The sequence below is a fragment of the Mya arenaria genome, chromosome 17, assembly GCF_026914265.1.
Source record: "Mya arenaria isolate MELC-2E11 chromosome 17, ASM2691426v1".
In the NCBI taxonomy this organism is placed as follows: domain Eukaryota; kingdom Metazoa; phylum Mollusca; class Bivalvia; order Myida; family Myidae; genus Mya; species Mya arenaria.
Genome location: NC_069138.1, coordinates 12,281,716 through 12,570,073, shown reverse-complemented (window position 1 = coordinate 12,570,073; position 288,358 = coordinate 12,281,716). Strand labels below are relative to the sequence as shown.

The window sequence follows — 288,358 nt, the reverse complement described above, 5'->3', positions numbered from 1 at the left end:
TGGTCCATATTCACTTATGTCTAGAGGCTGAGTTTGAGACTGTTCGTAATCATGGCCCCATGGTCCATATTCACTTACGTCTAGGGCCGGAGTTTGAGACTGTTCGTAATCATGGCCCCATGGTCAATATTCACTTACGTCTGGAGCCGGAGTTTGAGACTGTTCGTAATCATGGCCCCATGGTCAATATTCATTAACGTCTCGAGGTTGAGTTTGAGACTGTTCGTGATCAAGGCCCCATGGTCAATATTTACTAACGTCTAGAGCCGGAGTTTGAGACTGTTCGTAATCATGGCCCCATGGTCCATATTCACTTACGTCTAGAGCCGGAGTTTGAGACTGTTCGTAATCATGGCCCCATGGTCCATATTCACTTACGTCTAGAGGCTGAGTTTGAGACTGTTCGTGATCAAGGCCTCATGGTCCATATTCACTAACGTCTAGAGCCGGAGTTTGAGATTTTCCGTAATCATGCCCCCATGGTCCATATTCACTAACGTCTAGAGGCTGAGTTTGAGACTGTTCGTGATCAAGGCCTCATGGTCCATATTCACTTACGTCTAGGGCCGGAGTTTGAGACTGTTCGTAATCATGGCCCCATGGTCAATATTCACTTACGTCTGGAGCCGGAGTTTGGGACTGTTCGTAATCATGGCCCCATGGTCAATATTCATTAACGTCTCGAGGTTGAGTTTGAGACTGTTCGTGATCAAGGCCCCATGGTCAATATTTACTAACGTCTAGAGCCGGAGTTTGAGACTGTTCGTAATCATGGCCCCATGGTCCATATTCACTTACGTCTAGGGCCGGAGTTTGAGACTTTTCGTGATCAAGGCCCCATGGTCCATATTCACTTACGTCTAGAGGCTGAGTTTGAGACTGTTCGTGATCAAGGCCTCATGGTCCATATTCACTAACGTCTAGAGCCGGAGTTTGAGATTTTCCGTAATCATGGTCCCATGGTCCATACTAACGTATTGAGGCTGAGTTTGAGACTCTTCGTAATCATGGCCCCATGGTCCATATTCACTTACGTCTAGAGCCGGAGTTTTAGACTGTCTGTAATCATGGCCCCATGGTCAATATTCAGTTACGTCTAGAGCCGGAGTTTTAGACTGTCTGTAATCATTGCCCCATGGTCAATATTCATTAACGTCTCGAGGTCGAGTTTGAGACTGTTCGTTATCATGGCCCCATGGTCCATATTCACTAACGTATTGAGCCGGAGTTTGAGACTGTTCGTAATCATGCCCCCATGGTCCATATTCACTAACGTATAGAGCCTGAGTTTGAGACTGTTCGCAATCATGCCCCCATGGTCCATATTCACTAACGTATTGAGCCGGAGTTTGAGACTGTTCGTAATCATGCCCACATGGTCCATATTCACTTACGTCTTGAGACTGAGTTTGAGACTGTTCGTAATCATGCCCCCATGGTCCATATTCACTAACGTATTGAGCCTGAGTTTGAGACTGTTCGTAATCATGCCCCCATGGTCCATATTCACTAACGTATTGAGCCGGAGTTTGAGACTGTTCGTAATCATGCCCCCATGGTCCATATTCACTAACGTATTGAGTCGGAGTTTGAGACTGTTCGTAATCATGCCCCCATGGTCCATTCACTAACGCATTGAGCCTGAGTTTGAGACTGTTCGTAATCATGCCCCCTTGGTCCATATTCACTAACGTATTGAGCCGGAGTTTGAGATTTTTCGTAATCATGCCCCCATGGTCCATATTCACTTACGTCTTGAGAATGAGTTTGAGACTGTTCGTAATCATGGCCCCATGGTCCATACTAACATATTGAGGCTGAGTTTGAGACTGTTCGTAATCATGGCCCATGGTCAATACTCACTTACGTCCTGTGGCTGAGTTCGAGACAGTTCGTAATCATGGCCCCATGGTCCATATTCACTTACGTCTCGAGGGTGGGTTTGAGACAGTTCGTAATCATGGCCCTATGGTCCATATTCACTTACGTCTAGAGCCGGACTTTTAGACTGTCTGTAATCATGGCCCCATGGTCAATATTCATTAACGTCTCGAGGTTGAGTTTGAGACTGTTCGTTATCATGGCCCCATGGTCAATATTCACTTACGTCTAGAGCCGGAGTTTGAGACTGTTCGTAATCATGGCCCCATGGTCCATATTCACTTACGTCTATGGCCGGATTTTGAGACTGTTCATGATCAAGGCCCTATGGTCCATATTCACTTACGTCTAGAGGCTGAGTTTGAGACTGTTCGTGATCATGCCCCAATGGTCCATATTCACTAACGTCTAGAGCCGGAGTTTGAGATTTTTCGTAATCATGCCCCCATGGTCCATATTCAATAACGTCTAGAGGCTGAGTTTGAGACTGTTCGTAATCATGGCCCCATGGTCCATATTCACTTAAGTCTTGAGACTGAGTTTGAGACTGTTCGTAATCATGGCCCCATGGTCCATACCAACGTATTGAGGCTGAGTTTGAGACAATTCGTAATCATGGCCCCATGATCCATATTCACTTACGTCTCGATGGTGGGTTTGAGACTGTTCGTAATCAAGGCCCTATGGTCCATGTTCACTTACGTCTAGAGCCGGAGTTTTAGACTGTTCGTAATCATGGCCCCATGGTCAATATTCATTAACGTCTCGAGGTTGAGTTTGAGACTGTTCGTTATCATGGCCCTATGGTCCATATTCACTTATGTCTTGAGGCTGAGTTTGAGACTGTTCGTAATCATGGCCCCATGGTCCATACTAACGTATTGAGGCTGAGATTTGAGACTGTTCGTAATCATGGCCTCATGGTCCATATTCACTTACGTCTCGATGGTGGGTTTGAGACTGTTCGTAATCAAGGCCCTATGGTCCATATTCACTTACGTCTAGAGCCGGAGTTTCAGACTGTCTGTAATCATGGCCCCATGGTCAATATTCATTAACGTCTCGAGGTTGAGTTTGAGACTGTTCGTTATCATGGCCCCATGGTCCATATTCACTTATGTCTTGAGGCTGAGTTTGAGACTGTTCGTAATCATGGCCCCATGGTCCATATTCACTAACGTATTGAGCCGGAGTTTGAGACTGTTCGTAATCATGGCCCCATGGTCCATATTCACTAACGTATTGAGCCGGAGTTTGAGACTGTTCGTAAACATGCCCCCATGGTCCATATTCACTAACGTCTAGAGCCGGAGTTTGAGACTGTTCGTAATCATGCCCCCATGGTCCATATTCACTAACGTATTGAGCCTGAGTTTGAGACTATTCGTAATCATGGCCCCATGGTCCATATTCACTAACGTATTGAGGTTTAGTTTGAGATTGTTCGTAATCATGGTCCCATGGTCAATATTCATTAACGTCTCGATGCTGAGTTTGAGACTGTTCGTGATCAAGGCCTCATGGTCCATATTCACTAACGTATTGAGGTTGAGTTTGAGATTGTTCGTAATCATGGTCCCATGGTCAATATTCATTAACGTCTTGAGGTTGAGTTTGAGACTGTTCGTGATCAAGGCCTCATGGTCCATTTTCACTAAGGTCTAGAGCCGGAGTTTGAGACTGTCGTCATCATGCCCCCATGGTCCATATTCACTAAAGTATTGAGCCGGAGTTTGAGACTGTTCGTAAACATGCCCCCATGTTCCATATTAACTAACGTCTAGAGGCTGAGTTTGAGACTGTTCGTAATCATGGCCCCATGGTCCATATTCGCTAACGTCTCGAGGCTGAGTTTGAGACTGTTCGTAATCATGGCCCCATGGTCCATATTCACTAACGTATTGAGCCTGAGTTTGAGACTGTTCGTAATCATGGCCTCATGGTCCATATTCACTAACGTATTGAGGTTGAGTTTGAGATTGTTCGTAATCATGGCCCCATGGTCCATATTCACTAACGTATTGAGCCTAAGTTTGAGACTGTTCGTAATCATGACCCCATGGTCCATATTCACTAACGTCTAGAGGCTGAGTTTGAGACTGTTCGTAATCATGGCCCCATGGTCCATATTCGCTAACGTCTAGAGGCTGAGTTTGAGACTGTCCGTAATCATGGCCCCATGGTCCATATTCACTAACGTATTGAGCCTGAGTTTGAGACTGTTCGTAATCATGGCCCCTGCTCCATATTCACTAACGTATTGAGGTTGAGTTACGATTGTTCGTAATCATGGCCCCATGGTCCATATTCACTAACGTATTGAGCCTGTGTTTGAGACTGTTCGTAATCATGGCCCCATGGTCCATACTCACTAACGAATTGAGACTGAGTTTGAGATTGTTCGTAATCATTGCCCATTGGTCGAGTAATCATAGCCCCATGGCCCAGTAGTGATGGCCTCAAGGTCTTTACTCATTAATGTTTCAGACTGAGTTTGAGAATGTTCATAATTATTGCCCCAAGGTCCTTTAATTATGACCTCATCGTCTAGTGATCATGGTCATATGGTACAGTAAAAATGGTCCAGTAATGATGTTCAAGTCGTCATGGCCCCATGGTCCAGTTATTTAAAAAGCTTATTGTAAATCAATTCCGTTTTGTAAACCCATTGTGAATATCTGCAGTCGGATTACTTTTCACATTGTAATTCTATTTACAAGCTCTGATTGTTTAAATTAAAAGTTTAATTTTAATACTTATATTATATATTTCAAAAAAGAGCGACACTAAGCATACGCCTTGGCTAGTTTTTTGCTGCTTTTCCAGACAAATTAAATAAGGGGAATAACCTGACATTATGATGATTAAAGCTAGAGTTGTAGGCCTTGCTATAAATGCTAGAATTGCCTCTGGAAACATATGCACCAGTTTCATATAAAAAAGTAACACATTTGCTATGGCCACGGTTAAAGTTTACGATGACGATGACCACCGCAGCAAGGCTATGACCTTTATTCTTTGAAAAACACGTGAGCGGACCGCGGAGCAAACACCAACGCTCGTTTGTTGTTGTTTTTTCAGTCACGAAAGTGGCAGTACATGGCAATTATTATAATGAGAATGATGATCTTTGCTATATATTAAGTGCATATGGTCACTGGCAACACACGTACTTATAACATTGTAAAGAACCTCAAGCTACACTCAAAATATTCAAAAGCTCATCCTATACTGGAAAAAAAATCCTAGGTCGACTCTCCTTTATTCCCATTGGCAATATTAACTGTTTTTTTTTTAAAGACATCAATTCTGTAATGTTTGGTTGAAATAGCAAAAGGCTAGGTTCTCCGGTAAGTGCAATGGTTGGCACACTCGCTTCTTACCAAGGCGACCTGAAATAGATTCCGGCCTAGGTACATGTGAGTTTTTTGGTGATCACCAAGCGGAAAAAGTGGGTTTTCTCTTTGTACTCCAGTTTCACCAACAGCAAGACCACACCCTTGCACAATATGAGAGAATGACTCAGCATCAGTTGATGTAACTTTATTCACAAACTTTGTAAAATAAATAATGTTAAACTAAATAAGACCAGCAATCGACACTAAAGAAAGAAAGCTTGTTTGTAGCTACTTCATTGAATAAATAAGAAAACATTTTTTTGTAATTTTTCATCTATAAGCGTTCCATAATTACGCACGCCTTCATTATAAAATTAGAAATTATATTGAAATGTGTAATAGCTCACAGAGACGACTTTATACAAGTAGATGATACTAGTAGTAGATATGCATGTTTAACATTTACCCAAAATAAATCAAAACACAATACATATCGTAAAATACATGACTGCAGTTGTCTCTATTTGGATGTAGTCAACTAATAGCAAGCAAACATTGCGCAACTTTAAAATGACGTCATAAAGCAAAAAAGCGTGTCGGTAAAATGACATTTAAAATGATATCATGTATTCTTTAAGTAATTTAAACAAATAATGTACATTATAAAAAAGCTTAAAGTACTGCGTTTTGATCCGAAAGTTCAATTCAACCCTCTTGGATTTTTACATTGGCTCACACAAATCGGGATCTGAAAAGAAAACGACAAGAGTCGAATAGAACCTCCCGAATATAAACGCAGTACTTTTAACCCAATCGTTTCTTAATAATGTGATGTTTCGTAACAGGAAGAAATTAGGGAGGAAATAATATATTTATAAAATCATAACATTAAAAATTTGCACAGTATAAAGCGACTTCCGTTTTTAATAAGTATGAAAAATTAACAAGCAGAATATCGCTTGTCATTCAATTTTAACTTGTTTTCAAATAAATGCTAAAAACATCAATTTAAGTAAACTAGTTTAGTGAAATCTTTAATTATTGATTGCACATATCTAATATTATCTATTTCTGTCGCAAACTTGAATGCAGTCAACAAACTTTATTATAGTTTTATCAATATGAAATATTAATGTAAACATACTTGGCGCGCGTTCTTATTCAGCTGCATATTCTTTAAAGACCCTGTCTCTTGCGATAGCAGACTGATCGATACTCAAATTGAAAGCATGGGACTTCGGGTAAGAAATTTCTCTAAAGCATTAACCCAGATGAAGGTCTTTCAAGCATTGATTTTCTATAATGTCTATTATGCATTTAAAACTCGACAAAATGTACATAAGTCATGTGAATGCTATAATCATTTTTAAAGAGACTAGCGTTTCATCTAGATTCTATACATAACCAAGCGTTTAGTACTTTGAGTTCAGCAATTAACATGTTCAGATTCGTGTATCCTTAAAAAAACATTATTTGGAGCCGTTATATTTTAGTCGGAATGATTCAGCGTATGACGTCACATAATTCCAATGTTAAACTTCGGTTTGGCATTTGGAAGAAGAAATGTCTCTTGTAATTCATTTTTTAATAATATTTTTTTAATTATTCCCAGTATAAGTCATTCTCGTACACCAAAGGATGATGCTATGCGTACCACAATTCATGGTCCAAACCTATGATGAACAAAAATGAGTGTTGGTATAATGAAACGTTTTTTATTATGAAAGTCAATGATAACACAGTGTGCATCCCTTTTATTTACCAAGTATGTGGGATTGTTTAATGTTTCAAACAGTAACTGTTTCCTATCCTTAAAAAGTTTGCATTAGGTTCCCTGAAAAGAATTCATTCGTCTGCAGATGGAGTGAGGATCGCTAATAAAAGGAGTACTGTTGGTTTCCCTATTAGTTTAACTATAATTTGTTTCATTCTTAAATTTCCAGAAATTAAAGCCTTTTAGGATAAGATTTACTATTTAAGTTTGTTTTTCATTCAGAATTGATGGGATAAGTGTAAGGTTTATCACAGAAACTAATTTAAACCCCAGTAAATTTACATTTTGCAATGTTCCAAGGTGGTACCAAACAATCCTTGATAAACACCCCTAGTTTATATAGTCAATATGTAATGTCCTGTTAGTGGATTTTTGTGTCGTTCTTTTATGTATATGGATTTGGCCCCTTGCCACTGAACGGGATTTATTTTTAAACGACTACTTGACATGTTTCTCTAGTTGGTCATATAAATATTGGTTACTTTTAATGAGGTCCGACATTGAAAAAAAATTGTGTGTGAAATACGAACAAGATGCTTGTTTCAAGCTTAAAACACCACCCAACGTTCAAATCAGAAATAACCTGATTATTATTGCTTGAAAATGTGAAAGAAGTTCATATCTTTGGCTTAAAAGCACTAGTTACGCTATTGCATATGGAATAAATTTTGGCTTGGATATACAACAACTTATTCAAATAAATATCATTCAGTTGATGTTTTGTGATTGTTTATGACAGTTCAAAGTCAATTTCAACAAAGTTTAAGTCCTAAAAATTCATATTCAGTCTCATCAAAGTGTAAGACAAATTGTTACCAAAAAACAAACTCCGTGAGTGAGTCTCTTTAAGTATAAGCTGGTGACATTATTCTAACAGAAAGAGAGAAAAATCGAAACTAGAATTGTCATCAAACCGTCAGTAAATTTTCAACCTTTATGGAAAAAACAAGCAAGATGGAACCCGCTGTATGGTACACTGATGTTTCGGAGTTTACTAAACTGCGCACGCTAGTTTCTTCAATTGTGTTTATCATTTGTTTTCTCATCAAACAATACAATCAATTCAGAAAGAAGCAAAATGTGTCAAATCAGTCAACGCAAACACCAAACCCTCAGCGACAAAGCAAACAGACACAGACACCCGATGGTAAGAGTAAAGTTTCCAATACGGCAACACAAACGTTTGATGAGGACTTTTGGATGTCAAGTTCTGCAGAAGACAATGATAAAAATTATTGCGACATTTGTGACGTTACGCGAGAGGCAGGTACATATTGCTCACAATGTAAACAATTATTTTGCAGACAATGTTCAAAGGTGCATGCAAAGATAAGCTTAACAAAGAACCATGTGTCTGATGCTGAAAATGTTACAGAGAAAATGCTTAAGAACAGGCATTTAGCTTTATGGTCAACATATCGTTTTTCAGAAGAAAGTGCAAACAAACTCATCGGATTCAGTTATGCAGGAAAACAGTCTGATTTCAGATTTGTAGCTCAGAGAATTTCAAGCAATTATTTAGATATAGGTTCGCCTGTGCGTTTAGGATTTGTTGACGCCAAAGATGATAGAATTGTTTCAATTAATGATTTTACAATAAAAAACCTTACTGTATTATATGATAGACGCTTAGCAAGGAAGCTATTTTATTTTGTTAGTGGAAATGAGTTAACATACTTTACTTTTCGTCACTATAAGAGTATTTGCAAAATGGAGAAAGACATGAAAACTGCTACAGTTGTTTTCACAACACCCGGACATTGTTACGGAATAACCAAGTTTGACAAAGGTTTAGCTCTTGTTCATGAACAGTATGGAAGCTTTGCAACTCCAAAGTGGCAAATACATGTCTATACCTTTGAAGGTGTACTGAAGCAGCAAATACTGTATGACAAAGACAAAAAAGCTCTTTTTGAGCAGCCTGAATACCTTTCTGCAAATACTGAAGAAAATATTCTGTATGCTGCAGACACTAAGAATGCTTTGTATGCTTTGGACACTAAGGGCACCATACTTTTCATATTTCAATCAAAGGATATGGTTGCACCAAGAGGAATATCGACTGACCCTGAGGGAAATATTTACATTGCCTGCAATGAACGAGTTCTCCAACTCCTAAACAATGGAGTCCAACACAGAACACTTCTTCACATGGGAGAAAGAAAGGTATATAGCTGTGTAGAAGATGTCTATTTTGACAGAGAAAACACCCAACTGGCTGTTATTGAGGACTTTAAACACGGCAATGTGTTCAAATTTTTGAGGGACTGAACGGAAGTTTATCAAGTAATGAGAACTAATCGGCTGTTTATTTTGATTTCAAAATGACTTAACAGTTGTCAGTGTTTTGAGTGATTGAACATGAGCTCTAATTGCTGGCCTTTAAGGTAATTGAAGCGCTGTACTTAAAACAGCATACTTGTCTTATCAGCATCTACATGTTTATATGATGGTTTAGTCCACAGTTGTCTTGACATAGGTGTACATGTATCAGTGTATATTTTGTACACTTCATAATGTGTGATATTAAATTGTAAATAAGATTTAAGGAAAACAAATGTTCAAATTCATATTGCTGATATTCTGGTATGTGTTTCTAATGAAATTTGCAAAATAATTTTATATTGAATGATATCCCTGTGACAGAAATAGATGAAAGTTCAATGGATCAGCTGAAATCTTAGAATGACTAAAAGTGAATATTGAATAATGTTTGCTTTTAAAGAGTTTTTTTTTTCTTTTAAGATTCCACGTTATTGTTTAAGATGTCACTTAATTGCAATTTAACCTCAAGCAATATAACAAGTGAAGATAGTCAATGGCATATTGATCCAACCTAATAATTGACAATGTATGTGGCATGAGAATAATGATAACTGCTAAACTGTTCGAATTACTTAAATTTATAGGCAATATTTGAATTTGGAACTATGCACCACTTAACTGAAATCATCCGTAACAGTTGTCATGAAGTTAGTTTTTTCTCATTTGACCGAGGGACATTACTCAATTATCACTTTAGCAAGAGTTATTGGTTGAAATGCAAATAAGCATACTGTCACCAGTAAGTCTTTAAAATTAAAGCCATTTTTTACGTTTATGAAAGATTACTACGCCAACAATATTGACACCACATAAAGCTGTGAAAATAAATGTTTTCGAAGACAGAAAATTAAAAAAGCCGTTGCCGCAAAAGTCAATGTCACACTCAAATGACTATAAGTCATATTGATGCAAAATTGGATGCATTTGAAAGTTAAAGTAAAGATTTTGGTTAATAAATTGTTGAAAATCACGGTCCATGTTCACTAACGTCATGAAACTAAGTTTGAGACTGTTCGTAATCACGGCATCATGGTCCAGCTTGAGACTGCGTTTAAGACTGTTCCCAATCATGGCCCCATGGTCCATATTCACTAATGTCTTGAGACTGATTTCAAGACTGTTCCCAATTATGGCCCTATTGTCCATATTCACTAATGTCTTGAGACTGGGTTGAAGACTGTTACAGATTATGGCCCTATTGTCCATACTCACTAATGTCTTGAGACTGGGTTTAAGACTGTTACAAATTATGGCCCTGTTGTCCATATTCACTAATGTCTTGAGAATGCGTTTAACACTGTTCCCAATCATGGCCCCATGGTCCATATTCACTAATGTCTTGAGAATGCGTTTAAGACTGTTCCCAATCATGGCCCCATGGTCCATATTCACTAATGTCTTGAGACTGCGTTTAAGACTGTTCCCAATCATGGCCCCATGGTCTTTATTCACTTATGTCTTGAGACTGAGTTTAAGACTGTTCCCAATCATGGCCCCATGGTTAATATTCACTTATGTCTTAAGACATAGTTTAAGACTGTTCCGAATCATGACCTCATGGTCCTTATTCACTTATGTCTTAAGACTGTGTTTAAGACTGTTCCCAATTATGGCCCCATGGTTAATATTCACTTATGACTTAAGACATAGTTTAAGACTGTTCCGAATCATGGCCCCATGATCCATATTCACTTATGTCTTGAGACTGCGTTTAAGACTGTTCCCAATCATGGCCCCATGGTCCATATTCACTTATGTCTTGACAGTGAGTTTGATACTGTTCCCAATCATGGTCCCATTGTCCATACTCATTTATGTCTTGAGACTGGGATTAAGACTGTTCCTTCTCATGACCCCATGGTCCATATTCACTTATGTCCTGAGACTTAGTTTAAGACTGTTCCCAATCATGGCCATACGGTCCATATTCACTTATGTCTTGAGACTTAGTTTAAGACTGTTCCTAATTATGGCCCCATGGTCCATATTCACTTTTGTCTTGAGACTGCGTTTAAGACTGTTCCGAATCATGGCCCCATGATTCATATCCACTAACGCTTTGAGACTGAGTTTAAGACTGTTCCCAATAATCGCCATCCGGTCATATTCACTTATGTCTTGACAATGAGTTTGATACTGTTCCCAATCATGGCCCCATGGTCCATACTCACTTATGTCTTGAGACTGAGTTTAAGACTGTTCACAATCATGGCCTCATGGTCCATATTCACTTATGTCTTAAGACTGTGTTTAAGACTGTTCCCAATCATGGCCCCATGGTCCATATTCACTTATGTCTTGACAATGAGTTTGATACTGTTCCCAATCATGGCCCCATTGTCCATATTCCCTTATGTCTTGAGACTGGGATTTAGACTGTTCACAATCATGGCCCCATGGTCCATATTCACTTATGTTCTGAGACTGATTTCAAGACTGTTCCCAATTATGGCCCTATTGTCCATATTCACTAATGTCTTGAGACTGGGTTGAAGACTGTTACAGATTATGGCCCTATTGTCCATACTCACTAATGTCTTGAGACTGGGTTTAAGACTGTTACAAATTATGGCCCTGTTGTCCATATTCACTAATGTCTTGAGACTGGGTTTAAGACTGTTACAGATTATGGCCCTATTGTCCATACTCACTTATGTCTTGAGACTGGGTTGAAGACTGTTACAGATTATGGCCCTATTGTCCATACTCACTAATGTCTTGAGACTGGGTTTAAGACTGTTACAAATTATGGCCCTATTGTCCATACTCACTTATGTCTTGAGACTGGGTTGAAGACTGTTACAGATTATGGCCCTATTGTCCATACTCACTAATGTCTTGAGACTGCGTTGAAGACTGTAACAGATTATGGCCCTATTGTCCATACTCACTTATGTCTTGAGACTGGGTTTAAGACTGTTACAGATTATGGCCCTATTGTCCATACTCACTAATGTCTTGAGACTGGGTTTAAGACTGTTACAGATTATGGCCCTATTGTCCATACTCACTAATGTCTTGAGACTGGGTTTAAGACTGTTACAGATTATGGCCCTATTGTCCATACTCACTTATGTCTTGTGACTGGGTTTAAGACTGTTACAAATTATGGCCCTATTGTCCATACTCACTTATGTCTTGAGACTGGGTTTAAGACTGTTACAAATTATGGCCCTATTGTCCATACTCACTTATGTCTTGTGACTGGGTTTAAGACTGTTACAAATTATGGCCCTATTGTCCATACTCACTAATGTCTTGAGACTGGGTTTAAGACTGTTACAGATTATGGCCCTATTGTCCATACTCACTTATGTCTTGAGACTGGGTTGAAGACTGTTACAGATTATGGCCCTATTGTCCATACTCACTAATGTCTTGAGACTGGGTTTAAGACTGTTACAAATTATGGCCCTATTGTCCATACTCACTTATGTCTTGTGACTGGGTTTAAGACTGTTACAAATTATGGCCCTATTGTCCATACTCACTTATGTCTTGTAACTGGGTTGACGACTGTTACAGATTATGGCCCTATTATCCATACTCACTAATGTCTTGAGACTGGGTTTAAGACTGTTACAGATTATGGCCCTATTGTCCATACTCACTTATGTCTTGAGACTGGGTTGAAGACTGTTACAGATTATGGCCCTATTATCCATACTCACTAATGTCTTGAGACTGGGTTTAAGACTGTTACAGATTATGGCCCTATTGTCCATACTCACTTATGTCTTGAGACTGGGTTGAAGACTGTTACAGATTATGGCCCTATTGTCCATATTCACTAATGTCTTGAGACTGGGTTGAAGACTGTTCCCAATTATGGCCCTATTGTCCATATTCACTAATGTCTTGAGACTGGGTTTAAGACTGTTACAGATTATGGCCCTATTGTCCATACTCATTTATGTCTTGAGACTGGGTTGAAGACTGTTACAGATTATGGCCCTATTGTCCATACTCACTAATGTCTTGAGACTGGGTTTAAGACTGTTACAGATTATGGCCCTATTGTCCATACTCACTTATGTCTTGAGACTGGGTTTAAGACTGTTACAAATTATGGCCCTATTGTCCATACTCACTTATGTCTTGTGACTGGGTTTAAGACTGTTTTAAATAATGGCCCCATAGTCGATATTCACTAATGTCTTGTAACTGGGTTGACGACTGTTCCCAATTATGGGCATTTTGTCCCTATTCACTAATGTCTTGAGACTGAGTTTAAGACTGTTCCCAATCATGGCCCCATGGTCCATACTCACTTATGTCTTGAAACTGGGTTGAAGACTGTTCCCAATTATGGCCCCATTGTCCATATTCACTTATGTCTCTATGCTCTATTTTTCCGAGAAGCAGTTGTAACGCTCTTGAAATGAATTATTTTAGGCTTGGATTTCAAATCACCTGTTTAATCGAATATCTGCATGTTGATGTTTTGTGCTTGTTCAAAAAAGTTCATAATATTATCAACAAAGTTTAAGTTCTAAAACGTCAAAGTCATTTTCAACGAAGTTTAAGAAAAAATATTGCCATAATAACTCTTGTGAGTGAGTCCCTTTAAGTATAAGCTGGCGTTATATTTCTTGACAGGACGAGAGATAGTGAAATCGAAACTGTGATTTTACCGTCAGTATATTTATTACTTTAAAGGAAAAATACAGGCAAAATGGAATTATTACTGTGTTACACGGATGTTTTAGAGTTTACTCGTATGTTAGTTGCTTCGATTCTAATTGTACTTGGCATTTTATTTTTCTTTGAACAAAACAACCAATTCAGAAAGAAACCAACTGTGTCAAATCAAACAACTCAGACACAGGAGGCTAACAGGGGAGTTTCCAATACGGCTACTCAAACGCTTGATGAAGACTTTTGGATGTCCAGTTCTGCAGAGGATATTGAGAATGTCATGGTGATGAATATTGTGACTTTTGTGAAACTATGCGGCAGGCAAGTAAATACTGCAAACAATGTAAACGATACTTGTGCATCCAGTGTTTAAGAGTGCATTCAAAAATAAGCTTAAACAAGGACCACGGGATTACAGAATGTGGAAATGTTAAAGAGAAAAAGCTGAAGAGCAGGCATTTAGCTTTATGGTCAACATATTGTTTTACTATGGGAAGTGCAAATGCATTCATCGGATTCAGTAATACAGAAAACAAAACTGATATCATATTTATAGGACAGCGAACGTTCAACAATCGTTTAGTATCACATTTGTCTGTTTATTTAGGATTAACTGGCGCTAAGGATAACACGTTTGTATCAGAAAATGAAATTGCAATTAAAAACGTGACTGTATTGAAAGATGTAGATTCATCACGGACGCTATTTTATTTTGTAGCTGGAAATGAGTTAACATACTTTACGTTTCGTCACTACAAAAGTGTTTGCAATATAGAGAAAGACTTGAAATCTGCATCAATTGTTTTTATGACACCCGAATATTGTTACGGAATTACAAAGTTTGACAATGGGTTAGCTCTTGTACACGAGCAGGATGTGAGTTTTTCGACTCGAAAATGGCAAATTCATGTCTATACTTTTGAAGGTGTACTGAAGCAACAAATACTGTATGACAAAGACAGAAAAGCTCTTTTTGAACGGCCTGAATACCTTTCTGCAAACAATGAAGAAAATATTCTGTATGCTACAGACATTTCGAAAAAGGTCTTAAATGCTTTTGACACAAAAGGAAATATACTTTTCATATTTCGATCGAAGGTAATGGTTGCACCAAAAGGAGTATTTACTGACCCTGAGGGAAACATTTACATTGCCTGCAAGGGACGAGTTCTCCAACTCCAAGAAAATGGAGTCAAATACAAAACACTTCTTCACATTGGAAAAGGAAATGAAAATGACTTTGTAGAGGATGTCTATTTTGAGAGAGAAAACACCCAACTTGCTGTTATTGAGGACTTTAAACGAGGCAATGTGTTCAAGTTTTTGAGGGACTGAACGGAAGTGTTATCAAGTTATGAGAACTAATCGGCTGTATATTCAGGTTTTTAAATGGCTCAACAGTTTTCAGTGTTTTGAGTGATTGAACATGAGCTCTAATGGCTGGCCTTTAAGGTATTTGAAGCGCTGTACTTGAAACATTATTAAACATGGTAATTTGTTCAAGTGTTTAAGCGACTAAACGGAAACGTATCAGGTTGAGAGAACCAATCAGCAATGCATTTCTGCTTCTGAATGACTTCTAAGTGTTTTTAAGTTTCTGAGTAATTAAACATTAATTCTAGTGGCTGACTTTCAAAGTATTTGTGAAATATGTTTAAAATACCCAAGGGTATTAAGTGTCACTGTATAATATATGCATTGTAAATTGATTTTTAAGTTTGTGTATATTGCAGCCACACAGTCATTTTCAAATCCTTCAAGAATATAATAACATAATGACCCTAAAATTTATTTTTGACGAATTTTCAATAATGAGGCATGAACACAATCATCAATTTGATGCCCGATAAAATCTTCTTAATTCATAGGAGGTATTTGTATTTGGCAAGCAATGCATATATATAATCTTTCTCATCATGATGTACATACACAACTCTAAACAAAAACTTCCCTTCGTTTTTCCCAATTGATCACCTGGCATAATATATTATTATTTTAGCCATTGTGATAAACTTTAGTACAAATACGCATATCGTCACCGGGCAAACCTTTAAAGACATTCTTGAACATACATTTTATGTTCAAGCCAAGGTTTAAGTTTGTGTAAGATGAGTACGCCAACACGATTAACAACACCTTAGCTTCGGCAATAAATCGACTTTTTCCTTCAAAGGTTCGAACACAGAAAAACAACAACGCGTGACCTCAAAATTTAAGGTCACACTCAATCGCTCCCATAATGCAAAATTAGGTAGATTTATCACCTTTATGTTATATCTCCTGTTTATTGATAATTGACAATCACGCTACGTTTTCTCAGTTTAAAAAGAGGCATAACAAAAAATATACTAGGCAATGATACACCATGTAGTCAAATAGCTGAACTGAGATTCTAGAATGTTCGTTATCATGGCCCGATGGTCATGCAATCATGTCCTCATGGACCAGTTATGATGGTCCCATTGTCCAAAATTCATGGCCTCATATGCCAGTAATCATGGTACCATGGTCAAGTATTGATGGCCCCAAGGTCCAGTAATCACGCCCTCATTGTTCAGTTAGCATGACCCGTGGTCCAGTATTCATGTCCCCATTATCCTGTTATCATGACCCCATGGCCCAGTAATCTTGGCTCCAAGGTCTAGTAATCATGTTCCCATTGTGCAGTAATCATGGCTCCGTGGTCCAGTAATTATGACCACGTGGTCGAGCAATTATGGTTTCATGGTCAAGTTATCATGACCCCATGGTCCAGAAATCATGGTCCAGTAATCATAGTCCCATGATCCACTTATCATGGTCCCATTGTCCAGTAATCATGGTCTCATGGGACAGTTATCGTTGTGCCATGTTCCTGTGATCATAGTCCATTGGTCAAGAAATCATGGTTTCATCGTCCAGTAATATTGGTCCCATTGTCCAGTAAACATGGCCCCATGTTCTTGTAATCATGACCCTGCGGTCCAGAAATCATGGTATCATGGTCCAGTAATCATGGTCTAGTAATCATGGTCCCTTTGTCCAGTAATAATGGTCCCATTATCCAGTAATCATGACCCCACTGTCCAGTTATTATGGCCCCATTGTCAAGTGATCATGGTCCTATTGTCCTGTAATCATGGTCCTCTGGTCCAGTAATCATGGCCCTATGGGCCAGTTATGATGACCCCATTGTCCAGTTTTTTTAAAAAGCTTAATGTAAATAAGTTCCGTTTTGTAAACCCATTGCAAATATCTGCAATCGGATTACTATTCACATTGTAATTCTATTTACAAGCTTTGATTATTTAAATAAAAAAACATTTTAATACTCATATTATTAAATTCAAACAAGAGCGACACTAAGCCTATGGTTGTCTGTTGCTGAATTTCAGGCAAAAAATGGGCATAACCTGACATAATGATGATTAAAGCTAGAGTTGCTGGGCTTGCTATACATGTTAGTATTGCCTCTGGAAACATATGCACCAGTTTCATATCAAAAAGTAACACATTTGCTATGGCCACGGTTAAAGTTTACGATGACGATGACCACCACAGCTAGGCTATTACCTTTATTCTTTGAAAAACACGTGAGTGGGGAGCAAACACAAACTCTCGTATGTTGTTTTTTTCAGTCACGAAAGTGGCAGTACATGGCAATTATTATAATGAGAATGATGATCTTTGCTATATATTAAGTTCATATGGTCACTGACAACACACGTACTTATAACATTGTAAAGAACATCAAGCTACACTCAAAATATTCGAAAGCTCATCCTATACTGGAAAAAAAACATTCCTAGGTTGTCTTCCCTCTATTCTCATTGGCAATTGCATGAAATACAAACTTATATTTTTTTTAAAATAAACAAACATCAATTCTGTAATATTTGGCTAGGTTGTCCGGTACGTGCAATGATTAGCGCATTCGCTTCTTACCAAGGCGACCTGAAATGGATTCCGGCCTAGGTACATGTGAGTTTTTTTGGTGATGGCCTAGCTAATTAGGTGGGTTTTTTCTTGTACTCAGGTTTCCCCCACAACAAGACCACACTCTCGCACTGTATCGTGCCAACGAGAATTATTCAGCATCAGTTAATGTAACTATCTTCACAAACGTTGTAAAATAAATGTTGAACTAAATAGGCCCAGCAATCGACACTTCAGAAAGAAAGATTGTTTATAGTTATTTTATTGAATGAATAAGAAAACTGCACAAACTTATACATTTTTTTTTTAAATTTCATTCATAAGCGTTCCAAAATTACGTATGACTTCATATAAAAAACGACAAAAAAAACTCTTTTTTTAAAATTATATTGAAATGTGTAATAGCTCAAATAGATGACTTTGTACAAGTAGGTATATTCATGTTTAATACTTACCCAAAAATAAATTAAAACATATCGTAAAATACATGTAGTAGTCGCTTTTTGGCTGTGGTCAACTTTGTTGACGTCAACTAATAACAAGCACACATTGCGCAACTTTAAAATGACGTCATATGTAAACAAGCGTGTCGGTAAAATGACATTTAAAATGATTAAAAGTATTTTAAATACGATAATGTACATTATAAAAGAGCTTAAAGTACTGCGTTTTGATCGGAAAGTTGAATTCAACCCTTTTGGATTTTTGCATTGGCTAACACAAATCGGAATCTGAAATATAATCGACAAGAGTCGAAAATAACCACCCGAATATAAACGCAGTACTTTTATCCCCATCATGTTCTTAATTTAGCGATGTTTCGTAACATGAAGAAATTGGGGGGGGGGGGGGGGAATAATGTATTCATAAAATCATAGCTTTGAAAATATGCACAGTATAAAGAGAATTCCGTTTTAAATAAGTATCAAAAATAAACTAGTACAATATCGCTTGTCATTCAATTTTAACTTGTTTTCAAATAAATGATAAAACATCAATTTAAGTAAACTAGTTTAGTGAAATCTTTAATTATTGATTGCACATATCTAATATTATCTATTTTTGTCGCAAACTTGAATGCAGTCAACAAACTTTACTATAGTTTTATCAATATGAAATATTAATGTAAACATACTTGGCGCGCGTTCTTATTCAGCTGCATATTCTTTAAAGACCCTGTCTCTTGCGATAGCAGACTGATCGATACTCAAATTGAAAGAATGGGACTTTGGGTAAGAAATTTCTCTAAAGCATTAACCCAGATGAAGGTCTTTCAAACATTGATTTTCTATAGTATCTATTATGCATTTAAAACTCGACAAAATGTACATAAGTCATGTGAATGCTATAATCATTTTTAAAGAGACTAGCGTTTCATCTAGATTCTATACATAACCAAGCGTTTAGTACTTTGAGTTCAGCAATTAACATGTTCAGATTCGTGTATCCTTAAAAAACATTATTTGGAGCCGTTATATTGTTGTCGGGATGATTCAGCGTATGACGTCACATTATTCCAATGTTAAACTTCGGTTTGGAAGAAGAAATGTCTCTTGTAATTTATTTTTTAATAATATTTTTTTTTAATTATTCCCAGTATAAGTCATTCTCGTACACCAAAGGATGATGCTATGCGTACCACAATTCATGGTCCAAACCTATGATGAACAAAAATGAGTGTTGGTATAATGAAACGTTTTTTATTATGAAAGTCAATGATAACACAGTGTGCATCCCTTTTATTTACCAAGTATGTGGGATTTTTTTATGTTTCAAACAGTAACTGTTTCCTATCCTTAAAAAGTTTGCATTAGGTTCCCTGAAAAGAATTCATTCGTCTGCAGATGGAGTGAGGATCGCTAATAAAAGGAGTACTGTTGGTTTCCCTATTAGTTTTACTATAATTTGTTTCATTCTTAAATTTCCAGAAATTAAAGCCTTTTAGGATAAGATTTACTATTTAAGTTTGTTTTTCATTCAGAATTGATGGGATAAGTGTAAGGTTTATCACAGAAACTAATTTAAACCCCAGTAAATTTACATTTTGCAATGTTCCAAGGTGGTACCAAACAATCCTTGATAAACACCCCTAGTTTATATAGTCAATATGTAATGTCCTGTTAGTGGATTTTTGTGTCGTTCTTTTGTGTATATGGCTTTGGCCCCTTGCCACTGGACGGGATTTATTTTTAAACGACTACTTGACATGTTTCTCTAGTTGGTCATATAAATATTGGTTACTTTTAATGAGGTTCGACATTGAAAAAAAAAATTGTGTGTGAAATACGAACAAGATGCTTGTTTCAAGCTTAAAACACCACCCAACGTTCAAATCAGAAATAACCTGATTATTATTGCTTGAAAATGTGAAAGAAGTTCATATCTTTGGCTTAAAAGCACTAGTTACGCTATTGCATATGGAATTAATTTTGGCTTGGATATACAACAACTTATTCAAATAAATATCATTCAGTTGATGTTTTGTGATTGTTCATGACAGTTCAAAGTCAATTTCAACAAAGTTTAAGTCCTAAAAATTCATATTCAGTCTCATCAAAGTGTAAGACAAATTGTTACCAAAAAACAAACTCCGTGAGTCTCTTTAAGTATAAGCTGTTGACATTATTCTAACAGAAAGAGAGAAAAATCGAAACTAGAATTGTCATCAAACCGTCAGTAAATTTTCAACCTTTATGGAAAAAACAAGCAAGATGGAACCCGCTGTATGGTACACTGATGTTTCGGAGTTTACTAAACTGTGCACGCTAGTTTCTTCAATTGTGTTTATCATTTGTTTTCTCATCAAACAATACAATCAATTCAGAAAGAAGCAAAATGTGTCAAATCAGTCAACGCAAACACCAAACCCTCAGCGGCAAAGCAAACAGACACAGACACACGAGGTTAAGAATAAAGTTTCCAATACGGCAACACAAACGTTTGATGAAGACTTTTGGATGTCAAGTTCTGCAGAAGACAATGATAAAAATTATTGCGATATTTGTGACGTTACGCGAGAGACAGGTACATATTGCTCACAATGTAAACAATTCTTTTGCAGACAATGTTCGAAGGTTCATGCAAAGATAAGCTTAACGAAGAACCATGTGTCTGATGCTGAAAATGTTACAGAGAAAATGCTTAAGAACAGGCATTTAGCTTTATGGTCAACATATCGTTTTTCAGAAGAAAGTGTAAACAAACTCATCGGATTCAGTAATGCAGGAAAACAGTCTGATTTCAGATTTGTAGCTCAGAGAATTTCAAGTAATTATTTAGATATAGGTTCGCCTGTGCGTTTAGGATTTGTTGACGCCAAAGATAATAGAATTGTTTCAATTAATGATTTTACAATAAAACACCTTACTGTATTATATGATAGACGCTTAGCAAGGAAGCAATTTTATTTTGTTACTGGAAATGAGTTAACATACTTTACTTTTCGTGACTATAAGTGTGTTTGCAAAATGGAGAAAGACATGAAAACTGCTACAGTTGTTTTCACAACACCCGGACATTGTTACGGAATAACCAAGTTTGACAAAGGTTTAGCTCTTGTTCATGAACAGTATGGAAGCTTTGCAACTCCAAATTGGCAAATACATGTCTATACCTTTGAAGGTGTACTGAAGCAGCAAATACTGTATGACAAAGACAAAAAAGCTCTTTTTGATCGGCCTGAATACCTTTCTGCAAACACTGAAGAAAATATTCTGTATGCTACAGACACTACGAAGAATGTCCTGTATGCTTTGGACACCAAGGGCACCATACTTTTCATATTTCAATCAAAGGATATGGTTGCACCAAGAGGAATATCCACTGACCCTGAGGGAAATATTTACATTGCCTGCAATGGACGAGTTCTCCAACTCCAAAAAAATGGAGTCCAACACAGAACACTTCTTCACATGGGAGAAAGAAAGGTATATAGCTGTGTAGAAGATGTCTATTTTGACAGAGAAAACACCCAACTTGCTGTTATTGAGGACTTTAAACACGGCAATGTCTTCAAATTTTTGAGGGACTGAACGGAAGTGTTTCAAGTAATGAGAACTAATCGGCTGTATATTTAGATTTCAAAATGACTTAACAGTTGTCAGGGTTTTGAGTGATTGAACATGAGCTCTAATTGCATGCCTTTAAGGTAATTGAAGCGCTGTACTTAAAACAGCATACTTGTCTTATCAGCATCTACATGTTTATATGATGGTTTAGTCCACAGTTGTCTTGACATAGGTGTACATGTACCAGTGTATATTTTGTACACTTCATAATGTGTGATATTAAATTGTAAATAAGATTTCAGGAAAGAAAATGTTCAAATTCATATTGCTGATATTCTGGTACTAGTTTGTGATATTTGCAAATATAATTGTATTTTGAATGATACCCCTTTGTGACAGAAATAGATGAAAGTTCAATGGATCAGCTTAAAACTTTGAATGACTAAAAGTGAAGATTAAATAATGTTTGCTTTGAAAAAGTATTTTTTTTCTTTTATGATGTCAAATAATTGTTTTTTTTAAGAAGTCACTTAATTGCAATTTTACCTCAAGCAATATAACATGTGAAGATAGTCAATGGCATATTGATCCAACTTAATAATTGACAATGTTTGTGGCATGAGCATAATGATAACTGCTAAACTGTTCGAATCACCTAAATTTCTATGCGATATTTGAATTTGGAACTAAGCACCACTTAACTGAAATCATCCGTAACATATAGTAGTCATGAAGTTAGTTTTTTTCTCATTTGACCGAGGGACATTACTCAATTATCACTTTGGCAAGAGTTATTGGTTGAAATGCAAATAAGCATACTGTCACCGGTAAGTCTTTAAAATTAAAGCCAATTTTTTACGTTTATGAAACGTTTACGAAATGTTTCGGAAGACAGAAAATTAAAAATATGCGTTACCGCAAGTCAACTAGAGATTGCCTTTTTTGAAAAAGCGCGTGTATCCCCTATTGTGTGGTCGTAGCTGATAAAAATAAATGATGGACATGAAATTTGTAATTTTGGACTGGAGACGAACCAACAGTGAAGTTTGCTTTATTCACCCGTATTAAAAAGTGAACATCTACTGCATAAGATCATGGGTGCAAGCGTTCTTTAGTAACTTAGCAGTAACCGTTTCTTCACCTCCTTTGACCTTTGACCTAGTGATCTCAAAATCAATAGGGTTCATTTATTAGTCATGACCAACTATCATATCAAGTATGAAGTTCCTGTGTGCAAGCGTTCTTTAGTTATTGAGCGGAAACCGTTTCTTCACCTTAAAGTCACGGTGACCTTGACCTATGACCTACTGACCTCAATATGAGTCATCTAAAAATCATGATCAACAGGTATACCACGTAATAAGTTCCTTGGTACAAGAAACCATTTTTAAGCTTAAGGTCACCGTCAACATATCGTTTTTTACCTTAAGGTAACCTTGACCTTTGACCTTTTGATCTCAAAATATATAGCGGTTATCTACTAGTCATGACCGACTAGCATACAAAGTATGAAGTTCCAGGACCCAAATGATCTTTAGTTATTGAGCGGACACCGTTTCTTCATCTCAAGAAACTACTGACCTCAAAATCAATATGAGTACAAGAAACCGTGACGGTGACTTTGACCTAGTGATCTCAAAATCAATAGGGTTCATCTACTAGTCATGACCAACATACCAAGTATGAAGTTCCTGGGTCTAATCCTACTTTAGTTATTGAGCGGAAACGAAGTGTGACGTACAGACTGACGGACTGACTAACGGACAGGGCAAAAACAATATGTCTCCCCATGAATGGGGGACACATAATGTCACACTCAAATGATTATAAGTCATACAGATGCAAACTTGGATGCATTTGAAACTTTAAAGGTTTCTGTTAATTGGTTGTTGGCAATCATGGTCCATGCTCACTAACGTCCTGAGACTGAGTTTGAGACTGTTCGTAATCATGGCCACATGGTCCATCTTGAGACAGAGTTTAAGATTGTTCACAATCATGGCCCCATGGTCCATATTCACTTATGTCTTGAGACTGAGTTTAAGATTGTTCACAATCATGGCCCCATGGTCCATTCTCACTGACGTATTGAGACTGAGTTTAAGACTGTTCCCAATAATGGCCCCATGGTCCATATTCACGTATATCTTGAGACTGATTATAACTGTTCCCAATTATGGCCCCATGGTCCATATTCACTTATATCTTGAGACTGATTATAACTGTTCCCAATAATGGCCCCATGGTCCATATTCACTTATGTCTTGAGAAACTGTTCCCAATTATGGCCCCATGGTCCATATTCACTTATGTCTTGAGACTGAGTTTAAGACTGTTCCCAATAATGGCCCTATGGTCCATACTGATTATAACTGTTCTCAATTATGGCCCCATGGTCCATATTCACTTATGTCTTGAGACTGATTATAACTGTTCCCAATTATGGCCCCATGGTCCATATTCACTAATATCTTGAGACTGATTATAACTGTTCCCAATTATGGCCCCATGGTCCATATTCACTAATATCTTGAGACTGATTATAACTGTTCTCAATTATGGCCCCATGGTCCATATTCACTAATATCTTGAGACTGATTATAACTGTTCCCAATTATGGCCCCATGGTCCATATTCACTAATATCTTGAGACTGATTATAACTGTTCTCAATTATGGCCCCATGGACATATTCACTAATGTCTTGAGACTGATTATAACTGTTCCCAATAATGGCCCTATGGTCCATATTCACTAATATCTTGAGACTGATTATAACTGTTCCCAATAATGGCCCTATGGTCCATATTCACTAATATCTTGAGACTGATTATAACTGTTCCCAATAATGGCCCTATGGTCCATATTCACTAATGTCTTGAGACTGATTATAACTGTTCCCAATTATGGCCCCATGGTCCATATTCACTAATATCTTGAGACTGATTATAACTGTTCCCAATGATGGCCCCATGGTCCATATTCACTAATATCTTGAGACTGATTATAACTTTCCCAATAATGGCCCCATGGTCCATATTCACTAATGTCTTGAGACTGAGTTTAAGACTGTTCCCAATGATGGCCCCATGGTCCATATTCACTAATATCTTGAGACTGATTATAACTGTTCTCAATTATGGCCCCATGGTCCATATTCACTAATGTCTTGAGACTGATTATAACTGTTCCCAATTATGGCCCCATGGTCCATATTCACTTGTCTTGAGACTGAGTCTAAAACTGTTCCCAATTATGGCCCCAAGGTCCATATTCACTTATGTCTTGAGACTGAGTTTGAAACTGTTTCCAATTATGACCGCATGGTCCATATTCACTTGTCTTGAGACTGGGTTCAAGACTGTTTCCAATTATGACCGCATGGTCCATATTCACTTATGTCTTGAGACTGAGTTTAAAACTAGTGAGAGCCGTAAATTGTCATAAAGTATTGTTTAACGTAGCTATTTTTTACAGAAAATGTGTAAAAAAATGTTAAACATGTACTTTGCAATACATATGGCAATTTGTACCATAATAGCTCTTTAAAATGATTGTACAAAAGTGAAGATTTTTGGTCTCAAACTCAGATTGACCCTCCACTGACTAAATGTGTGTCTAGCTTTCTCCAATTAGTTTTGCAAGAACTTTGACTAAATGATTCAAAATCATAATGAATGTGCCAGTCGTCCTCACAAGAAACAAAACAAAGCATATCTTTTTTTTTCAACTTTTATAAAAATGTAGTTGTTGCATGTGACTAAATATCAGTGACAACTAGAGGTACCAGATCAGTTTGGAGAATAATTACAATTTAAATCGTTTGTTCCTTAATGTTTTCTTACTGCTAGCATGTACTTGATTATAACATAATGCATAGATGACAAAAAAAGACTAAAATATATATTGAAAATCATCCTGTGTGTTTAAGATCAAATGTAGAAAGATTTTGACTTTCAATTGATTGCTTAGTGAATGTCAGAAATAAAGCCAAAAATTCAAATTGTAAAAACTCCAAATGAGTGTTGATTGATAATTCTAGTCGGGCAATTGGATTTAAAAATGGATCGTTATATCTGAGCGCTATGGATTGGAAAATTAGATGGTAAGTTACAATTAATCATAAGATGCCCCCATTATGTACTTCAGAGGTGAAATAATGTGTAAACAAACATTTATTAATTATTGCGCTTTCGCGCTTTCTTCTTTTTAGGCTTCAATTTAGAATTAAGAATATCTTGGCCCTGGCGTTTAATATCTTCTCTGGAGGTGAACCCATCGTTTTCTTGGTCGTGATCGAAGTGGAAATCATCCTCGTCGCTGTCATCAGCGGTGTCAATGCGGATTCTTATGTTGTCAGGTGGAATTTTGGCTTCCAGGTATTCGTGAAGCTGTAATTTATAGGAGACAAAGGGTTGATACTAATAACACATTAAATCTATAATTCAAAATTTTTCGATGACAAATCAGGCTGAAAATCCTATTTTAAACTAGTTCTATCACTGGATATTATTAATATTCCCGCTAGAACACCTTCTTGTAACAAGAAGAATCACGTGGAGAGATGTATGCTCATGCAATGCCCTTTGTCAGTAGGAAGGCATAAATTCAGTTAATGCTCCTGCTACATTGAAATAAGGTCTGGATAACATCTGGAAAATGAGGCTTTTCTTAATAGCTTTTTAAGAGCATTATGCACTGTTTTCAGTTGAGTTGACGAAACACAAAATAATGTTTCTTTTGTACAGTAGAAGTCAATACCTCAAAAACATAAAACTTAATGGAGGGAAGTTAAATAAGAGCAGTTCGAAGCTCAAATTAAGAACAATATCAGCTTCGCCTTACGATAAAGGATAACAGTTAAGCAACGGACAATAACTAAAACAAAATACTGCACCCAGTGTTATGGTTCATGTGCACTCCACTTCTACTAAATGACAGATATCTGTGTATGAAGTTTGAAGTTAATACCTCAAAGACTTTTAAAGATATGCTCAGTACCAAAAATAATGTTAGAAAATTAATAAAGGGCAATAACTCCTGCAGCCAGAGATACACTTATGCACTGCACTTTCTTAAATGATTCTGTAAATAAAGTGTTAAGTCAATATATCGAAGACTTTTTAAGTTATACTGCAGACAGGACAATGTGGATGTAAGTAAAAAATAAATATAACAAAATCAAAGGGCAATAACTCTAAAAAACCATACTCAAAGTTGTGTTTTTTTGCACAGCATTTCTCTTCAACACAGTCAATATCAGTATGCAGTTAAAAGACAATACCTCAAACACATATGGATAAATGGAGGAAAGTAGACTTATCCCAATGTCTTAGAATGGACGGACGCCCAAGGTAATTTGTAAATAGCACAAACGACTACCCCGGTACCTTGTGGGGGTGTAATTATACCAAACGGTGTGTAAAGATTTATATAAGAATCTGTACAGCTTATTTCCCGATCCACAACATTACACATGCAGACTTTTTTTATGCATTGTTTGTACCATGTTATGATATTGAATAAATACTATTTAAACTATTCATATGTCATCCCAAAAATACCTTTTCACTCTCAACTTTATGGATCTGAGACTGGTCATTCTTTTTCAGCCCCAGGTTTGTCAACACGAGGTCCAGTTTTCGTCCACACTGCTTCAAGTCTTCTATTGGGTCTCCAGCAGCAAAATTGTGGAAGGGCTACAAAGAACAAACCTATGGATAAGCCAGATATCCACCATAAAGGATACCAATTCTCATTTCTTTCATCACAAAGGGGCATAACCCAACAATTGTTTAACCAAAAGTTATGGAACTTGATATAAATGTTATGTTACATGCACTTCTATGAAAATCAAAACGTTTTTAGTGATTTAATTACTGTCTTTAAATCCATTGGAAAATATCTTTCCAAAACTATATACTCATTTTCTTGACGCAAATGGGTTACTTTTTACTCTATAATTCAATTTACAACCTCTGAATATTTAAATACGCAATTCAATTTTAATATTTTTATCAAAAACTAAAGTAACAAGTCCAGTAGTTGAAAGTTTAAACATAAGCCCCATTCAATGGCACAAGGAAAACGCAAATGACATAGAAAAGAAAAAAACAAAGATAAACAATCACAAACCAGCAACATGGAACAACACCATACGAATACTAATTTATAAAATAACTTCAAGCAAGGACACTGCTGAGCATAAGTCAACACTTGTCTTTTGCTGTTTTTCAGTCATGGACATAACCTGACATAAGAATGATTATAGCCAGAGTTGTGGGCCTTGCTTAATATATTCATATTGCCTCTGGAAATATGTGAAACAAGTTTCATATGAAAATCCTAAACCTTTTTAAGGTTAAAGTTTTTGCAACAATGACGATGACCATCGCAGTAAGGCTATGACTTTATTCTTTGAAAGACAGGTAAGCTAATATAAAGTTCATACCGGTTTGAGTCGGACTTCTTTCAATTTTTCTAAAAGAGTTGTGGTCCCTGACTGAAGATTAATATGCAGTTTGTTGTTCCTTTGGTAGTTTTCTACAGCTGTGTTGCGCCTGTTTTCTTCGTACTTTAAGTAGCCAGCCATATCTTCTACTGCTTTGCAACCCCTTAAAGCATGGATAGGAATATATATGTTTTCTAAAAAACATGCAGTCCTTTATTGGTTGGTCACATTTTGTGTATGTTCATACTGTAGGGAACACAGATTGGTAAGAGAGTGAAAAAACATACAGAAACGCTCCGCCACTCCTTGGAATTACCATTTATCTGATGTTACATGGTATCAAAATGATATTTTAAAGTAAAATACAAATTCTTTACAGCAAAAGCTTTCGGATGTGAGATTTGTAATTGAGATAAAAATGATATTTCACTGTTTCAGACGGTGAAATAACATTTTGATTTTTTTACTGTTTTGAAAATTTAGCCCGTTTTTATATCCAAATTAAACATCAGCACTTATCTGAAAAATACTAACTGTTACTTCCTTTTTAGGCACATAATAAAAAGAAAAACTGTTTGTTTTAGTGTAAGATCGCAATATATTTCATCTCATGAACAAAGGTAATTGCCACTTGTGAAATGATATTGCTGTCTCATCTTGTTTCCCACTTTAAAAATAGCACTTAACGGTTTCCCAGTTTAAAAATAGCACTTAACAGTTTCCCAGTTTAAAAATAGCACTTAACGGTTTCCCAATTTAAATCATATCAGTTTATGAGTACTCATATATAAACTGACGCTATTTTTAAACTTACTTGGATTCACCTGGAAGAGTCAACCACGTTAAATTTTGATTTTGAATTGGAAAAATGCTAAAAAACTGCGAAAGATGCATGTGTCGTAAGCAATGTGATACATCAGTAAGTAAGATTCAATGTGTTGTACGCAACAATGTCAATTTCATGTAAGTTTTTGACAATTTTCTTTTATCATGCAACAGAACTGTATCATCTGGTGTCTAGTCCCTTTAAGGTTTCTACACCAACCTCTGAACATGGCCCTCACTGGTGAACTTTAGTTCCTGGAATACAGCCTTCTGTTTTGTGAGCTCGTCTGCCAGCATGTTTCGTTTCACCGTTTTCTCTTTCTCCATCTGACTAAGCTGCCGATACGTGTTGTCTTGGTTTTCTAGGCGGTAGATTATATCCTAGACAAAATGTACAGCATAGTATAAACCAGCCATATTGAAATTAATCTTTTGGATAAACAAGCCTTTATACTATTGCATTTCATTACATTTTTTAACAAGCCCTGCTGTATAAAACCCATAATTTGAGGGCTTGTGGGCTTGTGCTAATTTCCACCCTTGAAAAACATTGAGGTTTTATATATATATTTCATAAAAAAAATATTTATTTTTATGCCCCTGAGAGAAGGCATAATACAGTAGTCAAAATGTTCCATACTTTTACCAATTTTGTTCAATTATTTATCAAAGTTTACAAAATGTAAAGCAGCTTGAGATGATGTATAATTCCTGAACTTGACTCAAAGGTCAAGGTTTAACATAGAGGTCAATTGTCTATCACTGACCTTTAAGGCAAAATTGGGGGCATTTGTCACCTTTTAGTAATAGTTGCATATAATTTGTACATAAACTCAAACGTCAAAGGTTCACATAAAGGTCAATTGTCTATCACTGACCTTTAAGGCAAAATTGGGGGCATTTGTCACCTTTCAATGAAAGTTGCATATAATTTGTGATCTAAACTCAAAGGTCAAGGTTACACAAAGAGGTCAAACATCTATCACTCATTTAAGGCTAAATTGGGGACATTTGCAACCTTTTAGTGACAACTCATAGTTGTTCACATGACATTTACATTATGTTTTCTCCATTGACCAGGGAGGAGAATCAACTGGGCTGCACCTTACCCAAACAAACAAAATGGCGGCTAAACATCTTGAGGTAATAATAGCAATAATTTGGTGATTTTTTTTAAATGGGGAATTTCTGGCCACATATTTTTTTAATTAAAAAAACATTCATAAAGGCTTATATTTTTTATATGTACCTAAATCATATAATTATGCCTTTTTTGTTTTTATTATTAAGTCAAATGAGATAAACATGAAAATGCAATCAAATTAACAAAAAAAGCAACAACATTTTTTTGCATCAACCTACATGTATATTGTGCCCATTTAATTTAAATGGAATTAAATATGTGTTTTTTCATCAGCAATTCATTTGTACGGTACTAAGTTTCAGGTCAATATCTAGAACAGATTTTAATTCCTGACTCAGTTTAAACCTTATAAATACGGGAACCAGGTTTAAAAAAAAACTAGGCACCAGGGGCCGTATTCATTAAGCCTTTTAGTAGCAATTTTCAACTTTAGCAAGTGAAAAATTGCATTTTTCTTATGTGAATTTTTAGAAAACGAACAATGTTTGTACACAAAAAATATGAAAATAAGCAAGAAAATGGTCTAATCAATATTAATATGCATATGAATAAATCTGATGAAAAGTAGCGGGTATTTAAAATAATTGTTGTCAAAAATTACGAAATTCTCACGAGGTTGAAAATATTCACTACAATGCTTTAAATAATGACTATAGCCCCAGATGAATGTGCAAAAATAGCTTTGTAAAGGTTTGTCAATTTAAACATTTTTTCTTTTTTGGATTTTTTTACAAATATCATAAATATTACCTCCATATCAGACACATGTGTGGCTATCATAATTCTCTCAAATGCATCTTCTAACGTCAGAACCTTCTCTTGTCGTTCAGCTTTCAGGACCAGAAGTTTTGCCTGTCTTGAGTCTGCAACAAAACATTTAAATTACTGGCCCCATGTCACGCAATACTGAAGGCAAATCTCAAACTCAGTCTCAACTCATTTTACGACATAAAAAGCTTAGATGATACAAATTCTGGTATATTTTTACTATTTTTAAAAACGTATAAACATTCTCATAAAATGTGTGGATAAATACCCTTCTTCAATATTTCAAAGAAAACTTATTTTAATGTAAAACATATGCTTGAGTAATTGTTAAAAAAATTGAGTTGTACTCAATATCATTTGAGCCGCATAGCGCGATTTTGGGCCTTCGGACATAATTATTACAAATGAAATAATCATTAATAAAAAATGCCAAAAATAATGATTTTTTCTATGTCAATCAATTTCTTCCTGACTTCTTTCTTTTTAAGGTTTGTCATTGGTGCATCATTTTCTCAATAATTTATGACCATTGGTTTACTCATGTTTCCATAGCAACCATGGATTTTGTCCCGACATATTTTGACTGGATTGATAGTCTGTGTTTAAAACGGCCAAATGTATTAAAAATACAAAAATGATTCATTATTTTTATCTTAATTTATGTTCCTTAAAGATTCTGTGAAAAGAAAATAATTTAAATTATAAGCTAGTTGTAATATTGATACAATAATTTTGCACGTCATTTGAATAATGCACTTTCATTACGACGTCATTTGAATGACGTCAAATTTAGTATTCAAAATGCGCAATACATGATCTCACTTGTAAACACGTAACTTACGCAATTTAAGTGATATCAACATGAAAATTTCAGAATATCTTTCTGAAAGTGCATGGCATTCAAATACCTTAAAACATTGTAATAGCAAAAATATGTCCGAAGGCCCCAAATCGCGCGACGCGGCTCATTTTATGCTGTAGAATATTTTATCCTTGGAATCTTGACCAAAGATTATAAAATCAATATATTCTATGAATGAAAGTGCTTTTAAAAGGTGTAAAAACATATACGTTTTTTAATATCCTTTGATGCAATTGAGTTAAATGAGTTGAGTCTGAGATTGAGATTTGTCTTTTGGTGATATTGGGCTTAAGTATTTTTGTGATATTGGGCTTAAGTATTTTTGTGATATTGGGCTTAAGTATTTTTGTGATATTGGGCTTAAGTATTTTTGTGATATTGGGCTTAAGTATTTTTGTGATATTGGGGCCTGGTATTATCCTTTAAAGCCTCTGGACATCATCAATGCATCTCCCAGCATTCCGCCTGGTTAGAACATATAACAAATATCTTCAATTTGTAAAAAGCATTTTATGGAAAGAAAATCAGCGTAGTTTAAATTGCCAATGTGTATCCTTTTTCTATGTTGACAAAAAAGCACATATCAACAAAAAAATGTACTTAACTGAATTTTTTGTTTTTCCAGATACATTGCCCAATATCAGATTTTCAGTAAAAAATCTTAGTAAGGTTTTAGCAATGATGTATACACCCATGTGTATCAGTTGGCAAATGAAAACAACAATAGCAACAAGAACAAGAACATTAATACCAAATTATAACACCAAGAAAAGCCTCTTCCAAAACCTCATAGGCCTTACCACTGGAGTCACTGATGAGAGCAATTTTTTGCTGAAAAATGAGTATAAGGGCAAATTACACGAATTTGGATGGTCTACTCATTGTAACATGCCTTAAAGATGAACTCTTACTCCCATAAAAGATTTACCATAATTAATAATATTGTTTTTAATATACCAAAAATGATGAATAAATGTGGAAAACAATGGTTCTTATGAAGGATACCGAGTTTAATTTGAAAGAAACATTAGCATACAACTCAGTATTTCTACCTTATGAGACGATAGTAGATCACAGTAAATCTTTTAGCATTCACCAATCATTTAATATTTTTGTGCTTTCTGCAATTAAATACAGGGTTACAATCATTTTAGTTATTAATAATTTCCACCAATGCATTATTTAGTAAGTAATTAAAGGTTTCATCAGTGAAAAGTGATGTTTGTTATATATGTGTGATTTTGAAAAGCTTCACTTTAATGCCTTTAATTAATACATGATAGCAAATCAAATCATGGTTTTACCATCTCAGACCATTGATACCTTTCCATAAGGCCTAAAAAAAATTGTTTAGTTAGAGTTACATCCTTTTCAAAAATAGGTAGGGTAGGTAGGCTTTTTTTTTAATTTTTTTTTTTTTTATTAGGCTTTATTTAAGAATGTCATTTTCATCATCGGAGAATGGTGTTAAAGTTATCTCCTGTATAAGTATTAAAGGTTTTAAACTCCATATTTAAAAAAAAAAAAAAAAAAATTATTTTTAAGTTTTTCATTATTTTTTTCAAACTGACAATAAAATCGGTAGGGTCGGCGCCTATTCCGTAGGTAGGGTCGGGTAACCCGAACCAAATGTATTTTTTTTTTAGGCCTAATTATAAGGTTTGATTAAGATGAACGGTTTGTGATTTTAAAAACAGGCTAAACATGCTGGATCTACTTTTTTTTGTTTACATTTTCACCGCACTCACAAAGTTTGTTCACCTACACTGGATTTAGTCACTTGATCGAATACACAGTGGTTACGTTCAACTAATTTAATTTTTCTTATAAGTAACGTGACATATTTTCTTACGTTGTTTAATGTTAAGTACACATGTGGAACTTTCTCCCCATATATGGTGTTGGGGGTTGTGAAGCACTAAAAATCAGTGTTATTTCACATGTAAATTGGTCAGTTGTCCGTAGAATATACAGGGAATGGTCAGTTGTTTACAGAATATATAGGGAATTTATTTAGCAGTCTGTGACCTATAACCCTGGATAAATAGTTGTCTAACCAATATTTACACCTCAATTTCCATTCCTTAAATGAACTGCCTTTCGGCAATTGCGTTTATCAATCGATGAACGCAAAATCTTCGGATATGTTCGGATCACATTACAAATTATACACGAAAACTATTGATCTTGTTTGTATTGTGTCAGCAGGTCCCGTAAAATATAAATCAACATTTAAGAAAGTGTTAATTTATGATATGTTAAATGTATTGTTGCTATAAGTGTTTCAATTTTACGTTAAAAGTTATTTCAAGTGATTGATCTTTTCCCGCATTATTGTAACGTCATTTGAAAAAATGTTTCCGGTTACAGTCTATATACAGAATGGGTAAGAAAGGATTACTGAAATGTTTTCTTAAATGTAATGAAGTATTTTTTAACAATTCTTAAATGAAATAATGAACTACTGGTGTAAATATAAGTAATGAATTGCGGGGTTGATGTCATTATCGGGGATATGAACGCAATTGGGCTCCACACACACTGACCAGCCCAACTGCGTTCATACCCCAATAATAACATCAACACCGCAATTGATTCCTTAAGTAAGTATCAGGTCCTGCAGTGTTTTTCTCACTCTTCAGGGAATGGTGGCAGCGCCCTTTGATAGGGGAACAATTATCTAGCATCGTTTTGGCAAAAATGGGAAAAATACTGACATGATTCATATAATGTTAAACTTGTTTATCAATATTTTTATTTTCTGAGTTTGATACTGTGAGATTTAAGTCCAATATTGTGAAAAATATACTTTTTAAATTGTGGGAAATGTCTGCCTTTTTTAATCGAAAAAAACACCTGTGAATGCTTACCCGTTTATCCGATCTATCGTGGACCTCTTTTCGTTTATCGACCTCCTTTTTCATCTCATTCAGCTGCTGGTCTCTGGCTCTCTTAGCCTGGTACATTTCACGCTCCATTGTGTGTAAATCTCTCTGAAAGCACCAACAAGTATAAATGAATGGTTTGTACAGTAAAGGTGTTAGAGTAATTTCAGATCCGCAGTAAATTGTGTAATTCTGTAAGCACCAACAAGTATAAATGAATGATTCGTACAGTAAACGTGTCAGATCCACAGTAAATTGTGTAATTCTGTAAGCACCAACAAGTATGAATGAATGGTTCGTACAGTAAACGTGTCAGATCCACAGTAAATTGTGTAATTCTGTAAGCACCAACAAGTATGAATGAATGGTTCCTACGGGCGAGAGGAATTTTAGATCCGCAGTAAATTGTTTAAATCTGAAAAGCACTTACAATTATAAATAAATGGTTCGTACAGTAAATGTGTTAGAGGATTTGAAAAAATTTGAAATCAATCCAACAAAAATTGAAGAAGCTATGTCCAATTCTCAAAATCAACCTTAATCCATCAAAAGTCATGTTTCTACCCAAAGAAACAAGTGAGACTCAGCATCTTTAGGGTACAATGTGGAGTATTAGATGAACAAGTTCCCCAAGTTTCAAAGTGATAGCTTTAACAGTTTCCATGTAAGTGACCTACTTGTAAACGCAAAACTTAACCAAAGCCTCCTCCGACGATGACAATCAAGTGACGACAATAGCTTGTCATTTTTTTTCAAAAATCAGACGAGCTTAAAATAGAAGGATTTAGAAGAGCAGAATCAGAACAATGTACATGATCAAAAATATATAAGAGAAAGGATGAAATTATTTTCAAACCCTGGCGTCTTCGCCGGCTTTTATGGCTTTTTCAGTCATTCTCTGCAATTCTTCTTGTTCTTCAGTTGATTTCTTAACTTGATTCTCGAGATTGTCCAGAATGGCAGGGTAGTTGCGCACCTCCTGAAAAAGTGGTCAATACTTGTTAGCACTCCAGCCAGGATTTGGAAAGGGCAGAGTGCAGGGTTAGAAAGTGCACATTTTGTGCCCATTGAATGAGCCTTAATGGGGCACTTGCAAGGGCCAATGTTCAGTTCTTATTGTTCATGTGTTGTTTCTACTTTAAATTGGTCAATAATCATCAATGTTTCAGCTAGGATTTAGAAAGGGAAGGGTGCAGGGTCAGAAAGGGCATTTTTGATGCAAAAACTATTTAATGAGCCTTAGTGGGGCACTTGCAAGGGCCAGTGTTCACTTCTTTAACTACTTTAAATAGTCAATAATCATCAGTGCTCAAGCCAGGATTTGAAAAGGGCTGGGGGCTTGATCAGAAAGTGCACATTTTGTGCCCCTTGTAGGAGCCTTAATGGGACACTTGCAAAGGTCAATGTTCAATTCTTATTGTGTATGAGTTGTAACTACTTTAAATTCATCAATAATCCTCTGTGCTCCAGCCAGGATTTGAAAAGGGCCGGGTGGTAGGTCAGAAAGGGCTCTTTTGATGTGCATTGAATGAGCCTTAATTGGGCACTTGCAAGGTCAATGTTCAATTCTTATTGTGTATGTTTTGTAACTGCTTTAAAATAGTCAATAATCATCAGTGCTCCAGCCAGGATTTAAAGAGGGCACTTTTGATGTGCATTGAAAGAGCCTTAATGGGGCACTTGCAAAGGTCAATGTTCAATTCTTATTGTGTATGTGTTGTTACAAATTTAAATACTAATAGTGTGTTTTGAATACCTTGGCTGTTATCCTTACTTTAGTGTCAAAATAATGCATATTTATTAGTTATTTAATACTTATTTATGAAAATTTGAATGTCAAACAAAAGGGCATAGCAGGGAGTAGTAAAAAGGGCAGCAGGTTACTGGAAAAGGGCAGCAGGTTACTGGAAAAGGGCAGTAGTGTGCCCAACCCTGCTATTTTTAAGGTCTAGCTGAAGCACTGAGTCAATAGTCCAGATCCTTTTTAAATAACTTTCAACAACTCTTCTAAACACAATTTCTTCTGTCCATAATGGCTTCATATCTGCTTTTGTAAGCTGTCCATAATGGCTTTATATCTGCTTTTGTAAGCTGTCCATAATGGCTTCATATCTGCTTTTGTAAGCTGTCCATAATGGTTTCATAAAGATCTACATGTTATGTTGCAAGCAGCGCCAAATTAGCACAAACCTTTATTAAGCTGTCCATAATGGCTTCATATCTACATGTTATGTTGCAAGCAGGGCCAACTTAACCTTAATATGCACAAACCTTTTGTAAGCTGTCCATAATGGCTTCATATCTACATGTTATGTTGCAAGCAGGGCCAACTTAACCTTAATATGCACAAACCTTTTGTAAGCTGTCCATAATGGCTTCATATCTACATGTTATGTTACAAGCAGCGCCAAATTAGCACAAACCTTTATTAAGCTGTCCATAATGGCTTCATATCTACATGTTATGTTACAAGCAGCGCCAAATTAGCACAAACCTTTATTAAGCTGTCCATAATGGCTTCATATCTACATGTTATGTTGCAAGCAGCGCCAAATTAGCACAAACCTTTATTAAGCTGTCCATAATGGCTTCATATCTACATGTTATGTTGCAAGCAGCACCAACTTGGCACAAACCTTTTGTAAGCTGTCCATAATGGCTTCATATAGATCTACATGTTATGTTACAAGCAGCACCAAATTAGCACAAACCTTTATTAAGCTGTCCATTATGGCTTCATATCTACATGTTATGTTGCAAGCAGCACCAACTTGGCACAAACCTTTTGTAAGCTGTCCATTATGGCTTCATATCTACATGTTATGTCGCAAGCAGCACCAACTTGGCACAAACCTTTTGCAAGCTGTCCATTATGGCTTCACATCTACATGTTATGTCGCAAGCAGCACCACCTTGGCACAAACCTTTTGTAAGCTGTCCATTATGGCTTCATATCTACATGTTATGTTACAAGCAGCGCCAACTTAACCTTAATATGCACAAACCTTTTGTAAGCTGTCCATAATGGCTTCATATCTAAATGTTATGTTACAAGCAGCGTCAACTAAACCTTAATATGCACAAACCTTTTGTAAGCTGTCCATAATGGCTTCATATCTACATGTTATGTTACAAGCAGCACCAAATTAGCACAAACCTTTATTAAGCTGTCCATTATGGCTTCATATCTACATGTTATGTTGCAAGCAGCACCAACTTGGCACAAACCTTTTGTAAGCTGTCCATAATGGCTTCATATCTACATGTTATGTTGCAAGCAGCACCAACTTGGCACAAACCTTTTGTAAGCTGTCCATAATGGCTTCATATCTACATGTTATGTTACAAGCAGCACCAAATTAGCACAAACCTTTATTAAGCTGTCCATTATGGCTTCATATCTACATGTTATGTTGCAAGCAGCACCAACTTGGCACAAACCTTTTGTAAGCTGTCCATTATGGCTTCATATCTACATGTTATGTTGCAAGCAGCACCAACTTGGCACAAACCTTTTGTAAGCTGTCCATTATGGCTTCATATCTACATGTTATGTTACAAGCAGGGCCAACTTAACCTTAATATGCACAAACCTTTTGTAAGCTGTCCATAATGGCTTCATATCTACATGTTATGTTACAAGCAGCGCCAACTTAACCTTAATATGCACAAACCTTTTGTAAGCTGTCCATAATGGCTTCATATCTACATGTTATGTTGCAAGCAGCACCAACTTGGCACAAACCTTTATTAAGCTGTCCATTTTGGCTTCATATCTACATGTTATGTTGCAAGCAGCACCAACTTGGCACAAACCTTTTGTAAGCTGTCCATTATGGCTTCATATCTACATGTTATGTTGCAAGCAGCAACAACTTGGCACAAACCTTTTGTAAGCTGTCCATTATGGCTTCATATCTACATGTTATGTCACAAGCAGCACCAACTTGGCACAAACCTTTTGTAAGCTGTCCATAATGGCTTCATATCTACATGTTATGTTACAAGCAGCGCCAACTTAACATTAATATGCATATACCTTTTGTAAGCTGTCCATAATGGCTTCATATCTACATGTTATGTTGCAAGCTGCGCCAACTTAACATTAATATGCACAAACCTTTTGTAAGCTGTCCATAATGGCTTCATATCTGCATGTAATGTTGCAAGCATCGCCAACTTGAACTTAATTTGCACAAACCTTTTGTAAGCTGTCCATAATGGCTTCATATCTGCATGTTATGTTGCAAGCAGCGCCAACTTGAACTTAATATGCACAAACCTTTTGTAAGCTGTCCATAATGGCTTCATATCTACATGTTATGTTACAAGCTGCGCCAACTTTGATGAGAGCCTTGTCCATCTCATTCTGGATACGCCTGATTTCCTATTTAAATGTAAAAAAAATAATTATAAAGCAAAAAATGTAAGTGAGTACAGCGCATTGTTTTGTACGATTACTTAAAATATGTTTATGCTGAAGAATTAGTTTTCTTTGGAAGATTGAAAGTCTTTTATGAACACATTCTTCAAAAAAATCCATTATTAAATAGATTAAAAATAATCAATTATAGTATGTTTCCTCTGGTAAATAAAATTAGACTGAGATTTGACTTAAGTATTTTCTGTTATTTGGGATCTAGCCACAACATCACAAAAAATACTTAAGTCAAATCTCAATCTAAAATCCTTTTACCACATAACGTCAAAAATTATACAAGAGGCACATCAGTGCCTGTGCTCCACTGGCCAAAAGGTTCAAGCAAAGACCACCTAACGAACATTTTCGTCAAGTTTCATAGAAATACAATCATCAATTTTTGAGGAGAAGTTATTTAAAAATTTTTTTTACTTTAATAGCTCTGGCTGCCATGTCGTGCAGTGGACCGAAATGATCTGGGCAATTTGAGTAAAGGAGCACCAAACAAACATTTCTGTCAAGTTTTATCAAAAAAAGGTCATCGGTTTCGACGACAAGTCGTATAAAGTTTTTTTTATTTTTTAGCTCTGGCAGCCATGGTGTGCAGTGGACTGGAACCATTTAACAAATTTTGGTTAATGACCACCCAAGGAACATTTCTGTCAAGTTTCATCAAAATCTGATCATCGGTTTCTGAGAAGATGTTCTTTAAAGGTTTTTCTATTTTTTTGCCCTGGCAGCCATGTTGTGCAGCGGACCGGAACCATTTGAGCAATTTTGGTTAAGGACCACCCAAGGAACAATTCTGTCAAGTTTCATCAAAATCTGCCTATCCGTTTCAGAGGAGATGTCGTTTAAAGATTTTGCTATTTTTAGCTGTGGCGGCCATATTGTGCAATGGACCAGAACCATTTGAGCAATTTTAATAAAGGACCACCCAAGGAACATTACTGTCAAGTTTCATCAAAATCTGCCGAACCGTTTCAGAGGAGATGTTGTTTAAAGATTTTGCTATTTTTAGCTCTGGCGGCCATATTGTGCAATGGACCGGAACCATTTGAGCAATTTTGGTAAAGGACCACCAAAGGAACATTCCTGTGAAGTTTTGTCAAAATCCGCTTATCGGTTTCAGAGGAGATGTCGTTTAAAGTAAAAGTTTACGCACGCATGCACGCACGCACGCACGAACTCACGACGGACAATCTGTGACGACATAAGCTCCATGGCCTTCGGCCAGTGGAGCTAAAAAAATTAAAAATTTTGGCACATTTTAATAGCATATTCTGTCAAAGAATGTGCGGATTAAAAACTTTGGTAACTAGAAATGTGTCCATAGGACACGGATGCCCCCACTTCGATTTTTTGTCACAGAAAATAAGCCATAATGATTATTCAGGATAATCTGCACATATAGGATAAGTTGAGTTGAGTTGGGTTTTACGGCATCGCAAGACTGTATAGGTTATATGGCGCCATTCAGGCAGGAAAAAACTTGTTGGATCCACATTGGACACATACTTTTCAAGAATTAGATTGGAAACATATATTTTTGAAGTATTTTTGGCAAAAAAGGGCCGTAACTCCTAAATGACTAAAGCGATTTCCATGACTATCGAACTTGATCAAGATATTATGGTCACAAACATGTGTTTAAAGTTTGGTGAGGATTGGACAAACAGTTTTCAAGAATTAGATTGGAAACATATATTTTTGAAGTATTTTTGGCAAAAAAGGGCCGTAACTCCTAAATGACTAAAGCGATTTCCATGACTATCGAACTTGATCAAGATATTATGGTCACAAACATGTGTTTAAAGTTTGGTGAGGATTGGACAAACGGTTTTCAAGAATTAGATCGGAAACAATCTTCGGGACGTACGTACGTACAGACAGACAGACGTACGTACGGACAAGGGCAACCCTATATGCCGCCACTTTGTGGGGGCATAAAAATGTCAAAGAAAACAAAAAGTGCACAACTGTACATCTCATTGTATGTTAAACAATTACTCAAGTCTATTTTTTGCACCATAATTTGAAATTGTTTTTAAAAAGCAGAAAAACATGTTTAATTTTTTCATGATTTTTTATCTTCAGTGGTAAAATGAGTTTTGAGATTTGACTTAAGTATTTTTGTGATATTTGATCCTTAAAAACAATAATCTCCAATACCTTTTCTGTGCTATCATTTGAGTCTGTCGTGTTCATGAAGGACATGTGATCCAACTCGCTCTGTAGTTCTGCGAGGGTAGCCTGTTTCTTTGCCTTCTGGTGCAATACGGAGTTCAGCTTGTTGTTAGCATCACAAACCTTCTCGTCCATAACGATGATGGCTTTCTGAAAAGTTGAGGGCAAAGGCTGATGTGTACAAACAATGCAGAGGCAATAAGAGGCATAGGGTCTTGGCTACAAAGGCTTTGAGATGCATTGGGTCTTGGATGCAAAGGCTTGGAGGTGCATAGGGACTTGGTGCAAAGGCATTGATGTGCATAGGGTCTTGGTGGAGCAAAGGCTTTGAGATGCATTGGGTCTTGGATGCAAAGACTTGGAGGTGCATAGGGACTTGGTGCAAAGGCTTTGATGTGCATAGGGTCTTGGTGCAAAGGCTTTGAGGTGCATAGGGACTTGGAGCAAAGACTTTTGGTGCATAGGGTCTTGGTGCAAAGGCTTTGAGGTGCATAGGGACTTGGTGCAAAGACTCTGGGGTACATAGGGTCTTTGGTGCAAAGGCTTTGAGGTGCAAAGGGACTTGGTGCAAAGACTTTGGGGTACAAAGGTTCTTTGGTGCAACAGCTTTGGGGTGCATAGGCTCTTTGGTGCAAAGGTTTTAAGGTGCATTGGTTCTTTTGCATACAGGCTTTTGGGGCATATGTTCTTTGAGATGCATAGATTCTCTTATCCAAAGGCTTTAAGATTCATAGGTTTGTTTATGTAAAGGTTTTTGAGGTGCATAGGGTCTTTGATACAAAGGCTTTGAGGTGCATAGGGTCTTTGGTGCAATGGCTTTGGGTGCATAGGTTCTTTGTTTTTACGGCTTTAAGATGCATAGGGTCTTTGGTGCAATAGCTTTGGGTGCGTAGGTTCTTTGGTGCAAAGGCTTTACAATGCATAGGGTCTTTGATGCAAAAGCTTTGACGTGCATAGGTTCTTTGATGCAAAGGCTTTAAGAGGCATAGGGCCTTTGGTGCAAAGGCTTTGAGGGACATAGGTTCTTTGATGCAAAGGCTAGAAGATGCATAGATTCTTTTATGCAAAGGCTTCAAGATTCATAGGTTTGTTTATGTAAAGGCTTTTGAGGTGCAAAAGGTCTTTGATGCAAAGTCCTTTGAGATGCATAGGGTCTTTGGTGCAAAGTATGTGGGTGCATTGGTGCTTTGATTCAAAGGCTTTAGGATGCAAAGGCTTTTGGGTGCAAAGTTTCTTGGACGCAAAGGCTTTGGGGTAAATTGGGTCTTTGATGCAGAGGCAGAAAGTCTTAGGACAACAGCTTTGAGATGCATAGGGTATTTGATGCAAAGGCTTTGGATGCCTAAGGTATTTAATGAAAAGGCTTTGGGGTGCATAGGGTCTTTGATGCAAAGGTTTTGGGGTGCATAGGGTCTTTGATGCAAAGGTTTTGGGGTGCCTAGGTTCTTTGGTGCAAAGGCTTTAAGATGCATAGGGTTTTTGGTACAATGACTTTAAGACACATGGGGTTTTTGGTACAATGACTTTAAGACACATGGGGTTTTTGGTACAATGACTTTAAGACACATGGGGTTTTTGGTACAATGACTTTAAGACACATGGGGTTTTTGGTACAATGACTTTAAGACACATGGTGTATCGGGTAGAATGACTTTAAGACACATGGGGTCTCGGGTAGAATGACTTTAAGACACATAGGGTCTCGGGTGCAATGGCTTTAATAGGTTATGGTAATTTAATAAAAAAGACATACAAACCTCTGGAGTAAACCTTTGCATTGACAGCAGTTCTTCTTTTCGATGATGGAATGCTGAGTGAATCACAGTTTCATCTCCCTGATACAAATGCATAAAGTTTGTGATCATTTTGTATGAACCAGTCAACTGTTTGTGACTTCTGTTACCTAAAACATTTTAACAAAACAAACAAAGTTATGAAAATGGGAAAATGTCAATATAAGAATTGATTCTAATTTTTGTTTGTTCATGCAGTATGAAGTCTCAACTGTGACATTGCAAATTTTCATAGACATTATTGACAGTAGCGAGCTTCAAGGATTTGCAAAATTCTGCCCGAGGGTTTAGCTAGCACTTCTTGGAACCTAGGCCAAAATCAAAAAGTCAAGGTACCAGGTTATTTGGCATTGATAGTGATCAAATCATGAATGACTGCTGAAAAAATATCCTTAGGCCAAACAAACAACAATATTTGATTCAGGTTACCCAACCCTACCTTCAAAAAAGGCGACGTCCTTTAAGATGGTAAAAAAGAGAGTGTGTGTTTTATTATGTAGTTTAAAAAGTTTTATACAAAAAATCACTTTACCACCATTTTCCAATGATAACAATAACGTTTTTATATAAGCCTACCTTTCCTACCCGTTTTAGAAAAGGATGTAACCCTAACCAAACTTTTTTTTACTCTAATGTAATTGAAAATATACTCTTTTTTTCCATTTTCAGCACTGACAGTAAGTGTTAAATATTTCTTGATTTTTTAAACTATTTCAGTCTTATTTCTCATCTCTGTAACAAGTTTCACACCAAAACTAAATGATCCATTTTAAATGATGTTGCCATTTCTGACCAAATACCAATTGTGTTTATTTTTCCCTTATTTCAAGGGAAAAACAAGAGGCCCAAAAGGGCCTATGCTTTACTGGCATGGCTTTTGTGGTCCTATCAATCCAAAGCATGTATGTATGGGTAAAAGGCAACAGACATATAGTTTATGTTTTGTGTTTGGGTTACCTGAAAACGTAGCACGTTCAACATCTGAGCCCAGAAAGTATTGTAAGCAGATTAGTTGCATGAACTATTTAAATATGTGCCAAGTAAAAGTCATCTGACAAAAAAAAAATGCTTTCAAAACTGTACTCATACAGTAAAAAAATTCTGTAGTTTTAAAAGTTAAAAAAAGTTGGTCAAAAGTTCAAAGTCAAGGGCATCCTAGGACAACATTGATCAATTTGAACAAACATTCACAATCAATTGTGCTGAGATGGATGTGCACAATACACAAAAAGATTTTCAAACCTTTCCAGATTTATGTTTACCAAACCTGTGAACCCTGGGTGTGGCCAGTAATGACACCAGGTGCATAACTTAAACATTCACAACCAATTTTGTTAAGATGAATGCATGTAAACTACAGAACTTAAAGCTAAAAAATGGCCTTTGGGCTTTCAACAAGAACAAGGCAGAGTACTTCACAAAATCAACTGCAGAAGCAAAAAGCAAATTGTCTCTCAAAATCCTAGACTTGCAAATTGTCTCCCTTAACTCTAAACTTGAATTTACATGTACATGTAAACTTGGCTAAAAATAGAATTCGCTCATGCAGACCTGGCTAAAAATAGAAAGCATTTTTTAAAAACTTTCATGGCCCATAATCTAGGCATTCATGGGCGGATCTGGCTGGTTTTCGAAAGCAACCGAGCTCTAATGGATATCTAGATACTGTACAAGTTTCATTGCGATACAATCAAAACTAAAGACTGTATCGTGTTCACAACCAATTGTTTACAGACGCACGAACGCACGTCCGCACGGACGCACGGATGAACATACTACGTACACATTACCATCACATAAGCTCTTCTGGCCTTTGGCCAGTAGAGCTAAAAATGAGATAAAATAGCTGTCATGAAAAGCCTAGCTTCTGGACTTACTATGTGCCCGGTATTGTAGGCACTGAGTTAAAGTGTGCGAACAAATCATTGAGAACATTTTTTTCATTTACAAAATTTTATAAATTCAATAATCAGCACTTTTGGATGATATTCATGGTTAAATACAATAATTACACAGATAAATTTTGCCCTAAATGATGACTTTGTTGATGATTCTCATTCCCAATATTGCCAATTACTACATGACTTTGAAAAATCCTAATTTATGTAGACACTTTGAGGAAATTTCTTCCCAAATTGGTAAAATTTACGAGGCATATTTTCCCAATTTGTCTGTGATGTTTTTTTATATGAAAATAGACAAAAAAGCACTGCATCATTTCAAAATCAAAGTAACATGAATGAAAATAAAATATTTCAGAATAATCCATAACGGCAGCAAACTACAAAAGTTAAAAAATTCAATGGGTTTATTGTTCAGAACTTTGTTGACAACAAAAAAACATCATTGTTCAATTTTAAACATGTTATCTTAATCACTTTAAATCTTTAAGGAAAAGGCCTTAAAAAATGATTTGGTTAGGGTTACATCCTTTTCAAAAATAGGTAGGTAGGTATGCTTTTTTTATTCATTTTTTATTTTTTATTAAGCTTTATATAAAGACATTATTTTCATCATGGGAGAATGGTGTTAAAGTAATCTTCTGTATAAAACATTTTTTTTTTCAAACTGAATATAAAAATGTTAAGATCGGCACCTATTTCGTAGGTAGGGTCAGGTAACCCGAACCAAATTTATTTCTTTTAGGCCTTATTTGTTATCTGCTGTATTTTTTTTAGATTTGACACAACTGTTTCAGCTTAATGTTTTTATTTATACACATCATCAAAAATCTGAACAATATTGCCCTTTTGACTCCATTGAATGTAAATTGAAAGTGCTTTTTACAATAAATTCATGAACATACTTAAAAATTTAAAAATTATAAATAATTGTTCATAATAAATAATCTATGGTATTAATATGGTCTGAATCCCACCTCTATAATCTTTGGAATCAAAATCAAAAAGTTAACAATGTAAGGCCTTGGTTAGGGTTACATCCTTTTCAAAAATAGGTAGGGTAGGTAGGCTTTTTTTTATTTTTTATTTTTTATTTTTATTAGGCTTTATGTAAGAATGTTATTTTCATCATTGGAGAATGGTGTTAAGGTTATCTCCTGTATACACATTTAAGGTTTTAAACTACACATTGAAAAGCAATTAAATTTTTTTTTTTTAGTTTTTTTTTAGTTTTTCATTTTTTTTTCAAACTGACTATAAAAACGGTAAGGTCGGCGCCTATTCCGTAGATAGGGTCGGGTAACCCGAACCAAATGTATTTTTTTTTTTAGGCCTAATTAACAAAATCGTTGTAAACAATTTAAGATAATGTATTTGATATTGTGTTCAGCTGTTTAAAATAAAAAAAATAAGAGTTGAAAAAATTCTTTCAAATATTGTTGAAATTGTAACAACAGATGTATCAATTTGACTTTCAGAGCAGTAGATATTTGAAAGCTAACAATGATGACATTAACAATGTTGCTAACTTTAACAAAATTCTGAAGAAGGTGATCTTAAAAAATCAAATTCTTAAATTTTTAGAATGAAATATATGTTGTCACTTGTATATTTTCATGAAATAAATACAGTGGAACCCCGTTGGCTGAGTGACAAACTCGCTTGGCTCGAAACCCTTACAAGTTGGCTCGAACTAGATGTAAAGGACCCATTTCTTTATACTGTCAATAAACGATCCCGCTTGGCTCGAAATTTTCCGAGGCTTGAGGTATTTTTCGCTGGTCCCTGGGAGTTTGAATCAACGGGGTTCGACTGTATATTTAAACCAAAATTTTGAACAAACAGCCCTCTGAGTAAGTAAAGCTTTAACACTTACACATATGCATCTGGCCAGCTCAATTCTTTTCTGCTTATTTTCCTTCCTCATGCGTGAAATCAGCTCTTCATTAGTCATTTTTTTGACCTCCGAACTCTCGTAAAAGGCATTGGCATCTCGCTCTAAAATCAAAGATTCGTCATTAAAATTTGACCCAGCATGTGTCAAATTGCTGCATATATATTTATGAAACAACATGTTTTTTACAATAAAATGAACATCTTTCATTATAATAAATTATATAAAAAATACTAAGTAGAATCACTGACCTATATGTCCGCGCTAAAATTTAAGAATTCACTTTGAGAATATGGGCCATCACTTTGAAGTAATGTCTTATTTAGAATAACTAGCCTATAGATATAATTGTGCTCGAACAACGACGCAAGTCATTCTAATAACCAATTTTCCCTTTGTGAAAACCTGGTAAAAAAAGCCTGCCTAAAGAAATGAATGAAAAAAAAACGTAAAAAAAGGCAATCAAGGACCATAATTTGTATTTAGGGTTTAAATGGAATTATATTACCTAATTGTAAGATGGTCTTTAATATTTTAAACGTTCAGCTGCCCCAAAACTTTAACCAAAGTTCCTAAATCAATCAGGGGCCATAATTTGTATTAGGATAATATGGAGTTATGTAACCTCATTGTTTGATGGTCCTGAACAACTGTGTGTAATATTAAGTGAAATGAATGAAGGGTAATGGATTAATTAGTGAAAATGCCAACTATGCCCTGAAACTTTAACCAGACGCCAACACAGATGCCGGTGAGTAAAAAAGCCTCCTTATTCTATATTCAATAAATCATGTATACTTCTGTACACATGATATACCAAAAAGAATCAAACCTTTACAATTAAGTTTCCCTCTTGTTTTTTTCCAACATTTCTGCAAGGGTCCAACCCTAAGGAATAAGTATGTCGAATATAATATAATATACAGCCTACACTTTACGTAAAAATCTGTACTGGGTGAGTACCTAAATCGGAACACTTTCGGCACTATTTTTGAAATAATTTTAGTTAGACTTGCACCACAACTACAAAATTTTCCATCAGCATACTAGGATTCAAGACCAATTGGTTGCTATAAATGGTATTATTCAAGATACCACCAATCTGCATGAAAAGTACTTTACTAACCGCACAGTCAAGGACTGTCATTTTTGTCTTTTGAGTACCTAAATATGGAAGTTTTAATTCGTTATTTATTTTTATGTATTCTTTTAACATTATTGCTACATGTTTTGTTTTAGTAAATTAATAATTTATGTTATTTCCAGCTTGCTTTTTTGTTATTTTTGTCGGTAAAATTTGACAATTTAATTAAAAAAACCTGTACCAGTATGCTGTGATTGTGGCAAGCAGAAAGTCATTCCCCCGGGTACCATGTATTGACATTTGAACATGAAAAACTTAAAATGATAGCAGTATTTGAAATACTTACCGAAGAATCATGTTCTTTAAAACTTGTATTTAAGGCAAGCGTCTTTATTGATTAAAATCGTTAATAAACTGATCGCGAACAGAAAAACGCTTTTAGAATGGGTGTTCCATATTTAGGTACTGTTCCGATTTAGGTACTCACCCAGTACACATTATTTATACATTTTAAGGAACTTAGTCAAACCTTTAAGATGAAGTTTCCCTTTTGTTTCTTCCACCATTTCCGCAAGGGTCCAGCCGTTTGGTGTAATTTCAGCTTTATTTGTACCTGGCATGTTTCATCAAATGCAACAACCACTGAAAATCAGTAAAGAGAACGTTAGAATCAGGAAAATTTAGACTTGCAGAACTCAAAGTGTCCAACAGCCCTAGGGAAATGGTTAGGGCTCTTTCAAAGTCATCGTTGGATACCCCCGATACACACTACGCTATGCTTTGTTGTGTACCCTGGGCAATTTGGCTAGGAAAATCTTGTAATCGTGAATAATTAATGTCAGAGGCAGTTTCATTGGTTCCGCAAAGTACTAGATGCTTTACAGTTGGAAAATATTCTGGCGATTGCCGGAGTCGAAACGGGTCCACCTTCTCAGTACAATGGAGGCTACTGACACTGTATAGGTATTGAACAATATTTGAGTGACACATGCTAATTCATTGGAAGAGAGAACGTACTGTGGCTGCTGATGATGTTTCAGAGGTTGCAGTTTCATGGTTGTCTGGTTAGCACACTGGCTTCTCACCTAGGCGACCCAGGTTCGATTCACGGCCTGGGGACATGTGAGTTTGGTCAGTGGTTACCAAACTCGAAAAGTGGATTTTCACCAGGTTCTCGGTTCCCTCTACTTCACAAGACCCCACTTTTTCAGGCTGTGCAACAATTATGTATAAAATAATACATTCATTTTCATTCACATAACTTAATAAGACAAGGGTGTAAATATTATGGCACTATTTAAAAGTAAACGAAGAATAATTTACCTGAACTTCAAATTAAAACAATCAAAACACAACCCTCCCCCTTAAAAAAATAAACAAAACAACAAAATTGCTTGTCAATCTGCACGCGCCATGACGTCAAACAAGCGTTTTCGGATACAGAGTGCTGTTGACATTTTGGCGCGTAAATCCAAGGGAGGCTACTCTAGACGATGTAAAAATAAATATAAAACTAAAGAATTTTGGCTGAATTTAGACGGATTAAAGGTAGTTAAACTAATAAAGTCGACACCATGAGTTGGTAGTATTTGTATACATGTTTCTATAAGTGTTTGATACGCTTGTGTACTATACGATTTTTTCGAAAATAATGTTAATGTTTGTGACTGAATATGTATTTCGGAAGTGTCAGCTATTTCGGATACTTATATAAAAACAAACATCTCATTTCATAACTGTGTAAAAGATTTGAACAAACAATTGTCCATGATTTTTTTTCAAAATTGTTGTTTAGTTAATTTGCAAGATTTCAAAGAAATACCTTTCAGAGGTGATGTCAGTTGTACTCCATCCTTAATGGCCGTCAACCAGTCTTTTGACGATTTTTAGACTATGGCAGACTGGTGACGTCCACCATCCCAGCAAAAAGTAGCAAACGGGCCTTGCACAGAAGATCCTCGCGGCCACAATTTTTAAATTATCTTTGTTATAAATTCAAATTTCTACGAAAATATCATTGCCTACTATCAAACACACATTTATTTATGTCATTATGCCGAAAAAAACATGTTCAGATACCATAATGCACTTACATGCATCGATTGTATCCATTAATCTGTAAATCTAGGACAAATCTGACAGGTTGTGTACATGTATGAAACGGGGTAGAGGATTTCGAATATTTTGGTCGTTAATAGGCTCGGTTAAATAACACTATTAAAAATGCAACCATTTCAATGCGCTGAATGCTAACGTGTTTGATGGGTCAAGTTGGGAGAACATAGCTGATATGCCTATGCATTACATTTTTGATGAAATATGTATTTGAATGTATCAATAAAGCTTATAAAGGGCGAAGTAGTCACATTTCAGAGATTGAGCACAGTTCACGTTCCATCGTGATACCGTGCATTTAGAGCCCAAACATTGCTTTAGAACTACATACTACGTTAGTCCACCTAAATGGCCGATCGCTCATTATTGTAGCTACATACTACGTATCAAGTCAATACATATTAAGAAATTATTTAAAAATAACTTTTCTTTAGTTTTAAGGTATTTTTTGTAACGATATATGGATAAATCTGGCGGTGACTTGCCGGGAGTCTAGACAGTGATTGTGTGTGTCTATTTGTTTACTACTACAAGGTAGTGATATATTTCCTAAAGTAATTGACACATACATGGATTGTTTATAAATTTATGTATGCGTAATATAGGTAAAAGATAAAACGTAAAACTGTGCACATAAAACAACAACAACAACACAGTCATTCCTTGAATGCTACATAGAGACAGTACAAAACATGTACAGATATAATAACTTGACAACAAGAGAGGTTTGCGCATTTCCGTCATTGTATTGTTATATATATCAAGTAAAGAGATCCCAAATGATGATCAATGATATACTTTTAATATATTTAATGATACACAGGATTCATTTATGATGTAATTTTTAGACTGTGATTACAGAATTATGATTGAAATGTCATGGTTTAACATGTGTGACACCAGAAATAATTGTCAAACCGAACTCTTTTAGATACACATTTTGGCAATTACGTCAAGTTTGCCCGAGCAAGAGCATCTGCTAAAACAAACAGAACAGCAACGACACAGGTCGCATTCACAAATGATGCAATTGTTGTCTTTGCAATTTATCCTTTGTGGAATATCCTCCTTCTTCATGTCGCATGTCATGAGTGCCTGCAATGACGAGGCGGACCTAGTGAATGAATTCTTGAACAGAGAATGCAAGGGTAAGTTTGTAAATTAAAATATATCTAAGAGCTTATTAAGAGAATCAGTCGCACTTCTATACAATAAAACGATGATAAATCTCTTAAATCCACCCGAAAATACTTAAAATGCATGTGGACTAGGGTCAAAGGCGACCAGCGACACACTTTCACGCCACGGCAAGCTTGCCGGGGGTGTTGCCAAGGAGCTGCAAAAAATGTATGTGTCGCTGTCTGTGGACGACCCAAAGATACATATAAAGACTAGACGAGAGACAAAACGAGAGGATGACATGGATGTATTGGTTAAACTCATTCGGAAAGAACAACTTACCAGACAATTAGACATCAGATGCCACAAGGCCTTTCCCAAGCTTGACACCAAAACCATTTCAAAAGTAAAATTTGAATCAAAGATGGCATCTTTGTCAAAAAGACTAGACCTATCAAGAGACGTTAGGATGCGGCAAGCAACTGCATGAACATGAGCAGCTACATTAAAGTTATCTTCAACTTATGGTTATACGTTAATCAAATAGTTTATCAATTCTAGTCGACGTAAATTTGTATGTTCATGTTTTGTTTTAAATATAATTGTCTATTTGATCCCATATTCAAAACTTTAACATTTAAATTGTTCAGTTTCAACAAGCCTTTATCGAAGCTTTATTATTGTTAAACAATAATCAAAATTAAACAGTGACACTAGCTGATTGCCACCTTGCACTATTTGTTTGTCGCAGGTTGTTTGTTTTAAGTGTATTTGTTTGTATGAAGTCTTGCGTATATTTGAACTATGCATTTATGTGATAACCATTATTTTTTTGTATGTACGTTTTTCATTGAGAGTTATCTTATAACTATTAAAACATCTTTCAAGTTATTGTTATAGTTGAAGTATATATAAGGACACGTTAAAAAGAAAGAGTTCATATAGCATGAGAAATTTTCATGTACATGGTTATATTGTTGATGCTACTGCAGAATGATGATGATGATGATGATGATGATGATGATGATGATGATGATGATGATGATGATGTTCGTGATGATGATGATGATGATGATGATGATGATGATGATGATGATGATGATTAGGTATCACCATTATTGAACACTGTTGCGTTGCTCTGCACAATACATAAAAAAGCGAGGATAACTGTGACTGCGCACAGGGTTAACAATCATTGACGGATGGGTACAAATTTATTCGATAAAAATCAACATGTATAAAAAATGGTGGACTGCTACGCTCATTTCGTGACCCAGAGTATATTTATGTGAAAATAACGACTCTAACGACAAATCCAACCCAGTTAAGATCACTGTCAGGTACATTTCGAACAATTATATCATTATTATTCAACATCGATGCATAATATTACTATATATTCTTTCGCCCAGTGTTAAATGGTAGAGAGTTGTAGCGTTACAGGGATACACATGAAATGTCAAAATAATAAAAAAAGTATCCCTGATCGCTCATTATTGTAGCTAATGTCAGTTGCAGCAAAAGTGTGCCGATTATCTCATAAGCCTAATCTAGTCCAAATAATTGTACGTTGACGGACTTTTTTTAAGATTTTTGGCAAATCCTTCATGTACAAATTGTTTTGTACTAAAAATGGGTAGTTATTCTGATCGGGATTCCGAGTTATAGCATATTGCGCCCATAAAATATAAAAAACAACAGGAAATATTACTAGATAATGTCATTTTACATAAGCTCCTTACACAAAAAATAAATATCCAATGAATAATTATGACTTCGATGGGGTTTTCTTTATTTCATTCTGTCAAAACAAAACAATGTATACATGAAAGGGTACCTGCAAGGCTGCAGTTCACAGTTTTACAACAAACGGAACACTTGGGCCATGGCCGAGTTGTTACGATTGTAGTTATGAGGTCTATCTCGAAGCTTGTCGGAGGTGGCCGAGTTGGGTCAAGTTGTTTCGCTTGGCATAATTGTTGTTTGTGTCAGTCAAGTTCCGTTTAATTGGAAAGGTAAACCATGTGTTTTAATGCATTTAATGCTTGTTTTGTGGTGCAAAATACCTTTGCACGTACATGGTAAAATATGCATATAAACCTTTATTATCCATTTCAAGCATAGAATACTTCACTAAATAAAATTATTTTGATCGTTTAGACGTTAGGGATTGGAAGAATCCCGTATAAAATGTCTATTATTTTAGACTAAAGCCTAATCAGTAGGCCAATAATGGCAAGAACACTGGCATTATAGCTTGCTGGATTTTATTCAATCATTGGGGCTTTAAGCATGGATATCTTATAGTGACAGCAGGATAGAATTCTATATGCATTTAGACTGTTACTGTTGACCTGAAGCTCATTAAAGGCACAGGCTTTATATGTACATGTATATCATAAGCTCAGAAAAAAATGCAGTATATAGAGGATTGAACCTGGGACTCCCTGCTTGCAACTTACAATTGTCCATGCTCGAACAAGTGAGTTAAGCTACACAAATAAATAATGTGTGCTACAGTACACTCAACGAGTTAGACCATTTTTCCGTTTCCCTCCGTGGATTTTCGCTATCGCAGCCAACACATTGAATTTATCGACCGTCCGCGTTCCTCAGAGTTTGAATTTAAGGCCCTCAGAGGTTGATCAGTCCACAGAAGAATTACGAACACGGCATTCCTCTGAGGGTTTAACTCCGTGGAACTCTGCGGACACTTGATAAGAATCTACGCTAAAGTGTTTTTTTTATAAAAAATTTCAACCGATAATGATGGCTCTGGAGTAAATTGCTATTGTTCTTTTTCCTCTGCCCGTTTTGCATGAAGTTAGCTTACCACAAGAATGCAGTTGTATTTCACTATTTGCACATGCATCTTATAAACTTGTTATTGGTAATGACTGAATACATTGATAAACAACTTTCACCCGAAAAAGGCTTGGTTACTAATTTCACATTTTCCCCAGACCTGAGGCATAACTACAGACTTGTATTAATATCAGGTGCTCAAAGAACAGAGCTAACAAACCTGAATTAACTCGAATACCGTCTGACTTGTGTTAGTCTTGAAATGTGACTTGTAAAAAATATATTTTAGGGTTTAAAGTTAAAATCTCAATCTTGACATTTCTTTATTCTTCAGGGAAGAGAAGCTGTTGGCTATTTCTCAGCATGGATAAAAGACGATCTCAGTTGAAGACTACAGGAGTCACTGGACACAAGTCACAGTTTAAATCACCAGTAAGCATTTTGATATTTGTGCACCGTTTAAAAAAATGCTAGTATGCCATTTCTTGTTTTATCAGTGATACCTACTCAAAGACTTCCAACATTTTGAAGTGAACATACATTTAATTTTATGGGAAGCAGTATGAAAAACCTTCCTTGTTAGCTTGTGTGCATTTATAAGAAAAACGTTTGAGGTATTCGTGATAGCCTTCATTGTTGACACCTTTTAACGTTGAAATATGTCATTATGTAAATTGACATATTTGACGTAAATAAGAACAGCTGAAACCGTTATTTAAGTATTTGTAAGAAGTCCTGCAGATAATAAGTGTGCGCATGAAACTCAAAGTAATAAAGTTTTAAAAGTGAAGAATGAAACTGTTAAAGTGTTTACAAAATTTGCTAACTTTAACAAAGTTCTGAACAATCAGCTTTTGTTTGCATTCCTGTTAACATGGAAAAAATAAGGGTTCAAGATTCTCAAATGAAACTTGGTACACGTGTCCACTTTAACTAGAGACCATATGGACATGTACCACCCATAACTCTGGTTTCAATGATTGTTGAGTTATGCCGCATATTTGACTGAAAGACAAAAGGTGAGTGCTTGGGATAAAATAAGATGTTGACTTTTTCATAGCTCTAAATTGATGACTATGATGGATATTGATGATATACAATTTGTTTCTATTTAGGCAGAGTCCATGTTTCGGTAAAATTGTCGAAATTAGTTGGGAATTGAGCATTTCTTTATGTCTGGTCGGCCATCTTTGTTTTGGATAAGTCAGTTCACCATACTCCCAGAGGTTGGTTAAATTTTGTCCAAAAGATAGACGAATCACGCGCTGGTTAGATAACCAAATGATAACTGCTGGGCTTATCCACATTTATGCAATTGGCTGCTAAGCAGCACTCTTGTTTGAATATTCAAGAAATTCTTACAAATAGTTTTCATGTCTTGCCAATTCCAACACCATCTAATGTAAAATATATATGTAAACAAGAATTTACATGAAAGCATATAAATGTATATATGGATTAATATGTTCACTTTAAGAAATTTCACACCTTAATCATTATAAAAATGAAATTCTGCAGAATATTACACCAGTGTTTTTTTTTCACTTTTAAGGGAATGGGGTCTGGCCCTTTGAAAGGGGAAAAATAGAGTCGTTTTGGCAAAAAGGGGAATAATTCAAACATGATTCATCTTATGTTCAACCTGTTATCCAACCTTTTATTCAACAAACCTATGGGAATATTCATGATTGACACTATATAACTACAATTGCTAAATGTTTAGAGGTAAATGCTCCTCAAAAAAAGGGGATTTTTCTTAAATGGGATTTTTTTACTTTGATAAAATATTCCTTTTTCAGAGGAGGAATGGGGCTGAAATTTGGCCACAAAAAAGAGCAGAACAAAAACACTGTATTAGTCTAAACATATTTATTTTACAACGATTGTGAAACAAGTTATTACAACATTATATTAATCACTCTTGTTGGTCCGATTTTTTACAAGAGTGTGGTCTTGTGTTGTGGGGGAAACCGGAGAACCTGGAGGAAACCCACTTGTCCGGCTTTGGGACCACAAACCAAACTCACATGTGCCCATGCCGGCAATCGAACGCGGGTTCCTAAGATGAGAAGTGAGTGTGCTAGCCACTGCGCTAATTGGACAACAGTGTTATAAGGAATCATATAAAGGAATTGAAATGCCACTTGTTTAGAATTGTATGTGCTTTTTTTCCCGAGCTTAACCTATAAAAACAATTCAGTTACAGAATTCCAATCAAAACCAGCAGAACTTGAAGGGAGCAGATGAGAGGAAAGCCGATCTTAAGAAACAGATAGATGAAGCTAACAAACAGATACAGGAGCTGCTGGATGAGTATGAAACATTAGAGGGGTTATAAAAGTTAAAGTGACACTCTTATTCAAAATCAATACATACACATGTATAACAAACATAAATTTTGACTGATACACCTTAAACTACTTACTAAATAATGCATTTATGGAAAATATCAATTACTGATAACAAGATTGTAACTGTGTATTTAATAGCAGAAAGCGCAAAAATATTAAATGATTGGTGAATGCTTAAAGATTTACTGTGGTCTACTATAGTTTTATAAGGTAGAAATACCATGTTTTATGCTCATTTCTTTTAAATTCAACTCGGTATCCTTCATGAGAACCATTGTTCAATATTTATTCATACATTTTGGAATATTAAATCAAAAGTTTTAATTGTGGTAAATCTTACATGGAAATAAGAGTGCATCTTTAATGGTTTTGCGAAATTTCACTATCAAACTGTAATTGGCTCCCTGGTACTCACATTAATCTCTTTTGTCGTGATATTATACGAGGAGCTTACAGGTACACTTTTATATACTGGATGAAGTAGCTTACAGGTACACATACAAGTTACAGGAATCGTGGGACCGAAATTCGCCCCCAAAAATAACACTCAAGAGTAGCTCACAGGTACAAGTCGTGTTTTGCAACTTCTATAGCAGCTTATGAAGAAGGTTGAGATATTGCCATTGCTATAATTGCTGTAATTTTTATATTTTAAACCAAATGGATATTATGAGGAAGACCCTTAACATGTTTACACAATAAAATAAACATCATTATATCATATCCAGCAGCTGTGTCCCAAAAATGTACTGAAATAATTTTAAGGATTGATAGCATTTTTTCTTGCATTTATGCTGTATGACAACAGTAAGGCACATTTATATAAGCAAATTCCATGAAGCGCTCCAGCGGTTCTTTTTTGTTTGCTTGCCTTACTGAGTTCATACAGCAAAAACGCAAGCAAAAAATGAGATCAATACTTATATTTTAAATGATTATTTAATATGATTAATAATTAATCTTCTGTAATTTAGTATTTGTTTTTAAAGAAGTGTAACCGACCACATGGCATTGTATAAAAGAATAGCCGATATTTGAAATGTCGTATATCATTGGTTAAATGATGGGGCTCTTACCCAATCAGAGCGCAATATTGAAGTAAACAATGCCATCATGATAAACTCCTTGGGTGTCAAACGATATTAACGACAATTTTTTTCTATACAAAGACCTAGGTAAATGTAATGATGAAGATTTTTGTGCACCAAATACAACCAGACACTCACTTAACTTTTTCTTTTAAATTTTAAGAGACTTATTAAAAAAGTGTGTTTCGTCATATTGTCTAAGCTTCAAAATCAAAGATGTTATATATATATGTATGAAAATAACAGTTAATACTGAATATAATATTTGTCCACATGGGTCATGGCCTGATATTATAAGCAAATAAAACGTTATGTAAAACTTTATGTAAACTTTATGAAATAACAACGCACCATCGAACCCTTTTGGCTTGAACTTGATTGCAAAGGACCTATAGATCTCTTTATTCTGAATGTAAACATTCCGACATTGCTGGAAATTTTTGAGGCTCAAGGTATTTTAGCCGGCCACTGGGAGTTCGAGCCAACAGGGTTTGACTGGAACTTGATATCAATAATTAAATAGAAGGACTTGTATGTCATTTTCGTGCTGAGCCCCAATATTGATTCCCTATTTGTTTGGAATTTTGCAGGGGGTACCAGGAGTCTGAGTTACAAACCCACATTGAGAAGTTACACGAGTACAACGAAATCAAGGACGTAGGACAGATGGTTCTTGGAAGACTAGGTATTTGTTTGTGCTTAAATGGTACCTGTCTTGAATTGTTATCACACTTTATAGGGATTTTTTACATGATTACGTTTTAAAGAAAAAAACTCAGCATATAGTGTCGTAGCCCTGTGGCTGTATTTAATATAATTCTTATCCTAATCCTAAGTTATGTATCATGAGTGATTCCATTCATTGTAAAGGCCAATTCATTTTACAGGCCAATCAAAACACTCAGATTCTTCTCTTGTATGTATGTATGTATGTATGTATCGGTGCTCCAGCTAGGCCTAATTGAATAGCAGGGAGGGGCACCCTGCTGCCCTTTTCCAGCACCCTGCTGCCCTTTTCCAGCACCCTGATGCCCTTTACTCAAATATAGTCAGTAACTTTACACTGTCAGTAGCCGTCATGGCTGGGTGGTCTTGACTACTGCCAAATATAAATGTTCTGAGAATGCGGACCCAATTCAACTCTGCCAATCGCCAGAATATTTTTCAACTGTAAAGCATCCGGAATCAATGAAACTGCTACAGGGCTATTTCATTTAAACATATAACCCCCAGGGGGAAGGCACTTTTAAAATATACCACCCCCGTATAGAAACAAATTTACTCTTTCGGGTCCAAATAAGTGAAAAAGGACACCGACCCATATACGATTTAAATAATTGCCTTCCCCCCATGGGTTATATATGTATTACTGGAATTCATGATTACAAGATTTTCGTAGCCAAATTGCCCACGATACACAACGAAGTATAGCGTAGTGTGTATCAGGGATATTAGACGATGAGATGTTTATTGAATGGTATAGATAGTTCATCTGTTTTTTGCAAGCAACAAAGTTGTTTCTCATTGCATTGGTGTTGTTGGCAGTGACGTTGTGCACATTTTTTAACCTTGGCCATGACTCAAATACTGTTCAAAAGGCATTTAAATGACACTTGGTACATATGTTGCCAGAGGCATTTATACAGGGTGAGGAATCTCATGACATAAAGGGGTTCACACATGGGTCACCAGGGGTCACAATCGATGTAAACAAACAAATAAGTGTCATCAATTTCTAAATAATTTTTTAGACCGAAAATATATGAAAATATTTCTAAACCTATAAAAGTCTATGCTAATTTTCTCCTTCTACATGTGTGAAATATTGTAGATTTGCTTGTACATTAATAAAGCAAACTTTGGCCAAAATTACAGCATTGCATTGTTCTACATAATTTTTTCAAGTTGAAATTTTGGTCAGGCCTAAAAAAAAAAATTGTTTGGTTAGGGTTACATCCTTTTCAAAAATAGGTAGGGTAGGTAGGCTTTTTTTTATTATTTTTTTATTAGGCTTTATATAAGAATATCATTTTTATCATTGGAGAATGGTGTTAAAGTTATCTTCTGTATAAGCATTTAAGGTTTAAACTACATTGAAAAGCAATTAAAAAAAAGAAACGAAAAAAAAATAAAAAAAAATGGCGCCTTTTGGGTAGGTAGGGTCGGGTAACCCGAACCAAATGTATTTTTTTTAGGCCTCAGGGATTGCATCATTAAGATGTGTTTGTTTTCTTCAATGACCCGTGCTGACCCATGTGCAGGGCCCTCGCTCTATTTCGGGGGAAGGGGCCCACAGCCTTTTTGAGGGGGAATTTTCGCGTCGTTTTCCCAAAATAGGGGAATTTGTATTATAGGGGAATTTGTATTAATAGTTAACTACAAAGGTTTCAAACAAACATTATACATTTAAAACAATCTTTAATCACTGAGTAACATTGCAAACAACTTCACATCATCAATTCAATCACTTGAACAGTCAACTTAGAATTTAACCATTCTATCTTTTTTCTACCGAAGTAGGCAATGGCTTCGTTCAATTGTTCATCAGTCAAACATTCCTCTCCAATGCTGACGACCCTCATAAGCTCTTCAATCGTCTTCTGGGACATGGAAGGCCTAAGTGGCGTACACAGCCTATTCATTAACGAGAAAACTCTCTCGACCACTGTTGTTGAGGTCGGGATCAAAGCCCCGACCAACATTAGATACCCCATGGCTGGGTAGTCCTGCTTGATTCCGACATTCTTCTGAATCTCCATCAGCATGAAGTTAGGGTCAGCTATCTGTTCAGGAGTAGCCTTTCTCCTGAAATTATATTTAAAAATGATAATTAATACATCATTAGTATAAATTAATTTTAATCATTTATTTAAGTTAATATTTGAAGTACAGTGTCGATGAGTGAGCTGAAATAATTATTTACAGGGCTTAAAGAATATCATTTGTTAACATAACATAATTAAAACAAAATCTTTACAGCATACTTTCAGTAAATATATTAATAATTATTTAATATTAATGCAGTTAATGGCAAAGCTTTTTATAACCAACAAGAAACTCCTGAATATGTATACTTTCTGAATCCTGCTTGCTAGCATCCTCGCGGTCGATCTGCGATCCGGATGATGCGAGACCGTGCTGCCTCAAAAGAACGTCAATCTTCTTACATGAAAACGCCGTTTGTTTCGTTAACTTTGTTCGATATGATTTCGAATTGTGCGACATTTTTCACAAACAGAAGTAAACAACGGAATGAATTTGTGCGCATGCGCATTGGCAAGGGAACTAACACCGTTAGATACAACGCTACTTATTATTCGAGTTACTTCCCCTAGCGCACAATGGCGCGTAGTTTAAAAAAATTGACGATCTTTTTGCATTTTTTAAACCAATTTTTTAGGGGGAATTTTCAGCTCTGAAGGGGGAAAAAAAGATACTTTTTCGAGGGGGGACGGCAGCCGAATTTCGGCGGTAATTTTGGACGATCGAGGGCCCTGATGTGAGAACCCCTCTAAGTCATGTGATTTCTCACCCTGGTAAAGCAAGGCTTATAGCTCTTGTTTTCTTCAATGACCCGTGCTGACCCATGTGAGAACCTCTCTAAGTCACGTGATTTCTCACCCTGGTAAAGCAAGGCTTATAGCTCTGACTTGAATTACTGCAGAGTTATGTTTGTTGTTCAGCTGAGAAAGAAACACAAACAGCAAAGGAATGATGGTATATAGTTTGAACAGTAAAAGGTTAAAAAATATATTAAACATATCTTGGTTAGAATGTCTTTAATGACAATCCAATAATATGCAGCTTATTCAATAACAAATATTTTCATCTGCACTTGAATTTCTGTACCATAAAATTTGCATTAATTTTGGCTGAATTGGTCCACCATTCGTTACTTCAGTAGGCAGGGTTTCACAAGACAAATTTGGGCTGTATTGAATGAACAACTTAGATTGAACTTAAGTTTATGATTAGAATCACTTTAGCGCGAAGTGGTCATGGGAGCTGGGTTGTCCAGCATACATTGTCAATCGTAACATCAAATGACATATTTTTCTGAACCGCTTTTTCAAATTTCACCAAAATTAACAGGAATTATCCTTTTTCGAAGATTTGTTTTCAATTGAGCTTTTGGGTTGCCATGGCAATTGAATGGAATTACTATCGAAAACTTTTTTCTCCAAATTCCAAGGTCTAAAGCTACAATATTTGTCATTTTGCATGGTCAAGTGTCCTTCTACCAATTTTGTTCAAATAATGCCCCAGGGGTAAAAAATGTAGCTTGACCTGGTGGTCACTTGTTTTACATTGACTTATAGAAGGAAAATATCTGTTTCTCCATAATGACAAGATCTGTATATATTGGGTTTTAAGTAGTGATGTTCCGATGATCGATTATAATCGAAAATCGATTGGTTGAGCCTGAAATCGGCGACAATCGATAGTATTTGGTTATAATCGATTATTGAAAAAAAAATAAAAAAAATAAAAATAAAAATTAGTAAGTGTTCAGATGTTATCTTTAACAAAATGGCTGATGAAAGCCACAATGAGCAAGAAATGAACTATTTTTTATACAACAACATTTAATAACTTCAATCATAGACATAAGGTATATGCATATATAATGATTAAGAGTTTAATACTGTACATGAATAAAACTACAACTCAGGTACCATCTAGTATTTTAAAAACCGATTGTACTATCGATAATTGGTTACTTGAGTGGAACCGATCATCGATAGTAAAATTGCAACCGATTCCCAATACTTGTTTTAAGCAAGGTTTTAAAAATGGCAGGGTGCTTCAGAAAAAGGACAGGATGCTGAGGAACAAAAGGGCTCATTTTATCAGGCGGTGAATAATAAAGCACAATGAATTTCATAGAAACTGTTAGAAATATTTGAATATCTTAAGCATTTATTTCTTTGAAGGCAGGAGGGTTCGCATTCTGGTCTCCATGAGGGCAGAAGGGTGCTTCCAAAAATGGATAAGGTGCAGCCCCCTCCCCCCCATCCATAACCATCAAGATAAAACCATATAAGATATAAATGTGTGACAGAGACTTGTATTATAACTATTAAAAGGAAAATCTTTTAAAATCTTCTTCTCAAGACTAGAAAGACAATGCCATGACATCTCACCCTTTATTAAAAATGTGCGTAAACCTTGTAAACTTATCATTTCAGCCGGCATGCAGGGAGTTACGACGCGCGACTTGTACGATCAATACGGGCTAAATCTCGAAGATTGAAAAGAGAACATTGGAGATATCGAAAGAAAGGTGTTAACTTTTTATTGTGTAAACTTTTGCCTTACAAAAGTAAACAACTCGGCTTTTTCGCTACATGGTTGAATGAAGTAGAGCGTTAGCCGCCGTTACCATACTATGGAAAAAAGAATGTGCCTGTAGCTTGACACGATGTATTCCAGAATCACTCATGGCTTAGAGGTGCACGAAGTAGCTTAGCTCAAACATTATAAGCATTTTTTATCCAATTTTTACCAAAGTTGGTCACATTGTTTATTGCCATTCAAGCCTTTGAACGTGTTTGATAACCAGTCTGATTGCTTTTGTTAGTCCAGAGTTATGGCCCTTTGATTGTACAAAAGATAAATGAAATGCTTGGATTGTTAAAATATGGTTTAACTGAGAGTGTCGGACCTCAATGTTGCCATGTTACATGTATTTGCTATCATCATGATTTGTTTATTATGTTTATACTTAAAAATTAAATCTCAAAATGTTCCATCTGGATCACTTTTGTAGCCGAGGAGTTTGATGCTCCTGATTTGCCACAATTTGACCAAATTATCCTTGTCCTTTCTCATACATGCCATATTTCTGAAAGGCTTACCAGGGGATTTTGGTCTGAATTCCAGGGGATTTTGATACGACACCAGGGGATTTTTACGTAACGAAAGAATAAATACAGAAACACAATCTAATCACTATAATATTTGGACTTGGTCATAATGGTCCTCAATGGAATTTCACACTCATACTATCACTGATGCTTTCCACTGTCAAGCTTAAGCTTATTTTAAAAAAATAAAAATCCAGGGGATATGGATCCCCCGGATTGGGACCAGGGGATGGGTCACAATTCCGGGGGATTTTTCCCCTGCCGGGGCGATATGGCATGTATGCTATCTTGTAGACAGTGTGTTTTGGGTGCAATTTACTGCCTGTTCCCCTTGTAAAACAGTGTTCATTTTTCCCAAAAATGTCATGATATTTTCCCAATTTGAGAAATATAGATTCTGTGAATAAATAAAAAAGAAATGTTTTACTTGAACAATATACTGACACACCTAGGTCTTCTACAGCATTCTGTATTCATAAAAAAGTAAAAACATCAATATTTGCTATATTATATAAGCATTTTTGACATGATGTACTTTTCTGAAAGCAGATTTTGTTCCAAATTTGGAAGGCATAGGGGGTGAAAAAATCTATGCATACTACACGTTATATGCCATTTTTCTGGACTCCTCCTGACAGGATTTTGTTTACACAACCTGGGATTTTTTACATAAGCTAAGGGGGTATTTAACGCCTCTTGTCAGATTTTTATAGTTTTATGCAGGAGAATTTCCGAGTGATTTTTTATTCTGAAAAGATGTTTAACAATCAATCGACCGACCTTTTAAGAAATTGATCGACATTCTGCTCCTACATGTGTTAAGAAAGTTACATGTTGTAAGACACTCTGCTCCTATTATGAAAATGACATCTTGTTAGATATTCCATAGCGTGTTAGACATCTACTAATTAGGAGGGTCGAACGAGAAACATTCTTCAGCAAAAAAAAGCACTTATACCCATGTATAGAGATCATTATATTACGGAAATGCCATTTTCAATCTTGTAGTACTAAAATATTGACTATGAAATCTTGATATTAAGTCAATTGTCTTGAAATAAATTCTTTAAGGTTCTTTAATGCTGAACCTTTAAAGTGACACTCTTATTCAAAATCAATACATACACATGTACAACAAACATCAACATTTGACTGATAAATCTTTAACTACCTACTAAATAATGCATTTATGGAAAATATTACTTACTGATAACAAGATTGTATTATAAACTGTTTATTTAATAGCAGAAAGTGTAAAAATATTAAATGATTGGTGAATGCTAAAAGATTTACTGTGCTCTACTATAGTCTCATAAGGTAGAAATACCATGTTTTATGCTCATTCCTTTCGAATTAAATTCGGTATCCTTCATAAGAACACGGACCTATAAACCATTTATTTTATAAGTCCGAGATAAGAACCATTGTTTTCGACTTTTATTAATTCTTTTTGGAATATTTAAACAATATTATTTATTGTTGTAAATCTTATTTGGGAGTAAGAGTGCATCTTTAATAATCACTTGGTGAAGCCCATGTATAGCTACACTCTCACAGATTTACTGTTTTGACAACTTTTTTTCTTTTTTTTTTGTCTTGTAATGAGCCAATTTCGGGGTAAATATCTGCAAAGCAGTGATAAAAGACTGCTGACTAAAGATCAGATCGTAGATTTTCATATTTCCGTTAAAAAAATAAATGTTTATGACTAAAAGCATAACTTTCGGTTTAAGAAAAATGCATTAAATGTCAATGTTTGAACTTTACTATGAAAATCTGCAATCTGATTATTTGTAAGCAGTCTTATATCACTGGTTTCCATGCGTTTTCGCATAAATTGGCTCATTCTAAGACAAAAAATAAAAAAAAAGTTGTCCAAACGTTCAATCTGTGAGAGTGCAACTTGAAAGCCTTTAGTGAATACTACAGAGTAGAGATAGATAATGAAGGTTATTATATATCCATCATAAGTCCACACGCAATACATATCGCAAAATATAGAAGTCCATATTCCACTCAGTGCAATTATAATGGCTGTATTCACTATCACTTTGCTGATGTCATATCAAAATGCACCAGTTAGTTGTAACCCCCTCCCCAGGTCCGGTGGGAAATGGGCCGTGTTTTTTTCCTTCGAGGTGGCCTGGCAGTGACGAGAGAATGTTGTGGTTTTGTTTTTGCGTCGATAAAAGCGAGGAATGGGCCGTGGCTTTGTGCCGGGAAATAACCGTTCTTTTAACATTTAGGCCAAGCTTTTCACCCACAGTTTAACGAGATATCATCTGTAATCTTAAATAACTTTATATGCTTTAAATATGTACATTATAATAGGCCTTACCTAGGATGTCCCCGGGTTGCGGGCGCATTTGGATGGGATTTTACCAGCAGTTTGTCTCTGCATGGCGGGAATTTTACCTGGGATTGGCAGGATTGAAAATCAAAGTCCCTGCTATTCCCCCCGGACCTGGGGGGGGGGGGGGTGCACTGATTACAATGGTGCATAAGCATATCATTGTGCGATGTTAATATGAAACAAATCAAACAAATGAGTACATCATTATAATGACACTTGTTTTGAAGACATGTGTCTTTTAAGTGATTTAACCCTCAGCTCCGAATCTGAAAAATCCACTCTAGTCACATACAACCTCCCGGATCATGCAAAACGTAGAACAGTAAATCTGTGATCGCTCGAGGACGCCAGGGTCTAAGCTAAAACCTTGAGGGAACCAATGTTTCAAACAACTCAAGTTTTAATTTCCCAGTCCGTTATTTTCTCACAATTAACTTCTCATAATTATCTTCTCAAATGCCCTAATCAACTAATAGCGGTCAGGCAGAAACAGTGACAGTTTTTCACACCTAATCAAATTTACCTTCAACTGTCATTACAATTTTTACAACTTGCGAACATTTTAACACCTAGCAATTGTTTGTTTATTTTGGAACACGCGTTTGGGAAAAAGCGTACAATTTTGAACTCGAGGGTTTAGTGCATGATTTTTTGTATTTGGGACCAGCTATTGTGCTTGACTCCTCGACTTATTTAGGTTTCGATGCAGCGTCATTATTAATTATATGAAAATAGAAGGAAAAATGTTCGGGACTAAGCTTAGACCTCGAGGGACCTCCGGTTCTCAAACAACCACCTGTTCGATCGACCACAGTTTTACTGTAGTAATAACACTTTTTTATAATATCAAGATACCTATGTTTTTACATAAGAAGTATTTTACTACTGTATGCAAATGAACTTTGCATTTCAAGATTTGAAAGCATTGAGTGATCCTAGCCTTAACGCCAGTGGCGGATTCATGATTCCGTGTTAGAGGGGCCGCACTTTGGAAGTGCGACAGAGAATGTACGGGCGCTTCTCAAAGAATACAAACAATACATGGGTTGAATGCGTTAATTGGGGCTTGAAGTTGTCCCAAAGAAAAGATTGAGACACTTTAGTGTAAAATATTGCATTCAAGTGCATTATTGTCATATTGTTCCTCGGATGTTGGTACAAAAAGTAAACTTTAACATTTTTAGAGGGTGTGTGCGCCGGATGCGCTACCGTCTTAATCCCCTGAACTCAACCCCAATTGACCAAGTTTATTTCAACTCGAGCGCACTATCTAAATCCTCTCTTTCTTATTTACACATTAAGTAAAAATTGACTGGCACCATCAGCGATCAGGCATATACTTTATACAGATAGGCAATCATTAAGAATATTATCGTTCGCGGGTGTTTAAAGGTCTGCCCACTGCCACTCATCCGAAACACACTCATAGCCTCAGATTTTGTACTGACAATGAGGTTGTATTCTTAGTTGGTTAGATGAGCTGAATTAAAATCTTACCGATCAAGATAGGCTTGTTTGCTATGCTCACTCCATCCATTCTTAATCATTAAGATTTTCATTCAGGTCATTTAACTATTACACAGAAATAACAACTAAAGAGGCAGACAAATGCCCAATGCGGTCGCAAGAACATTGTGGTGACAAACATAACTCTTTGAAGTAATGAAACCTACTGTTCAAGAATGTACACTCTCTTATGTGCGAAATGATATTGTGATTTGTTTTATTTAACTTGTCGTCTATTTTCATGTATAATTGCTTCATATTGAGTTTGTCAATTATATTCCTTTGGTTGGTGGCATCATTGTGCAAAAATTTGGCCACAACTAACCAAAACATTTGCCATATTCCAGGGCTTTTTCTATAGTACCCACGGGTCCGACTATCAGACCCGTTCCCAAAGCAAAATATAAGGTATTTTTCCCAATCTTCAGAAAATAATCCCAATCCAAAAAGGAAGTCTTTTTATCTGTATTGGTTCATTTGAAACATCCTAATAAATCATGTGATGTCAAGTTTTTTTGATAATTGATCTCGGAAATCATTGATTTTCATCACATTCAGAGATAAGTATGAAATATTATCTGTCATGATTTATTGCAATAGATATTTACACCCCAAGGATTGATATTTCAGCCATTTTGGGTCTTTTAAAGCGAAAATAAACTAATATTAAATCATTTCCTAATTAGAAGGAGACTAGACAGCTTTTTCTTTTAACTGTAAAATTTCCCAATTTAGGCATTTTCAAGACGCGAAATTTCCCAAAATGTCCTGGGTCTTTTCCCCAAAATGGGCAGAAAAAGTCCTGTCCTGTATAATTCACATGAAACTTGGTAGACATGTTGCCAGACACAATAGGCAAACAGAAAGCAATAACTGTAACTCTTGCTTTACTTATTTTCAAGTTATGCCCTTGTTTGAAAAAAAACAACAAATGCTATGGTCTTCGATTGGCGGTCCTTTTCATTAAATAAACTAAGGGCTATTACAGTAAAACATATAACCCACGGGGGGAAGGAAATTATTTAAATAGTATATAGGTGGGTGTCTTTTTTCGCTAATTTGGACTCCACAAGGGTAAATTTGCTTCTGTAGGGGGGTGGAATAACTTATAAGTGCCTTCCCCCTGGGGGTTATATGTTTAAAAGGAATGTTCTGGATGTTTGGGGAATTTTAAATTATAAAAAACAAATTCAGTTGAAAATGTTTGTAAATTGGTACAATTGAAATTTAATGCAATCTGCATTAATGGCTGAAAAGGGGTATTTTTAAATTTTTCAAACCTTATAAATTTAATTAGAATGGGTAAAAAAAAATTCTGGTATCCAAGACAACACACATGTGCTCAAAATTCCACGTCTTTCCGGAACAATTCCTGTACACTTTAATTGTATGATGACGTTAATTAAGTACGAAACAACAAGACGCCTTTTTTACAACATATTTATTTCGGTATTATTGCTTTCTAGAAAGGTTTGATTCAATGTTTATATTACAATGAGAATGACAGTTAACTGTTACCAAATGAGTATTAAAATGAAGATAAAATATAATTGGTATATATTTTGTCCAATTTTTTTCCAGATCCTTATTTGATAATAATTATATGAAGAAATAATCTCAAAAAAAACTATAGATATAAGTTTTGTTTAAAAAATGTATTTTCGATGAATTAAAAAAAATTGTAGAAAATTAAATATATGATTATGTACATAAATAAAACCGGTATGAAAAAATAAAATGTCTTAATTAAGGAAATCAGTTTTAAAAAATGTTGACATTCTTAAACATGTAATGAATATATGCATACAATTGTACATGACACAGCAAAAGTATCCCTGAATGTGATAAGCAATGTCTTGTTTGTGAACAAAACTAAATTTTGAATGAATATACAGGAATTTGACCTGCTTCCTTGCCAAGCTTACTGTTTGTTATGTAAAATAAGGTGTATTCTTTTTCAAACATTTAAAAAAATATGAGTTATGAAATTAATTCAACAATTAATGCATACCATAAAATTTTGTCTGAAATAGCTGCCAATTACTTGCGTCAAACAATTGAAGTATATGATATTTAAAAGTTGCATATTTTTTAACATTTAAGGAAATCTTTAGCCTCAGTAGTTGCTTCTCATTTTTTGTACAAACTTCGAGTCTTCAAAAGCTGCTTCTTCTTTTTGTCCAAAGTTAAGTAAAAATAGTCTTGAGGAAGGTTGCATCTTGTTTTATCCAATTCTTAAAGAAATCTTCAGGAGGCTGCATTATTTTTGTTCAATCACATGCACTACTTAGGTAAGGATAAAAGGTCAATATGTCAACAGATCCATAATGTCCACTTAGTGGCAGTGTTCCCTCATGAAACCAGGATTTACTTCTTCTTTCCTGCACGCTTAACTGCCTTCTTGGCCCCTTTCTTCGCCCCTCCCTTTTTGGTGCTCCCCTTTGGTCGGCCCCTACCCTTTTTGGCTGGAAAAGAGGACACAAATTTAAGATTTTTTGTTGGTCTTTCTGAAAATGTTCATATGCATTCTGCAATCATTAGGGGAATAATTCTAACTAGAAATGTGTCCATAGGACACGGATGCCCCCACTTCGGTTTTTTGTCACAGAAAATAAGCCATAATGATTTTTGAAGTATTTTTGGCAAAAAAGGGCCGTAACTCCTAAATGACTAAAGCGATTTCCATGACTATCGAACTTGATCAAGATATTATGGTCACAAACATGTGTTTAAAGTTTGGTGAGGATTGGACAAACAGTTTTCAAGAATTAGATCGGAAACAATCTTCGGGACGTATTTTTCAAGTCTTTTTTGCAAATAAAGGGCCGTAACTCCTAAATGACAAAAGCGATTTCCATGGCTATCGAACTTGATCAAGATATTATGGTCACAATCATGTATGTAAAGTTTGGTGAGGATTGGACACATACTTTTCAAGAATTAGATTGGAAACATATTTTTTTGAAGTATTTTTGGCAAAAAAGGGCCGTAACTCCTAAATGACTAAAGCGATTTCCATGACTATCGAACTTGATCAAGATATTATGGTCACAAACATGTGTTTAAAGTTTGGTGAGGATTGGACAAACGGTTTTCAAGAATTAGATCGGAAACAATCTTCGGGACGTACGTACGTACGGACGGACAAGGGCAACCCTATATGCCGCCACTTTGTGGGGGCATAAAAACTGTATTACTTTTATTTCAGTAAACTTCACAGCAAACTTCATAATGTCATCTTTTATCACTTAGGTTGAACTTTCATCAAATATATTTTTAGGAATCTTAGCAGATTTTCATAAAGCATCTTACATACATACATTTTGTTTTCTTACCTAAGTTGATTTCTTTACATTCTCATAGACATATAATATCACTATGAAAATGATAAGAAATCAACTAACTTTATATATTATTATAAGAACGTTTAAGTTGTTATGCCCCCACAAAGTGGCGGCATATAGGGTTGCCCTTGTCCGTACGTACGTACGTCCCGAAGATTGTTTCCGATCTAATTCTTGAAAACCGTTTGTCCAATCCTCACCAAACTTTAAACACATGTTTGTGACCATAATATCTTGATCAAGTTCGATAGTCATGGAAATCGCTTTAGTCATTTAGGAGTTACGGCCCTTTTTTGCCAAAAATTCCCGAAGATTGTTTCCGATCTAATTCTTGAAAACCGTTTGTCCAATCCTCACCAAACTTTAAACACATGTTTGTGACCATAATATCTTGATCAAGTTCGATAGTCATGGAAATCGCTTTAGTCATTTAGGAGTTACGGCCCTTTTTTGCCAAAAATAATTCAAAAATATATGTTTCCAATCTAATTCTTGAAAAGTATGTGTCCAATCCTCACCAAACTTTACATACATGATTGTGACCATAATATCTTGATCAAGTTCGATAGCCATGGAAATCGCTTTTGTCATTTAGGAGTTACGGCCCTTTATTTGCAAAAAAAGACTTGAAAAATACGTCCCGAAGATTGTTTCCGATCTAATTCTTGAAAACTGTTTGTCCAATCCTCACCAAACTTTTAACACATGTTTGTGACCATAATATCTTGATCAAGTTCGATAGCCATGGAAATCGCTTTAATCATTTAGGAGTTAGGGCCCTCAGATTATCCTGAATAATCATTATGGCTTATTTTCTGTGACAAAAAATCGAAGTGGGGGCATCCGTGTCCTATGGACACATTTCTAGTTTTAATATAGAAGTATGCATTTTCAGTCCTGGTAATGCCAAAGAAGTTATTCAAATTTATGAAGTAATAATAGCATATGACTGGTGATATACTTGTTAAAAATGAGTATCATTTTCTTTTGATATGCCCAAAGTATAGAGACCTTCGTGTCAAATATTTACCAAGATATTATTGCCAATGGCCAAATATGACCAAATTTAATACTTTGTTAAGTACTGACAATGTTAAGCTGTTAAATAACATAGCAACATATATATCGTTTGCTACAGATAGAAGAAATGCTTAATTGTATAAATTCTATTATACCATGATATTATAAAACATACTTTTCTCTTTTGATGTTATACTGATATCATTAAATGCCATCTTGTATATATGTTTTTGGCAATGTTCAATTTGAATAATGCTAATAAAATTTTGACTTGACTTGACTTCACTTAAAATAGGAAAATGACTTCAGTTAAGATAACTTAATAACTTGAGAATTTCTAGGAATACTGCCCCAGCTTTCATTGTAAATATTGAGAGATGAAATATACCACTGCAAATACTTTTACCAAAAAGGTGCACTTTTATATTAAGTAAGAAGGCATTAAAGCTGTTTTAACCACCAATGAACTCATTATGTTGTGTTTGTTGCCATGACAACACTATATTGGTTTCATTAAAGATTCATTTTAATACATACGTTTGTCAGCCTTGGGTGTTTCTGGTTTCTTAGTCTCCTTAGTCTTAGCCATCTTGCCTGAAAAATAAATACATCATTTTTATCAAAGTTATTTTATTAATTTTGCAATTAAGAACAAAACTCATCCTTACTTATGCTATAAATTGTCATTGTGTTGTCATAAAAGCCTAGTAAGATATAACTTATTGGTCTTGATAATGTCAAATTATGGTAAACAAATAACTGCTATATAAATTTAATTAATTAATGATTAATTGTGATTATATTTGTATGACTGTCCTACGTTCTCGTAGATATCATAAGTTCTTCAAGTTTATTGAGATCGATTACAAAAAGCAGTAAAATTGATGTTTAAAAAAAATTGTACTGTGCTACGTAGTTCATTTTCCAAATGTTTTACAGTATTTGCATATCAAAAATAATTATTTATTACACATTCGCGTTATTATAATGTATGAGATAGGGTGCTAAAATATTCTGCGATTATTATGAAATCCATTACAAACAAAAAAATCCAAAATGTGAGCAGAATTAGATTGTAAAAAAATATCACCGGTGCTTTTCAAAACGCCCCAACGGCAAATATGGCGGCCTATTTGGCTTAAGCATTATCTTCGTTCGAAAACAATCGTGAATCGAACATTCCCACGAGCTTTATTTACTTAAATTAAATGAAACTTTATCAACTAACAATGCAAATCCGCTCAGAATAATCGGACAAGCCTTAGTGAATGCAAATTATACAAAATAGTACGGTACCTTTGCAGTAAAAAAATCTAGTTTCTTGTAGATTCAGCCCGCACAGCAAAGTGACGCTTAGATCAAACGCGGCCTTCAAACAAAGCCGACAGCGAGGCTTAATACACCAATCAAAACAAAGCTGACGAATGAGGTCATTATATTATCCAATCGCGTGCGCGGAAATATTCAGCGCCAAACATATCGACCCAGGTAACCCAGCAGATGAGCTAATTTGATTGGCCGCGCATAATTTTGCCGCTAAAAATAGCGGATATTGTTTGTATATACATGCTAGCACCTGCAAAACGTAAACAAACGTGACCTTGTAGTAGTATAGATTGTAAATTGATCGTTAATGAATGGAGTTGACGGATTTCTGTTTAACAAAACTAAATGCTTGTGAATCTGTTGACTCGTTACAGGCTGTATGTGATTTATTGGTGTTCAACTGGCACAGCTTAATGTCAATACTGCAAAGTCTTTAATTTCAAAAAGAACAATTATTTAATATGAAATGGATTTGAATTCAAATTAATCAATTTGCAATGTCAGTGAGAAAGTATTTACTATTCATATTATTTTTAGTTTTATTTGGAACATATGTAATATCGCAAACCGTGGTAATAGTCATTAGACTGTAGCTTGTTTATTAGCTGGCTTTTGTTTTCACGTTTAAAGCTGCACTCTCACAGATTGACCATCTTCACATTGTTTTTATTTTTTGTCTTGGAAAGAGCAATTTTTTGCGTAAATATCTGCAAACCAATGATATAATATTGCTAACAAAAATCAGAGAGTAGATTTGCATAATACCGTTCGAAAATTAATACTTTATGGCATAGCATGCATAAAACATCAATTTGTGTACTTAAATATAAATATCTGCGATCTGATTCTTTGTCAGTAGTCTTATTTAACTGGTTTCTATGGATTTTCGCAAAAAGTGGCTCGTTCCAAGACAAAAATAAAAACATTTGTCAAAACGTTCAATCTGTGAGAGTGCAGCTTTAAACATAAAAGGGACACTCGTATTTAAATTCAATATATACCCGTTAACATGCTCATTCATCAGAGGTTTGATAATGATAAATCTAACGTGGAAATCTAACGTGGTACGCATGGCATCTTCACTCTGGTGAACGACAAAGAAACGTTTATAACAAACATAAATTTTGAGTGATAAACCTATAACTACTTCTAAATAATGCATTTGTGGAAAATAAGAATAACTGATAACAAGATTGTTGAAAATGCAAAAACAATGACTGGTGAATGCTGAACGATTTTACACAGTCTGATCAACTATCGCCTCATGAAGTGGAGTATCGTGTTTTCTGCACCTTTTTTCAAATTCAACACTGTATCCTTCATAAGAAACATTGTATCAATTATTATTCATCCGGTTTCCGGAAAATTTAAATAAATCAATGCGGTACTTGTATAACTTCTTTGGGAGTAAGAGTGCATCTCTCAAGAATCGTGTATGTATGTGTATGTCGTATTCATATTTAAAGAGTTGCAAAAGAAATTTATAGTGTTTAAGCTTAACAATATGAAAGAAGGACAATAAAAGTTTAACCAAGAAATATAATAATTTAAATGCATTATCATGTCAAACTTATTTGAATTTAAATGATCAAAACAAAAAAAAGTGAATGATTTGTATACAAAAAAACAACAAAAACATACCGTTATTTTGGCGCTTTTTAACTGGTGAATTTGTGGCCACGTGGTAAATATTAATAATTGCTTTTACAGGATTAAATAAAACGTTTCTAACGAATGCGTTCTCAGAAATGAACGAAATGTGTAATGATTCACATTATCTAGAATGTTGCAAATCGGAAATCGTTTATATTTATAAGTGCCTTCACATTATCTAGAATATTGCAAATAAAATAGCTAGGTAGTCAAATGCATTCACATTATTTAGAATGCTGCAAATAAAATCGTTTACATTTATGTGTTCACATTGTTAAGCATGTTGCCAATGACATCGTTTAAATCAAGCGTTCTATTTATTTAACTCGTTTCAAAATAGATTTTAAATCTTAATAAATGTTTTCACATAACTTGAAATGTTCCTAACGAAATCGTTTATATATATGCGTTCACATAAGTTAAGATGTTGCAAATGAAATCGGTTATATTTATAAATGCGTTCACATTATTTCAAATGTTGCAAATGAAATGGTTAATATTAATTTTATAAATGTGTTCACTTTATTTCGAATGTTGCATATGAAATGGGTTACATTTATAAATGCGTTCACATTATTTAGAATTTTGCAAATGAAATTAGATACGTGTTCACTTTATCCTAAATTTTGCAAATGAACTCGTTTATATTGATAAATGCGTTCACATAATTCAGAATGTTGCATATGAAAATATTTATTAATGCGTTCACAATATTTAGAAAGTTGCAAATGCCATCGGATAAATTAACAGTGTGTTAATACCACGTGATAATTGCGTCATAAATGCTACGTCAGAAGGCAATAATTTTGCTTTAAAAATACTTTAAACGAAGATATCTTCACAATTTCTTCACCATTTTAAATGAAACATAGCGCAGTCTACGCAGCTTACGGAGCCCTGCCTTCGATCTTTTACCAGATTTTGATTGAGAGTTTAGTATTTTAAACACTTCGACAAACCTTTTCGCAATACGTCTGACGGAGCACTGTCAAAACATAGTATTTTGATGAAACTAATGACTTTATCAAATGTCGGTAATAAAACAAATGTGGTGCTCTTTAAGCGGCATAGACTGTCCTTTGTTTCATTTAAAATGGTGTTGTAAAAGAAAAGTTATCTTTGATTTAAGATTTCATTTTAAGCAAAATGTTGCCTTCCAACGTAGCATATATGACGTAATTTATCACGTGGTATACACACACTGATTAAGGCGTTAACATATTTTGCATTTTGAAACGGAGTCGGTTATACAATGCCTTCGTATTAATTTAAATGTTGCATAGTAAATGGTTTGTATTTATTCCGTCACAACCTTTAAGAATGTTGCAAATAAATCGTTTATATTTATCAGGGGCGGATCCAGAAATTGTTGTTAGGGGTGGGGGCGTAACTTAGGGACGGAACCTTTTGACATGCGCCCATCTCTCAGAACCGAAAGTCGATGGCGTAAACTTTTGGCATGGGGAGTTTGGGTTACTCCTCAAGAACATTTTAACAATTTTTAGTCGGAAATGGTGCATTATAAACGTATTTTATTCATGTTTTTTTTTCTCTCATATTGATATAACTAGTACATTTTGACGATTTTAGAAGGGGAGGGGGGGGGGGCGTCCCCCCTCTTAATCCACTAGTGTTTACGGCGTCAAATTAATTAGAATGTAAGAAATAATCGGGGATTTTTTCAGACAAGCGTTGGTTTTTTAGACTGATGCAAATGTTGTCTTTTAGTTTTAAAATGCGTTCATATTATATCGATTGCTCCAAAATTGAATCGTTTAAATATATGCAACCACAATAGTGATAAACGATTAATTAGAATACTGCAAATACTTAATACAATTAACTTGTTAGGTATTGAAGCATCCTCGGCACCCCACTGCATTATAACCTATATAATATGTTATAATACACTGGGGTGCCGAGGATGGTATTGAAGCTACCTTCATGAAACTTAGTACAATACATGTTGAACGATGGCAATAAGGTGACTTTCTGTCTTGTAAAAATGTAGTTGATGTGGCCACGTAAATATTGTTATTATCACGCTTTATTTAGCTTGATCTTAGCATTACCAAACAGATATTCTAACGCTAATATCCTGATGTTTGTATTTATACACACTTGACCACATTTAAGCTTGACCTTGGCATTACCAAACAGGTATACTAACGCTAATTTCCTGATGTTTGTATTTAGACACACTTTACCACATTTAAGCTTGATCTTGGCAGAACCAAACAGGTATTCTAACGCTAATATCCTGATGTTTGTATTTAGACACACTTTACCACACTTAAGCTTGATCTTGGCAGAACCAAACAGGTATTCTAACGCTAATATCCTGATGTTTGTATTTAGACACACTTGACCACACTTATGCTTGATCTTGGCAGAACCAAACAGGTATACTAACGCTAATATCCTGATGTTTGTATTTAGACACACTTTACCACACTTAAGCTTGATCTTGGCAGAACCAAACAGGTATTCTAACGCTAATATCCTGATGTTTGTATTTAGACACACTTGACCACACTTATGCTTGATCTTGGCAGAACCAAACAGGTATACTAACGCTAATTTCCTGATGTTTGTATTTAGACACACTTTACCACATTTAAGCTTGATCTTGGCAGAACCAAACAGGTATTCTAACGCTAATATCCTGATGTTTGTATTTAGACACACTTGACCACACTTAAGCTTGATCTTGGCAGAACCAAACAGGTATACTAACGCTAATATCTTGATGTTTGTATTTAGACACACTTTACCACATTTAAGCTTGATCTTGGCAGAACCAAACAGGTATACTAACGCTAATATCCTGATGTTTGTATTTAGACACACTTTACCACACTTAAGCTTGATCTTGGCAGAACCAAACAGGTATACTAACGCTAATATCCTGATGTTTGTATTTAGACACACTTTACCACACTTAAGCTTGATCTTGGCAGAACCTAACAGGTATACTAACGCTAATATCCTGATGTTTGTATTTAGACACACTTTACCACACTTAAGCTTGATCTTGGCAGAACCAAACAGGTATACTAACGCTAATATCCTGATGTTTGTATTTAGACACACTTTACCACACTTATGCTTGATCTTGGCAGAACCAAACAGGTATTTTAACGCTAATTTCCTGATGTTTGTATTTAGACACACTTTACCACACTTAAGCTTGATCTTGGCAGAACCAAACAGGTATACTAACGCTAATATCCTGATGTTTGTATTTAGACACACTTTACCACACTTAAGCTTGATCTTGGCAGAACCAAACAGGTATACTAACGCTAATATCCTGATGTTTGTATTTAGACACACTTTACCACACTTAAGCTTGATCTTGGCAGAACCAAACAGGTATACTAACGCTAATATCCTGATGTTTGTATTTAGACACACTTTACCACACTTATGCTTGATCTTGGCAGAACCAAACAGGTATTTTAACGCTAATTTCCTGATGTTTGTATTTAGACACACTTTACCACACTTAAGCTTGATCTTGGCAGAACCAAACAGGTATACTAACGCTAATATCCTGATGTTTGTATTTAGACACACTTTACCACACTTAAGCTTGATCTTGGCAGAACCAAACAGGTATTTTAACGCTAATTTCCTGATGTTTGTATTTATACCCACTTTACCACACTTAAGCTTGATCTTGGCAGAACCTAACAGGTATTCTAACGCTAATTTCCTTATGTTTGTATTTAGACACACTTTACCACATTTAAGCTTGATCTTGGCATAACCTAACAGGTATTCTAACGCTAATTTCCTTATGTTTGTATTTAGACACACTTTACCACATTTAAGCTTGATCTTGGCAGAACCAAACAGGAATACTAACGCTAATTTCCTTATGTTTGTATTTAGACACACTTTACCACATTTAAGCTTGATCTTGGCATAACCTAACAGGTATTCTAACGCTAATTTCCTGATGTTTGTATTTAGACACACTTTACCACACTTAAGCTTGATCTTGGCAGAACCAAACCGGTATACTAATGATAATTTCCTGATGTTTGTATTTAGACACACTTTACCACATTTAAGCTTGATCTTGGCATAACCTAACAGGTATTCTAACGCTAATTTCCTGATGTTTGTATTTAGACACACTTTACCACACTTAAGCTTGATCTTGGCAGAACCAAACAGGTATACTAACGATAATTTCCTGATGTTTGTATTTAGACACACTTTACCTCACTTTAGCTTGATCTTGGCGTAACCAAACAGGAATACTAACGCTAATTTCCTTATGTTTGTATTTAGACACACTTTACCACATTTAAGCTTGATCTTGGCATAACCTAACAGGTATTCTAACGCTAATTTCCTGATGTTTGTATTTAAACACACTTTACCACACATATGTTTGATCTTGGCATAACCAAACAGGAATACTAAAGCTAATTTCCTGATGTTTGTATTTAGACACACTTTACCACACTTAAGCTTGATCTTGGCAGAACTAAACAGGAATACTAACGCTAATTTCCTGATGTTTGTATTTAGACACACTTTACCACACTTATGCTTGATCTTGGCGTAACCAAACAGGAATACTAACGCTAATTTCCTTATGTTTGTATTTAGACACACTTTACCACATTTAAGCTTGATCTTGGCATAACCTAACAGGTATTCTAACGATAATTTCCTGATGTTTGTATTTAAACACACTTTACCACACATATGTTTGATCTTGGCATAACCAAACAGGAATACTAAAGCTAATTTACTGATGTTTGTATTTAGACACACTTTACCACACTTAAGCTTGATCTTGGCAGAACTAAACAGGAATACTAACGCTAATTTCCTGATGTTTGTATTTAGACACACTTTACCACACTTATGCTTGATCTTGGCATAGCCAAACAGGAATACTAAAGCTAATTTCCTTATGTTTGTATTTAGACACACTTTACCACATTTAAGCTTGATCTTGGCAGAACTAAACAGGAATATTAAAGCTACTTTCCTTATGTTTGTATTTAGACACACTTAACCACATTTAAGCTTGATGTTGGCAGAACTAAACAGGAATACCTGTATTTTTATTTATACACACTTTTATGAGCCATTTACAGTTTTCCATGTTATACATATTACACAAGTGTTGTATCAGAAATTATTCGATAAACCACCATGTGTTTTTATTTTAAGATTGTGCCGAGAAACGTCATTTAGAAGGGTATCAAGTCTGCCCTGTCTATGGTCCACATTGCCATTAGCAGTGTTTATCTGCGCAACAGAAGCATGGACAGTGGCAACATTGACCAGATAGCGGAGGGTAGGGTAGGTAGGAAAAAAGGAGGCTATATGCACAACATTATTTTTTGTTTTGTGGAAAAGAAGTTGCCGCGTCAACGAAAACCGTGAAAATACTACACTAAAACTAGATCTTGGCATAACTTAACAAGTGTTCAAGCTACGTTCATGAGTTTCATAGAGGGCATTTGGGAGGTTATGCAAGTCACGTACGTATTCCCGTCGGAAACATTGGTGGGGTTGCTATGGCAACCAAAATAAGGATTTTTTTATTTGTTCACTAAAACATATTTTTTTCGTTTTGTTTTGATCGCTAAAGCCTCAGTGCCACTTAGGATTAATAAATTAGAGATAAAATAAATAAGTAGATAACTATGATAGTCTCATATAATGGCTGATAAATTCCTGAGGTTCACGCGATGCTTTTTAAAAAAAGAAAATTATGTGGAAAAAAACAACGAAATTCCAAACTGGTCCACTGACTAACTATATGCTTATGAGGTAGATAAGTGGACACGGAGCATAGCATCAATGTTGTTTAGTGAAAAATCGCAGATAGTAACTTGCTCATGTTTTTGTAAACAGCACTTTTACATGCCGAATTAAAATGTGGCAAATCATAAGGTGGGTTAAAAATAAGGTACATGTACAAACTAAGGTACATGTACTTAAAGCTTCAGCAAATGTTCATAACCCTAACAATAACAACATTCAGTAGTGTCGAGCTGTGGGGCCACTCTAGATGTCATTCATCGCCGGTTTCGCGGCACTTTGGGTACAAAATGACTCCTTTGGCGAATATCCCATCAACCGACGGGAGGAAAACTTCCCCTTTGGCTTCAAAATTCTGTTTAAGTCACACTTGGGGATGTGACGGGGTCAAGCCATAATGCAGCCATTATAGGGCGCGGGCAGACCTTTATAAACTCAACAACAACAACAACAGCAAATGTTGATATTTGCTCAAATACTAGTATCGTCTTAGAAGACCACAATGTTCATGCTTTGTTGCTTTGCGTCATTGCTGGATTGACATTATCACGTGATGGTATCAATGTACGTATGGTCAATATGTCATAATATCAACCATTCGGAACTCCTCCACCATTTTTATCGAAAACAACCTCGGATGTATGCCGGTACATCAGCACAAGTAGTTCGTAAAATTTTAAATTATATCATTAATTAAATGTAGCGTTTTACTTGTATTTGTTGATCTAAGTTTAAATTGATTGCCAGTGAAGTGTATTATTGAAAACATAATTAATATTCCCAAGAGTTAAGTCATTACGTTTAACTGCTAAATTAAATTACTACGCGATTAAATTACAACACGATCTACTTGCAGCGGACTTGAACGTACCGTTTTCTGAGTATGTTAAGTATGTTAAGACTGCAGTTTTACTGTACATCCCTACGTGGTTGTTTTCGATAAAAATGGCTGAGGAGTTCCGAATGAATATCAACGAGTTTAAATGTAGTCCTCGTGGTCTAGTGAATCCAGTGGCAAATAGGGGGGGGGGGGGGGGTCTTGACATTACCGGCGTGGGTTCGCACCCCCTCCCCCCTAAAACCGAAATATATGTTCATTTCACAAAGCAGACGCGTAGCTAGGGCAAATTTGAGATAATACAGATTGATGACAGACACATGAGACAGCATATTAACCATTCTGCTCCTAACCCGCTTTGGTTTTTATTTCAAATTCGGGTTTTAGTTTTGGTATGACAAAAACTTCGACCTGTCAAAATTTCATTACGCAACTGCGTATTTGCGTACAGTCAGGCACGCGCCTGCAAAGGTTAACTGGTGAAGTTCACTTAACTGAAAAAAATGGAAGTATTTGTTAAAGCTGCACTCTCACAGATTGAACGTTTTGACAACTTTTTTTTTTTTTTTTTTTGTTTGTTTGTTTTGGAACAAACCAATTTTTGCGAAAATCCATGGAAACCAGTTATATAAGACTGCTGACAAAAATTGGATCGCAGATTTTTATATTGAAGTTCAAAAATTGATGTTTTATGCATTTTTCTTAAACCGTTACTTTCAACCGTTAGTAACGGTTTAAGCCATAAAACATTAATTTTCGAACGGAAATATGAAAATCTACGATCTGATTTTTTGTCAGCAATCTTGTATCATTGGTTTGCAGATATTTACGCCAAAATTTGCTCTTTCTAAGACAAAAAAAAAAGTTGTATAAATGGTATATCTATGAGAGTGCAGTTTTAATAACTCAGCTTCGCAAAAGGAACGACAACACAGCTAATGTTTTTTCGTGTATGTATGTTATAGTTGTTCCCCTTGAATGTAATCGAATAAAAATCGAAGGGTTAAAAATAGCTTACACTCGCTGCAAGCATGTTTTTGATTGTGAAGTAAACAGTTTAAGTGTCACTGTGTCATAAGGAAAATAAACTTCATAACAAATACAAGTTATAGTTACAATGGTTTATAGTGGTTAACTTTGGCAACCTGACGGATACAAATCGAGTCTTCACTCTAGAGAGCATCACGAACACACCCACTATATAAGTGTATGTATAAATAATATAGTATTAATTATATATGAGTACTTGTATAACATCATGTATAGTTCATAGAATTCATGTCAACCGAAATAAAGTCAATTTTAATCAATGTGTCTACTTTCCTGTATAAATGTTTCACTAAATGACTCGAATTGTTTCAACTTTAATATCCGAACGGTGAAGTTTAATGTATAAACAATTTTTTGTATATAGTCTAGACATCGCTGTCAGTTTATCGATTATTATAATTGTTTTGGCTGAAGCATGTTATTATGCGCATAATTTCATGGTCATGTTATGTTATCCTATTTGTACATTACTTAACGTTTTTTTATAAATTAATTAATATTGTTTTAGCGTAAGGTTGTATACAAATAAGATTGATTCATCCCAATCCGAGCGTGGATTTTTGTTGTTGCGGAAACGAGGTTGACCGAGTTTTCGCAGAACACCCCGCGCGAGGCTTGGGATGAACCTTTCTTCCACCTCAGATAAGTAGATCAAAAATTTAACCATGCTAGAAATTCTTATTTTGCCCACGGGCAAAGATAAATCAAGTACCCGTGTGGAACTCCTTTTTAATGGTCATCACATTGTAATTACCCCCCTTGTTGAAGACTGTCGTCTGTAGCTAGCATCATAGAGACTTAGCTTGTCTTGTGGTAACATTTAGAATGCTAATTGATTATTACTCGATCCAAATGTCGGCATAAAAAGTGTTCACGCACCTTTCAAGAAATAATGCTTCACTCTGCTCATAACTATTTTAAGACCGATTTGACTATTAACATAATCTGAATCACTGCGCGCATATCCATGACAACCACAAATTATCACATATCCATACGCATTTATTTTCACTATATAAAAGAGTTCCAGCAAAAAATACATTTTTACTTAATTTTGTTTCTACCATAGCCGCTCGTGTAAGATAGGTTCATCCCAACCCTCGCGCAGGGTGTTTTGCGGAAACTCGGTAAACTGCTTTGTGCGTAGTGGAAAAAGGTAGCTCCATATGGGCACTTTTGTATCTTTGCCGATGGACAAGATAAGGATTTCCAGCTATTTGGATCTACTAATCTAGGGTGGGAGAAAATAGTAAACATTCTGTTTTGTTCTCTTAGTTTGTACTGTACTGATTGTGATGTTTTGTTTTCGTTTCACCTGTATTAGTGGTATCATTTTATTTTGTTCAATGAGAAAAAGCATTTTCAGTACGTTTATTAACGTAAATCAGGAGTCCACCATTATTTACTTAAATCAGGTGAACGAATAGATATACACAGTGGCTGGCCCATCTTGTTAATAGTTTGCACAATGAAATGTAGAGCACTTAAAAAGTGTTAGTGTGTACTTACACAATAGATAAATGCTTCTGCGAGTGTGTGGTATTAAACCATTTGTTACTGTCAGTAAACAGCCTTTAACCATTACATAAAAGTTGGATTAACATCAGTGACAGAATCATGGTGTTTCACGTATGATAGTTAAAACCATCACGGTAGTGCTAACCCAAATTCATTTGATAAACAATGCACAAGTCATAGACCCATACAGTAATATGATCCTTTAGCGTAAGGTTTTCAGGTTTTTAATGTCAAAGTTGTTTATTATCAATAAGGAACACGGTATGTTTTCCAAAATAAAACATTGACTTATACAGGCGGAATGTAAAGAACGGGACTTCAATGTTATACCACAACATTTCTATAACGTCATTATTATTTTAACTTAAGCTAGTTTTAGCGGATTTTGATCGATTCTTTACTCCGGACAGCATTAGGTACACACGCACTCTGTCACATTTACATTAATATAAAAAAGTACTAGTATTTACTGGTATAATTCATCTAACTTGTGTCAACCAATAATACGTCAATTTTGAATACTGTTTCTACTTTCTTGTATATAAAGATGCCGACTTTGATATGATTGTAAAGCGTCGGTCTCAGCTAATCTCATGTACATGTTTTTATATATATATGTGTTTATTTTTGTTCAGGTTTAAATATGTTGTTATTTGTGATCATACTCATGTATAATTACATCATTTGATCATTCATTGGCGACGTTTTGTTTATATTTGATATTGATTAAAACGATATGCTTTTGCTCTTCCTTCTGTTTGTTTCTCCACCTCCTCCTCCTCATCATCATTCGATCAGGGGCAGCAGCAGCAGCAGCAACAGCAGCATGCTATTCTCCTTGGTGTCTTTATCAATGTCGTTTTTATACAAATATCTTTTTTATTTCAAAATAATAATAATATTGAATAAGAATAATAATAACAGTTAATTTTTCTGATGAAACGGTACTTGATAATTAATGTCAGTTTCTGTTTTTCATCTTTGCAAAAGGAATGACAACCCCGCTAATGCTTTTTCGTTGATATCTAATTATTGCTGCCCTTGAACCGATGGGTTAAAATGGTAAACATTCTTTGCTAGCATGTTTTTGTTTGTGAATAAAGCAGTTTAAGTATCGCTGTAAGAAAGTGGATGCTGTCGTAAGGGAAAGTAAACATGTTAACAAAACGTTATTGTTACATCGGATACTGACAGCCAACATCAAGTACATGTGCACACTCTGTATTATAATAAATTTGTATGTAAATCATCGGAATACCAATCTGAACGCCTCGGCCATTGTTGTTATCGATTGAAAATGGCCGAGGTGTTCCGATTGAAATGAATACTAGTTTGAACTGGTATAGTTAACCAAACTGGTGTAAACCAATCATACTTCATAGATACAGACTCGAATTATTTAGACTCAATATCGGCATTGTTTCAAATATCGTCATTGATTCGCACTCTTGATCTGCAGCTCGCCTTATTTACTGGTACGTGAATTATTTAAAAAAAATTGGTTTAAATATTCTCTTCTTATAACATATTATTAGTAAACTTGTTCTTGTTAAGAAATGTTGTTATTAAGTTATGCGCAACTTTTCGGTGTCATCTTTTATTATCTTAATTACACTTTACATTGGTTTAAATATTCTCTTCTTATAACATATTATTAGTAAAGTTGTTCTTGTTAAGAAATGTTGTTATTAAGTTATGCGCAACTTTTCGGCGTCATCTTTTATTATCTTAATTACACATTACATGGCGTTTTGTTAATTTATATTTAATACTGGTTTAGCAGTATTTTGTATATGCCTTAGATCAGTTAGATAATAGTTTACGTTCAGTTCAGGTCTTTCAGTCTATAGTTTATTACCCTCCCCCCCATCCGAATCGTAGGTTTACATGCGGTGGGGGATATTTTTTGGCTTTTTCCGTCCGTCCGTCCATCCCGACATCCGTCCGTCCGTCCGTCCGATTTTTGTTCTGTCGGGAACCATATCGAGGGGTGAAAGCAAAAAGGTTCTATCTTCTTATTTATTTAATGTCACATAGAACCTTTTTCGCATACACCCCTCGATATCTTGGTACGGATTGGTCTCGTAATGTTCAAACTTGGTCAGAATGTCCCCCTCGATAAAATCTCGACCACTTGAAATTACGGGTCAAATGGGTTAAAACTAGGTCACTAGATAAAATCTTTGGAACACACTAGAGACATTATATTTTGTCCAATATTCATGAAACTTTATCAGAATGTTTTCTTTGATGAAGTCTAGGATTAATTTGAAACTAGGTTATGTGGTGTCAAAAACTAGATCACTAAATTAAATCTTAGAACATATATTTGAACATACTGGAGGCAATATGTCTGGTCCTTTATTTATGACACTTAATCTGAATGTTTTCCTCAATAAAATCAAGGACTTATTTGAGACATGGCCACTTGAAGTAAGTCAAGCACTAGGTCACTAGGTTAAATCTTTCAAATATAATGTCCGAATCCAAATATGGGTATTGATTGGTCTGGCTTTGTTTGACTGTGGTCAGAATGTTCCCCTTAATGCTAGATTTTAAAAGTGGGTCACTTTAAGTAAAAACTAGGTCATTATGTCAAATCCGACAGAAAACTTGTGAACAAACAGAGGCAATATTCATGAAACTAAATCACATGTTGCCTCGATGAAATCTTGGCTTAGTTTAAAATTAGGTCACGTGGGGTCAAAACAAGGTCGTTAGATCGAAAACTTGGTAGCACTTCAGAGGCTATATTTTTTAGAAAAAAAAATCTAGTCCAATCTGGCTTTAAAGCTGCACTCTCACAGATTGACCATTTTAACAACTTTTTTTTATTTTTTTTGTCTGGGAAAGAGCAATTTTTGCGTAAATATCTGCAAACTTATGATATAATATTGCTGTCAAAATCAGATCGTAGATGTTCATATTTCCGTTCAAAAAGTAATGTTTTATGGCTTAAACTGTTACTAACGGTATTGAGAAAAAATGCATAAAACATCAATTTTTGATCTTAATTATAAAAATGTGCGATCTGATTTTATGTCAGCGGTCTTATATACATGTAACTGGTTTCTATGGATCTTTGCAAAAACTGGCTCGTTCAAAGACAAAAAAATAAAATAGTTGTCAAAACGTTCAATCTGTGAGAGTGCAGCTTTAAAGCACCAGTGGAATTATCATTGTGTTTCTCGTAATATAGTTGAATTCAAGGGATTTTGTAGTGCTTAATAAATTCATATGATGAACAATGCACAAGTCGAAAATCTATATAGAAATGATCTTTTGGCGTAAGGCCAAAGATATTCAGGCTCTTGTCAGTGTCAGCATTGCTAATTATGAATAAGGATATTTTTTTCAACAAGAAGCATTGGTTGACTGACAAGTTGAATTTAAAGAACGCCGGGACTGATATTTTTTATACCAGGCCTAATATTATGCTTCTGGTTCGTGTAACCCGACCCTTTAACTATAAAATAGACGCATACTCTACCGATTTTATAGTCTGTCTTATAAAAGTTTAAGTGCATGTTTTAATATACAGTTTAAAAAGCTTTATGCTGAAGATAACTTGTATGCCAAATCCTAATGATGACAATAAAATCCTAAAAAACATAAAGCTCATAAAATATTCCTTCCTAGCCGACCTGTGTCTGAACAAGATATCACCATAACCACACGCATATGTTTGGCCCAATGACATTTCTAACGCTGCCAGCTGTCTTTTTGTTTTCAATTTATTTTCATGGCACTGTATCAATGATAAAATAGTTAAAATACCACTCTAAGGTCAAGATAGAACAGTACAATGACAATAATTATAATATCAGCTTATATTTATAAGACACATTTTGACGATGACATTTCTCGCAAATCATTCATTCAATATTGACATTTTTGAGATGGTAAATGCAGAATCCATTAACAGACCAACACGTATTTCCGATATTAACATTCATTAACATGCAGGGGCGTAGCTAGGGGACTTTGGGGACTTTTATATGCACATTACACACACTCATTAATACTTGCAATAATTACAATAAAACCAAGCAATACACCTAGTTTAAATAAACACCAAACTTGTTTTCGTTAAAATAAAAAACTTTCGAGTTGTTCAAAGTGTTTGAGTAGCTAGTAGTTTTTGTTGCATTTTTGGATTATTCAAATTTATCATTTTTCAAAAACAGTAGTAGGCCCGGGCCTACAAGGCCTATATGTAGCTACGCCACTGCTTGGCATCTTAGTTGAAGTATCTGTACACGTGTACCACCTCTATCATGGGCTATTATGCTATGAACTATTTATAGAGCAATCGGACTCGCTCCGTTAAACACGCACAGTGCAAAAATATATAAAGCTGTCGTTTTAATTAATAGCTATATATAGGATCATGGTTGATAGGGATTTTAAAATACTGCAGGTTGAACAAGATAAGAGGTAAATGCATTTAATAATTATATTACTTTTAAAAGCTTAATAATGGCTCTGAATTTGTACCCCTGTTTACATTTAGATGTCGTATGTTAATGTTGAATGAGTAATGTTTGATTGTAATAAGTGGATAATGAGGTCACAGACCACTAAATAAATGCCCTATATATTCTTTAGACACTTAACCAGTTTAAGTAGATAACGAGGGAGATAATAATTCAATGAAACAGTTGAATAATCACTTGTATCATGTACTTTCCGGTGGTTTATAGAGGTTTATCAGTGAAATAAAAATGGAATGCCACTGTTTCAAACAGTGAAATAACAGCAGTGATTTTTTTCAAAATAATTTTTCTCCATGTGCCTTTTCAATTCGGAAAATAAGTGCGAAAAGAAAAAAAAAAGAAAATTACAACACTGTCATTTTAATTATAAAAGATTTAATTTTCTGCTTTTACTGATTTAAATATGTTTTATGTGTTAATAGATACTTTTTCCGCAACAAGCAAATGCTTGTGTGACTAATGCACCAGTCAATTGTAACCACGCCCCCCCCCCCCCCCAGGTCCGGGGATAATCGGAGAAATGGGCCGTGGTTTAACTTCCAGGTGGCACCGAAGTGCCGGGTGAATGCGGTCGTTTTGTCTTTGCGCCAAAAATAGCGGGGAATGGGCCTTATCTAGGGTCCCTGGGGTGCGGGAGCATTTGGCGGGGATTTAACCAGCGGTTCGTCCTCGCAGAGCGGGGATTTCAGCCGGGCTTGGCTGGACCAAAAGTCAAAGTGCCCGCTATTCCCCTGGCCGGGGGGGGGCCTTGGTTACAATTGACTGGTGCATAATTTTAAATTTTATCTTCTTATAATGTTTATGTTGAAATTGTTCATTTTCTTGTACATGTGTTTACTCTTCACATATGGAGGAAATAAAAGATATATCTGTATGCCAGTTGGTGTTTGTAAATGATTGCAAGTAAAATTTCTCAATCTGTCTGCCAGTTGGTGTTTGTGAATGATTGCAAGTAAAATTTCTCAATCTGTCTGCCAGTTGGTGTTTGTAAATGATTGCAAGTAAAATTTCTCAATCTGTCTGCCAGTTGGTGTTTGTGAATGATTGGAAATAAATTCCCCAATCTGTCTGCCAGTTGGTGTTTGTGAATAATTACTAGTGAAATACCTCAATCTGTCTGCCAGTTGGTGTTTGTGAATAATTACTAGTGAAATACCTCAATCTGTCTGCCAGTTGGTGTTTGTGAATAATTACTAGTGAAATACCTCAATCTGTCTGCCAGTTGGTGTTTGTGAATAATTACTAGTGAAATACCTCAATCTGTCTGCCAGTTGGTGTTTGTGAATAATTACTAGTGAAATACCTCAATCTGTCTGCCAGTTGGTGTTTGTGAATAATTACTAGTGAAATACCTCAATCTGTCTGCCAGTTGGTGTTTGTGAATGATTGCAGGTGAAATTCCCAATCTGTCTGCCAATTGGTGTCTGTGAATAATTGCAAAAAAATACCTCAGTTATTTAATGAATACGACAATATTTGCCAAAATAAACTAATTGGGTGATAACCTTTTATGTTTGTTTTTTTACTTTCAGTGTCCAATGGAAACGCAAAATAACGAGATGTTGCTGAAAGACGTTCCTGAATTCGGAAACGAGATTCGAAAGGAGTTTATGCTCCGGAAAAATAGCGTGTTCATCAATCACGGCTCGTACGGCACAATACCTAAATGTGTTCATGCACAAAAGATCAGGTTTCTACCTTTTAGATTTGTTTACCATTCAGGCGCTCGAAAATAATGTGTCTTTATAATTGAATTGAATTCATGTTGTTTATTTTACTTTTTTATGCCCCCGAAGGTGGGCATATTAAAATCGCACCGTCCGTCCGGCCGTCCGGCCGTCCGGCTCTGTAACTTTCCCTTGTATGGACAGATTTTAAAATAACTTGCCACATTGGTTCCACATACCAAGACGATGTGTGGCGTGCAAGACTCGTGTCCCTACCTCAAAGGTCAAGGTCACACTTAGTGTTTATTCACAATGGAGTGCTGCATATAAGGACATAGAGTATAGGTTGTCGTGTCCGGGCTGTAACTTTCTCTTGTATGGACAGATTTTAAAATTACTTTCCACATGTGTACCACATACCAAGACGACGTGTCGCGTGTAAGACCCGTGTCCCTACCTCAAAGGTCAAGGTCACACTTAGTGTTTATTCACCATAGAGTGCTGCATATAAGCATAGAGTATAGGTTGTCGTGTCCGGGCTGTAACTTTCCCTTGTATGGACAGATTTTAAAATAACTTGTCACATGTGTTCCACATACCAAGACAACGTGTCGCGTGCAAGACCCGTGTCCCTACCTCAAAGGTCAAGGTCACACTTAGTGTTTATTCACAATGGAGTGCTGCATATAAGGACATAGAGTATAGGTTGTCGTGTCCGGGCTGTAACTTTCCCTTGTATGGACAGATTTTAAAATAACTTGCCAAATGTGTTCCACATACCAAGACGACGTGTCGCGTGCCAAACCCGTGTCCCTAACCCAAAGGTCAAGGTCACACTTAGTGTTTATTTACAATGGAGTGCTGCATATAAGGACATAGAGTATAGGTTGTCGTGTCCGGGCTGTTACTTTCTCTTGTATGGACAGATTTTAAAATAACTTGCCACATGTGTTCCACATACCAAGACAATGTGTCGCGTGCAAGACCCGTGTCCCTACCTCAAAGGCCAAGGTCACACTTAGTGTTTATTTACAATGGAGTGCTGCATATAAGGACATAGAGTATAGGTTGTCGTGTCCGGCTGTAACTTTCCCTTGTATGGACAGATTTTAAAATAACTTGCCACTTAAGTTCCATATACCAAGATGACGTGTCGCGTGCCAAACCCGTGTCCCTACCTCAAAGGTCAAGGTCACACTTAGTGTTTATTCACAATGGAGTGCTGCATATAGAACATAGAGTATAGGTTGTCGTGTCCGGGCTGTAACTTTCTCTTGTATGGACAGATTTTAAAATAACTTGTCACATGTGTTCCACATACCAAGACGACGTGTCGCGTGCAAGACCCGTGTCCCTACCTCAAAGGTGAAGGTCACACATAGTGTTTATTCACAATGGAGTGCTGCATATAAGGACATAGAGTATAGGTTGTCGTGTCCGGCTGTAACTTTCCCTTGTATGGACAGATTTTAAAATAACTTGCGATTTGTGTTCCACATACCAAGACGACGTGTCGCATGCAAGACCCGTGTCCCTACCTCAAAGGTCAAGGTCACACTTAGTGTTTATTCACAATGGAGTGCTGTATACAAGGACATAGAGTATAGGTTGTCGTGTCCGGCTGTAACTTTCCCTTGTATGGACAGATTTTAAAATAACTTGCTACATGTGTTCCACATACGAAGACGACGTGTCGTGTGCAAGACCCATGTCCCTACCTCTAAGGTGAAAGATACACTAAGTGTTTATTCATAAGGGAATTCTGAATATAAGGACATAACAGTGTAGGTTGTCAAGTATGGGTGGTATTGTTTTATGTTCTGAGGAAATTTAAAATAACTTGCCATATGTATTTGACACATAAAGGCAAGATCAATTTTTCATGTACTGACCTTGTTCTTAGGTCAATGTCACATTCGGGGGCATTCGTCACATACTGTGACAGCTCTTGTTTTAAAGAAAAATCGGATTTGAAAAATAACTCAACGTTTTATTTTTTTCCGGTGCCTCTTTACGGAAAGTACCGAATACGAACACTGCCAAACTTTCACAATGATTAGTGATGATTGTTATCGGTTCGAAGAGGTTGATTTTCGAAATTGTTATTAAAGTTGTATACAGTCGAATCCCGTTGGCTCGAACTACCAAGGACCAGCGAATATACCTCGAGCCTCGTAAATTCGAGCCAAGCGGCATAACATACGTCCAAAAGAATGAACTCGGTCCTAAACATTCACTTCGAGCCAACGATAAATTCGACCCAAGCGAGTTCTAGCCAACGGGGCTGGACTGTACTGTATAAAGATATGTTGCAATGTAAGCGAACAGTAACAAGTCTTACAATAAAATTTATTTCTTTCGACTTAAAACAAATAAATGTGTTTAATTTCACGATTTCGAATAGTTATAAAATTCAGCAAAACGCATCATCAAAGCTCGAAAACTTGAAAGAAAGTAACAGTAAAATCAAAAGTTTTTTCACTTGAGACTGAACTCAGATTTAAGGCTAAAGACGCAATCATGGCCGCTAAAGCGCCATGAACTATTGCATTCTAATGTTGTCTTTTGAATTAATTGTCATTCGGAACTCTTTGGCCATTTTTATCGAAAACAACCTCGGATGTATGCCAGTACATCAGTAGATGTATTTCGTAAAATTTTGAATTATATTATTAATTAAATGTCGTGTTTTAGCTTGTATTTGTAGATCTAAGTTTGAATTGATTGCCAGTGAAGTGTATTATTGCAAAACATAATTAAGAGTACCAAGAGTTACGTCATTAAAGTCAAATGCTAAATTGAATTTACTACGGGATCTACTTGCAGCGTCGTTCAAGTGTACCGATTTCTGACATTGTTAACCGTCCATATACATCCGATGTTGCCATATTTATCGAAAGCAACCTCGGATGTATGTGGACGGGTAACAATGTCAGAAATCGGTACACTTTAACTGCGCTGCAAGTAGATCGCGTAATAATTTCAAACATCCGAGGTTGTTTTCGATAAAAATGGCCCGAGGAGCTCCGAATGATTAATTGTACGTTGTGTTGTTGCTTTCAGATACCTTGAAGAAATGGAGAGCCATCCAGACGTTTGGTACCGATACACACTCGATAAATATTTAAAGAGGGCCGTACAAAAAGTGTCCAGCTTCATTGGTGTGGACGTTGGAGACACCTTTTTGCTCCAAAACGTAACAAAAGGTAAGAATAAAATTATTTTCATTTTTTTAAATAGATTTTTGCTGCATTCGCTTGTTTTTTGCCACGCCAAATTTGTTTTAAGTTCATGTTTCTTGTTCAGAAAATATCAGTAATTTGTCCTCTTTGGTTTATATACATTTTGTTTCATAAAAAGGTACAAGTGACAAGGTAAAGTTAAATACTTGTAAGTATTTTACATTTTGATTGGAAGCTAATCGTTGGTTTATTACCAGTAAATGAAAAAAAAACACAACCTTGAATCCACATTTTTAACAACACTTACCATCCATATATTTACACCTCAACTTCCATTCCTTAAATGAACTGCCTTTCGGCAATTGCGTTTATCAATCGATGAACGCAACATCTTCGGATATGTTCGGATCGCGATTCATTGCATAACAATATACATGAAAACTATTGATCTTGTTATTGTTTGTATTGTGTCAGCAGGTCCCGTTAAATATAAATCAACATTTTAGAAAGTGTTAATTTATGATATGTTAAATGTATTGCTGCCATAAGTGTTTCAATTTTACGTTTAAAAGTGATTTCAAGTGGTTGATCTTTTCCCGCGTTATTGTGACGTCATTTGAAAAATGTTTCCGGTTACAGTCGGGTCGTTCTATTTACAGAATGGGTAAAAAAGGATTACTGAAAAGGTTTTTTTTAAATGAATAACAGTATTTTTTTAACAATTTTTGAATGATATAATGACCTATTGGTGTAAATATAAGGAATGAAATGCGGGGTTGCTGTCATTATCGGGGATATGAACGCAATTGGGCTGGTCAAAGTACGCGTGGAGTCCTTGACTCCACACACTTTGACCAGCCCAATTGCGTTCATACCCCGATAAAGACATCAACCCCGCAATTCATTCCTTAAGTAAACAAAATAATGTTTGTTTTACATTTTAATTTCAACTTATCGTCAGAATCGGCATAAGGATTCAGATTTGAACTAACACCAGGAAGACTGTTTTGTGTATTTCAGGGTTTTCTTTCCCAATCCCCTAATACAAACCCATTTTCCAGCCATCAACACGGTCCTTAAGACGTTCCCGTTACGTCACGGTGACGCTTTCCTCATCACAGATTTGTCTTATTGTTCTGTGAAAAGTGCGGCACAGCATGTGACTTCATTGGTACCAGGTAAGTCAAAGAAAATGCAATCGTAATGACTCGACCGTGTCCGGCAATCTTCGGGATAGACCTCGTTGGTCAAAGAATTATACAATCGTAACAACTCGGCCATCTCCGGCAAGGTTCGAGATAGACCTCGTAGGTCAAAGAAGTATGCAATCGTAATGACTTGACCGTCTCCGGCAAGGTTCGGGATAGACCTCGTAGGTCAAAGAATAATACAATCGTAACAACTCGGCCATCTCCGGCATAGCCAAAAATGTGACGAGGCCGACGATTAACCAAATTATCATTACGCTTCAAGTACACCCATTCGATATCGTAAACAATGTTCTAAAATGAATGCGTTTGATTCGCGTCTTAATTATGATTTGGTGAAACTTGAGTTCGACCCATATAGGACCGTAATAATGTCACTGCTTCCTCTTCTTAAAACATTGATTATGTCCCTTGACAATTGAAAACGTAATTAAAACGTTTTTGATATAGGCGCCGCCATGATGGACCTTTTTTTGAAGACTCGTCCTTTTTCCGAGTTCATATATGTTGGATAATGGCCGACGGGTTCCGATTGAGAATTTTTTTTCGGGGATACTGCGTTTTGCCGCATTTTACACTGCGTGTTTTCGATCGTGAGTCAAAACTGGGCTTAACTTTTCGTAATATCTTAAGTCTCTTATAACAGGATCAAGCTAAGATCCATTGAGCAGTGGTTCTAATGGCCAGCATTAATCCATTTAGCAGTGGTTCTAATGGCCACCATTAATCCATTAAGAAGTGGTTATAATGTTCAGCATTGACCCATTTAGCAGTGGTTCTAATGTTCAGCACTTACACATTTAGCAATGATCCTAATGTAAAGCATTACTCCATTTAGCAGTGGTCCTGATGTTCAGCGTTGATCCATTTAGCAGTGTTTCTAATGTTCAGCATTAATCCATTTAGCAGTGGTTCTAATGTTCAAGATTAATATATTTAGAAGTGGTTCTAATATTCAGGATAAATCCATTTAGCAGTGGTTCTAATGTCCAGCATTAATCCATTTGGCAGTGGTTCTTATGTTCAGCACTAATCCATTTATCAGTGGTTCTAATGTTCAGCATTAATCCATTGAGCAGTTGTTCTAATGTTCAGCATTAATTAATTGAGCAGTGGTTCTAATGTTCAGCATTAATTCATTGAGCATTAATTCATTGAGCAGTGGTTCTAATGTTCAGCATTAATCCATTGAACAGTGGTTCTAATGTTCAGCATTAATCTATCGAGCAGTGGTTCAAATATTCAGCATTGATCCATTTAGCAGTGGTTCTTATGTTCAGCATTAATCCATTTAGCAGTGGTTCTAATGTCCAGCATTGACCCATTTAGCAGTGGCTCTTATGTTCATTATTAATCAATCAATCAAGCAGTGGTTCTAATGTTCAAGATTAATCCATTTAGCAGTGGTTCTTATGTTCAGCATTAATCCATTTAGCAGTGGTTCTAATGTTCAAGGTTAATCCATTTAGCAGTGGTTCTAATGTTCAAGGTTAATCCATTTAGCAGTGGTTCTAATGTTCAGGATAAATCCATTTAGCAGTGGTTCTAATGTCCAGCATTGATCCTTTTAGCAGTGGTTCTAATGTCCAGCATTACTCCTTTTAGCAGTGGTTCTAATGTCCAGCATTAATCCATTTGGCAGTGGTTCTAATGTCCAGCATTAATCCATTTGGCAGTGGTTCTAATGTCCAGCATTACTCCTTTTAGCAGTGGTTATAATGTCCAGCATTACTCCTTTTAGCAGTGGTTCTAATGTCCAGCATTAATCCATTTGGCAGTGGTTCTAATGTCCAGCATTAATCCATTTGGCATTACTCCTTTTAGCAGTGGTTCTAATGTCCAGCATTACTCCTTTTAGCAGTGGTTCTAATGTTCAGCATTACTCCTTTTAGCAGTGGTTCTAATGTCCAGCATTACTCCTTTTAGCAGTGGTTCTAATGTTCATCATTACTCCTTTAAGCAGTGGTTCTAATGTCCAGCATTACTCCTTTTAGCAGTGGTTCTAATGTCCAACATTACTCCTTTTAGCAGTGGTTCTAATGTCCAGCATTACCCCTTTTAGCAGTGGATCTAATGTCCAGCATTACTCCTTTTAGCAGTGGATCTAATGTTCAGCATTACTCCTTTTAGCAGTGGATCTAATGTCCAGCATTACTCCTTTTAGCAGTGGATCTTATGTTCAGCATTGATCAATTTAGCAGTGGTTCTGATATTCAGGAATAATCCATTTAGCAGTGGTTCTAATGTCCATTATTACTCCTTTTAGCAGTGGTTCTAATGTCCAGCATTACTCCTTTTAGCAGTGGATCTAATGTCCAGCATTACTCCTTTTAGCAGTGGATCTAATGTTCAGCATTACTCCTTTTAGCAGTGGATCTAATGTCCAGCATAACTCCTTTTAGCAGTGGATCTTATGTTCAGCATTGATCAATTTAGCAGTGGTTCTGATATTTAGGAATAATCCATTTAGCAGTGGTTCTAATGTCCAGCATTACTCCTTTTAGCAGTGGATCTAATGTCCAGCATTACTCCTTTTAGCAGTGGTTCTAATGTCCAGCATTACTCCTTTTAGCAGTGGTTCTAATGTCCAGCATTACTCCTTTTAGCAGTGGTTCTAATGTCCAGCATTACTCCTTTTAGCAGTGGTTCTAATGTCCAGCATTACTCCTTTTAGCAGTGGATCTAATGTCCAGCATTACTCCTTTTAGCAGTGGTTCTAATGTCCAGCATCACTCCTTTTAGCAGTGGATCTTATGTTCAGCATTGATCAATTTAGCAGTGGTTCTGATATTCAGGAATAATCCATTTAGCAGTGGATCTAATGTCCAGCATTACTCCTTTTAGCAGTGGATCTAATGTTCAGCATTACTCCTTTTAGCAGTGGGTCTTATGTTCAGCATTGATCAATTTAGCAGTGGTTCTGATATTCAGGAATAATCCATTTAGCAGTGGTTCTAATGTTCAGCATTACTCCTTTTAGCAGTGAATCTTATGTTCAGCATTACTCCTTTTAGCAGTGGATCTTATGTTCAGCATTGATCAATTTAGCAGTGGTTCTGATATTCAGGAATAATCCATTTAGCAGTGGATCTAATGTCCAGCATTACTCCTTTTAGCAGTGGATCTAATGTCCAGCATTACTCCTTTTAGCAGTGGATCTAATGTTCAGCATTACTCCTTTTAGCAGTGGATCTAATGTCCAGCATTACTCCTATTAGCAGTGGCTCTAATGTTCAGCATTGATCAATTTAGCAGTGGTTCTGATATTCAGGAATAATCCATTTAGCAGTGGTTCTAATGTCCAGCATTACTCCTTTTAGCAGTGGATCTAATGTCCAGCATTACTCCTTTTAGCAGTGAATCTAATGTCCAGCATTACTCCTTTTAGCAGTGGATCTAATGTCCAGCATTACTCCTTTTAGCAGTGGATCTTATGTTCAGCATTGATCAATTTAGCAGTGGTTCTGATATTCAGGAATAATCCATTTAGCAGTGGTTCTAATGTCCAGCATTACTCCTTTTAGCAGTGGTTCTAATGTCCAGCATTACTCCTTTTAGCAGTGGTTCTAATGTCCAGCATTACTCCTTTTAGCAGTGGTTCTAATGTCCAGCATTACTCCTTTTAGCAGTGGATCTAATGTCCAGCATTACTCCTTTTAGCAGTTGATCTTATGTTCAGCATTGATCTATTTAGCAGTGGATCTTATGTTCAGCATTACTCCTTTTAGCAGTGGATCTAATGTCCAGCATTACTCCTTTTAGCAGTGGTTCTAATGTCCAGCATTACTCCTTTTAGCAGTGGATCTAATGTTCAGCATTACTCCTTTTAGCAGTGGATCTAATGTCCAGCATCACTCCTTTTAGCAGTGGATCTTATGTTCAGCATTGATCAATTTAGCAGTGTTTCTGATATTCAGGAATAATCCATTGAGCAGTGGATCTAATGTCCAGCATTACTCCTTTTAGCAGTGGATCTAATGTTCAGCATTACTCCTTTTAGCAGTGGATCTTATGTTCAGCATTGATCAATTTAGCAGTGGTTCTGATATTCAGGAATAATCCATTTAGCAGTGGATCTAATGTCCAGCATTACTCCTTTTAGCAGTGAATCTTATGTTCAGCATTACTCCTTTTAGCAGTGGATCTTATGTTCAGCATTGATCAATTTAGCAGTGGTTCTGATATTCAGGAATAATCCATTTAGCAGTGGATCTAATGTCCAGCATTACTCCTTTTAGCAGTGGATCTAATGTCCAGCATTACTCCTTTTAGCAGTGGATCTAATGTTCAGCATTACTCCTTTTAGCAGTGGATCTAATGTCCAGCATTACTCCTTTTAGCAGTGGATCTAATGTTCAGCATTACTCCTTTTAGCAGTGGATCTAATGTCCAGCATTACTCCTTTTAGCAGTGGATCTTATGTTCAGCATTGATCAATTTAGCAGTGGTTCTGATATTCAGGAATAATCCATTTAGCAGTGGTTCTAATGTCCAGCATTACTCCTTTTAGCAGTGGATCTAATGTCCAGCATTACTCCTTTTAGCAGTGGATCTAATGTCCAGCATTACTCCTTTTAGCAGTGGATCTAATGTCCAGCATTACTCCTTTTAGCAGTGGATCTTATGTTCAGCATTGATCAATTTAGCAGTGGTTCTGATATTCAGGAATAATCCATTTAGCAGTGGTTCTAATGTCCAGCATTACTCCTTTTAGCAGTGGTTCTAATGTCCAGCATTACTCCTTTTAGCAGTGGTTCTAATGTCCAGCATTACTCCTTTTAGCAGTGGATCTAATGTCCAGCATTACTCCTTTTAGCAGTGGATCTTATGTTCAGCATTGATCCATTTAGCAGTGAATCTTATGTTCAGCATTACTCCTTTTAGCAGTGGATCTAATGTCCAGCATTACTCCTTTTAGCAGTGGTTCTAATGTCCAGCATTACTCCTTTTAGCAGTGGTTCTAATGTCTAGCATTACTCCTTTTAGCAGTGGTTCTAATGTCCAGCATTACTTCTTTTAGCAGTGGATCTTATGTTCAGCATTGATCAATTTAGCAGTGGTTCTGATATTCAGGAATAATCCATTTAGCAGTGGTTCTAATGTCCAGCATTACTTCTTTTAGCAGTGGATCTTATGTTCAGCATTGATCAATTTAGCAGTGGTTCTGATATTCAGGAATAATCCATTTAGCAGTGGTTCTAATGTCCAGCATTACTTCTTTTAGCAGTGGATCTTATGTTCAGCATTGATCAATTTAGCAGTGGTTCTGATATTCAGAAATAATCCATTTAGCAGTGGTTCTAATGTCCAGCATTACTTCTTTTAGCAGTGGATCTTATGTTCAGCATTGATCAATTTAGCAGTGGTTCTGATATTCAGGAATAATCCATTTAGCAGTGGTTCTAATGTTCAGCATTACTTCTTTTAGCAGTGGATCTTATGTTCAGCATTGATCAATTTAGCAGTGGTTCTGATATTCAGGAATAATCCATTTAGCAGTGGTTCTGATATTCAGGAATAATCCATTTAGCAGTGGTTCTAATGATCAGGATTTGTCTTGATATCAGGATTGAGAGCTTGTATATTCAGACTTATGTACGGTTGTTTAAGCCTGTTTTTATATTCGGACATTTGCATGAAAACCTGTACCTTTAAATGTAAATCACTTTGGAAACAACTTCAGAAGGGTTCTTAGCCCCTTCACCCTTCTTTGAGCATAAATCTCTGATACTCAAACAGAATCCCGTCTATTATTCAGGATTAACAATTACTATTTGTATTAACCGCTGTTTAACAACTTCAATCTCCAATTTCTCGAAACTTTTTAAAGTAAACAGGCTTAAGTACCTTATTTCAATTAGCCAAAGTACATACTTAAATTCGATTTTGATAAATGAAAATGTGTTTATTGTAATTATCATCAAGATAATTCCTATTTAAAGTCTGAAATATCTTAAAGAAGTATATATAACGCAAATTATATTAAAAAAAACAACAGTGAGCTTAGCTTAGCTTAGTTTCGGGAAATTGGCTCCAGATAGTTTGACACACGAGTTTATTTCCCAGGTTGTGCGACTCATCTACTGAACATCAAGTTTCCGATCCAAAGCGAGGATCAGATAGTTGGTCAGTACGACCAATTTCTACGCGCTCATCCTGAGGTTCGATTGGCTATAATAGGTGAGTAACAAGGGCTTTAACCCATTGGTTGGAATTTTTTAAAACATCTGAGCCATATTTTAACTTAAAGGTACATTCTTATTAAAAATCAATATATACACATGTATGACAAACACAAATTTTGACTGATAAACCTTTAACTACTAACTAAATAATGCATTTATGGAAAATACTAATTACTGACAATAAGATTGTAACCGTGTATCTAATAGCTGAAAACGCAAAAATGTTAAATGATTGGTGAGTGCTAAAACAATATTTACTGTGATTTACTATCGTCTCATTAGGTAGAAATACCGTGTTTTCTGCACATTTCTTTCAAATTCAACTCGGTATCCTACTCAATAGCCGAGAAGTCCCAATATTTCATAAAAAAAAGTTTCATTCAGATCACATCACAAGCCCAACAGCGATTCTGATGCCTGTCAAGCGTCTGGTTGAAGTCTGTCATCGACATGACGTCACAGTTTTGATCGATGGTGCGCATGCGCCTGGCCAGCTTGAGCTCAAAATACAGGACATCGATGCAGACTTTTACACAGGTAATCTCCTCAAGCGGGTTGATATTTTAAATGCTTCAAAGGTCTCAAATTTGTTGACAATTTCACACATAAGTTCTGACATGTCTGGAGCGATATCGAGAAAAAAACTGAACTCAATATACCGATGTCAATTTTATTATAACTATCACAGTTCCGCTATAAAGCAGAAACCGAGTTCATGTTACTTATCTCGATTTAAGTTATAACTGGTTGTCCGGTTAGCGTATTGGTTAGCGCACTCGCTTCTCACCTAGGCGACCCAGGTGCGATTCCCGGCCTGGGCGCATGTGAGTTTGGTTGTGGTCACCAATAGAAGTAGTCCGTGAATTTTTGAATTATATCATCATTAAATGTAGTGTTTTAGCTTGTATTTATTGATCGCATTTTAAATTGATTCCTAGTGAAGTGTATTATTGCAAACATAAAGATTCACAAGAGTTAAGGTATTAACTTTATCTGCTAACTTAAATACTACGCGATCTTCTTGCAGCGGACTTAAACATACCGATTTCTGAGTATGTAAACTGTCCATGTACATTCGAGGTTGTTTTCGAGAAAAAAGGCAGTGGAGTTCCGAATGATATATAATCTTTGTTTTAGGAAACCTTCACAAATGGGTGTATGCTCCCCGGGGTTGCGGCTTTCTATGGCGAAATCCTAACAGGAAGACGGAATGGTTACGTCCCTTGATCACAGCAAGTTGTCACGGCGCAGGTCTGGTTGAAGAGTTCGCTTTTGAAGGTAAAAAAGGTCGCAGTGGTTATAGGTTACACGCAACTAAATCATACAATGGTCAAGTTTTTTTTCCGTGGGCTGCACGTTATATGTTTTAGTTACCGGTACATTTACAGTGTCTGCCTTTTAACGACATTTTTTTTAAAAGAACACCACGTATTCTTAAACTCTAGAGTCAGTATTTCTGAATGTCCAAAATCTGATTTAAATATTACAATGTTCTTGTCTTGTTTCAAATCATTACATCATACAACTTTAACAAAAACTATGTACAATTTATTGAACGAATTTTATACGAATCTTATTAATTACTCAGCCTCCCAAGCTCATCAACCAGTGGGCGCCCATAAATATGCTTATTGTTGACAAAATGTTTGTAAATACTCGTAAAAAATACCATTTGTAACATTAACACTCCTTTTTACCGAAATTGAGCTGTTTTTTATTAAAAATATATTTACAGAGTTAATTTAAGTCTCAAGACATTAGTTGATTCGGGCCCAGTATTGTTGACGGTTTCATTTATCTATGTGGTGAAGATGGTACAGATTCTAAAACTGCTAGTCTGATTAAAAATGTTCAGGCACATAGTCTAAGGTTTAGGGGGCTCAAACGACAAGCTTTTGTATATCTGTGTGCAAAAATATGGTATATCGTTTAACCAAAACATTAAAAATATATCATTTCAGGCACAAAAGACGACTCTTCGTATCTGTGTGCAGTAAATGGCATAGATTTCTACAACTCAGTCGGAGGCATTGTGAGTACATTCCATGTGACCTACTGACCTCAAAAATCAATACGGGGTCATCTGCTGGTCAGTGGTAACCTACCACAAAAGTTCCATGTTCCCAGACAAACCGTTTTCAAGTTATTGTGAGAAGAAAGTTTTTACAAGACTGTTGACCCTGACCTTGATTCTTGACCTACTGACCTCAGAATCAGTAGGGGGTCATCTGCTGGTCAGTGGTAACCTATCACAAAAGTTCCATGTTCCTAGACAAACCGTTCTCAAGTTATTATGCGAATAATTTTTGGTACAAGACTGTTGACCCTGACCATGATTTTTGACCTACTGACCTCAGAATCAATAGTGGGTCATCTACTGGTCAATGGCAACCTACCACAAACGTTCCATGTTCCTAGTCAAACAGTTCTCAAGTTATTATGCGAATACAAATTTTACAAGACTGTTGACCGTGACCTTGATTTTTGACCTACTGACCTCAGAATCAATAGGGGGTCATCTACTGGTCAGTGGCAATCTACCACAAAAGTTACATGTTCCTAGGTCAAACCGTTCTCAAGTTATTGTGAGAAGAAAGATTTTACAAGAATGTTGACTGTGACCTTGATTTTTGACCTACTGACCTCAGAAAAATAGGGGTCATATTCTGGTTCAAGTCACTGTGAACACACAAAATGTACAATATATCACTTATGATTTGCAAAACAACAAGTTCATGTCCATGTTATGGGTCTGTTTACAACAGGTCATAAACAAACGGTTAACAAGTAATTGATATTCCTAATTTTTTGCTTAATTAATCTATTGAATTATGCAGATTTAATTGCATAGTCAAACTGAATAATAACTTTTTTAATGTTGGCGCGAATGTCTCAATAATACCCAGAGGTCATGCCCGAACATCTGAATAACCCATTTAAAAATCCCATTAATTACAGAATGAAACTTGTTTCGCAATTCTTGTAAAACAAATTACATGTAGTTTAAACTAAAATTATGAATCGTATGCATTCAAGAATAAATATGTTTGGATATGCATGATGTGTTTTATAAAATATTCAGCAAGAAATATGTAAGTAACGTTAATTTACATCTTATTATATATTTAGGATGTGATAACAACATATACAAAACAGCTGCGTGAAAAATGCGTTGAGTACCTGGAGGATTTGTGGGAAACATCTCGACTTCCGGTTCCGGAAAGCATGGTCGCGCCAAATCTACAAATGGTTCAACTGCCGTACATTCCGAAGTTCTCAGAACGCCCGGTATGCTAGGATATGATACACGTTCCTGTACATGAATTCATGATCGAAACGTCCATCAGCTACGAAATTGAAGTTATCTGACTGAAGTCATCAAAGACGATTTTTTTTAAATGTTATAGATACCATAACAAAGCATTACTAAGCATAGCATAGCATAGAAAACTATAGCATAGCAAAGTTAAGTATAGCTTAGCAAATTATAACATAGTATATTATAGTACACCATAGCATAATTTAGCTAAGCTTAGCTTCGCATGTAATAGCATAGTATATCATAGCATAGTAAAGCATAGTATAGTATAGTATAGAATAGTATTGTTTAGTATATCACAGTACAGTACAGTGCCGTTTATTATAGTATACTATAGTATAATACACTATATCATTGTATGGTACAGCATAGTTAGCTTAGCTTAGCATAGTAAAGCATATCCTGGCATAGCATAACATAGCATAGTCTAGTACAGCACAGCATAGCATAGTTTGGCCTAGCTCAGCTTTGCTTAGCTTAACAAAGCAAAGTATAGCAAATCATAACATAACATAACAAAACACAACATTTAATATAACATAAAAGCTATAAATGTTACAATATTCATAGCCAACACATATATTACAATCAACATGAAGGTTTTCCAGAGCTTGTGATATGACAGTTTATTCAACAGTATAGAAGTATTTTAAACATGGATGCAGATTTATTCAGCTTGATAGCGTACGAAAGTGGTCAAAGTGAATTGACAATCATGCTTATTTTTGTAGGAAAATTGAACACACATAAGAACAAATTATTTTTTTGACATTTTTTTTCTCTGTCAGGTACATTATGTTGGTTTATAAGTAACATTAATGACCTCAATCAACCTAGTATTTCATAAACACGAAATATTATATATATACACATTAGCGGAAAAAAAAAATAGTATTCCGTAACGTGAGTCACTTAAGAGGCAGTACAATTGTGTGCTTTCAAATACTAATCGGATAACAGGATAGTTACATACAAACTGTTTGAACATCGAATACTATTTATATTTTACTTTTTTTCTCAAATATAAATATCGAAAACTATTTATATTTCACTTGTTATTGCCAAATTTTGAGTAATTTAGATATCAAATACTATTTATATTTCACTTTTTATTGCCAGATTTAGAGTGATTTAAATATCGAATACGATTTATATTTCACTTTTTATTGCCAGATTTAGAGTGATTTAAATATCGAATACGATTTATATTTCACTTTTTATTGCCAGATTTAGAGTGATTTAAATATCGAATACGATTTATATTTCACTTTTTATTGCCAGATTTAGAGTGATTTAAATATTGAATATTATTAATATTTCTCATTTTTATTGCCAATTCTAGAGTGATTTAGTATCGAATATTATTTATATTTTACATCTTTTATATTTCACTTTATATTGCCAAATCTAAAGCGATTTAAATATCGAATACTATTTATATTTCACTTTTTTATTTCGAAAACTGGAGTGATTTACATATCAAATACTATTTTCATTTCACTTTTATGTTACAGGATATGTATGGCGATCTCCAAAAGCTAATCTTGGACCAGTTCGACATTCAGACGTACATACACACAGTGAACGGACAGCTGTACGCGCGAGTGTCCACTCAAATTTACAACACCTTTGATGATTATGTGAAACTGGGGAACGCCATTCTTAACATTGCCAGAGAAGAGTAAAAGAACATATAACGATATATGTTTATGCTGCTCGCAAGGGTATCCGCTTAAACGTCGTTGATGATTATTTAAAACTTAGGGACCCTTTCTTCTCAGTGTCGGAGAAGTATGAAAAGCGTTTTTTTTTATCTACATATTTATATAATGAGGGTGTACGCGTGAGTGTCCTTCAGATGCATATCACAGTTGATAGTTATGCCCCCCTTCGAAAAAGAGGGGTCGGTCGGTCCGTTCGTCGGTAGACCAAAGCTTGTCCGATAGATAACTTGACAGTTCCTGGACATATCCAGTTCCTCATCATACTTGACATGAAGGTTGGGCCTGACCAGAAGATGACCTCTATTGATTTGAAGGATCATCGGGTTAAATGTCAAGGTCACAGTTTATATGCAAATATCAGTTAAAATCTGAACATGAGTAACATCTGAAAACTGTACCTACTATCCTCACACTTTGAATGCTCATAATCTTAAAACTGCCTCAAAGGCACCTTATGTCAATGAGGAATCAGTTGTCATTTCGGTCAATGCATATTGCATTTAGTTATCCAAAAATTCCTGACAGCCTGGCGCTCAGGGGGCAATAATGTCTAACAAACATCTCTTTTTATGTGAAACTTGAGGACATTTTTCTTCACATTACCACAGATGAATGAAAAAAAACAACATATTGAATGTTGTTATATTCGTACTTAAATGCAGAAGTGTATCACAATTGATGATACTTGAGGACATATTTCTTCATATTACCAGAGAAGAGTAAAACAACATAAAGGTTTTTTTTTATGTTCATACTCATTTATATGCAAATGTATATCACATTTTGATGATTATGTGAAACTTGAGGATTTTTTTCCTGACCTTACCAGAGAAGAATGAATTTTTTCTCTATTCGTACTTATTTATTTATATGCAGATGTTGATCACATTTGGTGATTATGTGGACCTTGAAAACGCTATTCTTCACATAACCAGAGAAGAGTGAAATGCGTTGTTCGTCTTACTTGTGCATACATTTCCTTGAACGGACAGTCGTTTAATGTTCATAAATTTGATTTCACATTTCAATTATGATCAGAACAGTGCAAGCGAAAAAAGAAACTTGTTATGAAACAAAGGAACGCCATTTTTATATCGCTGGTAAGGATATGTCTAATTGTTCTTATGTTGCGAACTCAATCAAGCGGTTACTTCCCTTTGTTGAATAATTATCACTGATAGCATTCGGAACGCCTCGGCCATTTCTATCGAAAACAACCTCGGATGTATGTGGACGGTTTACATACTCAGAAATCGGTATGTTTAAGTCCGCTGCAAGTAGATCGCGTAGTCATTTAATTTAGCAGTTTAACTTAACGACTTAACTCTAGGGAATCTTAATTATGTTTGCAGTAATACAAGCAAAATACATAAATATAAGCTTAAACACTTAATTTAATTTATGATATTCAAAAACTTACGAACTACTTCTACTGATGTACCGGCATACATCCGAGGTTGTTTTCGATAAAAATGGCCAAGGAGCTCCGAATGCACTGATATCGCGCAAATCATGTGATTGTGATCAAAACCACGTAATCGCATTTAAAATTTTGACATTTTTCATTTAAAATATATTTATGCATTTTAAATTCTGGGATATGCAACATTCAAGTTTTTAGATTTAAGCAAAAAAGGCAATGAGACGAAACAAAATAATGTTCTTAAAAATAATGTTCTTAAAAAGTAATATAATTGAATCTGATTCTAAGGGAGATCACTGTGTTGGTGATTGATCTTGCGTAAGATTAATTGTTTTCAGTCTTGATAATGTTTGTTGATATGAAAGGACAAAAGAAGATTTATTTTACCATTAACTTCTTAAATCTTACTTTAAGTGTTATGATATTTAGTATGTCGTAAATTAGCTGCAGATATATTCATGCATATACTCTTATGTATGCTTTTTTTTAAAAGTTCAATGTTCGATATGTTTGCCAATATTTTGTGCATAACTATTTGTATTTTATTTTTCACTGCTGCATCATATTATAATTTGATGACATCATCATTGTATTTCTGAATGTGTCTCGGTATACAATATTCATCATCTTGGAGATTTTCAGGATCATAATTTTAGCAGTAATAGTTATATCAGTTTAAGCTCATATTTATTTTGAGAGAATCGTCGAGACTGTTGGGGTAGTATTTGTGTCATCGAAGGCGTCGTTCAAAGACTTTGAACTTTGGCGTAACTCAAATTTGCTTTCAGTGTATTAAAATGAAACTTGGTAAACATGTTGCCAGAAGCAATAGGCACGCGTTGAACAAGGCTCATAACTCTTACATATGTCATTGTCTAGTTATTATTCCCCCTTTTCGACAAGAAACATACACACAATTGGAATTCGCCCGGTGCCACTCACGTTCGTTTTACCCTGGAGATTTCAGGACGGTTTGTTTTTGTTTTCAAATTGAAAATGGAATTAAATATTCTAGTGTTTTTATTATTTCTATTGAATTTTTCTAATTGTATGCATTTACCTTTAATAAACCTTTATTGAGGTATTTTTCTTAAATTATTGTATACAATAGTATGACTTCAGTGAATAAATATAGTATATGTGTTCAACAAATATTATGAATATTTGCATTTCAGCCTATTTCGATACACACCCCTATGAATTGAAATTCTTAAATTTATCAAGTACGAACTATGTATGTATAGAAAATATAAAAGTATAAAATTACTTGCATTCAATGAAATGAACACTTTGTCGAAAATATAGCACTTTAAAATAACGTTGCAAATGCTTTTCAAACATGCATTTTATCTCTCAAATATTGTTAGTGTTTCGTTGTTATATAACGAACGAATAACCATACCTACCAACTCTGTTATGTATTTATATTTATGATTTTCATAACACGCACAGGCCACGTTGGCCTACTTTATGGAATGCACCATGTATAAATTATGTTGCTTTCTTAAATTATTTCTATAATAAATCATTTTGACAGGCATAATGTGCTTTGAACAATTATTTCTAAAAAAAACATAACTTTTTGCCGCTTGACCAACATTCAACACATCATAATGCCATTGAGTCTATTCCGACTATAGTCCTAGTACGTTTTCCGGGACCCCGTTTCAATTCAATCCATTACAATTCAATTCCGTTTCTTTTCTTCACTTGTTCAAGTCAACCTTAAAGAAGAAACACAAGAAAAAAAACAGAAAAAAAACGATCAAGAGCAAAAACGATCAAGAGGATGAACGAACAAGAACGAACGAAACAAGATTGAAACAAACAAAAGCAACAGCGAACGAGAACAAAAACGAACGAAACAACGAACAAGAACGAATGAGAACAAGAACGAACAAAACGAGAACGAATAAAACGAGAACGAGAACAAGAACGAATAAAATGAGAACGAACCATACAAGCACGAACGAAAAAGAACGAATAAAACGAGAACAAACTACAAGGACGAACGAGAACAAGAACGAATAAAACGAGAACGAACCATACAAGCACGAACGAAACAAGAACGAATAAAACGAGAACGAGAAACAAGGACGAATAAAATGAGAACGAACGAAACAAGAACGAACAAGTCAAGGAGGAATAAAACAAAAACGCACGAAACACGTCCCTTCAGTACATATAAATGATGGCATTCACTTAAAACGAAATAATTAAAACATCATTTTAACCCTTTCATCGAAAATTGTATTGAACTTGGCCTTATATTTTTGAAACTCGTTTAAGTGGATGCTGGGTAAACTTCAAGTATTTGGTAAACGGCAGATTTAAGATCGGCAACATTTGGCTATATGCCAAAACATTTTTGTTAAATCTTTGCGTATCGTAAAGAATGCAAAACTCAAACACATCATGCACTTGAACGTTAAACATTGAAATTATTACTTTGAATAGTTTAAAAATGTCATACATACACGAAGACTGTAAATCCATTTCAGACAAAGCACATATATCATGTAATTTCACGTCATATGTACACATACTGTTGATATATATTTCAGGCAGACATGATTGTTTTCAATTTATCAGTATTTCTCCAAAAACTACCCAACCGAATGACATCTCGCGAAGTCTCGCGTTATTTAGTACAATAAGCATCCGCGTGGTCTTGATCTCGGCTTTACCAGGCGTTTTTCGTAAACTATTGCTTTAATAACGCTATTGTCAATATCAACAATATATCGCCGCGATGACGCAATTTATCCCGCGGTGGCAACGCGTTTTTTTTTTTTTTTGCAAAACAAACGCGTGGTTGGTGGTGTATTAAACCGATTACCCCGAATCTATGTTAAGCCGATACTCTAAATACGGATACATACATGTACGCGTAATTAAATTATAATTTATAATAATATGTTGATAGATCTAGTGGTAAAATAGCTGCTTTTTTACGATTTTCATCGCGTAAAATCGCTAAAACGCTGCTTATTCGCAACAGTCATTTTTTGAATGTTCATTATAGAGGCTACGTGAGCAAACTACTCAACTTCAAAGCTGTAAAGCCGATTGCATGGATTGGTAACGTAAATAAGATTATTGACCACCGCATTTATGACAGCGCTCGGATGAAACGCCCGTGCGCGCATTAATTTGTCAAATGTTAAACATGGAAATTAGATAAGCCGATGGTAGATTCTGGTTAACGGTTATTAAAAGTCTTTAGGCCAACGGACTAGCGACCAACAGCCTAAAGCCTTCTTAGAGTCAGCACCATCATTAGTGGAAACAATGGAGAATACAATAAAACAAATACACATATGAATCATTATTAGTGAAACTTGTATATGCTTTTTTATGCTTGGTTTAATTTATAATGATAATCAGCTATGTGTATTTTTTCCGGAAATGTATTATTGCAAATTAAATATGTTTTGTATCAAAATAGTTAGCACTGCCCAATCAACAATGTATTGAGGACTTGTAGCGTTTGCAGCTATTTTAAGAAAGGTAAGTGCATTTTTGAAACCAGGCAATGAATTAAATGTACTATTTTTCATTATTTCATCGATTATCTTTCTTATTTGAAAATAAATCATCAAGAACTCTCAATCCAATTACGAATTAGGTAGTCCGGGGTAGTTTGACACAATACACAGTTATACGGTTAACAGAATTTTTCCGGAAAAAATCACATGCGTTATGATCCAAAAACTTATAAAAGCTTCTTTAGTGAAATTGGTCAACTCTCTATTACCCACAAACATTTCACAATGGATATTTGTTTACACCCTTAGAAGATTGTTCCTTAAAACTAAAAAGAACATAAACTTTTGAAACGTTTTTAATTAAAAAAATTTTGCCTTCCTCGGCGTTTTTGCAAATAATTATCCCCTCTTTAACTTGTTTACATGAAAGGTGTATTGCTTAGAAGAAAAGGAACAACTGTACCATTCATGTTTTAATCAGATATTGTATTGTCGTGTCGAAACCTTTTTAATTTACATTATGTGTACAAATAATCAAATAAAAAAACTGCACATAAACACGCCAATTTAGCTATACAATGTAATTTAAAGCTGCACTCTCACTGATTTACCATTTTTACATTTAAAAAAAAAAATGTCTTTAAAAGAGCATTTTTTTGCGTAAATATCTGCAAACAAATGATAAAAGATTGCTGACAAAATATCAGATCGCAGGTTTTTATATTTTCGTTCGAAAAGTAATGTTTTATGGCTAAAGCCGTTACTAACGGTTTAAGAAAAATGCATAAAACATCAATTTTTGAATTTGAATATACAAATCTGCGATCTAATCGTTTCCATGGATTTTCGAAAACATTGGCTTTTTCCAAGACAAAAAATATAAAAGTTGTCAACACGTTCAATCTGCGAGAGTGCAGATTTTAACATTATATATATACAAATAAATACATCCCATATCATTTCCCTATTCTTTTCTATGTTATGTTTGTTTATCAACTGTATATTCGTGTATTATATGTTATAAATATGTTATGCTCTCCACTGTAGGAGGAATAAAATATATCTATATATCCATCCATCCATCCATCCATCCATTTATCTATACAACATGTAAAACAAAAACTTGGTAAACAAGGGTAGGGTGGGTGGGAAATTTTCTGTCTACTGTCTCACACGAAAAACAAAGATCGATTGAAAAAAAATATGCGTAACTTTTCTACTTTCGAGGGGTAAAATATAAAAGCCAATCAAAGCTTTTCTTAGATTAAAACTGCCGCCAATTTATTAACGTCCAATCAGAATGCCCCAAAATATTGATATTGACTATTAATAGAACGGACACAATTTTCTCATAGGTTTGCCTTATTTATGTCTTTTCCCGAGTAAGCAAGAGACATATTGATTTAGTGCTGTCTGTCTGTCACAAAACTTTGTCCCCTGTAAAACTTATAGTTGTACTGAAACCTGGAAGAAGTGTTTAATATATACTGTAGTTGTGCATGGACTAATGTTTTACCAAAATAGGTCTCTTTTAATTCCTTCATAGCCTTGACTCGACATCAGCCATCACCAACTTCAAAATATTAACATGGTAAAACTGTTTGTGGGCCCGCTGTGATACTTTGTATCACAGTTTTTCTTGTCTTATTATACTGCTAAGTAGAAGTATACGTGCCTGGTAAAAATTTGGATCTTTCTTCGTTAAATTACGAATAACTGCAACCTGGACCTAGAAACAAGTTCCACGATTTGTGTCCCTTGGAAAATCACAACGCGACCACGTAGTATCTGGATGACCTTGTGAGGCTAATATTTTTGAAAGCATGTATAAATTCAGGTTTGCATTATAGAACTTCTATGGAACGTACTAGACAATAATGCCTTATTGATTTTATGTTTGCAAACTGGTTTCTAAAGGGGTTTAAAGTATTGGGTAGGTTATTAAAGCTGCACTCTCACAGATTGAACGTTTTGACAACGTTTTTATTTTTTGTCTTAGAACGTGCCAATATTTTGCGATAATGCATGGTAACCAGTTATATTAGACTGCTGACCAAAAATTAGATCTTAGATTTTTATATTTAAGTTAAAAAATGAAGTTTTATACTTAAAACGTTAGTAACATTACTAAAATTTTAGCCATAAAACATTAATTTTCGAACGGAAATATGAAAACATACGATCTGATATTTTGTCTTCAATCCTATATCATTGGTTTGCAGATATTTATGCAAAATTTGCTCTTTCCAAGACAAAAAACAACAACAACAAAAAGTTGTAAAAATGGTATCTGTGAGAGTGCAGCTTTAACTTAATTGTATTCATGCATTTAAGTTGCCAATGTTTTTCAAAGTGTTTAAATGTAAATAATGTATGTGCTGCACCGTAAAGTTGCTTATTGATCATTAAAAAAGTCGACTGGATCAATAAGATACGATAATCTTAAGTATTCGGTAATTGTTTCTTTGATATAAAAATAGAAATAAATTCAATCTTTAAATAATTCTTAATTGGTTTTTCCAGTTGGGAACCCACTGCTGAAAAACCACTTCCTACAGTTGGAAACCCACTGTGCATGCCATTAGTTGTACTACATTGCGTGTTTGTCAGTCGTAAAAATTAAGGACATACACTTTATTTATTTGATGTTCATTTTTTTGGACTGTATCATGCTCATCTCGAAAAGTGTCGTTTATCACCCAATGACAATATAAATTTATTGACAAGTCGACCGTTTGTTCAGAAGGACTATATAATGCTCTCACAATTCACATACTGGCGTGTCATTCTGACATGATGTTTTGAAAGGTAAGTTTTCTTATGTATTAATATTTTTGAATTAACTGAATACTTATATTATGTTCCAATCCTGCTAGCATACGTATACCATGGCATAAATATGTTTAACTTGCAAGAATAAATGATCAGTTACTTCCGATTAACATGTGCACTCTGACATTGTTGATCATTGAATAGTGCACAATTTAAGTTATGCACCAGCCACAGCCCCCCCCCCCCCCACACACACACACACCATGTCCAGGGATTAGCGGGGACTTTGACTTTGGGTCCAGCTAAGCCCGGGCAAAATCTACGCCCTGTGGTGACGAACTGTTGGTAAAAACCCCGCCCGAGAAATGCCACAGCACCCCAGAGACCCTAGATAAGACCCACTCCCCGCTATAATTGGCGCGAAGACAAAACCACCGCATTTTCCCGGCACTGCGGGGCCATCGGGAAGGTAAAAACACGGCCCATTTCCCCGGCTATCCCCGGTATACCCTCGGACCTGGGGGGTCGTGGTTACAATTGACTGGTGCATTGAGTGTCATTTTATATACCCGTTGTACAGATTTTGAATGCCTCGTGACCACATATAATCAAAACATCGTTTCAAATGGTTTTATGTGTAGGTAAATAATATGTAGAATGTATGCCCTCTCCCAAAGTACACTAACTATCAAGATGTTTTTGCCTTTCAAGATTGCGAATCTAAATGCATGTTTTAAAAATGTATATATTTCCTAGAAATTGTTACACTTGTGACAACAATAGTGCTTAAAGTAATTTCTTTAAATAAAGAAGTCTTTCATAAATTATCACTATACCAAGCATATGTATGTAATGATTACTGATTAAAATGCATTATAACACATAACTATTCAACTTTAAACTAACACAAATTACAAAAGCATATGTCTAACATTAAAGCGTTCAACATATGACAGTCCTTTTTACATGTAGATAAGGAGAAAGTGGCTGAAACAACATTCTATTATTAATTATGCATTACTCTAGTGAAATAAAACTGTATATAGCATTTCAAATGGCTGAATTATCAGTTGCAGATGGTAAAGGAAATGATACATGATGTAACACTTGTGACAAAAAAGTAGGGAAATACCTAAACATTTTTCATCACCTTTAAAGTTTGTTTTTCATATATGTGTCATTAAAATATGTATCTGCAAGTGAGTTTATTGATTAATTCCATTGAATAAATGAATAAAATAATTTGACATGATCATTATGCCTGAATATTATCAGAACTGTCTGTTTTATACCACTTTTCATCCTATTGATAGAAGAGCATATCTTTTTAACAACAGTGTTACACAACAAATTGGACATGAACAACTAGAATACTAAGAGAAATTGATTCAACTCAATGCTGACAGTAGTACTTACTACTTACTAAATTTGAAATAACTGTTACACTTGTGACAAACAAGCAGCAACGTGACATAGAAACAACCTATGCATTTTTGCCTTTAACAATAAGATATTTAACAGTTACTGTTTTATATCCATCACAAAAAATAAAACAACTTACAATACCATGAAAGAAAAACTAAGAACTGTTAACTTAACTGATTTAACATTTATAAACTCTTAACATTTATAAAACACTCCTGTCATTTTATTGCCCAACTAATCTTTTTCACCACAGTGCTTCTAAAACATTTTACAGTTTACTTTTGCACTGTTGTAATTCCTTAGCAGTAAATTTAAGTTTTATTCCCCTCCCTGGAATGAGATCTGGACATGTCAGTTTCTGTATGACGTCAGATATTGCGTGCCAGGCAATGTCATCAGAACTTGGCCAGGTGTATACATTTAAAGAAGATGTTGGCTTCATAAATCGAACCCTGAGATCGTTGTCAACTTCGACTACCTATAACAGAAAAGATTTATTTTGAATAAAATTCTCAAGTATAAAATTTATAATACAAACAATACTGTTGAAAGTGTTTGTTAAGTTTTAACAAGAATCCTGGTGTTTTAGCGGATGGCTTTATGTTTGGCTTCAATATTTACGTGTGTACAAAGGTTTACAATGGTGGCTTAATATTCTATGTTAGCTAAGTTGTGATCATTAATTAAAGCAGACTTACCTTGGCTATAAACATCTTTTTTGTTCTTCTGAGAGATAGACGGACTGCAACGAAGTCTTTAAGTTTATATAATTATACATCAGAACTCAACAAAATAACTATTTCTTTTCTATCCATAAATGAATTATTTTTTTTAAGTAACAGGTTTGAGGCTTTGGGTTTTGTTGTAATGCTGCTGGCAAAAGTGGACATACTGTTCTCAACCATGGAAACATGATCAGAGTATGACTGGATACTCTGTTACATGATACCAGTACTTTGAGCATTCCCATCACCATTATTACTGCATACAGCTGATTAGAAGCTAAGGGTTAGTAGTTGCAAGCAAGCAGTTAGAACAAAGATCAGAATGATTTTAGTGAACATGCAGATCTAGTAGAAATGTTAGTTTAAAACATACATTTATGATCTTGTACAGCTGTGTGCAATTGGGGTAAGTGCAAAAATAGAATAAAATAGGTTTTGCATAAAGTTTTACAATAACTTTAGATTTTACAGAAAATTATAATTTTCTTATAATTCTAAACTCCCAGTTATATTGTTTTTGGAGTGAATTTTAAACCTATTGCCTTTTGGCGAAAAAAGGAACTTTATAAACACTTAAGTTGATACATGCATGTACAAAATCAACGAAGTATGGATTAACAGTGAGCATGCAAAGCGTGCAAGAATATTAGCAAAATAAATTAGCACTACGTTTTAAAGCTTTATCTACATGTATATGCAATGATGATACGATTTTGCTCGATTATGTTTATTTCGATTGTATATGTATAAAAAATGAAGGATACTACTGCTGGTTCCATCAATTGACTGTTTCTTTACAATGCGGTGAGTCTCTTTTGGAAGGCGAAAGTTGGAAAGGTAACAAGGCCCATGGTGACCAGCTAAACACGGCAAACACCAAAAACTAAGGTCACTGCATTCAAGAACACCAGACTGTCCCTCTTTTGTACGAACCATGTGAAACGACTGTGTACCTTTCACAGTTTGCAAACCTCCAATCTCTTGTTGTAGTCCCTTGGTCAATTAACGTTGAGGGATGTACAACACCTTCTTGCATAATGCAGGAGCCTGTGTTTGGACCAAAGCTAGGTAGGCTTCATAAGCATTAATGATTACCTTTCCACCGAGAATTAGCCTTTGAAGGCGCATTTTGATAACAACCCCTATACCGTCACTTGGGCCCTTACCATGGCTAGACTCTGTATAATGGTATATGACTTTGACATTGTGTAGATCTTCAATTTTCGCAATATGTCCAAAAGCATATTTGCACTTGTACTGAGTGGCACAGTTATCTGAAAACCTGTGAAGATAATTGATAGGACATGGCACAGGGTTGTTCTTGATGTGAATCAGTAGTTAATTGGTAAATGCATACACCGAATTTGCGTTATGTGACAGAGAATCTGATAGGATCACAAGAGACTCTTGCATGGTAATTGGCTCGTCAACTGTGCTACTGGCAGCATGTCTAACAATGTGTATAGGATGAAAGGTGACCTGCTTCGTTTTGAAGTGAGCACTTTTTATCTCGTCCTGAGGTACAAATGAAATGTTTTCAGAAAAATCCATCACCACCAAGCAGTGATCCAGTGGGAGGTTTGCTATCAAACTTGTTTCAACTCTATGTTGATAATCAGCTCTTAACTGATGTGCAGTGAATGATTCCATGTTTGAGGCAATACAATTAACAATTTATTCAGGGTTTTCATCTTTTGCTGATTGTACCCATCTTTTAGACTCCACTGTTTTGCCCTCTTTATTGGTGTACTGTTCAGAAATTGTTTCCCACTGGTGATGTTTAAGTCTGTCATTCTCATTACTGTTCTTTTTAAGTTCTTGATAGAATGACTGAATCGAACGTGTTTCACATCTACTGCATTTTCTTTCAACACACAATCTGCTTGGGAAATCATCGAAAGAGCAAACAGTGATATTTGACAGAAATATCTGTGCTGCTTTTGTTTAGATGGGGTATTTGCTTGCTTTGCCTTTCTTGCTTTGTACTGGTTGAGCTGTTTGCTCTTTTGCCATAGTTTAGATCCGCTTGACCCAGAAAACGCCAGTCGCCTTTTCACATTTTCTGTAGATTTGTTTGGCCTGCCAACCTTGTTAACTCCAGCAATCTCAGCAATAGATAGACCATCATTTTCATTTCCATTGATATCACTTAGTAATAGTGACTTCCTTTTAGGGGTAGCATTTCTTATAAAATGTTTCACTGTGCTAGCAGCCTATGCATGAGATTCTTTTGGTAAAGTTTTTCTTGCACGTTCTGCTTGTTTTCTGGTTGTCTGCCCTTTCACTGCTGATTTTGACCTTAGTAACTTAACTGATGACATACTTGCATTTTCAGCAGCTTCTGTTTTAAGAGCAGCAGCCTTTCTGTGCTTTTTCTGCCTTAATCTTGCTTTGGCTTTTATTTCTGCATCATATTTAGAGTTGTTTTCTCAGCTCTTTAACCTTCTGTCTATATAATTCATTCTCGGCCTTCTTCTTTTGTTTCAACTCTTCAAACTTTTTCTTAAGTTTGGGATCTGATATTAGTTTCTCCCTGTACCTTTTTACCCGTTCTTTTGAGCTTGAAGAGGGCTTGCTTTCACTATCCCTTTCTTTATTCTTAAAGTTTTTCCCTTTAAAAGGGAGTTTGACCACCAGTCGCACGTTTAATTGTTATTCTTTACTGTTTACCTGTGTAAATCAAAAGTATTATTCATAAAAATCAAAAGATGAATGATATGTCACAAGTGTAACGTTTCATGGCATGTTGCAAAATTTAAATAATTATATTCTATAATCATATTTATTTCATATTTTTATTTCTGGGCATGTAAATTAACAATCATTAAATTTAGTTTAAAAAAAAAAACTTGACTAAATAGTTTTAAAAAGAAAATGTTCCCTTCTGCATTTCTACAAAAACAATTTGTCATGTATTTTAAATGGTTCTCACTCAAAACTTGGCTATGCAATACTTAAAATATATTTTAATGTTCCTGCATGTTAACTTAACACAACGAAGAGTAATGGAGTTATGAATGTCTAAAAATATGCCATGTGCATGTGTTTATCACACATGCTCAAAATGCGTTACACTTGTGACATCATTTATGATTAGGTAGTGAAGTCATTCACTTCCACACTTGATCATTTTTTCTATACATGTTGTTTTTGGACTTCCTGGAACTGAAAAAAAGAAAAAAAAATGCATTGTTACACATGAATGGGAAAAATGATGATGTTTAAAACACATAATGTTACACTTGTGACATTCCTATGTTATGTTAGTTAGTCTAGACTAGATACAAATTATCTTTGTTTTGAGTTAATATGCTAGTTGTTTTACAAAGCCAACAGATTGTTATTCATCGGAAAAATAGTCTCTTTATATAGTGGCTTATAAGGCAGCTCCAGTACTTTGAGAACTCTGAAATTCTGAATGATTGAAAATTCAACAGGTGGAATTAAAACATGCTAGTTATGAATTTAACGAGTAAGAGTTATAATTGAAAGTATAAAACGGTTTGAAGTGGTTATAGCAAATTTTCAGTTACATTGAGTCATTTTTCAATACAAACAAGTTTAAACTCTAATTAACAAATTACACAAAGGGTAATTTAAAAATGTCACACAAAAAGCGTTACACTTGTTACAATTTTGACGACATATTTCACTGTAACTTTTTAACAGATAATGCTACATCTCTAAAATTTGGCACAATTATAGGCAAACAAGCACTCCACACAATAGTACACACTATCTGCATATATTTGCTATATATCTCATTAGACCATTGATTAAAGGAAAGGCAGCATTTTTTTTTTTGAAAACACCCGTAGGTAATTTCAAGGATTTCAATTGAGATGAAAACAAAACTTCAACCTGCCGATATCTTAATCTATGTCTATGATCTTTTCTCGTCCATCGAATATACATATAAGTAAGCAGAAAGTTAGTAAGCAACACCCTTTCAAATTATAGCATGTTTGTTTACAAAACACTTTAAGCTAACACGGTTAACTGTTGAGATCACTTTGATTGGACCGTTTTGTTAGCAATGCACTTTGATATGGCAGGAATAACTGTTTAGTTAAAAATACACTCTGATATGCCAGGATTAACTGTTGAGTTAACAATATACTTGGATTTGTCAGGAAAAACTGTTCAGTTTGCCATACACTTAGATATGTCAGGATTAACTGTTCAGTTTGCCATACACTTAGATATGTCAGGATTAACTGTTAGTTTGTCGTACACTTAGATATGTCAGGATTAACTGTTAGTTTGCCGTACACTTAGATATGTCAGGATTAACTGTTTAGTTTGCCATACACTTAGATATGTCAGGATTAACTGTTAGTTTGCCATACGCTTAAATATGCCAGGATTAACTGTTAGTTTGCCATACCCTTAGATATGCCAGGATTAACTGTTTAGTTTGCCATACACTTAGATATGTCAGGATTAACTGTTAGTTTGCCATACACTTAGATATGTCAGGATTAACTGTTAGTTTGCCATACACTTAGATATGTCAGGATTAACTGTTAGTTTGCCATACACTTAGATATGTAAGAATTAGCTGTTAGATTGCCATACACTTAGATATGTCAGGATTAACTGTTTAGTTTGCCATACACTTAGATATGTCAGGATTAACTGTTTAGTTTGCCATACACTTAGATATGTCAGGATTAACTGTTAGTTTGCCATACACTTAGATATGTCAGGATTAACTGTTTAGTTTGCCATACACTAAGATATGTCAGGATTAACTGTTTAGTTTGCCATACACTTAGATATGTCAGGATTAACTGTTAGTTTGCCATACACTTAGATATGCCAGGATTAACTGTTAGTTTGCCATACACTTAGATATGTCAGGATTAACTGTTTAGTTTGCCATATACATAGATATGTCAGGATTAACTGTTAGTTTGCCATACACTTAGATATGTAAGGATTAACTGTTAGTTTGCCATACACTTAGATATGTCAGGATTCACTGTTTAGTTTGCCATACACTTAGATATGTCAGGATTGACTGTTAGTTTGCCATACACTTTTATATGTCAGGATTAACTGTTTAGTTTGCCATACACTTAGATATGTCAGGATTAACTGTTTAGTTAACGAAACACTTCCATATCAGGGGCGTAGCTAGGCCTTAAAAAATTGTAAGCCAGATGGTTCTAGGTGGATTTGGGAACTTTTATATGTGCATTACACTCATTTAATCATATTTGCAATTATTAAAATAAAATCAAGAAATACACCCTGCACGTTGTTTAAATAAACACCAAACTTTGGTTAAAAAACAACTACAAACTTTTGAGTTGTTCAAAGTGTTTGAGTAGCTATTAGATTTTATTGCATTTTGGGGTTATTTAAATTGTGTAATTTTTCAAAAAAGTTGTAGGCCCAGGCCTACGAGGCCTATATGTAGCTACGCCACTGCATATGTCAGTATAAACTATTCAGTTTACACCAGACTTCGATATATCAAGATTTACTGTTTAGTTTACAACACAATTCGATATATCAGGATTAACTGCTCAGTTCACAACACACTTCGATATATCAGGATTAACGACTCAATTTACAACCCACTTCGATATACATGTATTATGATTACTTGTTCAGTTTACAATACATTTTTGATTTGTCAGTATTAACTGTTCAGTTTAAAACATATTTCGATATATCAGGATAAACTGTAGGCGGAAGGGCGTTCATAGTACGTTGATGTACTTGGTAATATGCAAATTGGCATAATCAGCTCTCCGTGTCGACGGAGAATATATTGTATATAAGACCAGTCGACCCCTGCAAGGTCGAGAATGCTTTTCTCTAAAGGGGTCTGCTGGCCTTGGTGGTCTCCCACGTTACAAATAGTGGCAGCGGGGGGACGAAGACAACTGCCGAACTGATAAATTTGTATGGCAGATGTTGGTAGATGGTGGCCGAAAATATAGTTCGATGCGGCCTTGCTTCACTTTTGTAGAGCCCACACGGAGAATGTCTGATAATGAGCTTGACACTAACCGCGGATACATAGGGCTGCTTGGGACCAACTGTATTGGAATTATAGAAACACGTTTTAGCTTTTTAAATTCTGATTTAACCTCTTTTTTGTGGATGTTAAATACTATCTGTAGTATTACTACTTTCGGTTGGTTAAACACTTTATGACTGATGCTTCAGGCTTGATGAACTTATATAAAAATCCCTAAAATATTTTGCTTGTAGCTTGTTACCTAAGCAAATTGCACCTGGGGTATTTTTGGAGGCGTTTATATGGTAATTATGCCCCCGAAGGTTGGCATAATAAAATCGCACCATCCGTCCGTCCGTCCGTCCGTGTGTCCGGCTCAATAACTCGTGTCCAGGCTATAACTTTCTATTGTATGGACAGATTTTAAAATAACTTGCCACATGTGTTTGACGTACCAAGACGACGTGTCTCGTGCAATTCCCGTGTCCCTACCTCTAAGGTCAGGGTCACACTTAGTGTTTATTCACAATGGAGTGCTGCATATAAGCACATAGAGTATAGGTTGTCGCGTCCAGGCTGTTTCTGTCCCTTGTATGGACAGATTTATAATAACTTGCCACATGTGTTCGACATACCAAGACGACGTGTCACGTGCAAGACCTGTGTCCTTACCTCTAAGGTCAAGGTCAAACTTAGGTGTTTATTCACAATTGAATGCTGCATATAAGGGCATAGAGTATAGGTTGTCGTGTCCAGGCTGTAACTTTCTCTTGTATGGACAGATTTTAGAATCGCTTGCCACATGTGTTTGACATACCAAGACAACATGTCGTTTGCAAGACCCGTGTCCCTACAACTATGGTCAAGGTCACACATAGGTGTTTATTCACAATGGAATGTTGCATAAAAGGACAATGAGTATAGGTTGTCGCGTCCGGGCTGTAACTTTCTCTTGTATGGACATATTTTAAAATGACTTACCACATGTATTTGACATACCAAGAAGACATGTCGTGTGCAAGACCCATGTCCCTACCTCTAAGGTGAAAGATACACTAAGTGTTTATTCACAATGGAATGCTGAATATGAGGACATAAGAGTGTAGACTGTCAAGTATGGGTGGTATTTTTTATGTTCAGGGTCAATTTAAAATAACTTGCCATATGTATTTGACACGTAAAGGCAAGATCAACTTTTCATGCACTTGTTCATATGTCAATGTCACATTCGGAGGCATTCGTCACATACTGTGACAGCTCTTGTTCAATATTCTTTGAAGCTATATTGATAACAAACGTTAAACTCTTTTACTCAGGTGAGCGATTTAGGTCCATCATGGTACTCTTGTTTTAATTTGTTATAGGGTGTTTCTTATTTGAATCCTTTATACACTCTGTTCATATTTAAGGAATGAATTGCGGTGTTGATGTCATTATCGGGGTATGAACGCAATTTGGTTGGTCAATGTGTATGGAGTCCGAAGGACTCTACGCGTACTTTGACCAACCCAATTGCGTTCATATCCCCGATAATGACATCAATCCCGCAATTCATTCCTTATATTTACACCAATAGTTCAATTGTTAAAAATACTTCATTTCATTTAAGAAAACCTTTCAGTAATCCGTTCTTACCCATTCTGTAAATAGAACGACCCGACTATAACCGGAAACAATTTTTCCAAATGACGTCACAATAACGCGGGAAAAGATCAACCACTTGAAATCACTTTAAAACGTAAAATTGAAACACTTCTGGTACCAATATATTTAAAATATAATAAATTAACACTTTTAATTTTTTTTACGGGACCTGCAGACACAATACAACCAATAACAAGATCAGTAGCTTTCATGTATATTGTTATGCAATGAATTACGATCCGAACATATCCGAAGATGTTGCGATCATCGATTGATGAACGCAATTGCCGATAGACAGTTTATTTAAGGAATGGAAGTTGAGGTGTAAATATTGTGAAATAAAAAGAGTATAGACATCATTTACTTACCACTCATGCTGAAAGCCATAATATAACCTTGGGACTAGAGCTGCTTCCGATTGACCGTTAACAACGATAAGTACAAACTTATTCTAATATAAAAGATCATTCCTTTCTGATGCCAAAATGGTATCAAAAATAGCCACATATTATACTTTGTCATAACCGAAATTTGCCCTTAAAGGTAGTTTAGAGGAATTTGTTATTTCTCAACATCAGTCACTGTAAAATGACAGTGTGAGTAAACTGTAAATTTAAATGACACGCAATTTAACTTGATAAAGGAATACTTTTTACATATATCACAGTTTCAAATTAAACTTATTAAGAATCAGTTTCATGGTCAATCATTGCTATCTTTACAAAGTGTAGCAGTCTGTGATTGGCCTTTCTGTCATTTAAAATTGGAAGCAACTCTTGTTTCTAACAATGAATCAACTTATATTTTATCAAATGATTTTAAAATGTTTCAAAACTTAAACTTAATGTTTTGCTACATTTTGCGCTAAAAAGGTTAAACTATTAATGCACTGGAGCTATCAACGAGATTATCGTTTAAGCCTTTATACATAATTATTTGTTTGGTAAATATTCCTGAAATACTGTCTTTGTTGGGACCTGAGTATTAACTCAAAGATTAATTTATATCAAAATGTTTTATTCACATGCACCCAAATAAATGCCACCGAAACTCCCTTGTGTCTACTCTTTTTTTCAGTAATAGAGTACAACTGATGAATAACTAAACCGTTTAACATATGCTTGAAACGATACGACTTGTCAATGCATGCATTAAAATCTGCATTCAAAAGAAAATCTGTATCACACTTGTGTAATACGAACACCAAAAAATACATAATAGAGTTAAGAAATACGTACTTAGGATGGGTCTGTAGTACAATGTTATTGCAGAAATTGAATATCGTTTTTAAAAGGAGTTGCTTAAAAAGGTAAAATTATTGAAACCCCTACCTATACCTTAAAAAATACGTTATTATTCCAATTGGAAGTTACTTTGCTATGTATATATCTGATACCGCTATCCTCGATACTTTATAGTTTAATAGTTCAATTAGTTAGTTTTTACCATTTATATAATCTCAAATTGACACACTTGCCACCGATGTAACAAGTGCTCTAACTACATAATCCTCCGTATAACTCCAAAATGCCACACTGGCCATCAGTTATACAGAGTGCACTCACTATGTGATCCTTAGTACAACTCCATAATACCACACTGGCCACCAGTGACACAGAGTTTACTTACCATATGATCCTCAGCATAACGCCAAAATGCCACATTAGCAAACAGTGTCACCGAGTGCACTTACCATATAATCTACCGTATATCTCCCGAAATGACACATTAGCCAACAGTGTCACAGAGTGCACTAACCATATGATCCTCCGTACAACTCCAAAGTGCCACACTGGCCACCAGAGTCACAGAGTGCACTTCCCATATTATCATAAGTATAATTCGAAAATGCCACACTCGACACAAATGTTACAGAGTGCACTAACTGCTGATTCCTTAGTAAACCTCCAAAATGTCATACTTCCCTAAAGTGTCACAGAGTTCACTTATTATCCTCAGTATGACTCCAGAAATGGCTCACTGGCCAACAATGTCACCGAGTCCACTCACCATATGGGCCACAGTATAACTCCAAAATGCCACACTGGCTAACAGTGTCACCGTGTGCACTTACCATGTGGGACATAGTATATCACTTAAATGCCACATTGGTCAACAGTGTCACCGTGTGCACTCACCATATGATCCTCAGTAAAACTCCAAACTGGTCACCAGTGTCACAGAGTGCACTCACCATATGATCCCCGTATAACTCCAAAATGCCACACTGGCCAACAGTGTCACTGAGTGCACTAACCATATGATCCCCAGTATAACTCCAAAATGCCAAACTGGCCTACAGTGTCACAGAGTACACTTTCCATATGATCCTCCGTTTAACTCCCAAAATGCCACACTAGCCAACGGTGTCACCGAGTGCACTCACCGTATGACCCTGCGTCAAACTCCAAAGTGCTACATTGGCCACCAGTGTCACAGAGCCGACCCTCATAGGATCATCCTTATAACTTTAAAATGCCACACTGGCTACCAGTTGTACAGAGTGCACTCCCCATAGTATCATCAGTATAATTCCAAAATGCCATACTGGCCACCACTGTCACAGAGTGCACTTACCATATGATCCCAAGTATAACTCAAAAATGCCACATTGGCCAACAGTGTCACCAATTGCACTTACCATATGATGCTCAGAATAACTCCAAAATGCCACATTTGCCACCAGTACCACAGAGTGCACTTACCATAAAATCCTCAGTTAACCTCCAAAATTTCATACTGCCCAAAAGTGTCACAAAGTCAACTTACTATATGATCCTTAGTAGAACTCCAAAAATGGCACACTGACCAACAGTGTCACAGAGAGCATTCACCATATGGGCCACAGTTAACTCAAAAACGGCACACTAGCCAACAGTGTCACAGGGTGCACTTACCATATGATTCTCAGTATTACTCCAAAATGCCACACGGACCAACAGTGCCAATGAGTGAACTTACCATATGATCCTCAGTATAACTCCATAATGGCACACTGGCCAACATTGTCACCGAGTGAATTAACCATAATTATGATCCTCAATACTATTTCAATATGCCACCCTGTCTACCAGTGTCACAGAGTGCACTTACCATATGATCCTCCGTATAAATCCGAAATGTCACACTGGTCAACAGTGACACAGAATGCACTAACCATATGATCTTCAGTATAACTCCAAAATGCCACACTGGCCAACAGTGACACAGAGTGCTCTTACTATAGAATACTCAGTAAACCTCAAAAATGTCATACTGCCCCAAAATGTCACAGAGTGCACTTATTATATGATCCTCAGTATAACTCTAAAATGCTTCACTGACCAACATTGTCAAAGAGTGCACTCAATATTTGATCCACAGAATAACTCCAAAATCCCACAATGGCCAAAAGTGTTACCGAGTGGCTTTACCATATAATCCTCAGTATAGCACCAAATGGCACACTGTCCAACATTGTCACTGAGTACACTTACCAAACGATCCACAGTTATAAATGGAAAAATTGTTAAGATGATATTTGTGATAATTATTATTGCGTTGAAATCATAATATTCCTAAATAAAATTCGGACCCCCCACTATTTAATCTTATTCTTATTTCTTGGGTTTTTCCGTTATACCAAATAAAGGTCAGTGTTGTTGCTATTGTTGCGACTGTTGTTGTTTGTTGAATAAAAACAAAGACAATAAAGTTTGAGCGTTTGAGGAAATATATAATACAATATAAGCATTAGAAATAACTTTTAGCAATGACATGTGGTACTAAAAGTGCAAATGTTAAAGTGTTTATCAGTTATACACTTTCACCAGGAAACACCATTGTATACAGCCTGTGGCCCATGACAACAATAATTTTCAAATAAATAATTATCACAGTTTTACGCCTAGGTATGCAACCGTCATCACCCATTTTCCACCATGTTCCATTCTTGCACATTCGGCAGAACCATTTGCCCTTTGGCTGTCCTTTGACATTGCCGCAGCCATCTGGCAGTAATCCTTGGAGCACAATACTATCTTCGCATACTTGGGCTCTATAGATACACGTAGTGTGTAAGTCTTCATTCGGTGTGTTTACACAGTTTTTGTTTGTTTTAGAGTTGATGTCAATAGGTTAGGAAGAAGGTTTTAAGACAAAAAAGCATAACATTTTTTTTCTAAGTCTGTCAATGAATGCCACGTCTCATTGAACTAAAATTATCACAAGATCCAGATGGCTTACTCATCACAACAAAATCAATAGACACCGTCAACTAGAATCTGGATCTTGAGGAAGGTATCTGTGATTCTTTTTAGTTCTCACATAAACTAAAGTCACACCGATGCCGGACCCAACACGGACCACCCGGATTTACACGAAACACCCCGGATCAAAACATATCTCTGCGTTGAATTAATTCGACATTCACTCGACGGTCTCTTAACATCGGACCAGCCCGGACCGAACACGGCACCAAAACGGATCAACACGGAGCCAATACGGATTAGCCCAGTACCACCAGGGAAGCGCCATTTAAACCGTTTAAAGCCTAGTTATCAGTTATCACTGTCCTGGTTCTGGTCCCGGTGAAAACCATCCGGTATACCGGGTTGATCCGGGATGATCCTGGACACGGTGGATTTTTGATGTCGCGCCAGTGAACCGAGCCACCTGTTCGAAAAAGTGTGATGAAGAATGCACTAGATGGCACCATGCGTTCAACATCTGATGACGAATCGATTCGTGGTCCAACAACGCCACCCCTGAAGAAGTTTTCACCTGAGCGTAAATCACCATCACTATCACGACGCAGCATATACAGAAAAAGCGCCAGAAGATGACAATACCTAGAACCAAGAACCCACCTGCAACTGTTATGTGGAAATATTCGGTGTAGGTGGCAACAGAAGAAGAACCATCTTCAGATCACATTGGGCCAGCACCTCCATCCCGGAGGAAATGAAGTTTGAGACGGTGTTGTAAGCCACTCTGAAGGCATACATCAATGAGTTGTCCCCGCTGGTTAGGTATTGCAAATTGATGGCTAATTTGAGACCAGGCTCAAAAAACTGTACCATGTATTTTGTTAGGACATTCGATGCTCTTATATCTGCAGCAGTTCATGGAACATTCTAGGATGATCCCGAAGGAGTAATCGGGGCGACCACTCATCTTCAATCTGCAGTTCCTCTAAAAGTCTGGAGTTATGTCCGAATTAACGTCTCCTTTGTAACCAAGGGCGAACCCATACTGCCTTTCTTTGGTTTCTTCGTGGGTGTCGTCTGTTGTGTAATAACAGAATCCCCCCTTGCAATCACTATAGGGAAAGCTGTCTGCTGATGGACCAGCTGCAACTTACAGTTTACCAACTCGAGTTTGTTGCTGGTCAGGATCATATAATTTATCTTACTGATGTTCGATGCTCTCAACTTAAACACACCCAGAATTTATCCTGGCCTAACCGTAACTACACCCTGTCTGATAATAACTTCGCCATTTGTTATACCGTTATAGATGATTTGGTATAATCCCTGACAACCCGGGTCAGTCCGTTCTGAAACGGGTATCTGACGGCCTCAACCTGCAGAGTCGTTCAATCGTTGCAAAACGGGACTTTACCGGCAATCAGCAGAGCTTTTCCGGCTCAACTCCGGGGTTCACAGTATGTCTACCATGAGTGAAGCATTCCCAACCGACCCCTATTACCACGGACCATCAAGGTAGAGCAACGATAGAGCTACGGTAGAGTCCCGGTACTGCGTCAGAATTTTCCGGCATGATCGGTTGGTGTGGGCGCGACGTCACCTACGATTTCCGCAAGCTGATTGGTCCAATGTCCTTTCTGTTGACGAGATGAGAGTAAAGTTGCAACAAGCTGATGGTCGGGTGCGGGTCTACCGTCGCCGAGGGGAACGGAACCACGCGGAGTGTGTACTTCAACAGGAACGATTCGGTGGTGGCTCCGTTATGTTTTTGCAGGCATTTCCATGCACACGAAAACGCCATTGGTCAGGGTACACGGTAACCTGAATGCACTAAGGCACCAAAATGACAATCTTATAGCTGTGATTCTGCCACACATAGCCGCAAGGCATGTAACTTGTCCATGACAATGCGCCATGTTTATGCCGCAAGAGCAACGCAGCTATTGCTAACAAACAACAACACCATCCGAGTAATGCAATGGCCAGCAAGAAGGCCGGACTTAAACATCATAGAGCATGGGACGCGCTCAAATGCTTCAACAACAACCAGGTTTTCTCGGACAACTTAAGCAGGTGGCGGTGTATGCATGGACTGGGATTCTCCAGGGAACTTTCCAAAGATACATTCGATTCATGAGGTCTCGCTGTCGGGCAGTGATTGCTGCAAATGGGGGCCATACGAAATATTAAATAAATTGTGACTTTCTAAACAATGGTATTAAAGGGGCTGTTTCACGTATGATAAAATGGCGAAAAAAAAGAAAATTGTCGAAAACCACCACATAAACTTGGCATCGATGTGTACAGTGCATTGAAACTTACTAACCGAAGTACCACATTGTTTGAAATTTATTTAAATTTAGCAGTTATTTCGTATTTTTCTATTAAAAAAGATTACTGGGTATGTCTTTCAGGTAGAATTCATCTTATGCGTGATAGGCTAGCCTTCGTAGCTCAGTGAGTTCGACGCTGGACTGCACTTTTGGCGACACGGGTTCGAACCCGAACAATTATGATATTTAAAAGCGTAACACATTCTATTAGATAATTGTCCTGAGATTCGTTACAGAAAAAATCTTTTGTTGGTGCCAATCTGGTTAACAGTCCGTTTAAATGATTTGGCACAGATCATTAACTTTGAAAATGAATTAAATCAAATGTTATGTAATTGTGTGAGACGAGCTGATCTTTTAATCGTGATAAAAAACTTGTCCACTATCGAATAGTTTTAGTCTTTAACCTCGTGTGACTAATTAGAAATTTTACTCAGTGTATATGCTACTTGGGGTATGAGTCTATTTGGCCCTGGTTAAATATGCGTCTATTTGTCTATGGTTAAGTGCCATTTTTGCCATGGTTTAGTGTTTATTTGGCCCTGGCTAAGTGTCTATTTGGCCCTAGTATATCATTATGGCCCGAGGTGTAGTCGAGGGAAGTGATGAGCACGAGGGCCAATTATCACGCAACGGCCCGGCTCCGCCCTGCATTAAGCTCTTTAATACATACTTTCTCTTCTTCTTTTTCTTCTACTTCTTTTTGTAAATTTACTATATTCTTCTTAAATGAAACCTTCAATCCAGTTTTACATTCCAGTTGTACATTCCAGTTGTACAAATACAATTTTAATTTAGTTTTTGAGAGTATGCCAAGTTTTAGAAAAAAGCAAAAAAAAAATTGTTGTCATTTTTTTGTCATTTTTTTCACATCATTTTTATTTTTTCACCAAACGTCTATCCGAATTTGTTATTTACGAATCACTGACATCTTTCTTTTTATGTCTTGACTTTCACAATTAAGCTTAATTAAAATGTACTCGTAGCAAGTAGATCAACTTTCTGTGCTAAAGTAAACAAATATTCTTGATGTCAATATGTTTGGACAGGGTTGCTAATTTTTAAGTAAATGCAATTGACCTCTTCGTTTGTTTTGTTTTCTTGAATGTCAATGGTGATTAAAAACGCCGCCCTTATATTCTCCCCTGGTTGTCGAACACTGGCATATTTTCCTAGACTGCGTTCGCGTTTGCATCCCTTTACGATGATCATAATTAATCTGTTCAGGCAGATCAATTAATTGTATTATTTAGTTAAGACATTTTTTACAGTCGCCAAATTTGATTTGTTAAGACGAGAATTGATTTCATGTGCGAACGTTCTACGGGCGGCAAAACGGGTATCGGTAATAAGTGTCATTTTGGTCCTGGTCAAATGATATTGTACCATTATCTCCTTATCCTCTTCATATTATGAACTGTTCATAAAAATAATACTTAAGATAACATACTGAATGTAATCAAACATATTAATGTTATTACCACATAACAGACGTTTAACAATTATAGTACGAAACCATACAAAACAGTCACATTAATTATTATTTAGCAGTATGAACACAACACATGTAAAAAAGAAAAGAACAATGATACAAACAAATCAAACAAATAACTTTATTGAAGTTACAAGCATAATAAATAAACCAAGATTTTAGTCATATCACTACTTTGTAAAGACATTTGTTTAATTTTGGTAAGCAGAACTTTATTTCCATTGTGAGAATCCTAACTGATTGTTACAGTGTTTCAAATTGTGCCGATCGTCTTTGTATCTTTTGTTTTATTTTCAGGCAGGCGTTTACTAGACGGTCATCGATTTCCATATTTGTGTTTTATTCTATGACTGTTATCTCCATCAGAAACATCGTAACTCGAGGTTAGTGTGCATGTAATTGCATGTAATTGACATAATCATTTTAAGTATCTTAACTGATATCAGTGATTTTCATAACATGTTTCACAAATGTAAACACACTGCATTTTAATATTAACCCACTTTTGATTTAGGTATCTCTGTCAATGTATTTGTGATAATCGCATGTTGGGATCTGTTGATTCTATTTTATAAGAACTATGTACAATAACATACTCAATTGGCTACGGATTCTAAGTAATTATTTGAATAACCAAACTACAAACAGAACTGGCGCGTAGCTGCCTTAAGCAAATCTGCAGTCGGGTAATGAAATTTTGACAGGATTATGTTTTTGTCGTTCCTAAATAAACATTTGAAATAAAAACCGAATTGGAGTAGGGGAGAAGAAGTTAATATGCTGTCCGTCATCCATCTGCGTAATCTCAAGTTTGCCATAGCTACGCGCCTGCAAGAACACTTGTTAATGGACAATTCAAAATGATACTTTCGATTGCAATATAATAAGTCAATAATTATATTATGCTATGGGGCGTTAACAGGTTAAGCTTTATGAGTGGCCCGATCCCGCAAAACAAATACATTTCTATATAACATTAATATGGCTAATGGTTCGGGTATTTACACGATTTAAATCTGAACTGGTGCACTCCGGTATTTTCTATTACAGTGTTTCTGCAATGTTGACAACCACAGTTAACTTGAGCAAATTTAGTTGGTTGTTGGAATGGGGGGTTGTCATTGGCGCATCAATGTTTAAGAATTTATCAAAGGTCTTTGCTCAAATTTGTCATATAGCTTGTTTTAAAATATTAATATGAATTATTATACCTTTCTCCATGTCCTACAACGAGTCCGTGTTAGGATAAATATAAAATGAAAGTCTAGTTGAAATATTGATTCGATAATTATGCATGTAAGTTCATGTATGTAATTCGGTATGACGAAATGTGTGTGACGTCAAATTTGTGAACAATAGGCGCAATGCATGGTCGTACTTGTAAACCTGCATCTAACGCTAATTTATAGCTTTGCTTTCTTCCTGAATTTTCATTTAACTAAAAAACACAATAAACCAATGAATGCAAATATTCATCCGAAGGACCATAGTTGCGCAATGCGACTGGTATGTTTTTAAAATACAACGGTTTTGGGCTGAATGCACACAATGTTAAGTCAAAAATAATTTGTAAATAAACGCTTCTTGACGCGCCTGTAAGTGAATGTATGATATGTAGCCATAATTGTATGTCCTGCACTTGACATGTGTAAATATGATGTTACTTGAAAGTGGCCATAGGATAGTTAAAAGCGCCAGTATTGGGCATGTCAAATAATACAAATTATTATATAACACACTCAAATGAATATACTCGTAATTATAACTAATATAAAAGTCATTCTTCATCATTTCAACCTTGAGTTCATATTAATTATGTTATATAAAATATGTACCTGATATCAGTAGCAAAACAAGAGGAGAGTGAAGACACAAGCCATCACAAGACCTGTGGAGGTCACACTTTTAAACGTTCAATTCTGCACAAAAAATAAATATACCACATACCGATATCTCCATACCCAGAAACGACTAACCCTCATCATGGCACCATCATGTTGAACTTGCTATATCATTGAACGTGCTCCGGGTCCTAACGGAATGTGTAGCTAACTTATTCGCGGAATATTTATAAAGTTGATACCCGGCGCTCGAAGTGCCAGATAAATTAGTAGATCTTTTAAAAATTGAACTAACAAAACACATCCATGTCAATTTATCATTATTAAGAACACGAGCGAAAAGGTTTGTTTAAAAAATACATATTATAAAGTACAATTATTAACCTTAACACTCACTGTATGCATTGCGTTGTTAATTTATTCATGAAAATGTCTTTCTTAAATGTAAAGCATATCTTGTTCCTTATGATGAATGTGTTATAAATATATTTTTATATTGAAAGGATGTATTGTAATTTATACAATGTTTTTTGAAATTAGTAATTTGCTTAGTGTATCAACTCAGATTGCCTCACAAGAACAAATCGATACTTGTATCTGAATGAGCTAGGTATTGCACTTTGAGGCAATTCATTGCAATTTTTTTATGAAATTTACTTGAACAGTAAAAAGTAATTAAAGCTAGATATTAATGTCCGTTGCCAGGTTTTGTCAATGGCATGTGCACAAAATCAGCGCAGTCACGTCGACAGGAAACTTCATACTTGTCACGCTTCTTGTAAACATTTTCATGGATGTTCCTGAAGCAAAGACATGATTTTTTAGCAGCATTTGAACACATTTGCATGGACAAAATCGAGAAATCATGTCAAACGGATACTACAGGCTTGTTACATTTCTTATCAACATTTGCACGGACGTGCTCAAAGAACTTTTCCTTGATCAAGCACGAAAAGATACCACAGCAAGTTTCACTTCTTTGGACGGATATCTGGCTATCAAGAAGAACGACATCGATGCATTAAAGAAAAAGAAAGTCATACGAAAGGACCAATATGACTTGCTCTTTCCGGTTGTTGGTTTATGTGATGAAACTTCATGGGACATTTCGCTGTTCTATGCTCTTATTGTCAATATTCATTGCACGTCTGTTGGATCTGTTAGGAAAGATATTGAAACGATCAGAGAAATACGAAACGGAATGCAACACATTGCAAATATTGCTAAGATAAATGATTCAGACTTTGAGCAAAATTGGAAAAGACTAACCGATTCTACCTTGTCAATTGCCAACTTTGTCAAGGGAAAACCATATGAAAACATCGTTAAGGCCAAAGTAGATCTCACGATGATTAGCTACTTGCCGGAACTTGGTAACACTCTTAGTAAATGGCACATAAGTACCACTAACGAACTTCAGTCAGTAATTTACAACCTGAAAGAACAGGTCGAATCCATGAAAAATGATGTTTCTACATCAGCGACAATTCTCTCGTCCACATGTGAAAAAAGGCCGTCTTGCAATACCAGTGGTATGTAATTTATGAATATTCTATGTTTTTCGAAGCAATTATATTCAACTTATTTCACTGCATTTTGCTGAGAGGTTTTTGGCGTCACCAAGTTAGTGAATCATTGACAATTCCTTAGTAAATTACCAAAGATTACATTGATTGAAATATATGAAGTTGATTTTTCATTGCACATATTTTGGAAGCTTCCAAGAGCAATCATACACATCTTAATTATTCTATTTTCTGTTTTTAGGGAAGCCAAATAAGCGCTTTAAAACTGTATCACAGTCTCTTGACAGGCTTTTTGGTAAGTGATATGCGCTGTTTCACTTTATAATGAGCAATATTGCAGACTGCTTCCACCACCCATGTAAATGTAAGATAGTTTAACACGGTGATAGTACACGGTTCGGAGCACGGTGGTTTCAAACTCTTGACATTGTATACATCAGTAGTACGTCTTCTTACTTCCATGCATACATTTTGCAGCTTTCGTAATAAGTTTACAATCGTTTTTTTACATATGTAATCCTACTAAAGTAAAATCTTAATTCATTTGCTAGGTTTTACGGTTTGACACTAGAACCCCTTTTCCGCTTTTAAGAACTGCAGAATTGCTTGAAAAGGAGACACAATGAATACTTTTAGATTAAAAAATTGTTTATAAATCAATCATAACAAATACTACAGTATCTTCATAACACTTTTTTCAAATGTACCTTAAAGCCCACAATATAGGGCTTTTATTTGAATGCATGATCTTGTTTAACGCATCTGCCTTCGATGATCAAAACAAAACACAAAACGCATATATTTTAAGAACAGATAATAATATTTTGATCAATTAAGTCAAATGAGATAACCACGAAATGGTGAATTGGTTTGACGTTAGAGGAGTTCTAACTAAGGGGCATCCCTTTGAACCGAAATGTATTAGGTTTTAATATGATGACATATGTGTTTGAAGTACTTCCCCGTGAAAATTTAAACAATTATGTCTCCCCCTCTCTGGGGGAGACATATTGTTTTTGCCCTGTCCGTCAGTCCGGTAGTCCGTCAGTCCGTCCGTACGTCACACTTCGTTTCCGATCGATAACTGGAAAACCGCATGACCTAGGATCACCAAACTTGGTAGGGAGGTTGGTCGTGAGGTGTAGAGGATCCCTATTGTTTTTGGGGTCACTAGGTCAAAGGTCAAGGTCGCGGCGACCCCCAATATAAAAAACATTTCTGCTCAAAATCTTGAGAACGGTTTGACCTAGGTTCACCAAACTTGGTAGGGAGGTTGGTCATGAGGTGTAGAAGATCCCTATTGTTTTTGGGATCACTAGGTCAAAGGTCAAGGTCGCGGCGACCCCCAATGTAAAAAACATTTCCGCTCAATATCTTGAGAATGGTTTGACCTAGGTTCACCAAACTTGGTAGGGAGGTTGATCATGAGGTTTAGAAAACTCCTATATTTTGGGGGGTCACAAGGTCAAAGGTCAACGTCGCTGTGACCTCTAATGTAAAACAATATTTCCGTGCAATATCAGGAGAATGCTTTGATCTAGGTTCACCAAACTTTGAAGTGAGGTTGGTCATGATGTCTAGATGATCCCAATTGTTTTGGGGGTAACAAGGTCAATAGTCAAGGTCGTGGTGACCTTCCATGTAAAAATCATTTGCGTGTAATATCTTTCACATATGTTTACCAAAAATTGTAGAGATGTTACTCGGGTGTACAAGACCCGCATCGTTTTTGAGGTCACTATGTCAGAGGTGAAGGTCACAGACACCTGAACATAAGAAAAGGTTTCCGATCAATAAGTGGAGTTCCTATTGCCTTTGAGTCTTGAACTTTTGCATGCTGGTAGGTCTTCTTGGGCAGATGATCCGTATTGATTTTGGGGTCACTGGGTCCAAAAAGAGAGTGATGATGAAAAACGGTTTCCAATCAATAACTTAAGTTCTGCTTTACCTGGAGTCTCCAAACTTTGCATGCTTGTAAGGGTCATGCAGTAGTTGGGGTCACTGGGTCAAAGGTCAAGTCCACAAGGGCTTGAAGATGAAAACCGTTTCCGATCAATAACTGGCGTCTCATTTCAACTTTCGTGCATTTTGTTTATTTTGTTTTTTGTCCATAAAAGACCTGCCGTTTTTTCCCTGAGAAACAGCAGCACTTGAAGGCCTTTGCATTTTTATGGTAAGTGTCTGTTTACTAAGCCTTCGGGGGAGACATGCGCTTTTCTCAAAAGCCCATTCTAGTTTCTAGTACAAAATAGTGCGTTTTTCGCGTATTTTATACTGTTTTAATCCTATATTAAAATGAAAAAGTAAACGTTCAAGTTTGAAGGAGGCGTGGTGCATGCGCCAGGTGCAAAACTTGTTAATCGTTTTAATCTCAAATATTGTTCAGTCTATTTATTTTAGAACTCCTGCACTTACGGAATGAGTATTTACCAGAAAATGTGTTAATGCCAAAGAAAAAAAACCTGTGTTTCCTGTTGAAGCATAAATAAAGAATAAAATAATATTCACAGACAAAGTCAGAAAAACAACGATTGAACATCGTATGTCTAAGATCATTACCTTTTAATTCGGAAACATATTTTATGAAGAACATCTTTATCTTTATTTTATATTTATTTAATGAAGGGCTGAGTTAAACAGGAATTCTGCTATTTGTTCTGTAACCCAATGCATCCTTGTCAAAATCCAATATGCAAGAGCGATTGGGCAACTATATTGTTCTCGCTTTTACTTTCATTTTCACGCTCACGTTATAATTTTGGACGTTTAATGCTCTTGATATACTTAAATTGAATAAGCAAACAATCAGCATATATCATCAAACCTTCTTTCTGTTTGCACAGATGATTTCAGGAAAACCATGAATGCTGAACAGTTTGAGGACTTTTATCCGCCGGATGAATGTGCAGAAATCAGACGCAGAGTAGCAGCAGATAGATTTGTTGTTATAACAGGGTATGGAAAATCTTTTTACCTCAGGACTGCTCTTTACGTTGTAAAAGAATTGGATGAGTACAAGCAGGAGTTTTGTGCAATGATATCTGATCCTACCGATTGGAAACACATTGAACCAAAAGAACTAAAGCTGGTTTTGTTCAATTGCCCGTTTGGAGAGACAGAACCAAACAAAAGGAAGACAAGAGCAATGCTCGATATTCTTAACAATGTCCAGTTGACGACAAAAGATTCTGAATGTCCGTTGGTAGTCATTGTCGTAACACAATGGGAAATTATGCAAACAGCATTGAAGAGTGTCGGTAGCCATCATGGATTACTTGATGAGCCAGTTAAATTGTACAAAGAAAACAACGAACAAGAACCGGAAATTATTGACGACGGTTTGTCATTTTATTAAATTTGATTCTATTTTAAATAACGTATTTAACTAATATCATACATCAGTTTAATATCACTAAGTAAAACGTAGTTAACAACAAAAGTATTATAAACAATATGATTATTAGAACATATGGTGTCTTCTGTCATTTAGGCGTCCAAAACCTGATCGTGGGAACAAAAGGAAAGTCAATGAAGACAATGATTGGTAAGTTGCGACCTAATTAATTAAATGTCCGTTGTGCGTCGATAGTCATTGCTATATTTTTACCTACTGGTTACCTCTTTATTTATTATTGATTCTTGTTTGGCGAATCTATAAATATTGCGGTGTTCTTAATTTGGTTGACTCAGTATTAAGATTCTTAAAATAACTATTGTTTGTTCTACCACCTGTAGAAATAACAAAATCCTACCGGGAAGATTACAGCTATCCGGTCAGTGAAGAATCTGTAAAGTCTGTTCGAGTGAAAATGAAAGGAAGTAAGTTTGTGCTAATTAGTGGTAAACGGAGAGACGTGAATACAGCTGTTGCATTGCGTCTTGCTCAAGATTATGATGACAGAAGATTTGTCATTGTTCGAAACAAGTCTGATATTTCTAACATTGATCTGCAAAACATTTCTTTGCTTATGGTAGAAGACATAGCAGGAAAGTATAAGTATGATGATACGCGACTTGCAAACTGGCTAGAGACATTTGACTCTTTACTCTCATTGGTGCGAAAAGGCAAGCTCAATTTGGTCGCCACAATTGAATCTGATAAGATGGAAAGAGGCAAAAATGAACTTGGGCTGCATCCAATCTTTAGACATGAAGTCCAGGTATCACCGAGTGATTCCATTTGTGTCAAGCAAGAAATGGACAATCCATTTGCTTCAATACCAACTCAAGAACCAACAAGCAAAGGCACTACGGTGACATCCGGAGCACCAAACTCAAACAGTAAGGTTTGAATATAATATTTTTATTAATTCATATCTTCTCTTCAAGGTGAATACGAAAACATACTGGGAAGATAACTTAAACAGTAAGGTTTCTTTATTGTTTCTTTATTATTTTACACCTTGTACTTAAAATGAATGTGAAAACATCAACAATGAGATCGAGTGTAATGGTGTTGTTTATTTATGCTGGTCATTTACAAATCCTTGGTGTATCTTACGTATGTAGTTATGGAAAGTCATGTTGTATCACAGGTTCTGTTAATGATTCAGAGCATACAGGTGAAGAGTCAGATGATAAGTATGATGCGTCAGATGGTGAGCCTAATTCAGGTCCAGTGAAAGTTTTAGACAATGCAGATGCTGAGTCAAATGATGAGCATGGTGTGTCAGATTCTGGGTCAAATGATGTGATCGTTGTGTCAGATACTGAGTCAATTGAGTATGCTGTATCAGATGAGGAGTCAGATGATGAGTCATTTGATCTTACATGGAGGTAATATATCCTTAACATTGAGACAGTTTGAATAGAATGTTTTATTAATTTCTGAATCACGCACCATAAACGCATATCTTCATATCTGCAATTCAACAAGTTCAGGGATTTATTAGTACGCAACCATTTGATCGATTGAATTTTATGAAGACAAGTGTCACACTATTTTATTGCACTCCTTCACATGCTCTTCTCTTGAACGTTGAAGATCAGCCACGTTCCCCAAATACTTCCACCGCAACTGCTCCAGGGTAACTGAACAATATAATCTTCTCAAACTAAACCAATATAATTAAAGTATATATGTTAGATTGATTAATTATAATACATCGTCGACGTTTAATTGTCCGTTTGAAAATAGTCTAAATATAATAGTTCAAGGATAAAAAACAATTCTCAAAATGTGTTCCCTTTTAAATAATGCATGAATAATAATATAAGGAACTTACTTTGACGTCGCGATAAGTTTGTTTGATAAACAAACGACAACGACAATCTTGTCTATAATTCTTGTATCATTTTTTAAGTCCGTCACTTTTCAAAACAAGAACGCTTCATTGTGGATTCATTATGTAAGCTATTGATTGAGTCAATACAGATCACGCGCTTGTTATGTTTGCTCTTATATTCTGCATATTTACTTAACTCAAATTGTATGATAACAACTCTGACTAAATGGATTACTCATTGAGATTTCTTTGTACCCGCCGATATTAATTAAATTCCGCCCTAAAGTTTATTAAACTCACGACGTGGGTTCTCTTTTAAAGTTTGAATTAATTTCAAATAAGCGAAAATGAATCAGCTTAACGTAACGAGATATCTAGACGGCTGAGATATAATAAAACATATTCTGAAAATCCAAGTCATTTACATTGATAATTTAAGATCTTCCAGTGAGCACTTTACTCAGATTGACTTAAAAATGAAAAGAAATTGTCAGTAAGTAACAAAAGAGAAAGTTTGTTAATGCTTGCCCATTTTCGCAGTTAGTCAATGGGTATATCCCGACAAGTACTAAGCTAGCGTAATAAGTGTAGGTCCTCTTAAGTACGTTTCATGTCGATCTCATTTACGGTTTTTAAATAATGACCATATGTTTTGGTCATTGCTCTATAACACCGACGACCACAAAGATGCCGACAATTTATAAATTGCAACAGAGAATAATAGATTGTATTTTAAATTTTAGCTAATTTAGACCTTGTGTCGTAAATTGTTTGACAAGTTATTTTCACAACGCTGTATTCCGATTTGTGGTGTTTTTCGAAATCATTGTTCCAGTGAAGCTATTTTCTCTTCCTACTTTTGAATTTGATATATTTCTGTTTCAATTGGTTGAATCCGCGATATTTCCTCCGTAGAATTGATACACCCTTTAAATCACCTGTTTTTCCCGGTTCAATAAAAATATAAAGACGTACCTTTTTTACCTGCGCTATTCATATGCCGAATACCTAAAAGCAATGCCATTTTCAGCTTTGCAGAAGTGTAGACTTCAAAACTAAACATATTTACGATCGTTCAAGATTAATTTAGTAGTAAAATAAGTAGAATGCATACTAATATGCTACCCAGTAAGAATCACAGCATAGACCGTACTTACAAAGATTATGTCATCATCTGTTATATATTATAACATCATTCCTGTCACACCCATTAAGTACCGTACTTCTTCAATAATGTTGGTCCCGAAATCAATAGAAAAAATCACGTTCCCCTCTTTAAATAAAGATGGAAAATGAATAACTTAAATTATTAATACATATTATTTAGCGCAATATTTCCAAGTAAGCAATACTGATTGCGATTTTTATTTTTGCAAACATGTGGAGTGATATAAATTGACCATTATATATTATAAGAGCAATGTTATCCTACACATTTCAATAATAATAAACTGCAACATATTTTTTTTGAACAACGTGTCTCCCATTTTGACATTCAAAAGGTTGTATGCAACACAGACAATAACGTCAGGAATATGACATTTTACCTACATCACGTGACGTCAATGACAATAACGCCACAATACAGCATTCATTTTGAGAAAAATACTAATTATGACGGATTTATAGAGATGTAATAATACTACATTATACAATTTAAATGCGAGATACTAGGGCTGTCCAAAAACTCAGCGACAAGCTGTTTATACGAATAGGAGATAATCAAATCATGCGTTTTCGACATTTGATTTAAACATGTATAAAATGTACGTACATTGTCAGAAAATATCAGAGGTGGATTTCCGGGCTTGACGTTAACTCCCCCTCCCGCTCAAAGTAATGCAGCCAAGATTCGTCTGTCGTTATAGTACAGTTTCAGAGAGAGCCGCCGGCTTCGGCGAGAAACTCGACTGATGCTGCCACCCGTCGCTCTTTTTCCTTCTATTTCAATAATTGGGAGACCCATCTGGCATATACACGTGTCATATATTGTCGTCAGAAAGGATAGGTACCGATGCATCGAGGTTTGACTTAAATCGGCAATTTCCAAAACAGCTTGCCTCCGATCAGATAATATAAACGTTCGTATCTTCTGTACGACATGTTCTGCTATGGATTTCGGTTGCCCCACTTTATATTTTTTTCCGTCTCCGACAGCTTTATTCTTGGAGAACGGCCACATCATTTGTAAGTTCTGGATACATTCTTAAATCACTCCAAATTCATCATTTGGTCAATACACTGCAGTGGTGTCGTCCTTCAATTACCGTTCCGTGCGCCGCACGTTCTCATTTTTTAATATTACGCAAAAAACACCTCAAATAAAACATATGCTTATGGCTTAAGCAAATTTAATTCTTTACATATGACGTCGTAGAAACTGAAATTTATGTGCACGTGCGTTTAGCTGTTTTTTTTTATTCTTTACAAAATTGCAATTTAAAGTAGTGTATGTATAAAACTAAAGTGGGGTATATTTACTGACTTTAGTTAACTTCACCTTTTATTAAAAGTATTGATATTACAGTATTAGTGCCGTTTTTTTCTTGTTAGAACTTTACACGATTATATTTGGTACATATAGTGTTCATTAAAATGTTATTACGTCAATGAAACTTCAACTCAATTTGTCCTGGAGTTTAAGGATAACCCTCGTATATCAACACATCCAGTATAAAATATAAAACGGTCAGACAAAATAAAAAAAAAATCATATCTATAAGAATTTGCCCGAAATGTTAAAAGCTAGTTGTACATGTATCTGGGATATGTTTGAAAGGGACACCTTACATTTGGACACATATTGTTTTACGTTAATAACTCTTTGGCACCAAAATATCAGATACATTTAAAGATCACAAAAAAACATTTAAAGATTGAAAAATATATTCTGCTTAAATTGGGGTGCGAATGGCCGGTTAAGTTAAGGCAGAAATAGAAAACTGACAACAACACCTCACGCCTACAAGGACTCATACACAATTATAAGGATACCGCAACCTTTAAGCCTTTTGTTGAATCGCATAACTAATAGTATTCAATCGTGGACAAAACAGACAATATTGTAGCATAATTATATCAACATATCACAGGGTTCCTTCAGTTAGTATCTTAGTTTAAACACTCCTAATTATTTGTCACACTTTATTTCGTCATACCTAAAAAAGCATTTTACAAAACAAAAACAAAAAAAAACATGAGTGAGTCCCTTTAACATTGAGCTTATAGACCACATTTGTGTTGAGTCTGACCAACATTTTGCTTCTGACCTTTTTTACATATAATTATTTATAAAAATGTACACCTGTAGAAAAACAGGACAATTAATGACGCATCTGATAATTCTATCTTTACTAAAATATGTACTTGAAATTTTGTCATATTCCATAACAGTACATCAATGAGAAAACTTTGATATAACATTCTCAACATGACAGATGGAAATAATATTTGTCAGTTTTGAATTTACAATTATATCTTAATTTTTAAATAATAGGTCGCTATATTTAACATATTTACTTTAAAACATCTCAGTTTTCTCACGTATTGTTTAATAATTCATCGATGTCTTGTTAAGATGGAATTAATGTACAGACACAAGCAATACTATAAGTTTTTAATACTTAAGAACTTATGGTGGCATATAACTGCCGTAAGGTAACCTGTTAGCGTTCGCGAATTGTTTCGTGCTAACCACTTAATTTTTCGCGATATATTTCTAGCTATCTAGTTTTTATTCGCCTAACTTTTTCGGAAAATAAATATCATAAGCTGTATATGTAGCTGTATATTTCAGTAAAATGAGCAATACTAAAGTACTTAATAAAATCGATTGTGATATAAAGCTCATTTAATAACCTTACCGCACGAATATGCATTGGGAAATATTCATGTTGCATTATTATTGTTAATATTTTCCGCACTAAACCGCTAAATCCTTTTATTCCGAGACAAAATACGTGAGAACGTTTATGCCATTGTCCAATGAGGTAACATGTCCAAGCCCCACTACCCCTTAAGTTCCACCGCCATTTTTAAGAGGCCATGAAAGGGTACCCCTGGTGGGGTTCGAACCCACTACTTCTTGGGTGAGATGCTGATACCATATCGACTAGGCTATTACTTTATTCATTAACAACCGTGGTCTCAGTTGTCGACTCAAGACAATTACATAGTGACGATGTAGAATTGCAACTACTAATTACTGCCTAAACTATTTGAAACTGTTATGCTTAACACACTTTACCATAAATTATAAATCCTTTATTCATAATATCACACTCAATGCGTTAATGAAAATAGGCCTTGTTCAAAACATTATTTAAATAACATCATTAGTATCTCGAAAAATTTGTGCGTTTTGTTGTTACCAGTTATATTTACCTTTTCAACACAAATTGTCTTTGCAGTTCTCTCCCGGTGGTTTCCCAGAATCATACAAATGTTGCTTATCAAGCACAAGCGTCTTCTCATCATGGGATACCTTCTCTTGGGTTTGTTAAGAACTTGAGCATAGATCCATTAATGGTAAATTGTATAACAATACTCTCTGAGAGATGTTTGGTCGTTTCTACACACAGCAGTATGGTATACAGTTACCACCGACAACAAGGCATAATAGCTCATAACGTAGAGCTAGAAAGCGTTGTACAACAATTGACAACAGTAGATGAGAATAAGGTAGTTGGTACTTTACCCTCTTCTGGTAATGTAGTAGTGATCAATGTTTCAAATACAGGCGTGCTGACAATATTAAAAACAATAGATGTTGGCATGTCCTGTTGTGGAATAGCACACAGTAGTGGACATTTGATCATTTCCTATGATTCAGGCTATGAAGTACGCATAATGGACATGGATGGAAATGTGGAAAGAACGTTCAGTGTAGAACAGGGTATATCTCGCAATCCATTTCTGTCTCTTTGTTCAAAACTTGCGTTGAGTCCAAACCATGATACCATTTACATATATAACCGTAATAATGCCGCGGTGACTGCACTGACACGTGAAGGTCGTATTCTCGGTGTGGTGGAGTTGAACACGTTTACGTTGCCAAGTAGTATTGCTGTGGACTCTGTAGGTCGTGTGTATGTGTGGTGTTTGAATTCCAACAGTCCATTGCTTGTGTCACCAGAGAACGGTACCGTTACCACGTTATCTGTAGTGGGGAGAAATAGTACACGATCAGAAGATGCGAGCTTCTGTAAATGGACTAATAGCATCTATGTTGCAGGTATACTTGGAGTTCGTGTATTTAAAATCAATGACTTATAAACGTTAACTTTAAACGAAATATGTTTCAATCATTTATTCATTGGTTTTCAAACATGTGTATACATGCGTATATATACATGAATATGTACATGAATCTATAAAAAACGTCTAATTCAAATATTATTTTACTCTATCGTTTATATTGAACAAGTTCACACTGACTGAGATTCTATGCAAATGAAATGAATGCAACAAACCAAGACATTATTTCCCAACAACAAAGAGTTATTTTAAGTATATCGCAATTGCATTCAATATTAAACTCGGATGTGTTTTGAAAATATCGCAACAAAAACAGATTAGAGTCTGTAAACAATATTCAAATTGTTTAATAACTATATTTTTAACAAAAGTGTACAAATGTGTCCGAGAAAAATATAGTTATAATTGTTTGAATACAAATCTTTTTCTACTGTTCATACTTTAAACCAAAGGTCAAATAGCGTTCAGTATCTAAACAAAATTGATTTTTTGTGTGTTTTTTTGAAAAAAATAACAATAACAAAATGGAAAAAATCTAGCTTCTTTAAGTACTTCAAATATAATCTTTTGAAATTTCTACATTTCAATACATGTATAGAATATAATGCAATCTGCTTTGTTTGTGTCGTTACAATATCACTCTTTTGTAAATAGTATAGGTAATTCATATCAATTGTACCCATTGATTGTGTGATGCATGGTGATATGATTTTATAATGAATGCAGATGAATAGATTGCATTTTAGAAATGAATCTTCAGCACATATTTGTTAAGTTTTCAAATATTGATAAATATTGACACAACTTTGAGGTTGAATGCTAATAACCTAGTTTAACACTCTCTCTATTATTCAATGTTGAGACAAGCTTGCGGTTGAGCGCTCATGTACTAGTTTAACACCCCATGGAAGTCATGGCCTCATTTTCTCGAAATATCTTATCAATAACACTCGTAAAAGCTTAGTTCAATACGTTTCATAGTTTGTACAAATTGTGCTATTTCAAAGTTTCTCCATCTAAATAGTTTCGAGATTTTTAACATACTTTTTTTAAGATAATCATGGTAAACCATGTTTTGGTATATAAAAATAAGTTCGAGCAAGTAATTTAGCTTCATTGAATATCATATTTTAACCAGTTACGTTTATGACATTTCGAGAAAATGGGGCCTGTTTTGCTGATCGTTTCATAAACAAAAACAATATAACCCAAGCATTAATCAATGAAATATGTTATAATGCATGTGTGGTCCTTACGTTGTCACCATATATATGGACATTTATTTCTGTATTCTTATATTACATTTTTTTTATTGATGTCTTTATTCTTTTTGTACATTATTTTTATCTTATTACATCCCAAACACAACGGTAATTCATAAGATAATTGTGAAATGCTTAGTGCATATTATGCCGCTGTGCTTGATGTTTTATTTAATAGTTCAATTATTCGCTAATTTAACCATTTATTACTCTCCGTAGAGTGTTCGACCGACTAAATTTGTATAAGTACATGTTGAGTTGAAAATCAGTTTTCAAAAATAACATTCGGATCTCTCACAATTTAATCTGAGAAAAATCACTCTTATACCCAATTAAGGTCATTGTGGTTGCTACTGGTAAATGAATAATGTTAAGTTAAACATAAAATACACTCTCGATTAACACTTACGGGCCATTTATTCACTTAGATTATTCCGCAATCTTTCTTTACTGCTAGAAAAATAATCATGTTGTTATTTTTGCATCGGAATAAATACTGACAGCTATCGAGTACATGTGAAAACCCTTAAGACTAAATGAAATGAAATTCGGTGGATGTAAGAAAATTGTTTTACAGCCCATTTCCAGAAATATGCTATCATTATTGAAACAAAATGGGCGAATGTTGGAAATAATAGAATAAAATACTGTGAACAATGAGGATTTATTAGATTTAGTGCTCTTCATAACTAATTATTCAACATGATTATATGCTGTATATCTTTGGCATTGGGATGAAATGCAAGTTAAATTGTTGAGATTTTGTCTATGACCATTGAATGAGTGATTTTTGTGTACTTTGTGAACAAACATAGTTAAGTTTATTTTTCTAGTTAAACTTAAGTCATGAATGTCTGACATGAATGTTCTAAAATAAAGAATAGAAAAATAATTGTTTATTTCTTCTTTTTCTTTATTGAAGATTGTTTTGTGGGTATTTCTTCTTCTTTATCCGGGAGAATAGTTCTTTGCTCCTCAAGCCGACTCGACTGAACTTTCTGTATTAACGAGAAAAAATCTTCGTCGGGAACGGTGGGTGCTTGTCGATTGTGGGGTAAAGCACTTCGCTGGTCATCAATTCTTGAACCCTGAAATGTATGAAAATAAGAATATAAGATTTATATGAAAACCAAATGTATGCATCAAACAAGGTTAAAAACAAGAGATGTTTGTCAAACATTATGCCCCCCCTGAGCGCCATGTTGTCATGATTATATGGACAATTGAATGAAATATGCATGGACCGAAATGACAGCTGATTTGTTGCTGTTTTAAGATTATGACCATTAAAGTGTGAGGATAAAGTGTGTTATGACCGTCATGACCTTTGACTCTATGAACTCAAAATCCAGAGTCATCAGCTGGTCACCAGAAACCTAAATATCAGGTTTGAGGGCCATGGGTGCAGGCATTGTCAAGTTATCACAAGACAAGTTTTTTTCATTCAAGGTCACTGTGACCTTGACCTTTGACCCGATGACCCCTTAAATCATAAGGGGTCATCTACAAGTCAGATGCAACTCCAAGTCAAGTTTGAAGGCCATGGGTTCAGGCATTGTTGAGTTATCACTCGGACAACCTTTTACCATTCAAAATCACTGTGACCTTGACCTTTGGCTCTTTGAATCCTAAAATCAATATTAAAGGGTGATCTACTGGTCAGGCTTAACATCCATGTCAAGTTTAATGATTATAGGTTCTTGCATTGTTGAGATATCAGTGGGGGAAGATTTGTTAACTTTTTTGTGTTAAAGGTTATTGTGACATTGACCTTGGCCTGATGACCCCCAAAGTCGATAGGGGTCATCTACTGGGCAGGCCCAACCTTCATGTCAAGTTTGATAATCATAGGTCCAAAAATTGTCGAGTTTGCTTTCAAATCACTGTGACCTTGACCTTTGACCCCTAAAATCAATAGGGGTCATCTACTGGTCAGGCCCAACCTCCATGTCAAGTTTGAGGGCCATGGGTGCAGGCATTGTTGAGTTATCACTTGGACAACCTTTTATCATTCAAGGTCACTGTGACCTTGACCTTTGGCCCAATGACCCCTAAAATTAATAGGGACAATCTTCTGGCCAGGCTCAACCTCCAAATCAAGTTTGAGGGCCATGGGTGCAGCCATTGTCAAGTTATCACTCGGATAACCTTTTACCATTCCAGGTCACTGTGACATTGACCTTTGGCCCAATGACCCCTTAAATCAATAGGGACCTTCTTCTGGCCAGGCCCAACCTCCAAGTCAAGTTTGAGGGCCATGGGTACAGGCATTGTCGAGTTATCACTCGGACAACCTTTTACCATTCCAGGTCACTGTGACCTTGACCTTTGGCCAGATGACCCCCAAAAACCATAGGGGTCATCTCCTGGTCAGGTCAATTCTCCAAGTCAAGTTTGAGGGCCATGGGTGCAGGCATTGTTGAGTTATCAATCGGACAACCTTTTACCATTAAAGGTCACTGTGACCTTGACCTTTGGCCCAATGACCCCCAAAAACAATAGTGGTCATCTACTGGTCAAGCCTAACCTCCAAGTCAAGTTTGAGGGCCATGGGTGCAGGCATTGTTGAGTTATCACTCGAACAACCTTTTACCATTCAAGGTCACTGTGACCTTGACCTTTGACCCATTGAGCCCCAAAAACAATAGGGGTCGGCTACTGGTCGGCCCAACCTCCAAGTCAAGTTTGAGGGCCATGGGTGCAGGCATTGTCACGTTATCACTCGGACAACCTTTTACCATTCAAGGTCACTGTGACCTTGACCTTTGGCCTGATGATCCCCAAAAACAATAGGGGTCATCTACTGGTCAGGCCCAACCTCCATGTCAAGTGTGAGGGCCATGGGTGCAGGCATTATTGAGTTATCACTCGGACAAGCTTTAAAATTATTTTACCATTAAAGGTCACTGTGACCTTGACCTTTGATCCGATGACCCCCAAAACCAATAGGGGTCATCTAATGGTCAGGCCCAACCTTCATGTGAAGTTTGATGACCATACGTCCAGGAATTGTTGAGTTATCACTCGGACAAGCTTTGGTCTACCGACCGACCGACCGACCGACATGCCTGTGCAAAGCAATATACCCCTCTTCTTCGAAGGGGGGCATAATTAGAATAATGGTTACAAAGTATCACATTAATTTTACTATACTGAACAAAAATGCCTCGTCTGTTGTTCTTTTTGCCAATAAAAAAACGCAACTCAAAAGATTTGTCTTTGTTAAACGTGCGTGTTTTGTCACTAGCAACATGTGTACCAAGTTTCGACGTATTTGAGTTACTGCGAAAGTTAAAGATTTTGCACAATGCCGACAAAAAAGGCAAGGTTAGAACAAAAGCCGGACTGTTTTGCAAAACGGATGATCTAAGATGAAGAAATTAATTAAAAGCACCCCTTGAAAATAAAAAAGTATGAAATACAACGCTGCAAGCAGATGCGAACACTTGTCTATTTTCCTCAGTGTTTCGATAACCGTAACTTGGAAATGATAAACATCATGGCCAGCAATGCATACTGCCACTGGTAAGATCATGAATAAGATTGATGTGAATATCTTGGAACATTTTTCTGTAATGCCGTCTTGCCAACATCAAGATTTTGGTCTTGCTAACACCAAGCCTATGGCAATATCTTAACAGAAATTTTCGAAAATGCAATAAGCTTAAATGCTCATACCTGACAACGCATCAACATTTCAAAGAAATTGTCGTCTGGAACGTCCTGAACATTGCGCTGTCGCAGATATTGGTTGATCACAGTCTGTGAATTGAGTCCCGGGAATTGGGGAAGTGTTGCTCGCTGGTCGTTCATTCTAGACCCTTGGATTCCCGCCACCATGTCCAAGAAGTTTTCACTGTCTGTAGTAGACACTAGGAAAAGAGATAAATGCGGTTAATCGTTTGTTTCAGTGCCACGAGGGAAACACTTGGTTTCGATAAAGTGTATAATAGGATACTCCAATGTATGCAAGCATTTGGATATGTTTTTTTGTGGTTTGTAAAAATTTGTAAGTGAAAAAAAAATGATATCAATAAGAAACATGTCACTGTTTAGCTCTAACATCAACTGGCGTACACATTTAAAAGCAATATCGTGTTCAGATTGTGAGAAAAATGAGGAAAGGGTTCCATATAAGCCTTAGGCTTTCTCCTAAATCATTAACATGTATATACATGTATATAACAAAATAAAAACAGTTTAAACCAACGCATCCATATTCTCGTTTAGAACTTCGTATCAGGCTCTCCTTTGGACTTTCTTTACATGTATTACTTTGGCCATTTATCAACGAGGGTATGTCAGATTTATATTAAATGTCACAGACTAAATTGAAAAGGTTTTCTTGCAAAACAAATAAACAGATTCTATACTGACCAATGCAACTATTTTAAGAACTTAAAATGAATTCGAAAGATTGTTCGAAAGATTGCCATACTGTCATTAAGTTAAGGCACCGAAGTTTGACTTGAATACATTGGAATAAAATGTATTAAATATCCTATTAATAACCCATTCTAGTCTAAATTTAGTTTCTATCTTAATTATGTCCAAAACTAAGGACAAATTAGAAACAATATATAAGATTTAGTGTTTTTACACAGAAGTATGTGGGTTTTTTTCTAAAATAAAGTCAATGAAAATAGTCTACGAATAAGGTTAAGCAATTAAAGTATATAACCAGTGAGATATCTTATTATATAAATTAGAGAAATAACGCACATGTTTCATGATGTAAAACTTTTTTATTTTAATATCAACCGAACCAAAAATGCCGCCACATACCCATTTTAGCCTTAGTTTGTTCATTCTCCTTATTCTCTGACGTAGAGATACCGTTTTTCTCCCCAGGAATGGTGAGACTACACCGTTGTTCATCAATACGACGACCTTGAAATTTGCTAAGAAGATCGAAGAAACCATCGTCTTCAGGAGATAGCGTCTGAAACATATTATTATAACAGAGATTAAAACCCCCACAACTTATTGCTTGTTTGTTTTTCCCATTGGAAAATGTATACATATAAGGATTGAAAATTGGGCACAAAATCACTGGACTGAAATATTTTACATAAACTATCAAATGTTTTTCGGGAAAGCGTAACAATATCGAGCCCAGTTATGTCAAGATATTGGAGCAGCTCTTAGAATGAAGGAGTTTTGTCCTTAAATGAGCTTTGACCTTGAACGGCATTGTGCAGACAAGGCTATTGTTGGAAACCGTGTATGCTTTCTGAGTCACAGACTGCCATATCACGCATAAAAATGACCCTTGCGATGGACTTACGCCTATAGACATGGGTATTGCATTCGACATTTCTTCTCATAGTGATAAATGGTGCAAAACCTTTTTTTTTCAATGCACATGGCACAGTAACAACTCTCTCAAGCCATAATCAGACTTACGTACGCAAATACAATAAAACAACATAGTGACACTAAGCCTACTTGAACAAAACCCACCTCTATCATTGAAGATTGAGACTTTGGTATAATTGTTTCCGAGGCAACTGTCATGGATTTCTGAACTTTGGGTATCTTCGGTCGAGCGCCCCCGTGATTTGCGGTTGTGTCTCCTTTTTTATCTGGCGCGAGTTTCATAATCTCCATTTGTTCCATGCTGTGGCGACGTGAGATTCCTGCCCTCCGGTCTGGTAATAAAAATGATACATTTCCTTATATAGTTCTAAAGAGTTTCAAGAATAAATTAAGCCCACTTAAAGAGACCCAAATTGCAAAGATTGGTGCTAAGTTTATACACGGTGTATTTCACTCCAGTTGCCAGTTGCGAAATACATTTGGTTCTAAATTTGGAGCTTAGAAGTGCCAGTGCGACCTCAAAATTTTTGAGGATACTAAATACTTCAAGACAAATGAAAATCAAGCCTGCCGAATTGCCAGACCATTTACGAGCTGGATGTGTTGCCTTTTGGCAGCATTTTAGGCCATATTGAACGACTGGACGAAAATAAATGATCATCTTCTGACTATGACCAAAGTACATACAAAGTATGAAGACTCCACAAAGACTACATCAACAGTTGATAATCGGAAACTATCGTGTGACGTTGCGGTTAATGTTGCTGAAAAGTAAACCCTGTGTGTCTGTAATCACAAGTGACACGACAGTGAACACAAACTTACACATGCCAACATCTAGGTGGTCCAGAGGAGATGGCCTTTCTCCTTCTGGTCCCGCTTTTATCCCAAGCACTGACTTCAGATCTGCTAGATTCATCTGGGCTGTTACCTGCCCTGTCTCGTCACCAATCTGTTAAATTGTGAATTTAATGTGAAATAGGCAATGAATATATAGATGGCCAAAGACCAAATAAAAATGAACAGGATCTCAAGAAGATGCCTGTTGTTGTTTCGTAGTTGATGAGGTAGTTGATGGATGACCACGGGTCACAACTGATGTAAACAAACAAGAAAGGTATTTTTTTCTTCTACAGGTGTGAACTATTTTAGATTCTATTTGCTTGTATTTGAATGATGCAATCATTGGCTAAGTTGTTCTACGAAATCCGTCAAGTTGACATTTTGGCCAAGGATTGCATCATTCAAATCTAAAACAGTTTCTAAAATACTTTTTTTAACAGAAAAATATATAAATATTTCTTAGCTGATAAAATACTTTTCTATTTTCTGCTTCTATGCGTGCGAACTGTTATAGATTTGCTAGTTGATTTTTATTTTTGTTGGGATTTATTTTCTGAAAAAGCGTATTTCAGAGGTTAATTTGGCAAAAAAGCAGGGACCGTCGGGGGTACAGGTTACGGCAAAGAATGGGGAAAACCCCCAGCTATTACTATTGCGAATGTTAATAGTTTACTACAACTTCTAAAAATTCATTTTTGTTAATTAATATTCAATTACCAAAAAATGAATCCTTTAGGAGTTGTAGTAAATGGATATTCCATTGAAAGAGTTACCGAACATTCGAAAATCGATTTTGCAATTCGTATGTATCCCTAGATTATAGTGATCATTTCTTAATACATAAGATTTCTTGATACATATATAAGACTTTTTCTACTAACTCCAACTCTCGATTGTTAGTTTGTTAAGTTAAACCTGTGGCATTACTGAACAATTATTGAAGCCACAGTAATGGGCCTTGCCTTTTGTGCGTATGCATATTTTGCATCACGTTCACACAGTTTCAATTTAATATCTTAAACACGTTTTATTAAAATATATCCTAGATTTATTTTTGCATCACCTCATGGTGACACTGCCGGGACACCAGAGCTATGACAAAGCATCTTTTATCTTCGACAAACAAACAAGCAAAATAATTGCCTGTACCTTCAAAAGCCACTAGCAATCCCTACCTCCTTTGAAATCTCCAGATGCTTGCTAGCATATTTTATTGCTTCCTCGTTTAGCCCAAGGGCCGTGTGGGCGTTTCCAAGACTCCAGCAGGCGCGGCCTTCCCCGACCCTGTCTTCTAACTCTTGCGCAATTTTTAAGTGTTTCATGTGATATTCAATTGCTTTTTCATAGTCTTTTAACAATGTGTAAGTATTTCCTAAGCTATAGCAGGCTTGTGCTTCTAATGCTTTATCACACAGTTGTTTGGCAATTTGTAGAGTTTTCCTGAAAGATAAAATATTTTAAAAATAGTTATTAAATCAGTTTTCAAGACAAATGATGTACCATTTACACAGAAAAAGCAGGCTTATCATTTTTTGTTCTAGTGTTATTATTGAATGAACCAATTCATAAAAATATATAGTTTTTCAGGAATGTATTTTTGTCTGAATTCTGCAGCCTTTGAGCCATTATCATGTGGTTCAACTGCCAAATCTAATAATGCAACACCATCCGGATAGCTGATCGGAGGGTATATCGCAAGACGGTGTGTGATTTTAATATCCAACCAATAGGTGATTGACTATTGTTCATTTATTCATGTGCACACATGATTATTTCAACACTTCTTACCTGTAGTGTTCAGCAGCTACTTCAAACTCCCCGAGGAAGATGTGTGCATTCCCAAGGTTACTGTAGGCCCGTCGTTCGGCAGCTTTATCACCAAACTCACGAGCTATTGCAAGTCGCTGAAAACGAGAAGTCTTCATGAACATTTAATCCCTTAAATGGAAATATCATCTTCTAACAAGAAATGAGGGCGTCATGAATAAGCAGCATTTACCTCTTCATGGACTTAAACATGTCGGGCCATTGCAGGAATTGTTTTGTCTAAATTGCATTTATAAGCCTATGCACAAATATTTCCATTATAATTTAGTTAATTGATAAAAACAAAAAGGAAGAAGAAAGTGCATCATCTAATTTGCATTTTATATCAAGAAATGTTAAAATTTTGCCAAGTAAAAAAGTCTAGTTAAGTCTAACTCAACATATAAAGTGCCAAGGACTTATAAATGTTTAATGACTATGAACGCAACTGATGATTAAAAGGGGTTTTATCAGAAAATACCTCTTGATGATAGATGATTGCCTGGCTGAAGTTCCCAAGGAGGTAATGAGTGTTACCAAGATTGCCACACGCACGCCCCTGTGCTGCTCGATCTCCTAGCTCTTGGACTATATTAAGATTAGCCCTGAAAGTTCAGGTGATTTATATTGTTTGTGATCGCAAGGGAATGGAATTTCCTGCGCAATGTCATCAGATGTGGAACATGCTTAAGAATAACTAAACCCTAAAACGCGACTTGTTTAAATTTAAAGAGCCTAGATCATACTATGTCACAAATTCACAAAAACACAGGAAAAATAATCACTTCAAATCCTTTTTACTTTCGAACATGTTGATTTAAGTTTTTTTGGGGGCCAGCTTATAAAATACAAATAATAACAAGATGAATAATTTTCAATTTAAATGTTTATCAATATGCGATGATTTGCAATCTGAACAATTCCGAAGATGTTGTGCCCATTTAAGGAATGGATGGTGAGGTGTAAATGTTGCAGTTTAGCACAACAAAAACACCAAAGCCTTGGCAAAAGCGTTAGGAAGCACAGACCGACGCTTGAACTTCGATGTTTGCACTTCTCAGTAAACAAAAAGCCTAATTCAAAAATATCAAAGCCAAAGGCCTTGCTGACCATGTATGTATCGTTTCTTTCAACATATGCATTAAGTTCCATTGCAATATCTTGAATGGTCAACATTGAGTATACTTGTCACACTTACTCATAATATTCAGCAGCCTTTATCAGACATTCTTTGACTTCAAACGGGAACTCCCCAGGATCCTGATTCCCACTTCTTCCCGTGTGCTTCCCTTTTGCATGGTAGACATTTCCAAGGTTGTATAGGGCACGCGCCTCACCAATCTGAAAATTAAGGATACCTATAAGTCACTCTTCAAAATCATGGCCACAAATTTGGGGGCGGATATAACAGCATATCTATTCCTGATTCGTCCTTTATGTTTTTCCTTTGAGTTTGGAGACATTTTCCAGCTTGTATATAGCCCAAGAGCCTCATTTATCAAAAAAAAATAATGATATTGTTCTACAAACACATTTCAATTTAGTTCTGAAGTAGATGCTTGGTTATTTACTTCTTTTATGTTCCTCTTTGCATGATAAAATATAGGACTAAACATCCCATGGACAAAACACCCCATGTTATTTAAACAAGGTGGCAAATGCATCCGACATCATTTTGAGAGAGTAGTCAAAACATCCCACATCATTACAGTGGTATTCATTGGTACATAGATTTAAAAATCATACTTTCAAGAAAAATGAGAAATTATTTTAAAACTTACAATAATCTGCGGTTTGATATTTTTTCTACGTGTCAAAATGATGTTTCATGTTTTGTCCACTATGTCACAATGCTGTGGGATGCTGTATTCATCTAGTCAAAATAAGGTGGGATCTTTTGTCAGTCTAGCCAAAAAAGCATGGGATGTTTTGTCCCTTACTAAACGTCCCAGAAATACTGGTATATATACAAAAAAATGTACATTTGTCAATATCATTGTCTACCGAGGTCTCTCTAAAAAAACGGTATAAGCAAGCTCAGAGTCACTAAAATTTCACATAACATATATAAAGACAAACCTGATTTAATTAGCAGTCTGTCTTTTTATACCCACGGGAGATTTCCAGCTTTTACGAGGTCTGAGTTTCAGATATATGTTCTTTTCTCGTGACATGCTTAAAGACTTTATTTTTAAAAAATAAAGAGGAGTACTATCTGAAGAGCATTTGCACGTCATTAGTTGGGAGTATGACTTCCATTTGTTCTAAGATATTACATAATTAAACATCTGGCCCCAATTTCTCGAAACTTCTTAAGCCTAACCGGCTTAAGCTTCTTATTTCAATTAGCAAAAATACATACTTTAATTGATTTTTTATAAATGAGAAATGGTTTATTGTGATAATCGTAACGATAATTCCTTTCTTAAATTTTAAAAATATTTGATTGAGTATAAAAAACGCAAAATATTGAAAGACAAAAAATAGTGGTTTAAGCTTAATCCTGTTATAGGAGACTTAAGAAGTTTCGAGAAATTGGGGCTTGAAAATCATGCAATTTAGTACTGAAGTTTTTCGAAGCAAAGGAATATTGAAACTTACAAATTCAATATTTAGCATAATACATTACATTTTGACAGCTCCATTTCATACCTGCATGATTTAAAAGGAAAGTTTTAATCTTGGAAAATTACAATATTTCATTATTTTTTTTCCTGATATATTATTTAATCAAGATTATTTCAATTATTTTGATTTAACCTTATTTTCAACAGGTACCAATTGTTTCCCCAATTAAAAACACACTCCAATTAGTTTCTTTATATTTTGACTTTAATAGCCAAAAATCAACAATACTCCAGGCAGAGTTGTTGGACGCTACTTAATAAAACATAAGCATTAATTATTTATTCTATAACAATTATGGGAAAAAATCTTAAACTTCCGCCGATTGTCAAGAACAAAGGGAACAATATTATGGAAAATATATCTTCATACAATGTCATGTGATCTGAAGTACTGCATAAAAACTTTCTCCGATGTGCTTGTTTGTTTTTTAAACAAATATATATATTAAGTTACCTTTTAAGCAAGCAAGCCATTAACAATGTTTAACTAACATTAAAGACAAAAATCTAACAATAAGATACGATGCAGTTAACAATTAGACAAAATCCTGCAGAGAAATGAGTAAAAATAATATGGATATTGGCCAACACTTTAGCCAGAAGCACAACTTATTGACAAAACAATAACCACCATAAGTACATTAATGCCACTGAGTACTAAAAAACAGTTTTAAGTGCTTGTGTAACTTTCTTGAGAGCAAGAGTTGAATTTAGCATATTAAATGCCAACAATTGCCATTTTTCAGTTGTAAACAATATTAAAACCAGAATAACTTTTTCGGCCCTTGTTAAACATTTGAGAATTGTCAATTCAACATGTATACCAAGTTAAATTTTGAATCAGTCATGAATGTAGGAAATGTGAAGGCACGACAAAGTCGTGGCAAACAATGAAACCAAGGATAACAAAACACTATTACCTAGAAAAATGTACATGCAATGATACCATTAATAACAAGAGCCGTCATAAGACAGCGCTTTGACTTAGAAGTGAATACAATAACAATGTAATATTACCAAGTTTGGTCTCTTTATGTCAAACCTAACTAAAATTATTCGATACATTATAGGATGACTTTGATGCTGCCCTCCCACCAGCCCGCCCGTACAATGACGCAAGTCATTCAAATAACTTGATCTCCCATTGTGAAAATGTGGTTAAGAATATACAAATATGCCTTTCAAAAGAAATTTAAAAAAAAAATCAAAAAAAATCAAGGGCCATCATTTGTATTTAGGGTTAAAATGGTGTTATTTTTCTTGTTGTAAGATGGTCGTAAGTAATTTCGAATTTTATTAAGTGCATTGAATGAACAGTATAGAAGTTTTTTTATTAAAATCCCAACTTGCCCTTAACTTTAACTTGCCTAAAACTTTAACCTAAGTCAATCAGGAGCCATAACTTGTATTAAGGATATGGAGTTATGTAACCTCATTGGGGAATGGTCCTGAACAATTGTGTGAAGTATTAAGTCAATTGAATGAAGGGTATAGAAGTAATTAATAAATATCCCAACCTGCCCTAAAACTTTAACCAAAGTTCCATAGTCAATCAGGGGCCATAATCTGTGTAAAGAATAATATGGAGTTATCTAACCTCATCATGTGATGGCCCTGAATAAGTTTGTGTAGTATTAAGTCAATTAAATGAAGGGTATTGGACTTATAAGTGAAAATCCCAACTTAAACCGGCCGCCGACGCTGTGGCGAGTAGTATAGCCCTTCTTATTCTTCGAATAGTCGAGCTAAAAACGCTGACAAATGGTTACGGCAACGATAAAATCAATGAAAACTCTGAATATATTTAACAGATACTATGACAATCATTTTATGCAACATTATCATACATGTTACTATACATCAATGCTAGCTTATTTTAATGGATGGAAACCAAAGTTTGACCCCTACCCACCCTGTGACCCCCACAATGATATCCTTATTCTAGTTACCTGGTTTTCGCTAAAAACCTGGTTTTAAAACATCTAAAAATAATGCAATGATACAACAAATATAAACTCTGACAATTATTCAGTGCAACCATACCATACTTAATATAAACACTGACAATTATTGATTGCAAAAGTGACATACATAAAACAATACCAATAATTGATTACAACAGTGCCATATATAAAACACTGACAATTATTGATTGCAAAAGTGACATACATAAAACAGTCTGACAAGTATTGATTGCAGAAAGGCCAATACAAAACATTGACAATAATTGATTGCAACAGTGCCATCTATACAAAACACTGACAATTATTGATTGTAGTAATGCCAATATAAAACATTGAAATTATTTTATTGATTGCAACACGTTCAGTGCCATAAATAAAACATTGTGAATTATTGATTGCAACAGAGCCATATATAAAACCTTGATAATTATTGATTGCAACAGAGCCATATATAACACTTGACAAGTATTGATTGCAACAGAGCCATACATAAAACCTTGATAATTATTGATTGCAACAGAGCCATACATAAAACCTTGATAACTATTGATTGCAACAGAGCCATACATAAAACCTTAATAATTATTGATTGCAACAGAGCCATATATAAAACCTTGATTATTATTTATTGCAAAAGTGCGCGGGGGGGGGGGGGGGGGGGGGGGGAGAGAAACAGGGTTCAGTCCTTGGGAAAGTAGCCGGGTGTCGGCTTTTGCAAAAAAAGGTAAAACGGCCCTAAGACTGGAGAGCTCTTATTTGAATCAGTGCTGTAAATTTGACAAATAAATCATCAGATAGCTTTGGTCTAATGGAAATCAATTTCCATGAAGAATAGTTAACTACTGCAACACAATGTACTGATGTCTGACAGGAGATGATTGTTATTGTCAGTATAATGGGGGCAATTACAATGTTGATTAGTAGTCCTCTGTGGGATCTTAATGATAACAACATAATACTACAAGGTGTATGTTCAACAAGCAGAAAATGAATGTACACAAAACACCTCTTAGACAAAACACCTCACTCAATTTTGTAACTGGACCCCCCCCCCCCCCCCCCCCAATCATCTTTTTGGATAAGGAGATCAGGGAGATAATTTTATGTCAGATTTTCAATGAGAGAATTGCTCCCATTTATCCAAAATTGGTGAGAGAATTTTAATTTCAGTGAGATTTTTATAATACATGGATAACGCAGTGATAAAACAATGCATAACAGTAACTTTATTCATGAATATCAATATATTTACAAATTACAATATATCGATCAATATTTACACTTGTTTGACTAGAAGGAAACAATTGTAAACAGTTCAGACATCATGAACATTCATACTCATCATACTTGAGCAAAAAATAGGATTTAGCCATTTTTGCTGAAAAGTGCATTGACTTTTTTGGGGGTAAATGAAGGCTTTCCATTATTGTTTTCATCTGAAGCTGGTTTTTCATTTTGGTCCAGAGGCTTTTTTTAAGGAATGCAAACAACGTTTTCTGATTTGACATTTTGACACTTCAGATATTGTAGACGCCTTTAAAATGCAGTGGTTACCCCGGAAAACAAAATTATCCTGGGTCGCAAAAACGCTTGATAACAAGTGCGTGGACAATATCTATCAAAACATTCTATAAGACAAATGCATTCAATATAGGGGAGGCAATTCATCAGTAATTCAATTAATATAAACAAGAAGTCATCGGCGACTATGATGCTTTATTTTGTAAAACAACAAAAGGGAAAAGGCATAAAATACACAAACTGCGATCAAGCGCGAGAATATCTCGCATTAATGTGATTTGGCAATTTTTATGTGAGAAATTGCGGAAATCGCTGACTAGAATTATCCCTTGGATATTGGGGGGTGTCCATCCTTATCATTAGGGCGTGTTTTGTCTGCTTGGTTTAAGTAATGCACCAGTCAATTGTAACTACGGCCCCCGAGGTCCGGGGAATAGCCGGGACATTGACTTTCGGTCCAGCCAACCCCGGGTAAAATCCCTGCCCTGCGGGGACGAATTGATGGTTTAACCCCGGCCAAATGCCCCCGCACCCCAGAGACTCTATATAAGGCCCAATCTCCGCTAAATTTGGCGCTATGACAAAACCAGCGCGGTAACCCGGCCCTGCGGGAGCACCTGGTAAGTAAAAGCACGGCCCTTTTCCCCGGTATACCCCCGGACCTGGGGGGCCGTGGTTACAATTGACTGGTGCATAATCAGGAGGTTGTTGTCTACCTTAACTAAAATGAGCCCAAGGTATTTGTCCTAGAGGTGTTTGTCTGAGGGGCATTTTGTCTAGGGGTAATTTCTACGGCTCCCACACAAAATATGCCAACATTTCAATATATCGTGGACACAGACAGACAGCAGTAGTTGGAAGCAAAAGTATCATATCCAAAGAAACTGGGCAACCTATTTAAGGCAAATTGTAATGAGGCCATAAGAATCAAATATACCTCTAGTAACATGCTTAAAAAACAACAAGAAGCTAGGTAGGTTGAGAATCATATTAATTAATAAGTCACAATTACTGTCAAATGAGGCATTGTTTCCCAAACAGAAAGGCCCCTGCCCCATTCCTGTGAAACCTACCCGATCTTTTAGCTCCCTTGACAGATCCAAGTGCCGCAAACAGCACACAATCGCCTCGTCAAATTTCCCAAGCACCTTTAGTGTGTTCCCGAGATTCCCGCTAGCTTTCGCCTCTCCAACACGATCACCAAGAGTTCTGTGTAATAAAATATTCATAATCGAATCTGATGGTGGGGGCAATACATGATAGATTTATCAATTTGCAGGGGCCACAACAAATTATAGCCTTATCAAAGTGCAGACTTATCAATGGGCAGTGGCCATGATACACTGTATACCTACAAAATGGGCATTTGCCACAATACACTGCAGACTTATCAAAGGGCATAGGCCACGATACATGCAAGATTTATTAATGGGCAGGGGCCACGATTCACTGTAGTCTTATCAACGGGCAGGGGCCACGATTCACTTTAGACTTATCAATGGGCATAGGCCACGATACATGCAAGATTTATCAATGGGCAGGGGTCACTATACACTGTAGACTTATCAAAGGGCAGGGGCCACGATTCACTGTAGACTTATCAATGGGCATAGGCCACGATACATGCATGATTTATCAATAGACAGGGGCCACTATACACTGTAGACTTATGAAAGGGCGGGGGCCACGATTCACTGTAGACTTATCAATGGGCATAGGACACGATACATGCATGATTTATCAATAGGCAGGGGTCACTATACACTGTAGATTTATCAAAGGGCAGGGGCCACGATACACCATAGACTTATCAATGGGCAGAGGCCATGATACATTGTCATCTTATTAATGGCAGGGCTTTTTCTGACCATTTTGGGAAAAAGACCCTAGACATTTTGGGAAATTTTGCGTCGTGAAAATGCGGAAATTGGGAAATTTTACAGTGAAAAGAAATAGCTGTCTAGTCTCCTGTGAATTAGGAAATGATTTAATATTAGTTTATTTTCCCTTTAAAAGACCCACAATGGCTGAAATATCAATCCTTGGGGTGTAAATATCTATTGCAATAAATCATGACAGATAATATTTCATATCTCTGAATGTAATGAAAACAATGATTTCCGAGTTCAATTACTAAAAAAAACTTCACATCACATAATTTATTAGGATGTTGAAAATGAACCAGTACAGGTAAAAAGAATTTCTGAAAAAAAAAAAAAAAAAAAAAATTTTTTTTTTTTTTTTTTTTTTTTGGTTGGGATTTTTTTCTGAAGATTGGGAAAAATATCTTATATTTTGCTTTGGGAATGGGTCCGATAGTCGGACCCGTGGGTACTATAGAAAAAGCCCTGAATGGGCATGGGCCAAGATACAAACCCTAGAATGATCAATGGGCAGGGGCCACGATACACCATAGACTTATCAATGGGCAGAGGCCATGATACATTGTCAACTTATTAATAGGCATGGGCCAGGATACAAACCCTAGACTTATCAATGGAAAGGGACCATCTCATAATGTACACTTTTTAATGGGCAAAGGCAACGATACAAGGTATATTCATCAATGGACAGGGGCCTCGAAACATTGATGACCGATACATTGGCATGGGCCAGGATACATTTTACATCTATCAGTTGGCAGGGGCCACAATAGACTCATCAATGGGATTTTTCGATTGTTAAATGGAGAGCTTCGGCCAAATAAATATTAATCTTTTTCTCAGATATTAAGAACTTCTCTTTAGTTTTAAATCACTTCTACTTGCACATTTCATTATTAATTTTAATTAATTCACAAATTTACCAACAAACCTTGCAAGATTCAAGTCATGTTTATGGTACTCCAAAGCTTTCCCAAATTCTTGCAGATAAAAATAGGCGTTTCCCAATTGGCTATAAATAGCACTCAAAGTCTTGAGATCATCGGTTCCCGAATTTACTGCTGCCTCAAAAAACTGCACGCCAGTTCGGCAATCCCCAGCCTTACAGAGCCGTTCCCCTTCTAGTGCTAGCTCCATACATGTACAATCCATTGCCTAAAACGAGAACAAAACATTAAAACTAAAACTACGTACTGAGGATGTCTGATCAGGCCAGTATTTATGTGCAAAATATTTTGGAAACATTCCTTTCGCCATCTGTGTTGAGGGTCAATTTAATGTTCAACTCCCTCTTCCACATCGAAACAGTTTTAACGGACGGATTATTTCATTTTGGCTTCTTTTTTGGAACTGACTGATCATCACAATCAGCCGTTGGCGAATTTAAAATCAACACGCGTTAAAAAAACTTATCTCTTTGGTTGTCATTATTATACAAACTGTGTCTTGATACGATTATCGCTAAATACCGCCGCCAAAAATGGAAACAAAAGACCAGTCTTCAAAAATACATAGTGACAAGTACCTGCCACATAGTAATGAGTACCTGCCACATAGTAATGAGTACCTGCCTGTGCGCATAACTTTAATTTACGTCAGCAATTTTTGTGTGATTATCGAAAAACAAAAGTAGACATTTCTAAAATTAGTTTTATATCTATTGTGCAGAAATTGATAACTGATTATGTTCATATCTAATTCGAGGATTGCATATTTTCTGCAAATTTTGAACTCGCAAATTCTTGCGAGCGTCTTTAAATTCCACCTGCATTTTTCAATTTTGGCTTGCATTTTGCGAGTGTGCGAGTGCTAAATTCAAACCCTGACATGTGTATGTAATGATTTTAAAAATATGTGTTACTTTGATTTATCATTTTTTTACCAACTGACAATAAAAATGGTAGGGTCGGTGCCTACTTCGTAAGTAGGGTCAGGTAACCCTATCCAAATGTATCTTTTTTTAGGCCTTAGGAGTGTGCAACAAAACAAAGGGTCAAAATGACATACCAGATGTTTTCCCCTGTAATTGTATTCCTTTGATCAATCACTCTCTGTTGGTGACAACATTAATATGTCATTGTTGTGCATTAAGGCTGAAAATAGAAACAGAAAATAACATTTATTATATAATTTAATGGATCAGATTATTTGTTGCCTTAAATTAATTCTTTTACGCATTTGTTAAAGAGAAGAGGCAAAATAGATTTTTGCATGTATACCTATATAGTCTCTTTAATAACTATTTAAAAAAAATAATATTATAAGACAAAATGTAATCTGATCCATTACTGTTATTTGTTATTTTCTGTATTTATTTTCAGCATTTACACAGTGCCTTTTTACCAGTTAGGCCTAAAAAAAAAATACATTTGGTTCGGGTTACCCGACCCTACCTACGGAATAGGCGCCGACCCTACCGTTTTTATAGTCAGTTTGAAAAAAAAATGAAAAACTAAAAAAAAAATAAATAAAAAATATTTCGTTTTTTTTTTTTAATTGCTTTTTAATATTAAGTTTAAACCTTAAATGCTTGTACAGAAGATAGCTTTAACACCATTCTCCAATGATGAAAATTATATTCTTATATAAAACCTAATAAAAAAAATAAAAAAAAAATAAATAAAAAGCCTACCTACCCTACCTATTTTTTTTAAGGATGTAACCCTAACCAAACAATTTTTTTTTTAGGCCTTATGGGGAAAAAACCATAGCCATTTTATGGTGATTTTTTTTTTAAAATTTGGACAATTTAATTTTTAAAAATGGATAAAAATATCATTAACTGAGTAAATGTTTGTCACTCAGACAATTTAATGAATCTTAATAAAAAAATTTTTTTTTATATTTTGGAAAATGAGGAATTAAAAACCACAGGCTATTTTAAAAAAACCCAACAGGGTCTGGCCCTTTGGGAAAACATTGGTTATCATCTATGGCACAGACGGGTGAAAAGCTCTAAGACAAAGTATTAGGTCAATATTCAGGCCGGAAAAATGCTTTTGGTTTTAGACCTGACCCTACCACCACCCTTAAGTACCATTTTCAGCCTGTTGGTATAAAAAAACTACTTATTTTTTATCATTATTTTACGTGCCTACATAAAGCCTTATAAAAAAAAAAAATTGTACCTACCCTGCCTGTTTTGAAAAAAAATATAACCCTAACCAATTTGTTTTTGCTTAATTTATTTAAGTTCTATTGTAAAGACAGCTAAAACAGATATGAATATATCTCTTACGCAGGTAGACACCAGTACTGTGTCCTTTCTGAGAGGCCAAGGGAGCATACCCCTAGTGGGATTTAACCCCTATTCTCTTTGGTCAACCGGGTGAGAACCAGACCCCATTCCTCTTGGGTGAAAGGTGGACACACCTAAGCCACTTAACCACTCTCAATAGTTTTTATTTTTTTCTTTAGTTTTTCATTTTTTTTTTATTTCAAACTGACTATAAAAAACGGTAGGGTCGGCGCCTATTCCGTAGGTAGGGTCGGCGCCTATTCCGTAGGTAGGGTCGGCGCCTATTCCGTAGGTAGGGTCGGCGCCTATTCCGTAGGTAGGGTCGGCGCCTATTCCGTAGGTAGGGTCGGCGCCTATTCCGTAGGTAGGGTCGGCGCCTATTCCGTAGGTAGGGTCGGCGCCTATTCCGTAGGTAGGGTCGGCGCCTATTCCGTAGGTAGGGTCGGCGCCTATTCCGTAGGTAGGGTCGGCGCCTATTCCGTAGGTAGGGTCGGCGCCTATTCCGTAGGTAGGGTCGGCGCCTATTCCGTAGGTAGGGTCGGCGCCTATTCCGTAGGTAGGGTCGGCGCCTATTCCGTAGGTAGGGTCGGCGCCTATTCCGTAGGTAGGGTCGGCGCCTATTCTGTAGGTAGGGTCGGCGCCTATTCTGTAGGTAGGGTCGGCGCATATTCCGTAGGTAGGGTCGGCGCCTATTCTGTAGGTAGGGTCGGCGCCTATTCCGTAGGTAGGGTCGGCGCCTATTCTGTAGGTAGGGTCGGCGCCTATTCCGTAGGTAGGGTCGGCGCCTATTCCGTAGGTAGGGTCGGCGCCTATTCCGTAGGTAGGGTCGGCGCCTATTCCGTAGGTAGGGTCGGCGCCTATTCTGTAGGTAGGGTCGGCGCCTATTCTGTAGGTAGGGTCGGCGCCTATTCTGTAGGTAGGGTCGGCGCCTATTCCGTAGGTAGGGTCGGCGCCTATTCCGTAGGTAGGGTCGGCGCCTATTCTGTAGGTAGGGTCGGCGCCTATTCTGTAGGTAGGGTCGGCGCCTATTCTGTAGGTAGGGTCGGCGCCTATTCTGTAGGTAGGGTCGGCGCCTATTCTGTAGGTAGGGTCGGCGCCTATTCTGTAGGTAGGGTCGGCGCCTATTCTGTAGGTAGGGTCGGCACCTATTCTGTAGGTAGGGTCGGCGCCTATTCCGTAGGTAGGGTCGGCGCCTATTCTGTAGGTAGGGTCGGCACCTATTCTGTAGGTAGGGTCGGCGCCTATTCTGTAGGTAGGGTCGGCACCTATTCTGTAGGTAGGGTCGGCACCTATTCTGTAGGTAGGGTCGGCGCCTATTCTGTAGGTAGGGTCGGCGCCTATTCTGTAGGTAGGGTCGGCACCTATTCTGTAGGTAGGGTCGGCGCCTATTCTGTAGGTAGGGTCGGCACCTATTCTGTAGGTAGGGTCGGCGCCTATTCTGTAGGTAGGGTCGGCACCTATTCTGTAGGTAGGGTCGGCACCTATTCTGTAGGTAGGGTCGGCACCTATTCTGTAGGTAGGGTCGGCGCCTATTCTGTAGGTAGGGTCGGCGCCTATTCTGTAGGTAGGGTCGGCGCCTATTCTGTAGGTAGGGTCGGCGCCTATTCTGTAGGTAGGGTCGGCACCTATTCTGTAGGTAGGGTCGGCGCCTATTCTGTAGGTAGGGTCGGCGCCTATTCCGTAGGTAGGGTCGGCGCCTATTCTGTAGGTAGGGTCGGCGTCTATTTTGTAGGTAGGGTCGGCTCTGTAGGTAGGGTCGGCGCCTATTCCGTAGGTAGGGTCGGCGCCTATTCCGTAGGTAGGGTCGGCACCTATTCCGTAGGTAGGGTCGGCGCCTATTCCGTAGGTAGGGTCGGCACCTATTCCGTAGGTAGGGTCGGCGCCTATTCCGTAGGTAGGGTCGGCACCTATTCCGTAGGTAGGGTCGGCGCCTATTCCGTAGGTAGGGTCGGCGCCTATTCTGTAGGTAGGGTCGGCGCCTATTCTGTAGGTAGGGTCGGCGCCTATTCTGTAGGTAGGGTCGGCGCCTATTCTGTAGGTAGGGTCGGCACCTATTCCGTAGGTAGGGTCGGCGCCTATTCCGTAGGTAGGGTCGGCACCTATTCCGTAGGTAGGGTCGGCGCCTATTCTGTAGGTAGGGTCGGCGCCTATTCTGTAGGTAGGGTCGGCGCCTATTCTGTAGGTAGGGTCGGCGCCTATTCTGTAGGTAGGGTCGGCGCCTATTCCGTAGGTAGGGTCGGCGCCTATTCTGTAGGTAGGGTCGGCACCTATTCTGTAGGTAGGGTCGGCGCCTATTCCGTAGGTAGGGTCGGCACCTATTCTGTAGGTAGGGTCGGCGCCTATTCCGTAGGTAGGGTCGGCGCCTATTCTGTAGGTAGGGTCGGCACCTATTCTGTAGGTAGGGTCGGCGCCTATTCCGTAGGTAGGGTCGGCACCTATTCTGTAGGTAGGGTCGGCGCCTATTCCGTAGGTAGGGTCGGCGCCTATTCTGTAGGTAGGGTCGGCGCCTATTCTGTAGGTAGGGTCGGCGCCTATTCTGTAGGTAGGGTCGGCGCCTATTCTGTAGGTAGGGTCGGCGCCTATTCTGTAGGTAGGGTCGGCGCCTATTCTGTAGGTAGGGTCGGCGCCTATTCTGTAGGTAGGGTCGGCGCCTATTCCGTAGGTAGGGTCGGCGTCTATTCTGTAGGTAGGGTCGGCGCCTATTCTGTAGGTAGGGTCGGCACCTATTCTGTAGGTAGGGTCGGCGCCTATTCTGTAGGTAGGGTCGGCGCCTATTCTGTAGGTAGGGTCGGCGCCTATTCTGTAGGTAGGGTCGGCACCTATTCTGTAGGTAGGGTCGGCGCCTATTCCGTAGGTAGGGTCGGCGCCTATTCTGTAGGTAGGGTCGGGTAACCGGAACTAAATGTATATTTTTTTTGGGCCTGACGGGTAAATTAACCCAAACCAAACATATTTTTTTTAGGCCTTAGAATGCATTTTCTCCCGACATGATGCCCTTTGATTGTTTTACGTGTTAGTTTAATGACTAAATTCTTAAGAATAATCTTAAGTTATAACTGCACTGAAAATAAAACAGTACTTAAATGGCAAACATTTTAAGCGGATACATATGAATTATCTTCAGTTTTCAATTAAAATTGAAAAATAGAAGGAAGTTTATTGAGCAATTAAAAATTTCCCTGGAGTCTGTCCAAGTCCTGCAACTTTGAAACAAATTCTTTGTCAGTTAATTAGAAATAATTTCAGTGTTTACTCTCAGCAAAAAATAAAGCTGGAATTGAGCTCTCCGTGAGGATTCATTGTAAGCTCCAAAGACTGCTTTTTCACAAGCCTTAGAAAAAATACTAAAAAATAAGGCCTTATACGAAAAAAAGATTTGTGTCTGGTTACATGCCCAAAATGATATAACTGGCAAAAATGGCATTTTTTCGTTGCTATATAAAACAGAGAACTAATTCACTGTATGAAATAATTAAAAAAAAAAAATTGTGTGTGTGTGTGTGTGTGTGTGTGGGGGGGGGGGGGGGAATTTAATCTAGTTTATCTTAGTTCGAAGTTAAGTAATTAGAACTTGACTTGACTGAATATCGGGTTAAGCTTTTATGATTTAATACAATGATCTAGACTTACCTTGAGGTTGCTCTACTTAATCCACACGACCATTCGCAGCTGGTTACGTATTTAAAATCATAAGTTTCTGCAATGATCCTGGCTATCACATTTTTACAGTGCAACGACCCGAGGTTCCACATTCGAGTTGCATCAGTATGACAGTTAGTTCCATTTAAAAGTTGTCAGCATTTACTAATTACTGCTGTGTAAGTAGTGGCTATTCTCGATAATTAGTTGCTTTTATCCGATAACAGCCCCCCTTTCAATTTCCTGTTTTTTTCAACAGGATTTTTCAGCCTTTGTTGCTTTCTGGTTTTCCAGCCTCTAGATGAAGAGCACTCAGGATTTAAAACCTTTGTTGCCAATGTTTTTCCAGCCTCTTTATGAAGAGTACTCAGGATTTGAAACCCCTGTTGCCACTGTTTTTCCAGCCTCCAGATGAAGAGTTCCTGATGAATCCTGAAGAAAGAAGATCAATGATTTCACTATAAAGCCTGTGGCTAAAAAAATATGGCATGAACAATATGTCTGCTTCCTGACATGCAAAAACAAAAGTCAGCGTATTTAAGTCTGGCTGCTGAAAATGGACCAAAACTTATTCAGCGTTCATGGTGTGAACAAAAATGTAAAAATGAAAATAACCTACCTACTAAGCCATCTTTTAGTTTTTTTGACAGGAAACAGACATAATATAATTATATTCAACAGCAAAATATCAAGATTGCAAGGTCGTTTCTACTTTGTAGTTGTAGAAGGAATCAATGTGATTAGCTAGCAAAGTCGTATTTAAGAAAAAAACATATCTCTCTTTTGATTAATTAATTTTCAGCTGTTTGATTTCATCTATGATTAGCTTTGTACAGTAAAAGATAGACAGAACAGAAAAGGATATGATAAAGTTCATTTCTTTAAAGGGACTCACTCATGTTTTTTCTATAAAATTAGTTTTTCCTTGTAATGCATCTGAAAACACTTATTTTTTCATTATTTTTCTCTAGGAAAAAACAAATACAATGAGAAAAATATTGAGTTTTAGTGGTGTGCAAACCAACAGTAATAAAGTCAAGAAAAATTCAGGAAAACTGGTATTTAAACCACTAGGCCACAAGGACTTGAACAACAGTTTGACCTTTTAACAATACATTGATAACATCACATGATAATATCAATCAACCAATCACACTACAACAACTCACTGAATCCTTTTAGTAATGCTATTTAAATTGTTGTCTTCAATCTTAAGATGACAATTGAGCAAAATTTAATATCAACAATTGCTTATGGATTCCAGCAGTCAGTAACGTATTAAAATGTGCATTTAAAAAAACATGAGCAAAACCCTGAAAGAATACACCAATTCTTCCAGTTGGTTGTTGGATGTGAGGGACTGGTTGGTTTGTTCAATTTGATTAAAATTAAAAAAATAAATATATTTTTCATATTTCTCCAAAAACAGACAGAAATTGGGCATTTTATTTCCACTTTTTACCGATAATGCTGAACATCTCTAAAGTTTGCTTAGTCTCTCAAATTTGTGTAATAAATATGACTGTCATTGGGAAATGTTTAATTAATTCCTTAAATAGAAATAAAGCCAGGAGAATATATTCCAAAAGACATTATAGAAAATAGGAAAACTACTGTCAAGGGAGTTTTATATTTAAAATAATTATCTTGACGTTCAGATAACAAAGAATTCCATAAAACTATTTCAATCAGCAACAAGTCCATTACGAGATAAATCTACAAGGCCAAAAAAATGGTTTGGTTAGGGTTACATCCATTTCAAAAAGGAGGCTTTTTAATTTGTTGTATTTATTATTTTTATTAGCCTTTATACTACATATTAAATCACTTTTTTAACAACTGAGTATAAAAACTAGGGATGGAAACGAGTACCCAAGTACCCGAGTACTCGATCAATCAACCAAGTACCAAGGTACCAAATCACTACTCGAGTACTCGAAAACAAATACAATTTTTATTATAAAATTCACCAAATACACGATTTGCAGATTTAAGTATCAGATCTGGCGCGGCTCCAAGACGACAATTTATGGTCCCTCTTATCCCTGCTGTATACACAATTGACCCTAATAACTTAATTGACAGTTGTTGTGAGAGTTTTAAACTGTCAACAAAGGTCCCTTATTTAAAAACTTCACTGATGTCAATTAGCGAAGTTTTGATAGCGGTACATCTCCAACACAAATGTATTCTTTACCAATTAGAGAGTTTTGACCAAACAATGGACGTTGACATGGGAATTAGTAACGACCGTTACGAGCAATGATTCATGGGCATATTTTTTTGCAACGATTATCAAAATTGATTGGTGGATATCTTAATTCAGGAATTATGCAAATTAATGAGATAACAACAATATTTCAGTATGAAAAACTGTCATTTTAAGTATTATTTCATAGAGTATAAAACAACAAAATAAATTCATCTATAATTTTTGTTCATTGTAATTTTGAATGTTGTTCCTTATTGAGTGTAATCTCGATCATTTAGATGCTTGAATACGATCCAAGTTGTTCTATCCATTTATATTGTAGTACATGTGTATGTACAAAATGAAATGAAAAGGACAAATTAAAAGCATAAAACAACATTTTTCTTTTATTGATTTTTCTGGTAAGGTATATAATGACAGTCCCATTTAAAGATGAAATATGCCAATATTACAACCAACGCACACTTTACATGAACGGTACATGTATACACGAACTTGTCTTTCCCGAAAACAAATTCAAGTTACCCAAGTAATCGAGTACACGAGTACTCGATCGGAAGATTGTCAGAGTACTCGAGTACCAATTTAACTACTCGTTGCCATCACTAACAAGAGGCCCAAAAGGGCCTATGCTCTACTGGCATGGCTTTTGTGGTCATATCAATCCAGAGCATGTATGTATGGGCAAAAGGCAACAGACATATACTTTATGTTTTGTGTTTGGGTTACCTGAAAACGTAGCAGTTCAACATCTGAGCCCAGAAAGTATTGTAAGCAGATTAGTTGCATGAACTATTTTAATATGTGCCAAGTAAAAGTCATCTGACAAAAAAAAAAAATGCTTTCAAAACTGTACTCATGGTAAAAATTTCTGTAGTTTTAGAAGTTAAAAAAAGTTGGTCAAAAGGTCAAAGTCAAGGGCATCCTAGGACAACATTGATCAATTTGAACAAAATATTCACAATCAATTGTGCTGAGATGGATGCACGAACACACAAAAAGATTTTCAAACCTTTCCAGATTTATGTTTACCAAACCTGTGAACCCTGGGTGTGGCCAGTAATGACACCAGGTGCATAACTTAAACATTCACAACCAATTTTGTTAAGATGAATGTGCAAACTACAGAACTTAAAGCTAAAAAATGGCCTTTGGGCTTTCAACAAGAACAAGGCAGAGTAATTCACAAAATCAGCTGCAGAAGCAAAAAGCAAATTGTCTCTCAAAATCCTAGACTTGCAAATTGTCTCCCTTAACTCTAGACTTGAATTTACATGTACATGTAAACTTGGCTAAAAATAGAATTCGCTCATGCCGACCTGGCTAAAAATAGAAAGCATTTCTTTAAAACTTTCATGGCCTATAATCTAGGCATTTATGGACGGATCTGGCTGGTTTTCGAAAGGAACCGAGCTCTAATGGATATCTATATACTGTACAAGTTTCATCGAGATACAATCAAAACTGAAGACTGTATCGTGTTCACAAGCAATTGTTTACAGACTCACGGACGCACGACCACACTGACGCACGGATGCACATACTACGTACACATTACCATCGCATAAGCTTTGGCTAATAAAAATGGTAGGGTCGGTACCCATTTTGCAATTAGGGGTTGGGTAACTTGAACCAAATGCTGTTTATTATAGGCCTAAGCCTTTTATCTTCAGAGCTCCGCATTATGCAATCTTCAGGTTTTCCATCTAAAGGTTTTATAAATCTGGAACTGCAGGCAGTTAATTGGTTTGCAGCCTATCTTTTTATCCTAGGATTGTACCCATTTACCTCAATCAGTGATCCACCCAAGATTTGAAAAGGGCAACTTGTGTTACATGTAGATCTGAAAGGGCACTTTTGATGTGCACTGAATGAGCCTGAAATGGGGCTCTTGCAAGGGTCAATGTTCAATTCATATAAATTTGTATGTGTTGTAAATACTTTCAATACATAAATCATAGTTAATTATAAAGACTTTAGTCGTTATCTTTACTTCATTATCAAAATTATGCATATATATTGTTTTTATACTTATTTTGATGTAGAACTGAAAACTTACTTGACAATACATTCATGTCCAATAAATATCAAATACAGTTCATAATCATCAAAGAGGGCTCTGTCAAACAAAAGGATACAGATAGGCATAGCATGAAGGCAGCAGGGTTCTAGAAAAGTGCAACAAGGCGCCAGAAAAGGGCAACAGGGTGCCAGAACAGGGCAACAAGGTGTTGGAAAGCTGAAAAAGGGCAACAGGGTGCCAGAACAGGCCAACAGGGTGCCAGTCGAGGGCAACAGGGTGCCAGTCGAGGGCAACAGGGTGCCAGTCGAGGGCAACAGGGTGCCATAACAGAGCAACAAGGTGTTGGAAAGCTGAAAAAGGGCAACAGGGTGCCAGAACAGGGCAACAGGGTGCCAGAACAGGGCAACAGGGTGCCAGTACAGGGCAACAGGGTGCCAGTACAGGGCAACAGGGTGCCAGTACAGGGCAACAGGGTGCAAGAATAGGGCAACAGGGTGCAATAAAAGGGCAACAGGGTGCCAGAACAGGGCAACAGGGTGCCAGAATAGGGCACCAGGGTGCCAGAACAGGGCAACAGGGTGCCAGTACAGGGCAACAGGGTACCAGAAAAGGGCAACAGGGTGCCAGAACAGGGCAACAGGGTGCAATAAAAGGGCAACAGGGTGCCAGTACAGGGCAACAGGGTGCCAGAACAGGGCAACAGAATAGGGCACCAGGGTGCCAGAACAGGGCAACATGGTGCCAGTACAGGGCAACAGGGTGCCAGAACAGGGCAACAGGGTGTCAGAACAGGGCAACAGGGTGTCAGAATAGGGCAACAGGGTGCCAGAACAGGACAACAGGGTGCCAGAATAGTGCAACAGGGTGCCAGAACAGGGCAACAGGGTGTCAGAACAGGGCAACAGGGTGCCAGAATAGGGCAACAGGGTGCCAGAACAGGGCAACATGGTGCCTGAAAAGGGCATCAGGGTGCCAGTAGAGGGCAACAGGGTGCCAGAACAGGGCAATAGGGTGCCAGAACAGGGCACCAGAACAGGGCAACGTGGTGCCTGAAAAGGCATCAGGGTGCCAGAACAGGGCAACAGGGTGACAGAACAGGGCAACAAGGTGCCAGGATAGGGCAACAGGGTGTCAGAACAGGGCAACAACGTGTTGGAAAAGTGCAACAGGGTGCCAGAAAAGGGCAACAAGGTGTTGAAAAAGCGCAACAGGGTGCCAGAATTGGGCAGCAAGGTGCTCCCCCTGCTATTTAGATCTAGCTTGAAATGCTGCTAAATTATATTCGGTTGTCTTTGCTACATGGGTGAATGTAATTGATATTGTTTGAGAATTGATGTTTAATTTTCTGTATGAAGCTTTAAAGGTTTTAAACTACATATTAAAAAAACACTTTTACACAAGTAACACGAACCAAATGTTGTATTTTATAGGGCCAGGCCAAACGTCAAATCACTGAGCCGCTCCTGAATTGTAATTCCAACAAGGATGAGAAAATAAGAGTTTAAACCCTTTATGTAAGACCACAAAATGTTATGACTCTTTTTAAACTGGATTTACTTTGTCTTGCAAATAATAATTTGATATGATATAACTGAGTACAATGTAAATCCTAAATAAAAATGGCATTTAAAGACCTAGTTTAAGTCTTTGATATAAGTGCCACCCCCACCCCCCCCCCCCAAAAAAAAAACAAAAAAAAAACTGTACAGTACACAACCTCTGTTTATTGATCTTGACCTACTTGCCCTGATCCCTCTTATCAGATCTCTGATCTGAGTAACCTGCTGTGCAGTTTTGGAAGTTATAACAAGAGCTGTCACAGAGACAGCGCGCTCGACTATTCTGCCGCTTTTCAGTGTAAGGATTAGAAAGTTTTGGCGAAACATGCATGGATCACTGTTAGATTAGATTTCAATGCAATACATGATGTGCGGAGATATTAACATAAATGTGGTTACATGCAAAATTTTAACCAGAATTTTTAAGTGTAATAATAAAGGGCCATTATTTGCGAAACACAGTTATCTAACTTGATTATTCAATTAGGTTGGGTGGTTGAATACCATTATATAAAGTCTCAATGCAATACATCAAGTAGTTGCTAAGATATTATCCTATGTGTGCTAACATGCAAGACCTTAACCAGAATTTTTAAGTCGCATAATAAAGGGGCAAAAATTATATAATATGAAAGATAGAGTTGTCTTACTTGATTAAATAAGAAGGTTAAATGGTTGGGAGCCTGTGTGTAAAGTTTCAATGCAATACATGATGTATTTGCTGAAGCATTGACTTAAAAGTGGTTACATGCAAAACCTTAACCAGAATTTCTATGTTGAATAAAAAAGGGGCCATTATTTGAATTTAATGCAAACTAGAGTTATCTTACTTGGTTATTTAAGTAGATTGGATGGTTGAGTACCATTTTATAAAGTCTCAATGCAATTCATCCAGTAGTTGCTGAGATATTAACCTATGTGTGCTTACATGCAAAACCTTAACCAGAATTTCTGAGTCGAATAATAAAGGCCTATTATTTGCATTAAATGCAAACTAGAGTTATCTAACTTGGTAAATTAAGTAGGTTTGATGGTTGAGTACCATTGTATCAAGTCTCCATGCAATACCTCAAGCAGTTGCTGAGATATTAACCTATGTGTGCTTGCACGCAAAACCTTAACCAGAATTTCTAAGTCAAATAATAAAGGCCTATTATTTGCATTAAATGCAAACTAGAGTTATCTAACTTGGTCAATTAAGTAGGTTTGATGGTTGAGTACCATTGTATCAAGTCTCAATGCAATACCTCAAGTAGTTGCTGAGATATTAACCTATGTGTGCTTGCATGCAAAACCTTAACCAGAATTCTAAGTCAAATAATAAAGGCCTATTATTTGTATTTAATGCAAACTTGAGTTATCTAACTTGGTTAATTGAGTAGTTTGGATGGTTGAGTACCATTGTATAAAGTCTCAATGCAATACCTCAAGTAGTTGCAGAGATATTAACCTATGTGTGCTTGCACGCAAAAACCTTAACCAAGGTGTGCCGCCGACGCCGATGCTTGGGTGAGTAGAATAGCTCTCCTTATTCTTCGAATAGTCGAGCTAAAAATGGACCCTAAATGGCGCTGAGCTAATAATCAAATACACAGGAAATTGGCCCCTCCTGTGACACCAGTGCAATTTGCAGGGGATTATCATACCAAACATTCCTTCAACTATGCCTTTAAGGAGCTGGCATTCTAAATAAATATGTAAAGATTTTAAACAAAATATCAAAACATCCAATATTTTTTTTTACCTGAACAGACTTTTAAAATACCAGGGCCTGCGCAAATTTTGGAAGTAGAATTGGGAAACAAAAAAAAATTAGAGCCTAAACAAAGTTTCTCGATTCTAATTTTTTCAATGACATCAGGAGAGCCTCTCACTGGGATTCTTTAATGATTTTGTCAGAAAATACAATTTGAACAAAACAATTTTGTTATATAATTGCTTTATACAAGACCATAATAAAGAAATTCTCAAGTACATAGTGGGAATAGCAACAACTGACTTGAAAGGCCCGATAGCATCAGTTCAAAGAAAAGCATTACGAGTTCAAAGTGATGTTAAATAGTTAATACATTGTTCACATATATAAAACATAGGAGAAATCAATACACAAGGGTTTTAGCTGACGTCAGCTTCAGTCAGTTATATATGTATTATACATGTGTATATATATATATATATATATATATATTTATATATTAAGACTAAGCTGAAGTAATATTTAGTCTCAACTGCCACATATAATAAATAATAATCGTCACCTTAGTGAAAGAACTAATATCTGCTTCTATTTTTATATGCAGTTATTGAGTTATTGCACTAAGGTGACAATATGTGAATTGTGTATGTATTTATAATCATTTTAGTAGTTTGTTAGTTTAAATCAAAACAAAGGAAATAGATTTAACAGTCTTTTAATAGCTTTTAATTCCATGAAGGTAGGAGGGTGCCAGGGCGTGCTACAGAAAAAGGACAGGGTGTATTATAAGACCCTTCCATATATATATATATTATAAATACATACATAAATCACATATATGTGGCAGCTGAGACTAAATATTACTTGAATTAAACACAATTTCTAAGATGTTCTGTCAAATCCATAAGGTTCAAGTTCAAAGGGCCAGGGTTTCCACCAGAAATTCCATAAGGCATGTCAGAAGTGGATGGTTTGGGAGGGGTGTCCCCCCCCCCCCTGTCGATTTTGTCAGTAATGACAATGGTGCAAATTAGCACCCTGTCAATCTCTTTAGCAGCAGCACCCTTCTGTAGTTTTTTTTCCACTTAAAGGGCCCTTTGATAGGGGAAACATCGCGTCAATTTGGCCAAAAAGGGAAAAAATACCTAATGTGATTCATATCAATTGTTCAACTTGTTTTTTTAGCATTTAATTCAACAAACCTATGGACATATTCTTGAATATATTATATTATAATATATATATATACTAAAAGTAATCCAACCTACTCTTTGTTTTTTTGTTTTTACCCCCCATTCCCCCTACATATACATGTTCACACCCTTGACCTTTACAATTATTTTGCTTGGTACAAATAATTTGAGGTTTGCAAACTTAAATGATTTGGCACCAATTTTTTTATCCTGGTAATTAATGCAGATCTGAAAACACTTGATTTTATAACAATTGTATTCTTTGATAACAAAGTTGCAGACCCCCCCCCCCCACCTTTGTTCAAGTATTAAAAACTATTCTGGTTTTAGTGGAGTGCTAACCCACACTGGTACAGTCCAGGAAAAATAAAAAAAATAAAAAACAAAGCCTAACGCCCTGAATGGACATACTATTCAAAATTGTGATCTTTTAAAAATGATAGTTGAGCATTAATCAACATTTGTTGAAGGGCTCCAGCCGTCTGAGTATCTTAATTTTAACACTCCTAATGATTTGCCACACTTTGATTCGTAATTACAAACAAATGTCCATTGAGCTTTATTTAAAGCTGTGCACTCTCACAGATTTACCATTTTTACAACTTTTTCTATTTTTTGTCTTGGAAAGAGCAAATTTTTGCGTAAATATCTGCATACCAATAATATAACATTGCTGACAAAAGATCAGATTGTAGATTTTCATATTTGCATTAAAAAATAATGTTTTATGGCGTACTAACGGTTTAAGAAAAATGCATAAAACATCAATTTTTGAACTTTAATATAAAACTGATTGCCATGGATTTTTGCAAAAATTATATTGTTCCAAGACAAAAAAAAAAAAAAGTTGTCAAAACGTTCTATCTGTGAGAGTGCAGCTTTAAAGCATACAATTGAATTATAAAGTACGGTAAAGATTTTACACTGGCATTATACAAATAGTAAAAATGTGTATAAATCAAATTCTTTTTCTACAATGTCTTTTTCTACCAACCACTGATAGAAATATACATATTGATCACCTTCGAATAGTGACATTTACCAAATAATTGAACACTTATAAATCAAATAATTTTTCTGCGAAGTTTTTCTCCAACAACCACTTTTATATTAATAACATGTAGATATTGATCCCAGTACAACAATCTCTATCCATCCATCAGAACTCCTAAGCTATAAATATTATCCTACGCAGCAAAATGTCCTATAAATCAGTAATCACAAAAAAAGTCTGTAGGTCCAACAGTTTTTTCCTTTCATGGCTAGGACGATATTTTATAATATTCCAATCAACGGGTGGTGTCATTTCTCTGCGAGTTGAATTCAGTCCCAGTCCTGAGTAGCTTGAAATTCCCTGCGACAAGTATAACTACTGTAGAGAGAAATAATGCAGCTCTTAGAAATCAATACAGGTTCTTTAAATCCTCTGTATTTGTTCCCGATGTTTTGGAATATATCAGACGTTTTCTTTGATCAAGGACAATAAATACATTGCAGGCATCCAGTTTGTTCATTGGTTAAAATAAACTTGTGTTAAAAAAATCATGACTTTTTTATTGTATTCAATTTTCAGTGATTTGTTTAGGTGCAATTGACTGCCTTCTAAAGACTTTTCCCGCTGTTTACCCTGTGAAAAAATGTCCATTTTCCCCCCAAATGATATTTTTTCCCAATTCGATAAATGCTGATTACTTTAAGAAATAAAAAGCAATGAATTTCTTGACAAAATAAACAAACTCTTCACAAGACTTACTCTTTTAAAGCACAAACAATGTATACATAAAAAGTGTAAAAATGTATATGTTTGCCATTATGTTTATGTTAATATTTTTCCACCATTTTTCCCAATTTGCAAGGTACAGATAGTGAATACAATTCCATTTAACAAATTACTGATTTTATTTGAGTGTAAAAATGTTCGCGTGTTTGAATGTGGGCAAAAAGTAACCCGAGTTTTTGAATCCACATATTCTTGCCAATATACAGTAGACCCAAAATTTCCAACCCACTAAACAAAACCTTTAAAACCTCATAATATTACCATTGGTGAAAGTAAAAAAAAAATGGACCAGGGCCCCAGCTTGGTCCAGGGCAAAGCCGTTACTAAGGTTCTGAAATTAAACTTTCTTAAAATAATTTCAAAGCCTCTCCTGTCTTTACTTTGATAACTTCAAAAACAAAGCCACTTGGATATATATAATGAGCTCTTCTTTCGAAAAATACAATCGCCACTTAAACAAAATACCCCCCAACCCCCTCCCGTTTCAGATTACCCGACCTTAGCTACATAATAAGCACCAACCCTGCCATTGATAGAGTTTGTTGGTTGAAAAAACAATAAACAGAATCCTATTTGATGTGGTTTAAAATGCTTGATACTATAAACATCAGGAAGAATTCACTGTCCGGCTTTTTGTTACATGTATCACAAGTTGCTTGGTGTCAACATAATTTATATATTTAACTAACTATAAGCGACAACTTCACGGTCTTTCCCTGCCCATTTTGGGATAAATACCCTAGACAAATTGAGAAATTTCGGGATGTAAAATTTACAGATTTAAAAAGAAATTTCAGGCCAATTTTGTGAAGTTGGGACAAAGTACTTGCAAAAATTGAGTTATTTTTATGTAGCGTATAGAATCATGAATGTCACCCAAAAGTGCTGATAACACTTAAATTTTCAAATAAAAATTGCCAATTGAATATAAAAACAGTAGGGTCTGCGCCTATTTCATAGGTACAGGCAGGGCCAACTAACCCAAACCAAATGTGTTTTTTTAAGCCTCACCAAATATTGCTTCAAATGCAGTTAATCCAAAAAATAAATTTGGTGTTGGGTTTGAGCGGGGCCCTAAAGGGGAACAAAGCAGGTGAAGCAACCTTGTTCAGAACTGTTTTGAAAGGAAAATTCAAATAGTTGAGCTGATTTATTATTTCTAGTTAAAATTGTATTTAATTTTGACCGTCAACTAACAGAAAACTCTGATATTAAATTAATCATGTGATTGAGTTCTTAATAATGTACTGCCATCAAAACATCTAGATGACAAGCCTTAATTGGAAGCTGTTAATTGGCAGCTTGTCATATACATCACAATTGCCATTTAATTTTACAGTGTCAAGTATCTCCTGTGGGAATAAGAGGTACATGTTTGCAATGCCAGGTTTGTTTTACATTGTCTGCAATTAATCACATCTTACAACAATGACAAGCAGTCTGTACGAAAGTTTGTCGGACCTCGGCTCCCGCCTTAATAAAATTGTACTACGCATCAGTTTTGACCGGTATAATTTCAGTGCAAGAGTCGGTATCATTTGAAATGAGCCGCAAGGCAAGCTCTAAATGTTTGTTAAATCAATTAAAATCAAAAGCAATTAACTGCCGAAGTGACAAGTGATTATCGATCTGGAATCTGACAGGTTAGGCCTAAAAAAAAAATTGTTTGGTTAGGGTTACATCCTTTTCAAAAATAGGTAGGGTAGGTAGGCTTTTTATTTTTTTTTATTTTTTTTTTTTATTAGGCTTTATATAAGAATATCATTTTCATCATTGGAGAATGGTGTTAAAGTTATCTGCTGTAAAGCATTTAAGGTTTAAACTACATAATGAAAAGCAATTAAAAAAAATATTTTTTTTTTTTTTTTTTTTTAGTTTTTCATTTTTTTTTTCAAAATGACTATAAAAACGGTAGGGTCGGCGCCTATTCCGTAGGTAGGGTCGGGTAACCCGAACCAAATGTATTTTTTTTTTAGGCCTTACCAACTCAAACTCAATGACGTGCAACTCCACCCATTATGCAAATTAGCGGATATCTTCGGCTTTTTCTCTAAGTACGATGGTTTGAAAAACAACAAAGCTAAAATATGTATTTTTTTTTTATATCTTGTCTTATTTGAAATTCGAATTATTGTATAAGTTCTTAATGTGTAACAGAAAAAAATAACATTTTTTGTAGCAAATGGTCTAAAAAGCGTGGGAAACAGGACTGGTGCAAGTTTACTTCCTGTTAATTTTAATGAAAGTGAAAGAACTGAGTAAATCGTTGCCAGTGTAAAGTTCTATAACAAAATAGTTTTATTGTTATGGCATTTATGAAAACTAAAAACAATGTTGCAATATTGACAATAGGAAGGTTGAATGATTTTGTTTAACTGAAAGTACAAGTGAGAAAAATGTTGTTGCAACTAAACAATTGCTGGTGCATATGATAGGATTCTGACAAGGATGTATAGGGTTACATAACAAATAGTACATGCATAATTCCTGTTTCACTGAACATGCGTTAAATAAATAATGTGTTCATAGGAGTCAGAACATTTTTTTTCCATGTTTTGACTCTTGCAATTTGTTTACCACCCAAGAGACTGAGAAGGAAACAGTGTGTGTATACCACGTGATAAATTGCGTCATAAATGCTACGTTGGAAGGCAATGTTTTGATTTGAAAAAAGACTTTAAACAAAGATATCTTCACTTTTTATTTACCATTTTAAATGAAACATAGCGCAGTCTACGCAGCTTACGGAGCCCTGCCTTCGATCATTTAGCAGATTTTGATTGAGAGTATAGTTTCTTTAAACACTTCGACAAACCTTTTCACAATACGTTCGTCTGACGGAGGACTGTCAAAACATTATTTTGGAAACAGGTTTGTCGAAGTGTTTGATGAAACTAATGACTTTATCAAATTTCGGTAATAAAACAAATGCGGGGCTCTTTAGGCATAGACAGCCCTTTGTTTCATTTAAAATGGTGTTGTGAAACAAAAGTTATCTTTGATTTAAGACTTCATTTTAAGCAAAATGTTGCCTTCTGACGTAGCATATATGATGTAATTTATCAGGTGGTATACACACACTGGGAAATAAGACAACAAGGTATTCTATAAAGATTTATTGATCAAATTTCTTATTCCTTGAATTCAACAATTGAATAATACAGCTGATCTTTATAAAAAATAGTAATTGTATATTTTTATTTCGGAAACTGTTAAACAACGTATAGATAATCATGTACCTTGCAATGCCATCTTATGACAGGTAAGAACTATTATTTATGAAGAACGACAAAATATTTTAGAAATAAAACAGACAAAGACTCTTACAAATCTGATTTTGACTTTTGATAATCAGACCTTAAGAGTCATTGACTTTGGGGTTTTAAACCCTGTTGAAAGCCCTGACTTTCAATTAAACCTTTCTCATTCATCAGAGGTTTGATAATGATAAATCTAACGGTATGGTACGCATCGCATCATCACTCTGGTTAACGAGAATGACTTAAATGTACATAAAATTTTCGGACCCGCCAAAAAAGGTCCAGTCCTGCAATGTAGACTGTATTGCAGGACCTCGTGTCCTGCAAAGTGATAATGACTTTCGTACTGACTGGACAAGGCCCCCCCCCCAAAAAAAAAATTGGTTAGGGGTAACCCGTCACCTTTTAGTCAATTGTTATAAAATATATATATATTTTTTAAAGTGTGTTTTAACATGTAGTTTTAAATCTTAAAAGCTTTATACAGCAGATTACTTATTAAAGAATTAGGAAGTAGAAACAAGTAGCTGATTTTCATGTCAGGGCATTCAATTTGATTAACAAGAGGGCCAAAATGGTACCAAAAACCTCACCTTATTTAAATTAAAGATTTATTTTAAATGAACTGTCAACTTAAGAATGTAAGTAAACAAATACCACATGGTATCAAGGGTCTGGGCCTTGCGGTTTCAGAGTAGAAATTTTTCGAAGATATTACTATAAGAACATTTAACCAACCACACACTTTTTGCCTACAGTGTGTTGCTTTCACCGGGGAGATTACGTTAGCGCCATTATATGCAAGGATATTTCCGTGGTAACCAATGCATATCACCACTTCCATTTACTCCTACTATGTATGACTTCCAATTCATTCATACGGCATATTGCCGCAAATTGCGCAATGCGGCTCACCGTGACATGTTGGCATTTTCACAGGTGGAGCGGGTACAAAAAGAAGATTGAAAGTGGTACAATGCTCGCAGAATGGCTTTCGCCGAATTACCAGGATCAACAATCTCATTCCTTATTAATACTTATTTCACAGACTGTTTACTGGAATTGGTAACCAGATTGGTAACTGCCGAGGCCCAGACTAGAAGTAGCCACAATAATGAACGTTCAGTTAATTCCTGTAGCCACCAATAAGTACAATTTTACATCCTTATTTTTTTCCTTCCAATAATAAAATACATCTTCCCTGGAACACACTGTTGACTGTCTGTTCCGTTTGTTTACATGTAATTTAAATGCCAGACAAACATTTTTGTGAAATTACAGAAATATTCTGAGCACTTTTACAATAAAGCAACAAGTATATAGCGCCAATCTTAAATCACTATTTGTTATACTACATATGAAACCAATTAATGCTTAAAAATGACAAAAACTTACCTAAATTCGCAAAACTTGTTAAAATCTGGAGGGCTCTTCAAAATGCAGACTGGTTGCGGAGATCAAAGCGAAGACCAGTCCAAATTTGCATGTAGGATGATTACATTTTATGGTAGGGTAGACGAATTATTTTCATTTCGTATGAAGATTTAATTTTTGTGTTTTTTAATCATTTATAACAATTTTCGAAAAATTTGCTTTCCTTATTATAAGTTTTGTTTTGTTTATTAGCTATGGAGAAAATAAAACAATATTAAATGTATTCGTTAAAATGAACTTCCCCGTTTTGAAAAACAGAATGAAAACTGACGATTAAAATGGCGGCGCCCATGTCGGCGTAAATAATGGTCGTGAAAATCGAGAGAGAAAAACACAATATGCCTGTCGTGCAGAAAGATCCATTGAAGAATATATTCTTTGTAAGTTTCATTTTTATCAGATCTGTGAGTATTGTTAATTGTCATCAATGTTGCTTCTATAATTTAAGTTCTAGTATCTAGAGTTAATCGCGGATGATCTTTTCGGATACTGCCTGGTTGTCAGTAGATATTTTTGTTTAAGATGGGGCAACATTAAGCTCTATTAAAATTAAACTATTTTCTGAGGCAATGTGGTGATTGTTCTTGTAGACTCCATGTACAATACTCCGATTTCACGTTGACGCTTTCAATAGTTAATAGTTGTGAAACCTTTGCATGATAAAAAATGTGTCTAAATATACCAATTTATTAATTCAAGTTGATGCTATAAGTGTACATCTTCTAAGGTATATATTAAATTCAAAACTTTGTTGTTAAAAGGTTCATGTATGGTCATTACACTGAATATAGATATATATATATATAAATATATTAATTAGGAAGAGGATGATCTTCCCTTTGAAGAGGACATTCTTCGTAACCCGTACACTGTCAAATGCTGGTTGAGGTACATCGAACACAAGAAAAACTCCACCGCCAATGCTTTCAACATTATATATGAGCGTGCTCTGAAGGAGCTACCTGGAAGGTAAGAGTGTTGCCTGCTGTACTTGAATTTGACTTTCATGATAAAATAGGAAGATGTTTTTATTTTTGGGAGATTTAATCTCCCATGTCTCCTTGACGGCTTCTCACTTGGTCGCCATCAGTGCTTGATTTGTCTGAGATTATTGAACATGAAAGATATTCAAAAATCATGTAGCTATTGTTTCTCATGTATTGCTGAAATACTGAAAAAAAATCCCCAATTTCTCAAAACTTATTAAGATTAACAGGCTATATAAGCAGTAGCTTATTTCAATTAGCCAAAATACCTACTAAAATTACAGATACAAAAATAGTGTCGTGCGCTTAAAAGCTTTATACTGGTATAAGAGATTACAGAATTTTTAGAAATGGGGCCAGAGGCAGTATTAAACACCATTTACATTGGTATGCTTGTATATGATAATGTGAAAATCAACTAAGGCATTCTTAATGATTTGTTTGTTCACTGTGGTCTGGCCAACTATATATAAAACCATTTAAAAGCCCATTTTCAAATTGATTTTGTGACATAAATTAAGCGGTCATTGGCAAAGTTGAAAATTGTTTATGGACACAAGGTCCTCACACAATGTAACAGGCCCTCACACAATGTTACACTGGCCTTCACACAATGTTACAGGCCCTCACACAATGTTACAGGCCCTCACACAATGTTAAGGCCTTACCACAATGTTACAGGCTGTCACACAATGTTACAGGCCCTGACACAATGCTACAGGCCCTCACACAATGTTACAGGCCCTCACACAATGTTGTAGGCCCTCACACAATGTTACAGGCCTTCACACAATGTTACAGGCCCTCACACAGGCCCTCACACAATGTTACAGGCCCTCACACAGGCCCTCACACAATGTTACAGGCCCTCACACAATGTTACAGGCCCTCACACAATGTTACAGGCCTTCACACAATGTTACAGGCCCTCACACAATGTAACAGACCCTCAAACAATGTTACAGGCCCTCACACAATGTTACAGGCCCTCACACAATGTTACAGGCCCTCAAACAATGTTACAGGCCCTCACACAATGTTACAGTCCCTCACACAATGTTACAGGCCCTCACACAATGTTACAGTCCCTCACACAATGTTACAGTCCCTCACAAAATGTTACAGGCCCTCACACAATGTTACAGGCCTTCACACAATGTTACAGTCCCTCACACAATGTTACAGGCCCTCACACAATGTTACAGGCCCTCACACAATGTTACAGGCCTTCACACAATGTTTCTGTCCCTCACACAATGTTACAGTCCCTCACACAATGTTACAGTCCCTAACACAATGTTAAAGGCCCTCACACAATGTTACAGGCCCTCACACAATGTTACAGGCCCTCACCAATGTTACAGGCCTTCACACAATGTTACAGGCCCTCACACAGGCCCTCACACAATGTTACAGGCCCTCACACAATGTTACAGGCCCTCAAACAATGATATAGGCCCTCACACAATGTTACAGGCCCTCACACAATGTTACAGGCCTTCACACAATGTTACAGGCCTTCACACAATGCTACAGGCCCTCACACAATGTTACAGGCCCTCACACAATGTTACAGGCTCGCACACAATGTTACAGGCCTTCACACAATGTTACAAGCCCTCACACAATGTTTCAGGCCTTCACAATGTTAAAGGGCCCTCAAAAATGTTACAGGACAAAATAAATAATGACATAACAAATCCCATTATTCAAAACTAATTAAGGGCTTTTATTAATGATACATGTATTTAATGCTTGTATAATAAATAACTAATCAATAAATTATAATTTTTATAACAAATGATGAGGAAGAACACACATTAAACAAAAGTGTTTCACTTTAATGTATTATACAATAAACTCACATGCATGTTTTATGGCCAGTATAGGCAATAAAGACCATTAAAGTGTTTCGTTCGAAGTAACTGTATGACCAAAAAAAATGAAAATGACTTATCAATCTTCAAGCTTTGCGCATTTTGTATATTAATTTGAAACAAATTGTCTTGTATTATTTAGTAACTTATCCATTAGCGACTTTTGGTTTTCGCCTTTTGTTTGATGTTTCAAATTGTTTGCTGGTATGCATGACCAAATACATAGATCTACTGTATTGAGCATGCATGATGGGATATGCAAAATTGGTCCTAACAAAAGAATCTGTAAACATTGTGGTCAGTTTTTCCGATTGTCATTTTCCCGAACACATCGACTGTTATATATATTTATTCTCTGAAATTTTACTAGACCTCTTGAAAGTGAATACAACTTGTCCGAGGTCCAATGGTCTTTCACAATGACAATTGCCATCTTCTTGTTCAGTGTGAATAATTTCTCTACCGTGACCTACCAATATGGATAAAATGATGATCAAGAATTGTCAAAATTAGATTTTTAACATTAAATTTTAGGCTTTAACATTTACCCTTGAGGCAGCTGATAATTGATTGTATAGACTCTGCATAGTCTAACTTAAGGCTGCACTCTCACAGATTGAAAGTCTTGACAACTTTTTTTTTTTGTCTTTGAACGAGCAAATTTTTGCGAAAATCCATGAAAACTAGTCAAATAAGTGCTCTGACAAAAAATTAGATCGCAGATTTTTATATTTAAGTTCAAAAATTGATGTTTAATGCATTTTCCTTAAATGGTTTAAGCCATAACACATTAATTTTCGAACGGAAATATGAAAATCTACGATCTGATTTTTTTGTCAGCAACCTTATATTATTGGTTTGCAGATATTTACGCAAAAAATTGCTCTCTTCAAGACAAAAAATAAAAAAGTTGTAAAAATGGTATATCTGTGAGAGTGCAGCTTTAAAACATAGAGTACAACAAAACTATAACTTATTTTGTTTTCGGCTAAGCAAGTTAAGCTTAACCATTTGAAAATTAATTCAAATATCAAAAATATTGCATAATAATAATAAATATGCTATCATAGTTTATTCATTGTTTTAAGTACACTAAGTGCACTCTCACAGATTGACATTTTTGACAACTGTTTTTATTTTTGTCTTTGAATGTGCTAAATTTTGCTTAAATGTCTGGAAACCAGAGAAACAAGACTGCTGACACGTAAAAGATCAGATCGCAGTTATTCATATTTGGGTTCAAATATTGCTATTTTACGGCTAAAAGCATAACTTACAATTAGAAAAATGAAATTTTGGAAGCTTTTCAAATTATTGTGTTCTGTTCTATTGTGAGATCTATCTTACATACATGTATATGATTTTTTTGAATGCATTGATGCCAAAATCAGCTGATTCTGAGACAAAAACTAAAAGAAATGTCAAATGGTCAATCTGTGACATTGAATCATTTTTATAATCGTTTATTCCACTTATGCCTGTTTTATGGAAAGTTACAGGAATTTATCATGTTTCAGTTATAAGCTCTGGTACAGCTACTTAAAGCTGCGTCGACAGCAGGTACGCGGCAAATGCATCACGGAGCCTGCCTTTGAGGATGTCAACAGCGCCCATGAGAGGTCCCTCGTGTTCATGCACAAGGTTTGATTGATACACTCCTTGCATCTGTTAAAAGAAGTTTGGAAGTATATTACTCCCTAGAAATCAGCTAAAGCTTCTAAAATTCCTCCGAAGTTCAAAAACACCATTGTTTTTAGAAAACTCACAAAGTTGAGGGCTTGGAAGTTCATAGCATAATCCATTAAAATGTTTTTGTATTGTTCAGGGCTTTTTCTGCCCATTTTGGGAAAAAGACCCTAGACATTTTGGGAAATTTTGCGTCGTGAAAATGCGGAAATTGGGAAATTTTACAGTGAAAAGAAAAAGCTGTCTAGTCTCCTGTGAATAAGGAAATGATTTAATATTAGTTTATTTTCCCTTTAAAAGACCCACAATGGCTGAAATATCAATCCTTGGGGGTGTAAATATTTATTGCAATAAATCATGACATAATAGTTCATATGTCTGAATGTAATGAAAATCAATGATTTCTGAGTTCAATTACCAAAAAAACTTACAATCACATAATTTATTAGGATGTTGAAAATGAACCAGTACAGGTAAAAAGAATTTCTAAAAAAAAAAAAAAAATTTTTTTTTTTGGGGGGGGGGGATTGGGATTTTTTTCTGAAGATTGGGAAAAATATCTTATATTTTGCTTTGGGAATGGGTCCGATAGTCGGACCCGTGGGTACAATAGAAAAAGCCCTGATTGTTGTAGTTACAATAAAGCTAAATTCTCTTTTCTCAGTGTCCAAGCCCCATTCCCATAAATGTTGAAAGACAGCCCTGTATGTAACTATAAATCCATTTAGGCAGAGAAATGAATGAGATAATTTCAAGATTTTATACATTATTTAAAATAGATAAATGATTTTATCCCCAGGAACTTTTCAACATTATGGTTATCAGTTTAACACACTCGGTATCATATAGTTCAAATACCTTGTAAAATATTTTTTTACAGATGCCGAGAATATGGTTGGATTACTGCGAGTTCCTGATGGGCCAAGGGTTGATAACTCGTACAAGGAGGACGCTTGATCGAGCATTACGAGCTTTACCCATAACGCAACATCACCGAATATGGCCACTCTACCTGAAGTTTGTTCGTATGTACGATCTGAAGGAGACTGCTGTCCGGGTGTATAAGCGATATATGAAGGTAAACTGAACTAAAGGGAAAATTGCTGGAATTGATTTTTATTAAATATTAGGCATCTTTCAACCCCTGATGGCATTTCTTGTCAGCATTCTTTGCGTCCTTTTGCAAAAATTGTATAGTTAAACTTTATTTATATTATAACGATTGTGAAGAAATTTAAATTAACTAATACTAGGTAACTCTCATTGGCTCGATGTTGCATGGTAGCGTGGTCTTTTGTTGTGGGTAAAGCTTGAGAACTGGGAGAAAACCCACTTGTCCGGCTTTATGACCACCAACAAAAATCACATTGCCCAGGGCAGGAACGAAAGCCCTGGTAGCATTGGTGAAAGGTGAGTCTGCTGATTATAACCAGTGCACTAGCGGGACAACCTGAATGTTGCCCAGTTATGCCCCTTTGGTGTCAGCAGCATCTCCATGGCCCTCTTGTTTAGCATCCCCAAATATTTTTTGTGTTCACTTTTGATATATGTTGACTAGATTCTTTTATACAATAAATTTCCTTACAACATAATTACATACTCAATTCAGTGCTTTTTGTTGTAAAGAAATACGGATTTAAATTAAAGAGCTATTAAAAGTAGAACTGACAAAAAAAGTGCTTGAGCAATTAATGTCAATCGATAGTTGAGGGCAAAAACCCCTTAGTTTTCTGAGCAAAATCCCCTAGTTTTCTGAGAAAAATCCCCTTGTTTTCTGAGAAAAATCCCCTTGATTTCTGAGAAAAATGCCTTTGTTTTCTAAGCAATATCCCCTTGTTTTTATAAGCAAGATCTCCTAGTTTTATTTGCAAAATCCCCAAGTTTTCTGAGCAAAATCCCCTAGTTTTATTAGCAAAATCCATTTGTTCTCAGAGCTAAATCCCATGTTTTTTTAGTAAAATCACCTTGTTTTTGGAGCAGAATCACCTGGCAAGTGTTCAAGAAAAAAGGCTTGTATGATGGACGATCTGACAAAAATTAGTGACTGCTGTCTGGCAAGATATATTCTTAAAGTTAGCGGTTATTAATTTAGTTTTCATCTATTTGCTCTAAAGTCTGATTATATTTTTAACAATGTATGTCAATATTGTTTTAAGATGGATGTGAAATTTGTCTGGTACGTTTCTAATCATTGAGTGCTGCATAATTAGATAAATTGCTTTTCAGCTGAGCAAAGAAAATGCTGAGGACTATATCGAGTACCTGAAATCTATTGGCTGGCTGGATCAAGCTGCCCGGAAACTTGCGGACATCATCAACGATGACAGTTTTGTGTCAAAAGAGGGAAAGTCAAAGCATCAGGTATGACCGGACCAATTTTCAGTAACAGAAAATGGCTAATAAATCAGTCCAAATTTTTTTTCATTTTCTGTGAGTCCAAATATTAAGTTAGAATTTCAGCTTTTGATGTTGTCTGACCATTTTGGGGCCAAAGTTAAGCCCAACTTCCAATGCTTAAAAACATAGATTTCCCAAAAAGTGAAAGGAACGTTACCAATTTCAGTTTTAAAAGTAAAATTAAAAATTATTAAAATTATTTGTAATTTATTTTATAAAAAAATAATAGTTATTATTGGATCCTCTAACAGATTTTGTGTGGAAAAAATAATTTAAGAAACAATGTTTTATCACATTCTTACATATTTTCTGTCCAGTTTTTTTTCAATTTTGTTCATTTCTTGGAATAGGAATTCCAAATTTAAGTAAACAGGGTTTAGTGACACATTTTTCCTAATCAAATAGGTCCAGGCCCATACCAAAATGTTGTTACACAGGCCTTTTTCTGCCTTTCAAATATGCAATACAATTAGTGGCAATATATCAATGATTCAGTGTTTACTATCAACAAGTCAAGACAATATTCAATTGGCGTTTTCTGACACAAATACAAATTAAATGCTGGTAAGAATCTTGTACGATTAATAATGTACATAAGCATAAAAACAAAAAGCCCTGATCAATTATCGTCTCATGAGTAGAAATAATGTATTTTATGCACCTTTCCTTCAAATTCAACACAGTAGCCTTCATAAGAACTACTGTTTTTGATATTTGTTCATCCTTTTTGGTATATTAAAAAAAATATAACCCTAATGGTATAACTTATTTGGGAGTAACAGTGCATCTTTAAATTTCTTCCCATATTGGTAAATACTACTATGCAAATTTTCCCAATTTGTCAAGGACCTTTTTTCCCCAAATGGACAGAAAGAGCTCTGTAACAGTTCTAGCATAAACTTACTTGCTGCTTTTCTAATGTTACCAAATTGACTTGTAATGCCGTCAAAAATGAGTTGCAGGCATCTGTTTTTTCCAAAATTACCGGAAAAATCACAGCGTACACAGAGTTATGTATCAAGAAGTTGTCAAAAACTGTTTGTACTATCAATAATCATTTACTTGAGTGGAACCGATTATCAGTAGTCAAACTGGAACCGATTCCCAGCACTATTTGCGAACTTCCCTGGTTTCAAGATAATCTTTGTTTGAGAAATTAAGTTTAATATTGAGTGTGGTTGTTATCTGATTTAGAAAACATATCAATTGTTTTCCAGCTCTGGAATGAATTATGTGACCTGATTGCGAAAAATCCTGACAAAGTGACCTCCATGGACATTGAACCGATTATACGACAAGGTCTGAAACGATACACCGATCAAATTGGTGTGCTTTGGAACTCCTTGGCAGATTACTACATCAGAGGTGGCCATTTTGAAAGGGTATGAATATTTTATGAAGAGGTCTTTTTTTTTTCGAAAGAAAAAGGTTGCGGTGTTTTCATTTATGTAAGGCATGAAAGCAGGCTTTTTTTTAACTAGGCTTTATATAAGAATGTTATTTTCATCATTGGAGAATGGTGTTAAAGTAATTTTCTTTATAAAGCGTTCAATGTTTTAAACTTTTAAACTACATGTTTATGAGATCACACATACACAAAAAAATATATATATATATATTTTTTTTTTTTAGTTTTTCCAAAAAAAATTACCATCAAACTATAATAACGGTAGGGTCGACGCCTACTTTGAAGGTAGGGTTGGGATACCCAAAACAAATGAATTTTTCTTTTTATGCCTATTATTTACTTAAAAGTTTTCATATGATTTACTGCTGTGATAATATGCAAATGCAATGAGTTGTTTAATCCCTCTGGCTAAATATTTATGAGACTTTTTAAAACTGTTTTCAATGGTTGCATTTTCCAATTGCATATTTCAGGCAAGAGACATCTACGAGGAGTCCATTCAGACTGTTATTACGGTGCGAGACTTTACACAAGTGTTTGACGCGTATGCCCAGTTTGAGAAAAATCTGATCAGTGCTAAAATGGAATCTATGGAAGAAAGTGGTCCCACTGAGGAAGGTATTTACACGTAACATCATTGCTTAATGCTGCACTCGCATAGATTTTTATTTTTTGCTTGAAATTAGCCGAATTTTGTCTGGAAAACAGTGATCTAAGACTGCTGAAAAATGTGCAGATTGCAGTATTCAAGTTGTCAAAATGGTAAATCTGTGAGAGTGCAGCTTTAAAAGGAGATTAAGTTAAATTCGCACAAGTATATATTGCAAAATATTGGAAAAAAATACTAATTAATTTTAAATTACGACTAAGATGTTTGATGAACCTGGCCCCTGACCCTATATAAATCAAAGATTTCATTTAACTTTTTTATTTACCTGGGCCAGTATTCAATATTGATCTTATCCATATTCTTAGACATGCCACAGTGATTCCATTCAGCCTAGTATTGATCAGCTCAATATAAAGGCCAATCAAAACACTTAGTTTCCTATATTGGTTTTAAGTTCAATCTAAGTTGCTTTTTGAATATGGGCCAAGAAGAACACAGAAAGCAGAACACAGTTTTACATGTTACTAGTTTTATTTTACCTTTGGGCTAATTGATATATTTACACAGTATAATGCAACAAAGTATGCCCATTTCAGTAGGAAGCACAATACAATTGGATTTGTGCTCCTCCCGATGAATTCAGGCCAAATATTAACAAATTCCTTGCCGGGCTCCCGAAGTTAGTAGCCATGCACTGTTTCATCCATAATTATGCACTGACATGCAAGACTAGCTTTCTTCATGTACATTATTTTAGTTATATTTTTAACTGTTCTTGTTTTGTTTTTTCAGATGGCCATGTCCATGGTTTTTAATTTCAGCTATCCTTGATCTTGTTTTTTTGTCCGATGACCTTGACCTTGTTTTTTTTTCAGATGACCATGACCTTGAGCTGCGACTTTCGAGGTTGGAGTCGCTGATGGATCGAAGGCCTTTACTGCTGAATAGGTATGATCGTTTAAATTATACAAATTGACTAGCTTGTCATCTTTTCAGTGAAAAATACAGATACAGCCATAGCTGTGGTGCTACTTTTGTTGGTGTTGTTGTAAGCATGGCTGGTTAAGGTGATTTAATCTAAGCCATAACTCAAGATTTGTTTTCAGCTATGCAAGTAGAAAAATAGCACTCATTGATAGCAAGGCCCATAACTCTGACTTAAATAATTGTTGATGTATGCCAGTGTTTTTACCAGATTTTATTTAGCTTCATTTGAAAACAGTTACAAGTTAATTTTATACCTCATGCTTGATTGTGTTTCCTGGGTAAAAGCCAGGTATGCACTGCATTTAGCTGAGTATTTGTGCAAAGTTGACACAAAGGCTATTGCTGTATTTAACACTCTGAAGGGAATTCAATGGTACTTTAGCAAAAAGCATTTGGATGTTCGATTTGACTATACATGTAATTCTGTTCCGTTGTGGATTGCCCTCTATTGATCCAGTTCATTGCATAGAAAATCAGCATCAAAAATAACATAAACTTTATGGAGGATGGGCGTAACCTTTCATGCTCTGTCTATTGGTGATTTTTTTCATAAGCCCTTTTGAATAACATGTAACGAGGGCACCTATGTGGTTATCCCAAACAGCACTGTGCCTACGCAAGCCATAGTACCATGCCATAGAACACCTGTCCTTTAGTTAAGATAATGTCAAACTGTTTGGGCTTGAGCTCACATCCTCTTGGGTGTGCAGCAGACATGTAGACTCAGAATGCCATGATATAAATGTAATGGTTAAGTTTTTCAAAAAATATTCGTCATTTTGGTTTATACTAATTTATTTTAGCTCAATTGTGACAAACTAGAAAGCTTATAGGTTACTCTTGAGCCTGTTTCTTGAGCAGAATACAGGACTGTATGCTTTTTAAGAGGCCATGAGAAAGTACCCATGGTGGGGATCAAACCCACAACCTCTTGGGTGAGAGGAGGTCACCTAGACCACTAGACCACTCTCACCCTCGTTTCACCCTTTATTAATTCGCAAGTTTTGAATTTGTATCATTATGCAATTGCAATTATCAGATATCACCAAAATGATGCGATCGATGGTTACAAGAGAGTCATATGATTAATGAACAGCTGACATAGCTCTGACATAGTTTGTTTGTAATATTTCAGCGTGTTGTTGAGACAGAACCCACATAACGTGCACGAGTGGCACAAACGCGTGAAACTGTACGAGGGAAAACCACGAGAGGTATGTGTTATTGGTTTCAGCTTATCTTCAATAAACATTCGATTTGATAAAACAGTCCAGGTATTATCATAGGCTATCAAATCAATTATATTATAATACTTCAATTTACTGAAACACTGATTGAAATTGTGACCATAAAAGTAATATTGACACAGGTTTTGATATTTTGAACTTTCAAGCATTCAACTTTTTAAGTTTTCTTCAATGGAAGTTTTTGTACTTCCAAGGAATCAATTTTTGAAGTTTTAACCCATTTCTATAGAGTAATTTACTTCAAAACTTCCTTTAACAGAAGCCCTGTCCTAATTGCTAATTGATATTTCTTTTGCAGATAATCACCACATACACAGAGGCTGTGCAGACGGTTGATCCAAAAATAGCATCGGGAAAACCCCATACACTGTGGTGCGAGTTTGCAAAGTTCTATGAAAATGCAGACCAAATCGAAGATGTAAGATGTTGTTTTAAGCCTAATTTAATCATTCTGAATAAGTATTGAGATTTTATTTGACTTAAAAATACATTTTCCTTTTTTGGAACACAGTCTAGATTGATATGATAATTATAAAGGTTCGAAATAAAAGTGCACAAGAACATTGAATTTAGATGGCTCAGCTCAAGAGAGAGAAATAAACGTATGGCCTGCAATGCAACTGCTGAAGACGATTCAGAATTTAGAGGCCTCAGCGCAAGAAATAAATATTTGAATAAGGGTCAGTCTTTCCCTAAGAGTGGTAAAATTACAAATTTTCTAGAAGGAATTTGTATTGTTTTGGCACAAAAATGAACATTTTGTCGCAGGCACGTGTAATATTCGAGAAGGCGATCAAGGTTGGCTACAAGCATGTAGATGATCTGGCGTCCGTCTATTGTGAGTGGGCAGAGATGGAGATACGACACGAGTATGTACAAGAAATTAGACTGTTAAAGATGATGAAGTATGTATCCCATTTTAAGGACCATAACAAGGGATATTATCCCATTTTAAGGACCATACCAAGGGATATTATCCCATTTTAAGGGGCCATAAGAAGGGATATTATCCCGTTTTAAGGACCATAAGAAGTTATATTATCCCATTTTAAGGACTATAGAAGGAGATATTATCCCGTTTATAGGACCATAAGAAGGGGTATTACTGTGAAATCATTAATGTTCGTGGGGCATTAATGTTCGTGGTTTTCGAATTAAGTATTCCAACAAAATGTGCCAATGATATGAAAAGATGTACACATGTAAGATAAGCCTAAACAGCAGTAGTTTGTTTTTAAACATTTTCAATGTCACTTTTGTGTATAATAAAGACTATTGCTTTACATTTATAGAAACTATGAAGATTCGTTGAAGATAATGCAGAAGGCTACTACCCCACCCCCAAGATCTGTGGCATACCATGATGAGGTGAGAGGTTAAAGATAGTCATTAAGGCTACACTACACTATTTTCAAGGGTGTGTGTTTTTAGAAGTAGAAAGGTACAGTGACTTTATTTTGTCATCCACGGTGTTGTGCAAAAGGTTATGCCATTACTGGAAAAACAGTTCAAGATATTAAAATTAAATTTGGTACACATGTTGTGGATTGACAATATGGACATATCAAGGCGAGTAACTTTAGTTATGATGTTATGACCCTTGTTTGACTGATAAAAACACACACTAGATTTGAAGTATGTTCACACAATAGTGGCTGTGTTGACTATTGTGTTAAAGGCAAGAGGAAATAATAAACACCTTTTATAGAACAAATGATTATTTGTAATATGCATTAAACACATCAGTAGGACCATAACTATAGCCAACTAAGTTGGGACGTTTTCTAGTCATTCCATTTGTTTTCTGACCCATTTCCAATGACATTTTAACCCTGCAGAGTTCCCAATTAGTGGATTTTTCATTCCCAAATTAAGTATTTTATCGATAAATATTCCTAAATGTTTATCCGAAAACGTGTCCCCAAAATGCTTAGAAAATGCCCATTAAACAGAGTATTATAATGTTTCACTTTTGATAAATATTTTTCAGTCGGAGATTGTACAAGCTAGGGTTCACAAATCGCTCAAAGTTTGGTCGCTGTATGCAGATCTGGAAGAGAGCTTCGGAACATTCAAGGTGATGAGTTATTTTAGTTCTTGTTGGATTATTTTGTGCCATTTTGTTAATTTGAGGGTTTGAAACAGTGAAAATATCAAATAGATAATTTTCACTTGTTTTGAAATTTTAGCCCACTATCAGTTCCAAATCAAACGTCAGCTTGAACAGTACTTGGACACAATTTCAACGATGTCAGTTCAGAAATGACGTTACGACAGCATGCAAATTTGAGGGGCTTTCAAAACTGTAATGAAATTATTTTTTACTCTAATTTTAGGCATATATTAAAGAAAAATTGTTTGTTTCAGTAGAAGATAGCAATATATTTCACCTTGTGAGCACCAAAAGTGAATATTTCATGTGTATATTTTGGTTCTCACTCTGTGAAATATATTACGATCTTACACTGAAAAAAAACAAAATTAACCCCTATATAAATTGTTGTGATATATGACACTTTTGAGCAAGGAGAAAACTGCCTTTAGAGGACAACAAGACAAATCTTTGTGATTATGTTTGCGTGGAAATGTGCAGTGGAATGTAATTCAATTAAATGGTGCATGTTTATTTTTCTCAGACCTGTAAAGCGGTCTATGACCGAATCATCGATCTTCGCATCGCCACGCCTCAGATTATCATGAACTACGGCCTCTTCCTGGAAGAAAACAACTACTTTGAAGAAGCATTTAAGGTGAGATTTATACATGTTTGATTTTTGTACTGGCATTAAAATGGTGGGATTCTAAGAATAGTGTTTTAAGTGATAGAGAAGGAAAAAAATATCGCAATTTGGCAGCTAACTCTTATTTTTTTAAACTCAAAAATGATAAATGAAAAGAAATAACATTTCTAAATTTTTCATTATTTTAAATAAAGTAAACAATAAACAAAAGTTTTTCGGAAAATATGAAGCAATTATATCATATGATCAGTAATTTTTGTCTTAGAATCAGCTGATTTTGGCATCAGTGTTTTCAAATCAGTCATATAGGATAACACACAATAGCGCAGATATGAACTGTTTCAAAACTGCCAACATTTTAATTTTTCTTATTTACTGCAATCTGATCGTTTATCAGCAGTCTTAAATGACCTTTTTTCAGGAAAAAAACATAAAAAAGTTGTCAAAACGGTCAATCTGTTAGCATGAAGCTTTAAGGTACGCAATGATTTAACATGGTCTATTAATTCTGGCGCAATGATGGACAGATGCAACCTTATAGACATTGGCTTTATTTGAAGAGAAATGGTAGCTTTTGTTAAAAATTTATCAAATATATTTTTCAGGCGTATGAAAAGGGTATTGCCTTGTTTAGGTGGCCAAATGTGTACGACCTGTGGAACACCTACCTTTCCAAGTTTATCGATCGATATGTAAGTTGTTGTATTGTTTAAATGTAGGCTCTAGATCTGTTACCAATTAAAGTGACACTCCTATTAAAAATCAATACATACACATTTTTGATGAACATAAATTTGGAGTGATAATCGTTTTACTTCTTACTTAATACTAGTAATGCATTTATGGAAAATATTAATTACTTATAACAAGATTGTAACCACGTATTTAATAGCTGATAACGCAAAAATATTGAATGACTGGTGGAGCCATATGTAAAGTGATCAAATACTGTTTCATAATAAAAAAGTACCATGAGAGTTCATCAGAACCATTGTTTTCTATATTTATTTATCCTTTTCGGTAAATTGAAACACTTGTAGTAATTGTGGTACATCTTATTTGGGAGGAAGAGTGCATCTTTAAGAAGATGGAAAAGTAACCTTTTCCTGGTGTAAAGAATGTATTATGATGTGTTTTATTAACATTTAAGTCTTTAATGTTAAAACTTCATAAAAAAAAAACAAGATAACAAATTACCCATTGTTGAAAATCTTTCTTGGTTTAGCAGAGTTTAACATAACTTTTCATGATGCTTAACATGATAATCGATAAATACAAACAAAACTTGCATAATTTATCTTTTTTCAGGGTGGGAAGAAGCTAGAGCGGGCTAGAGACCTCTTTGAGCAATGCTTGGAAAATTGTCCCGCCAAGTTTGCAAAAGGTAAATGTGTATTCATTTTTAAGCCGCAAGTTGGAAATAGTCTGCTAATTGAAGAAACTAAATTGAAGGTTATTATAGCCTTGGCATTGTTGCCGATGTGCAAAAACTTTAACCTTGACTATAACTCAAAAACATTCAAAATATTTAAATGAAACTTGGTACAAATGTTGATTAAAATAAAAATAAAACTTCAGGATATGAAACTTGGCACACATGTTGGACTAAACAGTATTTATTTTAAATAAGTAAGATATTTTACAAATAAACATGATATAAGTTTATGATAGAGTGGTTCACTCGTTGCCAAGGACATAACACAGCTAATTTTAGCTCACCTGAGCACGAAGTGAGCTTTTTTTGATCAGCCAATGGCGGACGTTCAGCGTCTTCAGACATCTTCTCTGAAATCCCAATGACCAGACCCATGATATTTAGTTTGTAGTCTTATGTAGTGGATCTTTACCAAGATAGTTCCAATTATTTGCTTAGAGTCAAAAGTGCCCCCCTCCTCTCAAGTGGTTACATGTTTTCTATACACTTGTATAGTAAAATATTTGAAAATCTTTTTCACTAAAACCGTTAGATTTTTTTCAAAAACTGCAATAGGAAGTTGGTTGGAAGTTGATTTTTTGTCTTTATTAAAGAACTTAATAAAGAAGTGTGGTAATTATTTTAGAAACTACCTTAACAAAAATAAACCTTAACCCTTCAGTTATGGCCTCTAACCAATAATGAACAAATTATGACACTGGGGTAAAAAATGGCTGCGCCATTGGGATCCCAGGTTTTCTATGTACTTATAATTCAGATAAAACTTTGAAAATTTTCTCTGAAACAGCAAGGCCAAGACTTTTGATAATTGGTATTTAGTGGCAATTAACCATCATCCTTAATAACCACTAACATCTTGGTAATTTTAATCAGGTGAGTGTTATAGGGCCAATAAGTATATTCACAATTTAATATTGCTTGGTCCCATTTGCTAAAAAAGGTGGAGAAAATTCTCTGGATAATATGCACAGGTTCAGCTTTAAAAACTGTTGAGGAACACCACTTCTTGAGATCAGTGTTTTTAAAACCATTTTGGGAATGGGCTGCCCAGGGCCCTCTGATTGATAAAAAGCTTATGTCATATTTACTGAAATTGGGGATTCCAAGTTTGTCTAGAAATTATAAAAGTGCTTGAAAAGTGGACATTAGAACTCTTTGCTACTGAGCTTGTTTCTGTAGCTTTTTGCATAAATATTAGAGATAAAAGAACATAATAAAATTTGTGTCTTTAAAATTACACTACTTGTTAAACGTTGGATTTTTTGGTCAATTTTTGTATTAAAATAATATAAACTTTTTTCAACAAACTCAATTTTTTACATTTGGGGAAAAAGTATTTGTTTTTGGGAAGGGAAACAGGCTTATCCGAATATTGGTCAGAAAAAAAACCCACTGTGAACTTAAAAAAAACTTTTTTATTTGTTTTACACTCTCCATGTCCAATTTTTGTCTTTTTTGCAGCCATTTACCTGCTATATGCCAAACTGGAAGAGGAATATGGGCTGGCCAGACACGCCATGGCTGTGTACGACAGGGCCACACAGGCTGTTTTACCAGAGGAACAGAATGAGGCAAGTCTCGGATTAGCTTATCTTAGTTGAATACTTATTTTCCCCGCCTATGAAATAGGGAGGGGGATATTGAAATGGCGTTGTCCGTCCGTCCGTCCGTCACCTGCGTTTTCTCAGTAACTAGCCGGTAGAATTTCATGAAACTTAAAATAAATATGAACCACTATGCTGGAATGATGCCCGTCCAAAAAAAAATTGATTGGTCAATTGTCCTTGGAGTTATTGCCCTTGATTTTTTGAAAAATGCACATTCACAGCCATTTCTCAGTCACTAGCTGGCAGAATTTCATGAAACTTAAAATAAATATGAATTACTATACTGGGATGATGCCTGTTCATTTTTTTTTTGGATTGGTCAATTGTACTTGGAGTTATTGCCCTTGATTTTTTGAAAAACTCTCATTTACAGCCATTTCTCAGTAACTAGTCGGTAGAAATTCTTGAAACTTGAAATAAATATGAACCAACATACTGCGATGATGCCTGTTTACTTTTATTTTGGATTGTGTAATTTCTATATGAGTTATTGCCCTTGATTTTTTGAAAAATGCACATTCACAGCCATTTCTCAGTCACTAGCTGGCAGAATTTCATGAAACTTAAAATAAATATGAATTACTATACTGGGATGATGCCTGTTCATTTTTTTTTTTGGATTGGTCAATTGTACTTGGAGTTATTGCCCTTGATTTTTTGAAAAACTCTCATTTACAGCCATTTCTCAGTAACTAGTTGGTAGAAATTCTTGAAACTTGAAATAAATATGAACCAACATACTGCGATGATGCCTGTAAGCACAAACAAGCCATCAAGCACAAACAAGCCATCGTTGGCGGGGGATATCTTTTCACTGAAAATGCTTGTTACTTAAGCCCAATATAAATGTAAGCTAGTTAAATATGGAATCATGTTTGATCCAATCAATACTTATGTCAATTGTTAAAGTTACAAAGGAAGGATATTCAAGAGTCATGAATCTCAAAATGAAAAAAGGATATTCAAGAGTCATGAATCTCAAAATGAAAAAGGAGCATACAATTAGAGCATAAAATAAGGAGCTTAAAATTAAACACAAAAACTCATTAATGAGATTTGTATGTGAATTCGTAGATTGAAGCCAGGAGACCTTCAAAGAGCTTCTTAGAAGCCAATATACCTTTTACGGTTTGGAGCTTGGCATTCTTGTGTTTGATTACAATTGGGGGTCGTAAGTGGCCCCCAAAACGTCTTCCCAAAATTGTTTCAGACCGTTAGCTGCAAGATCAATCACATCAACTTGATTACTGTTTTCTATGATTGTAGATGTTCAACGTCTACATCAAGAGAGCAGCGGAGCTATACGGTGTCACCTACACAAGACCCATCTATGAAAAAGCTATTGAGACTTTGAACAACGAACAAGCTAGGTTAGTGTGTTGATTTGTTATAGTTTGTCAAAAGTCAAAGCGATACTATTGTTTCAATGTGTTGTTAGACATTAGGCTTTCATAAGAAGACAAACACTAATGTGTCGATTTCAACATGCTCTTGTTTTACCGTATTTATTACCATTTGCCTTTTGTTAGAATGCCAATAATATTATTTGAACTTGAAATGCATTGCCCATATTTCAATGTATTCTTTTCTGTTTGTTTTTTGTTGCCATCTTATCTTGCAATACAGTTCTCTTGTTTCAATGTATACTTTGCTGTTGATAATTTGTTGGCATGCAAAAGCTGTTGTTTGATCTGAATTTGCAATACAGTGCTCATATTTCAATGTATTCTTTGCTGTTGGTTATTCATTGGCATGTAAAATGGCTTTGATTGAGCCCATGCTGCAAAACAGCGCTCTTGCTGTTGTTTGATCTGAATTTGCAATACAGTGCTCATATTTCAATGTATTCTTAATTGTTGGTTTATTGTTGGCATAGGTCAAGGCTTTGTTTTGATCTCATTTTGCAATTCAGTGCTCTTGTTTCAATATATTCTTTGCGGTTGATATAATACAGTGCTCTTGTTTCAATGTACTCTTTTATGATGCTATTTTGTTATTATACAAAAAATGTTTTGATCTCAACATGCGACAAAGTGCTCTTGTGTCCATATATTCTGCCTTTCGTATATTGATGGCATGTCAGAAATCTTTGTTTTGATCTCAAAATGCAATACAGTGTTTTTGTTTCAATGAATTCTTTGCCACTGGTTTTTTGCTTTTGTTTTTATCTCAATTTGAAATACATCTTTTTATATAGAATTTGCTGTTGGTATCTCGTTAGCAAAAAGAAAAGCTAAGAAGCTTTTGTGTTGATCTCAACTTGCAACACATTTCACTTGTTTCAAAGTATTCTTTGCCTTTGGTGGTGTATTGGCATGCCAGAAACTTTTGTTTTGATCTCAACATGCAATACAGTGCCATTGTTTCAATGTATTCTTCGCCTTTGGTGGTATATTGGCATGCCAGAAACTTTTGTTTTGAACTCATCTTGCAAACCAGTGCTCTTGTTTCAATGTATTCTTTGCCTTTGGTGGTATATTGGCATACCCGAAGCTTTTGTTTTGATCTCAGCATGCAATGTTATGCTCTAGTTTTAAGATCTTGTTTTTATTCATTGTATTTCTTATTTTAATGGCATACCAGAAGCATTTGTTTTGATTGCAACTTGCAACACAGTTTCCTTGTCTTATTGTGTGCTTTGACATTGGTATTTTGGCTTTTGTTTTGATATCTTTTAGTAATATAGTTTGTTTTAATGTATTACTTGCTGTTGTTGTTCTAGTTGGCACGCAAAAACCTTTTGTGTTGCTCTCAACTTGCAGTGCAGTGTTCTTGTTAAAAAGATGATTATTTTGATTCAATTTCTAAGAATGGCCAAATTTGTGTATAAAATGCTTTTCAAAGCATCTCACACTTAAAAAGCTAATTAAAGAAATTGTTTTCAAACTATAGTTTATTAGCAAAGAATTAAAATTCTATTTTAAGAAAGATCTGCTGTTTTCTTTTTTTTATTATTTTCCTAATAATCATCCATCTTGCTTTCAGAGAGATGTGCCAAAGATTTGCAGATCTTGAAAGGAAGCTTGGAGAAATTGACAGGGCTAGGGCTGTCTATGCCCACTGTTCTCAAATTTGTGACCCAAGGGTAAGGAAAATATAAAGGGCCGGGGGCTTAATTCAACAACCAATTAAGATTGAGCTCAAGTTTAACATCAGAAACTAAGTGTTTTGATTGGCCTGTATATTTAGCTGACCAATTGGCTGAATAGAATAACTGAGGCATGTCTAAGGATAAGGATATAACGTAAATATAGAATACAAGCCCAGTGGCTTTATTCAATCACCAACTTAGATTTTACTTACGTTTTAATAGTAGAATCTGAGGCTTTTGTTTGGGCTGTAAAACTCATTGACCAATAGACTGAATGAAAACATTGAAGTATATCTAAGCATAAGGCTGAGAATCATATTGAATACTGCCAAAGGGATAACAAAAATCAGGATTAATCTTATAATCAGGGTTGAGATATTTCAATATACCATGCATTGGTTAAGTTTGTTTTTCGCTGTAAGTTTAAATTAAGAGTAGTATGAATACTGTGAAGTTTATGTTTACATTACCTTGAAAACAATTTCACTATTGGCCTAAGTTCTTAACCCAGGTCCCACTGCACGAAATTACTTGCGTCGAATCTTCCAAATCTTAATTTTTTATTAAGATTATACAGAAAGAAAACAATGCATGATTTCGATAGTATAGTACTTTTGTTAGTTTGTGATCGCCTTTTGTCCGGTGTCCGTCGTGCGGCGTGCGTCGTCCGTCAACAATTTACTTAAAAGACATCTCCTCCTTAACCGCTGGGCCAATATTAATAAAACTTCATAGGGATGTTCCTTAGGTGGTCTTCTATCAAGTTGTTCAAAGAATTCAATTCCATGCAGAACTCTGGTTGCCATGACAACCAAAAGGAAAAACTTTAAAAATCTTCTTCTCCCAAACCACAAGGCTTAGGCGGTTGATATATGGTAGGTAGGATCACCAAATGGTCTTCTACCAAGATTGTTCAAATTATGGCCCTGGGGTCAAAATTGGCCCCGCCCCGGGGGGTCATGGGTTTTCTCTATATGTTTATAGTGAAAACTTAAAAAATCTTCTCCTCTAAACTTACTTGGCCTAGAGCTTAGATATTTGGCATGATTCATCGTCTAGTGGACCTCTACAAAGATTGTTCAAATTATGGCCCTGGGGTCAAAATTGGCCTCGCCCCGGGGGGTCATGGGTTTTCTCTATATGTTTATAGTGAAAACTTAAAAAATCTTCTCCTCTGAACTTACTTGGACTAGAGCTTAGATATTTGGCATGATTCATCGTCTAGTGGACCTCTACAAAGATTGTTCAAATAATGGCCTTTGGGTCAAAATTGGCCCCGCCCCTGGGGGGTCATGGGTTTTCTCTATATGTTTATAGTGAAAACTTCAAAAATCTTCTCCTCTGAACTTACTTGGCCTAGAGCTTAGATATTTGGCATGATTTATCGTCTAGTGGACCTCTACAAAGTTTGTTCAAATTATGGCCCTGGGGTCAAAATTGGCCTCGCCCCGGGGGGTCATGGGTTTTCTCTATATGTTTATAGTGAAAACTTCAAAAATCTTCTCCTCTGACTTTACTTGGCCTAGAGCTTAGATATTTGGCATGATTCATCGTCTAGTGGATCTTTACAAAGATTGTTCAAATTATGGCCTTGGGGTCAAAATTGGCTCCGCCCCGGGGCTCATGGGTTTTCTCTATATGTTTATAGTGAAAACTTCAAAAATCTTCACCTTTGAACTTACTTGGACTAAAGCTTAGATATTTGGCATGATTCATTGTCTAGTGGACCTCTACAAAGATTGTTCAAATTATGGCCTTGGGGTCAAAATTGGCCCCGCCCCGGGGGTCATGGGTATTCTCTATATGTTTAGAGTTAAAACTTCAAAAATCTTCTCCTCTGAACTTACTTGGACTAGAGCTTAGATATTTGTCATGATTCATCGTCTAGTGAACCTCTACAAAGATTGTTCAAATTATGGCCTTGGGGTCAAAATTGGCCCCGCCCCGGGGGGTCATGGGTATACATGATATGTTTATAGTTTAAACTTCAAAAATCTTCTCCTCTTAACTTACTTGGACTAGAGCTTAGATATTTGGCGTGATTCATCGTCTAGTGGACCTCTACAAAGATTGTTCAAATTATGGCCTTGGGGTCAAAATTGGCCCCGCCCCTGGGGGGTCATGGGTTTTCTCTATATGTTTATAGTAAAAAAAATCAAAAATCTCCTCTGAACTAACGTTGCTTAGAGCTTAGATATTTGGCATGATTCATCGTCTAGTGGACCTCTACAAAGATTGTTCAAATTATGGCCTTGGGGTCAAAATTGGCCCCGCCCCGGGGGGTTAGGGTATTCTCTATATGTTTATAGTTAAAACTTCAAAAATCTTCTCCTCTGAACTTACTTGGACTAGAGCTTAGATATTTGGCATGATTCATCGTCTAGTGGACCTCTACAAAGATTGTTCAAATTATGGCCTTGGGGTCAAAATTGGCTCCGCCCCCTTGGAGGGTCATGGGTTTTCTAGATATATGTTTATAGTGAAAATTTCAAAAATCATCTCCTCTGAACTTACGTTGCTTAGAGCTTAGATATTTGGCATGATTCATCGTCTAGTGGACCTCTACAAAGTTTGTTCAAATTATGGCCCTGGGGTCAAAATTTGCCACACCCCTGGGCTGATGGGTTTTCTCTATATGTGTTATAATGAAAACTTAAAAAATCTTCTCCGAACTCACAAAGACAAGTAACGTCTTAATTTAAACTGGATAACATATTTAGTACACATACCAATTTTCAATATGGGCCACATACAACAACTAATAACAAATATACATATATAGAGACACACGTAAAATCAAGTAGTGACAAGAGCTTAGATATTTGGCATGATATATCATCTAGTTGACTTGTACCAATATTGTTCAATCTTTGGCCCTGGGGTCAAAAAATGGCCCCACCAGTGCGTCATGGGTTTCCTTATATATGTATATGATGAAAACTTAAAAAATCTTCTTCTCCGAAACCAAAAAGCGAAGGCCTTAGATATTTGGTATGAAGCATCGTTTATCGGACCACTATTAAGATTGTTCAAACTTTAGCCCTGGGGTCAAAATTGGCCACGCCCCGTGTTCATAGGCTTAGGTTTTCAATATTTGTATATAATGGAAGAATGTGCAATATATGACAGGTGAGCGATTCAGGGCCATTTGGCCCTCTTGTTTTAAGAAGTTGACAGATTTTATTATTTATTGATTTCTTTTAATTTTTAAGTCGACTGCTACCTTCTGGCAGACGTGGAAGGACTTTGAAATCAAGCATGGAAACGAAGACACGGTCCGCGAGATGCTTAGGATTAAACGCAGTGTTCAGGCCATGTATAACACGCAGGTAGAGTTTGTTTTTAGCTTGTCTGAATTTTTGAAGAAAAAAGGCTAAGTATTTGAAAGAAAGCCTAGATGTTGTATGTCTTTGCTATCGTTGTCGATGTGCAAAACTTTAACCTAGGCCATAACAAAACGAAACATTCAAGATATTCAAATGAAATTTGGTACACACGTTACCAGTGACAATAAGGACTTGTATGTGTGGCAAGGCGTATAACTCTGACTTCATTAATTCTTTATTTATTTAACAAATGAAACATTAGCATTACTTAAAAAATATTAAACATATTCAAATGAAACTTGCTATCAGTGACAGTTGGACATGAATGGTAAGGTGCATAACTCTGACTTAAATGATTTTTCAATTTGAGTTGTGCCCCTTATTTAAGAAAAAAGTGGGGGGGTTTCATCATGGTATATTACTCTTTTCAGATAAATATTTTTTTGACCTTTTGGTAATGTACATGCAACTCATGTGCCAATAGAGATATGTACATTATTTGTTGGATATTTGGGTAAGAATTACAGTTCTATAGGGATCATAATTGTCAGATTTCATCGTCATGATAAAAAATTGGGACAGTTAACTTTGGCAAGACAGTTACGCTACTTGAAATGTTCATTAATCTTTGTATAGCATATTCAGTGATTTAAAATGAAACTTAATTCACATGTTACCAGAGACAATACTGCATGAACAGCAAGGTGTAAAACTCTGGCTTTAATATGTATGCGAAAAGCTACAGAAACAAGCTCAGTAGCAACAAGTTTAAACATAAACCCGGTTTAATGGCACTGGGTAAACACCAGAGATATAGAACATTAAATCACAAACAAGAAACATAGAAGACCAACACAAAACTCCACAAGCAGCACAGTGCATACATACTATATATAAAAAACTAGGTATGTTTACCAAGGATTGTTAGGTACCGCCTTATTACGGTCAGAAAAATGTAAATTTACTGGGGGGTTTAAACCAGTATGCGTGTACAACCTTACTCTTATCCCAACAAAGTTATAACGTAAGTGGGTGAACGTCAAATTTCTAGGTGTTTCTTTCACATATGATTTCCTTGTCTTTTTATGATTTTTATGATTAAAACTTCTCACTTTATGTACCTAATTTGACTTATTGTTTTATGTTACATACAACATGTTATGAAAATGTGTTCGTTCGCTTCAGATTTTAATATGTTTATTTGGTGCTTTTATCGTAGGTGAACTTCATGTCGGCACAGATGCTCGCTGCAGCCACCACAAAGGGGGATAACCAAGGTGTGTTTGACTTTTATACGGCTAAGCTCCAATAGGCGCCATAGGCCCGGGCCTACACTTTGTTTTCAAAAATGAAATATAAAAAGAAAAGTCCAAATCTACAAAAATAACTGAATAGTGATGTGTAAAGGCTATTTACCATTCTGTTAAGGTCTAGGGTAATTGGGCGTATTTTTCTCATTTAAGTATTTAAAGTGCTTACTTTAAGAAGACGGTCGAACAAAGATAAGTGCTTAATAAAGATAAATTGTAAATTGCTGAAATATACGCCAGAAAGCATCAATTGCATTCAGATAAAAGGCTCACAGACTTCCATTGCAAATAGGAATATGCATTCAATTGTCCGAGCTACACTCCTGCTCTTTATTCAACCCTCTCCCTTGAGTTTACTATCTTGTATTCTTTCATCTGTCTTAGTTTTGATTTTGTTTGAAAAAAAATGATAAAAGAATTGTCATAGCCTCGTTGTTGACAGCAGCTTCCATGTCATGCAAAATATTTAACCATGGGGTAACATATTCACATGAAACATGGTATTGCTTGACAATATGCAGAAGCCAATATTCCAAATTAAGTAAAAGTTGGTATGCCGCTATTTCGACATTTACATCCGTTTTAGCACCAAGTGAGATTGCTGATGAGATGCAGAAACTAGAAGAAAAGGCAAGGCAGTTGGCTGAGGAGGCAGCTAAAGACCAAGGCAAGCAAGACAAAGGCATCCTATTTGTTAGGTGAGTGGAAATTATGCTGTTAATTGGTGATAATTAGGTCAAAATATTCCCTTTGTATGGTTAAAATAGGGAGCTGAATTAAGATGATAGGCGGTATGTCTAAGTCAAACCTAGTAGGGCATTCTCTTATATGTGAGTGGAACTAAGCTAAAACGAGGTCAAGTCATGTAAAGGCATTCACTTTGTAAGTTGTGTAGACATGAGGTGAAAGAAAGCATCTAAGACAAGGCTAAGCTATGTTAAGCCATTCACTTTGTAAGTTGTATAGAAATAATGTGAAAGAATGCAGCTAAGACAAGGCCAAGCTATGTTAAGCCATTCACTTTGTAAGTTGCATAGAAATGATGTGAAAGAATGCAGCTAAGACAAGGCCAAGCTATGTTAAGCCGTTCACTTTGTAAGTTGCATATAAATGATGTGAAAGAATGCAGCTAAGACAAGGCCAAGCTATGTTAAGCCATTCACTTTGTAAGTTGTGTAGAAATGATGTGAAAGAATGCAGCTAAGACAAGGCCAAGCTATGTTAAGGCATTCACTTTGTAAGTTGTATAGATATGAGGTGAAAAAGTCAGCTAAAGCCAAGTTAAGCCATATAAGGGCATTCTCATTTTAGGTAAATGGAAATTATGTTATAAGGATAGTGGAACTTATGTTGTTAGGTGAGTGGAAATTAGGAGAAAGTTAGCAGCTAAAGACAAACTCAAGCCATATAAAACATTATCTTTGTTTGGTGTACTAATGTTGTAAGGTGAGAATAAAGAAGGTATTTAAGTGAATGGAAATATACTTCGAAAACAGGTGAGCGGAAATTAGATTGTTCGGCAGATGAAAATTAGGTCGTAGACTAAGTTTAGGGTGTACTTTTACTCAGAGTGGGTGAGTGTAAAAATGGTCGGTAGGCTGGTGAAAACTATCTCATTTGGTCAGTTAAAATAAGGTGTTCAGAGTGGAGTTTAGCTGATAATAGGTCATAAAAGATAAGATGCTATTCGTTAGGTGAGTGGAAATAAGATGAATGTTCCTTTTTGTTTGAATGAAATGAGTAAAACTAACTTTAAAAAGTATTATTACCAAGCTGAACCCTTTCAAATGATTCAATGATGAAACAGGCTTCTGTATTCCAAGCATCAAGTCTACAGCTTGGTAAAATAATCTTGTTTGTCAATATGGCACATCGTGCTATAAATAAACTTTGAGCTATTTAGTGAAATTGATGATGGTTTCAGGAGTAACACTACGGATGAGGAGTTAGGCGAGATGACAAAGACAACAAACCCTGACGAGATCAACATAGACGAAGACTTCTCAACTGATGAAGATGAGGCGGTCGAAGGTATTGCAATAAGTCATCAGCCAAGTTTGATAACATTTGGTATAAAACAAAACAAAAAATAACCAAGAACCTTTGTTATTCATTTTTCAAAACACACGATAACGATTAATTACAATGTTTAAACCATAAAGTTCATGATAATTACCAATGTGTTCCCATGTCCATAGAGGTTCCTGTTAATGATCAACGTGCTCCAATATTTAATACACCAAGGTCCATGTTAGTTACCAACTTGTTCCCATGTTAAATACACATAGGTTTATGTTAATTACAGTCCCGTTCTTAAGTTTAATCCATAAGTGTTCATTTTAAGCACCAACGTATTCTAATGTTTTATATACAGAGGTTCTTGTTAATTTAATACCAACGTGTTTCAATGTTTTATCTTTTTCATAGTTTAATATACAGTGGGTCGTGTAAATAACCAACATGTTGTAATGTTTAATTTAGAAAAGTTAATTACAAACGTGATCGATGTTTTATCTACAGTGGTCCAGCAGCAGTCCGTTCCCACGGAGGTGTTTGGAGGACTCGCCAAGGATGACGATTAACAAACTGCATTGGTGACTTTCTGTGGATAAGTGACTTGTCATGGATTGGTGACTTTCTGTGGATAAGTGACTTGTCGTAGATTGGTGATTTTCCCTGGATAAGTGACTTGTCGTAGATTGGTGACTTTCTGTGGATAAGTGACTTGTCATGGATTAGAGACTAGACATGGATTTATGACTTTTCATGGATAATTACCTTTGCATGGACAAACGACGTGAAATAATTGAAATACCATGGATGATCGACTTACCAATATCATGGAATTTTGAATTGCTGTTGATAAGTGATTTCTTATCATGGATTAATGATCCGTCATTGTTTAAGGACTTTTCATGTATGAATGACTTAACGTAATTGATATACGATTTATCATATATATTACTGACTTATGACTGTGTTGTTGATATTTCTTTGGAAATTCACATTGATGAGACAAGTTACCTGATTATTTATGTAAAAGTTACATCAATAAAATTTGAATTATCATGACTTGCTGTTTAAACATATCATAGATTTGTTTTATGTTTTTTTCTAACTTAAAGACTTTACCGCAATGGAGTGAAAACAACAACGCCTGTGTGTAAAGCGATGTATTGCTGTTCATTTAAAGTGAACCAACAAGGTTGAATAAAACAAAATCCAGTTAACACATTCAACTGATTATTGATGACATATAAACTTTGCATATAATTTTAATTGTCATCTCTGAGTTGCAGATGGCTTTATTTGTGTTCAAGCAATTGATTGGTAAACTACCCATGAAATTTTCTTTTCATAAAAAGCATAGGCGAAGCAAACATTTCGCCATCGCCATCCTCTGAGAGAGAATTTGTGCATTCTATTGTAACGTGTTGATATCTGAATTCTTGAGATTAATTTAACAAACGTTATTGAGGGCTATCCATAGGTGGCAGTTTGTGTCTCTGATGGTGAACATATATTATGTATGTCATCTTTCTCTCATCATTCATTATTGATATCAATATCCATAGGTGGGAGTACCAGTCTCTGATTGTGAACGTATATTATGTATGTGGCGGTTCTTTCATCATACATTATTAATATCAACGTCCATAGGTGGCAGTACCGGTCTCTGATGGTGACCATTTATTATGTATGTGGCCGTTCATTTACCATTCACTATTTTCATATCAACATCCATAGGTGGCAGTACCTGTCTCTGGTGTTAAACATGAATTATGTATGCAACTTTATGTCTTTTTCATTATTTATATCAACATCCATAGGTGGCAGTACCTGTCTCTGGTGTTGAACATGAATTATGTATGTAACATTCTGTCTTTTTTCATTATTGATTTCAACATCCATAGGTGGTAGTACCTGTCTCTGATAGTGAACATATATTATGTATGTAACTTTCTTTCTTTTTTTCATTATTGATATCAACATCCATAGGTGATAGTACCAATTGCTGATGGTGAACATATATTATGTATGTTAACTTAAGTCATCAAATATTATTGATATCAACATCTATAGGTGACAGTACCAGTCGCTGATGGTGTAAATATATCATGTTTATAATCCTTAATTAATCTCTTTGATCAATATAAACTCCTATGAACAATTCATCAAGACGCGATTCTATTAATTTTCAAACTCCTATGGTCATATTTTGTTTGATTCTCATTTAGTATCATTTGTAAAGACTAACTTTAAATACGGGACAAATAAACAACACTCGTACTCACTTTTACTATATTATTTTTATTTGTAATTAGCGAGTGATACATGCACAAAATGCAATTTGCCATCCAATACCAATATTTCGTGCTATTATGTTATAATGTCCGGCCACTAAACAATGCATTAATTTTTAAATTAAGTACATTTGAAATGTATACAACTCGTTCAATAGAATAACTTTTGATTTCTAACAATTACATCTTTTGTTTCATTCGATTTTAAATTCCTTTATTACACCGAGACAACCAATAATCAGATTGTTAGTCCATTTACAGAAAGCGAGGCAATTTGGACGTCCGATGCCGTCCTGCTTTCCAAGCAGTTTTTTGACAGTGCCTGTCTCTGGGGACACCAGGAATAAAGTGTTGAACAAATCACTCACATACAGACGACCTGCAGAGTCCGTAGTTATACCAAGTCCAGAAAACTTGCTGTGATCGATCTTCACATGACCCAACACATGACCTTCACGTGTCAGTGCAGTCACAGTGTTTCCTAAAAAGCTACATAAGTAAATTGTGTTTACATCTGGACTAACTGCCAAATTCAAATCTGATCCTATTTCATTGTGTAATTTGAACTCATTTAAAACGACACCATTCATATCAATGATGCTTAGTTTAATTTCCGGCCAACCAAATGCAATTATAAATTTGTTGCCACTGTACGATATACCTTGACAAATTAAACCAACAGGAATTTCTTTTGCAAATGAAATAGCACCCAAATGAGAAATGGTGAAAATCCCAATAGTGCCTTTGTTAGGAAACGTTACAGCAATATCAGTTGTGTTAATACTTGTAACGTCAAACGCTGTATCATCTAGGTTATACTTCTGTACTACACGCTTTGATATCCTATCAACGCATTGTAATGAATAGCGATAGGAAATAAATGAATGTGTCAAAATAACAAGTACACGTTCAGACAAAACGGCGAGGCCTCTACTGGTTGTCGAGTCTCCGTCATATTCATATTCATATTCCTTCATCAACTGGAGCGTTGGCAGTCTGTTAGGGTCCACCAAACCTGAGCTATTGTACGTACTTGGTCCCGGGCGAACGTTACATGCGCTAGAAGTTATAGCTGGGTAAGCAGTGGTGAGATACCTAAAATAGAAGTGAACGATAATAAGAATATCACATTGTAATTATGCTATTATAATAAAGCTAATAATAATACATTGTACATGTACTTACGATAATTCTTATAATAATAATAATAATAATAATAATAATAATAATAATAATAATAATAATAATGATAATAATAATAATAATAATGATAATAATAATAAATAAAAATGATAATAGTAATAATAATATAAATTATAATAATACATCGTTCATTTGATGCAGTTATAATCGTGTATCGATATTCTATAATTTAGATATTTGTTCAGACTTTAAATAGAGTTCATTGTTTTCATAATTGAAAACGTGCGGACCTTAAACATATACTGTTCATTGTTTTCTTTAACAGAATACTGCTTTAGACATAAAATTTGAGCAAACACTTGTAAGCATCACCTTTTAACAATAAGTCTCAGTGCAAGAATAACACGTGACATTTCATGCATGTGTAGGTGTTTTGTCAGACATTAAAAGTGACGTGTTTTAATTAAAAATATTACTAGAATTTAGTTAAAAAGCATTGAATTCAAATTCAAATGTACTACAATAGAAGGAATAGTTTCAAGTTCCAAAATTATTGTCAAATACTTTATTGATGTTGGTGATAGATTTTATTTAAAGAATACATTTGTTTTCAGTCACTATTGTAAGTATCTTTCGTTCTGATTTGAAGAATATAATTCAGTATCAAGACGCATATTACATTGTTGTTTTTTTTTAAAGTTTGGCCGTTAAAATTCATATTTGATTACAAACAGAATTTTAAAAAACCCTTATAATTTAGCTGAATTCACTGTTAACGACATGTATCAATATATATAATATACTTTTGAAAATAATTTACAACAAATGAAAAAATGAATTATGTATCGTTTAAATTGGCCTTCCTGCTACTTTCTATTAGCAATTAAGTCAAAGTTTTATAAGTACAATGTCTTACTGCTCTTTTCCATCTTGGGTTTCCAAAGATGGCCGATCTGATATTGTGACTTCTTCCCCTGAAATTTTCAACCTCAATTATTTTACAAAATTGCATAAGTGCGCAAAGAAAGTTCATAAAGATGCAATTTGGTTGGTGGTTTGGATATAGGAAAAGCATATTTAAAATGTTTAAACTTGAATAACTAAGATATTTAAAAACATGACTCAATAATAAAGACAATGCAATCAATACTAACCAGGCTCAGTTTTGACAAGTGACATCATAGACGTATTCACATCAGAGGCCATCACATCCACTTTGTAGGTTAAAATTGGGTGTTTACCAAAGTCTGCAATACATCTTTGCAATTTGTCAGAAGCCATTGTTACTATCAGATTGAGCTTTCCATTTCTGACGTGTGGCAGTAACTTGTCAAGTTTCTCCAGCCAGTCAGATGCCCTCTGTTGATCGTAGTTATACTTTCCCGCCATGTTTTCAACAATGAGCAGGGAAATGGTATGCATGCCCATTATTTCGTCAATTTTTCCTACGATATGAAATTGATTGGGCCCGTAGGAATCTGTAATGGCTAGCGCAACGGATGCTAAAGCGTTAGTATCATTGCCCGTTAATAATACAACTTTTGATGAGCACATTTGCTGTTTTGCCCTGAGGACGGCAGGTGATCTTGGATTCATTTTCACGATAGATGATTTGTAAGACGTAGATATATCTGAAATAATAACATTTCTTTAACAAAACTTAATAAATGCCATAGTGGCCATGTTTTGTTTTTTGTTTAAATCTCTTCAATCTTGAAAAGTATTTGGTCGTTCAAATAATTCCCCCCCCCCCTAAAATTTGGTTCCTTATTTTGATATGAGTTAACGCAGGGAATGTTAATTTTTAAAATACGGTGAATATTATCGCTACTCTTTTATTTCTGATCTGAACGAAACAAAAATATACAATGTACCAATCATGGACTGCATCAAAGTTTCTGTTCCTTGTGTTCTGCTTGGGCAAATATCTAAAAATAGCCATTGTTGAAATACATTAATTATACCCGTCATGAAGGAGGTATTATTAAAATACATGTATTTCATTAGCAAAATGTACATGTAAAGTAAAATTATAAGAAAAAATCTGCAAATTATATTACTGCATTTATCCTTCAAAGTTTTCTTTTGATGACTGATTGACACATTTTGATTTACTAACAGACACGTTCTATGGTATGACCGACCAAAATCATAGACAGCAGAAAATATAACCTCACCTTCATGTATATTGTCAGGACTCTCAGCTGTATTAGGTTGGTAAATCTTCACTGGATCTTCTAACAGTTCATGCCCGTTACAACCCAACAGCGCTTTTTGTAAGACCTCGGTCTGTGAAACAACAACGACAGAAAACGTTTCCGCAGTGTCGTTGATACTCATTTGAATGTTGTCTAGGATATCCAGAAAGGCTTTCGTTTTGGCCTGGTCAAAATCCTTTTCACCAAACGGACATTTGATTAAAACCAACTCTACTTCACCGGGTTCAATGTGTTCCCAGTTAGATGCGGATGAAAGCAAAACACAGTTTGAAGGGTTGTGCTCCAAATCCTTGATAGCATACAAAGCAGCTTCAATATAAGAACTGTTGCCGTGTCCTGCTATAACGACAAACTTCTTGTTCCGTAGCCGGGTTCGTATTTCATTAATTTCTTTTGGTGGCTGAAAACCATCGACCAAAGTTTGCGTTTCTAGTCGCAGAAAGTTATCTAAAATAGAATTAAGTTTGGTGATAATGTAAAATGTAGGTACGCTATAAACACAAACTATGTTTTATCTGGCGTAATGAAACCACTACCAAAGAAAATTAGATCTTCTCCACAATTTCTGGACAAACCTTTGTCAAATGTTACTGACCTTTGAGTCTTTCTAAGATATGGTCAACAGTCTTTAATCGTTTTACAGGCTTTCCTGAAAGGAATATAAATATGAACATTATATGTACTGATTGTTTGTTTAAAAATCATTACAAATAAACTTCCATAACCCTTCTTTTGCTCATCGTATTTATATTTATTGAAAATGTATTTCTATGCATGTATGGTGTGTTTTTTTTGTGTTTGTAAATTTTCTCTCTTTCGTTCATTATTTTTGTCGTGGAGGTGGTGTGGGTTGGGGGGGAGGGGGTTATGCCTCTTATCAGGGTTTGTTCTTGTTTTCTACTGGGCTTGTTCCCGTAGTTTTTCAATGTATTTATAGTGCCGTTGTCAGGGTTGGCGGCGTCGTCGTAGTGCAAGAAGTGTACAGTGGAACACATGCAGCCAGTAACAATCTGAACACGATCAGCAATGCGAATAAGTTTGAGGTATGCCCCTTTTCAGACAATAATTAAAAGGTAGCGCTCCTGTTTTACCAGTGTATACATCGAAGCGTTGCTTCTCTCGTATATTGTTTGTTTATATTGATCCACATTACTTTTAACTTCGAATAATGTTGCCTTATCAAGTTTGTATAAAGCATGTATTTGTCTCACCTGTATTACTCGGACGTTTCACAACAGCACTTTGTAGGATTTCCGTAGTTGTTCTGCAGTCTGTTTCTACGTTTCCCGTTTGCTCACGAAGAGTTGAAAGCTCATTCGTCAGATCAGATACTTTCTGTTGTAATTGCAAAGTTTCCATTTTGTGTTCATCTATTTTGGCGTTTAAGGAAATGCTTTGTACATCCATCTTTTTTTCAAAGATGACACTTCTTCCTTAAGGGCTGCGGATGAATCTTCGTTATATGATGTATACCAAAGTCGCATGGACTCTCCCAATCTCGGCATAAACATTGCACCGCCTTGTGCTGTTATCTTTTCCTTTATGTCTTTTTCATAAGAGGATCCCTTCACAAATTTTGCAATAGAAAGTGTTGCGGTGGAAACAGATTTATACATCGTAGTGAATTCTGGGTCAGACAAACGCGCAGTGCCCGCAGAATGTTGTAAGGCGTTCCTTGCATCTCGAATAGAAACAATATCACCACGAATATGGGCAACATTGCTTCCGTATAAACCGAGTATCAAAGCAGAAAGCAAAGAAATGTCCCATTCTGCCTCGTTGCAAGACCCACCTGTTGGATATATTTTGTTGAGCTGGAATGGCTTGATTGACCTCAGACTGCGAACGTGAGCAGATTTGTTGTTCATGTAAACGGGCAATGTGGTGTAAGTGACTCCTGGGGCAAGGTCCTTTCTTGCGTATTCTAAAAATAACTCCAACAACACCTCGGTTGAAATGTCAACAAGCAAGGAAACCAATCTGTAGTATTTGTCCGTCATCTTTTTTGCAGTTTAAATTCTAAAATAATGAATGTATTCCTTAAGAGCCGAAACAGACATAGAAGCTCGATCCACTATATGACATTTCAAAATGGATTAGAATCTCAACAGACTGAATGTTACCGAACTGAAACCATTCTTATAGAAATAAAACAATGTGAAAGATGGATAAGGGCAATGTACCAACAAGATCTAACAATAATTATAACATGTTTATACTAGTTACTGCATGATGTTTGCCTACGAGCCATTTCGTAGTATAATTTGATCAACTGTATTATACTGTAATGACCATATTCTGTCAAGTAAAAGTACTTAATTAAATGTATATGCAACAATTTACTGGCAAAGTGCCTTTAAATATTTTGAAAAGAACCAACTAATATTTGGGAAACGAAGACAATGTACCCCCGGTCAGTATTACGTTTGTCTTAATAATTGTTCAACGTTCGTTTTAATGATATTAAAACCTTTTTCATCTTTTATGCTTACATGTGCATGAACTTAATACTTTAGTAAATAGTTCATCCTTATTTACCCAATATTATATTAATACCAATGTTTGGTTTCCCAACTTGTAAAAGTTTGACAAAAAATCACGTTATTTTTCACAATTGTTTCATTTACTTTTAACCAGGTTTATAGTTTCGTTCTCTTATGAAACTTTGAGTCAATTTATGATTCATCTGATGTTATGTTTATTCTAACTGAATAATAAGTTAATAATATAGTACGGTAACAAATACTTCCTGTGTCGTTTAAATGTTCATTTCCTATTTGAATGTTACATTCATAGCGTAAAATTTACCTATAATTCTAGAAGAAAAAATTACATTCAGTTAATGCTTATGTTCCATTCTGCAACGTCAACTTCAAAAGAAATTACACATTTACTGTTCCATCAATGCCAGAATGTCTTTGGTGTCATGGCGGCGTATGTAGGATCCCATACTGAACTTATCATATGTCGTACTAGCATATGTGGGATCCTGTAATCATAATATACAGTACAATCATTTGTGGAAACCCATGTAAGCTATTTTGCAGCTTGGCATAACATCATATAGTATATAAATAAAGTAGTATATTGATCTTATCTGATTTCACATAAAGAGCAAGTTCTTATTAAAAACAAAACAGTGCTATAGTAGCAAGATTCAACCAAAGGCTTAGAGGGTAAGTTTTCCTTATGTTTGTGTGTGAGTCTTTGTGGTTGTGAGGTTTTGTTGTCAGTTATCTGATTTGTCTCTGTCTGCACGCTTTAAGCTCACATCCCTCTAACACCAGAAAGCTTACATCAATCTAAAACCAGATTATTGTTTTATACTTTAAAAAACACTCTTAGTCCCAAATAAGTAATACCACAATAAATACAATTGTTTTTATTAAACGGAACGGTTGAATCTATTTATCGATAACAATGGTTCTTAGGAAGAATTTCGTTCTGAATTTGATGGAAACCTATTATTTCTACCTCATAAGACGCTAGTTTATCACTGTAAACCTTTTAGCACTCACGGATCATTTAAAACATGTGCGTTTTCAGCTATTAAATACATTATTTAAGAAGTTAAAGGTTTATCACGCAAAATTCATGTTTGTTATTAGTATGTATGTATTAAAAAAGTAAAATAGTTGTAAAATAAGTGGTTTCAGATGCATGCCCGTGCCAAAAATGGCCAAAACATAGGCGAGTCCCTTTAAGCTCGATTGGCATCTCCTCACCCACAGACCATGCATTTTCATACACACAGAATATGAATGCATTCATCATGAACAAAAACATCAACAGGCGATCGATCCTTTCTATGATATGTGAAATAGGAAACTAATCTGAATGTGCTAAATGTTACCGAAGGGACAACATCCTTATTCCATTCAATGCCAGGCTAGAAGTGGATACACGTGAAATTGTCAAAGAGAAATAAAACATCCATTCTACAACATTTACATACTTGTAAGTGCCTACGATCCAGTTTAAAGCTGCATTCTCACAGATATACCCTATTTACAACTTATTTATTTTCTGTCTTAAAATAAGCCAATTTTTGCCTAATTATCTGCAAACCAATGATATAAGTTTGCAGACAAAAAAATCAGATCGTAAATTTTCATATTTCCGTTCAAAAAATATTTTTTTTTGGCTTAAACCGTTTCTTACGGTTTAAGAAAACTGCATAAAACATCAATTTTTGAACTTTAATATTAAAATTTGCGATCTAATTTTTTGTCAGCAGTCTTTTATGACTGATTTCGATGGATTTTTGCAAGACAAAAAATAAAATAGTTGTCAAAACGTTCAATCTGTGAGAGTGCAGCTTTAATTGGGTTAAGCGTACTAGCTGTTTTGTAAACAAAAAATGTTGTCAAATAAATGTAACTATAGGTTTACAGGTAAAGTGCCTTTAAATCTTAAAAAAAACACTAACCAATCTTTGGGAAACCACATATTTGAACCAGGGCGGAAATGATCGCCTTTATAGATGGTTCATTGTACAGTTTCTTTAAAGTTCATCATCGTTTCAACCGTTCATGCATACATGTACAATTAAATAAATACTATTTGCAATGTAAATATTGCATATTAATTGAACCGGTTTTAACACCATTTTTTGGTTTCCCAACTACAAGTTTTAAAATCAAGACAAAATCAACTACTCGTAATTTTTTACAATTTCTTAATCTATACCTTTTATTTTTTACGTCAACTAATGATTGATTTGAGATTATTTTACTTAATGGTTAAGGTAAGGTAATAGATACTTCTAGGTCGTTTAACTGTCATGACCTTACTGAATGTGACATTTATAATGCATACTTTACCATTAAATTTAAAAAAAAAAGATAATAAATAGATACGTACAGTTATTTATGAGTTCCATTCCGCAAAAGGAACTTCAAAAACAATTGTATTGATTTAAAATTCCATCAGTGCTTCAAATTTCGTCTCAATAAAGTGTCATGGCGGCAATAGTAGGCTCACAAAATGTAACCAGTGTGTATCGTATCAGCATAGATGGGATCCTGATTAATATCCTGCAAATGATTTAAAATATAATCACTTCAAGTTTCCCCAGTTACAAAGCACACACATAAAAACCACAGAAAGTAACATACTTGTTTATATTATACATATTGAACTTTATTGCATTATTCACCTTAAATACACATGCACCGAGTTTATTCTAATTTCTTTGTCTTTTTAAAGCGGCACCCTCACGGATAGACCGTTTTGACAACTGTTTAAATTTTCTATATCAAATAAAACATCCTACTCCAAAGTAACATGAACTGACACGCGATCCTTTCTATGAAATTTAAAGATTGAAATTATTCTAAATGGACTGAATGCAAACAGACACCAATTTTCTTTTATTAAAGCCATATTAAAGATGGACAAGCCAAACTATCAACAAGATACAATAAATAAAATATTTGTGTTCTAGAAACTGCACGATGTTTTTCCTACGATACACTTGCAGTTTAATGCGATCAAGTATTTAAATGTAAATTTGTAAACGGTTTACCGCCAACCTGACTTTAAAGCTTTATAAAAGAGCCAACAAATACTTGGGAGACCAGCTTTAAAGCTTATAAAAAGAACCAAAAAATCGTTGGGAAACCAGCATCAAAGTTTTTAAAAAGAACCAAAAAATCGTTGGGAAACCAGCATCAAAGCTTTTAAAAAGAACCAAAAAATCGTTGGGAAACCAGCATCAAAGCTTTTAAAAAGAACCAAAAAATCGTTGGGAAACCAGCATCAAAACTTTTAAAAAGAACCAAAGAATCATTAGGAAACCACCATTAAAGCCTTTAAAACAACAACAAAATTTTGGGGATTTAACCAAATTGTTAAATATTTGATTTATTAAAAATTGCAGTACTAAATGGATTTAACATTTTATTCATTCACTTACAAAAGTGTGCATGAATTGACAATGTCAATAAAACATTAATTTCACCTGTGTTAGATGAATAACTGTTTTTGGTTTCCCAACTCAATAAGCAGAAGTTTAAGAAAAATAATAACGTAATACAATTGAATTACCTTCTTGTTCTACCATCTATAGCATTATGAGTTTATCTTCTCTGAGTTCGTTTTGTTATTATCCAGATGTGATGATATGGTTAATACAAATCTTAATTTATAAATACTTCCTGGTATGTCTAAATGTTAAATCACCGTAAACATGTTACATTTATCATACACAATGAATGCGAAGGACGTTTCACTATTCTTGATTAAGTTCCATTTTACAACGTCTACTTCAAAGCCAATTCTAAGTTGTTAATGAGTTTCTCTTCTGAAAGATCTGCACACTTCTTCTCTGTTTAAGTGTCATGGCGGCTGAAGTAGGATCCCAAAAGATAGGCTGTTTAATGGTTGACCTAGCATATGTATATAAATATATAAATAGAAGTGTTTAAAATATGATACCCTATGGTCGGCTCGGTAGTGTTGTGCACTTTATGGTTGCAACTTCGGGGCTTGCGCCCCCTCCCCAGAAACCACCCAAACAGACTGTAAACGTGTGACTGGTTGTATTGACAATTAAGCCAATTTTAGTCTTAATTACCTTAGAAGTGCATTTCGGTTTAATATATGCATAATTTCTCTACCCGATGATACTGACATGAAATGAAGTTTCGGACAATAAGTTTTCAGGGTGGCGCGTCGGGTGTAGTGAAATATGAATGAACCCACCAGACAGCATAGCATAAAGCTGTATAAACCACCGGACAGCATAAACACTTTAGTACTTGTTTTCATATAAACTGCTTAATTAATGCGTGTTTTGTTGATACAAAATTAGATTAAGTTTTGGTTCAATGGGTTTCGGCGGTTAGTAAACTTGTTTCGAAAGTTTTGAAGTAACAAATGCATGCTTTTGTGAGCGTTTTTAACAGCATGGTGGGACCTTTTTCATGTAGCCATTAGTTTTCAATTTCTTCAAAACAATGATACTGCGGATGGTCATTTGCCTGTTTCAACTAAATGGTGTTTCAAAACTCGTGTTGGATTACAGTCTGCTATGTTGTTGCTTTTAAAGTGAACCAGTTTTTGGACGGAACGCAATTATATATCTAATGTTTCATCGGTGCTACAAATTTTATCTTAATTGAATTTCATTAGCGGCGTAATAAATCCCAAACTGTTATCAATTTATGTCGTAGAAGCATTTGTAGGATTCCAAAATAAAAACTTTATTTGGGAGACCAAAAATATGATTATTTTTAAGAAATGGGCATTGTATGTTTTAACGAAACCAAATATCATAATGGATTCAATCTTTTATTCATATAAACGTGCAATTAATAAAATACTATTGACAATGGCAACAATTCACATAATTAGTAACCAGTATTGATTATAAGCATTTAATGGTGTCCTAACTTGCAGAGGTTAAACAAAACTAAAAAAGTGAGCGTTATTTTTTCACTTCATTTATATCTTAAAAATTTAAGTCAGCTAAAAATAATCACATTAAGTGATGATTTTTATAAATGGTTAATGAATATAAAGTTATAAGTAATTCCTGGGTCGCATAAATGTTCATTTCCTGTTTGAATGTTAAATTTATTCACGTACAAATTACCTGAAATTATCAGTAAGATAATAGACAAATACGTAAAACAAATGGTCTAAGTTTCACTCCGCAGCGTTTAATTCAAAAGCAATTATACATTTTAATGAATCTTCAATGCCGAAAATTTCCTCTCCAAGTTACCAATTTTTGTCATTCGAACTTTCCAATTCGCGCGATTCGGTCCCTAGGTTAAACTCTTGGTCTGAATTATATGTTATTGTTCTCTATAATGTACAAAATAAACAAATACTCCTTTTTTGTACGTTGTATTGCGCTCTTCATCTTTACGCACGCACGGTCCCCAGGAAAAAAAAATGTAATTTTATAATTATGTGCGTAAAGCTGAATAGCTTATGTCGGGTCAAGCCATAGTTCTTGAAACAATACGACTAGTTTTAGGTTATTGAACTATTGCATATTGGCCTTACCTTCTTTCTGCACATACATGCCAGGTATGCAGTTGATTAATTAAAACAAAACTTCCGAGATCTGAGCTCGTATCTGTACTTACTTCTTATCCTGCGAATATTCATAACTTGAAAATTATAGAGTTGAATGAAACATTTAAAAAAATCAAATAATAGTATGTAAAAATTTACGAACAAAAGAAGATTATTTTTTCGTTTATTTATCTTGTGCATTATTACTCTGTGGCTTAGAGTACAAGACATATTTTTATCATTCTCATAGCAAGAGTTCAACTGGGACTGAATCGCTTGATTCGGATAGCTCGACTAGCTAAAACTGCAGTCCAAACATCAGGATACTGTATTTCCACTAGTTTAGGTATAATGGCGTCTTAAGTGGGGTCCCAAAATGTGAGCTTTTTTGGCATGGCGGCATTTAATTGTAGGATCACAAAATGTTACCTATTTTGAGGCTAGACTCAGTATATGTATAGTATGTAGCGGTTGCTAAATATATTATTCTCGGCTCCAATACACAATTGTGGTTGAGGGGCCATAAAAAACATTAAACAAGTCAAATATTATTTTTACGTTTCATTTTAACAAGTACAAACCTGTATTTGTTCGAACATGTTAATTAAGGTGTTTTATGTGATGAGTATTTGTTGTTTTTCCTATTTCAATGATTAACGTTTCATGTGAATTGAACATCCTTTTGTCGACACTTTTACTAGGAGACAGTATGATAACCAAGGCACAAATCGGTCACAGGTTCAATATCCTACTTCACCACTAACCGTCTTCCAGGTGAGCATATAAGCGTGGGTCCCGTTGTAATCATCTCTCTTAACCTCCGGTGATACATGTGGGTACCGCCGAGGGTACTTGTGTTTGAATAAAGAGACCAATGACGATGCCTTTTTATCATGTGCCAGATGTTTTGGGGTCAACAAGTGCGGCATCCGATGTGCGCAAACTTTGCCCATTTTTAATTTTCCCTTCAAATTCAATTACACCATGTATTTTTTTTTATCCCCAATGTGTTCCAAAAAAATGAATAAATCCGACCAACGGGCACGCTGCGCAACCGGCTGAATCACGTGCCTTCGGGTCGGAATTTATATCCTGACCGGAAACATGTATAATTCACCGGAGAATGTGTAGAATGAGGGATTGTTCATTCACAAATACATAACAATACTTTAATATGTTAAACAAGCCAAAACATTTTAAATTATTTATTATATATACATGTAATTCACATGATAAACAATACATTTTAAGAAATGGATGATTTACTGATATACACAAGATTTTAAAAGGACTTTAAATGATACGTTTCAATATCAAGCATCTACTGATGAGCTCACATTACATATTTCTAAATAAACAAAAGCTGTCACAGAGACAGCGCGCTCGACTATTCCGCCGCTTTTCAGTGAAAGGATTGAAAAGATTTGGCGAAATATGCATGGATCACTGTAAAATTAGATTTCAATGCAGTACAAAAAGTCATGATGTTTTTGCTGAGATATTAACATAAATATGGTTACATGCACAATTTCAACAAGAATGTCTAAGTGCAATAATGAAGGGCCATTATTTGCAAAATACAGTTATCTAACTTGGTTATTCAAGTAGGTTGGGTGGTTGCATCAAGTTTCAATGGAGTACATCAAGACATTTGCTGAGATATTAACCTATGTGTGCTTACATGCAAAACCTTAACAAGAATTTCTTAGTCACATAATTAAGGTGCAAAAATTATAAAATATGCACGATAGAGTTATCTTACTTGATTAATTAAGAAAGTTGAATGGTTGGGAGCCTGTGTATAAAGTTTCAATGCAAAACATGATGTATTTTCTTAGGTGTTGACTTAAAATTGGTTATATGCAAAACCTTAACCAGAATTTTTATGTCGAATAAAAAGGGCCATTTTTTAAATTTAATACAAACTAGGGTTATCATACTTGGTTAATTAAGTAGATTAGATGTTTGAGTACTATTGTATAACGCCTTAATGCAATAAATCAAGTAGTTGTTGAGATATTAACCTATGTGTGCGTACATGCAAAACCATAGCCAGAATTTCTATGCCAAATAATAAAGACCCATTATTTGCATTAAATACAAACTAGAGTTATCTAATATGGTTAATTAAGTAGGTTGGATGGTTTAGTACCATTGTATAAAGTATCAATGCAATACATCAAGTAGTTGTTGAGATATTAACCTGTGTGTGCTTATATGCAAAATCTTAACCAGAATTTCTAATTCAAATAATAAAGGCAAATTATTCTCATTAAATTCAAATAAGTGTTAACTATATGTATATATCATGTGTTTCCGGTACGGATAGAAAAATCCGACCCGAGGGCACGTGCGTAAGCCGGTAACGAGGCTTGCCGAGTTACCGGCCACGCAGCGTGCACGAGGTCGGATTTTTTTATCCGGACCGGAAAAACATGATTGATATATTGTCTTGCATATCTAAATTTATCAATTTGTGGAAAAAATGACGTTGAAAACGAACTTTTGTATAATTACACCAAAAAACGTGTGCGACGTTGTTTACTGACGTCATAGAGCGCAGTAATTTTGAATAACTAAAAATAGCGTTTTTAACGATTACTTATGTTCAATTTTAATTAAGAGTCTCGCAAACATATCATTTGATTGCGCTTTATTATATTTATTATATTTATTTCCATAAACCATACAATAAATGAAATAAGAAGTGGCGCGTTGTTGCACGTGACTCATCTTACATGGGGTATGTAAGATGAGTTTTTCCAGCACTGGTCACATGACCGGAAACACACGTCCGGTATGCAAGAATACTTCATTAATTTAGCAGGATAGATAGTTGGGAGTACATATCCAAAGTTTCAATGCAATAAATGATGTATTTTCTGAGTTAATGACTTAAAGGTGCTTACATGCAAAACCTTTATCAAAGTGTGACGCCGACGCTTGGGTGAGTAGTATAGCTCTACTTATTTTTCGAAAAGTCAAGCTAATAAAACAAGAAATGAGCATCAATATATTACAAAAACCTCTTGTTAACATGCGTGCGTATACAACAACACACAACATCATCAATTGTTCAGTTGAATATCAATACTTATAACTTAAAGGGCTGGTTTAAGCCTTCTATAAGTGACCCCCCACCCCGAAAAAAATTTAAAATACGAGTATTGTACAAAACCTCGGCACACGTATTGATCTTAATATAATTGCCTTATTGTTTTATCAGATCTCCAATCTGAATATCCTGCTGTGCAGTTTTGGAGGTTTTATGATAGAAATATAGAGCCAAACAAATACATAGGACATTGGCCCCTACTGTGACACCAGTGTAATTAGCAGGAGATGCACAACAGGGAATTATCATGCGAAACATTACTAAAACTAGGCCTTTAAGGCCAAAATCATTTCTTTTTATTTTAACAACGTGTTTTGGGGTCTTTAACAGGAATGTGATGTCATGAACAAAATAAAGTTCATGCAAGAAACATAACAATGTCGAGTTTAGGTTTTTACCTACACGTTGAAATGAACTAGATCTATATTTCACATTCATTCCTTAGCACAATAAAATTATATATATATATATATATATATATATATATATATATATATATACATATATATATATATATAATATGTGTCAGACTTTAACATATATATATATATATATATATATATATATATATATATATATATATATATATATATATATATAGTTTGTTTGCACGTATACATACTTCCAAAAAGATTGATATTTCAATACCAATTCACAAATACATAAAATATACAGCTGCTTTGTCGAACTATGAAATAATTGTAAGGGTACATACACTATTTACAATACGAAAGTAAAGGTTAACAAGTCAATCACGGAAATATTTTTTAATGTATAAACATAAATGCTGACGAGGTAACAACATAAAAGTTTTGCTCTTAAATAAACGTGTCACTGTTTGATTTACAGTTAATCCACTACAGGTAAATCATTCAAACATGTATTCTGCTCCATTTAGGTCAATCGTCATGCAAGAAGTCCCGACAAAGCCTTGCCCTATGCCACTTGGCCGCATTATTTGTCGGCGCAATGTCTAGTGACTCAGAGTAACAGTCAACAGCCTTTTGAACGTCGTTTTCCAGTTCATAGCAATGGCCGAGAACATTTAGCGAGGCTTCCCAAAAAGGTCCGGTGTTCTCAGATACATAATTATCTAGGTCCTCTAACGCCTCTGCCATCCTGACAGTATTATTTAGCTTCATAAACGTCAGGTATTGCAGGTAGTACAAAAACGCAATACAGTCAATAACGAGGTTTGATCTAAATAGTAGACCTAGAATATCCAAAGCATCTCTGTCTTCTTCTGTTTTTATTTGTTCATACCTCAGATGTTTTGGAACACATAAAATGTCATGAATTGTAAAGTCCACATCGGTGACAAGGTATTCCCGGATGTTCAAAATATCTGAAACACTTGTAGTTTTGATAACTGTGTCTAGGCTAAGTTTTCTCTCTAAAAGTTCTCCCTCAATCAACATTAGAAATAATGTTGCTTGTTCATACTGTCCACTGCAATACAATGTGGACGCAAATTTCAGTTTGTTCGAAAATAAGCCTGTTTTCAACGAATAACCAAACCAGTTTATAATGTGTGAAGAGATCTGCTGATTTTGACGTATGCACGTGGAGGCAAGATATATGGCAACGTTTGAACAAATATTGGATATAAGGTAGGAGGCAGCCTTCTGTTCTATGGACGATCTATGCTCTGAAATTGTGAGCAACGTCGACAATGCTTGTAAATAAATGAAAAAACGTTGATTTGTGTCAACGTTTAAAGTTATTCCTAACAGGTCATCTACTTCTTCTACACCATGTTGTAGAAACAATTTCTTAAGAACAGATAAGTTTGTTTCGTGATTAGTACCGATCGTTTGTTCGTCGGAACTAATTTGAGACAATCTTTGTCCGATTTTATCGATTGCAAGAATAGATAACCAATGGAAATGGGAACTTATAACTGCAGATAGCATATCTCCTAAAATTTTAAGTTCATACTTTAAGAGTTTGCCTGTAAACAGATTCACATTTGCTATCGTGTAGTGTGGACACAATTTGATCTTGAACCAACGGAGCAGTGTTGTAAAACAGTATTTAACACATTGAATAATATTGTCTTCTCTCCATATGTCTGACGGGTAGCTTTCCACGGTAAAAAACATAGCTGTTTTCAAGTGAAACGTGCTGAGACGATCTTTAAAATAAGGCTTGATAAACTCTTTTCGAAAGAGTTTCATGAACGTGAACACTTTCAACTGAACTATGTTAAAGTCTGACACAAGGAACCTTTCTATTGGAAGTGTCGAAAATCTCCATTCCAATAGACCTGACGGACCACTTGCAAGACACGATGGTGCCGTAAGCGCTGTAGATCGGTCTTTCGTGGGATTGGATGGCGTCTCTTTATAACACTGAGGTACCAAAAACACACCGGCAATTTTTGCCTTTTCGATGGTGTTTGTCTTTGGCCAGTGTCCTGGGCGTGGTCTATTGAACAAAACCTGGCAATCTTTTGGTGACTCAGAACAGTGGAAGCCTTTCACAATGTCTACGTCATTGTACAATGATAGCTCGGGACCATTCCGTTCGAAAGAACCAAATATTTTTTGAAGGTCGGTGTTATCAAGACTACCGTTGTTCATCAGTAGTAGTCTGCCTTCACAGTCGAACAGATTAGGTGCGTCAATATCTTCTTCGCCCATCGGGATGTCGGATTTGGTCATCTGAAGCCAGCAATGCTGCGGTGGTGTGTTTTCATGTTTAACAACTAGAAGGTTGCGTTTTCCATGTTGCCATTTGCTCCAGTCGAGAATTACAGGAAGTTCATTTGAATTGATAAAGAAATCAATGTCCGAGTCCATACCGATTGTTGTAGTACCCTCGCGTTGGCTTCCGGCGACAAAAAAGATAAAATCTTTTTCTAACATATTGAATGTCATTGACATCATTGACTCTCTCATTAGAAAAAAATATCTCCTCCTAGCTCTTATCTACTCACTTACTCCGATATCATCCAACACTCGGGCCAGTCTGGCGGACATAACCCTCTCGGTGTCCTTACTGTCCATTTTCTATGTCAAACATGTACTAAATATGAACGTTTTTTTCTGTGTTGGTGTTTATTATCAACTGCCATTGTTACAATAGGAAAGATTAACTCCGTGTTCGTCTTTTATATTATGATGTTTATAGAAATTCCACCCGAATAAATACGTGCCCACTGGTGCGTAAACAGAATTGTCGTTGAATATGAAGATAAGCGACGAAATAAATTTGAAGTTCAATAAAGGCTATATTTATATCTCAGGTCATACAGCGGTAGGCGAATTGATAAATTATATCTATGTAAGGATTAGATTTAAAATCATGAAAAATATTGATCAAACTATGAATTGGTACTGGATATAAGTGCTTCTTTTCTATGCAAGTCTTTTAAACCTATTTAAAATTGTATTTAATATATACTGAAATTTACAAAAGGCTTAAAAATTTGCATAAAGAAAAAGCACTGATATTCAGTATCAATTTAAAATCAAGTCAATACGACCTATGATTTAAAATCAAGACACGAAAGACACTCATTTATATAATTAAAATTACATCGCCTTGACTGATTACCGTGTCTAGTCTGACTACCGTGTCTGTGCTAACTACCGTGTCTGGACTTATTATCGTGTCTGAACTGACAGCCGTTTCTTGACTGGCTACCGCGTCTTGACTGATTACCGTGTCTTGACTGATTACCGTGTCGAGATAGAGCACCGCGTCTTGACTGATCAGCGTTTCTTGACTGGCTATCGCATCTTGACTGATTACCGTTTCTTGACTGGCTACCGCGTCTTGACTGATTAATGTTTCTTGACTGGCTACCGCGTCTTGACTGATTACCGTTTCTTGACTGGCTAACGCGTCTTGACTGATTACCGTGTCTAGACAGAGCACCGCGTCCTGACTGATTACCGTTTCTTGGCTGGCTACCGAGTCATGACTGATTACCGTTTCTTGATTGGCTACCGCGTCTTGACTGATTACTTTGTCTTGACTGATTACCGTGTATTGACTGATAACCGTGTCTTGACTGATGACCGTGTCTTGACTGAGTACCGTGTCTAGACTGAGTACCGTATCTAGACTGAGTACCGTGTCTTGACTGATTACAGTTTCTTGATTGAGTACCGTGTCTTGACTGATTACCGTTTCTTGAGTGATTACCGTGTCTTGACTGATTACCGTGTATTGACTGACTGATTACCGCGTATTGACCGATTATCGTGTCTTGACTGATTACCGTGTCATGACTGAGTAGTGTTTCTAGACTGAGTATCGTGTCCAGACTGAGTATTGTGTCTTGACTGATAACCGTGTCTTGACAGATTACCGTGTGTTGGCTGATTACCGTTTCTTGACTGATAACCGTGTCTTGACTGATGACCGGGTCTGGACTGATAATCGTTTCTTGACTGATTACCGTGTCTTGACTGATGACCGTCTCTTGACTGAGTACCGTGTCTAGACTGAGTGCCGTATCTAGACTGAGTACCGTGTCTTGACTGATTACCTGTTCTTGATTGATTACCGTGTCTTGACTGATTATCGTTTCTTGACTGATTACCGTGTCTTGGCTGAGTACCGTTTCTAGACTAAGTACCGTGTCTAGACTGAGTATCGTGACTTTACTGATTTCGTGTCTTGACGGATAACCGTGTCTTGGCTGATTACCGTTTCTTGATTGATTACCGTGTCTTGACTGATTACCGTGTATTGACTGATAACCGTGTCTTGACTGATCACTGTGTCTTGACTGATGACCGTGTCTATACTGAGTACCGTATCTAGACTGAGTACCGTGCCTTGACTGAGCACCGTGTCTTGACTGAGCACCGCGTCTTGACTGATATCCGTGTCTAGACTGATTACCGTGTCTTGACTGAGCACCGTGTCTTGACTGATTACCGTGTCTTGATTGATCACCGCGTCTTGACTGATTACCGTTTCTTGACGGGCTACCGTGTCTTGATTGAGTACCGTGCCTTGACTGAGCACCGCGTCTTGACTGATATCCGTTTCTAGACTGATTACCGTGTCTTGACTGAGCACAGTGTCTTGACTGAGCACCGTGTCTTGACTGATCACCGTGTCTTGATTGATTACCGTGTCTTGACTGACTACCGTGTCGAGACTGAATACCGTGTCTTGATGAGCACCGTGTCTTTAATTAGTACTGTGTCTTGAATGATAACCGTGTATTGACTGATAATCGTGTATTGACTGACTTCCTTGTTTAGACTGATTATCGTGTCTTGACTGACCACCGTGTCTTTACTGAGCACCGCGACTTGAATGACTACCGTGTCTTGACTGAATACCGTGTCTTGACTGGCTACCATATCTTGACTGAATATCGTGTCTTGACTGGCTTCCGTGTCTACAATGACTACCGTGTCTAGACTGATTACCGTGTCTTAACTGGCTACCCGGTCTTAACTGATAACCGATTTTTGAACGATTACTGTGTCTAGAGAGAGCACCGCGTCTTGACTGACTACCGTGTCTTGACTGAATACCGTGTCTTGACTGGCTACCGTATCTTGACTGAATACCGTGTCTTGACTGGCTTCCGTGTCTAGAATGACTGCCATGTCTGGACTGATTACCGTGTCTTAACTGGCTACCCTGTCTTAACCGATTGTTGAACGATTACTGTGTCTAGAGAGAGCACCGCGTCTTGACTGACTACAGTGTCTTGACTGACTACCGTGTCTTGACTGAGCACCCTAACTTGACTGATTACCGTGTCTTGGCTGAGCACCTTGTCTTGACTGACTACCGTGTCTTGAATGACTACCGTGTCTTGACTGAGCACCTTGTCTTGACTGAGAACCGTGTCGTTACTGATAACCGTGTCTTGCGTATTTTGATAGACTACCGTGTCATTAGGCACTTTCGTGTACTGTATGACGACCGTGTGTTGTGGTACTTTTGTTTTAATGGCAACAGCGTTATGAGTGACTACATTGTCTGTTTCACTACCGTGGTGACTACCCTGGTTATATTGACTACCTTAACTTGTGTGACTTGATTCTTTGAGAAATTACATAGTCTGGAATAACTTTCTTCTCCAGTAACTACATTGTCATCAGTGAGTACCTTGCCTTCTTTGACTACGTTTTTTGAGTGACTGCCATGTTTCTAAAGATAACCTTGTCCATAGTGAATTCTTTTTTGTGATTACCTTGTCTTCGGTGAATACATTGTTTTGAGATATTACTTTTTCTTGACTGTCTACATTGTCTTCAGTGCCTAGTGTGACTTTCTTGTTTTGAGAGACTAGCTAGTCCTGAATACTTCGAATGACTTTCGTGTATTGAGTGACACCGATTCGTGAGGCCTTACCGTGTACTGAGTAAGTACTTCACCTTCAGAGACATTTTTGTCTTGAATAACGCCATTGTATCTAGGGGTTACCTTGTCATGAGCGACCACATAGTCTTTATTGACTTTACTGTCTTCAGTGACTACGTTGTTTTCGGTGACAACATTATCTTCAGTGACTACAATATCTTTAGTGACTTCGTTGTTTTCAGTGACTATGTTGTTTTCGGTGACTACGTTGTTTCCAGTGACTACATTTTCTTCAGTGACTACGTTGTTTCCGGCGACTACATTATCTTCAGTGACTTCATTGTCGTCAGTGAAAACATTGTCTCCTGTGACAACATGGCCTTCAATGATAACCGTGTCTTCAGTGACTACCGTGTATTCAGGGACTACCTTGTCTTCAGTGACCTCATTGTCTCCAGTGACTTCATTGTCGTCAGTGAAAACATTGTCCACAACGTCTTGACGGATTACCGTGCGTTGGCTGATTACCGTTTCTTGACTGATAACCGTGTCTTGACTGATGACCGGGTCTGGACTGATAATCGTTTCTTGACTGATTACCGTGTCTTGACTGATGACCGTCTCTTGACTGAGTACCGTGTCTAGACTGAGTGCCGTATCTAGACTGAGTACCGTGTCTTGACTGATTACCTGTTCTTGATTGATTACCGTGTCTTGACTGATTATCGTTTCTTGACTGATTACCGTGTCTTGGCTGAGTACCGTTTCTAGACTAAGTACCGTGTCTAGACTGAGTATCGTGACTTTACTGATTTCGTGTCTTGACGGATAACCGTGTCTTGGCTGATTACCGTTTCTTGATTGATTACCGTGTCTTGACTGATTACCGTGTATTGACTGATAACCGTGTCTTGACTGATCACTGTGTCTTGACTGATGACCGTGTCTATACTGAGTACCGTATCTAGACTGAGTACCGTGCCTTGACTGAGCACCGTGTCTTGACTGAGCACCGCGTCTTGACTGATATCCGTGTCTAGACTGATTACCGTGTCTTGACTGAGCACCGTGTCTTGACTGATTACCGTGTCTTGATTGATCACCGCGTCTTGACTGATTACCGTTTCTTGACGGGCTACCGTGTCTTGATTGAGTACCGTGCCTTGACTGAGCACCGCGTCTTGACTGATATCCGTTTCTAGACTGATTACCGTGTCTTGACTGAGCACCGTGTCTTGACTGATCACCGTGTCTTGATTGATTACCGTGTCTTGACTGACTACCGTGTCGAGACTGAATACCGTGTCTTGATGAGCACCGTGTCTTTAATTAGTACTGTGTCTTGAATGATAACCGTGTATTGACTGATAATCGTGTATTGACTGACTTCCTTGTTTAGACTGATTATCGTGTCTTGACTGACCACCGTGTCTTTACTGAGCACCGCGACTTGAATGACTACCGTGTCTTGACTGAATACCGTGTCTTGACTGGCTACCATATCTTGACTGAATATCGTGTCTTGACTGGCTTCCGTGTCTACAATGACTACCGTGTCTAGACTGATTACCGTGTCTTAACTGGCTACCCGGTCTTAACTGATAACCGATTTTTGAACGATTACTGTGTCTAGAGAGAGCACCGCGTCTTGACTGACTACCGTGTCTTGACTGAATACCGTGTCTTGACTGGCTACCGTATCTTGACTGAATACCGTGTCTTGACTGGCTTCCGTGTCTAGAATGACTGCCATGTCTGGACTGATTACCGTGTCTTAACTGGCTACCCTGTCTTAACCGATTGTTGAACGATTACTGTGTCTAGAGAGAGCACCGCGTCTTGACTGACTACAGTGTCTTGACTGACTACCGTGTCTTGACTGAGCACCCTAACTTGACTGATTACCGTGTCTTGGCTGAGCACCTTGTCTTGACTGACTACCGTGTCTTGAATGACTACCGTGTCTTGACTGAGCACCTTGTCTTGACTGAGAACCGTGTCGTTACTGATAACCGTGTCTTGCGTATTTTGATAGACTACCGTGTCATTAGGCACTTTCGTGTACTGTATGACGACCGTGTGTTGTGGTACTTTTGTTTTAATGGCAACAGCGTTATGAGTGACTACATTGTCTGTTTCACTACCGTGGTGACTACCCTGGTTATATTGACTACCTTAACTTGTGTGACTTGATTCTTTAAGAAAATACATAGTCTGGAATAACTTTCTTCTTCAGTAACTACATTGTCATCAGTGAGTACCTTGCCTTCTTTGACTACGTTTTTTGAGTGACTGCCATGTTTCTAAAGATAGCCTTGTCCATAGTGAATTCTTTTTTGAGATTACCTTGTCTTCGGTGAATACATTGTTTTGAGATATTACTTTTTCTTGACTGTCTACATTGTCTTCAGTGCCTAGTGTGACTTTCTTGTTTTGAGAGACTAGCTAGTCCTGAATACTTCGAATGACTTTCGTGTATTGAGTGACACCGATTCGTGAGGCCTTACCGTGTACTGAGTAAGTACTTCACCTTCAGAGACATTTTTGTCTTGAATAACGCCATTGTATCTAGGGGTTACCTTGTCATGAGCGACCACATAGTCTTTATTGACTTTACTGTCTTCAGTGACTACGTTGTTTTCGGTGACAACATTATCTTCAGTGACTACAATATCTTTAGTGACTTCGTTGTTTTCAGTGACTATGTTGTTTTCGGTGACTACGTTGTTTCCAGTGACTACATTTTCTTCAGTGACTACGTTGTTTCCGGCGACTACATTATCTTCAGTGACTTCATTGTCGTCAGTGAAAACATTGTCTCCTGTGACAACATGGCCTTCAATGATAACCGTGTCTTCAGTGACTACCGTGTATTCAGGGACTACCTTGTCTTCAGTGACCTCATTGTCTCCAGTGACTTCATTGTCGTCAGTGAAAACATTGTCTCCAGTGACTTTATTATCGTCAGTGAAAACATAATCTCCAGTGAGTACATGGTCTTCAACGACTACAGTGTCTTCAGTGACTACCTTGTCTTCAGCGACTTTCTTGTCTCCAGTGACTTTATTGTCTTCAGTGACTTACGTGTCTTTTTTATTTTTTATTTTTTTATTATTCTTACGTGTCTTAAGTGATTATCGTATCTTGACTTTCGTGTCTTCATTGACTACGTTGTTTTCGGTGACTACATTATCTTTATTAACTACGTTGTTTTCGGTGACTACATTGTCTTCAGTGACTACACTGTCTTTATTGACTACATCGTCTTTAGCGACTACCTTGTATTCAGTGACTACGTTGTCCTGAGTGACTACCTTGTATTCAGTGACTACGTTGTCCTGAGTGACTACCTTGTATTCAGTGACTACGTTGTCCTGAGTAACTACCTTATATTTAGTGACTACGTTGTCCTGAGTGACTACCTTGTATTTAGTGGTTACGTTTTCCTTAGGGACTACCTTATATTTAGTGGCTACGTTGTCCTTATGGACTACCTTGTATTCAGGTCACTACGCTGTCCTCAGTGACTACATCGTTTTCTGTGACTACATTGTCTTCAGTGACCAATTTGTTTTCGGTGACTTCATTATCTTGAGTGACTACGTTTTATTCGGTGACAACATTATCTTCAGTGACTACGTTGTCTTAAGTCACTATTTTGTCTGCAGTGACCACATTGTCTTCAGTGACTACACGATCTTCAGTGACTTTGCTGTTTTCAATGAAAACATTGTCTTCAGTAACTACTTTCTCTCCAGGGACTATGTTTTCTTGCATGACTACCTAGTCTTGAGACACTACCTTGTCTTGAAGAATACCGTACTTGAGTGGGTTTTTTTATCTTGAGGCACTACCGTGTACTGAGGAAATACCTTGCCTTGAGAGACATGCTTCTCTTGAGTAACGCCATTGTATCTAGGGGCTACACTTCTGTTCAGTTACTACCTTGTCTTCAGAGACGATGTTGTCTTGAATGACTACCGTGTCTTCAGGGACTACCTTGTCTTCATTGACCTCATTGTCTCCCGTGACTTCATTGTCGTCAGTGAAAACATTGTCTCCAATGACTTTATTGTCAGTGAAGACATTGCTTCCAGTGACTACATGGTCTTCAATGACTACGTTGTCTTCAATGACTTCATTATCTCCCGTGACTCCATTGTCTTAAGAGACTTACGTGTCTTAAGTGACTATCGTATCTTTAATGACCTTCGTATCTTTAGTGTGTTTTGAGTGACTTTCGTGTTTTGAGTGACAATCGTATCTTGAATGACCTTTGTCTTGTCTTGTCTTGAGTGACTACCTTATACTGAGTGACTACCTTGTCATGAGAGACTACCGTATATTCAGTGACAACCGTGTCGTAAGGTACTTCCGTGTACTAAGTGAATACCTTACCTTGAGGGACTACATTGTTTTGATTCATACCCGTGTATCTAGAGGCTACCTTGTCTTGAGTAACCACTTTGTCTCCAGTGACTAACTTGTCTCCTGTGACAACCTTGTCTTCAGTGACCACTTTGTCTCCTGTGACTGCCTTGTCTTGAGTGACCACTTTGTCTCCTGTGACTACCTTGTCTTGAGTAACTACCTTGTCTCCTGTAACTACCTTGTCTTGAGTGGTCACTTTGTCTCCTGTGTCTACCTTGTCTTGAGTGACTACCTTGTTTTGAGTGACTACCTTGTTTTGAGTGACTACCGTGTCTTGAGTGATAACCGTGTCTTGAGTGACTACTTTGTCTTGAGTGACTACCTTGTTTTGAGTTACTACCTTGTCTTGAGTGACAACTTTGTCTCCTGTGACTGCCTTGTCTTGAGTGGTCACTTTGTCTCCTGTGTCTACCTTGTCTTGAGTGTCTACCTTGTCTTGAGTGACTACCTTGTTTGAGTGACTTCCTTGTTTTGAGTGACTACCGTGTCTTGAGTGATTACCGTGTCTTGAGTGACTACTTTGTCTTGAGTTACTACTTTGTCTTGAGTGACTACCGTGTCTTGAGTGACTACCTTGTTTTGAGTGACTATCGTGTCCTAAGTGACTACCTTGTCTTGAGTGACTACCTTGTCTTGAGTGACTACCTTGTCTTGAGTGACTACTTTGTCTTGAGGTACTACCTTCTTTTGAGTGACTACCTTGTCTTGAGTGACTATCTTGTCTTGAGTGACTACCTTGTCTTGAGTGACTATCTTGTCCTGAATGACTACCTTTTCTTGAGTGACTACATTGTCTTGAGTAACTACCTTGTCTTAGGTGACTATCTTGTCTTGAGTGACTACCTTTTCTTGAGTGACTACCTTGTCTTGAGTGACTACCTTGTCTTATGTGACTATCTTGTCTTGAGTGACTACCTTGTCTTGAGTGACTACCTTGTCTTGAGTGACTACCTTTTCTTGAGTGACTACCTTGTCTTGAGTGACTACCTTTTCTTGAGGAACTTCCTTGTCTTGAGTGACTACCTTGTTTTAATTGACTATCGTGTCATGAGTGTTTACTCTCTCTTTAGTGACTTTCGTGTCATGGGTGTCAACCCTGTCTTAAGTGACTATCGTGTCATGAGTGTCTACTCTGTCTTTCGTGACTATCGTGTCATGAGTGTCTACTCTGTCTTTCGTGACTATCGTGTCACGAGTGTCAACTCTGTCTTAAGTGACTATCGTGTCATGAGTGTCTACTCTTTCTTTAGTGACTATCGTGTCATGAGTGTCAACTCTGTCTTAAGTGACTATCGTGTCATGAGTGTCTACTCTTTCTTTAGTGACTATCGTGTCATGAGTGTCAACTCTGTCTTAAGTGACTATCTTGTCATGAGTGTCTACTCTTTCTTTAGTGACTATCGTGTCATGAATGTCTACTCTGTCTTTAGTGACTATCGTTTTCGAGTGACTACTTTATATAGTGTTACGCACAGGAAATGAAAACCTTTTCTTTAGTAACTGACTTGTTTTGATGCCCGTCCGAATATTGAAAGACAACCTTGTCTTGTGTGACTATCGTGTCTCGAATGACGACTACCTTGCCTTGCGTAACATCAGTGTATAGAGTGTAAACAGTTTGTTAAATGACTACTGTGTTTCCAGAGCTACTGATTCTGAGTGAAAACAGTGTCTTGAGTGACTTTTCTTGAGTCGCGTGAATACCGTGTTTTGAGTGACTACCGTTTCTTGATTCACGACCTTTTTTGAGTGACTACGTGACTTGAGTGACTATCGAAACTTTAGTGACTACAGTGTCTTAACTACCGAATCTTTAGTGTCTGCAGTCGCTCGAGGTACTACCGTGTCTTAAATCTCGGCCTTGTCTTCAGTACAAACCGTGTCTTAGTTGACTACCTTGTTTTGAGTGTCAATCTTGCCTTGAGTGACTACCCTGTTATGAATGACTTCTGTCTCTTCAGTGACTACCGTGTCTTGTGTGACTACGTGACTTAAATGACTACGAAGTCTTGATGGACTAAAATGCCTTGAGGGACTACCAGGTCTTGAATGACTTCTTGGTATTGATTGACTACAGTGTTTTGAGGAACTACTGTTTCCTGAGTCACGACCGTGTCTTAAGTAGCGATTGTTTCGCAAGGGACAACCGTGTCTTGAGTCACGACCGTGTCTTGGGTAACAACCGTGTCTTCTGTTTATGATGCACCTGCCTTCCTCATGGATCTAGTGTATAAACAAACTTAAAGATTTCAGCGTTTAGGTCTTCGGCTTAAACAGTTGCAGTTTTGGATAATTTCACACACGTTTTAGTACAATTGCCCCATGACTATGGAACAAATTGCCATGATAACCTCTTTAGAACTTTAAAATATAAACATGAAAACGCATTTCATAAACATTAATGTGCTGTTTAAGAAATTTATAAGAGTGACAGTAAGTACACATTATACGAGACTTCAACATCGTTTAAAACTTTCATAATTGAAATTTGTGCTGTTTTAATTGGTCTTATTGTCATGTCATTCATAAGATTTAAAATGTGATTAAATTCTAATCAATAATAATGTTTTCATGTTCTGTTTAAAATATGCTTTCAATGTGTGTGTTTTTTACTATTTGTATTTATTTAACATGTTTTATACTGATGTATAATTCCGTTGAGAATGTGATTTTGTGTAAAAATAGGTGGTTAATAAATAAAACAGTTTCAGTTTCAATATGACAAGCTGGATGACTCAATATTTTAAAAAAGCACTTATGGACTTTCCAACTGCGTCGCAAAATATTCATGTTTAAATACGTAGATAAATCATTCAAAAGCTAATACAAATTTAGGAGTGCATTTGATAAGGATATTCAACCAGATAACCTATATATTTTATGAAATAACTCGACTCATTTTACCTGATTGGCAAACGTCAGCTTTTTTATTTCACAAACTTGTTCCCAATTCAACCACGGTAATTATTACTGATTATTAATAATCAGGCCAAATAATGACATAGACATGTAACAGAACATGGACAGTTAAGACAGTAAGACATTTAAAATCACTCATTTATCAATCGCTTAAGATAAATTAAGATATTTTCTATAATGTGACACAGCAAAAAGGCTACCATGTTTTGAATATTTTGTAACGTTCCTAAATCATAAAATGCTTAAAATAATAGAGTCGTTATCGACTGTGTCACGAACATAGAAGTAATTTACTAATTATTTTATCGATTGACGATTCAAGGTTCATAACTGCGTATTGTGGAATATTGTAACACATTTGGTATGGTTTGTATTAAAATCGTAACGTGAAGAGTTGCCACAAAAATGTAACAACGCGGGTGCCGCCAAATTTGCACAACATGATCATTATCTGTCTGCAATACTACGCAGGCTAATCAAACACCTTCGACACCTTATTCTATGCAGAAGTCTTTCACATTAATGTGTCTAGTGTGTCCGGGGAACCTGCAGTTGCTGGCGGCCCGCGTTGTTAACAAATTCATGACAGAACCAGTAATGAACAACTCCCTCATGCATATCGAGCTCTCGTGTATAGAAAGTAATGGCGCTTCCCAAATCGCTCCCCCCCCCACCTTTTAGTGGTTCCGGCGGACGACGAGGGGCCAGCTCGTGTTCAAGGCCAGTATATATGTTTACAAAATCACGTGATGTGTAGTGAAAACAAATCATCGGATAGTGTGTCAGATTGGAGTACCGTCAACTCATTAGTTGGCGCTTGAGTAATAGCATACTAACAGTATTCAAACATATTAATCTAGCCTGTACTTATACTTGCGTTATATTAATTGCTTAGTTGGTCCGGTATTTGAACACATATTATTTACACTACTTTTGTTGGCTTAATGAAGATATTGGACAACCTAGTATTTAACCTCGATTCGAGACGCAGACTATGTACATCTCTGAGGGTGGAGCCGCCGGCATCTCGACGCCCATCTGCCATTACTCGCGGACGTCCATGCTGCGCTATACGGTGGAAGCAGCGGACTCCGGGTTGGGCTTTCGGCGCCAGGTGACGTCACAACAACATATGACGTACACGGCACACTCACCGGATTACACTTTCGGCATGCTCGGTTTATGTTAAACATGACCACACCGAATCAAATGTACAGCCTTTCACTAAAGTATATAATCAATGTTATAACAAGAACTGGCGATAATTGACTTGCAAAGATGAAGTTACAATTTAACCTTAAAGTGGTTGATTTACGCAGCAGCGAAAGTGTCTTTTATAATTTCCGGATATCTTCTTACTTGTATTTGTAACGTGCCCTGAACACCTTCACATTCGATTCCATTTGATCGTAACTTTTATTGTCTTTCTGTCGGAAGTTTAAACTTTAAATTACACTTAAACTCGTCTATTTACTTATAGCATATGATTGCATGTATTATTTACGTTCTGGTTAACTAATTATTTGGATCAGTTTGACTTTTCTGATACATGTGCAGTAAAAATACAATGATATTTGGTCACAACAATAATAATAAATTGAAGCGAAATATGTCATATTTGGGTGTGCATATTTATTGAAGTGTTCGCAATAAATATCTATTGAGATTACACAAAACAATTGTAGACTGCATTTATGTAGTGAATACGCGCGCGCGTGTGTGTGTGCGTTGGTGCGTGTGTGTGCGTGCGTGCGTGCGTGCGTGTGTGCGTGTGTAGTAACCGACGATAAATAAATATTGACTTGGCTTGTCCTGTTTGTCCTGTATGTGTTCAACTATTGATATCGAGTTTATATCTCCCCCGCATTGCTTAAGCATTTCGTAAGGATACTTATACACACGTTACCAATCATCACGTGGTTTTGACGTCACATAAAAACAGAAAAGAGAAGAGGCCTGGCCTTTCTTTTATGACAAACGCGTCGAATAGGGGAAATTTTATGCGTAAACGCTTCACATCATTTCGTCCACCAATTCTTGACACTGCGTAAAGCCGTCGTATGGTTTCCCACAGGTTCGTCAACTATTGATATCGAGTTTAAATCTCCCCCGCATTGCTTAAGCATTTCGTAAGGATACTTATACACACGTTACCAATCATCACGTGGTTTTGACGTCACATAAAAACAGAAAAGAGAAGAGGCCTGGCCTTTCTTTTATGACAAACGCGTCGAATAGGGGAAATTTTATGCGTAAACGCTTCACATCATTTCGTCCACCAATTCTTGACACTGCGTATGGTTTCCCACAGGTTCGTCTGTCATTGCACATCATCATTCCAAGTGACCCACAATTAGGGTCTGTTGGTGAAAAAAGTTTATACATTAACATATGATCAGTGTATGGGAAGCTGACTAGAATAGTTAAAATCTACATTGAATCAAGTGATTATATTAAAGTCAGCGTATATTAATTGGTGTTTTAGGCAAAAATTACTTACAGATCAACTCAAAACAACAAAGCAAACGTTTACTGATTGTAGTAAAGTGATAAATGTGCTATATATCAAAAACAAAAATGTGCATTAATATATAATATAGCAGCCGAACAAGAATAACTTTATGCAAACTGCGAAAGTTTGGTCGAGGTGTTGCGACTGTCTACAGAAATGATAGCTATATTTCGGTATTTACTTCGAGAAACCGTGCTATACACTGGTGCACGTTAAAGAACCGGGGTAGCTCTAACCAGGGTAACATTCTGTCTGTACAATCTGCTCGAAAAACCTAATATGGCTAACATTCTAACCGGAGCACTCACCAAATGAGCCTTGCCCGAAAGCGAGTATAAATAAGCTTACACACCCCACCCCATCGATATTCGTCGGAGTCATGAATGTGCTTTGCGATCATCAATTAATGTGCTATATCGTTGTTTATTAAATCATGCATGTGCTTGTTTTATATTGTGTTAGTATTATAGTAAACTTAATTAAATAAAGTTGACACCAATAATTTCAATAGTAAGTTTTTTTGTTTTCGAGACGGATTACAATACCAGTCCAATGGCTGGTGTAAATATCAGTTAGTATAGTCTTCGTAATTCAATGTTTTGGGTTTCGTCCCTTTTTTGGTATTTCGGATATATCGAATGTTCGTTGTCTCGAACTTTTCCCCGACGTCCCGACGACTGAACGAGATTCGACTGTATCTTATGGCCGTCTAAGTTAGTCTAATGCAACAATTTAAATACGGCATGCACAATTAAAGATAACACTTTGAAGCTTGCTATTTATTTCAGTAAATGCCATGTAACTATACTTGAAACTTGAAGGTTACGTTAGAAACATTGTGTAATCGCTTGGGGGATATTAAGAAGTGTAGGGCACTCCTCGACACTGCAATCCGTATTGGGATGGGCCACGTTGCAAAAAGCCACGCACAAGCACTGACCTAGTTCCTCGCCTGCAACATTATATTAAACAAATAACAACATTGCAACACAACCCGGGATAATTATTAAAACATTTTTTTAAGATTTCATGATTTCATGTGCCGTTTACCACCCACTAATTTTCTTGTCAACCATTTTGATTGTCTCACAATTAAAAAAAAATAGTGTAACACAACCTGGTAAGAATTTATTTGGAAGTATGTATTGTATGTTGAAAGAGTATCCTTTATGTATTTGTTGAAATGAAGAAGAGGACTATAAACACTTTTTTATGAAATATTCTCCACTAACCAAGAAATACTTTGTTAAAACAAGTAGTATAAACACATTGTTTATAACGGAAAATACATTGTCCTAGGCTCTTAACTATACCTAATAGCATAATTCAATTTGTTTATATGATTTTGAGTCAAATTCGTTACTACTGATTTGCCTTCCAGTTTCCAAAAACATTCCAAAAAACAACAACAATAAAATGTATATTCGTGTTTCGAATGAATTTCTCATAGCATTAAATGCATTATAGAATAGCATATCAAAAATCACTTCTGATTCACAGGCGTGACATACGGACGTTATATCTATATATAACGTTGCTATATGTACATAATGCATGAAATCGCTGTTGTATGTGAATACAATAGGAAATCGCCGTTTAATGAACATACTGTATGAAATCGTTGTTGTATGTCCATACTGTATGAAATCGTTGTTGTATTTACATACTGTATGGAATCGTTGTTATATGTTCATGCTGCATAAAATCGCTGTTGTATGTACATACTGTATGGAATCGTTGTTGTATGTACATACTGTATGGAATCGTTGTTGAATGTTCATACTGTATGGAATCGTTGTTGAATGTTCATACTGTATGGAATCGTTGTTGAATGTTCATACTGTATGGAATCGTTGTTGTATGTTCATACTGTATGAAATCGTTGTTGTATGTCCATACTGTATGGAATCGTTGTTGTATGTACATACTGTATGGAGTCGCTGTTGTATGTACATATGGTATGGAATCGATGCTGTATGTACATACTGTATGGAATCGTTGTTGTATGTACATACTGTATGGAGTCGTTGTTGTATGTACATACTGTATGGAATCGTTGTTGTATGTACATACTGTATGGAATCGTTGTTGTATGTACATACTGTATGGAATCGTTGTTGAATGTTCATACTGTATGGAATCGTTGTTGTATGTACATACTGTATGGAATCGTTGTTGTATGTTCATACTGTATGGAATCGTTGTTGTATGTACATATTGTATGGAGTCGCTGTTGTATGTACATACTGTATGGAATCGTTGTTGTATGTACATACTGTATGGAGTCGTTGTTGTATGTACATACTGTATGGAATCGTTGTTGTATGTACATACTGTATGGAATCGTTGTTGTATGTACATACTGTATGGAATCGTTGTTGTATGTACATACTGTATGGAATCGTTGTTGTATGTACATACTGTATGGAATCGTTGTTTAATGTTCATACTGTATGGAATCGTTGTTGAATGTTCATACTGTATGGAGTCGTTGTTGTGTGTACATACTGTATGGAATCGTTGTTGTATGTACATACTGTATGGAATCGTTGTTGTATGTTCATACTGTATGGAATCGTTGTTTAATGTTCATACTGTATGGAATCGTTGTTGAATGTTCATACTGTATGGAATCGTTGTTGTATGTTCATACTGTATGGAATCGTTGTTTAATGTTCATACTGTATGGAATCGTTGTTGAATGTTCATACTGTATGGAGTCGTTGTTGTGTGTACATACTGTATGGAATCGTTGTTGTATGTACATACTGTATGGAGTCGTTGTTGTATGTACATACTGTATGGAATCGTTGTTGTATGTACATACTGTATGGAATCGTTGTTGTATGTTCATACTGTATGGAATCGTTGTTTAATGTTCATACTGTATGGAATCGTTGTTGAATGTTCATACTGTATGGAATCGTTGTTGTATGTTCATACTGTATGGAATCGTTGTTTAATGTTCATACTGTATGGAATCGTTGTTGAATGTTCATACTGTATGAAATCGTTGTTGTATGTACATACTGTATGGAGTCGTTGTTGAATGTTCATACTGTATGGAATCGTTGTTGTATGTATGTACTGTATAGAATCGTTGTTGTATGTATATTAATCTTGAAACTTGAAACTTGAAACTGATAATGTATGAAATGGCTGTTGTATGTACATACTGTAGGAAAGAGCTGTTGTAGGTATAAACCGTACTGTTGCAATCGTTGTTTTATGTGCATACTGTATGAAATAGTTTTTGTTTGTATATACCGTATGACATCTTTGTTGTGTGGGTATACCTTATGAAATCGTTGTTGGATGTACATACTGAATGAAATCGTTGTTGTGTTTACATATTTTATGAAATCGTTGTATTTATTTTCGCTCTTATCGCACTAAATTAATACTAAAAATACTATAAATTGTGACAAACCAACTCACTTATTGTAGGACTGCAATTTTGCTCGTCCGCACCGTCTGGGCATTGTTGGTGGCCATCGCAAACGTTGGCAACGTTTCCATTTGAGCAACGGACTTGTCCATCCATGAGCCTTACTGAAAGGAAGACATAAATAGTTACCTTTAACTAGCTACTTTATATGTATATACCTATTACACATTAAATATGTTTTTAGCATACATGTAATGTATGGTTACAAGTGTGTATGCGTACAATTGTGTACGCGGTGTTGCATATCATATTTGAAAGGCAAGTGGCAACATACCACAAATGTCCTTTTCCTCATCGTCCCCATTAGGGCAATCATCATGTCCATCGCACATACGATCCAAATCAACACAGGTCTTGCCATCTCCGCACAGAAGACTCCTTTTCGGGCAAATCTTTGCTGATATGAGACATTTTAAACATGCATTTACTTATCAAAATAAAAAGATGGCCTGAGTTTGATATTTCTTTGTGTGTGCCTAACATGGCAATCTAGCATACATTTCAAACGTATATACCACCAATTCTTTTAATGTACTGTCTTTTAATACCATTTTGATATCAAAGAAGGTTCATACGTACTGTTGCGTGTATTTATGGCATACATAAGATGTCTTTAAGTTATTTGGGGGTCTGTTAACAGTGACCCCGTACTTCGTCGACGAGGAAGTTAAAGACAGTCGTGTATAAAGCATACATACGATGGTGTTTAAATCAGGTGTGTTAGCTGTAAAAAGTGGCCCCGAACTTCGCCTACTCTGTAGTTAATTTATTTTTCGGGTACTTGAATCTAGAAAATGTCTTAATGACTCTTCGATATAGAATACTGATAAGCCAGTGCTAGAGGGCGTTCACAGTGTTACTCTTTTCTTTGCTGTCTATATATATATATGAACAATTCCATTCAAACGTAACTCTTTTTTTCATACATTAAATGTATTTTGTGATTACGATCGATTTCCATTCAAGAACGTAGAAGAAAATATTGTTGGAAAATCTTCTTTCTTGCATCATCTGTCATTAACATAGTAACACAATTATCTTATACCAATACATATAGCATAGTGAAACCGAATCAGTAATAAAATACATTCCAGACATTTTTCAATTGATACACATTTAAAATAAAGTCATACACCATGAATAACTTGGATTTGTGATGAAATAAATCATCAAAGTGAACTAATTATATGGATCACAATGTATATTTTATAATACCTGACAGGATGACCTTAAGCGTCAACCACTCATAAACCGAACGGAAAGGTATTTCATCCTACTAGACTAAACTAAATTATAAGGGATATCAATGCGGGTTGTTGACCGAAAATACAAATCTGTAAACATGTATATTAACATACCAATTAAGACTTTAAATTTTGAATTTTCAAAGAAATAGCCTTTGGTAATAGCCTTTTGGCCTTTCAATAGGTAATTGATTATACTAATTCATCTTATTATTATTATTCCCTAAACGGCGGACGTTAGCCGTAATTTATCGATAATATACAATTTTCCTGAAGCTAAGTGTTAAAATTTCAAACATGTACAGTCGGTTTAAGAAACAAATTTTCAATTTTAAGCGTTTCTTACGGCACATCATTTCGTCCTCCAATCCTTGACACTGCGTAAAGCCGTCGCATGGTTTCCCACAGGTTCGTCTGTCATTGCACGTCATCATTCCAAGTGACCCACAATTAGGGTCTGTTGTTGGTAAAAATATACATTTATATATGAGCAGTGTTAGTGAAGCTGACTAGAGTAGTAAAGAAATCTTCTTACATTGATTCATGAACTTATATAAAAGAAACAGAGACGATGGAATAGCGTTTGAGGTGGAAACGAGTTGCATAATGAAAGGAGAGATTCTTTGAGGACAACATCAGTTCACTGATTGACAGTACTATAGTTTAAAGAAACTTGCTACAACTTAAAAAACAACATTTTGTACATCAATATATACTATAACAGCCGAACAAGAATAACTTCATGCAAACTGCGAAAGTTTGGTCGAGGTGTTGCGTCAATTAACATAATCGCCATATTTCGGTATTCACTTTTTGCCAAAGTGATACACAACGGGCTTAGAAGTATCTCTCGACTATAATTAGCTGAAACTAAGAAATTAACTACAAAAACACATATTTATTGTGTGTCTTCGAATAAAAATTCTATCATATTTTGAAATAGGCCATTTTGGTATCTTTCCGCTTAAAATATGAACAAATCAAAGCATATTATTAACTTGAATTTAAACCCCGCACTTAAAATATAACATTTGATTGGTTTATAATCTAGTTCAAAAGCAACGTCAAACAGCCACGCCGTAACACACAATAACTTAACACCTCAATTAAAAATTATCTGATACCAAACAACAAACAATATTACTAAATCTCGAGAGGTTCTCGACCCGCGAGATACAGATTGAACAGTACATACTCAAGCATCCTGTCTCGTCGGCGCCATTCGAACAATCCGGGAATCCGTTACAAACGGCACTTGCAGGCACGCATTCTGGGTGGCCCATGAAATGACCCCTGCCGCATTCAAGTTTTTCACCACAGTTTGGAGCTTCATGATGCTGCATTAGCGTACCTTCAACGATTTGTTTTATTCATTTAATCAATTACACATTGTATCATAAACATCATCATCATCATCATCGTCATCGTCATCGTCATAGTCATCGTCGTCGTGTTACAAATAGCAGCGCATCTATTTGTGTAATAAATAGCAGCACATCTCTGGGTGTAACAAATAACAGTGTATATATTTGTGTATCAAATAGCAACGCATGTCTTTGTGTAACAAATAGTAGCGCGTGTCCTTGTGTAACGAAACACAGCGCATGTCATTGTGTAACCAATAACAGTGCATGACAATGTGTAACAAATAACAGCGCATGTCATTATGTAACAAATAACAGCGCATGTCTTTGTGTAAAAATTCTAATGGGTAGATACTAATGTATTTAAAGGAGAATACCATAGAATTTCCTTGGTGATGATTGCCTTGGTTTTCCATTTACAGTATTTGCAACGATCAGTGCAAGGAGCAGGATAAAGGGACCCTTCATCTGCAAGCAAATATATGACAAGTAATTCATATCAATTCAATGTTTTACTCACAAAGTGGAATTCAAGCACAAAAAGTGAAGACTCATTTTTCAACTCATTGATGGGTACCTGCTGTTTGCATTCTATTGATAGTGCCAGTCGGATTAATATGTAGCTGAGAAAGTCCAGGGATTGCGAAAAAATATTTTTATCTTATAATAATATTTCAATATCTCAACAGTAATGTTATCTTGTTAATAAAGTCGTATGCTTTTTCTTTTTAATCGTAAATGATGTGTATATCCCCCTAAATTGTCCCTAAATTGTTTGTTTTTTTCATTTCCAAATGTGGAATCGCGCCCCATTCCTTTTTAAGAAACCTTCGAAGGTCTACTTGAGTCCTATGTGGCTTTAAACGCAGAGAAACGCGGCGCCCAAGAACATCTCAAACGTGTTCAATGCACGAGAGGTCGGGCCAGTTAATGCGCTGTATGCCATTTTTCTGGACGAACTGGTTCACAATAGCAGCCCTAAGGGGCATAGCATTGTCATCTTGATAGATTGGCTGGCGAACGTTCATCTGTCGTAAGAACGGAAGCACGTGCGGTTCAAGAATCTCGTCTCGATACCGTTGACCGGTCAATGAGCCGTCAACAAAAACAAGTCAGACATGTTCTACCTTCTGTACTTTCGCCTCCCCAGATCATAACTGATCCTCATTTTCCTGCGACAATCGGCATAACGGTACACTGCGCGTGACGCTCACGACGCCGGCGCCACACACGCTGGCGTCCGTCAACATTCCGAAGGTAAAATCGCGACTCGCCACTGAACAACACAGTCCACCACGGCCCCCTGTTCCAGCACGCATGTTCAATGCAAAATGCTAGCCCGGTATGTATTTGTCGGTCTTGTTAGCCTGGTATCTTCGCCGGAACACGTGACTTAAACCCGGCGGCGTGCATCCGGCTACGGATAGTTTGGAATGAAACTGGTCTCGCGCCTTGACCCCGCCTCGTCAAAAGAGTTTGACGCAACGCAACGCTGGACAATAATCTGTTTCTAGCGACGTATACTTCAAGGTATTGGTCTTCCTGGCCGAAAGTAGATCTGGGTCGCCATGACCGCGGCGTATCACGAACGGTCCCTGCCGCTTTAAATCGTTTCACGGTGAACGTTGAAGCGCCGTGCAATGTTTTCGACGTTCCATCCGCTTCTATAAATCCGATAGCACGTACCCGGTCGTCGTCGGATAAATGATTACGATTCATTTCTACCAAAAATGCTGTATGGACGTACACAATTAAAATCACTTGTGGCTTATTCAAAATGAAATCCTCATTATGTAAAACAGAAGCAGTTATGCGAACATGACGAGTACTGCAATTTCTCCATTAAACTAAAAATACACGTGCATTTTGTGACTTTTGACTGTAGACCCCTTCCCATTTCAAACAGTATTATCTTAAAGTGAATGACCACTGAATAATCTTTAATATGCATTCAGTTGTTCAAAATAAAAAATTCTTAATATAAAAATAAATACCATTATTAATGAATATTTTACAGTCGGAAAATCCAGATTTTATGAAAATTTCTTATTTTTGAAACACCAATCACAATTTCTGAATGATTCTTTGTAAAAAACATTCGAGGCGAAATTACACTTTTTGCGATCTAACACAATTGCCATGAAAAAAAAGACAAGATGTTAATTGCCGGCTGCTTACTCCGGCCGGACACTGCTCTCCAACCAGTACACTTACATATTTGAATAACTTAGACTTTTTCAATATGACATAAAACTTGGTAAATATAACAAAAAGCAACATCTTACATCAACTACAACAACAGCGAAATCATTGACATTTAAATTGTATTCTCATTATGTTATTAAATGGCTTAAAATGGCTTACCTTGCTCTGTTCCTATCAACTCCGTGAATGTGAATAACGTCAATTGTGAACCCTTGAGGCTTGAACGGAAATATTAACGAATATTCAATTGACGTCAGTAAGTACGTAGTTATAATTAATGATATAGAATGGTATAAGGTAAAAAAATACCTTAAAGGGTTTTGAATTTTTAATAGTTTGAATATTTGTTGAACACGCCATGTTGTTTTCAAAGTTTACTCTTTATTTTGTGAATTCATAATTTAATTTATTCAAATGTCCCTACATAAATTCAAAAGAAAATTCGTAAGTACTATAATAAGGTACCAATATTATCTTCAGAATAACAACCACTGCTTATATATATCTAAAATATTGGTTCAAAATATTATATTTACACCTCAACTTCCATTCCTTAAATAACAGTATATTAGGAATTTGGTAGGTATATATATCATATATATTAATTTATAGTATAAATCATATTATTTATCATTCATTTTTTGGGGGTTATAACTTTCCACAACGATATTTTATTCTTTTCTTGCAATTGTTGTTTTCTGGTGTCTAGTCCTTTTATGGGAGGGGGTGTGGGTGGAATTGGAATGTCTTTTTCAAGTGGAGTTAATACACTTTTACATGTGTTGTATATGAAATGTTTAGATTTACCTTCAGGCTGCTAAGGGTTGCAATGATTTTTTATGACTTACTATTGCTCTTTTACTGATAACAGTCAGTTTGACTACAGATGGATTAACAAAATCAGAATCCAAAGGGCTTGTTAGTCTTAAATATTAAGAAGTTTGTGTGAGTTTCTTGTTTACGTTTGGAGACAAAGGTGATTTGACTGTGTGACTGCAGTCTGTTTTTTCTCAATATGATATTAACAATGTTTTCCTCTACACATGAAACCATTTCATATGACACTTAAAATAATATGGGATCGCCAGACAGATATGAAAAATCATATTTATGTACATCAGAGAACTCAAACGACAGTTAATGTATATCCGTACACTGATCTGATAGAAGCCCTGTGAAATAAAAGCACAGTACTTATAATTTTTATTGATATTTCGGTACAATAAATCAATATGTAAGTAACGAACTGATCAAATTCCAATTAATATGGAGTTCAGTCTCTTATCATTAATCTAGAGTCATTTAATTGATGGCAGTGCGTTATGAACCAGAGGATGCCAACCACTTGTCGCACATGCTCCTGCATTGGCTTTCTCTCAGGAACGCGTTGTCTCCCGGTCTGGTGTCATAGCACGCTTCCGGAAGTCGCCCGCATCTTTGCCCTTTCCAGTGCCAAAGGTCATTTTTGTTAGGGGGCGGACAGAAGCCGATTGGTCGGGGTTTTTGTCCGTAGCAGGGTCTCATCAATCATTCGCAAAGGGAGATAATCAGCGCAAGCGCCACCAGAGTTACCAGAAATTTCGGTTTACCTGCAATCAGATATATTAAAAAAATGTAAACGATAGGGACAAGCCCAGCACTTATAAATAAATCGAAAACCATGTTTATAGTCACATGGTCACGTGACCTCAAGACACTCAACCAGAAACACACAACTTCACAATACAACAAGAACAGACTACATTTTTACATTTTTTAATGATAAATGTTTGGGCTACCAGCCTTGTAACGGGCAGTGACACAGGAGCTCAGTGGGGGTTGACGGGGGACAGGGTACGAGGGACTGGGGGTTGACTGGGGACGGGGTAGGAGGGACTGGGGGTTGACTGGGGACAGGGTACGAGGGACTGGGGGTTGACTGGGGACGGGGTAGGAGGGACTGGGGGTTGACTGGGGACGGGGTAGGAGGGACTGGGGGTTGACTGGGGACGGGGTAGGAGGGACTGGGGGTTGACGGGGGACAGGGTAGGAGGGACTTGGGTTGACTGGGGACGGGGTAGGAGGGACTGGGGGTTGACTGGGGACGGGGTAGGAGGGATTTAGCCAGATTACGAGAACTCATTTCCTCACTTAAAGACACATTAGTTTTGTTTCTTGTCATGATAAAATAGTGGAGGAACAAGATTGTATCTGTGTCAGTCTGTTCTATTTCTAATTGATTTAACTTTTCGATTTAACATTATACAAGTATTAACACTCAGGTGTATTTCGTTGTATATTGTTATTGTGACAACTTCAACGGTAATAGTAAATACAAGATGATTTTCAGCCAATTGAATTGCATATCGACCTTTTTTACCCCGCATAATCGTTAAGAATTACAGTTTGCATGTCATTGAAAGGATTTTACGGTTTTAATGCAATTTCAAACATCTTTATCATATGATCCTAATGATCTTTGTATTTAGTGAATCTTCTGTCGTACGCTTGTTAATCATATGATCCAAATGATCTTTGTATTTGGTGAATCTTCTGTCGTACGCTTGTTAATCATATGACCTCAATGATCTTTGTATTTGGTGAATCTTCTGTCGTACGCTTGTTAATCATATGATCCCAGTGATCTTTGTATTTAGTGAATCTTCTGTCGTACGCTTGTTAATCATATGATCCAAATGATCTTTGTATTTAGTGAATTTTCTGTCGTACGCTTGTTAATCATATGGCCCCAATGATCTTTGTATTTAGTGAATCTTCTGTCGTACGCTTGTTAATCATATGGCCCCAATGATCGTTGTATTTAGTGAATCTTCTGTCGTACGCTTGTTAATCATATGCTCCCAATGATCTTTGTAATTAGTGAATCTTCTGTCGTACGATTGTTAATCATATGATCCCAATGATCTTTGTATTTAGACATACATGTAGTTTGTACAATAATGAATCAAGTTCACAATGAAAACCTACCAAAGATCAAAGATATGTGAGAATAATTATTCCGTACTTTGAATATATTTGTGAGAATAATTAGTTCGTACTTTGAAGATTTTTAGAAGAATTTACCATGAAAGTTGTTGGATTAGAACCTGCTTCACAGATACAGACAATTTCAATTGTTTTTCGTTACCTACTGTATGATCAACCATGGACATTTGCAAATGATATTGTCTAATATGGAGTTATTAATAAACCTCGGGTATTACACATGTAACCTTGAGACCAATAAACATATCTAAACACGAAGCGTAATGATGTTTTATTTACTGCCACATAGATAAGTCGACAGCTGTTGTACAGTTTGAACAAATCCCCATGATACTTGACAAGAGTGCAAACTTGAGAGGATGTCATTATTTATGTCTATATATTGCCGATATGTATTCTCTGCTCCTAGAACAAGATCGGTTATGAATTAACTAGAGGTCTCTGATCAAAATGTGTTGTTGTTTTTTTACAAAGTACTTTATAACAGCTTGAACTTGAACTTAAACCCGATATTCGCGAAATTGAGTTAATAATATTGTTATATAATAACTAAGTCATATATATAAGGGTCAGATTAGACTTAAAACTACAACCATTCATGAGTTCAAATATTAAAACAAGATTGTAAAGATTTCCAATTTTTCTTTATAATTCTGAGGTCAAGATGTTTTAAAGAATTCACTTTCATATACAAATTTGGTGTTCGGGAATGAAATACCAATTCTTCAAAAAATTCTTGTTGCCAATTAAGCTTTAAACCCTACTTGGTGGAAAAACACCCCTCAACGAACCACAACAATAACAGTCCGCCTTGAACTTCTTCCTCTTTCGTGCACAACACTTTCTCTTTTTAACCTTGTCAGGGAGAAAGAAACAGCAATTGCACGGTGCAAGTGGCACTTCTGTTGTCGTTGTTGATATCATAGTCGATGTTGTAGTGGGAGTAGTCGATGTTGTAGTTGAAGTTGTTGACGTTGTAGTTGAAGTTGTCGATGTCGTAGTAGAAGTTGTCGATGTCGTAGTGGAAGTTGTTGATGTTGTAGTTGAAGTTGTTGATGTCGTAGTAGAAGTTGTTGACGTCGTTGTCGATGTCGTAGTGGAAGTTGTTGATGTTGTAGTTGAAGTTGTCGATGTCGTAGTAGAAGTTGTTGATGTCGTTGTTGAAGTAGTTGATGTAGTAGTGGAAGTTGTTGATGTCGTAGTCGAAGTTGTGGATGTTGTTGAAGAAGTAGTTGATGTTGTAGTCGAAGTTGTTGATGTCGTAGTAGTAGTTGTGGATGTTGTGGTTGAAGTAGTCGATGTCGTAGTAGAAGTTGTTGACGTCGTTGTCGATGTCGTAGTGGGAGTAGTCGATGTTGTAGTTGAAGTTGTTGACGTTGTAGTTGAAGTTGTCGATGTCGTAGTAGAAGTTGTCGATGTCGTAGTGGAAGTTGTTGATGTTGTAGTTGAAGTTGTTGATGTCGTAGTAGAAGTTGTTGACGTCGTTGTCGATGTCGTAGTGGAAGTTGTTGATGTTGTAGTTGAAGTTGTCGATGTAGTAGTGGAAGTTGTTGATGTCGTGGTCGAAGTTGTGGATGTTGTTGAAGAAGTAGTTGATGTTGTAGTCGAAGTTGTTGATGTCGTAGTAGTAGTTGTGGATGTTGTGGTTGAAGTAGTCGATGTTGTAGTCGATGTTGTGGAAGTTGTAGTGGATGTTGTAGTCGAAGTTGTTGATGTTGTAGTTGAAGTTGTTGATGTTGTAGTCGAAGTTGTAGAAGTTGACGTTGTGGATGTTGTAGATGAAGTTGAAGTTGTGGATGTTGTAGAGGAAGTTGTAGAAGTGGTTGTCGAAGTTGTCGAAGTAGAAGTCGAACTTGTTGAAGTAGTAGTTGAAGTTGTGGATGTGGTTGTGGAAGTTGTGGAAGTGGTTGTCGAAGTTGTCGAAGTAGAAGTCGAAGTTGTTGATGTCGTTGTTGAAGTTGTCGAAGTACTAGTCGAAGTTGTGGAAGTTGTAGTTGAAGTTGTCGATGTGGTAGTCGAAGTGGTTGATGTCGTTGTACAAAGGGAAAACTTGTCTACACAATGACCTTGATAGCAAATCTGAAATGGTAATTCTTAGATCCAGTGTTGTATCGTTTTGCCATTCAAACACAAACTGATGTACACACTGCAAATGTACGAGAATAGAAGCGGGTCTGAAAACGAAATAACCAATAATGTTACCTTTTCGTGATCACAAGGCGTGCCTGCCCACACAAAGTCGAGTGTCTGAGCGCAGGTTCCCCAGCTGTTGGTGCATCGCACTTCTCCGGCTTGGTAGCAACTAACTGGTGTCGCGTTCTGATGTACATGGAGAGAACGAGTGTTTAAGTCTCGAAGTAAAATTTAGAACAACAACAGGTTGTCCGATTAGCGCATTGGTTTACGCACTCTGTTTTCACCAAGGCGACCCTGAGTTCGATTCCCGGCTAGGGCGCATGTGAGTTTGGGTAGTGGTCACTAGGCAATCGTATTAAAATATATAACGTATAAAATAAACATCAACAAAATACAACAGGTACGAATCCTAGCGTTCATATTTTTTTTTAATAAATCGGCCGTAAAATCCCTCTTCTTCGTAATTGGAATAGAAACCGATTCTGTGATATTGTATATTTAGTGTTTCGGTTCCTTACATCACAAGCCACACTGTTGTAGTTGTGTGTATAACTCTGACACTGCAGGTCGAGGGAGGCAGCGTACTCTCCCGGAAGTCCGCCGCAGTAGAACTCTAAAAACTCCTCGTCCGTAAATCCATTACCGCTCCCCGTACAGTCCACCTGGCTGCAATAAAAGCGTGAAGGTATCGCGTAGAAGAGCGTAGTAATCACAGTGGATGTGAAAAACCATAAAAATGATGAATATAAAGAGTGAATAATATATCTCCATGAAGTTTGTCAAATATCGCCAGTATCCAAAGGAGTGGATTTTTTATACAAGTTCTGGAAAGTTCTTGAAATAAACGACGTGGAACTCAAAATGTACAGATCCTATTTAGACATTTCTGGAGTGCAAATATAACTGAACGTGGCTAAGACAAATTTCGACACAAATAAATACAAATGTATTTAAAACCTGAAATTCACATTAAAATTGTCAATTCGTGAAATCGTGAGGTTGAAATCGTGAATTTGTTATAGACAATCATAATGTATTGAATATGTACACATACAGGACAGGTGTTTACAAGTTCAGATTGGCCAAGTTCAGCCCTTTTTTCGACTGAAAAAATACGAACATTGGCGTTCTCTTCGCGGTGATCTTGTTTTATTTAAAGGCACGACATGGAATGCCTTGTAAATTACAGGTAGTAATTTGGTCATTTGTTATAAAGAATTATGCTAATAAATAATAAATTGATTATAGAAAGATCAGAGTGAGTTTTGATATAGCTTTTAATAGGACGAAAGCAACTTACGACTGAATATAAGAGTTAATGGCTAAAGCGCTGCAGCTGGAAAATCTGAGGAAAGTTGTAGCGGTAGACGACGTGGCGCCAAAATACGATGTTGCCATGACAAATACATTGTCTGCGCATGCGTTGCCGTCACCATCATGCACTGCTCCTATCCTGCAAATTTAAAAACAGATTTTAAATCACACATAACGTTTACACAACTCCCCCCTTAAAGAAAATCAGGTGCAAACACTACATTAAATACATTCCACTGTTCTGTCTATGAATAGTGAAAATAGTCATACTTTTGGTTTTTAGGAGGTATTCGAACACATTGAAGGTGTCATTTTTTGTCATTACGTTTGGGCTTCACTGATTTATCCAAACCACTCTGACAACAAAAAAATCCCTCTGGTATTAAAAAGGTTGCCAATAATGTAATCGTTGTTTGGTTAAATGCCCAAGTTTACGCCCGATTCAGCGGCCGTTTTCGTTTCTTTTGGTACACATTGCTGACATAATTTTTAAACTCTTCTTCATAGGCCATGCTCATGAAAGGTCAAAAGGGACGTGATGATATGGCGTTTTAGCTATATTATGATCTTATAAACGTGTCTCTGCGTTACGAAGTCTTACGATAACTTTGTATATGTGCTTCCCATTTCAGTCGGCAAAGCTGTTCACATTTTATTAGCTACACGTTTCCTGTCGTGCCTCGTACTCTATGCAATCACTACTCACACGTTAACCGAGAGATGACTCGCTAAAAGGGCGGTGTCCAGTACATGCAATCTGTGTGGACGCTTAGCCTTACAGATGGCTCCCTATGCCAGCTGTTTACTCGTTAAAATTAATATTCACGCATGTCTCAAGAGATGGCTCGCTTTGTCTGCGAGGACTTTCTCCCGCGCTCCATGCAGTCACTACTCACCCATATCCTGACAAATGGTTAGCTAAACGGACGGAATTTGTTTTCCGTAATTTATTCAATAACTTCTCCCACATGTACCAAGAGATGGCTCGCTAAGCGGCCGAGGTTTGTCTAAATATTTGAAACAATTACTATTCACGCAAGTCCCTAAAATGACTCGCTGTGAGTGAGAGGTTCGTCTCCCGTCGTCTATAAAATCGCTACCAACGCATGTCAATTGAGATAACATCTGTGCCGGCGAAGTTCGTTTCATGTATTTTCTCTATAAAGGGGCGCGGTTCTCTCTAATAGACAGGGCGACATCATATAACGTGGCCAAGTTTGTATCCCATACTATATAGTATATACATAACATACACAACATTTATTCAGAATCATAATTATGTACATAACATTTTAAGCGAACATTAATTATGCATTACATTGTCGTAAAAGGTAGAGACATGGTCACAACTCACGCACATCCAAAGAAATAACTCGCTTTGTGGTGAGATTTTTTCCCGTTCTCTATACACTAACTACTCATGCATTGCCAAGGAGGTGGCTCGCTATATGTGCGGGATTAGTCTCCCGTACTCTATTCACCTACTCCTTACGCATTGCCAAAGCGATAACTCGCTTTGTGGTTGGGATTTGTATCCAGTACTCAATACACTAACTACGTATACATTTCCTAAAAGATGGCTCGCTTTACGTGCGGGATTCGTTTCCCGTACTCTATACACCTACTCCTTACGCATTGCCAAAGAGATGACTAGCTTTGTAGGTGGGATCTGTCTCACGTACTTTATACAATCACATCTCACGTAATTCCAAAGACATGACTCGCTTTGTGAGTTTCTCTCCCGTAGTCTTAACAATCACTACTTACGCATGTCCCAATGATGACTCGTTATACGGGGGTTGAGGTGGGTTCGTCTCCAGTCGTCTAAAGCAACTAATACTCACGCATGTCCCAATAGATGGCTCGCTATGCGTGCGGGGTTCGTCTCCCGGTACTCCATCAGGGCGTAACGAGTGTTGCTTGCCGTACATACTACGCTTTGAAACGTGAATCCTATAATGGTACAGTAAATGTGAACTCATTTGCTTACAAAGGCAATAAAAAATACAATGATTACTTCAAGGGCGAGGACAATAATTTGCCAAGTAGCTTGTTCCGTTCCAACACTTTTTACTATCTTGTAAAATGACAAACGCGAATCAGAATAGGTCGTGGGAAATAGCATACAAAAATATATTCTTATTTAAAGGCCTGGTTGAAGGAATGGTTGGCATGATACTCCCCTGCTGTGCATCTACTGCTAATTGCACTGGTGTCACAGTAGGGGCCAATTTCCTGTGTATTCGTTTATTGGCTCAGGGCCATTTAGGGTCAATTTTTATAATAAAACCCCATAACTGCACAGCAGGATACTCAGGCCTTTAATGTCATTTCGTTGATGCAGTTAAATGAAAACAGAACGTATGCTACATTTTGTATAACAACACTACATAACCTCGTTAGAAGTTAAAAGAACGCAAATAAATTGAGTGTGCTATTGTATCCGTCCAAATGCTGTTATTATCAAAGTTTTGTCGCATGTTCAATTGGCAAATGAAATCATCGGATGACCATCTTATATAGCTTTTTCGCAAACAGAATTTATTACATGACTAATATCATTACCTTTAGTAAACCCCTGTGTTGACCCGAACAGTTTGTTGACACGAAACCTGTAAAAAATTGTAATCATAAATATGGTATTTATTTTCTTTTAAAAACAAAAATAATTTTCATTCAAAAATATTTAATCCATGCATTAAAAGTGTTTACAAAAAATTATAATCAAATGAAACGTTTGTCTGCACAAAAGCATTGTGTGATTTAAGGTAGATATACTAACTACTGGTATCAATATTAAAACGATCTTAGCCGCATGGTGAAATTCTCTTTCTGTCATATATTTGGACCATTTTAGTAGGAAAGAAATTTTAGCCAGTTATCTTAATGCAATCTGTGGTGGAACTATTAGAGATTTAGAAGATTATGAATGAAATCCTCTATTGAAACAGGCCCCATAACTTAATGTTGAATAGTAATAAGGTTGTCGGAGTCAACAACTAAAATAATACAAAACAAAAAAACTTTGACCGTTACGACAGTAACACATTTTTTATGATTAAAGTAGAATCGAAGCAAGCTCCAAAAGATGACCGTATACATGTGAATATATCTGAGCTCATCCCCTAAACCAAAGGAGCCTTCATCTGTGTATGTGACAGAAATGTTTGCATGTATTTATGCACCTGTCAATTGCAAACCACGCCCCTCCCCCCCCCACCCCGAGGTCCGGGAGTATACCGGGGATAGCCGGGGAAATGGCCCGTGCTTTTACCTTTCAGGTGGCCCCGCAGTGACGGGTGAACGCGGTGGTTTGTCTTCGCTTTAAATATAGCGGGGAATGGGCCTTACCTAGGGTCCCTGGGGTGCGGGGGCATTTTTCGGGGGTTTTACCATCTGTTCGGGGATTTTAGCCGGGGTTGCCTGGACCGAAAGTCCCCGCTATACCCCGGACCTGGTAGGGCCGTGGTTACAATTGACTGGTGCATTACTACAAACACTCGACGAGCATCTTAAATAAGAATGATATATAGTATGTATATCGATAACATAGATTAGTTTCGTATATTTGTTTAAACATATTTTATTCAGTTCATATATACAACAATAACAGTACAGCAGTAGTAAGATGAAATGGATTGGAAGACAAGCACCGAATGTTATATTGTCGACGGTCGGTTCTTAGTCTTCTAGAACTACATGTTACATATTACCAGCGAATAACCGAGAGACTGAACCAATGAGCACACCACAATTATAGTAAGATCAAGGAATTCAATTACATATTTAGAGAGTGTCTGTAATCAAATTGAAAGTTGAACTTCTAAAATGAATACATCGTCCCTTAACCAACCAGAAAAGATCTTACTATTACTATTACTACTCAGAAAAAAAAATGTTCGAAAAAGCGAGTGGAAGATAAATGATGACCCCAATATTTTTTATCAACGGTTTTGTTGTTTGCGGGCTTATCTCAAGTAAGAGCATAAATAAGTCTTATCCCTAGCACGTTCAAGTGTTTCTTACCCGGTAACTGCTATGGCAAAGTCCCATTGCTGTGTCGTGATCCCACTGTTGACGACAAACAACAGATTGTTATAAGCACCCGACCCGAAGTTAAGGTTTGTACCGTCGTTGTAATACTCAGACCAGGGGTAATTAACCTGGTACTGGAATCAAATAGAATAAAAGCTAATGAGAATAACTGTATTCATTTGTGATTTTCCTCTTATAAAAATTAAAATAATCGCAAATGTACTAATATTTATTTCGATGATTTTAAAAGAATTTGTTGCAAACTTTTTAAAAGCAAAACGGGTCCCTACCCCCGGATATATGACAGCGGAAGGATACACGTATAAATCTAGGAGCCCTCCGGATGCGCTCTTGATGGACGAAAATATCACATTCATCTGAAAAACGGTATCAGTGCATGTGACATAAAGGTTGAAGAAATTATGAGTCTATCACCATTAACAATATCGTTTCGTCATTCTGACCAACAGATCATATCGAAAAGCTTGAATAATCTAGGTAAAGATGCACTCTTACTCCAATATAAGATTTACTACAATTATTACAAATGTATTAATATACCAAGAGGATGAATACATGTCGAAAAGAATGTTTTTATGACGGATACTGAATTTATTTTTTTAAAAATGTGCAGAAAACACGGTATTTTTACCTTATAAGGCAATGGTTGATCACTGTAAATCTTTTAGCATTCACCAATCATTTAATATATTTGCATATTCAGCTTTTAATACACGCTTACAATCTTGTTGTCAGTAATTAATATTTTCCATAAATGCATTATTTAGGAAGTCATTAAAGGTTTATCACTCAAAATTTATGTGTTTTATACATGTGTATGTTTTGATTTTGAATAAGAGTGTCACTTTAATATTTTCCATCTATGTACAATTAATGCAGTAACAAAAACTGTCGCATTTTAAATGTAATTATGTTAACAAAAAATAGTTAGTTTATACCTCATTTGCAATCAATGTGTAAACAACCACCATCTCCGATTCGGCCGCCGAGGTATTACCCGGATGTCGAGCATAAAATCTAGAAAATTAAAAACGTATATTCTATACACTAGACATTTGAGCGGAATCACGTTTTGAACTAACTACTACAAGAATAACTTAGCAACAAACATACTTCTTACCAAATTTTAATAATATTGAAATGGAACATATATTTGTGTTTATAAATACGAATTATATATGTATATCCAAGTAACCTATTTAATATCTCCATCTTTAAAACAGTAATTTCTGCTCATCTGCATATATTTCTTGTCAATCAAATTGTATCAATATTATAATTATGTTGTGATGCAACACATTTGGCAACAATACTGGTACCTTTCAACAAACAATAAAGCAACATCATACCTTCTGCAAACAGTCAAGTTGCAAGAGGCACGCAAGTTAACTGCATACGGGTATATGTAAGTTATATATACATAAATAATACCTCTTTAATCACTATCTACAGTGTAAGGTATATATACAAATTACTTATTATTTAACGTTTGTGTATTGAAAGGTGGGTGCCAACATTCAAATTTTATGAATGACAACTTACATGCTTGTGATTTTTGCGTCAAGGAGAAAGGCCACCTCTACGTATTTCTCGATGGAGGTTTGTCTTCTGTAACGCTCGCCGGTTGGAGGCCCTTCGCTTTGCTCAGCTAAAAATAATATGAAATATCGTCGAATGGCTCTATCACATTGTGAAAATTATAAAACAAAAAAGTGATATTGTATGTTTAGAAAGGAGTTATACACTACAACGTTGAGGTTTTCAAGTACGCTCCATCATCAATTGTTACAATAAACTTAAGCCATAAAATCTTGCCAATAACATCTGTGATGTTGTATCCGTTTTCCGGGATGCAGTCCGCATAACCCGAAGTCTCTCCCAGTACGCATGTCTCACCGGAAGTCTGAACCACGACGTTTGAAAGAATCACTTGACCGTCCGACGAAAGTCTGCAGGCTGCAGCAGCATGACCATTCGCGTCAAAGTAAAACGTAACATTCTGAAAGTTGTTACGATATTAGCAGACGTCTTAAAGCTGCACTCTCACAGATATACCGTTTTAACAACTTTATTTATTTATTTTTTTGGAAACAGCATATTTTTGAGTAAATATCTGCACACAGATGATAAAAGATTGCTGACAAAAGATCAGATCGCAGATTTTCATAATTCCGTTCGAAAATTAATGTTTTATGGCTTAAACCGTTACTAACGCCTTGCACTGAGCCATGATCACTTTTGATGATTTTCGTGACACCGTGTTATTTTGGTATCCATTGAAATGATATTGCTTACTTACTACTTATGTTTAAAAATCAATGGCTGAACATTTCAGATAACGTTATATTGATGCTTTTTATTTGAATTGAAATCGGAAATGAATTGACCGATTTATCATTCTTTTAATGTCAAAACAACATTTGCAATATTTAAATCGGTATAAAGTTAGTATTTATTTTCCTCTGAACATTTGACCCTTTCATACGATACAAAACAATATTTTGATATCATTATCATCAGATATCAACATTTCACGTTATTGTAGATTATCATCAGATATCAACATTTCACGTTATTGTACATCGGGCTATCTTAAAGCTGCACACTCACAGATTGACCGTTTTGGCAACTTTTTTTTATTGTTTTGTCTTGGAATGAACCGATTTTTGCGTAAATGTCTCGAAACCAGTGATATACACTGCTGACAAAAATTCAGATCGAAGGTTTACCTATTTATGTTCAAAACATGTCTATGTATTAATACTTTTTCTTAAAGCGTTAGTTGTCGTTATTTTACTTTTATTTTAACTCAAGTCGATGTCTTAAAGGTAACACTACATAGGCAGGATCGAATTAATTTGGTACCGCGACACGTGTTTAGAAAAAAGAAATTGATAGCAATCATATCTCTGCACCATATCTATAGTTATAGTCATGTCAATATTATGATGTATCATTTGGGTCAAAATTCGCGTTCTACTAGTAAGGAGGTGCACCTCTTTGTATAACAATTCTCTATATTTAGAAGGTCACATCTATTACGGCTCTGCTGTTGCCATTAAAGCTGCACTCTCTCAAATTGAAGGTTTTGACAACTTTTTTTTATTTTTCGTCTTTGAACGAGCCAATTTTCGCGAAAATCTATGAAAATCAGTGATATAAGACTGCAGACAAAAATAAGATCGCAGATTTTTATATATAAGTTCAAAAATTAATGTTTTATGTATTTCTCTTAAACCGTTAGTTGCTTTATTGTAAGTGGTGCATTGTCCTTGAATTATTATATGTAAACCCTTATAAATGTTCAGTCGCTTACAATATATACGAGGGATGATCCAAAATAAGCAGGACTGGTGTACATTCGGAACTCCTCGGCCATTTTTATCGAAAACAACCTCGGATCTATGCCGGTACATCAGTTGAAGTAGTTTGTAAATTTTTGAATTATATAATTAATTAAATGCAGTGTTTTAGAGTTGTATTTATTGATTTTAAGTTCAATTGATTGCCAGTGAAGTATATTATTGCAAACAATGTCAGAGAGTTAAGTCATAAAGTTTATCTGCTAATAAAATTACTACGCGATCTACTTGCAGCGGACTTAAACGCACCACTTTTTGAGTATGTAAACCGTCCAAATACATCCGATGTTGTTTTCGATAAAATGTCCAAAGAGCTCCGAATGGACTGGTGTACTCGTACAACTTAAATTATACCTGATGTTGCAAGAGCTGCTGTGACAGCGTTCCATCTTGGTGTTGTATATACGCCGGTGGGATACCCTGTTTCAGGTCCTGCACGAGGTGCACGTGGGTTTTACCGCCACTTTCGATATCGATTATGTAATCAAGTTCCATGGGAATTGCATTGGTCGTGCTTAATCGCACATGAGGGTTGACCGGTTGAATGGAAAATGAGCGAGGAGTTCCTGAAATTAATAAGTTGTAAAGCAGTGTAACATCTTATTAAATAATATTAACAACTTTTTAACGTGCTCGGTAAAATTTATCATAAAAAAGAAGAAATTTCAAAATTTCAAAATTTGACGGTGTATAATTTTGTCAATCTATCGGGGATTACGATATTTCGAATCCAGACAAAACCAAGAATATGTGTTTCTATTACCTTACACATATCACACAGTTTATAATAATATAATATACTATGTCAATACATATACAAATTATCTGAAAACACTTGTTCGGCATATTAGGCATGTTAGATCACCGCAATGCGATCATGTTTCTTTCCGCGGATTTACCGCACCTATTTTGCATTTTCAAATTATATTATTTGACAGTAAAATGTTTGTAATGATGATTAAAGTACAAGCTGCTGCTTTTCCAACCTTATATTTTTTAGTTTTTTTGCTTCAAGTCCAATATTTGAGTCAAGTCCTAATACTCTTGACCAGAATTTGACCGTTTGCCGTCGATGCTGTAGAAGACAGCTTATCTCAACAGGACAATGTTTCAGTTTGGGTTCCGAAAAAATGTTTCAAAGTAATTCTTGACCAAATACTGGTAAAAAAGCGAATAAATTTCTGGTCACTAACAGCGATCAGAAAAGAAAGGAACACTGACTCGGGTAGTCCCAAACATAGGTAAGCCTAACTTAAGTTTATTACCTTGATTTCTATTTTCTTTATAAGCATAATTATTCTCGGATGAATTAAACAGCTCACTGACCCTAATCGTATTCTAAACATACCCTTATACTGTTTCATTAAAATAAGAAATAAAAATGTACATGGAATCCTAAATTAGTTGATGTTGCTTGTGTAAAACATGCTAACAGGTCATTTTTTCAAGTATTAAAAATTAATAAAAAAAAATCAATTAATGTCTCACTACAGTTGCAAATGACGTGGAAGTGATCCAGGTAGATTAGTTGTTTCAAACATTTTCCTAAAACCAGGGTCGTTTTTTTATTATAATTGATCATCATACTTACGATATGTTAAATTTATCTTAGAAAATTGGTTTATGCACATATTATGCTTACTAAAAGCAGACGATAAAATAGTACGTATTCAAACATGTTTCCTTTGTCCAATGGAGGTTAAGTTCAAGATTGTATTCAAATTAAAGAGCAATTATTGTGAACACTATGTCTTTTTTAAATTGATTACCAGAATATTCCTTTTTGCTCTCCGCTCGATTCGGATTTTTTGTAAACTTACAAACTTTAATATATTTTTTTTTCGCTAGCTTGCGCCAATTTTTTGGATAAAAACAGAGGAACAAAATGTTAATTTGCTGTGGCCTTACATTTTTTTAAATAAAATATTATATTATGTAGTACCATTACCGAAACATTAATACAGGTTTGCAATGACCAAAAAATGTTAACAGTTTCTGTTTCCTTAAAGATAGACATATTAACATAAACACATAACTCAATAGGCAACAAAATCGAACAACTATCCTCAATCAACATTTACAACATTTCAGGCCTTTAGGATATGCGAATAAGTTTGAATAGAAATTGGAGATAAAACTATTAACATTATAGGTTAATGTTTTATCGATGATTAATTAAATTTGATTCAATATAAATAAGCAATAATCGATGATAAAAGTATATCATTTGTAATATACAGTCGAACCCCGTAGGCTCGAACTCGCTTGGCTCGAATTACTCGTTGGCTCAAACTAGATGTAAAGGACCGATTTATTGAATCTGAAGGTAAATAATCCCGCTTGGCTCGAATTTTTCGAGGCTCGAGGTATTTTCGCCGGTCCCTGGGAGTTCGAGTCATCGGGGTTCGACTGTATCGACATCAAACGTCTATCAATGAGCCTTTGCGCGACTCTAGAGTTCGAAAAGAAAGGGTAAAACGTATTAAAAGACTTACCCATGAATCCCCATTTTGAGTGACACACTTTCAGAAACGAAACGAAATAGATGAGAAAAAGGCGCGAAAAAATCATTGAAAAATATTGAGTGTGTATTTCAAGCATGTCAAGTTGTTAAGTGTTATTTTCTTTAAGTGATGGAATACTTATTAATATTAATAATCGTTTCGAAATAGCACACTGATATATTGTGTTTATTTATGTCCTTTTAATTAAAACCGTTGTTTAACCAATCAAATTCTACCAATATCGTGGAACAGAAAACAACCGCATGTCGTGACGACTCTCAAGATATGCATCGGACATCGTGCAGCCTTCTTTAAGTCATTGGTTGAGAGAATATGTATTGCGACTGTATTGCCAATGGCGCTGACTATTTATGGTGTATTAATTATATCTATTATGGTATCGTGTGACTTCTACAATTAAAACTCTGTGACCTCTAGTCAAGTGTACTTCAATGATCAGATTTCATCAAACATGTTTTAAAAATAGTTGTAATAAACTTAAAAATACTTTCTTCAACGAAAGTAAATTAATTATTATCTAATCACAAATTGCAAGATTATTAACAAATTAGTAATGGCATTGGTGGAACATTAAGTATATTGTTATATTTACTGTTCAGGGAATCAACGTCTGTTTACGCAAATCACACCAATTAAAGGCAATATCGACAAAACAGGATTACAAATTTAAATGTATTTTACTTTAACATAACACTTTAATTATCTTTGTAAAACAATTCAATATTTTTCAGTCCCGAATGTCCCCATACGGTCATTCGTATAGATATGGAGGCAAGTTTAGCGTGTATAAGCCTATCCGTGTCCTCAAACGGCTATTAATATAGATATGGGTGCTAGATGAGCGTGCGTCAGCCTATCTGTGTCCTCATACGGCCATTAATTTCCATATGGTGGCAAGCTGAGCGTGTATCAGCCTATCATAAGGCCATTGATATAGATATGGAAGCAAGTTCAGCGTGTATCAGCCTATCCTTGTCCCCATACGGCCATTAATATAGATATGGATACAAGTTAAGAGTGTATCAGCCTATATCCGTGTACTCATATGGCTATTAATATAGATATGGAGATAATTTAAGCGTGTATCAGCCTATGCGTGTCCTCATACGGCCATTAATATAGATTTGGAGTCGAGTTAAGCGTGTATCAGCATATCTGTGTCCTCATACGGCCATTAATATAGATATGGAGGCAAGTTGAGAGTGTATCAGCCTATCCGTGTCCTCATACGGCCATTGATATAGATATGGAGGCAAGTTGAGCGTATTATCAGCCTATCCGTGTCGTCATACGGCCATTAATATAGATATGGAAGCAAGTTGAGCGTGTATCAGACTATCCGCCTATCCGTGTCCCCTTACAGCCATTAATATAGATATGGGGGGGGGGAGTTAAGCGTGTTTCAGTGTGTCCGTGTCCCCATACGGCCATTCTGTTGAATACTATTGCCTTTGATACATTAGGATGAATAATTTTGAAAAATCTCAAATTTTCATGTATATTCATTATTTTCCTTATTATCATTTAGTGACCTTTTGTCCAATCAAAATATTTAGATATAAAAAAAACAAGTTTCTCGACAATAACAACGTATGTTTTGAAATCACGAGAGCAATAACAGTATGTTTCCATTGTTTCCCGGGTCAAGTTCAGTGTGTAACAGAATACCGTTTATAAAACTTTGAAGTCTACGAGGCACAAACTGATTTGCAGATTTCAGGTGTAACTTCTGAGGCAACAATTCTATCATCAATTAACTGAATACATCATCTTACGAATATGTGCCTTCTAGTTAATTTCGAGTCGAAGTAAAATCAACAAAAACAATCCTGATAATTACTGACGAGTACGACTTGTTTAGCCCTTATATCCGATCTAGTTCGTATATGAACTCCGTGGATTTTCTTAACAAATAAAGAGTTGAAGCCCATGAATGGTAGTAATATCGCTGCCTGTAATGTTATTCCACATTTCTCTCTCAGCGATATAAAATGATAAGCATTTTAAGTTAAACATAATGATCAGCAGACTCTTATAGATTAAGGACATAAGGCAGTCACTGTGAAAAAAACGCGTATATGTTTTTTGACATCGCTCTTTAATCTGATTACATTCCATAGTTTGAAACTTGATTGACATTCATATGGTTCGCAAGATTAGGTTGAGGCATAACGCTTCTTGCTGAAGACGATAACTTCATTTTTTCACATTCATATCTCACAATAGCAATGAACTATGTTCATCATTCTCTGTTGGTTCAGGGATGATCACGCTGCTAAGGCAATGACGTCAAAATATGACGGGTTGTCGATCTTAGTAGCTAGTTAAGAGCAGCCATTATGGCTATCTTAAAGATCTTTCAAGAGCTTGTTGACGTTAACCAAGTTATCAGAATCCAAAACACCACCTTGGCTAACTGATTTTCATACTGCAATACTATTTGACTTTAGTGTTCGTAGGGCTAGGTAATTTGTAGCTGCTGGGGTCTATTTTAATTGTTCCTTTGCATTTGTAAACGGAAATGAGGAAACATGTGCACAATCACAGGGTTTCCATACGTTGTATTATATGACATTGAATGAATCCGCCAAGGATCTTGTCAGCGCTAAACCGCCTTACTTTGCTTGTTAAATCATCAACTCATTGGCCTGTCGTATGTTTTTTACGCTTGAATACGTACGCATCTTCGTTCTTATATCCCTGGTGATCTCTTTAGATGTGTCTTTGTCATCTGTGTTAAAAATGGTTTTAATTTTTCATTAATGGTTATGTCGTTTGGAGCACAGTGAAATAAAAACAGTAAAAAGTATGTTTCATCGCTATTAAAACATGTTCATTATCATATGTCCAGTTTTCAGCACACAAATGTTTGTTTGCCGCCCCGTTTTTGGAGTAACTTTGAAAACTATGTACATGTTTCGTCTAATTTATATGCCTTATTGTAATTGTCAACAGCTTTGATATTTCAAATTCTTTTTTATAACCTTGAATATAAAGCGCCTTGGGTGGCCCTCATCGTTCAACATCCGGTATATGAGTGGCCACGAGTAATGGCTCTTGTTTTGCACACGAGTTTCCATCGACGTTTATTCAGTGTGTGTATACCACGTGCTACATAGCGTCATAAATGCTATGTCGAAAGGCAATATTTTGCTTCGAATGAAGACTTTAAACACAGATAACTTTACTATTTCTTCACCATTTGAAATGGAACAAAGTGCAGTCTTCGCCGCTTTTGAAGCCCCGCCGTCGGTCTTTTACCAGAGTCTGATTGAGAGTTTAGTTTCTTAAAAGATTTCGACAAACCTTTTTATAATACGGCCGTCTGACGGAGCACTGTCAAAACATTATTTTGGAAACAGGTTTGTCGAAGTGTTCGAAGTGTTAATCACCTTATCAAATTTCGGTAATAAGACAAAGGCGGGGCTCTTTAAGTGGCATAGACTGCCCTTTGTTTTATTTAAAATGGTCTAGTAAAAGAAAAGTTATCTTTGATTTAAGTCTTGATTTGAAGCAAAATGTTGCCTTCCGACGTAGCATGTATAACGTAATTTATCACGTGGTATACACACACTGCTATTTATGTATTAGGTTTTTTTTAAATTCCTTCCATAACTTTAAGGAGTATTGGAAAATATTGTATTTTTTTTGGTTTGAATAAGTTTGCGGAGTGCCAAAACTTGACCATTAATGTGAGAACATTCACGTTAAAGTAATGTCATTGAAGTTTTATCAACGGTGGTTTTCTATGTATAGAGTAATAAGATAAAAAGGTCAAACTGATGGACGGATGGCGAAAGGGCACTAGTAATTTTTGCAGAACTCAAAATTGGTTATTGGATTCACGAGACAAGATTCATGATTTATTTTCAGAAAAACCAGAAGGCAATGGCCAATGTGGACAAATGAATATACAATACAGTGTTGTCTGATGAATCAATGTATATATAATACAACATTAAACCATTACCCAAAAATAAGCATACATATTGAAAAAACATTTACAGCAACTACTTAAGTTAATTAATTCAAATATTTCAAATCGTTATCGATAATTAAAATTTATGTTTAGGGTCGTTAAAGATCTGACAATGTTAGTATATAATGCTAATAATAATGTGCGTTTGTGCTGTCGCTGTTATGTATTTTGTGGATATATAGTTATTATTAGGTATACAACTAATACTAACTAATGATTGTTATATTTAAAAAAAATCAGTCATATCTTACATCAGACATCTTATACAATACGAAACTATTGAAAGCCTTTGGGCAGGGGCGTAGCTAGGCTTTTAAAAATTATAGGCCAGATGGTTCTATGTGAGTTTGGGGATACCTCCCCACCCCCGATGCAATTTAGGGGCATTCCATGAGAAAAACAAAAGGCACAATTACATCCATTTTATATGTACATTACACAAACGTAATTATAGATACAATGATTACAATAAAATCAAACAAGACACCCTAAACGTAATTAAAATAAACACCAGCCTTGCTTTGGTTATAATAATGTTATATACAACTTTTAAGGCTGCTCAAAGTGTTTGAGTAGCTATTAGTTGTTATTACATTTTTGGGTTATTTAAAATTTGTCATTTAAATTTTGTCATTTTTCAAAATAGTTGTAGGCCAAGGCCTACACGGCATATATGCAGCTACGCCACTGGAATGGGTTCTTACCCTATCAATATACTCGTTTAATAGTCTTACCTGAATAAATCATGTATATAAATGACTTCAATAATGATAATTCTAAGTAAATACTCAGCGTAAATGAATAATCATACTGTCAGAAAGTATTTGTCGGAGATAATAGTTATATTAATCACATATTAATACATACAATCAATAATGTATACCTATTAAGGTGCACTTATTCTGATTCGTGTAAAATTTACCACACCAGTTAAAATTTCTCACATATGTATGTAAGTCTAGTAATATTTGTTTACAATATCAAACACGTTACATATATTCAAACAAATATTATTTACACACACTGGTTCATAAAATTCATTAAAATACATACATGTCCACTAATCTATCTAAAATGTATTTGTTTTCTACATAATATTGATGGCAAGCATCAACTACGGCCTTGTTTATTATACGCGTGTTTGTTCAATCATTAATACATGATTTCAAGATTCTAAATTCAAGATTTATTAACAAAAAATCCAGAAAGCCATAACCCTCGTGTACTTATACATAAACCAAAAAGCGTTTTCAGGAGATTCAATGCAAAAATATAAAATAGTTTATGAAAAATAAGACATAATGCTAATTAAACATATACTGCAACTACTTAAGTTAAGTAAATCAAACAATCTCATAATGTTATTTTTCATTCATGAAAATCAAGTAAATAGTCGTAGGTATCTTCATTTACAGCATCATAAACGCTACATGGATTCAAACAAATTAACACATACATTTGTAATATACAAACAATAATTAAGACGCAAACATATCAACTGATCTAACTTTATTGCATTGTAAACATATGTACTTAGTTTTCTTAACCTATTATCTCTATCATAAATAACGTTTTGAATAAACTTTATTCACATAATTGGTCTACGTCTATAAAATGCGGATATATGTTTACGTCTTATACCAGCGTGTACACACTACATTGTACAACGAAATGATATTCGTCTTCTTAGACTTGAGAAAAAGGCAAGGATAGGGCTTCGCCCATCTTCCACTCTAAATTTTAAGTCTATGTGCAGATACACGATACCTCGATAAACTAAATCAAAACTTTTAATATTGCTTAGTTCAAAATAAGGTTAAAGTTTTCAACATGATCTGATGTTATAAAACAATGCTCTACTAGAGCCTTCTAATCTTCCATTCCTGTTCTGGATAAAACTATCATTTATCGTCCATGTGATTTATCACCGGATTTATGTTAATCGACATTTCAAGGTTATGGAACACAATTTAATCTGTTTAAAATGCACACATTTAAATACAAAAAGGCCAGATTTTGCAACACAGCTCGACATGAAAATGAAGTTGAACCGAAACACTTTATCAAATCGTCATGGCATCAAATTGATTTCAATATCATTGATAATCAATATGAGTTATTGATTATCATGACATCTGTTGTTCTTTTTCAAACCAGCTCTTACAAGGCTCGTTGTTGAGATTGTTCTTTGATTTTACCCAGAAAACACTTGTATCTGAAATAGCAAACAGACTATTGGTTTGACGAAGTGCGAAAACACATGACCTCTAAAATGAATCTTCGAACTGACTGTTACCAAACTGTATCGTTCAAAATCATATTAGAGATTATATTTTACAAGCAATTGGATTGTTACATTGTACAATACATATAACATTCATACATGCCAGTAAAGAAAATTTAGAAAAAGCAAATTAGTCGTAAATATTCAGGGTATCTTTTATTAGACGAATGAGATGAGTTTCTTTCAACAAATAAGCTGCTTTATTTCAATAGCAATAATGCTATGGTCCTAGCTAGCCCAACAAACTAATAGCATTATTTTAACAGATTTGTATTGGAGGATGAATAACTGTATGTACACTTCATGACATAATGTACTTTGTTGGTACATAATGATGATCTATAAACCAACCGAACAAAACCTGAGGACTATTTTACAATTTAACAAGGCGATTCTTCTATAAATACGTTATGAAAAGACCGTTACGCTTCTTTTCATCTTTTAAATTTTATCAATTTTTACCCTATAGTCATTATGGATTTCTCGTAAAACGTTCGCCTAAATTTAGTTAAATACCTTAACCAAAGATTGGCGACCACAATAATCCAACGACTGAGTAGTTCATGCTTAAGGAGGTGAAATTGAAAATGGCTAATATACATGCCTCTCTTTTGGCGTTCCCCCTAATCTTGCTCCTATATTATCATTTCCAGGAACGTCTGTTTCTGGTGACTTTCATTAAGTAACCGCATTGCCGCGCCAGCTCTTTCTTTCTTAGGTCTGCAACGCGCCGGATGGTATTCTTGAACCGTCACCCAATCAGCCTCAAGGTTGACCTTAATGGGAAGAACTTTGCATATTCCAGTTTCCAAACAGACCAACCATACTCGAAATTTCCTTGGTTCTATAGAATAATCTTTTTGCCAGACTATACCATCAGTGTCCGCTAGAAATGCATGGTCTCCGATCTGAATATCTTCATCAAGATGTATTTGAGTTGTTCCTATCATTAAATCGGCTGGTAGATTACTGTGGGCATTTTCGTCAATCGGTTGATACTGTCGCACTTTTGCCCAGTAGCACAAGTGATCAGATCTGTTTACCACCGGTCCCCATTTGGTTTCGTTTATTCTCATCCTGACACGTATAACTGTTTCTTCTAGAGAAAATGTGTCCAAATGGCTGCAGTCATATTTCAACATGGGGTTATTTGACAATGAAAACTCCTCTTCAACAATAATTCTTGTTGCAAAAGGCTGACTTGTAGAGTAATGTACAATTTTAACCCCAGAAGATGTTTTGTCTGTTACTATGCCAAAATGTTCGAAGAGCCAGTACTTGAACGACACAACGTCTCCGGGATTGATGTCTGCTAAACCCTCCACTTGTTTGCCAATGATTTTAAATGGACTCGAGATTGCCTGCAAGATCTTCGGCATTTTCCACTGAGTGTACAGTGACAGAAGTATCACAACGACAGTAAATCCACTGGTAACCACTGTAGCAAGTGGGACAGCTAGGTTAAGCATGCAGAACGTAACAGCAGATGTTGAGGCAAACACCGCAAAACAGAGCCACACCTCCGTCACTTTCCTGCGGAAGCAACAAGGACACATGTCTGAGTTTTCGTACAGCTTTCGGTAGTACATCGTCATAGCAACAGAATACAGCAACGTTGCTACAGATGTCATTCCAAGGACAATTCCAGCAATATATTTTGATGCCGTTACACCTAAGGCAATTTCGTCCAGAAACTCTGAAATGACTTTAGCTACTATTTTGGCTACTAAACGACCTCCTGGTACTTGTAGATTGTTTGCAAATCGTTCTGCGGTGTTAAAAATCTCCTCCACTTGTAAGCTGTGTTCTCTGCCTAATACACAGGATGTTGCAAAATGCTCACAATTTCTTGTAAATAGCTGGTATCTACACGGCACCCCATCATCAAATGCTTTTTCAGCCGCTTGTGCAACTTCTTCACTTGAACGTTGAACTCTTAAATAGTTTACAATCCATATGTCATCGTACCTCAGGTCATAATAAACTTCGTCTTTCGTAACGTGATGCGTATCCGATTTATCGACTTGTATTATCTCTAAGCGCACCTTATACCGATTCTCGTCATTTACTTTTGCTATGATGGCATGGTGCTTATACAAAAAAGGGAAATTTGGAATAACCGTTCTTATTTTATTCGTTATTTCGAGTGTTTTCTCTCCGGGAACCGTTATGTGTTGTCCTCGTTTTAGCATCGAAGTATTTATTACCTTTGTCTCTTCCGAGCAATGATAACATGTTCCCTGTTCAGAGGTTTGAGCGGGAAGGGTTTCTTCCAAGCTTTGAAAAGCTTTCCCAATTGATTCTGCATTTTTTATATCGAGTTCGGATTCGGGTTGCAACTTCCCGAACTCTTCTCGAGCTTCAGCAAAATATTCCGGAGGACTTGGCATGACTGGTAACTGGATGAGCGTATAATATCAAATCGCAATAGCCGTGACTCATCCAAAAGTATCCATTCTTGCTGAAAAAGATGCTGTTAGATCTTTACTTTCTTTATTGGTCAAGATTTGTGACGCTTTACGAGATATTTGGCGCAAAGTCGGAAAACTCCCAAGCAGTTTTCTTTGCCATGTAGAAATTTATAAAAAACCGTTCTTGTTTTTTTACTTTGTTTTTGTTTTGAGGGTTGCTTTTTTATCAAAGTACCAAAAAAGAAACAAACATCCAATCGTCATATTACATGAAATACAAAATACACCCAAACATTCAATAATTACATACGAATTACATTATAATGCGTTTGAACTTTGTAATGTATTGTTTGAAAGCCTTTAAAATAAAAAATTAGTCTAATTAATGGGTTTACTTGAATGAGGACTATATCTTATATTTTCATTTTAGTTCTCCCAAATGATTGACAAATATTTTAAACTTTAAAGTATTTGTCAATCATTTAGGAGAACTGAAATGAATATATAAGATAAAGTCCGCATTCAAGTAAACCCATTAATTACTAATTTCTTATTTTAAAGGCTTTAAAATAATACATTACATATTTAAATGAACATTGCATTCAAACTGTTTATTAAAGCGAATTATACATTGAAAGACATTACCAATAATTAACGTTGAATAAAAGTATCGCTTACCTGAAGCTAACAACTGATTGCAGACAATCTCGATTCTCTGCTGCCCAAGAACCGTCTGGAGTTTATACACCATCCAACAACGACCAACGGACTTTTCTCAAAAACATCATTTCACAACTTTTCATGGAAACTGATTAAAATAGATTGACTTCTTCGTTAGGCGAATTCGCCATTGTATTTCAGGTTTGCCTGCTTGTATATCATCTAATTAGTCTTCTATACAATTATTGAGATTAAAGAGGGCGTTGTGTTGACCTGTATTTCTCATTTACCCAATATCGCCTGTTGAATAAGCCAAATTGTAGCACTGTTTTCCAAAAATGATATTGTCTTCCCACTGCGCAAGTACTTGAACTGTAACGATCAATTGATCTGTGTTCGAAATTATTAATTAGATATTTATTTAGCCATATTCAACGAATTGAACTAGTACAGTTTTCAAAAAATGACAATAAATCTGTGCCAATATTATAGATGTCTAGGTCACATTGACCGACAAAGTAATGTTTGTAGTTTCGTGTTGAATATTTGCTTTTAGCATACTAAAGTTATGCAATGATAAATGAAGTGCATTTCTAATGTTAAAGTCTATCCACGTGGCAAAAGACACAACAGCGATAACGGTATGCCATAGAAAAATATTCTCTGTCCAACCAATGGCCTTGAAAGCAATGAAATTCGTGAAGAAATCATCATAATTATACATTTGAATGTAACTGTTAGTCCACATATGTCGAAATTGCTTTTCTTCTGCATATATACATATGACAAAATTATTTTCTTGACTCATAGTTTTAATTCGTAAGCTCTCGAAAACAATATTTCGAAGTCACAGGGGAGTATCACGTGATCACTATAGTACATTGGCCGTACAAGATGGCGAATAATTCGACCGCATCAACACATAAATTTAGCGTTTACGGATGGTAAATGTTAAGGTAAGATCTTTAGAATAGGCGCAGAGTACCCGCATTGTAACACAGTTTACTCGCGTGTGATTTGTTTTTCGAAGGTTTGCTTAGTTTAAGCCTGAAACTCGATACAGATTTTATTTCTGTGAGTACATTGTCCGTATCAGTCTGATTTCCGTGTGTTTTATGGCAAAAAGCAGGAATATGAAACAACAGTTTACAAAATAGTGATTAAATTTGCAAATATTTACTTCGTTGTAAGTTTCAAGTGATAGTTCCGTGTTAAACAAAAGTTCTGGACAATTTTCAAAGCGAGTACATTGTCCGTACAAAATATATATGAGTACATTGTCCGGACGATTTTTTAATTAACCTATAAGTGACATTTACATTACTTTTTCTTTATTATGAAATATTTATGAGTGCATTGTCCGAACGATTTCATGCTTAAAGCATTTCTCATTAATAATTTTATACTGTTCCCTTCTTTGTAGATTATGCTGCACTACATGTCTGTCCGGCCTACTTAAAACGCTTTCCAGACGAGTTCTGAAGTGAGTCGGATTAATATTCCGTGTAAGTAAGCACTATTTTATCTCTTTATTATTAAATTTCTTCGATGTGTATTTTAATAGAAATGTTCCCTATTATAATAAACCCCTTTACCTCTTTAAACAACTTTCGATGTGCAAAGTGAACGGAGAACACTTATTGTATGATATTAAATGTACTATGCATTTTAATTATAGTATAATATACATACAGTAAGAAAACATTACAAAACATGCCCTAAATTCTTTCTCCAGAAATTTAGTATTTTGAGTTTATAAATATATTATACCTCCATCCATTATTTAAAGTTATTGAAAAGATGCTTAATTAAGAATAATTCCACCGTCTATGATTGGCATACTCATTTGTGTTGCTAATTTAATGTATAGCACGTGTAAATCCATGCCATCTATTAAAATGATTTGTATTAGTTCGTCTGTTTGTGGGTTGAAAGTCTGGCTGTTCGTTGACTGCAACACCTTAAGAACCGGTTATATATTCAGCCAAACTTTGGTACACATATTGCACGATAAAGTATACACATGTCCAACAACAACATTTTTACTTCTACATTGTTATATTTACGTTCAGTTTTCGACTTTGAAACAACATACGAGGGTTATCTTTAGATCTTGTTTAGTAAAACGATGCATAGGCGTACAATGCTTTGCATTTTATTTCAGAATGCGACAGAAGAAGTCCACACTTTCGCTCCATAGACCCAAACATAAACGAACTGGAAGAAATACCACTTAATGAGGCATGCAAACTGATTTAAACCGTGAAACAAAAAAGCGGAAAACATATTTCCCCAGCAAAATTGTTTTCTTCAGCAAAATGCCATACACAAGTAATTCTCCAAGGAATGACACCAGTTCTATCTCCTTTGAAATCACCATTCCGTTCCCCTCTCTACAAGGTTTCGCCACCAAAATACAATTGAAATTGCCTGAACTTTAATAGTGAGAATTAGAATCAATGTATAATATGTTAGTTTGACAATTTTATTGAAGTTATCGTTGTCGCTGTGTTGTCACGTGTATGTAAGCCATTCGAAACCGTCAAATAGTTTACGTGTGATGTCTTCTTTTTTCACCACAAGCATAATAGTACATTGCTTTTTTATATATTCAGTTTGTGTTAACCGACGAATAGGTGAATAAAAAGAAACTATTATGTATTTATTTTGATTTTATTCATCACAGACTATTTATCACTATTTTGTAAATTTATAGTTGCACATTAACAGTTCATGGCACAACACTTTTCTAGTGGTGTTGTAAAGTGGGATCAAATAACAATGTGAACAATAAACTATATGCATAAATATGATTCTGTAAAATTATATGGCAAATATATGGCATTGCATGGCACCACATGAATAAACGTTAAATTTACTACATCTAGATTAATATGCTTTTTAAAGTGCAAACCAATGTCTCTGCATTTTTGATTTGCTGAAGAACGGCTTTCCACAGCAATGGTATGGCGCCTTTCCATCATGGACGTGCTCGTGTTCGTTTAGCCCCGATCTGCTTTGAAATACCTTCCCACAATGCCGGCACATCAATTCTTTTCTAGACTCCTGAAATTAATTTCAATTGGTTTATTACACATTTGCATGTTTATGATAGATGGTGGCAATGAATTTAAAAACACACCAAAAATACGTTGGATTAACAAAAAATGATCAGGCTTAGGCGAACCCCTCTTGTCTCCTTTCGCATATTGTGTCGATATTGCATGTGTCGTATTCTTGCATACCTGACGTGTGTTTCCGGTCATGTGACCAGTGCTGGAAAACCCCATCTTACATACCTCATGTAAAATGAGTAACGCGCAACAACGCGCAACTTCTTTTCCCATTTGTTGTATGGTTTATGAAAGATATATTACGCCATTCCAATAAAGCACAATCAAAAAATTATATATGTTTGCTAGACTTCTAATTAGAATTGACATAAATAATCGTTAAAAAGGGCTAGATTAAGTTATTTAAAAGCACTGCGCTCTGTGACGTCAGTAAACAATGTCGCACGCGCTTTTGGTGTAATAGTACAAAAGTTCGTTTTCAACGTCATTTTCTCCACAAATTGATAACTTTACTTATATGCAAGAAAAAGCCCTCGGACACTCGGCAAGCCTCGTTACCGGCTAACGCAGGTGCCCTCGCGTCGCATTTTTCTGTCTGTACCGGAAACGCATGATAGATACTTATAATATAAATATCTTTTAGGCGTTTCCAGTGTAGAAAAAACCGACCCGACCGGAAAAACACGATAGCTATTTTTTCTTGCGACATTGTTTACTGACGTCATAGAGCGCAATAAAAACTAAAAAAAAGCGTTTTTAACGATTATTTATGTTAAATTAGAAGTCCTGCAAACATATATATTTGATTGCGCTTTATTGAAATGGCAAAATATAATTATATTTCATAAACCATACAATAAATGAAATAAGAAGTGGCGCGTTGTTGCGCGTGATTCATCCTACATGGGGTATGTAATGGGGTCTTTCTGATATAAACTTATCTTAAGAAATTAATTCCGACAATGAAAGCCTTTTTAATTTTTAAACAGGCATACGTATACGATGACATGTATATTTGAAACATTTACGTACCATTGTGGTGAATGAATAGTGATCAGATCGTGAAATAATAAAGAACACATTTAAATCTGATTATCAAACTTATTTGTTTTAAATAAATCATTTCATAATAAAGAAAAAGTAATGTGAATGTCACTTATAGGTTAATTAAAAAATCGTCCGGACAATGTACTCATATATATTTTGTACGGACAATGTACTCGCTTTGAAAATTGTCCTGAACTTTTGTTTAACACGGAACTATCACTTGAAACTTACAACGAAGTAAATATTTGCAAATTTAATCAATATTTTGTAGACTTTTGTTTCATATTCCTGCTTTTTGCCCTAAAACACACGGAAATCAGAATGATACGGACAATGTACTCACAGAAATAAAATCTGTATCGAGTTTCAGGCTTAAACTAAGCAAACCTTCGAAAAACAAATCACACGCGAGTAAACTGTGTTACAATGCGGGTACTCTGCGCCAATTCTAAAGATCTTACCTTTATATTTACCATCCGTAAACGCCGAATTTATGTGTTGATGCGGTCGAATTATTCGCCATCTTGTACGGCCAATGTACTATAGTGATCACGTGATACTCCCCTGTGGAAGTGATTTTGGCTTTCGTTGTTGTTTTTTGACTGAAAACATATCCACCTGATTACGGATTGCGCTAAATATAGAACCAATCTGGCATTGCCCTGTACTTGTGTCAAACTTCACAAAGCATTATGACGAAAGATAAACTTTCACGGGGCGTTCAATAGTTATATTTCCCACAAACTCAGGCATACTTTGTAAAAATATGTGAAGTGTTGCTGCCTTGTGACCCTTTATTTTTTTGATTTCCTTTAAAATAGTTTGAAAATAGAGCAAGATGAAGTGAGAAAAAAAGTATCGAACCTTTCATAACGGTCTTTTTATGCACGATTGTAGTTTGGATACACACTTGACCGTGCATCAGCCTATCTGTGTCCTTATACAATCATTCCTATAGATATGGGAGCAAGTTGACCGTGTATCAGATTATCTATGTCCACATACGACCATTGATTTATATATGGGAGCAAGTTGACCGTGCATCAGCCATTCTGTGTCCATATGCGGCCATTGATATAGATATGCAAGTAAGTTGACCGTATATCAGCCTATCTGTGTCCTCATATTGTCATTGATATAGATATGGAGGTAAGTTGACCGTGCATCAGCCTATCCCTGTCCACATACGGTCATTGAAATAGATATGGAAGTAAGTTGGCCACGCATCAGCCTATCTGTGTACTCATACGGTCATTGACATAGATATAGAGGTACGCTGATTGTGCATCAGCCTATCTGTGTCCTCATACGGTCATTCATATAAATACGGAGGAATGTTGACCGTGCATCAGCCTATCTGTGTGCCAATAAGGTCATTCATATAGATATTGCAGTAAGGTGACTGTGCCTCAGCCTATCCGTGTCCTCATACGGTCATTCATTTAGATACGTAAGTAAGTTGACCGTGCATCAGCCTATCTGTGTCCTCATACGGTCATTGACATAGATATAGAGGTAAGTTGACCGTGCATCAGCCAATCTGTGTCCTCATACGGCCATTGATATAGATATGGAAGTAAGATGACCGTATATTAGCCTATCTGTGCCATCATACAACCATTCAAGTAGATATGGAAGTAAGTTGACCGTGTATCAGACTATCTGTGTCCTCATATGGTCATTAATATAGATATGGAAGTAAGTTGACCGTATTTTAGCCTATCTGTGTCCTCATTCAGTCATTCATATAGCTATGGAAGTAAGTTGACTGTATATCAGCCTATATGTGTCCTTATACGACCATTGATATAGATATGGAAGCAAGTTGACCGTGTATCAGACTATGTGTGTTCTCATAGGGCCATTGATACAGATATGGAAGTAAGTTGACCGTGTATCAGCCTATCCGTGTCCTCATACGGTCATTGATATAGATATGGACGTAAGTTGACCGTGCATCAGCCTATCCGCGTTCTCATACGTTCATTTATATATATATGGAAGTAAGTTGACCGTATATCAGCTTATCTGTGTCCTCATACGGTCATTGATACAGATATGGGGGTAATTTGGCCATGTATCAGTCTATTCGCATCCTCATACGGCAATTTATATAGCTATTGAGCCTATCTGTGTCCTTATACGCCTATTGATATAGCTATGAAAGTAAGTTGACCGTGCATCAGCCTTTCTGTGTCCTCATACGGTCATTCATATAGATATGGAAGTAAGTTGACCGTGCATCAGCCTATCTTTGTCCTCATACGGTAATTCATATAGATATTAAACAAAGTTGGCCATATATCAGCCTATCTGTGCCCTCATACGGTCATTTATATAGATATTGAAAAAAGTTGACCGTTTATCACTCTATCTGTGTCCTTAAACGGTCATAAATAGAGATATGGAAGTAAGTTGACCTTATATCAGCCTATCTGTGTCCTCATACGGTCATTAATAGATATATGGAAGTTAGTTGAAAGTGTATCAGCCTATCTGTGTCCTCATACGATCATTGATATAGATATGGAAGTACGTTGAACGTGTATCAGCCTATCTGTGTCTTCATACAGTCATTCATATAGATATGGAAGTAAATTGACCTTGCATCAGCCTATCCTTGTCCTCATACGGTCATTGATATAGATATGAAAGTAAGTTGACCGTGTATCAGCCTATCCTTGTCCACATACGGTCATTGATATAAATATGGAAGTAAGTGGATCGTGTATCAGCCTATCTGTGTCCTCATATGGTCATTCATATAAATATGGAGGTAAGTTGACCGTGAATCAGCCTATCTTTCTCCTCATACGGTCATTCATATTGATATTGAAGTAAGTTGACCGTGCATCAGCCTATCCGTGTCCTCATACGGCCATTCATTTAGATATTGAAGTAAGTTGACCGTATATCAGCTTATCTGTGTCCTCATACGGTCATTGATATAGATATGGAGTTAAATTGGCCGTGCATCAGCTTATCTGTGTTCTCATACGGTCATTCATATAGATATGGAAGTATGTTGACTATATATCAGCCTATCTGTGTCCTCATACGGTCATTCATATGGCTATGGAAGTAAGTTAACCGTATATCTGCATATCTGTGTCCTCATACGATCATTCATATAGATATGGAAGTAAGTTGACCCTATATCAGCCTATCTGTGTCCTCATACGTTCATTTATATAGATATGGAAGTAAGTTGAACGTGTATCAGACTTTCTGTGTTCTCATGGGGCCATTGATATAGATATGGAAGTAAGCTGACCATGTATCAGACTATCCGTGTCCTCATACGGCCATTGATATAGCTATGGAAGTAAGTTAACCGTGCATCAGACTATCTGTGTCCTCATACGACCATTGATATAGATATGGAAATAAATTGACCGTGCATCAGCCTATCTCTGTCCTCATACGGCCATTCATTTAGATATGGAAGTAAGTTGACCGTATACCAGCCTATCTGGGTCCTCATACTATCATTGATATAGATATGAAAGTAAGTTGACCGTATATCAGCTTATCTGTGTCCTCATACGACCAATGATATAGATATGGAACTAAGTTGACCGTGCATCAGCCTCTGTCCTCATACGTTCATTGATATAGCTATGGAAGTAAGTTGACCGTGCATCAGCCTTTCTGTGTCCCCATACGGTCATTCATATAGATATGGAAGTAAGTTGACCGTGCATTAGCCTATCTTTGTCCTCAAACGGTAATTCATATAGATATTGAACAAAGTTGGCCATATATCAGCCTATCTTGCCCTCATACGGTCATTTATATAGATATTGAAAAAAGTTGACCGTTTATCACTCTATCTGTGTCCTTAAACGGTCATAAATAGAGATATGGAAGTAAGTTGACCTTATATCAGCCTATCTGTGTCCTCATACGGTCATTAATAGATATATGGAAGTTAGTTGAAAGTGTATCAGCCTATCTGTGTCCTCATACGATCATTGATATAGATATGGAAGTACGTTGAACGTGTATCAGCCTATCTGTGTCTTCATACAGTCATTCATATAGATATGGAAGTAAATTGACCTTGCATCAGCCTATCCTTGTCCTCATACGGTCATTGATATAGATATGAAAGTAAGTTGACCGTGTATCAGCCTATCCTTGTCCACATACGGTCATTGATATAAATATGGAAGTAAGTGGATCGTGTATCAGCCTATCTGTGTCCTCATATGGTCATTCATATAAATATGGAGGTAAGTTGACCGTGAATCAGCCTATCTTTCTCCTCATACGGTCATTCATATTGATATTGAAGTAAGTTGACCGTGCATCAGCCTATCCGTGTCCTCATACGGCCATTCATTTAGATATTGAAGTAAGTTGACCGTATATCAGCTTATCTGTGTCCTCATACGGTCATTGATATAGATATGGAGTTAAATTAGCCGTGCATCAGCTTATCTGTGTTCTCATACGGTCATTCATATAGATATGGAAGTAAGTTGACTATATATCAGCCTATCTGTGTCCTCATACGGTCATTCATATGGCTATGGAAGTAAGTTGACCGTATATCAGCATATCTGTGTCCTCATACGATCATTCATATAGATATGGAAGTAAGTTGACCCTATATCAGCCTATCTGTGTCCTCATACGTTCATTTATATAGATATGGAAGTAAGTTGAACGTGTATCAGACTTTCTGTGTTCTCATGGGGCCATTGATATAGATATGGAAGTAAGCTGACCATGTATCAGACTATCCGTGTCCTCATACGGCCATTGATATAGCTATGGAAGTAAGTTAACCGTGCATCAGACTATCTGTGTCCTCATACGACCATTGATATAGATATGGAAATAAATTGACCGTGCATCAGCCTATCTCTGTCCTCATACGGCCATTCATTTAGATATGGAAGTAAGTTGACCGTATACCAGCCTATCTGGGTCCTCATACTATCATTGATATAGATATGAAAGTAAGTTGACCGTATATCAGCTTATCTGTGTCCTCATACGACCAATGATATAGATATGGAACTAAGTTGACCGTGCATCAGCCTCTGTCCTCATACGTTCATTGATATAGATATTGAGGTAAGTTGACCGTGTATCAGCCAATCCGTGTCCTCATTTTGTCATTAATAGAGATATTGGGGCAAATTGAGTGTATATCAGCCTATCAGTGTCCTCATACACTCATTCATATAGATATGGAAGTACATTGACCGTGTTTCAGCCTTTCCGTGTCCACATACGGTCATTGAAATAGATATGGAAGTAAGTTGACCGTGTATCAGCCTATCCGTGTCCACATATGGTCATTGATATAGATATGGAAGTAAGTTGACCGTATATCAGCCTGTCCTTGTCCTCATACCGTCATTCATATAGATATGGAGGCAAGTTGATAATCGTGTCACATGATACAGGTTTTCCGTATCATGTGACTTGTTGAAATAATATTTTATATATGTTTGATATTATTTGACTATGTACTGTGATGATATACATCTTATATAATTATGTTCAGTTCTGTTTCGTTCTGATAATAACTAAGGGAACTAACTTGTTAAGTCCTAACAGGGACTCACACATATCTAATCTATGTCGAATTTAACTGCCTGAATGTTTATTAAAAATGAGATGTTGACGTCGATTAAGAGTAGTAATACATCTATCTGTACTATTATTCCGCATTTCGCTCTAACAGCTGACTTTTAAACATAAGGATTAGCAGATATTAATGGATTAATACTAGAAGGAGAAAACATTTGCTTGTGCACATCTCTCTTGAATATTCGGTTCACATTTTACATTTGAAACTTTTTTAACACCAAGTTTCTCGCAGAACAAGTCTGAGAGATCAAGATTCTTGCTGAACGCGATAATGTCTTGTATTGTCACATTTATATCAATTTCCCATGTTACACGAAAGCGTTATTTTATGTCCAACGTTATGTATTAGTTCAGGAGCGATAATACTCATAGGGCAATTTCGTAAGCATATGTTTTGTTGCCGGCTTAGTACATATTACACAGCAGCTATTATTGCTCAATTTAAAGATATGTAAAACAAGTAATACAAAGTCAAAACAACACTACCTTGGCGAACCAATTTCTATACTGCATTATTTGTCTTGTCAACATTGAATTTAACAATACAGTTCGGTCATAATACCATTTTAGCATGCTGTGGTCTGTTTTAACTTTTATTTTGCCCTTGTAAACAGAAGTCAGCAAACCACATGTTTTTCTTTCGTTGTATACTATAGTATTGATTAAAACTGATAAAACTTTTGTTTTCATTAACCACCGTGCTTTGCCGATTGAAACCGCTCGGCCATCTCCGGCAAGCTTTAGGATAGACCTGGTAAATATACTGGTTGTATACTATAGTATTGATTAAAACTGATAAAACTTT

The 288,358-nt window shown here is 36.0% G+C and overlaps 9 protein-coding genes and 2 long non-coding RNA genes across 19 annotated transcripts; 5 read left to right on the top strand and 6 right to left on the bottom strand.

Annotated features, from left to right (window-relative positions):
* Positions 1-25,623: 25,623 nt before the first annotated feature.
* On the bottom strand, positions 25,624-49,510 carry LOC128223878 (outer dynein arm-docking complex subunit 3-like). The gene is made up of 14 exons (XM_052933321.1): positions 49,415-49,510; positions 48,621-48,733; positions 46,990-47,111; positions 43,177-43,254; positions 41,405-41,569; positions 39,095-39,199; positions 35,669-35,791; positions 34,798-34,920; positions 32,728-32,758; positions 31,048-31,160; positions 29,374-29,534; positions 28,329-28,491; positions 27,442-27,576; positions 25,624-26,268 (listed from the first exon to the last, which is right to left on the bottom strand). Exons 2-14 carry the CDS (start codon positions 48,709-48,711, stop codon positions 26,056-26,058), a joined length of 1,623 nt encoding a protein of 540 aa, XP_052789281.1. The 5' UTR covers positions 48,712-48,733; positions 49,415-49,510; the 3' UTR covers positions 25,624-26,055.
* Positions 49,511-49,555: 45 nt separating this feature from the next.
* Positions 49,556-63,319, top strand: LOC128223880 (DNA repair protein SWI5 homolog). 3 transcript variants are annotated; one of them, XM_052933324.1, is made up of 7 exons: positions 49,595-49,639; positions 49,921-50,931; positions 51,138-51,354; positions 54,465-54,562; positions 56,331-56,443; positions 58,160-58,254; positions 62,759-63,319. In XM_052933324.1, the coding sequence occupies exons 2-7, from the start codon at positions 50,899-50,901 to the stop codon at positions 62,821-62,823; spliced, it is 621 nt and encodes a 206-aa protein (XP_052789284.1). In that variant the 5' UTR covers positions 49,595-49,639; positions 49,921-50,898; the 3' UTR covers positions 62,824-63,319. The 3 variants fall into 3 exon arrangements, with proteins under 3 accessions (XP_052789286.1, XP_052789285.1, XP_052789284.1); XM_052933325.1 differs by lacking the exon at positions 49,921-50,931 and having other exon boundaries at positions 49,581-49,639; XM_052933326.1 differs by lacking the exons at positions 49,921-50,931; positions 51,138-51,354 and having other exon boundaries at positions 49,556-49,639.
* A 5,400-nt stretch (positions 63,320-68,719) lies between these two features.
* Positions 68,720-73,052, bottom strand: LOC128223882 (uncharacterized). Its single transcript, XR_008259388.1, has 3 exons — positions 72,956-73,052; positions 72,197-72,253; positions 68,720-69,760 (listed from the first exon to the last, which is right to left on the bottom strand). It is a non-coding gene; the product is annotated as an uncharacterized LOC128223882 (long non-coding RNA).
* Positions 73,053-82,302: 9,250 nt separating this feature from the next.
* On the top strand, positions 82,303-109,340 carry LOC128223879 (uncharacterized). The gene is made up of 10 exons (XM_052933323.1): positions 82,303-82,479; positions 89,869-90,026; positions 93,067-93,209; positions 94,247-94,363; positions 100,460-100,573; positions 100,963-101,115; positions 101,716-101,856; positions 102,540-102,610; positions 103,708-103,866; positions 105,412-109,340. Exons 2-10 carry the CDS (start codon positions 89,875-89,877, stop codon positions 105,580-105,582), a joined length of 1,221 nt encoding a protein of 406 aa, XP_052789283.1. The 5' UTR covers positions 82,303-82,479; positions 89,869-89,874; the 3' UTR covers positions 105,583-109,340.
* A 3,750-nt stretch (positions 109,341-113,090) lies between these two features.
* Positions 113,091-147,086, top strand: LOC128223876 (uncharacterized). 2 transcript variants are annotated; one of them, XM_052933316.1, is made up of 9 exons: positions 113,091-113,340; positions 131,382-131,467; positions 133,631-134,457; positions 134,693-134,746; positions 137,295-137,789; positions 137,942-137,995; positions 138,187-138,732; positions 138,987-139,227; positions 144,086-147,086. In XM_052933316.1, the coding sequence occupies exons 3-9, from the start codon at positions 133,791-133,793 to the stop codon at positions 144,948-144,950; spliced, it is 2,922 nt and encodes a 973-aa protein (XP_052789276.1). In that variant the 5' UTR covers positions 113,091-113,340; positions 131,382-131,467; positions 133,631-133,790; the 3' UTR covers positions 144,951-147,086. The 2 variants fall into 2 exon arrangements, with proteins under 2 accessions (XP_052789276.1, XP_052789278.1); XM_052933318.1 differs by having other exon boundaries at positions 113,092-113,340; positions 139,005-139,227.
* Positions 146,845-184,223, bottom strand: LOC128223877 (G-protein-signaling modulator 2-like). Of its 2 annotated transcripts, XM_052933319.1 has the most exons (14): positions 184,153-184,223; positions 169,026-169,466; positions 164,165-164,250; positions 163,089-163,312; positions 161,348-161,483; positions 155,361-155,503; positions 154,644-154,767; positions 154,145-154,260; positions 153,532-153,796; positions 152,339-152,465; positions 151,658-151,845; positions 150,980-151,136; positions 149,873-150,066; positions 146,845-147,282 (listed from the first exon to the last, which is right to left on the bottom strand). In XM_052933319.1, the coding sequence occupies exons 4-14, from the start codon at positions 163,307-163,309 to the stop codon at positions 147,091-147,093; spliced, it is 1,863 nt and encodes a 620-aa protein (XP_052789279.1). In that variant the 5' UTR covers positions 163,310-163,312; positions 164,165-164,250; positions 169,026-169,466; positions 184,153-184,223; the 3' UTR covers positions 146,845-147,090. The 2 variants fall into 2 exon arrangements, with proteins under 2 accessions (XP_052789279.1, XP_052789280.1); XM_052933320.1 differs by lacking the exon at positions 164,165-164,250.
* Positions 184,224-184,432: 209 nt separating this feature from the next.
* Positions 184,433-211,968, top strand: LOC128222775 (pre-mRNA-splicing factor SYF1-like). Its single transcript, XM_052931889.1, has 24 exons — positions 184,433-184,571; positions 185,012-185,160; positions 188,572-188,695; positions 189,621-189,818; positions 190,967-191,101; positions 192,355-192,519; positions 193,019-193,163; positions 194,031-194,103; positions 195,278-195,356; positions 195,688-195,807; positions 196,158-196,258; positions 196,682-196,757; positions 197,380-197,466; positions 198,026-198,139; positions 198,736-198,822; positions 199,439-199,514; positions 201,027-201,136; positions 202,439-202,542; positions 204,158-204,257; positions 207,476-207,592; positions 208,809-208,866; positions 209,486-209,597; positions 210,824-210,930; positions 211,420-211,968. Exons 1-24 carry the CDS (start codon positions 184,497-184,499, stop codon positions 211,479-211,481), a joined length of 2,574 nt encoding a protein of 857 aa, XP_052787849.1. The 5' UTR covers positions 184,433-184,496; the 3' UTR covers positions 211,482-211,968.
* Positions 211,969-213,189: 1,221 nt separating this feature from the next.
* Positions 213,190-222,927, bottom strand: LOC128224124 (uncharacterized). Of its 5 annotated transcripts, none has more exons than XM_052933808.1 (10): positions 222,614-222,927; positions 221,429-221,601; positions 219,374-219,554; positions 217,777-218,584; positions 217,161-217,214; positions 216,524-217,012; positions 216,221-216,274; positions 215,501-215,977; positions 215,263-215,320; positions 213,190-214,298 (listed from the first exon to the last, which is right to left on the bottom strand). In XM_052933808.1, exons 4-10 carry the CDS (start codon positions 217,970-217,972, stop codon positions 213,398-213,400), a joined length of 2,229 nt encoding a protein of 742 aa, XP_052789768.1. In that variant the 5' UTR covers positions 217,973-218,584; positions 219,374-219,554; positions 221,429-221,601; positions 222,614-222,927; the 3' UTR covers positions 213,190-213,397. The 5 variants fall into 5 exon arrangements, with proteins under 5 accessions (XP_052789768.1, XP_052789769.1, XP_052789771.1 ...); XM_052933809.1 differs by having other exon boundaries at positions 219,399-219,554; XM_052933811.1 differs by lacking the exon at positions 222,614-222,927 and adding an exon at positions 221,724-222,061.
* A 5,533-nt stretch (positions 222,928-228,460) lies between these two features.
* LOC128224413 (uncharacterized) lies at positions 228,461-230,885 on the bottom strand. The gene has a single exon (XM_052934243.1). The coding sequence runs from the start codon at positions 230,606-230,608 to the stop codon at positions 228,608-228,610; it is 2,001 nt and encodes a 666-aa protein (XP_052790203.1). The 5' UTR covers positions 230,609-230,885; the 3' UTR covers positions 228,461-228,607.
* A 41,480-nt stretch (positions 230,886-272,365) lies between these two features.
* LOC128224595 (uncharacterized) lies at positions 272,366-278,020 on the bottom strand. Its single transcript, XM_052934511.1, has 3 exons — positions 277,844-278,020; positions 275,359-277,215; positions 272,366-274,685 (listed from the first exon to the last, which is right to left on the bottom strand). Exon 2 carries the CDS (start codon positions 277,142-277,144, stop codon positions 275,390-275,392), a length of 1,755 nt encoding a protein of 584 aa, XP_052790471.1. The 5' UTR covers positions 277,145-277,215; positions 277,844-278,020; the 3' UTR covers positions 272,366-274,685; positions 275,359-275,389.
* Positions 278,021-278,800: 780 nt separating this feature from the next.
* On the top strand, positions 278,801-280,049 carry LOC128223803 (uncharacterized). The gene is made up of 3 exons (XR_008259360.1): positions 278,801-278,899; positions 279,249-279,330; positions 279,990-280,049. It is a non-coding gene; the product is annotated as an uncharacterized LOC128223803 (long non-coding RNA).
* Positions 280,050-288,358: the final 8,309 nt, after the last annotated feature.

Coding starts and splice junctions, on each gene's coding strand:
- LOC128223878 (XM_052933321.1), bottom strand. CDS start 48,711: ATGCCAGGTACAAATAAAGCTGAAATTACACCAAACGGCTGGACCCTT. Junction 41,570..43,176: donor TGCAAAGGTTTACTCCAGAG/GTTTGTATGTCT, acceptor TCAACTTTTCAG/AAAGCCATCATCGTTATGGA. Junction 34,921..35,668: donor AAGCCGGCGAAGACGCCAGG/GTTTGAAAATAA, acceptor TGGTGCTTTCAG/AGAGATTTACACACAATGGA.
- LOC128223880 (XM_052933324.1), top strand. CDS start 50,899: ATGTACAGATATAATAACTTGACAACAAGAGAG. Junction 51,355..54,464: donor CTTGAACAGAGAATGCAAGG/GTAAGTTTGTAA, acceptor TTTATTCTTCAG/GGAAGAGAAGCTGTTGGCTA. Junction 56,444..58,159: donor ATACAGGAGCTGCTGGATGA/GTATGAAACATT, acceptor GGAATTTTGCAG/GGGGTACCAGGAGTCTGAGT.
- LOC128223879 (XM_052933323.1), top strand. CDS start 89,875: ATGGAAACGCAAAATAACGAGATGTTGCTGAAAGACGTTCCTGAATTC. Junction 94,364..100,459: donor TGTGACTTCATTGGTACCAG/GTAAGTCAAAGA, acceptor TTTATTTCCCAG/GTTGTGCGACTCATCTACTG. Junction 102,611..103,707: donor ACAACTCAGTCGGAGGCATT/GTGAGTACATTC, acceptor TTATATATTTAG/GATGTGATAACAACATATAC.
- LOC128223876 (XM_052933316.1), top strand. CDS start 133,791: ATGTCAAACGGATACTACAGGCTTGTTACATTTCTTATCAACATTTGC. Junction 134,747..137,294: donor GTCTCTTGACAGGCTTTTTG/GTAAGTGATATG, acceptor CTGTTTGCACAG/ATGATTTCAGGAAAACCATG. Junction 137,790..137,941: donor ACCGGAAATTATTGACGACG/GTTTGTCATTTT, acceptor TCTGTCATTTAG/GCGTCCAAAACCTGATCGTG.
- LOC128223877 (XM_052933319.1), bottom strand. CDS start 163,309: ATGGATTGTACATGTATGGAGCTAGCACTAGAAGGGGAACGGCTCTGT. Junction 154,768..155,360: donor AAGGCTGCTGAATATTATGA/GTAAGTGTGACA, acceptor CTGAACTTTCAG/GGCTAATCTTAATATAGTCC. Junction 151,137..151,657: donor CTCAATCTTCAATGATAGAG/GTGGGTTTTGTT, acceptor AATATGTTTCAG/ACGCTATCTCCTGAAGACGA.
- LOC128222775 (XM_052931889.1), top strand. CDS start 184,497: ATGGTCGTGAAAATCGAGAGAGAAAAACACAATATGCCTGTCGTGCAG. Junction 194,104..195,277: donor AGGCCTTTACTGCTGAATAG/GTATGATCGTTT, acceptor GTAATATTTCAG/CGTGTTGTTGAGACAGAACC. Junction 209,598..210,823: donor AAAGGCATCCTATTTGTTAG/GTGAGTGGAAAT, acceptor TGATGGTTTCAG/GAGTAACACTACGGATGAGG.
- LOC128224124 (XM_052933808.1), bottom strand. CDS start 217,972: ATGGATGTACAAAGCATTTCCTTAAACGCCAAAATAGATGAACACAAA. Junction 217,013..217,160: donor TATCTTAGAAAGACTCAAAG/GTCAGTAACATT, acceptor ATTCTATTTTAG/ATAACTTTCTGCGACTAGAA. Junction 216,275..216,523: donor TCCTGACAATATACATGAAG/GTGAGGTTATAT, acceptor GGCTATTTTTAG/ATATTTGCCCAAGCAGAACA.
- LOC128224413 (XM_052934243.1), bottom strand. CDS start 230,608: ATGAGAGAGTCAATGATGTCAATGACATTCAATATGTTAGAAAAAGAT.
- LOC128224595 (XM_052934511.1), bottom strand. CDS start 277,144: ATGCCAAGTCCTCCGGAATATTTTGCTGAAGCTCGAGAAGAGTTCGGG.